This window comes from Cupressus sempervirens, chromosome 8, assembly GCF_028749045.1.
Source record: "Cupressus sempervirens isolate cs-2001-9-10 chromosome 8, ASM2874904v1, whole genome shotgun sequence".
In the NCBI taxonomy this organism is placed as follows: domain Eukaryota; kingdom Viridiplantae; phylum Streptophyta; class Pinopsida; order Cupressales; family Cupressaceae; genus Cupressus; species Cupressus sempervirens.
In genome coordinates, this window is record NC_143125.1 from 452433614 (window position 1) to 452719896 (window position 286283).

At 36.0% G+C, this 286283-nt stretch overlaps 2 protein-coding genes across 5 annotated transcripts; one reads left to right on the forward strand and one right to left on the reverse strand.

The window, feature by feature from the left end:
• Positions 1-29591: 29591 nt before the first annotated feature.
• On the reverse strand, positions 29592-243394 carry TPR9 (Tetratricopeptide repeat (TPR)-like superfamily protein). Of its 4 annotated transcripts, none has more exons than XM_089798057.1 (15): positions 242994-243394; positions 242757-242891; positions 202940-203026; positions 184425-184496; positions 183934-184144; positions 128650-128780; positions 90889-91302; positions 90628-90762; positions 62888-63010; positions 51912-52067; positions 51566-51805; positions 51220-51389; positions 30461-30575; positions 30093-30173; positions 29592-29961 (listed from the first exon to the last, which is right to left on the reverse strand). In XM_089798057.1, exons 1-15 carry the CDS (start codon positions 243120-243122, stop codon positions 29740-29742), a joined length of 2421 nt encoding a protein of 806 aa, XP_089654183.1. In that variant the 5' UTR covers positions 243123-243394; the 3' UTR covers positions 29592-29739. The 4 variants fall into 4 exon arrangements, with proteins under 4 accessions (XP_089654183.1, XP_089654186.1, XP_089654185.1 ...); XM_089798060.1 differs by lacking the exons at positions 202940-203026; positions 242757-242891; positions 242994-243394 and adding exons at positions 184632-184759; positions 240988-241322; positions 241458-241645; XM_089798059.1 differs by lacking the exons at positions 242757-242891; positions 242994-243394 and adding exons at positions 240988-241322; positions 241458-241645.
• On the forward strand, positions 164124-165834 carry LOC149543171 (uncharacterized). Its single transcript, XM_089796534.1, has 4 exons — positions 164124-164463; positions 164579-164731; positions 164880-165280; positions 165418-165834. The coding sequence occupies exons 1-4, from the start codon at positions 164250-164252 to the stop codon at positions 165832-165834; spliced, it is 1185 nt and encodes a 394-aa protein (XP_089652660.1). The 5' UTR covers positions 164124-164249.
• Positions 243395-286283: the final 42889 nt, after the last annotated feature.

A 286283-nucleotide genomic window follows, 5' to 3' on the forward strand; every position in this document is an offset into this window, starting at 1 on the left:
TGTTGATAATAGCAATTTCTCTTTTTTCTCATCAAGAATGTCTCATCTATGAATCTGAGAATTAAGGCCTCCATAGCTTTTGCTTCTCTCTTTCTATGGTAGGTGTTTGCATGCCTATGGTAGGTGTTTGCATGCAAGTGATACTTGGGAGTTGTAGGGTTGATCTTTCATCAACTTCAACAAACACATTGTCTGGCAACCCAATTAATGGAAAAACCATGGTGGGGATCAAACCCACTAGATGATGTAATGACACCAACAAAACCTTTTTAAAGGTATAATGGAGAATGCACATGCTTTCAGGAACTTGCTTGAGGCTCATTACTCTATTAAAACAAGGACAACAACCTTGATTGGACAACAAAATCCAATACAATAAGGGAAATAACCCAATAAGAAAACAACTTATTGTACACAATAATAACCGAGATGAACTAGCTTAAAGTATTGACTATGCCAATACAATTCCTTTAAATTACATAATTTAGATTCCATTCATACCTCTTCTTAATCCACTCTAGTCTCTATCTTTGATCCAAGCTTGCATCATACCATTCTCTTATCAAGACGCACTCATCCACACTCATAAACCAAATTCTTAAATGATTACACTCTCTTATCACGGTCTCAAACTCTTATTAGGTTGACTCAATATGAGACCTAATAACAAAATAAATTACATCAATCAAATATTATTGGACATAAGTGTCAGATATAACACATATGATACATTGCAATATCAAATAATACACTATCTTTTGATCATTAATCATAATATTCCATACAATGCATTTTTTGCTGAGTTAGAAAAGAAATAAATTTACTTTCATAGTCCAATAAGAAAACAAACTTTTGAGTCACCAATCCTCAAGGAAATCTACAAATAGATGTGAATGTACATCTACATGTAGCCTAAATTGTAGGCTGGTTTTTATTTTCCAATAAAAACTCATAGAACAAATTAAATAACTATTATTGTAAATAGTTCATAGTAAATAATATTAGTAAATGGAAAATATTATATATCATCCCATAATGTTTGCTAGCGAAGATTCAATAAATTGTGTCTTCACCAAAACTTTCTTTACATTAATCATGAACATGAGCACTTTTTTATAGACATATATGTTGACATCAATGGAAATATATTAATCCCAAATGTGACCAACATTCATTCCAAATAGGGATCTCCAACAATCTCCCCAAAATATCTCCAACATACTCTTCTTAAATATGAATATAAATTGAATAACATTATTTTCTTATATCTTTTAATGGATTTTGATGTTACTAACCAATGCCGCAACAATAATATTGAAGTGGTTGTTCTTGTAGGTCAAGAGGCAAACATTCCCATACATAATCTTCATTAAGTTTGGTTTCTTGCCACATGATTATTTGTGCTTTCATTGATCAAATGTAGTGTTTGATAAATTGTTGCTTGCTAGGGGAATTCATACCCATAGAATTGGACAAAAAGTTTTCACGTATCCTTGGGAAGGAACTTCCCCTTTCCCGCATTCCTATAAGTTTTAACTTGGGTTTGATAAGAACCCTCTCCTTCTAGTCTTCTCCAACAGGACATTGACTTTTTCTTTTTCTTTTTCTTAGGCTTAATACTACAACCTAGAGAATTCTTGGATAAACCTAACTTCCACATCCCTAAATATTGACTGATTATTTGTGAATTCTCCTTTATATCATTATGATTTTTTTGTCTTTTCGTCTCACAACTTATTTCTACTCCCTCCTCCTGTGTAATATCCAATTCCATCATCCTTTCAAGATCTATTTACTCTACTATCATATCTATTTCCAATATATTTTCAGTGAGCATACAGATCCTATCATTCTTGTTCTTAATGCCTCCATCTTCTTCTTTGCAATTAAAGCTAACAAGATCTTCTAGTTCATTACATCAAGAGGAATTGATAGATTGGATTAATGAACTAGATAATTACTTTGAAATTGAAGATGTTAAGATCCACAAAGGGTTAGGTATGCCTTTAGGTCATTGTTAGTGACATGCAAGGTAAGATAAGATAAGATAAGATAAGATAATATTATTAATGTCCAATGAAAGACCACAACGAGGGTCTATGGGATTGAAAGCTTACACTAAGAAAAAAGCAGAAAAATGGAGCACCAAATGGTGTCCACAAAAGAACAAGTACAACAAAAGAAGAAGAAAGTAGGAGACATCACGAAAAAGATTAAGTATTTGTCCCCGCAAGGAAAAGGTCCGACAACAACTGATCAATGTGGCTACTAAAGGCCCTATGATGAAGTTGAGTGCTACGAGAGGAGTGTCGTTAATGAAGAGGTCCCTTACAAGGTCTCATAGATCTAGAATGGCCTATATTACGAAAATTGTACGGATGCTTCACACCTCGAACCAGAGTTAAGGGTGAGAAGAAGGTCGTAATAAGATATGTTTGGGCCTAACACCTGTGAAATGAAAGCTGTAAAGTATGATCATGAAGCTGCAAGGACTCATGGAGATAGAGCGCAATACAATGCTAATCAATGTACATGAAAAAAATTGAGAGGGTTCTACAATCTCTAAATAGACAGTAAAATCTCCTTCTAATCTCATAGTATATGGGGCATCTGAAAAGATAATAAATCTTAGATTCTGTCTTAACTAAGGTACAAATTGTGCACACTCGATCCTCTCTAGCAATATGGTGATTGACCTGGATCCAAAGTCTATGTGATCCCACCCTAAAGGAGCCAAGGGAGATACACAGGGCGCATGTCCAGTATCTGTGCAAGTACTCAGGGCAAATAAGAATCCCATCCTAAATATCTAAGAAGTGCTCAACATAAAAAGCTATCCTCAGATGTAGTCCCCTTGGACGATCCACCTAGGTCTATATGATAAACTGCCTGTAAATGTCAAGTTTGACATGCTCGTTCAACTCCTGCCAAGAGGGGAGTAGATGAGCAGGAGCGTCTAATGAGAATTGGTATGGAGGGAGATGGTCGATGTCAATCCCAACTGAACTCAGTAGGATAGTAGCTTGAGTAGACCAATAGTGGGCTCTAGTAGCTAGATTCGAGTTTGCAATAGCAACTAAGGAGTAGTAGACTAAGTAAGGGTACTTTTATTGGCCTTCAACCGAGTTTGCAAAACCATGAAGATGGTGGAGAAACCAGATTAGGTCAAAAATGGCTACAAGCATGAATGGGTGAGCTCCAAACTCAGCCAAAATAATACTGTGGGGGCAGATCTATGACATCTAATAATCTGATGGAGGAGCAGATTCTGGGTATGCTCGATCATGGCCTAATCCGAGTCTAAAAGGGAAGGATCCCAAACCATCGCACCATAGAGCACTATGGGTCTTACTAAAGAAACCATGAGGGATGGCTTAGATGATGTGTCCTGAAAGTGGTGTCTGAAGCACTGTCTTTTGAGCATGGCAAGGGAACCCAACCCTTTACTGATTCAAGGCTAAATTGTTGATCTCAAGTTAAAACGAGATCCGAAAAACTTAACCCCAAGGTGTGTGTAAGATGATGTAATGTCAACTTCCAGACCCTAGAAGTGAAAATAGAGATGTGAGGTCTTCAAATTGTTGAAGACCATAACACAAGTCTTCTCAAGGTTCATGACCAGCTATCTCATGTCACAAAAAGATGCAAGTCTATCCAAAATCCTTTGAAGACCCTCAGGAGAAGAAGCAAGAAGAACCACATCATCAACAAAGAGAAGGATGGAGATCAATACCTGGTGTAGATGACAACCATCACCTGGAAGCGAGGAGTCACTAAGAAAAGCCTCAACCTCATCACTATAGATCCTGAACAAGGTGGGCGAGATAGGAAAGCCCTGCTTCACCCCAATGGTGCTCTGGATAGGGTCGGAGAGGCCCTCTGTGGTCCTAAGTCTACCAATCACTGTCTCATATAACCTCGTGATAACTATCAATAAGATCTCAGAATTACCAATATCTCTCAGTCTCTGAAAAAGGGCCGCCCTGGGGATGGAATCAAAAGCCTTGCAAAAATCCACAAAACATAAGTAGACTTTCTTCAACTGGTGCCAAGCCTCCTCAATAATAGCCCATAATGTAAAGATATGATCCATGGTTTGGTAGTCTGCCTTGAATCCCGCTTGACCCTTAGCCTTGCAATTCCTCCTATCAATCTCACTAGGTAAAATAGCATTTAATGTTGTAGCATAAAGTCTGGCAAATGTATGCCCAATCATGATGGTCCTATAGTTTCCAAGATCAGAGGTCAGCCCAAACTTATGGATCAGGTGAATAATGTGTTTGAGCAAGAGTTTGAAAAACCAAAACAAACCACTTTATTAAAGAGTGTAGAGAGATAAGGGCCCAAGATCATGTGCTAACCTTGAAGAGCTCATCCTGAAAACCCTCCTCATCAACCACCCTATTGCATCTCATAAATCTAATGGCCTCGTAAGTGTTGGATGTGGAAAATAAGTGAAAATGGGGGAGTGGACTGGGAAGGGGAGCAAATTGACCTGGGATATCACACAACATAGAGACATGAAAGGAAAGGAGGTGAAGGTCGGGGGTGGACTGGGGTTGGCTACAATGGGTGAATATGATGTGCCAAAACAACTTGGGATACTGAATAAGCATGTAACAGAGGGATCTGCCCTGTGAAGCAATAAATAATCACTTCTTATGGCAAAGAAAGCATTTGTAGGAGTCATAAATTGGTGAAAGTGGGGGAATGAGTATCAAAATCCAAGTGTAATGAGTGGTGGAAGGTTTTATAGGCATCATCAAACCACTGGTTCATGGGACAAGTATTTCGTCGAACGGATCTAGGAGTGCTGGGAATGGAGCGGTGAGGGATAGAGAGGAGAGTTGACTCCCAAATCGCAGTAGCTAGTGAGTGAAACATGGTGGACACTTGATTGTGACCTGTGAAGCTAGCGGGGCAGAGGAATCTTCTCAAATGGAAAATGAAGAGGTTTTGATCACTATCCTCAAAATAAAAATGGATAAGGGGGTGGTTCTAGGCAGGTGACTAGAGATGGGTCATAGAGGGTGGGAAGAAACACAAACTGAAAGGCTAAGGAGGGCATGATCCACTAGAGGAAGACAAGAGATAGTAAAGTTTTGGATAGAGGGAGGAAAGAAGCAACACTAATGATATAATCAACCACGCTCATACCCCCACTATGAGGCCAACACATAAAAAGCTCAGAACCCAAGAAGTAAGAGAGGCCATTCAGAATCACCAGATTAGAGGACTCAAAGCTAGAGAAGGTGGTTACTATAGCAAGTTAGAGGTCCAATGTGATCCTCAAACAAACACTAAAGCCCCATACTTGTAGGATCCCTCTCAATAGTACAAATCAAGTTGGACCCACGATCATACTAGGGGGTCTAAAGATCTTTAGTCTGTGCATTAAAGTCTCCTAAGATGATGATGTCACCCATACTTGGAGATGCTCTCGAATAGGTTTGTAAAAGGGTTCCCATCCTCAAACACTGTGAATGGCATAAGATGAGGAAGTCGACATAAAGTAACAAATGACAATGAAAATATCTCTCTGATGATGACTAGTGCCACCGACCCAGATCCACATAAATTTGGACTGAGAGTCAGAAAGAACCAATGTGGCAGTATTGAACAAATCATCTCTAATCAAACAAGCAACCCCACCAAAACCACACACACCACCTAAAGCACGAACCTCCTCTCTACAAACTGAAAGCCATTGATATCTTGTGTAACCTGGAAGGGATCGAGCAGGACTCTCATGACTCTCAGTAACAACCAAAAAATCAGCAAACCCATCTGCATCATGAAGTAAGCCTAGCAAAGACCATAGGGAGCCATTTCCATTCCAATAGTTGACAAGCAAAGAGCTAATGAAGGGCTTAAACTTTCCCAACTGTTGGTGCTCAGACCATCATTTGGCTTGGGTATGTTTCACATCCCAACCCTTGGAGGGTGAGTAACGAATAACTACTTTTAGATTCCTCATTATTGCCCATTTCTCGTTACTCCTTGCTTCGACCATGAGGCTCCTAGAGTGCTTTAGTCTAGCTACCTATGATTTTGTGAGGTCCTCATCAAGAAATATCTTTGTGGGAAGAAGGAAGAGCTTCTTCTTTTCCCTAAGAGCTTGTAATTGATCAGCAAGTGAGAGAAACCTAATAAAAAGGGTATCATCATGACCAAACCATGCTTTGTCCAATGTAATATTAGAAATACCCAATTTCTCATTGAGAAATGAGTAGCCTATGGGGAGAGGATCAATGGAGGACAAAGGAAGACCTCTAACCCAAAGGTTGAGTTTCTTGAAGTGCCGAACCTAATCCTTTGCCAACTTCTCTTGGATAGTTTTTTTTTGACCTCAGGCAGAGGTGTAGTGCTAAAAATTTTGCAAGTGGAGACCCAAGTTTTAATTTGCTCCTCTATTTTAGTCAAAAGAGATGTTTGTTTGTTAACAAGCTCAGTTTGCTTGTCCTTGAGGTTTCCCATATCCTCGAAGTCTTCAATAATGGAGCTGATATCTTTTGTAATGTCTGTTGTTTGTGTGGTAAAAGCTTCAGAGAGCTCTTGGATGTATGAAGAATTAGCCACAACTTGTTGGTTCAAATAATTCAATGCTTGAGATAGGGAGTGAATAGTGTCCTAGAGAGTTTAATTCACTGATTTGTACTTTTGCAACTGCACTAAGAGACCTTGGGAAATTGCTGAGAGAGAAAGAGTTGTGACTTTCAAAGCTACATTATCCTTCTCCAATAATGTCAAGATGTCAACTATCTATCGTAGTCTTGCGAGATTGGGTGGGAGTTCCATGATTCAAAACAATATTACACAGTATATGAATAAACAAAACTAATCCATATATTAATAAACCAAAGCAGATACTATAACCGACATTTTGTCAAATAGTTCACATACAATCTTGTCTTGTAGTGGATAATCTACTTGCAGAGGTATTTTGTTAAACACATGGGCCTCAATTAGAGAACGCACCAACAACTTGTGTACCGACCCCTCTAGAGTATAACGGCTCTGTTATAGCCCACTTAACATGGCTTAACCATGACTTCCACTTGTAGAGGAAATGGGCCACGGACTACAACCTGCACACATCGTTAGATCATGGCATCTCCATACTCGGGCTCCTTGTTTATTCACTGTAGATCCTCATAGCTAGGTCTTGAGTGGACCCCTTTATTCCTAGACCTTGGCCACACTACAACAGGGCATGAGCATGGAGTTTCATCACTGGATCACCAGTCAAACGCATGGGCTAGGGCATGGGATCTCCAATCGATCACAAGAGCAACAAGTAGCCAAGGAACAAGGAATCTGACCCCCCAAGAGCACATGACTTACAACGCAAGCACTTGGCACAGGTAAATGTAGAATTTTTTGTCCTTAAAAGAATGATCTACATTTTCTCAAAACATTTTTTTCTTAGAACACATATATTTCTCAAAATGATAAATGTCTAGAGGCCATATATCAGATAACACCTATTAACACTTGTCTCATGTGAAGGTCTAGGTGGCAAGAAGATAGGTCATTTTTAGTAACTCCTGGGTCATTTTTTAGTTCATTTCACTTCTAGTGAGTCATTTTTAGGACAATGGGCACTTCAAAATGTGCAGTAAACCGATTGGTTGTATATTCAAGTACCCTCTTGGGAAATGCATTTTTCTAAGTCAAAATATATTGGGAAACCCCTAAGTTGGTACAAGGGAACACAAACTCATGATTAGTCTTCTTGACTAAAATAGTTAATGAACTTGTATGATTAACCACCTAGAAATCATGCTTTTGACTTCAAAATGAATACCGATTGGAATGGACATGTAGATATTGAAACAAACCTTTCCTATTAATCATGTAGGTGGGAATTGAAATGTATGAAAGTAATTGAAGGATTGTGAATCTTTGGATTGTTGTTAAAGTCTTCCACTTGCAATTGTTTTATGCATGTTGTATGTATGCATTAAACCTTTACTTAACAATAACATATGTTCTTTTATGATTGATCCTCGTTTCCAACGATTCTCAGGTGGGGCATTAGAAAGGGCCTTAGTAAAGATGAAATTAGATTAATCGACGTTGCTCACAAATAGAGATACATCCATTAAACATGCAAAAGAAAAATATGAGGTAGACGAGATTTTCGTACAATTGAGTATGACACACTACTCATTATGTCAGGCTGAAACTAAGATTTCTCTAACAACCTCTCACAGGGATGACACTCATGGTCCTGAGACCAAGTAAATCATATGAATTGTAGAAGGCATACATACCCTTGTTAAGAATAGTGTCTACACTTCACCTCATCTATATGAGACACTCTATGCGAAAGAAGACGCAAAGGACCAACAAGAAGCCAACTATGTGAAGTTTGAGTTTTTATATCAGTAGTTACATACCTTCACATAATCATGAGGACAATGTTGATTTGATTGAAACTAGTTCTGACACTTCGTGTGATGGTCTAGTTGATGGATATGTAGTTTTGATTTGTAATTTAGAGTTGTACTTAATGTGTATTGAGGGCTTTTACAATTTGTTTAGAGAATTATCACCGAGTTTTTATGAGATGGAAACTATGTATTTATTGGTTGGTGATTTTATCTTTAGCCTACTTCAATCATTATAGGCTTCCCTACTTTATCTATTTTAGAACTGAGCTGGCCTACAAGAGATAGTGAGCCATAAACAAATTCATGAGGGTATCACACCTTGCAGTACATGCCTTATGAGATGACTATGTTCCTAGTGTAGGGGCATAATGGCATCAATGTTATCATTCATAAATGTTAACATAGTTTATGACTGTGATATTTGAAGGTCTCATGAGTTGTTGTTGGCACATATAGGACTTGTCTTTCACAACCTTAAGGTTACCTACCCATATAGTTGACTGATTCCAAAGGACAATGGATTGATGGACAAATTTTTGACCCCTTGGATCATGTTGATAAGCTAATTTGGGATCTAAGAGTTGATACGATGAATGCTTTGCATTTTGTGGTCGTGACTAGTTGCTTTATTGTTTGAAACTTGACACAACAATTGTGATAAGAGTAACACAACAGGCAAGTGCAACAATATTTATTAGGTTGATTTGGGATTTGAGAATCTTATTGACTAATGAGTTGGATTTGGACTTCTTGCTTTATTTTTTAAGAAGTGATTTCAAATTGGGCTATAGAGCTACTTGCAAATTTTATGGAATCCAAGCATTACTGCGAGTTCATGATCGCTTTAGGACAAGCAATTTCAAGGAGGGAGGGCTCAAATGTCCCATTTTGGAACATTAGGATAAAACAAAGTCCACTTTTTAAAAGTGACGTTTGAAGCTAAGTGCAATTTTTATAGTGTCATTTTTAAATTAAAAAGAAACAAAGAAAGTGACAAAAGTAGAAGTGGATGAAAAGACAGAGAAGCAAAAACTGAAGAGACACAACTTGACGTATTTAAAGAGGGAAGGGAGACTCATTTTGGGTAAGCTTGGATATTAGTTTGGAATTTTAAATTTTTTCCCTTGAAGAACTTTAGCCATCTTTGAGGACAAAAACCCTCTAGCTAGAAGATAGTGGAGGAAAACTCATCGTGCATGGAGACATCAAATCAAGAAACTCACTTGTGCTTAAACTTTATTTCTCTTCTCCAATTTGACTATCATTTTTGTATTTGCGATTAGAGCTGAATATTATTCTATTGAAGAATTTGATTGTATTATTCATTAAGGAAATTATATCGTTGTTTGTTATTTATGTGTATTGCTGAAAAGTGGAATATAAATCATTTTTCTTGAGGCTATTATTTGCTAGGTTAAATTTGAAGTTGCATAAATTATCTATTTGCATTCTGAAAATTGATTGAGAGAAATTTGGGGAGAATATCTGGACTGGGATATTACAATATGGTGGAAGTGAAAGAATAACGTTGGATCAATTTTAAATTGGACCATACTGGGATGAGGTATTATGTGACGTGGTTAATGAGTGGTTGTCGTGATTTGTTGGGTAGACCTTGGCAATATGATGTTGGTGCTATTCATGATTGACAATGGAATGTTGCGTCTATTATTAAGGATGGAAGAAGGTTTTCTTTAATTCCTTTGAAGGAGGAAGGAAGATTTACGCCTTAGGAGATCATACTGCTTCAGATCAAAAGGTGATGGATTTGCAACAAATGGCTCAAAAGGTTACTATAGTTGTATAGTTATTGAAGAATTTGATAAATGAGTATGAACTAGTAGAATTGAAGGCTGGTGATAACTAGATGATATTACAATAGGTTACTGAAGAGGTGGTATTAGGTGACCAATAGAATCTTGTAAATAGATCAGAAGCTGAGGAATTTCCAAATACTGTTGGAGGTGGAATCAAACAACAAAGGATAAAGAAGATATAGGTTGTTGGTTGTAGAAATGACAAAGGTAAAAACAATCGGTGTTGTGAGATTGATCATAACAAAATGGCATCAAATCTTGAGCAATATGGTATTGGGGTTGTGAACACTGGGGTCCAGTATGAGTAGTCATGTGTTGAGTTGGCACAATCATTTTCCTTCTAATGAAGCCTTCACCTGAAGCATTGAGGATTTAGGATTATGCTTTGGCTGAAGAATCCCTAACACATATCAATGCACATATGTACATTTATTCATAAATATTTATGCATGACTTTCAATAACCAATTTGTCTTACATATATTGAAAGTGGTAGTCATCATCGTATATGTATAAACTAATTCATGATGTGTATTAACAAATTTAATTATCTCAAATGTTCATTTATTACCAGGGAAAGAGAGAATTGATGTAAGAAAAGATATTTGAATAAAATAATCAAGCTAACAATATTTTCTAAAGTTATTCTCCACAAAATTTCTAAGCTTAAATCATATTCACAATAAGTCTAGAACTGAACAATATCCATTCCTCATAGCCATGCCTTCAAGATTATAAAATTTGAATAACAATGATTGTTTACCGTATGGGGTAAATAGTTTAATGCATATAGATAATAGACAAGAACATGTAACACAACAATACTCCTTTTATTATTCGCATATATGCCAAAGAGATTAGATCCAATAATGATTCCAACCATGATCCAAAGTCCATTCTGGACGGTGTACATATACCATTCCAAAGGGGTGACTCAACCGTCACACATCCTTTTGAATGCTAATCTACCTGTTAGTTATTTTATAATTTTACTGACAACATGCTAATCTACCTGTCGATTATTTTATAACTTTACTGACAACATCATCCCGCCCAAAAAGAAAAGAATTCTTCGGACGACAATTACAAAATATCCACCCTTGCCGCTTTCTCTGCTTCCAACTCCTGGGTACACTACGCCGAGTGTCATTGTATTGCCTTCAATTGGATGACCAACTCCTTCTGAGCTCTCTATGCATCCACCAAGATAGCTTCACGTCCAACACCTACTCCAAGTGCCTCAAAGCATATCACCCCTCTCGAAAGACTTGCTCTATTGTTCTCTCCACCTCTGATACACAAACACTTCATGCTTGCAGCAACTCCAGGTCTCATCAATTAGTCATACTTCCCATGACTGATAACTGAAGTGACTGGAGGTCTGGAGGGAAACACCCCTAGTAGGGTCGAGGGGCACGAGGTCCTAGGGCAGAGCCCTAGGCGTGCTCCCTATCGCAATATAGGGTGGGGTCAAGGGGTAGTGCCCTTACTGCCAAGAGCAAATTAGCACTCTCAAAGCCACACAAAATTTCATGGAATACACCACTTTTGTGATTTTCTTCCAATCCCACACTCTTTCTGGCAACTACTTATGTTTTACTACCTATTTATGTCTTTCCCTTCCTTTGGGCATCATGCATTATTCATTCTAAACATTTTTTATTTTTCGTCATTTTTTTTTTTGAAACACTTTCTATCACCTCTACCCCCATTTTAATAATTGTTGTTCTCTCTTTTGCAACCCTTTGATTGATTGTATGGCAATGCCTCTTTCATTCTCCCACCGATCTTGCAAGGGTCATACAACCACTTCTTTAAACTCCTGGGCATATGATCCAAACTTATCTTGTTTGGTCATACGACTTTTGCATTTTTCACTTTCATGTATGTTGATAATGTACGGTGCTTGATGTTTTCTTTCCCTGAGTCATACGATCATACGAAATATCTTCATATGGTCGCTTCTATGTCTTTTTGTTGTTTTAATTGCTACTCTGTATGACGTATGGTACTTTCTTCCTCCCAATAATGCTCTTATATGTTCGTACGGCCCTATGTTTATCTTTTATTGTACAGAAGGTCGTATGGTGCTTTCTCCTTCACATACAATGTATTTGCGTTCGTATGGTAGCCTCTTCTAGTCATCTATACGGTTACCTTATTTGACCATACAGTGTTATCTGACAATGTGTATCCTCCTCTATGGCTGTATGATTTTGTTCATGTACCGTACGATGATGTTGTACTCCTGTCCATATGATACCATATGGTACTCTAGCTAGTTCGTACCGTCCTTTCCTGAATCTGTATGGTTGCTTTGTCTAGGCTGTATAGTACTTCCTTGCCTGCTTCCAGAAGGTTGTACAGTGGTAGCTCCTTATCCGTATGGAGCCTCTAGTCTGTACAATATTTTTCCCTTGCCTTTTGCTTTCTATATGGTGCACCTCTAGGTCTCTTCCTACAAATTTCTAGCCGTACGATGTATTCTTCTCTTCTTTGCGTGGGTCAAAGTTCTCTCTTCTCCCACCAATATATTTTTTGGTTCAATATCATCTCTGAGGTTCATGGTTTGTACTATGGCCTCTTCATATTTATCGGCTTATCTTCACTGAACTTATGGGCTAGTGTTTCATCCACCTGCACTTCTCCTTCCTTTAGTTCACTATATTCCTCTGAGAACTCATTTCTTCCTTTTTCTTCTTCGACACCCAACATGTTGCAGCTCGAAAAGAGTTTGTAATCCTCCATCTGCTAATGAAATAGTTTGTTCACCAAATCTAGATCGTCCTTATTCGACCCTTCTTCTAATCTCAACACTCCCTCTTCATCAGGTTCCATTCTCTTCTTCCCCTCGTCATCCCCTCCACCTTCGCCTTTGGAATCCGACAACACTACCTACTCACCTACCATTTGTGTGTGCAGGTCAATTATGAATCTTTTGCCTCTGTGCTCCATTGATAGCATATTCTTCTTCCATTCATGCTTAACCCTTGCTTGTACAAGACATCCTCGGCCCAGAATGGCGTCATATCCACTCCTCTTCAATGGGATGATGATGAAGTCGAGTAAGAACGACTGTGTTCCAATAGTCATTGGTTGTGCTATCAAGATTTTGAGAGGTTTAATGTTGTTTTGGTCTTCCATTAGTAATTGGAACATAGGTGGCCACAATGTTGGCTATCCCAACTTCTTCCAAATATCTTCGGGTAGGACATTTACCCCTAAACCTTCGTCCACAATTGTGTCTGAAAGGACCATTCCTAATATACCCATCTCTACGACTGTCGGATGTTGTTTGGATGTGAGGGCTAGTAGCATTGGGTCCATTGCACTTACTCCACTTTCTTTTTCCCTTCCACATTCTCCTAGTAGTTTAGCAGTCGGGGCTATGTTCGTAAGTGTTGTCCATAGTTGAGGCATTGTGAGGATTAGATCATTTAACTTGACTAGTATTTCAGTTTGTAGTATCTTCCTTATGATGTTTTGTTCTACGTAGTTCCTCGTTGAGGTACCGATAGTGTCCTTCAATTATGATTTCTCTGCATGCATTGCTTTCTCAAATTCTGCCCATGCTTCTTCCAATCTCTTCTTTTCTTCCATCGGGATAGAGTACAATTTTACTTGTTTACGGGTGATTGCCAAGACTTCTTCTTCATCTACGTTGATGCTAATCAAATTCACTTCTAATTTCGGGCACTTGGCATCTTCATGATCTCCAAGACCACACCATCTACATAACAACTTTGGTGTGTTTTTTGATGTACAGTTCCGTGCAAAGTGGCCCCAAAAATTGCATGCTCAACATTGAACCATCGGGTGGCTGTTCGCATCGTACTAAATTTGGCTACAGCCCCCATTATTATTGTTGGTATTGTTGTTTTGCCCTCTTCTATTATTTATGTACCCACCTGAAGTGGCACCATCATTGCTTGTGTTTCCACTCCCTTCTAATGCGGAAGCCTCCTGTGTCAAGAGTACTTGTTGATGACCGCTTGTTTTCATATTGAAGGGGCATTCCTTTGTGGAATGTCCCATAATTTGGAAAATATCACAAAATTGGTTTTTTGGGCAGGATCCCTTAGTGTGACCTTCTGTCTTGCATTTTGTACACCATAGCTCATTTCCCTTCGTCTCTTTCTGCATACTCTTAAATTCCTTCATCATTCTGATCATATCCTTCTAGAGAGCTCGAACCTTCTTATTGTCCTTTTCGTCACCACTGCTATCTTCTTTGAAGATGAGTCATCTGAGTCAGATGAGCTACTTTTCTTCTTTTTTCTTTTCTGTTCACTCTTTAAGTCTATCGCTCAATTGTATGCTTCGGTGTGCGATGATGGTGGCACAATCTTCATTTTCTTCCTTACTCTGGACGTAGTCCTTCAATGAACCATCACTTTTTTAGCCCATCTGTCAGCTTACTTTCCATTTTATTTATTAACTCTTTTAGTTTTCTGGCATATATACGGATTGTTTCATTTTTCCCTTTCTTTGTGGTGAAGATTTTTGCTACGATCTCATTGTCGTCTCGCAGCAATTGAAACTCGATGATAAAAAAAAATTTAACTACTGCACAAAAAATTATTTTTTGCAGATCAACATTGACAAACCAATCAATTGCAACACCCCTTAGGGTTGCTAGAAATTGTCAGACTCATTCATTTGTGTCAGTTACACCATTCGTCATCCAAATTGTTTCGCATGTCTTACAGTGTCTGATTGGATCAGTCGTTCCATCACCATCAAACTTTGACAAGTTTTCCTTTAGTCCAGCCATTACTATTCGAGTTGGAGGTACTTGTTGTGTGCTCGCATTGTTCTGCACAACTACACTGCTCTGTATACCCTTGCTGTTCTAAACACCCACATTGTTTCAGATAGTTATCTTATTTCCCACAGTTGTGTTATTTCGTGAAAAAGGGTCTTCATTAAGCGAAGTTATCTGTTCTGAAAGTGTATCGCAGATGACTAGTTCACTCCATGCTCATGCTCCCTCGGCACTCCAAGCTGTGCGAGTTCATTCCCTTTTGTCTAGATTCTCTTCCCTTGGTGTATATAGGTTAAGAAATTCCTCCCTTGTTTCTTCCACCAAATCCAACCATTGTCGAGTTTCTTCCAACAATTCATCAGTGCTTTGGTGTCTGTTAGCAATCTGTTGAAACCTCTGTTTGCATTTGGCCTGTTGTGTTAAAATTAAATTCCCTCGTGCAATTTTGTTCAGCTGATTCGACATTAGTCTTCATTCCTTTTCATTCCAGATCCATGGGGCTTCGTTCCAAGTCCATAGGGCAACGGTGCCAAGTGTTTACCATATGGGGTAAATAGTTTAATGCATACAGACAATAGATAAGAGCATGTAACACATTAGTACTCTTTTTATTATTCGCATATATACCGAAGAGATTACATATTGCTTCCAATGATGATTCCAACAATGATCCAAAGTCCATTCCGAACGATGTACATATACCATTCCGAAGGGGTGACTCAACCGTCACACATCCTTCTGGATGCTAATCTACCCGTCGGCTATTTTATAATTTTACCGACAACATGCTAATCTACCCATCAGCTATTTTATAACTTTACTAAAAACAACGATATCCAAAGTAAACTGAGTATTGGACATCTATTCTTGAGCTTGGTTGTGACCACCACCATTGTAAATTTTGAATAACATTGACATCCAGAGTTAACTAAGTATCCAATATCTATTTTTGAGCTTGGTTGTGAGGTCAAAACCAATTAGAAAATATCTAATCAAATTCCTATATATGAGCTCAAGAAGCCTGCCTTACAATACTATAGAGTTTTCATATATTGGTAAAACTTTCATGGCGCATATAAGTCAACAAACCGATAAATCATAACACAACAAAATGTGAATGAACGGTTCAATATACAATCAATGCCAAAGCAAATTTTGTCAAACCAATATGTAACATACGGGTTTTTTACTAACTAATTTTAGTCTTAAACTAACTCTTATTCACATGACTAAGATTTCCAACGACTATATAAACTGAAATAAATCAAATTAAAATGTTGAATTTCCAAGAACACAAATTGAATCATAATTAAATTACTTAATCAGCTAAAAGTAAATATCAAATGTAATCATTCAACTACTTCTAGATTTCAACCAAATATAAACATCACATATTCTTGCAAAGAATTTCAAATTGAAATATTTGTGAACTGTAGTAATTATCTTTAAAGTAAGAGATCTTCAACAAGATAAGAATTAACTAACATATAGAGGTTAGAAGAACATACATATTATTTTATGAAGTTTCTTTTATTGGTTGTCCAAGCTCTGGCTTTGGTGAGAGGAGAAGCATTGACATAGGCTTAACCTTCCAGCCGCGGACCATTACTTATCCCCACAGGTTCTAATTTAATAGAACGACCCTCCCTACCCTGAGGTCGGGCTTGAGATATTCATTAATCGAGCCATAAGATTATTCAGGTGGGTTGAGGTCCCAATAATTATTCGACAAAATAACTGAAGCATCTAGACAACAATAAGATCAATTGTTCCAGAAAATCTGCCTAATTCCACCCTGGCCAAGGATTTCAAATGTGGGTTGTCAGACCCGATCTCCACCACTCAGCTTGACAACTTACTTCATGAATGGAACTTGTATGAGCTATTGTATTATGTAATTATCATGTTATTACCTTATTCTAATATCATTTTTTGTTTATTGTAGATTATCTGCACCTCTTCACTTATATGAGGCCATCAAGCCGGTGATTCCCTGGTGCTATTAGATTATACTCATTGTGATACTTCACACCTTCTTCACTATACTTTGGCATTTTGCCTGGTGAATTCCTTGGTGTTCACTTATTGAGATATTTATATATGCCAATCAAACTGTAAAGGTTTAATACTGGATTGTTATTCTTTTGTCTTGAATCTTAAAAGAAATCAGAGATATTTAACTTTCCCATATAAAGAAACTATGGCAATCTTAAATCAGAATATGGGAAGCATCAGACTTTATTTTCTATATTATGTTGTTCATATAGAAATGACAGATTAAGGGATATGATTCACTTATTACTTGAAAATAGAGACATAGCATCCTATGCTATTACTATGAAATTTGATGAACATATACGTTAGCTAAAGGAGCAATTGCATATTCACTACCAAATAGGAAAGGAATGAAAAATGATTTTTATGGAATGTAGTAGAATCTCTTACATGACTCTACTTGATTTAATAAGTGGCTCGGTGTGTTGGATGAATTCACCAATCCACAGCAAGATCACTCAGTCGTGTGCACAGTATATCCGCTATTGGGTTGTCTCTGCAAGTTGTATTGTATGCTAGCAAGGAGTTTCGAATGTTGAAAGGCTTGAAAGCCGAGAGCAGGAAGGAATGTTGAGAGCTAGGATGAATGTCGATATACGTTAAAGGTTTCATATTATAAACTTGAGCCCAACTTTATGGCTACCATCAGTTACAAAGATCATATTCGAAACTTGTCCAAATCGGTTAAAAAGAAAAGAAGAAAGGAGGGAAAAATTGAGACGGAAAAGAAGATGAAAAGTTTTAAATAATTAATATTATTTATAATTATTTTATTTTCTCAATTATGTTTATGTGTACGTAATGATAAAGTGACATAGTTGGATTAATGTTTTTAATGTAATGGTGTCACTTTATTATTATTTACATATGATCATATTTGAGAGTATAAAATAATATTTAAATGATATTAATATTTGATAATTCTTAAAGGTAAGAACTTATGTTTATTTTTACATTGTTTTATTATAACATTTTTACTTATAGCTTGTGCAGTTCCACCATGAAATATGTTGCCAAGTCCTAATAACCTTGCTAGAATGGTTTTAGGTCAAACCTGTCACTCCTAATGATTGAACCATATGACCATCCCCTTCTGATGACCTCGTTTCGCAATGCTTCCCCTCTCTCTTCGGTCTTCATCTTGTAATCATTCAAAACAACATTCTCGCCAAGACATCAATTCAAGATTTATAAATTGTTAATTAAAATCATCAAGTGACCGTTAGGAATTTCATCAATGTCATAATAACTAACTTGTTCATCATATATGTACAACAACTACAATTAACTGACTCTATTTCACATGATCATGAATAAATGGATACAATGGGTAGAATTAACTAACTCAATTTCATATGATAATTAATCGATACAACAGCTATAATTAACTAAGTCAATTTAACATGATTATGAAGGAATAGGCAACGATTATAATTAACATGTTATAACAACGACTATAATGAACTAATTCAATTTCACATGAACCTGAAGGAATAAGCAACAACTATAACTAACATGTTATAATAACGACTATAATGAACTAATTCAATTTCACATGAACATGAAGAAATAATTTGGTTCAATGGCTATTAATTAGTGTAAAATTTTAGGGCAAAAATTGGGATGTAACATACCCACCCCCTTAGATTTTTCATCGTCCCCAATGAAAATAATATCAAATTGTACTTAAACAATTAAAATAAAGGAAATAAAATATTTAGTTTTCAACTTCTATGAAAAGGTAGGAATATCTTTGAAAAATATCATGATAATCTTCCCAGGTGACATTATCTTTTGTATACTGGTCCCACTAGACCTTGCACTAAGTTACCTCTCGATTTCATAAGCGTAGCTTACGTACCTCGAGTATTTTGAGCGGTTTTACCTCTACCACTCCTGGCTCTCGCACCTGTAACAATTTCCAATCAATCATGTGCTCATGGTGACTAACAAAATTTTTAAGGTAAGACACATAGAAGACGTTATGCATCCTGGCAAGGGCTGGTGGTAAAGCAATCTTGTATGCCACTAGGTTGACAAACTCCAAAACCTTGAAGGGTCCTACATATCTGGGGGCTAATTTAGCATTCTTGCCAAACTTGATAGTACTCTTCTGGAGCTTAACTCTTAATAACACCTTGTCCCCTACTATGAATTCTCTAGGTGTTCTTTTTGCATCAACATAACTTTTCTATCTGTCATTTGCTTACTTCAACCTCTGACGGATTTGAAGTATCTGCTCTTCCATTTCTTGAAGCATTTCAGGCCTAACAATGACTCTGTCTTCCAATCAATTCCAACTTATTGGGGTTCTACATTTATAGCCATACAAAGCCTCAAAAAGAGCCATTTTAATTGAAGACTAATATGAGTTATTATATGCAAATTCAACCAAGGTAAGTATGTCTCCCATTGATACTGTCGATCCATGCAATAAACCCTTAGGAGATCCTCTAATACTTGATTTACTCGCTCGGTCTGACCATCTGTCTCAAGATGATAGGCTAAACTTATATTCAATTTAGTGCCCAACGCTGTAAACAATGTTTGCCAAAATTTGAAAGTTATCCTAGCATCCCTATTTGAAATAATTTTCTCTGGAACCTCGTGTAATCTAAAAATTTCTTTTATGAACATATGAGCTATCTCAGGTGCTCCATCAGATAAATTCCCTGGTATGAAATGTGCAACCTTAGTCAATCTGTCAACTACGACCAAAATAGTAGTGTCAATTCCAGGTCATAGGTAACCCTGTACAAAGTCCATGGATATTACCTGCCACTTCCACTCATGTACCTCATTTGGGTGTAGCAACCTTGTTGGCTACCGATGTTCTGCCTTCACTCTCTAACATTCTAAACAAACTGCTACAAATTTAATTATCTCTCTTTTCATTCCCTTCCACAAGTATAAGGGTTTTATGTTAGATAAAAAAATTCGTTACCCCTAGATGTCCTGAATATGGGGCTGAGTGATATTCACCAAAAATTAATCTTCATAGTTTAGGGTGATTGGGTACATAGATTATGTGGTGGTATCTCAACAATCCATCTTCTTCTAGATTAAATTCTGAATACTTGGGATCTTGCGGATCTCTAATAAGTACCATGTTGATTTTTATATAAAACTCATCATGTTCTAAATGTTGTAAAATTTGGTCTCTCAATCTGAATTTTACCATAGTCATTGTTGAGATGTGTCTTCTTCGGCTTAGGGCATCAGCCACCTTGTTTTCCTTTCCTTTAATGTAGCTTATGTCGAACTCATAATCAACTAAAAATTACAACCATCTCCTTTGTCTAGCATTAAGATTCTGTTGGGTGAAAATATATTTTAAACTTTGATTGACGGATCTGAGTTCAAAAGGTTTTCCAATCAAATAATGCCTCCACATTTGTAAAGCATGTACTATGGTTGCTAATTCAAGGTCATGAGGTGCATAAGCAATGACTTGTTCTTCCTACATTAACACACCCCCTAAACCCTCACCTAAAACATCAATGATTACCACAAATGGTTTTTGTGGATCGGGTACCCTTAAAATAGGTGCAGTAGTCAGTTTTTCTTTCAGAAATTCAAAAGCTGATTGACATTTTTCTATCCATACAAATTTCTTTCCTTTCCTTTAGAGTGAAGTGATTGGATAAGCTATCTTTGAGAAGTTTCTGACAAATTTTCTGTAAAATCTAGCTAATCCCATGAAACTCTTGACTTCTGCCACGTTTTTAGGTATGGGCCACTCTTTAATTGCTTTAATCTTAGATGGATCTACTGCTATACCCTATGCTGAAATAATATGCCCCAGGTACTGAATTTCTTTCTGTTAAAAATGACACTTTGATAATTTCCTGTATAACTCGTGTTCTCTAAGTCTTTGCAGAACTATCTCTAACTATCTTTGATGTTCTTCTTCATTTTTGGAATATATTAAAATATCATCTATGAATACCAATACAAATTTGTCCAAACAATCTTAAAATATACTATTCATTAAGTTCATAAAGGCTGTGGGGGAATTAGTTAATCCAAACAGCAATACCGTAAACTCATAATGTCCATATCTTGTTCTGAAAGCAGTTTTATGTATATCCTCATCCATAATTCACAGTTGATGGTATCCTAATCTTAGATCAATTTTTGAAAACACAGTCACACCCTTCATTTGGTCAAAGAGATCATCTATCCTTGGCAATGGGTACCAATTTTTGATGGTGACTTTATTAAGCATCCTATAGTCTATGCATAGCCTCATGGTTCCATCCTTTCTTACAAATAATACAGGGGCTCCCCATGGTGAGACACTAGGTCATATCATCTTTTTATCCAGCATATCCTGCAGTTGAATCTGTAACTCCATTAACTCTGTGGTGGTCATTCTGTATGGGGCTCTAGAGATGGGTTCAGCTCTTGGTAACAAGTCTATGGTGAAATCAAATTTTCATGAAGGGGGTAATCTAGGAAGTTCCTCAGGAAACACATCTTGATAGTTCTTCAAATAGGGATATTTTTCTTCGAATGATTCTTTTAATTTTTGCTTGATTTCTCCATCTTCATAAATATAATCATCCTCATATGTGGTTTCTCTTGTATCTTCAACTCTCACTGCAAATATTTCATAGTCTTTCCTTCCATATCTCTTAAGTTGCATCGTGAAAATCTGTTGTGTTCTAATTTCATGTTTGACCCCTAAAATACTTGTGGGTCTACCTCTATCATCCACACAACTGACAGTTTTGGCAAAGCAATCTACCTTAGCCTTATGTTCACTAAGCCAATTAATTCCAATAATAATGTCATAAGACCCTAGCAGAGCTACATATAAATTCAGTTCTATGGAGAAATTTAGGAAATCAACTTGAGCTTCAAACAGGCATTGATCTACCTTGGCCCTTGATTGATTTGCATACTCGACTGTCCATGGTTTTGCCATGAATCTTTTTGGAAATCTACTTAATAGCCTAGGTGATATAAAACATTCAATTGCTCCAGTATCAATGAGTATAGATACAGGGTTTCCGTAGATCTTACCCGAGGTTTCAATGGGACCTATGTGTTGCTTCGCTTGCTTGTTATCCAAAGTTGTGTGAATTTTCTGCTGAAAAATGTGCTGCTACTGTGGCAAGGGTGGGCGTTGTGACTGGTTGAAGTTAGGGCACTGCTTCTTGTAATGATTTCCTCCACATATAAAACAACCTCCCAGTGGTCCTCTCTTCTCATTATGTCATTTTTGTTCACAAGAAAATTTCCTTTGATGTCTCTTGTTCCACTACTTTTATTCTCAGGTTTGTTATTCTTATAATCCTTAAATTGTTGTCTTGGTGGTCCAAATTCAACGCCTTCTAGATTCCAAATAGTCTTTCTCTTATTGTTTTGAATGGAATCATCCTTCCTAACCTTATGTTCTTGTCGAATAGCCTCTTCCATAGTTCGAGGTGCAAGAACATCTACAGCTCCCCCTATCTTGTTATTCAATCCCATGATAAACTTTCTTACCTTTAGGTTGGTGTCTTGTAGGTATGGTGGTACGTATTTAAGCAACTGAGTGAATTTCTCCTAATATTTATGTACTGACAAATCCCCCTGTTTCAAGTTTTAGAATTCCAAGAATTTTTTATCATAGAAAGTCTAGGGCAGCCATCATGTCCTAAATATGTCTACGGACTTTTCCTAGGTGATGTCAATAGATCTAATATTTTGTTCTACCTTGGTGTTTCCCCACCAAGTTGCAGCTTCCCTGTTGAAATGGTATATACCCCATATTGCCTTTGAGGTCTCTGAAAAATTTCTAATTTTGATGTATTGTTCCATTTCTATCAGCCATACTTCAGCTTCTTCTCCAAACTCAGAACCAGAGAGCTTAGGTGGTTTAATTTTCTTTATATTTGCTAATAAATCAGCCACAATTTCCTTCTTCTTTTGTTTATCTGCTTGTTTAGGAGAGGAGGTTTTATTATGTTCGGAGACTTCTGTCTCAGCCCTGGGTGTGTTTTGCACTTCTTCACGATGTTGCCCCATCTGGCTGCCATCTCTCTCATTCTCCTTTCCATGGTTTCTAGTTTTAATTGTGTTTCCTGTAAAATTTGGAGTAACAATTCGTTAGAGGATTGAGGGTTCTCACAAACTATCTCTTGGTTTTCTGCATTCTCATTGTTACTTATGTTTGTGTTTCATGTCTTTCACCTGTTAGTTTACAATTTTGTTAAAAGAAAATGTATAAGCACATAGTTTTCAAATAACACAACTAAGTATATAATTTATTTCATTGCTCGATTAAGCAAAAAAATTATTTCCATTATTCAAAATTTTCATTGTTCACCTAAACAATCTCATAAACAAAATTTATTTTCATTGCTCGACTAAGCAATCTCTTATTTACAAAATTCATTTCCACTACTCGACTAAATAATCTTTAATTACAAAATTCATTTCTATTGCTCGACTAAGCAATCTTTAATTACAAAATTCATTTCCATTTCTCGACTAAGCAATCTTTAATTACAAAATTCATTTTCATTGCTCGACTAAGCAATCTTTATTTACAAAATTCATTTCCATTGCTCGACTAAGCAATCTTTATTTACAAAATTCTTCTATTGAAGAAGTCTACATTCACACAATATCTTTATTCTTGTTTTGCAGCAGCTAGTTCTGACTGGTACATGTCTCGTACCATCTATGACCTATGAAAATGGAGGAGACTGCTCTATTGAGCGTTCCAGTTTTGTATCGATTTGTTCTTATATGCTGCCTTCTTGGCAGGAGTCCATCTGACTCTCTCCTTCATTCATTGAATTGCTTGGCTCAGAGTTTCATTATCTTGAGGTTCAGAATAGTAGGAGTAATCATACTTAGTCATGTTCTTAATAAGATAGGGAAAAATAGGATGTCAAGTTTTTTTGTGAGGTGTTTTACATACTAACATCCTATGGTCATTTTTTCAATTTTATTAGATTTTAAGAAAATGATGTGCCCTAGTTTCAATGTCGAACCTAACGCTCTGATACCATATGCAACATACTGAGTTTTTACTAACTAATTTTAGTCCTAAACTAACTCTTATTCACATGACTAAGATTTCCAATGACTATATAAACTGAAATAAATCAAATTACAATGCTGAATTTCCAAGAACACAAATTGAAATCATAATTAAATTACTTAATCAGCGGAAACTAAATATCAAATGTAATCATTCAACTACTGTTAGATTTCAACCAAATATAAACATCAAATATTCTTGTAAGGAATTTCAAACTGAAATATTTGTGAACTGTAGTAACTATCTTTAAGGTAAGAGATCTTTAGCTAGATAAGAATTAACTTACATACCGAGGTTAGAAGAACATACATATTATTTTGTGAAGTTTCTTTTATTGGTTGTCCAAGCTCTGGCTTTGGTGAGAGGAGAAGCATTGACATAAGCTTAACCTCCTAGCCGCGAACCATTACTTATCCCCACAGGTTCTAATTTAATAAAACAACCCTTACTACCTCGAAGTCAGGCTTGGGATGTTCATTAATCCAGCCATTAGAGTATCCAGGTGAGTTGAGGTCCCAATAGGTTATTTGACAAAATAACTTAAACATCTAGACAACAACAAGATCAATTGTTCCGACAAATCTGCCTAATTCCACCCTGGCCAAGGATTTCAAATGTGGTTCGTCAAACCTGATCTCTACCACTCAGCTTGACAACTTACTTCATGAATGGAACTTGCATGAGCTATTGTATTATTTAATTATCATGTTATTATCTTATTTTGATAACATTTTTGTTTATTGTAGATTCTCTGCATCTCTTCACTTATATCAGGTCATCAAGCTGGTGATTCCCTGGTGCTATCAAAATATAATCATTGTGATACTTCACACCTTCTTCACCATACTCTGGCATTTTGCTTGGTGAATTCCTTGGTGTTCACTTATTGAGAGATTTATATATGCCAATCAGACTGTAAAGGTTTAATATTGGATTGTTGTTCTTTTGTCTTGAATCTTAAAAGAAATCAAAGATATTTAACTTTTCCATATAAAGAAACTACGACAATCTTAAATCAAAATTGTTGGAGTTGAGGAAAGCCAACTCCGAAGACGCCAAGATCACCTGCATGCGAACCTGTCAAAGAGAAGCCATAGAAGGGGAGGAGCATGGAGCACGGGCAAAAACCCTAAACGGACATGAGAGCCAAAAATGCAAACACAATAAGAAATGTATTTACAATAAGAAATGGCTTTTCGATATAAAAATACAATGAGAGAGAGCCCAAATATAAAGAGCTCATGGAAGCTTGTAGAACAAGCTGGAAGATAAGTGTGACAACTAGAAGGGAACAAACTCCCGTGTTGTCACAACATGCATTAAATATGAAATATTAAATAAATGCATGACCTAAGTAAACTTAAGCAATAGAATAAATAATTAAATATTAATTATTTACTCTAACACCCCCCCTTAAGTGCAACTTAGGGAAATGCCTTAAGCTCACAAAGCTAAGATGAATGCATAATGGGTCCCGGCAACGAGGCCATTTTAGGTACCCAAGTACAATGCAAGAAAAATGAAACCTCTGTAAACGGGGAAAGAGAGAAAACCACATGGGAAAAACCCTCCCCTAAAAAGAGGTAAGAACCCAGTGAAGAGCTGAAGAAGTCTCCAACTAGGGAAATTGTCTCCTAAAACAGGAACAAGAAGTGATCATGAAGAAGCAGCATCACTGAAGCATGAAGAACCGCAAATCTGCCAAACTGCTGATCTAAAGAAACCTCCATGGAAGAAGAAGGCACAAACTGAGCATGTCTATATGGTAGATGATCCATCTCACTGAAATGCATAGGTAGCCAGCCACTGCAATCGCCTTGTATGTAGGATCAACCACTGAATACATAGTTCACACTATCGAACCATCGAACCATGGATGCATTAGAACACAGCATAATCCCCCCTTAATGCAGACAGGGTGTGATCACAGGCAACTGAGAAGGTGAGCCAAAATCTTCTGCAAACGAACCAAGAACGAGGAGAGAGGAAAAGAGGTACAGACACCGATAAAGACACGGTCTAACTGACGCTGCATGGGCTAATGTCGTGGAAGGGACACTCACTTGACAAAGGGAGAATGCCTTAAACAGCAAACAATAATCCCCCCCATGGTGCTTTATGAAATAGTGCATGCACAACTGACTCAAAACAACGTTCATGACTCCCAGAATGCAAAAGTGACAATTTATCTCAGTGCGAAATAGAAAAGTGCTTCAAAAAGATAGCTACAATGATCAGAACTGAAAAAGAGCTGAACCAAAAGAAAGTACAGCCTGAAATAAAGCAAACCATGCCAGGAAAACGATCCTCGGGCCTAAAACACTCAAAATATCCACCATAGAGCAAAACCGCCAAAACTATGATAGAAAGAGAAGAGGCCAAAAGTGATGAAAAAAGATGACAGTTCTGAAAAGATGAGAAAACCAGCTTTCCAAAAAATATAAAGTTTTCCAAAAATAGACATGGGACGCAAAAGATATGAATGCCGGAGTCAAAAACAGGACTTCGGACTTCAACAGAAAAAAAGAGCAATAAAAAAGCATCAAAACCAAAAAATACTTGCACCAAAATCTCCGTCTCGGAACCAGCTTTCTGGCGCTTCTTTCGGATCGGAAAAATACCTCCGTATGCAAGAGTTATGGCCAAAAAACCACAAGTAGGTCCAAAAGTGAATCAGGAGAGGTGCATGCAAGGGCTGATGCAGTGCTGACGTCAGCAAGTCATGTCATTAAATTTGACGGCTTGATGGCCGTCGCAGCAAAAAAAGTGCCACGTGGCATAGCCACGTGGCAGATGACGTGGCAGGGGTGACGTGGCGGGCGGGTCCACGTGGCAAGGTGCCACGTGGCGCCCATGCCACGTGTCACCCCCGCAGTGGCCTACGCGGCTGACGTTGCTGCAGAGTTGGCTGAGCGGAGCAGAGGCAGGCGGAGGCGGCCGCAGGGGCGGCGGAGTTGGGGGTCGGTGGCCGCAGACGGCAGAGCAATCGGCGGAGGTGGCGGACAGGCGGCGGCCGGGAGGAGGCCGGGCCGCGGCGGAGCGCGGGCGGCGCTGCCTGCTGCGGCCGCTGCGGGCGGCGCGCGGGTGGCGCGGTGGCGGCCCCGCGGTGGCGCGGCGGCGGTGCGCCCGGAAACCCGCTTTTTTAAAAAAAAAAAAAATTTATGCTTTGCGTCCGTACGATCCGTACGACAGCAACCCTGGAAGCCTCAAAAAATCGCCAAAATTGCCCTGTCTCCAAAAACAAAAAGCTTTATATGAATCCTGACTGCAAACGGCCTTCCGGATCCAATGGTGATGTCCGTTTGGGCTGAAAGTGCTCCAAAAATTGTTGATCCCCTGATTTGAAGAAAAAATGCACAAACAAACTAGGGTTTGTGACTTCAAATCATGGCTTCAAAATTTCTTCAACGAAGCAGCAGCAGGAAGGCTCTGATACCATGTTGGAGTTGAGGAAAGCCAACTCCGAAGACGCCAAGATCACCTGCATGCGAACCTGTCAAAGAGAAGCCATAGAAGGGGAGGAGCATGGAGCACGGGCAAAAACCCTAAACGGACATGAGAGCCAAAAATGCAAACACAATAAGAAATGTATTTACAATAAGAAATGGCTTTTCGATATAAAAATACAATGAGAGAGAGCCCGAATATAAAGAGCTCATGGAAGCTTGTAGAACAAGCTGGAAGATAAGTGTGACAACTAGAAGGGAACAAACTCCCGTGTTGTCACAACATGCATTAAATATGAAATATTAAATAAATGCATGACCTAAGTAAACTTAAGCAATAGAATAAATAATTAAATATTAATTATTTACTCTAACAAAAATATGGGAAGCACCAGACTTTATTATATGTATTATGTTTTTCATATAGAAATGACAAATTAAGGGATATGATTCACTTATTACTTGAAAACAGAGACATAGCATCGTATGCTATTACTATGAAATTCAATGAACATATATGTCAGCTAAAGCAGCAATTGCATATTCACTACCAAACAGGAAAGGAATGAAAAACGGTTTTTATGGAATGTAGTAGAATCTCTTATGTGACTCTACCTGATTTACTAAGTGGCTCAGTGTATTGGATGAATTCACCAACCTGTGGCAAGATCACTCAGTGGTGTGCACAATATATCTGCTATGGGGTTGTCTTTGCAAGTTGTATTGCATGCTATCAAGGAGGTTCAAATGTTAGAAGGCTTGAAAGCCAAGAGTAGGAAGGAATGCCAAGAGCTAGGATGAATGTCGATATACGTTAAAAGTTTTATATTATAAACTTTAGCCCGACTTTACAGCTACCATCAGTTACAAAGATCATATTCGAAACTTGTTCAAATCGGTTAAAAAGAAAAAAAGAAAGGAGGGAAAAATTGAAAAGGAAAAGAAGATGAAATTTTTTAAATAATTAATATTATTTATAATTGTTTTATTTTCTCAATTATGTTTATGTGTACGTAATGATAAGGTGGCATCGTTGGATTAATGTTTTTAATGTAATGGTGTCACTTTATTATTATTTACATATGATCATATTTGAGAGTATAAAATAATATTTAAATGATATTAATATTTGATAATTCTTAAAGGTAAAAACTTATGTTTATTTTTATATTGTTTTATTATAACGTTTTTACTTATAGCTCATGCGGTTCCACCATGAAATATGTTGCCAAGTCCTAATAACCTTGTCGTGATGGTTTTAGGTCAAACCTGTCGCTTCTAATGACTAAACCATATAACCATCCCCTTCCGATGACCTTGTTTCACAATGCTTCCCCTCTCTCTCCGGTCTTCATCTTGTAATCATTCAAAATAACATTCTCGCCAAGACATCAATTCAAGATTTATAAATTGTTAATTAAAAATCATCAAGTGACCGTTAGGAATTTCATCAATGTCATAATAACTAACTTGTTCATCATATATGTACAACGGCTACAATTAACTGACTCTATTTCACATGATCATGAATAAATGGATACAACGGCTAGAATTAACTAACTCAATTTCATATGATAATTAAATTGATACAACGGCTATAATTAACTAATTCAATTTCACATGATTATGAAGGAATAAGCAACGGCTATAAATAACATGTTATAACAACGGCTATAATCAACTAATTCAATTTCACATGAACATAGGGGAATAAGCAACGGCTATAACTAACATGTTATAACAACGACTATAATGAACTAATTCAATTTCACATGAACGTGAAGAAATAATTTGGTTCAACAGCTATAATTAGTTTAAAATTTTAAGGCAAAAATTGGGATGTAACACAATAGATAGACAACCAATAAAAGGGGGGAATCTTTAAGAGGTTCATTTGTTATACTAGTGGAAACCAAGGTGCAACCAAAGGTGGTGTGAAGCACATCTACTATAAATTAATTAATTAAGAAATAAATATTGCTATACAAAAACCTAAGCTGCCAAGAAAAAATGACTGGAGGGTAGACCATGTAAGGAAAAAAAGATTTGGCAATACATATTAAAACAAAATAGATGACATAAAGATAACATAAGCATTATTATTCACAGAATGAAATAATCATTGAGCACAACTTGAACATAAACAAACATGTAACATGCAGTGTACAATTCTGACATTCCTCATTATAATTTACATATGCAAAGCATTGACATTAATTCTCCTAGATTTCACCGAGAACATTCCTGGTTATCTCTTGCATAGATCTCAAATATGGAAACATTTTTGCATAGTTACCCCCATAATGTGTGGTGAATACATCATTGATTCTTGCAAGATTCTTCTTAGCACATTCATATTTATTCCACATGAGTGCAATTGACACCAGTTTCACCAGTTCATTTGCAACAACAATATGATCGCTGTGGTACAACCTTTCAAGAATCTGCCCAAATCACATGAAGTGTTTTCAAAGGTATATATTATGAAACCAAGTATCTATGATGAACCACAAAGAATGATGAATGATTTACGACGGGATTGATAACTACCTCACAGGATGAGACACACATATACCTGAACTGATTTTTCACAGTGATGCAAAGCAGACTGAGGCTGCGAAGTCAAACAAAACATCTCTGCAACCATATCTTCTGCCTGAAGTAACATGGAAAGGTTTCTAATTTAGATGGCACTTGAAAATAAATAAGTTGAGTAAGTGTTTGTAAGAGAAGCATTTGTTTTTAGTAACTCTGGAATTTTAGCTTTATAAATTTCAGGTCTGCAAAATCAGCTGATTGTTTCCTCAAGTGGCTAGTCAGGATATATTTCATTCATATATTCTTGACATCCTAGAATAAGCATATTAGTATTAAACAGTAATTAAAAAATTGTTCTCAGAGCACAATAGCTAAAGTTTTCTAAACTCGGAGTCAGGGCCATACCTTTGCAACCTCTTTGTTGAAGGCATGCAGCATGGATGACAAGGAGTGAAGGGATTGTAAGGCATCATCCAGCAGCATTTGTTTGTCACCATGTCCATGTATCTGACTATATACTCTGCAGCAGTCATAAAAACATCAAGCATAGAAAAGGACAAAATAGGGGCTAGTCCAAAGCATTAGACATCTTGGAGAAACATTCAGAAATATATGCCACATCAAGCTGTGATCTCTCATCCTCTAGGCATTACAGATTGCTTGAGATATAAAAATAATGATATCTTCAAAATAACTCAAAAATGATAATGCATCCCTCAAGGTTAAAAACAGAACTGCAATGAGATATCCCATGGTGTTATTTTGTATTCTAAACTATTTATTCTATTATTCTTCAGCTGGAGTTAGTCAACAACAGGTTACACAACCAATTCATCATAAGTCCACCGTGTTCACCAGTTTAGAAAGACAAAGACTGACTAAAGCAAGGCTCATAATAAACTAAAATATTGATATGATAGCAACTCAAGAATTGATTGTGGGACTGTTAAATGCAATAGCCCAAATGTTCATAGATATAATTGCAACAGAAAAATAAATACATCAATGTATCACATGAAATTAATAGTCTAGTAATATTGGAGCTCCACAGTATCAAGATTCTTGGAAGAGAAAAGATAGTTGTGATAATTAAATGAAGAGGCACTAGAGGAATCACCTACCATGTTAGAATTATTCATAGCAAAATTATATTGTATAGATGCATATATGAAGACATCAATGTCACACGTCTATTGTTGTATATCTAAAGTACTATTATGCCCCTTCTACTGGTCAACAAGGGCATGACAAAAAATGAAAATGGGAATGGATATATAAGGCCTTTTTCATTATTTACTGTCAAATCAATATGCTTCACATAATGGATAAAGTCTTTAGTGCTCCATTCCTTTCAATTAAAGAACTAGAACCATTTTAATTTTGGATGTCGAAAATTGAGAAAAAGATGACAACAAAAAATAAAAATAAAAGGAAAAGAAGAAAAGTTAAATTTGACTTTAATTCATAAAATGATGTGTGACAAGACCTTGGTTTCCATATTTGCATATTTTTGGTTGAAGCACCATGGAAGTTCCATCACTTCATAAGGTCTATTTATTACTTGACTACTAGTGCATCAACATTTTCATAAATCCCACAAGAAGATGTTGACATAGTGCAAGGCTGGGTGTACCCCTAATGGAGGTGACCTAGCCCCCAGCTAAAAACCAAGCAGCAAAAAATGAACAATAACACAGAAATTCAGATCCAATGCAACACTCTTTCATATGTTAGAATCATAAGATTTACATCCAACAGGCCAGGCTGTAAGGCCTTCCTCATTACGACCATTACAAACAAAGAAACAACTCAAATCTCATATGTGAACTTCCATCTCCAAGCCATGATCCCTCGTTATGCTCCTAGCTACTTCATGCTTACCACTTCTTTCTCTAGATATCGCAAGACGCTATACTTATACCATGCAAGCCACAAGTCATCCTGGCAGATAAAATTAAATAAACACTTAGGACAAGCCCCAAGTGTACAAACATAACAAACTCATATGATAAAATAAGACTAAGTGACCTTAGATATAGGTCCACGCGCCATCCAATGATCTAGATCCAAGATCGCATAAGCTAACTCCCAATGATCGAAGATTGCAAGAACAATCTCCAAAGTCTGTCCAAGAGATGGAGAACACACACCAACAACCACTACAAGAGTTCTAACTCGAATGCGAACAAGCTAATAGTTATGCGAACATAGGGAATGGTCCACGGATATGCCCCAAACGTAACTCCAAGCTCGCAAAACATAGCGTCCAGAAAAACCATGCTCAATGCTCTTGCATCAAATGTGAAGGTCCCAAACTCACGTCAAATCCCAGTTGCAATTCTAGGACATGTAAGTCTTACTAAAGGCCTTTCTAAATCTCTCAACTACCTCTACAGTCACTTTAATACAATTTTGTTTAGCACGTTAAACATCTTAGCATAGTAGTACATGCAATTCAAAACACTTATCAAAAGTGACAAAGGTATTGTCATTTAATCCCACCTCTTTTCACACTCTTATATAATTATAACTCTTAAGTTTCCAGTTTGGGTTCAGGTTCAGATCCAGGTTTGAGGAACCCGTACACTAGTTCAGGTTTGTTAGTACAAACACAATATTAATATATATATGAAGCCCAGAAGCATGAATTAAGATTAGAATGTCACATATTATCATATAAACAACAAAACCACCATAAACTTGTAACCATGGCATCATGATCATAACATCATGGCATCATGATCATAACATCATAGCATCATATACTCCAAATACTAGACAATTTGGAAAAAGGCAAAGGAGAGATAATATCAGATCCAATCATCATCATATTGCCATGGGAGGAGGATCAGTTTCTGAGCAAAGAAGACAAAAGGGGCCTCAATTTGTGGACGGTTGGGGGACGGGCAGCAGGTTAGGATGGGTTGGGGGGTGTTTACTATATACTATACATATGGTACTTAAAATATTAGTTATGAAAAGATGTATAACAATATAGGACTTAAAGATGTAAAATAGTGAAAGAGTAAATTAGAATTACTAAATACTTGAAAATTGCATTAACCAATGAACATGAAAGTGGAACATTGGATAATAATAAATATTCAAATTGTAAATACCTAAATAAGAAAATGGAAGAGTTCAAACTTCTATTAAATAATAATAGTCATAGATATCAAAAGTATGAGTATCTCATCATAGAGATTATTACATTAAGCAGCATGAAATGATATATAATGTTCATATATCAAAACAAGTACAAGCTACAAAATCAAAATTCCTAGGCCCAAAACACATTGAAGGAAACCTCTAATCATCCCTCGAGAGATTGTGTAATATCCTACCCGGATATTCTCCCCAATTTTCAACACAATAATACCACAATAATTTTAGAATATGAGCATAAAAATTATGCAATGAAGACCAACAATCTTAACCAATAAATGCACATAAAGAATACTCAAAATGTTATTGCATTATAATATTCGGCAACACAATAACAATCCAATCATAAAAACAATGCTAACAATTAGATTGGATAACCATAAATGAACCTGAAATGCAATTGTGAACTTCGTCACGAATTCATCACAAAGATTAATCGGGGCTATGTCCAATCCACCCAAGAAGAACTTGAGGGTTTGCATCCTCGAATCTGAATAGAAGTTAAAGCTTTCTTAATTTTTCGAAGAGAAATCTAAAACCAAATCAATATCTAAGCATTCTGAAAATGAGACCCTTGACCCTTTTTTAAGCACAATATGATGACTCTTCATATTCCTTACCTGTCTCTTCATTTTGAACTCTCTTTTCCCTTTTAATTGAATGAAGAGATAGGCAAGGAATATGAAATCATCATACTGTGCTTAAAAAAGGGAGAAGGGTCTCGTTTTCAGAATGCTTGGATATTGATTTGGTTTGAGATTTGTTTTAGAGAAATCAAGGGAGCTTAGGCCAAATTATTGTAGCATTAGGTTGAGTGAGTACATAGCACAAGGTGTCCAAAAAATGTGTTTGCACCGCTCCTCAACAATAAGCTGGCAACCCTACAATTCTTGGCATTGTCGGTTACTACTTAAACAACATTCTGAGGGCCAATTTGCTCAATGGATTGGATGAGAACATTTCCAATGAAAGGACCATCCTTCACCTCTTCTTCACAATCAACAACTTTCAAAAACATTGCACCTCTTGTGGACATTGCAATAACATTCACCAAAGGATGATTTTTTGCATCTTTCCATCCATCCAATACTATTGTCTCACCTGCTTCGATCCATGAATCCTTTATGGGCAGCATAGAAGCCTCTACACTGGCCACCTCATCATCCAATAAAGTGGTGTGCATCTTCTCATAACCAAGGCCCTTGAACTCATTTGGAGAGTCATTAACTGCTCTCACCATGTATTGTCAATACGGTGAGTGAACAACATTAAATGACAACCCATTTACATAGATACATATCTATATGGCTTGATTGACAATGTCTCTAGCTTCATTTTGAAGTGATGTTTCCAGGGGTCCCATTACTCTCTTACTTTGAACCTAGTATTGAAGAGAACACAATAATGGATGGCCCTCTACAAGTGGTTCATTGGGACTGGTAGTTGAGGACATAGATGATATTATTCCTCTCTTTGAAGGCCTACCACTTTGCAACACACAAGAAGAATTTGCCCTCCCAATAGCTTCATCTGCTTGCTTTTATTCTTAAATGTATTTGCTCACAGTGGTCATAATGAGGGTTTTAGGTAGCACTCTGTTTACTCTCGACTTCCCTATTCAAAATTAAATGTCTTTTCAAGGAATAAAGCACAAATGTGTTTTTACTCTACCATAAGAGCTACTAGATTCCTCTATGCAATGGCTACAAATCCACACATAACCTCATCCACCCGACATTGGTTGAACCATTTCCAAATATTTCCATAGTGGGGAGCATCTATCAGTTTTAAAAGTGGGGGTTTCCAATGCCATAACCACTTGCATTCATTCTTAGAATGATAGAATCAACAAACAAAAAACAACAAAAATAAAAATGAAAACAAAAAGCTATAAAATTACTATGATGGGAACAAGATTACAATAGATTCATATTATTATTTCTTTTTGGATTTCGTGTATCAGTATGATATCGAGTTGAAATTCCATATAAAGATAAAATATTTAGTGTATTAAATGTAAATAATAAAAGATTTAGAGACAATCACAGTCCATAAGATTAAAAGATTATACAATAAGATGAAAGCATTAAGTTGAAACTTTTAAAGTATAACTGTGTGTGCCTTTGAATTGAATGTGCCTTTGCCCATGAATAGTCTATTTTGTACGTGTAAACTGCAAAGAAAGAAAAATGTGCCTTGTTTTTACAAGAAAAATGTGCCTTGTTTTTACCAGATTGTGTTTCAAGTAACTTGATTGTCGTTCCTATAGCAGAAGTAAAACGGTTTTGCCTTTTGGACGCACGATATTGGTCAAACTGTGTCATTTCCCTCAATAAAAAATGATAGCAGTATAATGTTTTTGGACATGGATGAAAAAACGACAATAGTATAATGTTTTTGGATGCAGAAGACAAAACGACAACAGTATAATTTTTTTGGATGCACAATAAATTATTTTCTAAAAAGGTAAAATGTAAAATATTTTCTAAAATACAAAACAAGCCAAAACAATGTCACTTTAGGGTTGACAATTAAAAAACTGTTAAAAAATTTGTTTGAAAGTCAACAACGACCAAAGTTGTTGGTCATTTGCTACGGGTTCAATATGGGCTCGATTTTTTTGTCCTCATTCACTGAAAATCGTCACGAAGTCTTCCAGGGTCCTTTCAAATGAATATCGATCGAATTTATTAGACAGTAGACGACTTTGCATCAAATTTGAATTTGGGATGTTAGATAAAATCATAAAAATAATGTTGCTTTGTTATTCTAGACCTCGAATCAGTGGGAAGATAAAAATAATGTTGCTTTGTTTACAAATGTACACAAATCTCAGCTCTTTAATTGTGTTTATCTCAATTACCAGATTCTGCTATTTAGGCCCGGGTCCTGGTATTGGTACAGTTTTGGTACTGGTTCCTTTAGGGTATTTCATGGGTTCTTTGTGGGTCCTTCTATGAAGGACACACATTGAACATGGGCACCTAGGAAGTAACCCAGGGCAACTGGTCAGTCTATGTATGTATTTCTGATTTTTTTATCAACATGCTCTTTGTATCAGCATTAGATAGTGTCTTGCAACAGCTTGGTAATATTATTCAAGTCAAAATTGGTCTATGTGATGCACTTAGTTTATGACAGAAGTAAACAGTAGTCTACTTTAATTTATTTGAAGATCAGAGACTGATTTTTTTAATTTGTAGATTTGAGTACATTACTGTTGATAGATTTGTAAAAGTCAGCCCATAGCTATGTTTGTTAATCATTATCCGGTTGATGCCAATTTGTAATTCATGTAATTTGAAACAATATCAGTAATGCAATTAATTTATTTATAATTTTATTGGCCATTATGGATTTATGAGTGTCACTCTTCTTTTTATATTTTTCAAGTCAAATTTTTAACATACATACATACATATGGGAACCAAACCCAAACCTGCAAGGGGACAAAAATTGTCGTACCCACGAATCCAAACCCTGTATCTGTACCAGAACTAGAACCCAGATCGGCAACTTAGGTGTTTATATAATTGATAAAAAGTAGCTTATGTTTATCAAGTATAATGCATGAAGAATGTATCAAAATATCAATTAAATGAACTAAATGCAAAGGCATAATACGCTCGAGTTAAATGAAACATATTGCATGGAATCTTGTAATTAAAAGAGAAAGTATGGCTAAAAACTTATTCATATCTGAAATAGTGTGCCTCTATTCTTGTCTAGCCAATATTATTGTTGCAAAAGTATCACAATTTGGCTAATGTATGTTGGAAACATTGCACTTTTTCTACAAACCTTCTAGATTAATATGTATTATTAATTTTTATTTTAAAATTAACAAAAATTTAGTATACTTTACATCTATAAATATTAAAAAACCAAAAAAAAACAGTAAAGTTCATCCATATTTAAAGTTTTATCCAAAACTATTTCCTATTTTGTAAATAAATTCTTATTGCAAGTGTTAAAACTCTAAATTTGTAATCCTAATCGTATCTAAATTGTAAGTAATAAATCATTATAGTAAATGTTAAAAGCTAATCATGACTAGTAAATCTAATTTAATTTAATCCTAATCCTATATTAATTCAAGCTACAGCCAAACTAAAATGAGCACTAAACAAATTACACATTAAGTACAACATGCAAATAAATTTCAAATTTATAGACTATTTATTATTTACAATATCTTATGTCCTTTTGATTTCTTAAATAATACTAACAGTTATATAGCCTTTAGACAAGTATATAACCCATGGGGAAATGCAACATCTAGCTATGTTTTCTTAAAACAATAGGCAGGGACTCTAGCTCTACTAGAGCTCTTGTTATTCAAACCGAAGGCATAGGAGATTATGGATGCCAACTTATTAATATGGGCCCACCAACAAATAGTAGCCTCGGCAACTAAAGAAAAACTATGTCCATCAAACCTTACGAAATGAATGAGCTTGATAAATACCGAACAAAACTTTCAATATTTATGCCTCCAACAACCAAGATGGTTTTGGACAAATTTGATGATTTCTTGCATTCACAATATAAGATTTAACTTTTGGACGGATCGATGGATGATTTTTAAAATCCACGAGGCTAGAACATAGCCTATGGGATAGCCTTCCAACTAATCCAACATTAGCAATTTGGTTCTTTTTTTCTGTAAGCTGATGATGAGCCCACCTAACTTCTCTATGTTCTCCTTGCTGAATAAGTTGTGCCAAGAGCTGCCAGATATAATATCTACAAATTTCAACCTGATGTCCTTGTATGCCTTACATTCTAACATAAAGTGTTGTTTGGTTTCCACCTTTCCAAAGTTGCAAAGCATGCAAACTCTCTCTTCCCAAGACTCTTTTGACCTCATCCATCATCTAGCTTCACACCACAGTTGATAAGAGTTGGTTCTAAGCTATGCAATAAGACTTTTAGCTCTCCAAGAAATGTTGGCCCCCTAAGTCACAATATTCGGTGAATCTCAAGCATGAGATTCGGATATTGCCGAATTTTAATTTTTCCTAAGATATTCGATGAAAATCGCTTGTTGTTCGACCACAAAAATTGGGATTATTTTTTTATTGCTGTAAACATTTAGAAACTAGTACTCTCTGCATCTGGCAACCTTTTTTAGGGTTTCTGAACCATTCTTTCTTTGAATGTACAGAATACTGAAAACGGAGGTTTCAACGAGCCATTACAGCCCTGTATCGACGGAGAGTGCACAGACGAAATTTTAAGCCAGCTCCTGCGGACTGTAATCTGCAATTTTCCTTGTGCCATTGTCTGCAATTTTCCTTGTGTCGTCTCTTGCATCTGCGATTTCATCCCAGCGGAGGTCTTTCCTCAAATTCATCTTTGTTAAATTTATTTAGTTGTAATGTAATAATGTATAAATGAAGATTTTGTTTATTAAATTTAATATTTATTAAGTATAAATGAAATAATGTTCATTAACTTTAGGTTTATTTTGTTATAATGTAATAATGTATATATTACATTTATTAATTTTAAATGAAGTCTTTTTTTATAAAAAATTATTAAGTATAAATGAAATATTTTAAAAGTATTGATATATTATTTTTAAGTAATATAGTTAATTCTTTAATTTTTAAAATGTCAAGAGTAATAGGTCATTAGATATATATTTAATCAATCGATTAAGTTTATAGTTAATGTGAAATGAAATTTTTGTTTTAAATTATAAACAAAATATTTTAAAATATTGATATATTAATTTTTCAATAATATGGTCATCATGTTTTATACTTTATAAATGTATCATCATGCTTAAAAAGTTTTTAAATCTATTAAACACTTTTAGCTATTTTGATAATTTATGAGATATATTACATATATTTAAAAATAATTAAATTATATAAGGCGAATTTAATTCAAATTTTTCTCCAAATTATTTCTCTTGCCGAACGTCATTCGAATTTTATAGTCAACAAACTCAAACTCGAATTTGAAGCTTGTGACTTAGTTGGCCCCTATGTATGCCTTTTGGAGTTGATCACATGTGGGGTTGAACTCGCTGATATAATAGGCTTTTTTTCTTCCAAGTCCGTATGATCTTTTATGTATAATATTTTATTCTACAAACATACCCAACTTATATGATCTCAGTTCCACGTAATATAACACCAATTTCCAACGTAATAGTTGAAAAATAATTCTGACACAATTTTCTTTCTCAAAATATTAAACTTTTGATGTGTAAATACCTTTATCAATGTTAATCATGAAATCTCAAAGGCTAGCAAGAAAACCAGCTTTTATACCACTGTAATATCCCCAATGGATATAATACCCAGATTCTAACATAGATATTCAATAGATAATTTTGCATGCAAATGTTTTCAACTCGTTCAGCACAATGTACACTAAAATATAAAATACCTAGCTGAAATATAGATTGTGAAATGGCATTGCAATTAGATCTTTAGTAAAACAATAACAAAATGCAACCGTATTTACAAAAAATTACAACAAGATTGGATACCAGAAATATGAACCTTAAACACTAAGAGAGACCCTTGAATGACATCTTAAACTAACAATGGTTTTCTGTCTTGCTTCCAAGCTCAAGGTTTCCATCTCAAACTTTCTGAAAGCTGAATTTCCAAACTCTCCAACAGAATCAATAATCAAATCATAAATTACACATAATCCAAAATGAGCTTCTCTTTGCTCTTTTAAAGAGCATCCCTGTGATCCTTTGTTATCCAACTCTTGTCTTTTCGTCCTCTTCCTCTTTGTCCCTTTTCAAACCTCTAATTAATATTAAAATGACTTCTACCAATTTGCATTAAGCTCCAATGAAGTCATTTTAAAAATATTTTGTGAAGTTGGCATATAATTGTCTAATGTCCCCAAAAAGGGACATTGTATGCACATCCCAAGAACAAATTTAAAAACAATTCTCAAAACTTACAAATAAAAGTACTATTACAAATCATACTTTTCACCAATTCCCCAAAATTCCATTATAATAATTATTATTAGCTACATTCCTGGACCAGTACTATTATAAAGTGTAAACTATTGTCCTTGGTATTGTTCTTATATCAATTCTGGGTAACTAGTATTATCGTAGCAACAAGGCACTTTTTGGTAAGTTAGAAAGTACTAGTTGTATGCAAATCATTCCTAAAAAAAAGGATTTCACTAAGAGAACCACCCTTTTCGTAATTTAAATTAAGTTCCCGTTGAAGCCACCTATGCTAAGAAGGGAGCCTCCAAGGAGAGAGAAATCTCATGACACGACATGAAAAGTCACAATTTTGTAACTTGTGGTCATAGTGACCTACAAAATTATCAGCCAACACAACACATCTATATCCATGGTTCCATAAGTTGGTATTGACAAGATCCATTGCATTTGTAGAGATTTCCTACATTCACATTGAAGGTTTGACATCAACAACATCAAGAATTGCAAAACCTTCCTAATAAGGGTTTCATTAGTGAGGTGAATTATTTACAGTTTATATTGCTTCTTTACATGCTTTACATTTTATTTTATTTCAAGATTGATTCCTCACCGAGGACTTGGCCAAGGCAAGACCTCCCCCAACAAGCAAAACCATTTTTCTCTTATTTGCAAGTTCAGGATCAAAGTTTCAAATACAAATCTAAGCACCCTTTTCGTAGAATTTTTCAGGATATGTGAAAGTTTCAGTCATAGGTATACATCAACCAAAAGTGATGCTTACCTAAAAAATGACTTATACCCAAGATCGCGGTGTATACATTGACTCAAAGTGACGTCTTCTTGAGACATCACTTTCAGGGATTTGTTCCCCTCGACTTCCTAGTTGCATATCTGGTTTATGTTCTATATTGTTGTTTCTAGAATACTATTTTCAAGACTTTAAATTGTCTTCCTCTTAACATCTTCAAGGTAAGTTGCATTTCTTCTTGTCCATTTACACTTCAGATCTGATTTCTTGCATAATTAGGGTTATGCTTGTGTTTCTTACATTCAAATCAATTAACCATAAGCAAGTTAATCACTTTAGCTTTCAATTCAAATTAATCAATGCACCTTCACATAACACATCTAAGGTTAATTTGCTTTGCGTGAAAGAGACTTACTTGCATATTTCCCTAGTCTAATTTGCGATTTGTATTAGCATCCCTTCATCTTTAGGTCTTGCTAATCAAACTTCGATTATATCGAGGGTTATGCTTGGAAGCCCTCTTTTTCCCTTAACATTTGAATGTTTGGGAAGTGCAAGTCTCATTTGATACATACATCTTATTCAATGCTTCCATTTTCCCCCTAACCAATAAGTAAGAATGGGCTACTTAGTGGAAAAAACAATAAAGTAATAATAAAACAGCCCCTTGGCACAATTCCCTAGGGAGATAAGTTGTAACTTAAAAAGTGGTTTTTCATATTATATGAGAACAACTCCTCATAGACAGATTGGTTAAGGAGATTATCAATTTTAATTAAGTTCATAAGATTTAGTTGAAAAAAATCCCTAGAGAATTTGGACTTTTGGAGGGAAAGGGTAAATGGATAAAATAATCATTGGGGTAGCCATTTAGGATATTCTGAAATAATTTCAACTTAGCAGTTCTGAAGGTTGGGCTCTAAGGAAAGATTTTAGCAGTAGTATTGATTTTTTGAGAATGAAAAAACTGTAAGGAGATCAAATACTTGCAGGTGTGTGAGATCATCTAAGGGTATTCTCATTGTTCACAAACTTGGGCTTGGAGAGTACTCAGCAAGCCCAAAATTTTCAACTCGGCAACTTAGAAACTACTTAAAATTTAAAATCTCGTAAAAGAAACATACTTGTGTAAACTTCAATTACAAAACTTATTGAATTGAAAATTGACATCTTGAACAAGAAAACACATGGTTTATAGAAAAAGTGACTTGTGAAAAATGCATTTTAATTTTTAACTAAGGTTTTACCTTCGTCGACATTTTTTGCTCACATTTTTTTGTAACTGAAAGATCCCAAAAGGATCCTTTCACTAAACTTCTGTAAATTTTAATTAAAATAATAGATTTTCCTGTGCTTTCCTTATGGTCTTAGAGAATTAGACAAAAGTTGCAAAAAGATTGTTTCTTCCTTTTTTGTATTTTCCAGATATAAGTAAAACAATAATTGAAAACAACAACAAATAATATAATATTCAGTCAACTAGAATAGCTACAAATTGCACCAGGTAAGATATGTAATCAATATACCAGCAAAGGTGTTTACAAACAAAGAATGATGATGCCAGCTACAAGAATGGACCAGCCACACACCAAAAAGTAGAGATGGCTGACGTAAGCCAACCAACAAATCACATGCCAACTGAAATGCAGTCATATGGCTGCTATAGTCACGCCAAGGCAGCAAGAAGATCCCAGCATCCCAAACAAGACCCCCAATGTGCAATGCACAAGCACCCTCAAAGCTGAATTTAACAATCTTTGTCAACTGCTGAAACAATACTGTAGAATGATGCTGCAACCACCTATTGGGGTTTGCGTCCCAATAGCCAGGCTCTAGGGTTTACGTCCCAGACTTTTAGAATCGCTCCTCAAAGAAAAATTGCATATACCAAGAATGAAGATGTAAAGATAATGAAAGAATGAGCCAACATCTCCTTTTATCTCCCTCTCAAAGCCAATTGAACCCTAAAGGGAGAATATGCCTTTCCCTTCATTATAAAATGACATCTTCTCAATTAAAAGGTCTTTATGTATAGGAAAAACACCCCTTTCCTCAAATAGCATAACTCTAGGTGCCCGAAGGTCTTTGGATGATGAGAATAAGTTATAATAATTCAAGACCTTTCCAACGAGCTATAACACATAGGCCTGCCTGACTAGATGAAGCCAAAATCCCCTTATTACTCCAATTCGCTATATAAATAGCTTTATTTTAATTTATTTAAATGTAGACTTAGGAAATATTAAAAAGCATTTCATTTTATTCAACTGGAAAGCCAAACCAACCAAATAATCAGTGAATGGGTCCTGTCACCTACCTATGACTAATGCCGGACAATGTGGATCAACTGGCAGTCCCATCCCTAAAAACTAGGGATGTTCCTAGAAACTAGGGAATATACCCTGTCACCCTAAAACTAAAATCGTATACTGGTCCCGAGGAGCCTCAAATTTGATAACTTCCATAACCTCCTAAATTTTAGGAAAATCCCTAAAATTAAGGAACTACCTCAACTGGCTCTCAAACTAACTGTAGAACCAACTCTGGTCACTGAGTATCCAGTATGAGTCTCTATCCACCACTACTAGCCTATGAGACTCCAATAAGAGGCCAACTCTCATGACTCTACTAGTCAGACTAGAGAAGGGACATGACAGTCCTCCCCTCTCGGAGAGGCTTGCCCATAAGCAACTGCAACATTGGATGCTGCAAAATGGACTCACCCTCCTAGGTGGCGTCTTTTATGGGAAGACCTCTCCAGCGCACCAAGTACTCCCAAATCACCCTACTCCTCAATCGTCTCTCCCTAACCTCCAGAATCTCCTCAGGGACCAAAGTCAATTTACTCTTTTCATCCAAAGGAGGTAAATCGTGTGATGTTATAATATGCTTCCCAAGTGCCTTCTTCAGGCATGACACATGGAACACATTATGAATCCTACTCTGTAAGGTCCACAAAAACAAGGCTTGAGCTTCTTAGCTCCTCTCCATTTAAGGGTGCTCTGTTAATAAGGCTGTAGATGAAGGAAAACCATGTCACCCACCTCAAATGTTCTCTCTGTCCTCTGCCGATCAGCATACATCTTTTGATTTTGAGCATGCTACAAGATATCTTGGTTCTCCTACAACCAATCTTGTACCAAGGGAACTCTGCTCTCACTGAAAGCAACCAATCTTGTACCAAGGGAACTCTGCTCTCACTGAAAGCCAAATCAACAAAAGATAATGCCTCGTAGCCATAAAGAGCTCTGAAGGGAGTCATGTCAATGGACATGTGGTGTGTAGTATTATAACAATATTTGCCCAAATACAGTCAACGCACCCATGCCTTCTATTGCTCTGACACATAGTTGCGCAGATACCCCTCCACCCACTTATTAACCACCTTAGTCTATCAATCTGTCTGAGGATGGTAGCTAGTGCAGGGGGTCAACTTTGTGCCTGCTAGCCTGAAAAGTTCTTGCCTGAAGGAACTCATGAACCTGTTATCCCCGTCACTCACCATGGTCTTGGGGAGACCATGGAGTCTAAATATCTCTCTGAAAAACAACTCAACTACCTATGAAGTTGTGAAGTCCGCTGCAATAGGAAAGAAGTGGGCATACTTGGTCAACCTGTCCACCACAACATAAATACAATCCTTCCCCTTAACTCAAAGAAGACCTGAATGAAGTGTAAAAACCTCAACCTGGCCCAAACTGTTATACTAATGCACAAACTGATATTTTGTATGTTTGATGATTTTTTGATTTTTATAAAATACATACTTAGAAATTCTTTTTCAGAGATAAATGGCAGACAAGTAGAAATATTGCAAAATAACACTTCCAGAATTTTCCAGAATTTATTTACTTGAAATGAAATATCAATTTTAACTATGTCCTCAAGAATTAGAATAATTGTCAAGAACCCAAAACCTGATTGCAATTTGAATGCTCCTGGTATGAGCTGTAAGGAAGATGATGACTCCAAATTGAAGATGCAAGTGTCCAATTGAGACATTGACCCAGCCAGCCATAGTTGCTATTCCCTTAATTTTTCTATTGATCAGAAACATGGCTCCACTGTATAATAGAAAACGTAGGACTGAACCAATTCGGGAACCCTTGATGCGAACACTGGGTATGTGGTGTGTTGCGGCTGAGTTTCAAACCCACACAATGATATCAATGCTTGTCAAATGATTCCAGTTGCTGATGCTGACATGAATTCCCTTCTGCAGACCACAATATGCAAGCAATGACGCCGCCCTTCTTAGAATATAGCCTTCAATCATGAATCGCTACCATTGGCTTTTAACGACAGACTCTAGTAATGCAAACTTGTTCTCCAAATTAAATCGCAGCTCCAATAATATAATTCACCAACTATTAATCTCAAAAAATAAAACTCTCCTCTGGACACAGTGAAATATAGTAGGAGATTAGGAAAATTGTCATACAACAGCAACAATTTGCAATATTGCTTCCAGCAAATTCATAGAAATTACAAACCCTTAGCCCGATAATTCAAGAAGAAAATAAATATTTCAAGATTATTCTCCAACTCCCATAAACTTCTCAAATACATACAAGAACAGTAGAGAAGCAAGGCAATTTGCTTTACCTCAGCAGCAAAATTGCAAGACAATTCCTCAGAAATATAATTCCAATCTCCCAAACATAGATAATTATAGATAGGAGATTTAACTAGTGAAACCACTATACATCAGCAGTGACTTCAAACAATCTTCATAAACATTAGAAACCCTTATACTTCAGCAAGGGCTTACCATTCAAAACTCAGGAAAAAGCCACAAAGGCAACAAAAGAAAATATATTCAAGCATGCTTTTCCCAATGAAATGAGCTCTCATTTATAACCTTTCGTTGGCCAAAGTTTCATAAAAAACTCCACTTCAAAAATTGTGGAAGTTTCCCAAAAGAACTCAACACTAGAAACTTTCCAACACACTTTTTTAAAAATATCTTTTAAAGTCATTATTATAATAATATAAACATTATTACAATAATGCAACTCAATGAAAAATAACTAAATAAGAGCTCATGTAATTATTAACCCGATCAATTGCAAGTGACAACCAACTGCTAGGGCCACCCACTACACTGCTAAAAATAGCAACTACCACAAATAAACTTACTAAAAATAGAAAGTTCACAACTGGGACCCCCAAAACACCCTGTTAGCTCACGAGGGTCGCTATGACGAGTTAACTCCATCAACTACATAGACTCACAAAAAACGGGGACATTACATGAAGTCCATAAATATCCCTGTCCACTTCTACTCCGATATAGGTAGAAGCTACAACAATACTACCAGAAAAGTATGCTCTGACTTGTTCTGTTGATAAGTCATGCATTCACGAACATGGGGTAAGACATCATCCTTAAGACCCTTCCAAGAGAAACTCTCTCATACTGCCCTATAGGTCTTATCATAACCCGAATGTCTTGTTGTAGGAGTATCATGGTAAGCATGCAAAACGTGCTCCTTCAATTGTGAATTAGGAACAAGGTAGACCCTACCATTGTAGTAGATGATATCATCCACTACACTATATCCATCATCCTTTGTCAACCCATCCATGATTTCACAAGCATGCTGATTTTTGGAATACTCAACTAAAAGTTGAGCCTACCAATCTGCCAAAATCTCGTTCAATGAACATAGGGCAGCAAGTGATGGCTTCCTAGAAAGTGCTTCAATAACAATATTGTTCTTCCCCTTGATGAGCTTTGTCTTTACAAAAAGCCCTGCCATCCTGAGGTGTACAAATTTTGGACTTCACAAAACAATGTGTAGCCCAAAGTACATCATCATGATGAATGATAGTTTCCAGCCTGCAGGAAGTTACCTCCTTAGGACCATCATCTGAAGCTGCCCTCAAGATAGTCTTCTTCCTTGCAGAAAGAAACTCCAGCTGCATGCGGTGGTGGTCAATGATGTATTGCCCAATACCCTATAACCACTACATGCCCAAAACTACATCATAATCCTCTAGCAGTAGCATATAAAAATCATTTGTCAGAGTATAGTCCCCCATCTGGATGCTAAGCTGAGGAATCCTTCGAGTACAACTCAAAATGGCACCATTTGCAAACCTTCACTCCAAAACCAACAAACTCCTCGGACTAGAACCCACGCCTATCAACTAGCTTCTAGTCAATAAAGTTGTGCATGGCACTTGTCTACTAAGCTCATAACCCGCTGGCCTCTCAATGTACCTTTCGATGAAAGGGATGAAATCTGGGATAACTAGAGAGAGTTGCCATGATCACTTTAGCTGACGCCAAAGGCTTCGGAGTGTCTAGCTCAAACTGTGGGTGTTCCTGCTCAACCTCCTTCGAACTATCCTTAGTATCAGTATCAAGTATCTCCCCATCGCCTATCTCAAATATCACCTCTATCAAATGAACCTTGTCTTTACCAAGACAACAATGTCCAGGATCCCATGGCTCCTTATAGGAGAAGCATAGTTTATTCCTCTTTAGCTCATTCCTCGACTCTTGGTCCATCCTGGGTGGTCTAGAAGGTGGTCCCCCTCCATCCTAGGAAGTGTTGGCCTTCTGGGGAGGTCGAGAATCCCTGAAAGGTTTCTTATCTTCTTGATAAGGAGTAGGAGGGGTATCTAGTCTAAATGTAACATCAATGGCCTCCTTGAGGGTGGTTGGCCTGAATGCTCATACCAGTCCCTGCAACTTGCCCAGCAAACCCTCTATGAACAACATCACACAATGACTATAAGACATGTCCAAAACCATGACTGCAATATGCTGGAACTCATTCATAAAAGACTTCATGTTCCCTATCTGCCTATATGTGTCAACTCCTAGTAGTAAAGTTTTGTGTCTTTACGATCAGACCTAGCAATGAGCCACTCAGTGAATTCAACATAGGAGTGAATCATGGTTTGATCCTGGGTGATCAGATCATGGTGTCACCAATCATAGGCAACCCCATCTAAATGCAAAGCTGCAAACTGTATAACCTCTCTCACGCATAGGTCTCAATGATAAATAGAACCAACTCGTGCACTCATATCACCCGTGCCATCATAGGTAGCCAGTGTGATCTTCCCAGTGGCTCTACTGAGGTCGTTGTTCTGTTGTGGTCTATAGCCCTTGTCTCCTTTGAACCTAGTGTTATCCCTGTGTTGTGCACAATATTGTGGAAAAGGAAAAACATCCCTAACCTCTGGGGGTAGGGCTCTCCACTCAACTGTAGCTGCCATGATTGAATCCTGGAATCCAATTTTAGGTGGCTCCACCTGTGTCAATTGCTCAACTTGCCTAAACTGAGGCAATAATAGTCTATCCAGAGCAGGAATATGTGGAAGTTCCTACCTATGAGAATGAAGAGAGCTCTTTGCTAAGACATGGGATTGATGACTGCACTGGCTTCCCACAACGGAAACCGACCTGCTCCTCCCCTATCTTTCCTATCTACCTCCACGCCTACCCAATTCCATCCGCTTCAAGGTCTCTTGTAATTTGTCCAATATCTGGACTATTCCGAGCTGCGAAACAATCAAATTTCTCATGAACTCTCTCTCTTCTGCCTCTATAGGCATGTCATCACCAACAGCACCCTATGCCTCACCCATAGTTGGTGTCTTTGTGCTCTAGCGGCCTCTGCTCGCCACTAGTTTCTCCTACACCTGTAAAACCTATGTAGTTATCCACCAGGATGCATAGAAGATAGATAAAAATAGATGTCAAATGCCGAAATGAATTATCAATCCCTTTTCTGTACCCTGTTTCACTGAAACCCTACAAGCTAGTAGGATTCAGGCTTTGATACCACTAAAAGATCCCAAAAGGATCCTTTCATTGAACTTCTATAAATTTTAATTAAACTAATAGATTTTCCCGTGCTTTCCTTGTGGTCTTACAGAATTAGACAAAAGTTGCAGAAAGATTGTTTCTTCTTTTTTTGTATTTTCCAGATATAAGTAAAACAATAATTAAAAATAGCAGCAAATAATATAATATTTAGTCAACCAGAATAGCTACAAATCGTACTAGGCAAGATATATAATCAGTATACCAGTAAAGGTGTTTACAAACAAAAAATGATGACGTTAGCTACAAGAATGGACCAGCCATGCACCAAAAGGGTAGAGATGGCTGATGTAAGCCAACCAACAAATCCCATGCCAGCTGAAAGGCAGCTGTACAGCTGCTATAGTCACACCAAGGTAGCAAGAAGATCCCAACATGCCAAACAAGACCCCTAACGTGCAATGCACAAGCACCCTCGACTCTAAACTTAACAATCTTTGTCAACTGCTAAAACAATACTATAGAATGCTGCTGAAACCACCTATTGGGGTTTGCGTCCCAATAGCCAAGCTCTAGTGTTTACGTCCCAGACCTTTAGAATCGCTCCTCAGAGAGAAATTGCAAATACCAAGAATGAAGATGTAAAGATAATGAAAGAATGAGTCAACATCTCCTTTTATCTCCCTCTCAAAGCCAATTGAACCCTAAAGGGAGAATATGCCTTTCCCTTCATTATAAAATGACATCTTCTCAATTAAAAGGTCTTTATGTATAGGAAAAACACCCCTTTCCTCAAATAGCATAACTCTAGGTGCCCGAAGGTCTCTGGATGATGAGAATAAGTTATAATAATTCAAGACCTTTCCAATGAGCTATAACACATAGGCCTCCCTAACCAGATGAAGCCAAAATCCCCTTATTACTCCAATTAGCTATATAAATAGCTTTATTTTAATTTATTTAAACGCAAACTTAAGAAATAATAAAAAATATTTCCTTTTATTCAACTGGAAAGCCAAATCAACCAAATAATCAGTGAATGGATCCTGTCACCTACCTGTGACTGATGCCGAGCAACGTAGGCCAACTGGCAGCCCCATCCCTAAAAACTAGGGATGCTCCTAGAAAGTAGGGAATATACCATGTCACCGTGAAACTGAAACCATATACTGATCCTGAGGAGCCTCAAATCTGATCACTTCCACAACCTCCTAAATTTTAGGAAAATCCCTAAAATTAAGGAACTACCCTGACTGGCTCTCAAACTGACTATAGAACCAACTCTGGTCACTGAGTATCCAATATGAATCTCTATCCACCATTGCTAGCGTACGAGAGTCCAATAATAGGCCAACTCTCATGACTCTGCTAGTCAGACTAGAGAGGGGACATGACAGTAACTATGAAAATGCAAAAGTTGAACTTATGAAAACTCGCCCAACAAAAACAAGAGAGTACTTGGCAACTCAGAGAGCTTGCAATCTATGGGTATTCTATTTGGGCAAATCATCATCACCAGCTCGACTGAGAAGTATTTCTTGAAAGTTAATTAACAGATCAGACCTGGAAAGGGAAGATATCAGTTGAGAAATAGCAGATCTGAAATTTTGGACTGCATACAGGCCAACTACTATGTCCTGGCTTCAGTCGTACAAACTCAGGCAACACATTTAGATCACACGGATAAATATTGGGTGAGGAAAACAATTTCAATTTCAGATTTACAGAATTTGGGATTCCAGGCAGCATTTACAATCATTTGTAGTTTCAGACCCACCTGTACATCTCAGGAGGATCTATGTCCATTCTCCTAGTTGGACGTTAACTACAGCAGCAGCATACAGTGAGGAGAAATCAGATTCTTCAGTCTGCATCAGCAATTTGGAGGTGGCAGTGAAATAACGGAATAACAGATCAACCAAATCAATTAGTTCCTGTCTAAAACTGCCCAGATCTGTACAGCAGCCTAGTACGGTCATGTTAGACTTCATTTGAATGAAATTAAAATCAGAGTGATTCTCTTTGGTGTTATGTATTGTTAGTTTAGTTTTCTATTATTTGTCAATTTCAAGTATTGCATACATTTATTTTTAAAAACACACCCCAAAAAAAAAAAATCAAATATTGCAAAAACCACAAAAAATCAGAAATCAGGAAAAAAAATATAAAATCAGACTTCTTGGCACAAATCAGAATTGGCAAAATTCCAGACCTGGGGGGTGGCCACTACACATTCTATGCTTGAAATCTGGACTTGTAACTGAACTGATTACGTTTATATATTCTTTATTGGGATTGTACTAGTTACCATGTCCTGTATGTAATAAATATCAAATTTGAACCATTTGCGTCAGATTTGTATGTTATTTATCCTGACTGTCTGGGAATGCATGTAGCTTGAATAGGATTGGAAAGATATTACTAAGCATAAGATGGTGTTAGAAAACATGTTATGAAAAGAAATATCATTGAGGTTAATGCTGACTTTATGTCTTGAATACATTGCACAGGTAAGCATTGTCTATATTTACCTTTGAAGGTATTCCAAACTACCGTTCGCTACTTTCTTTTTTCTTTCTAGATCGCAGGGAAATCCACACCTCAAACAGCAACCAGGACTAATATGCCTCATGCTAACATTTTCTGGTGCAACAAGAAGAGAGGCAACTGTGTTTATTGACTGTTGCTTTTGCTCATCAGCCTACAATAATCCATTTTGTTTAGTATGATTGCAATAACTACCATTAGCTTCCCAAAACATTAAAATGCAATGAAATTGAATGTTTCCGAATTTGAAGTGCGATATCCTGAAGTAGTATGGCTATAAGGTGCCACACCATAAAAAGAAGAAAAAGCCAAGCAATGCCATCAACTTACAGGTAAGTTAATGTCCATTGTACTTATAGTGACACATGGTACAACATCAGTTCCAACTGCTTTCTCCCATTTAGTAATTTCTTTATCTAAAACCACTCCTTGGCAATAATCCTTTGCACATCGAAATGATGAAAAATAAAGATCTGAGACATTCAACACTGAGCATCCCATGCACTTGCATATGAAAAAGTAACGCTTTTTCAACCATCTTTGCCTCTCTTCAAGCCCAGACTCTCCTACCTGACAGAAATGGAAGCCAAATCTCACTTTGTTGAGAAAGTTCATAATTACTTGTGCTAATGATATTCAAGTTTGTACGTGCATGTTACTTAAAGAACTAATGTACCTGTGGACCATAGCATAATTCAAGTGGTGATCCTGGAGTTAATGGTTTGATTGCCCGAACTACAAGACTTCGAGAAACAAAGGAAGCATGGACATTAGGATCACAGGAATGATTGAATGTACTTCCTCTTAGATAAATTGCTTGTGCAACTTGCACCTGCAATGAAATAAATCTGATAACTGAGAGAAGATGCCATGGAACAATTATATATTTGATTAGTTTTCCTATTGTCAAAATCTTAGAAGACCATATGAACATCAATTTTCTTATCTAAAATTTTAAATTTTAGGGCAGTCACAGACTTGTATCTCAATACTTGAACTAATTATACATTCTTCAAGGGACTAAATTCTATTTCAAAATAGTTCGATGGAAAATTTTTGTATTTGTAGATGAGGTTGAAAGGGTTTGAAATTATCACCCTTCATCATCCTTCAAGAAAGATAACTAGGAACACCTTGAGGACCATACTAAAATCCAGATATGTTTAAAACACATGATAATTTGATAAGCTGCATGAAAGATTGCATCATGCGGAGAGGAAATTAAATCCAGTGCTCAGTACAATAAATTGTAGAATTGAAACTTTTCTACCTCTAGAATCAATTTCTTGTAACAGTTCAAGGTATGTTGTTGATATAAAAATGAGAGAACTGTTGACTTGTGCTTTATGATTTAGTAATGGATTAGAAAATATAAACCAGGAACCATGTTAGGGATGGAGGGGTTGGTGCTCATGGAATTCTCCAGAAGTTATGGAGAACAACCTTTCTATCATTTTTTGACTTGGGCATCCAGTTTAACTTTGGTCACAATTCCTATTTTCTAGGAAGGATTCCAAAATTTTAGGGAGAGATTGTCAACTTGCAGCAGTTGGACATCATCCCTGGACTGGTACCATCAGACAGAATTCAGTTCGGAATTGAGATGAGCAGGCTATGAATAATTTGGAAATTTATATTATTTCCTAAGATTTAAATAAATTAATAATAAATGATTTATTTTAGTCACATATTCTAATAATAAGTTATAAGAAAGAGGTGTTCAAGAGCACATCTCCCTAGGTGGATTGCAAGTTATAACTTAAAGAGGGCCATCTTTATAATGATAAATAAGGGCTTATGTTGGATTGATGCCGTAGGAGGGAGGGAAAGTTTTTAAAAAAACAGTATTTTAGTCACATATTCTAATAATAAGTTATAAGAAAGAGGTGTTCAAGAGCACATCTCCCTAGGTGGATTGCAAGTTATAACTTAAAGAGGGCCATCTTTATAATGATAAATAAGGGCTTATATTGGATTGATGCCGTAGGAGGGAGGGAAAGTTTTTAAAAAAACAGTATTTTCATGGTCAAAGATAAAATTGATCAAAGCCCTAATTGGTTTGATACAAATGGAGGGAGGAGAGAAAAGTTAAAAAGCAAGTTGGGTTTCATTTTTTATAATCCAGGTTATTATTTTCTACATCAGCAGATGAGGTTTGGACTCAATGAGGGCTTAAACAGCTATTTGGACTTCCAGTAACAAAATGTCTTAGAGGTATTTGGAGTTGGATGTAACTCCACCTCTCCAGGTTGATATGAAACAATATAGATCAGCATTGGCTTCAATTTGGAATCAAATTTAGTCAAGAATGTTGCCATATCAGATTTTAGGCAGCAAATAAAGAAAACTATTGAGTTTTTAGCTCAGTCATACATCTCTAAGAAAGATTATGATCATTCTTTTTGGTGTCTCCATCCAGCCATACCGCCTAAGGAAGAATGAATACATTAGATCGGTGGGGTTTATGACAGCAAACCACTCCTACCCAAAATCTCCAGGGCAGCCATACAACTGCAACCAGGGCACAAATCAATACCAGTTGGGTGTGGAGCTTGGACAAGAATGGGCATCTTAAAAATCAGATCTATTCATCTTCTGTTATCAGCAACTTGAATTGTTAGGTTAGGATCAGCATTAGTAATCATCTCACAATAATTAGCTGCTATTATGATACACCATATTGCACAAAACCTAGCTCAGGTATGTAGACCTCTGCTGAAGTAAATGAAAATCAGAATTTAGAAATTGTCAATCTTGATTGGCGTGAATGTTTAGAAGTTAGTTGCTTTCCAGTTTGTTTAGTTTTCAAGCATTGCAATCATTTGTCAAAAACCCAAAAAAAAAAATTAAAAACAAACAAATCAGACTTGACAAAACCCATATCAGCGGGTGTTTATTATAGTGGTATCAGAGCAGATTTTTTCCTGCCATCCTATTGGGTAGTGGATATAGGTTGCATTATACAGTTGGGAAGATGTCAACAGCTGAGAACTCTATCATGGAGTTAATACAAGGGCTCACCAAGCTAATGAAGGACCTAGATATTAAAAGATATATTAAGTCAAAGACCAAACCAAATCAAGATAAATATAAGACCAAGCCACAAGTTACCACTTTGGTCACACATGCATCTATGAGGTATAAGGTTTTGCGTGAAGGGAATAACATAAGAATAGCCGTGTACATACTTTCTGTTGATGTGGGTTTCATTCCCTTAGAACGTACAATATAGAACACTAAGTATCTCGGGATGAAATGCTGAATATTGAATCCTCTCTTGAACAAAGACACCACTTATGCTAAGACTGTAATGAAAGATCATGAGATGACTCCAAGGTTCCTTCTTAATGTGGATGGCTACTCAGTGAAAATAATGTGATAGTGCTAGTATCGGGAGGGGACTTACGCTGTTCACTAAGATTCGTCAAGTTGATTTGTTTGATATTGCTTCACAATGTGCAATGAAAATATATTTTTGACTTCCAACTTACAAGAGCATCTACAGAGCACCCACAGTCCCAGGATGTGCTTCCTAGGAGCACCCTCAGAACATCAGGTTGCATCCAAACAACACGCGCACATATAAAGGCCTTTTGGATGTCGAAAGTCACTTAAGTGTGTAATGTCCCCAACCTGGATTCTCGAATAATTGAGACTGCTTCCTTTAGATTAGAGAGACTTTATCTCTATGAAGCCCAATATCAAATCTGATGTATGTAATGAGGTGTAAATAAGTTGTCTAATATTTTGTCCTTCATTTCATGAAATGGTTAATATGGTAATAACTCTATAAGGATATAGTTGTTGCTTCATATGAACTTTTATCAACTAGCATCAAATATGGTTTTATTTGTAATATGTATAGACTTCCTCGTGATAAATGGGGTTGTCTTTTATCTTCCTCAGTGGGTTTATGAATCATGAATATAAAGCCCAATATGTATAAGTCTGAGAATAATGGGCTGTTAAAATATGTATTGACTCTAATACACCAATAGGTTTAGATATATCTCTCCTTTCATAAATTATATATCCATTGCCAAAGCTATGTTGTAATAATTGATTCTGATTTATATCTGATCTGCTATCTCCCCAACAGTCACCCTTCATAAGTTACTCCTGCACGTGCGTATTTGTATTCTGAGCATTTGTACTTTCCTTGTAGTTGATGAATGTATTATTGTCAACTCTAGTGATCTCTCGCTTTCCCGGATGTGAGTATTCAGATGTTAAAAACTTGTAGTGCTTTTGCAGATTACTTTTCCTTCCATCTTACCCATTATTGTTGATAGATAAACTCGTGCTCTTATTAATGTATTTTAAGATATTATATGTGTTCATGTTGTATACATTCTGTCACAATTACTCCATATGGTTTACTGTCATTATGATCATTCCTTCTATTTTATAGTTTCATGGGCCCTGGGACAATAATCCTAAGGTGACGTGGGTGTTTTCTCATTGTAGTTCCTGACTGTGTAGGACGTAGTTCTCTGGTCTTCAATGGCATCTTGATTCTGACCTATCTCCTTCCCTATATGTTGCTATAGGAATCCTTGATTGCTCTTATGTGGTGTCTTTGATTCAAAATCACCAAGTATGTGCTTTGACTGGTGCGAGCTTATCCCAGATACGATCGCTCCATAATGTTCCTTCATATTTAACATATATCTGCTATTACCTTTCATTAAATGCCACTGTTATCCATTCTTCAGGTTCGCTATCGACTACATCTCAATGAGCTGATTCGGAAGCTTAATTGATTGTATTATTTTAGCAATAATCTAATAATACTCTTACCAAGTCTGAATGAATCCCAAACTGCTTAACTTTATCTTGTGCATACAAATTGTTTCTCTATAATATTATATCCGTGCAATCTTATATAATCCAATTATATTACATCTTGTTGCTGACTCCATCCAGATGTATTCCTCCTTCGATCTCTCCCTTATTCCATATATTCTTTGCTGTAATTCTCAAAGCGGACATTTTGTCATGTTCTATCTTTGGCCTGTCACCCTGACTTGATGAAGCTGCTGACAGTGATTGTGTTGGAAATCCCTTTGCCTGATGTGGCTGGGTAAGTATTCACTTATGATGGTTCTCTCAAATTATATATGCCCCCTTGGATCTCCATCCTTTATGTTCTCTGATTTTTATTCCAAACTGCCGTGATCTTATTTTCTGATTGTCGTACCAAATTTTCCTCCCTCATTAGATGCAATTAATTTTCAATTTATATTGTACTGACTGGATAGGTGTATTTCAAAGCTGTGTCTCTACAGTGTTCGTGACCCTTCATGCGAGGTCGTTCTCTATCATAAAGGTTTACTATTTATTAATTATCATTGACCTTAATCACTAGCGGGAGTATAACCAATTTTTAAAAATAATATATAATATAGTAATTTTTATATTATATTCTATTATGTTCTTCCTTGGTCTGAAAGGTATTATTATATAGAGAATCATATTATGATGTTATTTTATTATAACATTGTATAATTATTTATTTAATGAGATATACAAGGTCACCGGGAGACGGGGAGACTTTGAGGTCTCTGGTACTGGTACTGGTACCGATACGGCAATTTTTCAAATAGGAGACAGGGGTACTTGGAGATGGCAAATTTTTTTTAATAGTTTAAAGAGTCTAATACTAAAAGTAAATACAAAATTTGAAAATAGCAATACTGTAAGACTAAAGTAATAATAATAGTAATGTCACATTAAAAATTAAAATAGACTCGTGGAGTCAAAGATTTCAAAACTCACATGATCACAATATTGTATCTCATAGACATTTGTTTTTCGAATATTGCATATGATCACCATCATAGCAGATTGATAATCGCTGAGATTATCATTACATATTCAAATTTTAAATTCAAAAAAGTATAGTTTGACGCTGAATTGCCGATATGCAAACAAAAATGAACACTTTGTACAATAAACAAAAAACAGAAATATATCTAGTATTAGTATGTCGATGGTACTATCATCTACTCCACAAGGTTGTGATCATCCATCTCAAGGTCTTCAGCTATCATGCTCCCCAAAAAATCATCTCTCCAAAAATATTTTAAATGATTTAATCATTTAAATTGTCGAATAAAAATAATTTTTTAAAAGTGTTTCTAATGTTTTTAAAGTTATTAATTTATTAAATAAAATATTTTAAATGATTTAATCATTTAAATTGTCGGTGGTCTTAATTTTTGCATTAAAAACATTAAAATGAGGGCTAAAATATATAAAATTATTTAATATTATATTTTACATTTATATTTTATCAGGAGACTTCGGGGAGACTTCACTTTTTGGTTTAGGAGACGGGGAGACTTTAGGAGACTTCGTCATGAAGTTCCAACCTTTTTTGAGGTCTTCGAAGACGTGAAAAGTCTCCGAGATGTGTCTCGGTCTGCGAGACGCAACTTTTAGGGGGGAGACGGGTCTCCCGGTAACCATGGAGATATATGCTGTTTTATTATTATTTTAGTAACTATAATAAAATATTTTATTATTATAGTTAATATATTTTATTATAGTAATAATAGATTTACTATTATTATTAGTCTATTTAATATTTGACTTCTATTTAATCTATTGAGATAAACTATTTTAATCTTATAATTACTATCAAGAGGGGGTCTTGACAAAGTGACTATTTTGAGTGTGTTTAATTCATTTTTTAAAATTCTTTTCTTGCTCTTTTTATTTCAATTTGTATATTTGTCACTTTGTGTTTGTGAAGTTTGAAGTTGAACTATCAATGGTGAAGTATTATGCTATGGAATGGTTTATTTTTGTATATTTCTTGCATTTCTTTCATATATATCTAAACTTGTGTGTGTGTGTGTGTGTGTGTGTGTGTGCATCCTAATACATCCAAAATTCAAAAAAAAAAAAATCACACATCCGCGCATCAGAATCCCGCACCCACCTCAGAACCAAAATCAATAACTTCGGGATTTGGGACGAATTTTTTCTTCAATTTCATACAATAGAGACAATGACTCTTATTTGATTGCATCTTGCATCATTTGCTAATTTGATCCATTTAGTGGTATAGAAGTTTAACCTATCTAATTTATAATTCACACCACTGTATTAATATATCGATGTCTTTGTAATCCTATATTTTAATCTGCTGACATGGATATGTTTGTCTATTTTTCTGTCTTGATCCGCCCTTTTCAAAGTTGACTTAGATATGCATTAAGTCAATGTTGTGTCATGTCCCCAATTTCTGCCCTTCCTTAGTGACAACATTTCTAGCAGGGTTGGTCTATTATCTAGTTCCCATAGGCCAGCAGAGCGTAGAGGGAACCAAACCAAGGGCTTTGGGAGTCATGCATGAGCTTCCCAAGTAGTTTGGAGCAGTAGACAACAGTTTCCTACAATTTAGGAGAGATTCTTAATTTGAGGGGATTGACTAGGAGTGGTCTAGGAGGCATTTGGAGACCTCGGTGAATGTTTTGGAGACTTAGAGTGCATCTTCTATTTTTTAGGAGGAACTCCTAGTTCAGTGATAGTTCTCTCAGAGGTGCACACAGTAGGGGAGAGTCATTGGGACTCAATTTTGGTTAATTGGGGCTGTCTCCTACTTTTTAGGAGCATCCCTAGATTTTAGGGATGGACTGCCAGTTGACCCATCTTGTCTGGCATCAGTCACAGATAGGTGACAAGATCAAATTCATGTTTGATTGGTCATTTTGGGCCTTTTGGGACCATTTGGAAAATATTTTAATATATTTAAATATTTCCTAAGTTGGTGATCAAATAAATTAAAATAAGGTTAATAATATAACCATTTTGGAGTAATAAGGGGATTCTGGCTTCAGTTGATCAGGTACACCTATGTGTTATAGCTCGTTGGAAAAGTCTCGAATTATTATACATGATTTTTATTATCTGTAGACTTTTTGGTGCCTTCAGCTATGGAATTTTAATAAAGTAATGTTTTTCCTATAGCATGGACAACTTTAATTGGGAAAATGTTATTTTATTATATTTTATTTAAAGGGCAAAGTGTAATTTCCCTTTAGGGTTCGATTTACAGTTGGAAGGGGATACAAGGAGATGGAGACCTAATTTCTTATTATCTTTTGCATATTGAAAAACTTGTTTTTGTGAATTGGCTTTGAGAGAGCAATTCTTCGCCTGCGACGCAAACCCCAAGTTCTGGATTGGCTGGAACGTAGCCCTCAGCAGTTATTGGCATTGGATTCTTCAGACAATGTGCGTTGCTATCAAGGATAGAGTACGCCATTCTTTATTGTGGATTCAGGTTGTAGATTTATGGTTTCAGCGTTGCAGATTGATTCTTTCAGCTGGGACATGATCCTTGCAGTCTTAGGGCTGCCATTTGCAGCGGGTACACCCCACGTGGAATATAGGGAATGCTTGTATTCAGCCTTAGATGTATCCTTGATTCATGTTCATTATTCACCATCCAGTTTGGCATCATTGTTGGATGTAAGCTCCTTGGAACTGCATTGGATTTATTATTTGGCTTTATAAATCAGAAATCTACTTGGTACGATTTATAGCAATTCTGATTTGGCTCTATGCTCCTATTTATTTTCAGTCTCCTTTCATGTTTATTGTTCATTATTCATTACTATTGTGAAAACTATCAAAAAACACAAAACAAAAACAAAACCTTCTACAACTTCTGTCTATTCTCAAAGACCATCAAAGAAATCACAGGAAAATATAGTTTATTAATTTAAAAACTACAGCAGATCAGCAAGGGCATCCATCAGGGATCTTTCATGTTGAACACAATGCAACCACATTTTACTTCATTGTTTCTCAAATGCAAGATACAATGCTTGATTTGAATGATTTTTATTCCCTTAATTTACATAATCACCATACCTCTTCTTGAACTATAGCATCACAACATCCTTAGATATTTGCAGTGGACATAATATATAGAGTTTTATTATTGTTTCAGTGACCAATGCTATTGTATCCCTAAACCATTGAGCATCATGGATCTGATTTTAGACTTTAAGTCTCTTTATTGCTAATTTCTCCAAATCCTTGTCACTGACAATGGATAGATGATGTGGAACTCATAGTAATCATTGCCTTGCAAATATCTCCCATTATAGAGTTAGGCTCATGTCTTGTGTTTGGATATGTATATTATTCCATTTGATGCTCTCTAATTCTTTGTTCCCTGAAGATTGTTTTCTATTTGATCTTCCATCGGCTTGTATGTGTAATATCTCTATCCGTGATAGGCACGAATTTATGGATGATTCTATTAGTCAATGTGTTGAGTATTCCTTGATGATATCAATTAGTAAGTGTCACCTCTTTGTCCATTGACAATAATGAAGGAGTTACAATGCATGGATAGGTATAGACGCCATCCATTCAAACATAGGCTTCTCATTTTATCAATTGTCATTCAGTGCTAATGATATAACTGAAAGTCTTCATCCCCCACTTTGATGATAGAATGGGACATCACTGATATCTAGTATCGACAAAGAAAATTCTATCTTCTTTCCTGATAATATAATCCTTCACACATATAAATCTCACTGATAATTGACAAAGAACAGCCCATCTTCTTTTCCGGTAATATAATTTTCCACACAAATAAAATCTCAGCGCTTGAGACTCCACCAATATATTTGAATCTTCAATAGCTCGCAATTAATATAAATCTTCAGACAGATATATTTCAATGGTACCTGAGAAAAAAATGTGGTAGTACCCAATAATTGGTTTACGAATATATTTTCCACGAGTATAAGCTATCAAAACCGTCCTCTATCCCGTTTCCTGCACCTAGCACTTTGATGCTTCCATCTCTCTCCATTCCAATGTTATTCCTTGTTAATGTGCATGTTGGAGGGGAGAGACAAACTACCCTCATCCATATGTCGCAACTGATATATGTCTGTATGTATGTATGTATTATATTATAGTATTTGATTAGATTAATTATAACTTACATTTTTATACTAATTATATATCAATTTATACATTTGAATTATTATTTATTTATTACAATATTATTTTATTATTTATTATCAAATCTCTTTTGAGAAAAATGGGGACATGACAACACCAGCTGGTTGTGGTGGTTGGACAGCAATAGGCATCTTAACAAATCAGATCTATTCATCTTCTGTTATCAAAGCAACTTGAACAGCTAGGTGACGATCAGCATTAGTAATCATCTCATAAGAATTAGCTTCTGTCATGATATGCCATATTGTACAAACCCTAGCTTGGGTATGTAGATCTTTACTAAAATAAAAATCAGAATTTTGAAATTGTATGATCGGCATTATTTTTTACCAGTTTGTTCAGTTTCCAACCATTTTAATCATTTGTCAAAAATCACATAAAATATTTCAAAAAATCAGAAATATGAAAACCAGGTTTGGTGAAATCCATATCTGGAGGTGTCTATTACATAAATTCATCATAGCCCATTTTATTTCAATATTATTGACCGCCACATGATTCCAAAACAGTCTTGGAAAGGAACCATCGTGCTAATATTGTGCCACTTTGATTTCAAAATTCCGATTCTCCTACACAAATTGTATCCACCTCTTCTGGAATTCTAAGAACTGTTAATTGCCATAAGACACTCTATAACGTTCTAATTTTTTATGAAATAAATAAATAAAATTAATTATTTTAAAACTGTTCAAATAAATGAAACAATGAAAGGATGACTCTATTTTAATCAATTTAATTAGAAGTGACTTCAATAAATAAATATTATTAAAAGTCACTATAATTAATAAAGTTCTCCAGCTTGTTCGAGAAGCTACTTCACAAGGAAAAATTCTAGAAGATTCATCAATTGTTATAACAGGAGGTGTTTGAAATGGATTTGTTATGTTTGAGTTTATTATATTTGATATGAATTTGTCTATTGCTTTGCATTAGTTGAATCTCTGAGGATGCAAACATCAAGAAGATTGACATAAGGGCTGGACAAAACTCTTGTAAGTCACTTCGTCAAGTTCATTCATAGTCTTTCTTCATCAAGATCACTCATGTGTTGCGAGATTCCAACTGATGCTTTTTCAGTCATTTTCGCAAGACAGGTGAATTGTAATTATTATTTAATTAAATACGCTAAGGTTGCAAATAGTAAGTCCCTTAAAACAGAGACAAAGCTCACCATCAGCCACTAGAGAACATATTTAGTCCACAACAAAGGTCTTCTAAACACTAGTATCAGCCTACAAGGACCAAATGATAGACTGAATCCATCAACTCTCCTGCAACTCAAAATTGGGGACATTACACCTTTACTATTTGTAAATGGGAGATTTCTCTTATAATATGCGTCAACGTATTTTGCCTAGCATAATTCTTCAATTATTGCAAAAAGATTATTGTTACATAGGCACTAATGCATTAACATATCAAACATACTCTTATCTATGTTACTCTTCTCGTTAATATTCAATACAAATCATCTTTATCTTGCTGGTGTAGTAAGCAAAGATCACGTGAAACCATAACAACTTGAATATATGCACCAAGATTTCCTTCTTTTTTTTTTTCAAGTTCAATCTTGAGATAATCATCATATTTATGGCATGCCCATTGGCATAAAAAGTTTACTTCCAAGGAAATCAACTATCAAAATTTACTAACCTGTTTAATAGAACATGTCACATCCTGTTTTACAGATATTCCTGATTTAATAGTTGCATCTGGAGATGACATATGCACAATTGCCATGGCATTAACTTTGACTTGTGCTATAAGTAATACAATCTGTTACAAATAAAATGAGCATGTTAGCATTTTGCAGGGTCATCTATCTCAGTGATTGCATATTACAAGATGAAAGTTCATGCTTTCTGAAGGAAAGACAAATGGCGCTAGAAATCGTCATAAAATCCAACAAAACCATAGTGACAATACATGTGGCACTCCTAGAAAGAAAAAACTCCGGGAAGATATTTCAAAAACAAGTTGTCTGAAACTCATTCAAGGCAAGTAGTGATCACAAATTACTGTTTGTTTCTTTCTGAGATAATTGGGCCAATGATTTTACAAAAACAGATTGGACTTCATATCTTACAAAAAAGTTTAAAGCTACTTTTAATTTGAAATGAAACAAAAAGTCAAGCAGGAAGATTTTTGTATGACTCCTTCAAATAACAGTGAAAGGAGGATGGGATGTAAACCCTTGAAAATGGGAAAAAAGGAGAGACAATAGAACAGCAGGTCATATTAGCCCCTGAAATTACTAGCAACTATGCATATTCTGAAAAGAAGCGACACCTGACATTTTGGGGGTATTTATAGCCCTGAAAATATTTTAAAATAAAATGGAGAAGGGACCAACTTTGCGAACATAGTTGGATGATATTGCCTAACATGTCAGTAGCCATTGTCAATAAGAGAAAGAACCAATAATATATTAATTGACAATACATATTAAAATAAAGGAGACCCAGATAAAAGGAGTGATCCAGAAACTGTAAATGTTTTCCACTGAAGTAAATGTAAAAGAAAGGTCCAAAACTAATCGAAATACCTATCACAAGATAAAAACATTCCTATAAATTAGATGGTTCAAACTTCACATATTTTCTTTTTGAATAGCCCAACTGAGAGGATATTTGTGTTAATGTCTCTTATTGCGTTTAATGTAGAAACAAAATATAAGAGCTTGGGGCAGGCAAAGAGATTTATTTTTACAATAAGAAAGCTACTCTACAAATATTACATTACGAGTAAGAAACCTGTATCATGACAAGCTATGATGATGTTGTAGCAGATGGCTGTCCAAATGTTTTACTTCTAGTAAAACAAAACCTAAAGACAGGTACAGAAAGAAAAGGACAATAAATAGAATATATAAATTTCCATAAATGACCACCTGTAGGTCAACAGAACTAGAAGAGTACATTCAGTTGAACACATAATTAAAGTGACAGAAGTAATGGGGAAAATGCCTAGCTATTGAATTCCATACCATAAGAATTAAGTACATACAGTCCTGTGTAGGGGAGAGTCCTAATAAAAATATATCATGTTGGATGCCATAGCACAATCCATTTTGTCGACATGCATTTTAATTTAACATAATAAATCAGCTACATCTCTTTGTAGCTGTGTAATTAGCTTGTGTGAGAAGCTACAAACATTAGTTTGAATATAGATAGACCATTCTCTTATCCGTATGACCATATATGTTTGTCCATTTTCTTTTGCAAGCAGGTACACTACAAGTTGTATGATTAGTTTTTGAACTGCAAGAAAGAAATACAACCCCAAATCGAAGAGAACGTACATTTTTGTGGAGGGGATATATTGAGACAAATTTTTGTTTGCAAGTAGGTTTGGAGACCTCTTAACAAATTTTTGTTTGAGGACAATTACCCAATTCCATCTTTCTCCTTTGCCAAATGGTTTCAATTAAAACCAAGTAAAGATATTACACAAGATATCAATAGCTATTTCTAGTAAATAAGTATGACTATGTGTGAAATTGATATGGAAAGAATAGCAATGTCTCATAGACAATGAATAAATATGCTATGAAAGTTGTTTCTTTACCACTGCTGGTAATAAAGGAATGTAGCAGTCTGATATGCGATATGCTTATGCAATTGATATGTATTTCTTTTAGCAATTGGATTGTTGTGCTCGTCATCCATCAAAACAAGTTCCCTAAGCCTAACAACTTCAAAACTCACAAAACAACAAACACAGTTGATGATCATGTGTCTACTACATCTAAAGGTATGGCTACTTTTTTTCTGTGTATCATCCTAATCATAAGTACACTCATTTATCTAAACCTTTGCCTACAACGATGACGAAGTTGCTTAGTGCTAGCATGCTGAATCTTTCTCCTATCTATCCTATTGACTAGCAAACCAATGCTTAAAGTTAAGTCATTCGATCAAAATGCTTTTTGTCAATACCATCATCCATAGTTCAAAATCTTGTTCTCTGCCACTTATTGCTGAGGCAAAAAAAAATTATTTCTTGGCAAATATTGGAGATAAATTGGTAACTTCTCAAGAAAATATTGGAAAATTTTTAAATGACTTAAATTTAATTAAAAATGTAATTTTCTGCAAAATTCGATAAATAGATGCATCTAATGAGTCCTTAAATGAGTAAACAAGCCAAACAAGCTATCCTAGATATATATAAATGCAATAAGTAACAAAATCACATCCTCATGTAGAATACCAATGTAGTTAGAGACTCTGAACTGTAAAATAAACTACAAATAGCAAATTGGCTTTGTAAAGCCAACTTTTCATTTTTGCAATTCCAAAGCCAACTTTGATCCCTATCACCAAATTGGGGTGGTAAACCGAAAGAATACAAGCACAAAGTCCTAACTAAAGACTTCTAGACCAATTCAGCTGAGATGAATATGAGACGATGAGAATGTTGCAACGAATATTTGTAAACTTAATCAAGACATCTGAACATTTCCCTACAACTAACCAACTATAAGATGATGTAGATTGTACCCATCGATACTATGAAGAATAGAAAGATGAAGATCTTCCTCCAATAAAATGGTCTACTTTTGAAACTTACAGATTTGACAAAATTAATGAAGCTAGTTACCAAGTATACCATTTGGTGGGTAGATCAGAAAATTCACAAACTGATGGAAAAGAATATCACCATATTATTTGATGGGCAACATGGAAGCTCACTCTTCCAATGATGTTGAAGCAACCCACAGTGCTGAGAAACCTAAAGGCTGAAGTATAAAAGGAAAGATACAGCAAAAACTTCAGCAAGATCAAGAAGAAAGAAGGTTGCAAACCAGAAAAAGAAATCAAATCAGGCTCATTCTTCAACTTGCACTTCATCCATAAAGGAGATTGAATTCACGAATCAAAACAGAATATCAATTGTTGAAAACAAACCACAAGTAGAGATGGAAATTCCTCCTCTAATTCATGAACAAAATGCAGAACCAATTGAGTAGGAAATCCAAGAAGAGAAAACAGTAAGTTCTCGGGAGAAGTTTGCAACTTCAGGGCAATATATCACCAACTTTTCGGTGAGAAGTTTCAAAATTCTCGACTTTGTTTTCTTGCGCGAAAAGCTGTGTATTTTCTTGGAAGCTGTAACTTCTTGCGAGAAGCTGGTTTATCACCGATTTATCTGTGCAATTTTGATCTATGCCATCATCAACTTGATCATGATATTCAAACGTGTGATGCATTGAAAAATGCTATTCAAGATCTTATTGATTCAAAGTTCAAATGCTATATCTATTGATGTTGAGGTTAATAGTAATATTAACTCTGTAGCACCTCCTAATCAAAATTTGCAAATATACACCAACCTTTTGCCTTCGCATTCAACAAATATCATTAATCAACCTTCTTCTCCTATTACTAAAATTAGTTATGATGATAAGGTAGAAGAAGCTAATCATGTGGTTAATCATGTTGAACCTCAACCTCAACCTTTAGTCTTACCTTCAAACCTAAAACTTCACTTCCTATCACCTTTGATCATTCAAATTTGTTTAAATGTCATGGACCCCTAAATAATGTATTAAATCTTAATTATACATATACATGTTTGATCAATCAAAATATAATATTATTTTAATAAATTAATCAATTAAACTCTATATACCAATTCATAAATTTATTGATCAATATTACAATGAAATCGATAAACAATTATATCAAAATATATATTGAATAATAATCAATTAATTAAATCAAAAGATATTAATTGAAACTGATTAATACTACAAAAAATGTATTAACAATAATTTAAAAAGTCAATATTAGATTGAAGTAAAAGTATTTCATAACATTTAAGCAATGGACTGGAAGTTTTTAGATTTAATATAATAGGGTGGACTGGAAGTTTTTAAAATGTGGACTGGAAGCTTTTGGATTTAATAAGAGATTTTTGGAGATGGTCCTTTTGCTAGTTTCCTCTGCTACCTTCTCTGTGCTGGTTAATGGTTCTCCAACTCCTTTCTTCCAAGCCTCCCGTGTGTTAAGGCAAGGAGATCTGCTCTCTCCTATCCTCTTCATTCTTATGACTGAATGCTTAGGTAGATATGTGGAAAAAATGGTTACTTTGGGGGAATTTGTTGGGCTTAGACCTTCCTCTAAGAATCTTACTTTTTCTCATCAGCAATTTGTGGATGACTCGATTGTTATGGGACAAGTTTCTGTGAAAAATGTGAGAAACATTAAGAGAGTTCTTGAGGATTATGGGCAGGCTACTGGTAAAATTATAAATTGGAATAAGAGTGTGATTTATTTTATCAATGTCAGTGAAATTAGACAAAATAAAATTAAAAGAATCATTGGTTTGGGATTGGTACCCTTCCAGTCTCGTATCTTGGGTCACCTCTCTGTCTCAACTCTCCAAAAACCTTCTGGAGTTCTTTGATTGACAAAATCCATTCAAAATTAGCTGGCTGGAAAGGATCCCTCCTTAGCCAAGCTGGAAAGGTAATTGTTCTTAAATCAATGCTACAAAGCTTGCCTTTGTATGCTTTGAGTGTGTTTATGATTCCCAGAAAGTTTTCTTTAACAATTGAGAAGATTCAAAAACAATTTTTATGGACGGGTATGGAAAAGAAGAAAAGAATGGCTTTAATTGCTTGGGATAAAATCTGCATGCCTATCAACAAAGGAGGTCTTGGTCTTAGAAGGGTTTTAACAATGAATGATTCTCTTCTTGCTAAGCCTATTTGGAGATGACATCAAGAGGAGGGAGAATGGAGAGACATTTGGAATGATAAATATAATACAGAGAACCTTGGGTTTAACCTCTTCCTTAGTAATGAGGTGTCCCAAGGGGGTTCTGAAATTTGGAAACATGTTCACAAAATAAGCAGATTATAAAAAAAGGTTCAGATGGAAGGCAGGAAATGGTAGGAATATTCTTTTTTGGGATGATCTTTGGATTCTTGATCATGCCCTCAGTTCTAATCAAAGGTGGAATGGATTTACGGATCAAAGCAAGAACATGTTTGGAATCTTTGTTGCTGATTATTGGGAAGAGGAAAAATGGGTTAACCTCAATAGAGTGGATATCAATCTTAATGATCTCAACAAAATCCTAAATGTTGTTTTTCTTTAATTCAAGAGGAGGATACTTTAATATGGAAGTATAATCCCAATGAACTGTTCTTTGTTTCATCTTTATATACCAATGCTTTTGAGGAATATCAGGCACCTTGTTGGGCTAAAGCTTGGTATAAAGGAATGACCCCTAAAGTTAACATTTTTTTCTGGACTCTTTTGCAGGACAAAATTCTAACCACTGATTTGATGAAGAGAGGTATGAATTTTGTTAACAAGTGCTATGTTTGCAAGGAAGTGAAAGAGTCATTTAATCATTTGACTATTCACTGCTCTTATACTAGAAGGTTATGGGAAAGGATATTTGGTTTCCTGTATTTGATTTGGGTCTCCCCGCTTACTATTCAAGAGTTCTTTAAAGGATGGAAGCCTCCTACTTGTAATACATTGATCATGAAGCTTTGGGATTTTAACCTCCCTTTTCTTTGTTAGGGAGTGTGGAAGAAAAGAAATGATAGGGCGTTTAGGGGTAAGGAGACTAACTCTGTCCAATTGTTCTATAAGATCAAGCATCTGGTGATTGAGAATATTAGGACTATTGGAAAAGGGCATCATCCCCAAACAGATTGAGAAGAAAAAGTGATTCAGAAATGGAATTCGGATGGGTTAAGTGTTTCTCAAAATGGGAATAACCTTAGGGATCTGGCTAGGTGGGATTGCCCTCCTCAAGGCTGGTGCAAGATTAATTTTGATGGGGCCTCGAAGGGCAACCCAGGGACGGCGAGCTGTGGTGTCATCATTAGAAACATGAATGGGGATAGTTTGGGTGTGATGGCCATCCCTATTGGGGAACAAACAAATCATGTGGCAAAAGCCAGTGCTGCTCTCTATGGTCTTAGTTATGCCAAGACTATGAATTTGGACAAGATTTGGCTAGAGGGAGACTCTCTCAATATTATTAATTATCTCAATAAAGTTAACAATTCTTCTTGGAAAATTCATAATATTATTTGTAAGGTCATTTGTTTAATTAATTCTTTTCAGACTTGTATAATCACTCATAACTATAGAGAAACTAATCATGTTGCTGATTAGGCTGCGAATATGGCTTGCAAAAGTGATGAAAAGCTGATTTGGAATCAAGTTGATGATATCCCTTTCGAGGGAGTATCCTTGATTGAGTATGATAAGGTGAGAAGTAGGCGAAAAGGGTTTATTAATGATAAATAATACTATAAGAATTAATTATTACTGGAGCAAATTTGGGGAGGCATGGATTATGATTAGTTGGGCAGAGGCTTTTTATTCATTGCCACACAAATTGGAGGGACGTTTATGTATCAATTCCCTCTGCTTTAATATCAACACTGGGCCTTTCTTTCTAAAAGTGTACTCTGAGATAGTGACAATCTGCAACAATTTGAAAGAAATGAGAGGAAGGAGAAAGAGGGTCAAACCAGCTAGTTGTAAGGACTGGAAAAAGGAGAAGATTTGGGATATTCTGGAATAGGGGAAGTTTACGGGTTTTATGAAGAAGCTTAAAGGCAGTAACCCTTCTATTACATGCCAATTCATTAAAACATGGAAGGATGGGAGCATTTTGATGGGTAATCAGAGAATGGAAGTTACTGAGGACATCATAGCGGAAGCTACGGACCTTGATACGGAGGGGATCAACTTTTACAGAGGGAAAGCTTTCAGACCAGGCAGTGGAGGAATTTGCGGAAATGGCAAACGAACAAAATAAACTGGTGAAAATTGGTAATTCTTATTTTAGCCATGGTTCTATATCTCGCCCCTAGAGGTTTGTCATGTTCATTGTTATTGAATACTTAACTTTGGATGGCCACTTTACTAAGATATTTGGATACCACTTTATGCTAGTGAACCATTTGAGGCATAGGGTTAAGCTTAATCTGCCCTTCTACCTCAGGCAATCGTTGGGTACTACAATTTTAGCTATTCAGAATGATCTTGAGGGTGACCATGCTTGTCACGAGGGTTTAATGGTGCTATTTATGAACCTCCTTATCAAAAAAAGTGGATAAACCCTAGTTTAGTAAGAAAACCATGGAATGTAAGACGGAGGGGAGTAAACAGGATGAGGGCTTTCATGAAGACACGGAGGATGAGTCTGAGGAGATTGAGGTTAAGAAGAAAAAAATTGGAGCCTAGCAGCTCGTCTGGGAAGAGAAGGAAGATTAAGGAGACTGATTCAGATGTGGATACGGATTCTGAAGAGGAGTTGGAAGAGGGCAAAGGGAAAAGTGATATTGCAGGTAAAGTCTCTAAAAACATGAGGAAGAAAGCAGACAGGGCCCCAAGCATACCTTCTGATGATGAACCTCTGATTAAGAGGATGGAGGGAAAAGGGAAACATGCACTTCGCAAAGGGAAGATGAATGCTAAAGGGCATGTGGAGACCAATTATGAAAGAGATAATGTTGGTGGGGACAAGGATGACCTTACTCGTAACAAGGGCAATGATGACCAAGGGTTTTTTAAAGGGATTTTTGGCAATCAGGGGCTAATGAAGAAGGAGATTAGTAGTTTGCAGCTACATTGTTAGAGAATTTGACTAGCTCAACAAAACTACTAGAGGGGAGAGAACTCTGGGACAGCATATTGATAAATTCTCTGAGGTGATTGGTAACGTTGAAAAGGTTAAGAACTTAATGAAACATGTTCCATCCCTCGAAGCCAAAAACAGAGCTCTAGATCAGCTGATAAAAGATTTCCAGAAAAAGATAGATGGTCTGGATAACAAAGTGGTTAATATGGAGAAGACAGTCAAGAAACTAGCTAATCAGAATTGCTCTATTCTAAAGATAGTGGCTAACAACATTAACACTCTCCTGAATAAATTTGAACAAGGGTAGGATCAAGGTTCCAAGGAAGTGAAAGATGATCAAGGACCTAGCAAGCGCACCAAGGCCAACTCGAAGAAGACAGAGGATGTCGAAGCCAAAGAAATGTACAATCTGAAGGCCTCTACAAAAAACATGAATATCCTATTAGATCAGGCAACGGATCTACTGAAGACCTTGTAGCTGGTTTTGTGTTGTCTTTTTGCTTTCTTTTTGCTGCCTTTTCCAACTTGTTGTTTTTAGCTACTTGTTTTAGCTTGTACTACTCTTGGTGTTGATGCATAGTTCTTCTGGGTTTCTTAGTTTTTATTTCTCTGCTACTCTATACAAGGTTTCGGGTCCTTTAAAACCTATTTTTATTTAATCAAAACATTTAAGCAATGGAAACTTGGTTGGACGCGAATGATCCCCATTTATAAATATCAAGTAGCCGAATCATTTAGGGGACACACGAGATGAGGAATATAAAAATAAAAAATAAACAACGGAACCACTTTTAAGTTATTGCATGTGGTTCAAAACATTAAAAGTGAATAGGGATGCTTAGGTGGACAATATGAAGGTTTGACAATTTGATAAGGTAAGACCCAGTCTAGTGAGCACAATCATGTTAGACACTGCCTTCTCCCAAATATGACATGCGTAAAAAAGTAATGTGGAAAGTAGATAAACCCCTTCCATTGCCTTGACAGTGGGAAAGGCATTACTCGCAAGATAGACTGCTGCCCAATTGGAACAAACAGGGAGATAAGGATAGTGGTACGTGGATAAGGTGAGGTGTCGCATTAATTACTCTCAGTCATCTAGAAAAGGGGGATTATACCAAACAAGGAGCACTAGATAACCCTTGTACATGTTCTTTTAGATCCCTAAAATATTAGTATTAAAAATAATATATCGAAACCCACCACATATATATTGTCAAATATGATATATTAATTAATTTAAATCATATTAAAATTACAAGGTATTGAACAAGTAAATAGAAATCGATGTTAAGGAATATGATATGAGTGTGTGTGTGAGAGAGAGTTATGAAATATTATATATATACATTAACTTGATCCATAAATAAATGTATATCTAATAGGACTTATTATACAAAGGAAGTTTAAGTAGAACTATATTTATGAATTCTATATGACTATATCTAACTTGTAATGCCAAGGGAATTAAGATGATTACAACCAATTTCCTTATTCTCTTACTATACTCCTGGAAGTTGATAGATGGTGTTGTGTAGGGAGAGGTGGAGTAAAACCAAAGTATGTACTAGTGTCAAGCATCCTACGACAAGTAAATCCACGGTCTTCTTAGGGTAGGTGTAGGAGGGAAGGAAGGAATCAATGGTTCAATTGTGTTAATTACTAGATGCATTATAAGATATATATTTTACTTAAAATTAATTAAGTTGTTTGTGTAGTAATATATATTAAAATCTGCTTATTGACAACCCCCGAGTAGGGGAAATTACAAGTAGTGTCAAAGTACAATCCTGCCATCCTGTGAGGGGCATACATGCCAAATCAAAAGAAAGGAAATAAAGGCAAAATGAATGATCAATTAGCAAACAAAATGAGATCATTTATGAAACAAGCAAATCAGACCAACCAAGCACTACTCATACTATTATAAAACATGGGAAACTGAATTGAAAGCCTTAAAAATAATTCTATTGGGAGAGACATGAGTTCCAACCATTCAGAAATTAAAAATAATAGAGGTTATCTATCTTGTAGCATACCTGACCCCCCCTTCCTACCCAGAATAGTGGCATCATAAGAAGAGGAGGATATAGAACAACCTACAAATAGTGCAGTAGAGAATGCTAGAGCCTATGCTAGTCTAGAACCTGAAATTAGAGAACTTATAATATTTACTGAATTTTGTGAAGGGCAAAAACATGGGGCACAAAAAAGAACGAAAGTGAACTCAAACAAGGACCTTAAGGAAAAAGTAAGCAAAGTTCACATCCCGAACATTGATGGATTAGGGAAAATCACAACATATGATTGATTGCAGACTCTAAACACTTACCTCACCTTTAGCCCCATGACGGAGGAAGATGCACTCCAATTTGCTACCTTACACCTAAAGGGAAGAGCACATTAATGGTAGTTTTACAAAACTCACACCCGAGGCAACCAAAATATTACAACCTATAAGGAATTTACGCAAAGACTCATCTATAGATTTGATAGGAAAAATCCGCAAGAAGACTTTAAAAGACTAGCACATATCAAACAAGGAACAGTTGAAAATCTTATTAATGAATTCCAGAGAATTTCAGTGTGAGTGACAAGAATAGATGAAGATAGACTCACATATTTATTCATAGATGGATTAAAGGATCTACTTAAGCATTAGTAAATGCTCTAAAACTGGAAAATCTTGAGGGTGCTTTTCAAACAACTTTAAATTTAGAGACTTCATCCACAAATAGAAAAGAAACAAATATGTACACAAAAAGCTTCTACAAGAGGGATAGTCGCTAGAAAGACTTCCTACCAAAAGAAGAGCTTAAGAAAAAGATCTTATGTTTCAAATGCCAAGAACCTTGGAGGCAAAGGCACACTTGTCACCAAAAAGAATCAGAAGAGAAAATTTGGTGCTACAAGTGTAAGGAGAAATGGGGTCTTGGGCATATATGACACAAGAGAGAGAGAACCCCCAACACAAAACAATACTCAATATAGAGACTGAAATAAAGTTGAACAAAAGAGCAAAACATGATGAAGGGGAGAGCAAAATTGACCAAGAGGCGAATGAAGAATTGGGAAACACTTTTGGAAACATCGATTATCAACCTCCTTCCACAAGCAATATTAATAACATAAATGTTTGTAAGTCCTTAAGAAATCATTGAGGAAAGGTTATCTATTGCAAGTCTAAAAATGAATCAATAAAAAGAAGAGTAGATAATAATGCAAATACTTTGAATCTTAAAGCACTTATGGTACTCTCTATGTTTACCTCATCTTTAAACATTAATATGTATGCTTTATTGAAATGTCCCTTTTTCGATTTTTTATGATATTTCAAGCCTCTAATCAGATCTTTAAGATCAAACAACCAATCTTTCAAAGATCCACCAATTTCTCAATAAACCCCAAATCGGGTATGTCGGAAATGGTGCCAAAAACTTCACAGCTTCACATATTATTAGTAAATCTGAAAGTGGACACTTTTATAGAAATTTCAGCAGATAAACAGCCCACAAAATGACATTTTCAGATCTGTATAACATTTACACAACAGCTCCCAAATGGAGGATAAAAACAATGCTCATCGAGCTCCCGAAAACAACATAGAATAGCCCAGAAACACCACAAAAACACTAATAATCTATCACAGAAGTATAATCACGACCAAATACATATATTCAACTCTATTTTAACATCTAAAAGTCTATAATACAGCAGAAATCCAAACTGATATGAAATACTCAACCGGAAACACCAAACTCTTACAAAAAACACACTCGAAAAACCACAAATCTGCACTGTTCAGCACAAAGGCAAACTCTGCATGAGCATGCACATGGAATGGCTTCAAACTCCCGTCCTTAGCCTTCCTAGAAACCTGCAAACTCCCGTTCTTGGGTCTCCTTCTCCACAGGTTTGGCAGCCTCTGAAGAACAACAAAGAAATGAGCCAAAATCAAGTTCTGGAATCAGCCCAAAATGCCTCCAAACCCCTTAAAAGAGGGCATAACCCTAACTCACGTCCAAGAGGGGTTAATAAAACATATTTTAATAATAATAATTCATTTATTAGTCCATTAGCTTCCAAAGATTATCCCCTTTTTCTGAAACTTCACCTTTTTGGGCCTGCCTGCCTTAGCAAAGATTATTATTTTTAATTATTTGAAAAGGGGACATGACAAGTCCTCCCCTTCCAAATATTGCTTGTCCTCAAGCAATGGTTGAACAATAAACCAATCAATCCACCTGGATCCCAAATGTAGTCATGATCTATACTATTGTCAATTAACATAGGCTCCTGCAATATCCTTTGCAATATAACCAAGAGAAATCCATAATCAAACTGACAATTACTGCTCAACCAAACTCCAAAGTCACAACTTCCGCAGTCGAAAACCCACGAGACACAAACTCTTAGAACATCAAAACCAAGTAAAGTGGACAAATCAAACTGCCAACACAGTAAATACCATCAATGCATCCCACTAGCTTATACGAAATGTACAATCCAACTCTGCAACAATGGTGAATGCTCCCGAATGTAACTGTACCAAGTATGGAGAATCCACAAACTGTACAACTCCTGCAGTCAACACAACTCTGCAGATCACCAGCCACTGTCTCATAACCATAACTCCCATGCACCCCTGATGGTGAAAAGCCATCACAAGACAAATAGCAAGAAATGGAACCCAAACCAAATTTTCCTGCCATCAACTCCTCAACACAAGGATCAAATGCTAACTGATGTACATACCCTGCAATATAATGTTGATAAAAAAAACCAACCTCAGTCAACAGCTCACCATGAACAAGTGATACAACCCACTGTGACTGATCACCAGCTAAGTCAAGAGATGTCATAGCCAAAGGAGTAGAATCAATAACAACAATTGTTGAAGCATCACTCCCAAAGTCTTGCTCTAAGTCATGTATTATCAAGCTGTCAACCATAGAACCTATCGCCATGTCATGCCCATCACAACTCTCATCCCGAGGCGTCAAACCATCCCATAACTGATGACAAACACTAGGAACCAAAGTACATCTCTGTATCATCATCTCATCAACATGGTCATCAAAGGTAAATTGATGAGCGTACCTCACAGTGTAATGCCGATAGAATGCGCCAATCTCAGTCAGTGGCTCAGACTGCAATCCAGATGAAACTAACTGCAATTGATCATTAACCATGTTGGAACTGACTACTACCTCCGAAGATATCACCAAGGGAGTAGTATTACTAGCAGGAACCATGCCAACTGTTGGCTCACCAACATCACACATGATCTTTGATACATCTCTAGTCTCTGTGCCATCAGTACTAGAGGCCACCACCATGTCAGGCATACAACAATCTGCTACAGCACCCAACTCAACTGAACCTGACTCTAGTGGGAACAAACCTGATATGCCAATGTTAGTATCAAGGATGGATGCATCCCCATCTCCACTGTCTCTGACAATCTCGGCCATGGACATCCTCAGATCACCAAACACCACAGCTTATGACTGTATAGAATCAGGTAAAGACCGTAGTCGCTCTAACTCCATGGTCACCTTAGTCAAATGAAACTGTGACTCCTCGAAAGCCAACTGTGTACTCTCAAGAATCTCAGAAGTCACCTCGAGTTGCTGAGTAAGCTCACTCACCTCATCTTCCTTGGCCAATAATGCATCATATGCTGTACTCCCCCACTCCATAAGATAATCTCTGTCGGCTACCAACTGCATATAATTCTGTCTCAAAATTCGAATAGCCTCCCATAAACAGTGGATCTCTGTAAAGGAAAGATAACTACCTTCCTGCTCATCACTAGTAGGAGAACCCCATCCATAAACTGCTAACAACTAACGAGCAGCATCGAAATGCTGGCAAGTGATAGCAATGTCTTGGTCACTAACTCTCAACTGATTAGACACATGATGGCACTGGCTTGACTGTCTCCTACAAACCTCCTCTGATGCACTGTCTAAAGGAGTATCCTCAAAGTTACTAGTCTCTAGAGTATTACCATCCATATCCTGTGAATCAACTCTAAAGCTCATATCAACATACGAAGTATCAAAAACTGTAGCACTGCTGTCCAACTCCTCTGTACCCAAAGAAACTAAGTCTTCAAAACTGCCCACTGCATCCTCTTGGATGTCATCAATGCCAATATGATCCTAGGACTCATCTGTACACACTGCCAAATATGAAAGATCATTAACACATTCCAGCAAGTATGGTCGACTGGATATATGAACAAAGCCCAACACCGGTGTATAAAAACTAATACCAACATATAATAAGCTCCTGGCACAAGAAAAGACAACACCGTGCAATCTGCTAATCAAATCCATGATAGCACCCAAACAATCACTGCTACCAAAAAGTGTTAAAGATTTCCAGTCAACTGAATTCCAAATGCCAATATAACAATCTCGAGTCCATATCCGTAAACTATAATCAACTGGTAACTCAAGCAAACTCCTCACCTGAGTAATATGACCAATACCAACTAACTCCACATACCTATCTGACATTGTCCCTGTATCCTGGATGTGAATGCAAGATGAACTCGCAACATTATCAACGACCACTATGATCTACCATTCGCAGAAAGTTGAGTATCAAGAGTGCAAGATGAAACTAAACTCAACTCCATGCCATGCTTATCCCCATGTCTCTCCCAGTCTTGTAATGCCAATGGAGTATTCACCAAAGAAGCTCGAGTGTCCTCAAGCTCATGAGAAAGCTTATCAACTTCCTCCTCCTTCCTCCTCAAGGCATTTGAATAGTCTCCGACAAGGCTAAGAAGATAGTCACGATCTGATAGAAGATGTAAATAACTCAACTTCATCGTTTCCATTCCTTCCCTAATCGCTTGTAAGTCAACACAAGGAGACTTTGCCTGAACTCCCTTATGTCTACCCTGTAACTGAATCATCTGAATGTGATCCTCTATCATATCCCGCATCCTGTCATGATGAGATAATGAAGTCACAATACTATCTTTGTTCACCTTCAGCTGGCTGGACAAATCATGTGAAGTACTACCTACCTCAACCTCATGTGACGAAGCATCTAACTGTGCCTGGTACTCTTTCTCAGCAAAGTCATGAATGCTCAATGTCTGCTCATCTCTACCAGGTATCTCACCATCATGCACAACAACATCCTCATAATCATCATCTAAACCCACTACCTCCTGTGGCAGAGTAGAATCTGAGACCTGTGCCTGGCTATAAACTAGTTTCTCAAACTCCTCATGCAAGTTCTTGGTAATTGTGTCATCTTCCCTATGAGAAAATCTGCCAAATAGAAATCCAGTCAACTTATCCACCTTAGCTGGGTCGGACAACATGTCATTCATCATATGGTGGTGCTCAACCAACTGTTCAGACATGTCATGGCTTATTTTCATAAGTTTATCTCGAATGTCTAAATAACCATCCTTTCTACTGTTTTGACTCTGGATATCAATTGTCCAAGATCGTGTCCTCTAAGACTCTGTACTATACCTGTCCATTCTGGATAAAGTAGAGTGTAACCCCAATAGGTTATAACTTCTTCAAACACCAAGAACTATCATGCAAATGATTAGAAGTAGCATGCAACCATAGATTTTGACATGCAGCTGATTAGAAGCAACATGCAACCACCAAATTCACCAAGAACTAACATGCAAATGATTAGAAGTAGCATGCAACCATAAATTTTGACATGCAGCTGATTAGAAGCAACATGCAACCACCAAATTCACCAAGAACTAACATGCAAATGATTAGAAGTAGCATGCAACCATAAATTTTGACATGCAGCTGATTAGAAGCAACATGCAACCATAAATTTTGACATGCAAGATTTAGGTAGTTGTCAAAACTGACATGCAAACTTCTACAACCACCAAACTCACCAAGAACTAACATGCAAATGATTAGAAGTAGCATGCAACCATAGATTTTGACATGCAGCTGATTAGAAGCAACATGCAACCACCAAATTCACCAAGAACTAACATGCAAATGATTAGAGGTAGCATGCAACCATAGATTTTGACATGCAGCTGATTAGAAGCAACATGCAACCACCAAATTCACCAAGAACTAACATGCAAATGATTAGAAGTAGCATGCAACCATAAATTTTGACATGCAGCTGATTAGAAGCAACCCGCAACCATAAATTATGACATACAAGATTTGGGTAGTTCTCAAAACTGACATGCAAACTTCTACAAACCCTCAGGCTGGCAAGATCATAGCTCTGATACCACTGAAATGTCTTTTTTCTAATTTTTTATGATATTTCAAGCCTCTAATCAGATCTTTAAGATCAAACAACCAATCTTTCAAAGATCCACCAATTTCTCAATAAACCCCAAATCGGGTATGCCGGAAATGGTGCCAAAAACTTCACAGCTTCACATATTATTAGTAAATCTGACAGTGGACACTTTTATAGAAATTTCAGCTGCATAACAGCCCACAAAATGACATTTTCAGATCTGTATAACATTTACACAACAGCTCCCAAACGGAGGATAAAAACAATGCTCATCGGGCTCCCGAAAACAACATAGAATAGCTTGAAAACACCACAAAAACACTAATAATCTATCACAGAAGTATAATCACGACCAAATACATATATTCAGCTCTATTTTAACATCTAAAAGTCTGAAATACAGCAGCAACCCAAACTGATATGAAATACTCAACCGGAAACACCAAACTCTTAAAAAAACACACCCGAAAAATCACAAATCTGCACTGTTCAGCACAAGAGAAAACTCTGCATGAGCATGCACATGGAATGGCTTCAAACTCCCATCCTTAGCCTTCCTGGAAACATGCAAACTCCCGTTCTTGGGTCTCCTTCTCGACAGGTTTGGTAGCCTCTGAAGAACAACAAAGAAATGAGCCAAAATCAAGTTTTGGAATCAGCCCAAAATGCCTCCAAACCCCTTAAAAGAGGGCATAACCCTAACTCACGTCCAAGAGGGGTTAATAAAACATATTTTAATAATAATAATTCATTTATTAGTCCATTAGTTTCCAAAGATTATCTCCTTTTTCTGAAACTTCACCTTTTTGGGCCTACCTACCTTAGCAAAGATTATTATTTTTAATTATTTGAAAAGGGGACATGACATTTATGATCTCATTTAGTATCTTTAATTTGGTGTAGTCCTATCATAGATGATAAGAACAACTGGAGAAGGTTGAAATGCTATTATACACACAAGATTTAGGAATAATAATAAAGCAAAAACTAAGAAAGTCTATATAGGCACCACTATGGGATAAGTTTATAAGACCATTCTTCTAGAAGATAAGAGACATTAAAGTTATCGATTTTGACTTTCCAAGCATAAAAGGCAAAAATATATTTGCTTGAGGGAAAGCAAATTTAGAAGGGGTGGACTATCACAGACCCCTAAATAAGGTATTAAATCTTAATAATGCATATACATGTTTGATCAATCAAAATATAAAATATTATTTTAATAAACTAATCAATTAAACTAAAAGTAAATATGGTCACTTAGGTGGGAAATATTACAATTATATCAATAATAAAATTATCTCAAAATATATATTAAATAATACTCAATTAAGTAAATCAAAAGATATTAATTGAGAAGGATTTATACTATAATAAAAAAATATTAACAATAATCAAAGCAAAATCAATATCAAATTGAAGTAAACATCTTTCATAATATTTAAGCATCGGACACTTGGCGGGATCAATGGGATGCATCCGATACCTAATTATAAATATTGAGTGGTTAAATCATTTGGGGGTCATGCAAGACGAGGAATATAAAAGTAAAAAATAAACAAAGAAACCGCTTCAAAGTTATTGTACGTGGGTTGAACCACTAAAAGTGAACATGACCACTTAGGTGGACAAATAGGAAGGTTTGAAACGTTAATAAGGTAAGACCCAATTGGGTGATTGTTGTCATGTCAAACATTGCCTTCTCTCAAGTAGGACACATGAAAACAAGTAATGCAGAGAGTAAATAAACCCCTTGCATTGCCTTGACAACAGGGAAGACACTACTCACAAGATAAAATGTTGACTAATTGGAACGGTGAGATAGGGATGATGGCATGTGGATTACGTAAGGTGCCACATTAATTACTTTCGGTCATCTAGAAAAGAGGGATTATACTAAACAAGGAGCACTAGATAACCCCCGTACATGTTGTGCTTTTACATTCCTATTATATTATTATTGAACATAACACATCAAAACGTACCACATATATATTACCAAATATGATATATTAATTAATTTAAATCATATTAAAATTACAAGGGATTCAGCAAGTAAATAGATATCGATGTCAAGGAATATGATATATACATGTGTGCGTAGTTATGAAATATACTTTATATACATGATGTTGATCCATAAATAATTGTATATAGAATACGACTTATTCTATAAAGGAAGTATTAAGTAGATTCATATTTGTTAGAGTTTAGGTGACTCTGCAACACCCCCATGATCAAATGAAAGACCAAGATAATGTCAACAAGAGATTGGCAAGACAATTGCATCAAGATGAAAGAATGATATTATTGATAATAAACATCAATAATTACATGGACATTCCTAGAAATGATTGAAATGTACATAAATTTTGGCCACCTTATATAGGAAAGGCAATCAGAGACAATGATAAGGAGAAGATAATCTGTCACATACACAAGGTGGAATCACATGTTCACCAAAGGTGGATCATCCTCTATTATACAATAAAGTATGTGCAATGATGAGGACAATAATGTGATATGTGCACTAAAGGTGGAATGAGATAACAACCACCACCTAGAGTGGAATACCCCTATACTATGTTCTTAATTGAGGTGCAAACTCCTAGGTGTCTGAATGACAAACTACTATTCAATGCATTATCCTAAGTAAGTTTAAGTAAGTGTAATTAGTGAATATTTAATTATACCAACACCCCCTTAAGTGCAACTTAGGACAATGCACTTCAACTCACAATGCAAGATGAGTCCCAACTACTAGGTCATTTTTGGTCCCCATGTACAATATGCAATGCAATACATGAAATGAAATCTCTCATAAAGTAGAGAAAGAGACAAAATCTCATGGGAAAAACCCTCCGCCCAAAAAAAGCTATGAAAACATACAATGCATGTATGGATGGAGTACTCAAGACCCCCCCAAGAATTACATACATCATGCATATACAAAGAATAATCCCCCCATAGGAAGGATGATAAGAGGCATGATACCCTCCCCATAATTAAGAAGATCCTTGCAACAGTGGTGAGTTTTTGAAGACAAGAAATAGTCCAATGTCTACAAACAACGTTTCTCCCCTTGGGAAGAAGATATACCAAGTACAAATATATGAATGCTTCCCATTCTGGATAGGAACTAGGAAATGGACTTCAAATGAAGTATGATGACGATGCCATAAACCAATCCATATCCAAATTAAAAGAGGAAGAAGGTCTCCAAGTATGCATCTCTGAAGATTGAATGGGTCTCTCCAAGCACAAAGATTCCATCACATCATGACTGTGAAATGTGGTAAACTAAGTGAAGAAGAAGAATAAAGAGTGTCAATCTCCAAAGAAGGCGAAGAAGTATCTACAACTATGATGCTATCATCAAAAAGAAGAGAAACCCCCACAAGTATGTCTCCCCAATCTGAAATGAGAGACTCCACAAATAATGAACTAATATCTATTAAGTAGGAATCCCAATCCGGAAGACAAATAGATATCTCTTGTAATGACTCTTTGGAATCACCAACAAGAGATGAATGTGTGATCTCAACTGGAGATGTCGAAACTGCAAGAGTCACTAGATCATCCTTACTCTCAATAGATGCAAATTCTTCAATCTCATCTTATGTATAATCATCATAGGAATATTATCTGCATCATCAAGAGGAATGAGACAATATGAAGTAGAATCATCTAGAGAATGAGAAACACCTGGATGTCTAAATATCTCCCAAATAATTGTCCAAACTATGTGTGAACACTAAATGCCTCTTAATTTGGGGTGGATGTCATTAAAGAGACACCAACTGATGCTACTACAAATCAAATTGGCATTCTTTTCTCCCCATACATATTGCTTCCCTTGTGACTTTGGCTCAAGAATGAGTCCATAAAGATGATGCAAGAGGTTAGGCCATTTACAATGTGTGATTATTCCTTTTACCCATGACTCATAATTATCCTTAGTCAAAAGTATTACTGTACGATGTGTTTCATAACCCATGATTATATCAATTAATACACTTCTCATATTACAAATTGATATCACAAATGATTATACCCCACAATCAGGCTATAGTAGACTTAGATCACTATGCAAAGGACCAAACTAAGGTCTGAGTATTACAATTGGAAAATTAAGCCAAATTCTGAAAGTACAATTTCTGATCATGGTTACTGAAAACTAATTTCAGATCTCAAAAATAAAGAAAAAAATTATGCACTTTCAAAAAAGAATTGCACTTGAAAAGGAGTTCATACGAGCCCAAACAAGGTCTTGGAAGTTGCAAAAATCAAGATTTGCGATTTTTAGAAAAACTCACAAATAGAGATCCAAAATCACCTACACCATTATGTAGATCATGAAATTCCACCCCAAAACAAACAAAAAAAATTGCTCTGAAAGAGGAGTCCATATGAGTGAGATATTAATGTTTGAAAATAGCCTCTAAAATTATTTTTTCTGAATCATCGCCACCGCACTTCAAAAATAGAAATAGCTCTAGATTTGGCCTCTGATGTCCAATTTGGACGAGACAATTCAATTCAGAGGTTTCTGGACCTCCTCTATATGATGCAAAACTCTAATTTGCACTAGAAAGCTCCAATTTTTACCTAAAATAGAAAGTCACAAAATACAAAATCCTAATTTTCCTCCAAATAGAAGATGAAATGATTGTCATGTCCCCATTTTGGAGGCAATTTGATTTAATTAATTTAATTAATTAAGTTGTCCAAAATAATGAATATTTTATGAGGATGACTAATTAATTATTTTAATTAAATAAATAAGTGATATTAAGTTAATTATTTATAAAGTTATCAAATAAATAAATATTAAAAGGTAACTTTATATTTAATTAATTTAATAAAGTGACTTGAATTATAAAATATTTTTTATAAAGTCACTAATAGATAAAATAAAATAATGTTCTAGAAGTTTTTGGAGAAAGTGGAGAAAAAGAATAAATAGGCACCCCGGGCTTCATTCTAATCATCCAGATTTGTTGCTGTTGATGTTGATGTTTGTTAATGTGCATTGTGGAGCCTAGGGTTTCTGCAATAGTCACAACTGGCCATTGAGAACGAAAACCCTCAATTGGTACGCAATTTTGAGGGTGTGAAATATCACTTGAATTATTGCAGCTGGGAGGAAGATACTTCAGTCTTCTATTTGTGCTACATTGAGAAAAAATATTTGTGGCCATTGAGAACGAAAACTCTCAATTGGTACGCGATTTTGAGGGTGTGAAATATCACTTGAATTATTGCAGCTGGGAGGAAGATACTTCAGTCTTCTATTTGTGCTACATTGAGAAAAAATATTTGAGCACAAAAAAAGAAAGCCGAAAAAGCAGTTCGAAAAAGCAGGCCGAAAAAGCAGTTCGGAAAAGCAATCCGAAAAAGCAGTTCGAAAAAGCAAGCCGAAAAAGCAGTTCGAAAAAGAAAAATCGAAAAAGCAGTTCGAAAAAAGCAGGCCGAAAAAGCAGTCCGAAAATGCAAGCCGAAAAAGCAGGCCGAAAAAGCAGGTCTGGAAAAGCAATCCAAAAAAAAAGCAATCTGAAAAAGCAAATTCGAAAAAGCAAAGAAAATTATTACAGCCATCTACAATCAGGGGCAGCAGCTAGAGAGGCACGACTTGGGCACTTGAGGAGGTTATTTTCTGTTCAGTGGTATTGCAATACATCTATTCTCTAAGGCGACTTCATATGCCAGGTCTGATGTGTATTTTCATAGTTGCCTTTCACTATAGAGTGTTGTAGTAATTGTCATTTCGTATCAAACCTATCATTCATTAATAGATACATCATTCATTTTTACATTCAATGGTATCAGCAATCCATGGCTTTAGTTGTATTTAATCATGCATGTGATTAGCGTACTGCTGTAGGGGAGTATTGAAGTTAGATATTTAGTGTTGCATTAGTTTTCATTAGCAGCTGTAGGTGCATATTACTTTACCAGCAATCATCATATTTTGATATCTTTGTAAATGCCAAGAGTCTTGGCTAACTTAGTATGAATATTGTATTGGATACTCATTCTCAATCAAGGAGATACAATTGCTGGTCATTAATAGTTGTCCTTGAGCGTTAATATATCATTTTTTTTATCAGCCAGTTAGCTTGCATACCAATTGTTTGTTAAAATATCAGTTGGCTGTAGGTGATCATTTTCATGATTAGAACTCATATATGCATTCACTATTGCCAAAATTAGTTGCATATTTATGTTAGGTCATTGTTTAGACAATTTGGAGTCTTTTGTAAGCATTCTCTTTGAGGCAAATCCAAACAAGAATCACTGCAGCAATCTCAAAAATTATATCAGTCAGAGGACCCTTGCTTGCAAAGTGTTTGACGAAATGTCAAACAACTGAAGTATAAAGATTTTTTGGTGTTGGAAGAAGTTATAACCTATTGGGGTTATTTCAATGATGATGTCCAAATTGACAAATTTTGCACCAACAATGAATCAAGCCGAGATTTCTATCTTGAGAAGAGGTCTTCATACCTTGAAAGCTCTAATACCATGGTAAAATTGCTCTGATACCATGTTCAGTTTTAGGTGACTCTATAACACCCCCATGATCAGATGAAAGACCAAGATAACTTCTACAAGAGATTGGCAAGAAAATTGCATTAAGATGCAAGAATGATATTATTGATAATGAACATCAATGATTACATGGACATTCTTGGACATGATTGAAATGTACATAATAGGCCTCCTTATATAGGAAAGGCGATAAGAGACAATGATAAGGAGAAGAGAACCTATTACATACTCAAGGTGGAATCACATGTCCACCAAAGGTGGATCATCCTCCATTATGCAATAATGTATGTGCAATGATGAGGACAATAATGTGATATATGCACTAAAGGTGGAATGAGATAACAACTATCACTACCTAGAATGGAATTCTCCTACACCATGTGCTTAATTGAGGTGCAAACTCCTAGATGTCTCAATGACAAACTACCATGCAATGCATTACCCTGAGTAAGCTTAAGTATAATTAGTGAATATTTAATTACACCAACAATATTTCTAAATTCTATATGAATGTATCTAATTTGAAATGCAAAGGAATTAAGATGTTTACATCCAATTTCCTTATTCTCTCACTATACTCCTAGGAGTTGATAAATGTTGTTGTATAGGGAGAGGCAAAGTAAAACTAGATTATGTATTGGTGTCAAGCATCCTACGACAAGTAAATCCATGCTCTCCTTACGGTATGTGTGGGAGGGTAGTAAGGAATCAACGGTTTAACAGTGTTAATTACTAGATGCATTATAAGATAAATATTTTACTCAAATTAATTATTTTATTTGGGTAGTAATAGATATTAAAATATGATTATTGACAACCTCCAAGTACAGGACATTACAATAAAGCACCTAATGGTCCTCTTTACATTACTTCTAGGGTTGCTCATATTCTTTCCCGTGGTGTTATAATTGATCCCTATTCTTCTGTGAATGTGACCAAATGCACTTTACAAAAATAGAAAGGGTTCATCTCAATCAACACTTGACTTACTACAAATAGTAAGTACACAAAACAAAGCCTAAATGAAGTCCAATCTTAGCCAAACAAAGACCAACTTGTAGCTTATTGAATTGTGGAGAAGACAAGACCCTCCCAAGCCAAGCAACTGCCTCAAAAGACCCTCTATCCACAATAATCAGTCTACAAGGATCACAATAATAAGCTAATCTCTCAAACTCCAATGCTGGCAAAAAAGGGGACATTACAATAAAAGTGAGGGAATTTGGCTCTGAGGGTGATGCGAATTATGAGGATGAGGATCACGAGGATGCCACTAAGGCTAGGCCTCAGACACAGGTAGAGAAGATGGTTGTAGAATCTTCCATGACCTATATTAGGTGTACTCGTAGGATGACATAGGCTACTATGAGCCTTAAATTTCTAGTCTCTAGCTTTTATTTTGATATATGTTTTGAACTCTTGATTCCATCGATTTTATATTCCATAATATTGTAGATATTTGAGAGTGACACGATTTATATTTCTAATATGTTATTTAGTTTAACCTTTTTCCTTCAAAAATTCACATTTATACTTATGTGATCTATGTAAACTTGTGTATGTGCACAAAATAGCTTCTACTTATCTCAATTATTTTAAATTAGAATTTTTTTTTATAGATAAACAGCCTAAGCCTTGATACATCATAAAGTACAGTACATAGATACATCTGGATAATCAGCTTTTAGTCCCAAGTTACCTTTTTCTACCTTCCTTCTAGGTCGTTCCTCATCCTTCCCTTCTTCTTTTGCCTTTGATTAGTATCTGTATATATAATTTTAAAGTTGATGTTAATTGACTAAATGATAAAAAAAACTTTCAGTTGACAAAAGCTTTGTGTTTCTTCGGTTTTTCAATTAGTTGAGTCCAAACGCCGAGTCCAAGGCAGTCCAAGTCTTGTAACTATGATTATATCAGACAAAAACTAACAGATTCATCATGATGGAAACTTCAAATGGATCAGGAGTTTGGACTTTAGGGACTGCATAAGACCATCTAAATTTAGAAGTGTTTTGGCTACTACTATTAAAAATATTCTACATAGAAGAAAGAGATCATAAAGGAAAGAGATTGGTCATTGATGATTCATCAAGATGACTAATCTCAATTGATGAGCTACAAAAGCCCATAGAAAAGTTTCAAACAATCAAGGATAATCATTGCAAAACAAAGATCCTTTCCGTCAATAGTTACCATTGCACTAATAATAAGAGAATTGATATTTGCATTAAGCATTGTGTTACTATCCAAATTCTTTAAGAGTATAAGATTTACTCTCTTGCAATTTAAAGAAATCAGTCCCAAATCCCATAGAACTCGAAACAGGACATTAGATAATCTTCATACTTCATAATGATTTAGTTTTTTTTAGTTTTATCAATAACAAGTCTAATCGCTGTATATGGATCGCACTCTTTGGTTATCATCACTAATTGCAGGCTATTCTTTAATTGCCTCAGCCTTCTTAATAAATGCATAAATAAATATCCTTAACCGATATTAGTAATGCTCTTATGTTAAAATCAGTTTATATTATTGATTACTTGGGAAATATCTATCTAGTTGATAACAATCTTCTTTATTAATATTTGCTCAATCTTAATCTTGGTCGATCAGCCTTTATGCCTTAATCATTGACATTTCTCTGCAATGCTAATATTAATATACTTGAGCAATGATGCTTATCTTAAGATTGATATGTCTTACTTACATCTGATCAATATCTTTCCTTGACAAATTTTCTTCTAATGGGGTTCAACCTTGATATCTTGCTTATTGAATAAACAATACACTTTCTGAAACATTACTATTATTGTTCTTGATAAACAGTTCACATCTACCAAATGATAGGTTTAGATGTCAAACTTGATGACATAAAAGATCAGCTTATCTTCTTAGTCGATGCTGTTAGCTAATAATTAATATTATCAATTGCAATTATCAGTCCCCTTCCTTAGCTTGCTTACTCAATCTGGTTATGATGATATTTGATTTGCACACATAGTGTTACTGTATGCCACATCTTATCATGCTGGCAGCAAAGTCAAGTTATGATCTTAATCTCTGCTTGGTCAATTAGATGGCATCAACTCTATATTTATAATGGTGATCATTACTTTTTCCGTCAATTTCTCTCTATCTACTATTCCAATTCTTTTGATTGTTATCCATAAACCCAGTTTAGACACTTATAATCAAAGGAAGACGTCCTTTACAATCCTAGTCAATTGTTCTTTAATCAATCTCTTTCTCTCATGCTGTTTTGCCGATCGGTTTGCTCTTTCCTCATGGTGATAGACAATAGTTCTATGCATCTCTCTTGATGCTCTAATCAACTGATTAGAACTAGTCAACATGCTTTAGGACCATATGTCATTAGATTTGCTATGCTTCACAATGATATTATGCTTAATCAGTAATTGAATGTCTTCTGGTCATGGCTGACTGTGTTTATCTTCTGATTAGTTCTCCTTGATATTTAAAAAATTATTTCTTCTTGCTGTATCATGCATTAATTTCATTATTCCATTGAATGCGGGATATCTCCAAGGTAATTGTTACACCTTTAAAATCTTATTATGATGGAAACATGTGGTATTCTAATGGGTGATGATCATTACTTGGAATCAAACCCTTATTTATCTTAGGAAACTGTATTATTGTCTCCACATCTCTTATTCTCTTATTAATATCTAGATATACTTAGTTCTAGCTGATTTTACAAAATCCTAACATTATTGGTGTCCAAGGACTGCCACTCCTTGTCCACAATTGTATCTTATTGCTTTAGCAGGATTGAATCAAGAATGGGGACATTATAAGGGGCTTCAAAAGTCATGCTCTTTATTTACCTGCGTAGGTAGATTTGTATTCAAAAGGCTTCACTCAGTACTACTAGAGTATAGCTATTATACCAATAGGCCCTCTGGCTACCTAGATAGGGTCAATAGGCAAAAATGTCATGAGTTGTTATCACTTTTATGAGCTCACAAATAGTGCCCACCTTTCTTCCAACATGCTTAGCCTAATTGAAACAAAAAGGTGTGGCAAATCAAACAATTGGGTAGGGTGTCGAAAAAATGATTAAGGGAAAATACCTTCCTATAGAGCTAGGAAATTGAAAGAGTTGGAAGAAATTGAGTGTTTTCGGAAGAAGTGGCAGAAAAGGTCCATTGAAACCAAACTGATTGGGCCAAAAGAATATTATAAGAAGGTCAAAAGAGAAAAGTTAGAAGCCTTTCCATACTGCAGGGGCCTAAAGTTGAGAAACCATGAGAAGGAGCTCAGAGAGGAGCACAATAGAGCAATAAATATTAATAGCAGTAGACCAAGAGATTGGGGACGACAACAATTATCGATAGTTGGCCAAATATTCAAGGGATCATGAATATAATCATTACTTTCTTAAAGAAGGAATGGGAGATGATCCCCAAGAAGGGAGAAAATAGAATACAATCAAGCTACCAAAGACATCAGTTACATATTTTGGCACTAGCAAAGAACCAAACTGAAAAAGATTAGAGATTTGCTCAAATCAGTGGGTAACTCAAAAGTTCCTAATGTCTGTGACATCGACAACAATCATCTAGTAATATAGATTTCTTAATTCCACTATAAGTAAAAAGTAACATAAATTTGAGACCAAAAATATGGTTAAAAATAACATTCAACAAGGCAGGGAAACTCGTGATTTTTTGCCATAATGTTAGTTTGTGTGCCTTATTTACAAGTTTCTGTTGTCTCAACCATTACAGAAAATTACCTCAAGAGAGAAAACAGCATATATATCAAAATAAAAAATGAAAAAATGACATTATCAATCATTCAAGTGCTTTCTTGTAGTTGTTTTGAACTTTACATCCTAAAAGGTAGTGTGTAAATATGACCACCTCTATATAATATGAAAGAGATAGAAAACAATTCCTCTATTGTGTGATCAAAAGTACCTCCGAAATAGAAGTCCCTGTTAACTGAAACATCCCAGAACTTGACGATCGGAGACAGCAAGCAAGAACAATGGCAAATACGTGTAACTCCAATTTATCATCTGCTTCCATCTTCTCATAATGATGGCAAAGATTCTGCAAGTTTAATACAGGTTAAAGGAATTTCTTCATGGTCTGCCTACAATATAAGTAGAAGACCACAGTGGATGTGATTATAAGCATGCAACTTAAATTATCTCCAAGAAAATAAGGATATATTACCATTTTAGTTGAACAATCCCGTAAATACCACTGTGATTCCCTATCTATAGATTTGATCAACATGCGAGTAGCCAAAACAGCTTCTGTTGGTAGCACTGCAGGCCAACTTACCCCTCCACATTCATGTTTATGCTCAGGCCAATTCCTGCCTTTTATATTCATTTGTGATATTTTGAACAAATCATTCTCCGATAAACATGTTGTCTCAGTCCTGTGATCAGAATCATCTAAGATTTGCTTAGGAAATGAAACGTTCTCAGAATGATTACTCCCGTATAGACTTCCTCCAGCATGATCTCTGCAATTTTCAGAGCAATATAAAGGTATTGCACAAGATTCACAAGGCACAGGATCCCCTGGAAGTTCCTTGAAGCAGAAATGGCAGTGTGTATCCCGAAACTGCTTCAAAATAACCTACATAGTATACAACAATGTCACAAAATAAACATTATACAACAAGCAGGCTGTATCTACAATTTACATCCTGATTTATTAATCCAAATCACACCTTTACAATTAACATCACTGTCATATTTGCTGATGTGAAATCCTTAAAACAAACTAGAAGATTTTGTTTAAACCATTTGATCAAGCATTAATTGTCAACCAGAACCATGATTTGTCATTAATTGTGAACTTGTCAACAGCATATGGAAATACAACTCAACAGGTCGCAGTTGCTCTGGGGAACTACACTTCACATAAGAATAGAGATGTACAAAGAATACATCGTCTAAAGCAACATATGCAGCACCTCCCCATAGCATATTTACAAATGATATTAGTCTCAAATATAACCTCATGCTTTTTCTATGCTTATAACATGTCAGGTAGTTGAAACGTGAGACAGCTAAACCTTGTAAACAGTAGAATTTAATTGTTGCAGTCATCAACCAGTCATAATGTCACCTTAATTATTTTGGCCTCAAAAAGAAACTAGCCATAATTTAATTTACTAAGACATTTTAAAGAAAAGAAGAAAATTTTAATTAAATTATACATGACTATGTTTCATTCTTTAGATATTTAAAGTCTTCCATTAGTGTTTTCCAAAAGATTTTCTAGGGGTTTCTCAGAAGGCACCTGTTGTGGTTTTGCAACGCACGCCCCATTTCGATTAGGAAATAGGGACCCCTACTTTTTTCGGATTTGGGCCAATTCTGAGGCCGTAAGTCCGTGTCCTGATGTCGAAGGTTGTGTCTTTTGAAAAATCGAAAACCCAAAAAATAAAAAAAACGGAAAACCCCAAAAAAAAAAAAAATCTAAAAATTGGAAAAATCACAAAAGAAAAAAATTAAATTAAGTGCGCACTCATGCACCGAACATGGTGCGTAGGAGCACATCCCACCCTTTGGTGATGTGCAAGTGTGCACCTGCGCAGGGTTGCAACTACACACCACCAAAGGGGGGTAAGGTTATATAAACCCCTGCCCCTTCCGGACTCCCCACCTTGCTTTTTTTGCTTTCTCCGATCTTGCATTCTCGTGCAGAAGTTCGCATTTTTTTCAAGCTCCGCACTCGCTTCTTGACTCCGCGCCTCTTCCCACAGCTCCGCACAATCAAGGTGCGCAAACACGACACAAGGGCTAATGCGTACTAGCGCACCTAACCAGCTGTGCAATTGCGCACCGGATCCCCACACCCCCCTCTACATACACTTCGAAAGACTTCAAAAAAAAAAAACCGCACACCTACTGCCGCACACCCCGCCATTGCACACTCGCTACAATGCACCACACTACCACGCACCCCATATCCAAACCCTTAACCATTCCATACATGCTAAAAACGCAAAAAGAAAAGGGGTGCACATTTTACAACAAACCCTCACTCCACAGGACTCCGTAAAGCGAGGTGCACACTTCCACACCCGGACAAGTGCGCTAGTGAGCACCTCCACAAAATTAAAAATGTTAAAAAACTTAAAAATCTTAAAAATTGCAAAACACAAAAAATGAGGTGCACAATTGCGCACCTGCTCTGGTGCACAGGCGCGCACCTTATCTTTTATTTTTCTTTGATAAATAACAGGGGGGGTAATTGGATGTTTTTGTGTATTTTATGATATTAATAAGCCTTATTATGACGAACTAATAAACATCTTTTCTTTATGCAGATATAATGGCATCCTTATCTAGTGAGAAGATAGCACCCAAGCCCGTGGTTTTCAAGTTCCAAGGGGTCCCGTCCAAGTCAAGATTTCAAGACGACTACACAAAGATAAAAGACACTGATTTGGGACACACAGACTTGGGAGAATTTTTGAGAATCTGCGACAAGCCTACAAAGAGATCAGCTCTGCTATCTGCTTTGATTCGATTAGGGTTGGTGAGCGCAACTTCGCACCCAATATCAGTATAATCCTCAGAATTGATCATGACACTGGCACAGCACTTTGTTCCGGAGGAAAGAGTGGTTAAGAGCGTAATAGGAGAAGTTGTACTGGACCTCCAACCTGACAACATTGAAAGGGTCTTTCATCTCCCGAAGGCGGATTAGTTCATCAAACTCTCTTATGAGGCAGCCGAAAGGTGGTATAGAGAGCACCTGAAGGAGGACACAAAAATCATTCAATCATCTTACCTCATTGAGAGACTCCTCTGGGCAAGGTGACAGGAAAAGTGGGTATGACAAGGGGGTATATGAAGGAAAATATTGGCTACTCCATCATTCTTCTAAGCAGAGTCATGGATCTACTAGTAGCTGGACATTTGAACGTTTTTATGATTAACTTTATTGAGACTATCAAGACGAAAAAGATGCCACTTGACCGGGCCACCACATTAAGTGAGAACTTGTGTGAACAATTGGGGGCAATCAAGGATAAGAAGTAGTTCTGTATGACTTCATACATGGTATATCTATTAGCAGCAAGGGCAACGAACTACCTCAGATTGTACAAAAGAGGCAACATGCAGGATCCCACTGCTTGGCCTTACATCGTCTACCCTCAACTAGTGAGGAAGAAGCTCTTGGCACAGAGAAAGGAATACAGAATCGTGAATGATGCGTTCATATTCGCAATCATCCGATTCATAGAGGGAGACTATGCGAAGAGGTTATCTGATGATGCAGTAGCACAGATAACAGCTCTCGGGGCCTACTACATCCAATTTAAGACATTCACGTATCTACGAGTAGCTGGTGCCACTATCAACCCAAAGAAGCTCCCTAGATATCCAAGTGATAAACTGGTGTTATTGGAGATTGCACAGCAGATTGCGTCTGCATATGACAAGGCAAGAAGACAATGAAAACCATGTTGGACATGGCCCCTAGTCATAGGACCTTATAAGGTGAAGTGGAAGCAAGATATTCTGCCTTTCGAATGGGAGTGGGAACATTATCCCCTTGAGGAGTACAACTCTCCCCGGCCATATTTTGATAGCATTGGCAAAGTTGAGAGTCTGGCTGGGTGAGAATTCCACCATGAAGAGGCCATTGAAGACCACTGGATGAATGCAACAAACGACTACGATATTCGTATTAGGGACTATTGTAGGATGACTTTGTATTTGGCGAAGAAGGCTCTCAAAATATGCATTCTGGAGGAAATACTGCAGCAACATTCTGGGGAGCTACTGGACCCCCTATTCAACTCGGATAAGATTAGAGAGAGACCTATAATGAATGCCAAGGTTGACAGGAAGGAGGGCGATGATATTAATCATCGAGCGAGGCATGTCATTAGAATGACAAAGGATTGGATCAAGAAACCCTTTCAACTTGATCCAATACCTGATACCGTGATATTTCAAGCACAAGCCCGTCCGAAAAAAGGTAGAGGAACGAAAGTTACAATTCCTACCTTTGCGGCCCAATCTCCCATCAGGCCAGAAATAGTATACCAACTTGACCGCCCAGTTGGATACTATCACCCTCCAGAGAGGAAAGGAAAGGGGAAAAGAAAGAGGACCTCTCCTAAAAGGGCTGGAACAGAAGAAGGTGAAGTGCAAGCACCTCCTCAGCAGCCAGAAACAGATGTGCAAGGGTCACAGGACACTGGGACTTCTCAAGATCAGCCTGACCCTCGAGTGCCTCCATTTGTACCTAGCCAATCCAAAGAAAAAGAAACTCGACAGGTCTTTGTTCCTCCTCCACAAGAAGAGCCAGCATCCCCTTCTGCCTCCATGAAACAGAAAAGGATTAAGATCCATATGAAGAAGAGGCAAAGGGTGACTAAAAGAATGGTGCCTTCCCCATCTGTCCCTAAAACTATTCCCGAGGGAGAAGAAGAGGAACAAGAGGAACAAGTGCCTTTATAGGGAAGAACCTAGCTAGCTAGAGCCGCGAAACAACAAAGGAGAAGTTCCACAATAACACCGCCATCCACCCTAAAAGAACCCTTGGAAGTTTCTTCTTCGGAAGATGAAGTATAACAGTGGGTGGATGAGCAGAGTGAAGAGGGCGGTGAAGTATTTAAAATGTTAGATTTTGATTTCATGCCCGTGGGGATAGAATTGGTTGGGGACAAGATCAAGGATACCCCTACAAGTGAACCCCAACAAGAAGACTGGACACAAATGCCACCAAAGTCACAAGGTCCCGATCTTACTCCCCCATCTCCACCACAAGTCACGGTGGTAGATAAAGGCTCAGTTACTCCTCCGCCCCAAAGTTCAAAAGAAGAACAAGTTCAAAAGGAACCTTCACAAGAGGAGGAGCCACAGCAAATGGTGACCGATGAAGTGTCGAAAGAGGGACAAATGGTAGAATATTTTCAACTAGCCTCCCAAGACACTGAGGTGCAAATTGTAGGGTCTACAGAGACAGAAGCCACAAAAGAAGAGCCCTTGCAAAGAGAAACAACTCCAAGGAGGAGTGATAAGAGAAAGGAGGTAGCAGAACATACTCCTTCGTCCTCGAGAGGCAGGTCTTCAGTTGAATGTATTCCAAGATGGCTCAAGAAAGAAATAATGAGGAGCATGAAGCCACAATTCCGTGTTGATAAGGAAGATATTTTTCAATTGGCTAAGATCTTAAACAAACATGAGTCTCCATTACATGAAGCAAGACCGTTGGCATTTGTCAACAACACACGGGATAAGGATTTGTTCGCACAAGTGGTCGTTCCTCCTGATGATATAGATGCAGAAAGTCTCGGTTCTCAAGATTATCAAATCAAAGAGGTTATGCTTGGAAAGCCCACACGAGATACAGCTCGATTGATGGTAACCATGGGGATTAAGAAAGTTTTCAGGAATATGGAACAAGAAGAGGTCGAACTCCGAACATTTCGAAGGCAAAACGAGATCCTAAGAGGATATTTAGCCAAAGTTGTTGGTCTTCTAGATCCCGAGCACCCTGAGGAGACGTTGAACACTTAGAGAAGGGGGAGCTATGCATGTAGACCCATTTTTGAAAGCCTATCAATAATGGCAGGAAAGTTTTGAAGAGAAGGGCATTTTGATTATCCAAGGGAACCTGAAGTTACTGCACGCTACACAGGAAAATGTGAATAAAATGGTAGCGATTTTGAAGTAGGATTTCAATATACTGGATGAAGGGCCTGGAGTAAGGACTTACAAGTTTTACAAGCCATAAAGGGGCAAAGGTATAGGATTTTGGTAGATGTTTATACAGCACAGGAATTAGATTTGACTAATGATTGGATAGAGTAGATTGTTGATAGTAATAAAGTAATGGAAACATTACACACGGAGATCCATAGGCTCAAGGACCAAGCTCGAGAGCAAATTTTGGAAGCAGAGAGGCATTACAGCGATGCATGCTTAGAGATTTTTGAAGATGAAGAACAGGATAAGTTGTTGCCTGTAGAGGCAGTAGTAGAGAGTTTTAAGAAGATTTTTGAGGAAGTTGCTAACGACGAAGACATCCGGCAGGCTTCTAGAACAAAAGAAGCCTTGTTAGAATTGGATACCAAACTCGGGGATTTTGCTGAGACTCGAATTGAGGTAGACAATTATAGACAGAAGGTCAAAGATAAAAATGAGGCTTTAGATTTACTGGATGTGGCTAAAATTATTGAGATTATAGAGAAATTCAAGGGCAAACATCCATACATAGCTTTGGGATGAAGAGAAACAAAACCCAGTTGCCAGAATTTCAATTTTGACACTTAGTAAAATTTTGAGATTTTGGACCATTTTGAGGTGCGCAGGTCCGCTTTTCCAGAGGTGCGCCAACAATTAACTGTCAATTCTAAAAATAGAGCTTTCCATGCATCGGAAACGCATTTTGACGACAGTTTAACTCCGAAAAATGCCCAGTGAAGGATCAGCTTCCACTTTTGGCACTTCCAGACACTTCCACTTCAACTCAAAGCTTTCTCATTCTTTCTTCTCTCATAATTCTTTGTTTTTTAACATGTAAAGGCTCATGCATCCAATTAATGAATAAAAATGGATGGAGTCCTGCTTAGCACTAGTTAGATTGTTAGTTTGTATATAATTAGTTTGTTTTATTAAATTAAAAGCATTTTTATTGCATGAAGATATCTCTCACTCTCAACACAAATTGAGTAGACGATTTCTTATAAATACTCCATTGTAATATGTAATTGGGGCTGCCGTTATTTTGCAATAAAATTATGCTTTCGGTGCTCACATTTAAAGTGTAGTAATTCTTGCCTAAATGTGTCACATTTTTGTGAATTTATGTTCATGGAATTGTGATTGAGCCAAAGGTTTATTGCTTTGTTTCTGGTTGTGCAATTCATTAGTTCTGGTGTTTGCTACGGTATTGACAAATTCCGCTGATGTAACTAGCTTGAGAAGAAATCATCGAATTGTGCCTACATAACTTTTCATCTCGCATAAGTGCACTTTCCGTGGCCTTGCGATTTGATGAAGGGTGAAACATCATATGATCCCTAAGTTTCTCACCGACGATTGCATCAGTGGAATCGAGGAAGCGCTGCTCCTTCTTTCATTGGTTACCTACCGATTTCTTTGAAAGCTTAACTCGCAGACTTGTCGTTTTCCATAGCTTATGTCCATTAGGATTTCAATTTTATGTTATTTGCTTTAAAAGTTTTGTTATTTGCTTTGCTAACCCCCCTTGTTAGAATAGGACTTCATACTAGTTGCATTGTTAGATTACATTCATAAAAAAACATAAAAATACAAAAACATAGTTCTTTTGCATGTTTTATTTTGAAGCAGTGTGCAAATTCTTCATTTCATCCGAAACTAAAACGAACCAGCAAAGGCCTCCTTGTGAACAATCACATTTATCTTCAACTGAGCGGACTCTAGTAGGTCGCAAGATCAACCCGAAACCTTGGAGTTGATTCACAAAATCAGCTTTTCAAGAGAGGAGTTTGCAAGAATTCCTGCCATTAAGAATCGTGCATAACGACAGCTCAACAGCACCCCTAACCAATTTCTAGTAGTCTCTTTGAATCATTTACTCAATCTTAATAATATGAATTAGCATAGATTACTATAATGTAATGTTCCCTTTTAAACAAATTTATGTTGGAACCAAAAGTCCCTTTCCCATTTCTTTTTTATAAGCTGAGCCTGATCAATCCTAGACAACTTGGTCTTAGTTTCTCTTGAGCACAGTGGGTCTTGCGTCCAAACTCGTATGCCTGAGATTTTTATTGTCAAAAGATGTTGAGATCACTAAAATGTTGTAAAGTCAAACTCCACACCACGCTCACCAACATGATACTCTAGTTTTTGAGGGACCAAGAACTTTTCAAGGAATTCATAGAAACCTTAAGCTCATTGGTGAGGCTATTTACATCATCTTGTTTTCTTCTCAATGCATCGGAATACATCTCATTAAGTTGGATCAACAAGGTGTAGGAAATATGATTTCAGCACCAACATAGCTTCTCTAAAAACCTGCAAATTTGCAAATGATAGCTCTTCCTCTTGCACTCTCCACAAATAACTTGAAATTATTCAAAGGGTATCATAGGTGTGAGTGAGAGATGCAACAAATGTAATGAATGCCCTCGGATTATAAGTTGGTTCATTGCTTTTTCCCCTTCCAATTGTTTAGGATGTAAAGAGTTGTGTAATGTCCCCATTTTCAGCTGGTTCCTGTGGTTGGCCCGGTCAGTTCACCATCGCGACCCCCATGAGCTAACATTGGGATTTGAGAGTCTCAGTTGTGTGGTTATAGGCTTTTCAGAAGCCTGTGGTGTCTTTTGGCTCTATTTGAGGGAATTACTATTTATAGCAAGTCAATCTGTTGGTTCCGATGATCCCAATTGAGTTAGAGGAGTTGGGTGATGCTCTCAGATTTCATTGTGGTCTTCTAGTTTGGGCTCCAAGAATCTTGGAGGGAGCATTTATTTATAGTAAGTCACCCCGTCAAGTTCATTCATCGCCTTTCATCATCTGGATCACTTTGGTGTTGTCAAATTTCAATTTTGATGCTTCTTCAGTTGTTTTTGCAAGACGAGTGAACTATTATTGTTTTTTTAAATACATTGAGGTTGTTATTTTTGTTGGTCTTGTTGGTTGGTCACCTCAGTATCATACCTCGTTGGAACCGGGACAAAAAAATTTATATCGTAGGAACAAGAAACAGTGGCCTTGAGTGTCAAAATATTAAGCTATGGTGGAAAAGGTCATTTTTGGAGCCAAAAGTAATTAATAAATTATATTAATAGCACTTAATTATATTTTAATGTGTTGTAAGTGGAGTTCTTTTGAGAAACTAGTGTCATTTTGAGATTATAAATATAAGGACATTTGATGAGAAAAACATCTGATTATTTGTTTATCTCTTTGCTTTATTGTCTTTGTGACAATTCTAAGTCTGTGGCTCTGTGCCCTTGCTGAAGTAAAAGGGTTTTTGTTCTGAGTTGTGCTTTGATTCCACACTTGAGGTATTGTGGACTTTAGAGTTTTATTATCGTCTCCTCTTTTTGTATTAACTGTGGCTGAGGAGCATTTATACAATTGAATATTATAATTTCTTTGTTGTTGGGCAAGGGTTTAGTCTGTAAATTGTAGTTTGGTAATTCTGTTATGCCCAAAATACTGGGGCAAAAACACATGAATTTTTTTTTTTTAAGTTTAATAAAATGACTATGTTGATAAAGGTTGACTACGACTTACATGACACAATAGGGTTTTGATATGATTAGATATGTTTGTTTCACAACTTAAGCTATAGGTATGTTGAGAGACAAGTAAATGTTCCCCTAACAATACCTTGACAGTTTATTTCAGTGGTTTAAACAACTCGTGTAGGATTTAATCATTCATTGTTTAATTTATTTCAAGATTTGCTCATATTTATATTAGGCCCCAAAAAAAAACACTCCCTCTAACTATCTTTACTAACTCACTCACCCTTTTTTAAGTCAATCTTAAATTTCACTAATTAATATTAATAAAATTAATGTCGTCAATCGCAATTTAAACATTACTAATACTAATTACATCTTACATGGTTAAAAAAAATATGTTTTATTTAAATCTAAATTAATCTAAAACAATATTTATTTTATTTTAATTTTTAATTTTTATGCACATTAATCCACGAAAATTAAGTTATATCAACTAACTATCCATCTACTAAAAACATAAATTTAAAACTAGAACTAATTTAAATAATATTAACCAATATAATATTAGTTAAAACAAAATATTAATTAATCACGTAATTAAATTACTCTAATAACAAATTAATAAATCTTAATCATTAAAATAACTAACTATTAATTTAATATTTAAAAAAACATCATGCCCATAATATTGGGGAAAAAACACACGAAATTTTTTTTTTTTTTAAGTTTAATAAAATGACTACTGATAAAGGTTGACTACGACTTACATGACATAATAGGGTTTTGATATGATTACATATGTTTGTTTCACAAGTTAAGCTATAGGTATGTTGAGAGACAGGTAAAGGTTCCCCTAACAATACCTTGACAGTTTATTTTAGTGGTTTAAACAACTCGTGTAGGATTTGATCATTCATTGTTTAATTGATTTCAAGATTTGCTCATATTTATATTAGGCCCCCAAAAAAATAACACTACCTCTAACTATCTTTACTAACTCACTCACCCTTTTTAAGTCAATCTTAAATTTCACTAATTAATATTAATAAGATTAATGTCGTCAATCGTAATTTCTAGCCCCAAGATACGTAGGGCCATTTGAGGTGTTAGAAGTTGTAAACCCAACAAGCTACAGGATTACACTACCTCCAACCCTTGCTAAAATGCATGACATATTCAATGTATCATGTCTTAAGAAATAAATTACCCACCATGAGCATATTAATTGATTGGAATCTCTTGTAGGTCCAAGACCTAGGGGTGGTGGAAATAGAATTGCTCAGAATACTCAAGGTGCGTAAGCTTCGCTAGCGAAATAGGGACATAACCCAGTACAAGGTCCAATCAGTACCAATATACTGAGGAAAATGCTACCTAGGAAGACTATGATGCGATCTTCCAGAAATTTCCTTATCTTTTCTCAAAGACTTGAACCAAAAATAATTTTTTTGTTAAATTGTCATTTGAACTTTGAACTATTAATTTAAGTAGAATATAAAGTGCATTGGGGATGATGAAACACAAGGGGGAGGGTATGTTACATCCCAAATTATTGCTCATTTATAATAGCCTTATAGCCGTTATATATTTCATCTGAATGACAATTGGTTAGTTAAACCAATCGGATGTTATGATCTTGTGAAATGGAAATTATGGTTAACCGTTTTGGTTCATGTGCAAAGGACTGGTTAGTTATCCGTTACAAGTTCAACTGAAAATGAATATTTACATTACAAGAAATTATAGAAATAGTTGTTAGTGGTATGGTGGTTAGCCATTGTGATAATTATGAAATACTTTTGATTATAGTTACATTGATTTTTAATTGAGGAATATGTTATTAACATGGAAATTTTCTTTTCTGGATGCAGGAGAAGACAAAAGTGGGGAAAGCATTGCTAAACGGGATTTAAGGAATGGGGCACCAAAAGGGTCCATCAACAGACCATCAAGTATGGGTTCTAACCATCTTGGTTAAGGATTTAACAACTAGGCAACACAAAGTATAACTTAGACAACCATGAGCTACCTAGTCAGTTATTAAGTAAGAAAAACATTAAACATATAAAATAGCATAAACTTGGTTACCAATTTATATTTGAGACCATGAGTCGTCACCGAAATGCAAGTCTAAATATATTGACACCATGTTATGTTAACATCTGTACTTGCAACTACATATATATATGTGTGTGTGTGTGTGTGTGTGTGTGTGTGTGTGTGCATAAATCAATATGTTGATAAAAGGAATTACATGATCCAATTCACGCACACACACACACACATATATGTACATATGTATATATTTATGTGCATATGTACGTACAGTTAGAGGTGAAATAAATAGCATGATGCCAATATAATAGAATATAAAAATCATGAGGAAAGATAACCTTTATGATCTTTAATATTGGCTCCATATTGTGGATTGGTTGCCACCTTCATATCGGCTTATGCTTCTTTAACATTTAAAACTCATACAGTTACTTGTGACTGATGGATGACCATGCACCACCACTCTTTTCTTGTAACTGAGATAGTGTGCAAATGATCTATATATTATTCTCTTCGTTACCTGAGAGGTGTTCTTTTCCTCTCTTCGCTATTGTTTCTGAGTTTATATTTTTAGCAAGAACTCTCTCACGGCCTCAAGCCAATTGCAACTTCCATTGATAATCTATCATAAATCCCTGCATCATATAGTGAACATCAAAAGCTGCAAATGAAATCAACATTGTTGCCATCAGTTTCCAGATCGCACTCATCACGTTGAAGCTCGTTGTTCTTGAACCGCAATAGATAGAACATCTAACCAACTACAAGTCATGCAACCATTGCTCATATTTATTGCCATATATTCTCTGTTCATGTTTGATTCAAATGTTGAAATCAATGATGTAAATGAATTGCTGTAGTATCATTGTCCATAGTTGATCTTAAATGAAGCAATAAAGGCTGTAAATAAAGGCTAAAAAATGTTGTTTAAGAAAGTAATAGAATTTATGATTCTATCTTGTTACCATGTTTATAGGGTACTGGAAGGTGTAAAGTGTAACGATATTCCACAGAGTCTACAGATTTAAAACATTGGCATGCTGTTTAGTTTTAGCCAGTCTGCAGAAGACTTGTTTCTTCCTACAATCTGCTCACTTGAAACTCTAGAGATTACGTCTTGTCAGACATACTTCAATTATGTTAATGTGATCTTTACAAAAGTTTCTCTATCACAATCATCAAATTTTAAACAACAAATACAAACAAATGGCAATCTGAAAAATAAGCCTTTCTTTTACAAGAATACAATCTTCACACTCATTACTTCTAGAACCTTTCTATGCTGCCTTTCTTTTATCAGAAAAGTTCCTCTCATAAAATCCATTCACAAAACATCAAAAGTCCTTTGAATAGCCGATTTATGCCCCCAAGTAATGGCGATTTTAGGCAATTTATGGAGAATCACCGAGTTGGGTGATTTTTGACCAAAAAATTGGCTGCCTGACTCGCCGAGTTAGCATTACTCGGCAGCCTTGAATCCCATTGCAGTATCACCAAAATTGCCTGAATTGCGGCAAGTTTGGGATCTTTGATATTAGCGCAATTGATATAATATGAATAGCCATACAGGTCCACCAAAAATAACAGCTTCAAATATTAGTGTTGTCTGACTAATTGTCAGTCTGATTAAACTCATCAAGATTCTAAAATAAAATCATCGGTAATCTCTTATAAATTATAATAGTTCTTTTGTATAGTTCTGCAGACATTTCTTCATGGTAACATAGGCAACTAAGATAATCTGGGCACATTAAAAAAAATATTTAATCGCTCGACTTGTACATTTCTCCAATGTATTAATTACTAATATGAAACCAGTGCCAATATAGTCTCCATACACAATTATATTAATTGACAACCTTTGCTACTTGTAATATGGTCTCCAAATGAATTAATACCAATGGATACTAAATGATATTTTCTTTAAAACAATTTCCACCTTGTTTTATTGGGCCCTACCCCAGATTATGTTGCAATAAAAAATTTATTTTTCTTGACCTTTGTTTCCTGTGTCAAGATATATTCCACCTAGGGATTTGATATAAAAAATTTCCTTCATTTTAATTTTTGTAAAGTGATCAGAAATCAATATTTGATACTTGTCACCACTGATGTCTAGTCTTCCAATATTAATATTTCCAGCTTAATCTTTACGAATGCCCACCAATAAAATTAATCACAACAATTTAAGTGTGAGTACCAAATATTCATTCACAACAACAAATAATCTCTTTGCAATATTCATTCCACACAAACATTCACATCACTACAAATAAACATGATGCCCAGGCAAAAAAGGAATGTCATAAACAATAAAATTGCATTTTGGGCAAAATGTCCTTTCATTAAGCATAAAACCGTCCCAAGACTAAATACACCATCTCTGATCAAACCTTTCTGACTATACCCAATAGGATGGCAGGTTCGATGCTCTGATTCTACTGTAATATCCCTAACCGGACATTTTCTCAAAACCCTTGAATGAATCTCAAAAGATTTTAAATAAATAATTTCATGCAATGCATTCCAGATTTCATCAACAAAACCCTAGAAAATAATAGATAAAATGAGTGTCAAACTATTACTACAATCAATCTCCAACATAAATACATTTTCATTGATAACATTTCATTGAACCTCTTTAGTAAAATAAGCCAGAAGTCCAATCGTAAATATAAAAACTACAAGAAGATTGGATAATAGAAAAGATGAACATGGAATAAAATGTGAAACACCTATGGGATGTCTCCAACCAACAATGGGTTTTCCTTCACTCCCCAAGCTTGAGGGTTTCCCTTTGCTCACCTGCTCAAAGTTGAAGCTTTTGAGAATAACTCTCAAAAAGAGAAAAGTGAAATCCGAATCACAAACCAAGTATCTTAGAAATGAGCTCCACCTTGCCTTTTAAGAACCAACCAATGACTCTTTGCATTCTGATTTCTGTTTCTTTATTTCCTTTTTAAAATAATACTTTTCCCCCACTTTAGGATATAAAGTGCCCATAGATAATAAAGTGACATTATCAATATGAACTTAAATTATAATGTACTTTATAATAACTTAGTTAAATCTTCAGGCATTCAAATCTCTAACTAGATAGACTCAGATATCCATGTGTGGTAGCTCGCTGAAAAGTCTTGGAAAGACACTCCTAATCTAACCTGCAATGCCAAGAATGCTAAGCCTATTGACTTACTAATAATAGTAAGTGTTTGGAAACCCCATTGAAGTGACCCTGATTAGTCTGCAACTGAAATCGCCTAGGCCAAAAACTGCTCTGATCGTATAGAAAACCTAGTTTGCCTATGGCACCAAGGCAAAATGGGCTAAAGGCTCAACAAAACTCAATGGCTAGAAAAGGGGACATGATAGTATAGTAGTTGCAAAATAGACGTGTTTGTATATGGGTCAACTTGTAATAACCTTGTCTGGTTATAGCTAAATCAAGCATCAACTTCTTTCACTTTTCAATGGTTTGACATTTTGTCAAACATTTGGCAAGCAACCCAATTACCACTGAATTTATGATGTCTTAAATTTTCAAACACAATATTAGGATGTACAGCAAACTGATCACAAATTTATTTAATTTTGGCCTAATAAGTTTTGCATAAATAAATACCAAATGCTAATAAACAATTCTAAAATGATTGACATCAGCCTCTAAATTCATTCATTGACAAACCATACAACAATATAATGAAAAGGGAATTTAATTGTTGATTGATTGCTATAAGTCAGAATTTGAAGCCAGCCTATTATACTTTCAAAATATATAATATAAATTGGATTTTACAAATTAAGACCCTAGTCTTTGTCGTAGAATGTAATTGCAAAGTCAAACTAAAAGCCGCCAGGTTCAATTTCAATCTGGAGTTCACAGTCTACCCTTACAAATGCTGCCCAAAACTGATATAGAAATCATGCCAAATACAAGAACCCTTGGCATTCAAGCTGTAAATCCAACACACTAAGTCTGATGCAAATCGAACTAACTAGGATATCCAGAATTCTTGGTATTCTTTCAAAACTTGATATTGCTCTTTTGTGGTTTTATCTTTAAAAGAACATTTTCTCCCACTGTAAATTCTAGGGGTATTCTTTTTGCATCTGCATAACTTTTATGTCTGTAATTTGCCTCTTTCAGTCTCTGATGGATCTGAACTACCTTTTCTTTCATCTCCAATAGCACCTTTGGCTTCAATTTAGTTCCAACTTACGGGGTTTTTGCATTTACAGCCATATAGGGCCTCAAAAAGTGTCATCTTGATAGCGGATTGATAATAATTGTTATAAGAAAACTCTACTATAGGAAGATACATTTCCCATTGATAATGTCGATCCATAAAATACACTCTTAGGAGATCTTCTAATACCTAATTTACCCTTTATGTCTGGCCATCGGTTTCAAGATGATAGGCAGAACTAATATTTAGCTTGGTTCCCAAAGCTGAGAATAAAGTTTGCCAAAATCTTGATGTTATCCTAGCATCTTTGTCGCATATAATTTTCTCTGGAATCCCATGAAGTCTAAAAATTTCTCTCACAAACTTGTGAGCGATCTCGGATGCTCCATCTGTTAAATTACCTGGTATGAAGTGAGCCACCTTGGTTAATCTATCCACAACCACTAAGTGTTGTGTCTGTTCCAGGTTATGGGTAGCCTTTGAACAAAATCCATGGTAATTATCTGCCACTTCTATTTAGGAACCTCATCTTGGTGTAGTGGTCCTGCTAGATAACAATGCTCTGCCTTGACCCTTTGCCACTCAAGGCATCCTACCACGTATTTTGTTATCTCTCTTTTCATCCCCTTCCAAAAATACAAGGGTTTCATATTTGCCAACATCTTGGTCACCCCAAGGTGTCCAGAATATGGAGTTATGTGGATTTCTCCTAAAATCATCCTTCGGATTTCTGAATCCTTAGGTATATACATCCTACCTTTGTATCTCAAAAGTCCATCCTCTTCTAGTTGGTAACCTCCATACCTAGGGTCTTGAGGATCTCTATGAAGTGCTTAGCTAACCTTGTTAAGAATAGGTGTTGTAATACTTGCTCCCTGGGCCCAATATTTATTGCTACCATAGCTGATATATGCCTTCGCTGGCTTAAAGCATCTACTACCTTGTTTTCCTTGCCCTTAATATAACTGATCTTGAAATCATAATCCACTAGAAATTCTAACCATCTTCTTTGTCGAGCATTAAGGTTAGGCTGAGTAAATATATATTTCGGCTCATGATGATCTAACCAGAGTTCAAATGGTTTCCCTATCAAATAGTGCCTCCACATCTTAAGAGCATGAACAAAGGTTGCTAATTCCAAATCATGCGGGGCATAATTCTATTCATAATTTTTCAATTTCCTAGATTCATAGGCAATAACTTGTTCTTCTTGCATTAGTACACCTCCTAGCCCCTCCCCATATGCATTTTTTATAACCAGGAATTGGCCTTGTAGATCAGGTATGCTAAGTATCAAGGCAGTAGTTAATTTCTCCTTCAGATACTCAAAAGTTGCTTGACATTTTTCAATCCAAATGAACTTCTTTACTCCCCTTTGGAGTGAGGTGATGGGATATGCTATTATGGAGAAATATATAACAAATTTTCTATAAAATCCAACTAAACCCATGAAGCTTCTAACCTCTATCACATTCCTAGGTATGGGTCAATCTCTGATCGCCTTGATCTTAGTGGGATCTACAACTATTCCTTGAGTTTCTATAATGTGCCCCAAATACTGAATTTCCTTTTGATAAAAAGAACACTTGGATAGTTTTTTGTACAATTTATGCTCACGTAGCCTTTGTAAGTCTATCTCCAAGTGCTTTTGATGTTCCTCCTCATTTTAAGAATGGATAAGAATGTCATCAATGGAAAATAACACAAATTTATCCAAACAATCCTAGAAAATGCTATTCATAAGGTTCATGAAAGTTGTTAAAGCATTGGTTAGCCTGAGTGGTAGTATGGTAAATTCATAATGGCCATATCAAGTTTTGAAAGAATTTTTATGAATGTCTTCATCTTTGATGCAAAGTTGATGATAACCAAACCTTAAATTGATCTTGGAAAATACAGTTGCACCTTTCATCTGATCAAATAGATCATCAATTCTGGGAAGCGGATACCTATTTTCAATGGAAACCTTGTTAAGCATCCTATAATCTATGCACAACCTCATGGTCACATCCTTCTTCCTAACAAACAACACTGGAGCTCCCCAAGGTGAGGCACTGAATCGAATATGTTTCTTATCTAATAGTTCTTGAAGTTGTATTTGAAGTTCCATTAATTCGGTAGTGGTAATCCAGTAGGGTGCTCTTGATATAGGCTTTGCCCCAAGTATCAAATCTATAGTGAAATCAAACACCCTAGATGGTGGTAGACCAAGAAGCTCTTTTGGAAACACATCCTGGAATTTCTTAAGATATGGGTACTTGTTCTCGAAAGATTCCTCCAAGTTTCCTCTACTTTCTCCATCCTCTAAGGTGTAGTCATTTTAGTAGGTATTCTTTGCAAATTTCCTTAAGTTTTCCATCTTGATTGCGAAGATTTCACACCCTTTTCTACTACATCTCTTAAGTTGCATGGCTGAGATTTGGTGAGATTTGATCTTATGCATAATTCCTTTAATGCTCACGGGATTCCCTCGGTCATTTAGACACTCTACTGTCTTGGCAAGACAATCCACCTTAGCCTTATGCTCATTGAGCCAATTCATACCCATAATGATGTCATAGGACTCAAGAGGTGCTACATACAGATTCAATTTTGTAGAGAAGTTGAGAAAGTTCACCTAGGCCTCAAACAAGCACTACTCAAACTTAGACCTTGTTTGGTTTGCATATCCAATGGTCCATGGTTTTGCCATAAAACCAATTCTCTTAGGAAATCTACTCAACAATTTTGGGGAGATAAAATATTTAGTCAGCCATGTATCAATTAGTATAGAAATAGGGTTTCCATAGATCTTACCTCGAGTTTCTATTGGACCCAACTGCTTCTCTACTTGTTGGTTATCCAGTGTTGCTTGAATCTTCTACCGATAGACAGCCTGTTGTGGTGGTAATGGGGGTTGAGGTCACTGGTTGGTATTTGGCTTGTTAGGACACTTGTTGGCATAGTGGTCCCCACCACATGTAAAACACCCAAACAGTGGTCCTTTCTTTTCATTTCCTTTATTACCCCCATTAAAGTTGGAGTTACCCTTGAACTCTTTGCCACCATTTCCCTTGGGTTCTGGTTTGTTGGTCTTGAAGTTATTAAAATGCTTTCCGTGTGTCCCAGAGTCTAAGCTTTCTGTGTTCCAACTAGTTTTCCTCTTATTATCCTGAATAGAGTCATCCCTTTTTATTTTGTACTCCTGCCTAACGTCTCTCAAGAGAGCTTCCTCCATACTTCGTGGAGCAAGGACATCTGTTGCTCCATCAATCCTATTGTTCAATCCCATAATGAACTTTCTAACTTTCAAGTTCTTGTCTTGCTGGTGTGGGGGTACATACTTCAACAATCGAGTGAAATTTTCCCAATACTCATGTATAGACATATCGCCTTGCTTAAGGTTCTGAAAGTCTAACAATTTCTGATCGTAGAAGGTCTGGGGCAGCCATTGGTTTTTTAAAATGGAGATGAACTTGTCCCATGTAACTTTAGTTGTCTTAATGTTGAGCTCTATCTTAGTGTTTCCCCACCAAGCAGTTGCTTCACCTGAAAGGTGGTATATTCCCCAAACTATTTTGGAAGTTTCAGAGAAACTCCTTATTTCAAAGTGTTGTTCCATCTCAATTAACTAGGCTTGTGCATCCTCCCCATATTCGAAACCAGAGAATCTAGGTCATTTGATCTTTTTAATATCCGAGGACAAGTCACTAACAATCTCTAGTTTCTTTTGTTTCTCAGTTTGGGTGGGTGAGATTTGAGTACCCCTTTCGCTGTGGCCAAAATTTTCAAGTTCAATTCTAGGTGGAAGTGAGGAGTGTGTCTCCTCTTGACCTCGCCAGATCTAGGTTGTCAATTCATTCATTTTCTTTTCCATGTTTTCCAGCTTCATTTGCATGTCTTGCAAAACCTAAAGCAATAGATCTGAGGATTGATATCATTGGGCACTTCATTTTCTACAATGTTTCCATTGTTGTTCATGTTTCCTATGTTTCCTTTTAAAGTTCCTTGTAATGTACAAAAAAATCTTAAGTCAATATCATGCTTGCATTTAGATGTATAGGATTGCTCAAAAAGATGTAAAGACAACAAAAGATGTTTTGCTATTTGCTCATTTTATTATATATCAAAATTGCTGGTTACAACTATAACAACTTTACTTACAAACATCTCCTCTTCTGAGGACACAACAAAAAGGGAATATTAAATACAATTCAGATACCCTATTCTCGAGTATTTTGTTCAATTTCATTCTTGGGCTTATCCTACCTTGTACATGTTTTACGAAAGATCGTGAGAGGATCACTTTGCCGAGCATTCCATGCCTCAATAAGTTTTTTGTCAGTATTGCCTTCCTGGTAGGAGTCCATCTGATCCTTTCTTTCTTTATTCGCTGCAAGGCCTATGTTAGGGTTTCATCATCCTAGGGTGTGGAGCAATAGGAATAATCATGCTTGGGCATGTTCTTTATCAAATAAAAGAATATGGGGTGGCAGAGGATTCTTACGTTTCTTCCAAATATACATCCTGCTAATATTTAAATTGGTATTTTCAGTTTTCCTAGTGTGGTTAAGTGATAAGTCAAAGGTTCAAATTTGAACCCAGTACTCTGATACCATATGTAACATACCATTTTTCCTAAACTAATCGAAGAGTCATATTCTAAGGTAAAACTGGATTTCATAACAAAATGAACATAAAGGTAGTTACATTCGTTACTTCAATTAAAATGGAGAATCTATCAACTAATTATATTGTACAAGTAAAACAGAATTATAATAACCTTCTCTAGCTCATATGAAAGGAAACTACTTTAACTTATATATATAAACAACATTACATATATATATATATATATATATAAACAACATTAAATTAAGATAAAGTACTTACGAAAGGAAAAAGTGTCATACATGTATCAAATAACTCTCACAGTGTTGTGCAAGCCTCGGCCTTTGGTGAAGAGAAGGAGCATTGGCATGGGCTTAACCTCCCAACTGTAGACCTTAGCTTATCCCCACACAATCTCATTCGAAAAAGGCCCTCCCTACCCTAGGTCAAACTTGGGGCACCATAGTCCTGCCACCTATGCATTCTAGTGTTAGAGTGTCGGCTAAGCAGCAGACAAGGCTGTGGATATCCTTTGTCAACCTCCCCTCTATTAGCTAGCACTCTAACCTCTACTGATCAATTGTGACAAGCATGCCACTAAGCTGCCTTGGCCAAGGATTTCAATGGCCTAATAATGTGCCCAATCACCCACCCCTCGAGTTGACAACAAGAATATAATTTGGACAACCATGAGATGACTCGGTATGTACAGTTTAATTATCCAATTACTTTCATTTACTGACATTTTATTCATTCTTACAGGGATTCTTCACCTCCCCACCCACTAATGCTTGACCCTTTTGATCTTGGGTGTATCCTAGGAGATTCCAAGCCCTATATAATTCAAATATCAATTTGTCAATTCAAACTTATTTCATTCGAACTGATCTCATCTCAAACTTTTTATGGTTAATATTCCTGTATAAATCAGATCGATGTCTCATTTAATATAATAGTGTTTGCTTCATATATTCATGCAAAAAGTATGTCGTTGAACATTCAAGTGATGACAAACTATTTCATTATAGTTACGGGTCTGTATTATCATTAGTACCCGATAAGCAAGGTAACAAGAGAATTGGAAATTTCTATTACTTTCTTAAACAACATTTTGTAGCCTTTATTTATGGCCTTTGTTGCTTCCTTTAAGATCAAGGATGGACAATGATGCTACAGAAATTCATTTACATCATTGATTTCAACATTCAAATCAAACATGAATAGAGAATATATGGCACTAAATATGAGCAATGGTTGCATGACATGTAGTTGGTTAGATGCTCTGTCTATCATGGCTCGAGAACAATGAGCTCCAACGCAATGAGTGCAATCTGGAAACTGGTGGCAACAACGTTGATTTAATTCACAGCTTTTGATGTTCACTATATGATGCAGGGATTTATGGTAGACTATCAATGAAAGTTGCAGTTGGCTTGAGGCCATGAGAGGGGGTCTTGCTAAAAATATAAACTCAAAAACAATGGCAAAGAGAAGAAAAGAATGCCTCTTAGGCAGCAAAGAGAGTAATATATAGATCATCTGCATGCTATCTCAGTTACAAGAAAAGTGTGGCGGTGCATCGCCATCCATCGGTCACAAGTAACTCTATCAATTTTAAATGTTAAAGAAGCATAAGCCGATATGAAGGTGGCAATCGATCCACAATATGGAGCCGATATTAAAGATAATAAAGGTTATCTTTCCTCATGATTTTTATATTCTATTATATTGGCATCATGTTATTTATTTCAACTCTTACTGTATGCACATATATAGAGATGTGTGTGTGTGTGTGCGCGCGCGCATGCACGTGAATTGGATCATATAATTCCTTTTATCAACATATTGATTTATGCACATATATATGTAGGTGAAAGTATAGATGTCAAGATAACATGGTGTCAATATATTTAGACTTACATTTTGGTGACGACTAAATGGTCTCCAATATAAAAAGGTAACCAAATTTATGTTATTTTATATGTTTAAGGTTTTCCTACTTAATAACTAACTGGGTAGTTCATGGTTGTCCAAGGTATACTCTATGTTGCCTAGCCATTATAGTCTAAACCAAGATGGTTAGAACCCATACCTGATGGCCTGTCAATGGACCTTTTTGGTACCCATTCCTTAAATTCTATTTAGCAATGCTTTCCCCTCTCTTCATCTTCTCCTACATCTTGAAAAGAATATTTCCATGATAATAACATATTCCTCAATTGAAAGTCAAGGCAACTATAATTAAAAGTATTTCATAATTGTCACAACTGCTAACCACCATACCACTAACAACTATTTTTATAATTTCTTGTAATGTAAATATTCATTTTCAGTTGAACTTGTAATGAACAACTAACTAGTTATTTTCACATGAATCAAAACAGTTAACCATAATTTCCATTTCACAAGATCATGACATCCGATTGTTTTAGCTAACCAATTGTCATTCACGTGAAATATACAACGGCAATAAGGCTATTTCAAATGAGTAAAAATTTGGGATGTATCAATATAAATTTAGGTATCGAAAAATTCATTTGTTCGTCAACTTTGGCACAAGTTGGGCATCTACATTATGATAAGGTATCGCTGATAGTGGCTATAGATTATAGTTGGATGATAATTAGGACATTCTACGGGTTTGGCCTTTGCCACTAGTCATTTTTTGCAATGCCGCGAATGAACACAAAGATCTGGAGATGTCTATAATTATATTTATATATGTCGTCAAAGCAATCTTCACAGCCACACAAATTTAGAAGGTTCTTGGAACTACACGATATCCATATTCTTGCCTGGAAGGATGGGAAGGACTTGGACTGAGCACGTAGATATTGAATGATCAGCATTGGAGCCAAAACAACACTTCCTTTGATTACTGATGAATTTGAATTCTGTTGGACCCTGTGAGATCTATGTTCCAAATTATTCACAATAGTGTATGTTTCATTCGAGCAAAGAGTAGCAGACAAAAATTTGTCTCCTATATACTGCAGAGAACACTGGAAGGCGTAACCAATTAGCATATTCAATAAAATTCAACTTTGGATGACTGAAACACAACTCCATTCATTGGAATGTGTGGTTCCACTGATAAGCTTCACCGATCCTGGCATGGTGAAGACCGATCCTGGCATGGTGAAGATGAGGTCAGAGTCGTGCAACAAATGTCTAATGATCTTGGATATGTTTTGATTTTGATCAATTCCTCTTATGCTTGGAACTTCAATAGTTGTTGTCGTGTTTATCCTTACATAGTTGAGGGAAGTGAGACAGGATGGCTTTCTAAGTCACTTTTTGTTATGATATTCACTCTTGCAACCCCTATTGGATTGCTCTACAATTTCCAACATGGTGTTATGGTTTATGAGGCAGGTTGGCATATATTATCCTCTTCATGGGCATAGTATTAAAGGAGCTAGTGATTGATATCAAGGACATCACACATGTCTTCACTTGGGATCCAGGTGGAGCCTTTGCAAGGATGGTTACATATCAAGGAGTAGGGAGGAGTCATTTCTTGCATTCCATGCTCGATGAACATTGGTATATTGTTCAACTTTCGCCACCTCATGATATTAGAGGTGTGTGTAATTATACTTGGAGTAAGGTACTCAGTTGGGTCAGATTAGGAGTGTCTTGTCGAGACCTTTTCAATTTTTGGCCTAAGCGGTTTCAATTGCAAGCTAATCAAGGTTTCTTCAGTGGGGTTTCAAGACACTTACTATTTTTAGTAAGTTAGTAGGCTTAGCATTCTTTGCATTGCAGGGTCATATTAGGAGTGTCTTATCAAGACCTTTCCAACAAGCTATCACACATGAATATCCAAGTTTGTCTAGTTAGAAATTTTTATGCCTAAAGATTTAACTAATTTATTATAAATTAACTTTATAATTTAAGATCATATTGATAATGTCACTTTATTATCTATGGGCACTTTATTTCCTTAAGTGGGGGAAATTTTAAAAAGGAAATAACCAAACAAAAATCGAAATGCGACGAGTCACCTGTTGGTTCTTAAAAGGGAAGATGGAGCTCATTTCTAGGATACTTGGTTTGTGATTTGGAGCACTTTTCTCTTTTCGAGAGATATTTCAAAAGCTTCGGCTTTCAACACATGAGAGGACGAAAACCCTCAAGCTTGGGCAGTAGACGAAAACCCATTGTCGGTAGGAGACATTGCACGGGTGTTTCACACTATATTCTACGTTCATGTTTTCTATTATACAATCTTGTTATAGTTTATGTATCTATGGTTGGATTTCTGGCTTATTTTACTGAAGCTCCTTCAATGAAATGTTATTTCTGAAAATGTATTTAAGTAGGAGATTAATTATAGTAACAATTTGAGACTCATTTTGTATGTTACATTCTGGAGTTTTGTTGATGAAATCTGAAATGCATTGCCTGAAATTATTATTTTTAAATCTTCTAAGATTCATTCAAGGTGTTTGACAAAATATCCAGTTAGGGATATTACCTATACTAACATCAGAAATATTGAAATCAACTTATTTTGTACTACTCGAATCATTTCCATCAAATTTAACTATGTTTTCTCAATCAAAGTTGATATAGCATACCGTATATCATTGCTCCAGTCACAATGATGTACTTTGTGCCACGGTTCTTAACATTCTCCTTTTTGGGGAGCTTTATCAAAATCATATTTGAGCCAAGGGCGAACAGGATTCAAGTAGGACTATTAGACTATGAATCACATCTTGACTCTTCGCACTATCATTGAGGAGGCTCATTCTCATTCCTCGAATGTTTATTGCTACTTTGTTAATTTCTAGAAAGCCTTCAACATGGTTCATTGGTGAGCTATTTTTCAAGGCTCCATGATATCCGCATTTCAACCATTCTCTTGAATAACAATGCCATTATGAGACTATACAAGGTCTTGGGTCGTCTTAGGACTACTAGTTTCTCTAACTTCATCGATAGCACCATCGAGGTGATGTAGGGGTGCCCCTTATCTACTACATTGTTTGGGATTTATATTGATTAGTTAGAGGAGTTTCTTCATGAGCATGTATTGGAGTGATGGGTACCTTCTTCACAAGGTGTTAGATTATTTTTTTCTTTTTGTGGATCATGACGTTCTTTTGGCCTCTTCCCTTGAGGGCTTACAAAGAGAGCTAGACTTTCTGGCTTCTTCACTTAATATGAGGAGGTTTACTGTAAATTTGGATAAAACAAAGGAGATGATCTTTAACTGCCTTAAACCCTCTCACCTTCACATCACCTTCAATATCTTAGAGCTCGATATTGTTTCCTCTTATACATACCTGAGGGTCAAGTTCTCAGGGCCTCGCTTCAACTTAAGGCCCTCCATCCAGTCGTGTATCAATAAGGTGTTTGGGTCCCTTGCCTTCTCAAGAGACAATGCTTCAGGAATCACTTCCAAGACATCTCGTCCAAAATGACACTGCTTGATACTCTTGTTTGGCCTATTGTTCTTTACAACTTTGAGGCTTAGGAGGCTTTGGATTCTCCTTCTTTGGCGGTTTATCAAATGTAGACATTCTACACAACATAGAATTGTTCTGATGGAGTTCAAGGCTTGCCTCTTTAGGCTCAAGGCCATTTTGACATTGTTTGCTTCTTACTGCTCCTCCAAGTCCCTGGCTCTTTTCGTTCTTCCCCCTTGTTGGTCTTGATGTTAGTTTATTGGGGTCGCAACCCTCTTGGGTACTATCAAGATTGAGATTAATTGTCTCCCCCTGTTCCAATTTTCTTTGGATGACCCTCCCCACCTCCTCCACCCAAGGAGTTGAATAGGTGCAATAGGGATGTAATAATAGGAAATACATTCACATTACCTAGATCAACCCCCATGAGGGGCTTTTCCCAAAGAGAGCTTTCTATGATGAGGACTTTCAAGAGCCCTAGGATGGCATCATTATCCATCATTTTTACACCTCTTACCATTGGTTGCACTCCCTCAGGATCCCACTTGTTTCATTCAGAATTGCTTCACATCATCTTTGTTTTGAGACTGACCACCAATTAGACAAGTGCGACAAGATTTTCCATGTTTGTACTCTCTACGAGGTGGAGCCTAGGAAGCAAATTATCTTTTGCTGTCCTACCTGCTATGAAATCAGAGACAAGTTCTACTATCTTTTCTGAGAGACCTATTGTCTCTCCTTCTTCAGGCACACTAATAAGAGATGCGCAGCTCTTTATTTGTTGGAGGCCATCTTTCAGTGTGATCTCTTGATGCAAGAGCATGCTTGGGTAGATGGAATTCTTGCATCGACAAAAAATATTCACTTTATGTTCTTGTTCTTCTTTGCCGGTTTCTGTTTTTTTGTGTCATGAGTGTTCTAGTCGACTAATTATTCCATGTGATCCTTATAATATGTTCTAGACATCAAGATACATATGTGTTTGGGTTCACATTTTAATTGGTTATTTCTTGGTGGAGTTATCTTGAAATTGGCCCGGTCCTATTTGTTCTTCTTGTTCCAATAAACAGTTTAAAATGATTTGATCTTGCAATGGCATTTCACGATCCGCAATAGTCAATGACACATTGATCGATGTTAATATGTTTGTGGTGGACCTTCACATACAATCATATGACATATCAACCTTATCTGGAGTTCTTATAGATTTGGGTCTTGACCTATAAACTATAATATGTTTTCTTCATCTTTAGAATTTGTGATCAATCCAGTTGACTTGTCACTTGCAATCTTATATATAAGTGTTGTAGTTGATCTTTGTTAGCAAGAAGGGGTGTACTAGTTGAGTAGTAGTAAAAAGGATGTGATTTTCATAGTTGATCAGGCCTAAATACCTGGAATGTAAGACTACATGTTTGTAAGCCAATATGATGTAATTCCTTGGTTCTATGTCAAGAGGAATATCGATTTAACTTGTTCATTGTGCTGTTTTCTTTCTAAGATTGTTAATTCCACCATGTTGATTCTATTTGCATGGTTGGACTATCTCCATTGGGGAAACTCTAACCTTGACTGTGTCAACTGGTATCAAAGAAAAAATTCATGATCCTATGTTGACCGTTCAAAGTTCCTAACCTGTTAAAGTCCTAGATCTCTTGGTTGTGAAGCAACAAAGTGTGGATCTGACTCACAATTGCAGAGGATTTGCACAAGATGCTGTGGAAGGAATGTTGGCCCGTTGTAGAGCTTGAGGATTATTTGACTATTGCAGAGAGAAACATATCATCAGGTTAGAGGCAAATTGCTTGTTATTCATTAGATCATGAAAAGAGAGGCAAACCGAAATGGCAACCAGTTTGCCAAAGTTGAGGCAATTGCATTGAAGGATTAGAAGGATGTCCCCTAGAAGAATGAACCCTAGGAGCTTAGATTAAATAATGGAGGAACTTAAACATGAGATAAGGACTAAGATTCATAATGCTCTAGCTAGAATTAGAAGAAATCTTGAGACTAAATATGAATATGAGGAAGCTACTAACAATCTTTGGACTGTTGAAGTTGAGATCCGTCCAAAAGACAAAAGATTTTTGAAGGCCATGACACAAATGGGCAAGTCATAGGATAGGTGTTTCTAACTTTTTGGTTCTTTACATCTTGTAGATTTGATAGATTGGATTGGTGAATTAGAGGATTACTTTGAGCTTGAAGATGTTAATGATCCATAAAGGGTTAGGTTAGCACAAACTAAGTTGAAGGGTCATGTTTCCTTTGTCGTCGGTAGAAATTGTACATCGGCCGACGGGTCCCTTCGGTAGAAGTCTTGTTATGTAGCCGACGAGTAAAACAGTTTGTAGCGAGTATAATGTACCTGGCCGACCGATACCTTCGGGAAAGTTCTTCGGAAAGTATTTATAACCCCTTCGGGAAGCATTATTATCATATGAGATATCTTATCATGGAAGCATAATGTACTGTTGGTATATGCGAATAATAATAAGAGTTCTGCTAGTTGTTGTTCGGTGTCCGTGTCTATTTCTTGTGTGCGTTGCTTAATTAATCCATACGGTAAACATTTGGCGTCGTTGCCCGATGGATTTCTTTAAGTGTACGGTTCTAAAAAGCACCGTACGGGTTCTTAGTAATCACCGTACGGGTTTTATATTTGAAGTGGCATTGTAGTACGGTTTGTTTGAAAACTGTAAGGATTTTAGGTTGAAGTACGGATTCCATGGCTGTGGTACGGTTTTTCAAGAAGGTACGGATTCCATAGTTGCTGCATGAATTGCTTTTGGTACGGATTCTCCTTGCACTGTACGGTTTCTAATAAGTTGCATTCTCTAACACTGACCACCATACAGTTTTTTAAAAGAAGCAGCCTCAAAAGATTAACAAACAGAACTTGGAGCCAAAAAAGTTGTAATTTCCATTGTACGGATTTTCAAAGACCAGGTGGGAGAAGGGCCAAGTTATAATATGCAACTTGCAGGGCACTGTACGGCTTGTTAAAAACATTAACCATACTGAAGGCTTCCAGCATTTCAAGTGTACGGCTTTCCTTGATACCTTTGTGTGTACGGAAATCTCCATTAATTGTACAAGTTTTCAAGCAGTACAGACTCCATCAGAAATGCATTCCTGTGGTGTACGGATTTCAAAAAGAGTGGAACTGAAAGCAATGTACGGATTTTCCTGGAGCCTTGAGCAATACAGATTTTAATAGGCGATGTACGGATTTTGAAACAATAATGCAACATACTGTACGGATTCTGCATTTTCCTCAACCGTGCAACGAATGCAACCACCGTACAGATTTGAGGAGGGAAATTGTGGTACGGATTTGTGGTCTTTTTGAGGTACGCCTTTGTTATTTGATTCTTCTTCTAACTTCTGCATTGGACGGATTTTCAATCTCCTCCTGTGTGTACGGATCATAGTTCCAAGAATCACGGCGATTCATGCGATTCACGCGATTCGGCGATTCGATTCAAGCCAAACGATTTTTTGTGAATCGGTGAATCGAATCAGCGATAAAGGGTTTATGAAATAAGTTACTCACTAAATTTCAAGGGTTTTTTAAATTTTCCGATTCATGGCCGATTCGATTCCGATTCATGACCGATTCACGATTTGATTCAGCCTTGCCGATTCCGATCCGATTCCGATTCTTGTTACTTTGGTACGGATTGTGAAAAGCATGTCAAGGGTGGCAATTTACCATACATATTTTTGAAAGAACTCTTCACCGTACGGACTTGGAAGAATTCTTCACTGTACGGATTTGGGAGACCGTTAGAAAAAGATAAATATAATTAATGGAGTTTGCAAGTAAACGGTAATGGAAAAAACAATTAGCACAGTCCAAACTTGTGGAAGGCAGGAGCATGGCAGATACAGGTAATTTGAATGAAGGCTCGAGCAGTGGCAAGGAGAAGCGCAAGACCATAGCACCTGCAGCAGCTAAAGTCACACCACAGAGTATACAATTTGAGGGATTAAATGGAATGGATTGCCGGAAATGGTGGCATGAAACCCCTGATGACCATCCAGTCAAAGCAAGCATCAAAAGAGCACAGGTTGAATGGGCCATTCAGATGCCGGTTTTTTGCATTAGAGAGTACGAAGGGTATCTGCGTACCATGATTGAAACATATGGCAGAGCCTCTCGCAGAAGCACATTTCAGTATCTGGGACGGAACTTAGTGGTATCATTCAAAGCAGTAGATTTCACACGGGTTTTTGGCATTCCAGGGCAGCAGGGCAGAAAGATTCAACCGAAGAAAATTCCAAAGGATGGAAAACTATTTTTAATCAAATTAGTGTGTGGAGATTTGACTGAAGCAGAACAGACGGCATTAGCCGAGACATCAAAAGGGAGGGGTTTAAAGAAAACCGACATTCCGGAAGGGCCATGGCAGTGTCGGATGGACTTAGTCAAAAGCAGGCTCACGGGATCCTCTAGGGCATAGGATATCACATTTCCACAGGTGTCCATGATGAATGGCATAATGACTGGGAAAGTGTATGATTGGGCGTCTGTGCTGGCTGAACGGATGCATGAATTCATGACTCTCCAGCACAAGACTTTCTATATGCCTCATTACGCCATTGGTCTATTCTTGGATGCTGTAGCACGGATGATTCCAATAGAGGAGATTGAGGCACAGCCTGGACCACTAGCTCCAGGAGAACCTCCTATCATGCAATGGAAGCACTTGGACACAATCTCTCGGCAAAAGGGTTCAGCAAGTCAAAAGAGGCCCCGGATGGACATGGCAGATGATACTGACAGCGGCCAACAGGAGACATCTTCTGAGTAGGATAGTGTGGAGGAAGAAGAAGGCGAGGGTGAGGATAATGAAGCGGTTCAGATTGTCACGTCTACCCCCTTGCTATTTCCGCGTACTACGGTTCCTATGACTTCCGAGTTGTTACCCCGAGGCCTAAACATGGCTCACATTCCAGGATTTGGGCAAACTCAGCGACCGATATTGATGACTGGAGGATCCCACCAGGCAGTCACACTAGCCGCACCATGGCAACATGGGGTACGACCTTCTCTTGTCCGGCCGGGGGTAGGATTTACGGTCGGCTTTGCCCACCTGGCCGCACCCGTTGACCGAGCGACTTCTGTAGCTCCTGAAGCACTTTCGGTAGCAGCACCCGTGGCGTCTGCCATAAGTCAGCCAACAGCAATTGTTACAGTAGCACAGTTAGCAGAAGCTCAGGCACTTCTAGTAGAGAACGTACCAGACGGAGGAGTACAAAAGTGTACGGACCCAGCGCAACCAGAGGTCATGGATAGAGCCAGTGTTTTTCTGAGGCAACAGTTCCGACTCGTCCCTGACAAGCGTGGCCCGTCCATTCAATCCCCCAGCTATTCCGGAGTAGCACCTCTACCAGAGCCTCAGTCTCAGGAGGAGGGAATGCCACATGCCGTGATTGCGCCGACAGCAGAGGAGGCGGCACCGGATGTGGGCATGGCTCCCGCTGATGAGGACAATAGTGATCCCGAATGGTCATTCGAGGACTTCGCCAAGGAGGATTACGGTTCGGATGAGGACAAGTGCAGGGACTACCTCAGGACTATGAAGTCTGCATTAAAGAAGGGGCATGATGTGGCGATTCAGGCTCTCACTCAGCGAAGGGAGTGGCATTTGATTCATGCGTATATTCATGGGATTTGTCCTAAGCGATTTCAAACTTGCTTTGTTGATAGAGGTTGGCCGGCAGTTGAGACACCAGAAATGTTGGCAGATTGGGCCACTGAGCCAGAGTTGGGACCGAGTGACACTCCGATGATGAAGTTGGCACATGAGATCGTGGGACTGTACAAAGAGGTTTACTATGCGCGGCAGCGCGCGGAAGCGGATAGGGCAGCAGACAGTGTTGCAACTCAGAGGTCTCTAGCAGTTGAAACAAAGGCAAGAGAAAAGTTAGCCACTAATTTGGCCGACAAGCAAGCAGCATGGGCAGCAGAGCGAGCAAAACTATTGAAGGATATGGCAGCAGTGGTACAGGAGAAGGACGCAGCTATCCGAGATAAAGATGCAGCAGAGCATGAGTTACAGTTGGCCAAGAGACAGGCTATGGATGTTGCACTTCTACTGAAGGAGGCCGTAGAAGTTAATTCACAGATTCAGACAGATTTGCGCATCCGGATTGACCAGGTGTATGAGTTGCGTCGTCAACAGCACTCTTCTAGGAACCCTCCTTCTTCTCTCTAGTATTTTTTTTTCTTCTTGATTGTGGGTTGTCTCCTAATTTTGCTAGTCGTTAGGAGACGACTTTTCTTTTTGGGGGGGATGATGTCGTCAGTAGAAATTGTGCATCGGCCGACGGGTCCCTTCGGTAGAAGTCTTGTTATGTAGCCAACGAGTAAAACAGTTTGTAGCGGGTATAATGTACCTAGCCGACCGATACCTTTGGAAAAGTTCTTCAGAAAGTATTTATAACCCCTTCGGGAAGCATTATTATCATCTGAGATATCTTATCATGGAAGAATAATGTACTGTTGGTATATGCGAATAATAATAAGAGTTCTGCTATTTGTTGTTCGATGTCCGTGTCTATTTCCTGTGTGCGTTGCTTAATTAATCCATACGGTAAACATCCTTATGGTGGAAAGGATTCCAAAAGGATAGGGAAGATAATGGTAAACCTAAGATTACTAGATAGAGGGTTATGGTTTCTAGTCTTAAGGCCAAGTTCATATTGGAGGATTATGTATTTGAATTGTTCAAGAAACTAAAGAGCCTAAAGATTCAAGTGTAAAAGAGAATACAAATGAATTCTACAAGATTACCATCAAATCTAGACACCAAGAGTCATCTACAGAGAAGGTGGCTAGGTACATTAATGGCTTGAAACTTAACATCCAAGATGAATCAAGCATGTTGAGAATCAATGCATTAAGGATGCTTATCAGTATTACCCTATTGGCATGAGATATGTTGAAGAGGAAACAAAACAACCGTAGAGAAAGGGACAAGCAAGTTGCTGACAAGAGAAAGGAAAAGCAATTAATTGAAGAACCTGATCAAAATATTCTGAGGAGAGGTAGTGGCAGTACAGAATTCAAAGGTACTTGTTTCAAATGTGGGAATGTTGGTTATACAGCTTACCAATGTTCAGAGGGTTCTAGCAAAAGAATGAGCAATCAGAACCTTATAGCACATGAGGAGTAAGCGATGGACGTTGATGTTTAGAAGAACCTTGTTGAGTAAGAAAGAAGTTGATCCTATGCAAAGGAGGAATTGTTTTAGGACTATTTGCAAGTCAAGAGGTAAATGTTGTAAGGTTATTATAAAAAGTGGTAGTACTAATAACCTTGTATCAGAGGTAATGAATAAAGAAGCTTAGATTAAGGAGACTTAAACACCCTTGTCCTTGTGGGATAGGTTGGTTTTAAGATGATCTTACAATGACAGTAAAAGAGCAATGTTGGGTTGATTTCAATATTGGACCTTACAAGAATGAGGTATTATGTGATGCAGTTAATATGAGAGCTTATAATGTTTTGTTCAGAAGACCTTGGAAATAGAACTGTTATTCATAATTGCGAAAGGAAGTAGTTACTATCATGAAAGATGGGAAAAAGTTCACTTTGATTCCTTTGAAGGAAGAAGAAGTGCAAAGAACTTGAGTATAATGAAAACTTGTACCTTGGAGGATCACACTATTGTAGATCAAAAGGTGACTGATGTGCAGCAGGTGGTTTAGGATGCACATGAGGTTGTACAAGTAAAAGAAGGATCTGGTGATTGGATCTAAGCCAAAGAGGTTGTGGAAGACTGATGACAATTGTGTTGTGTTGCAGCAGTAGAAGCAGAAAGTGATGACTACTCAATCGAGAACCAAAGGAAAAAATGCAAATTGCATGAGTTTGGTAGTTAAAGCAAACATGGTGGAAGCAGTAGCATAGTGTTACCTGATGAGGAGGGGTATACTACAAGGTTTGTTAAGTCTAGATACAACAAAGGTAGTAGTCATTTGCAGAATGTGACTGTTGCAGACAGAGGATATTTGGATTAAGAGTGAACATGAGAATTATGTCGTGGATCCTGTTGGTGTTCATAAGTTTCTCTTATCAAAATGTTCTAGTCACCTAAGGTCATCCTGTCAGATGTTCATAAGTTCCTCTTATGGATATCTTCTATTCATCTAAGGTGGCTAATGTAGGAGCATCCTTGGGCAACTGGAAATCTTGCATCAACCAAAACTGTTTCTTTTTTGTTCCTGTTCTTGTTTGCCAGTTTTTGTATTTTTGCGTTGCGATCGTTCCAGTTGACTCATTATTCTATGTGATCCATATGACATGTTCTAGACATCGCGATACATCTATATATGGATTCGCATTCCGATTGGTTCGTTCCTAATGAAGATATCTTAAGATTGGTCTGGTCCTATTTGTTCTTCCCACACAGCATATCAACCTTATCTAGAGGAGTTCTTATAGATTTGGGTCCTGACCTACAAATTGCAATATGTTTTCTTCATCTTTCGAATTTGTGATTGGTTTGGCCAAATTGTGACTTGTGATCTTGTATAGAAGTGTCATAGTTATTCTTTGTTAGGGGGAAGGCGTATAGTAGTTGACTAGTAGTAGAAGGAAATGATTTCTATTATTAATCTGGTCTGAATGCCTCGAATGCAAGATTGCATGTTTGCAAGCCAATTTGATGTAATTCCTTGGTTCTATGTCAATGAGAATATCAGTTTAACTTGTTCATTGTGTTGTATGCTTTAGAGATTGTGAACTCCGTTGTATTGAATCTAGATGCATGGTTGGACCATCTAAATTGGGGAAACTCTAACCTTGATTATGTCATCTCTTTTTTCAATGCCCCTTGCACCCTATGTCCAATCACCTCATTACCTCATTATTTCTTGGGATGACGTGTCACACCAAAAGGCATTTAGCTTCGCCTTCTCATTCCAAGTCCACGAGACCCTCATCTGGGTCACCTCAAGAGGCGGCATTGACACCACCCGACTATCACTATTAAGATGTATGCTTTGGTTTCAAGGGCATTCTTTGTGTCCTCATGCCCTAGTTTTGTTTGGTGACTCAGCTGGTCTCCCCCCCTAGTGTTTCTTGGGGTCTTGGTTTCTCTTTACCTCTTTCTATTACTCTTTGTTTTTTGGTCACTTCGGTGTTTTAGCAATTGGTTGTTCTCTTGTTTGGCTCTTCAGTCTGATTGATTCGTTTGTGGTCACTGGTTGGACATTAATAAAATTTATCTTTATCTAGGAGGGTTGCCATGCTAAAAGCATTTGCAAGAATCATATTGATTAATCTTACGCTACACTTGGGATTACATCATTTAATACATAGCATATTTCAACATTTCTTGGTCACAATCAGGTAAGAACACAATGAAGTTGTTATTGCACCCATGAAGACTATCATGATTATGTCAATTAATGAGAGATGCTATTTTCCAGCCTTTTATGTTGTTAGATATTGTAATGTCCCCTTTTCCAAGGTCCCTCAGATCACTCTTAGTTTCTAATCAAAGGTCTTATGAATGTCTCTAAGTATCTGTTCTATACTTGAAATGATATTTATTACCAAGAATATCTAATTTCTTGAGTTTTATATATATATATATATATATATATATGAGGACTTTGTGTGAATGATAACCTTATAGAAGATGAAGGAAGTTTGAAGTTAGATTCTTTCTAATTATATTTCCTCTTATATTCCCCCCTTATTAATTTATGTCCTTGCTCTATTGATAAATCAATCACAACCTAATATTCTTCTTATTAATATTGCTTTTATATCTCCCCTCTATCGACAGGATTGGAATAGTAATAATGAATCCCTTCGTTGAGCGGGAAGACCAATATCAACGCGGGGTTAGTACATGGTTCGGCACTGAGAGGGTGGCAGTTATGGTTTTGATGCCTCATATTACTCTCCCAATGTATATTAATGGTATATCAACACTTAAGAGAATCTATATCTTTTCCCTTCTATCCAATGTCTGTGTACGTCTCGACTACGAATAGAATGCCTACGTCCTTCGTAATTTGTCACTGACCCTGTTCAATGCCTTAGCAGGTTTGATATCTTCTCCCGTGATGGTCTATTCTGTCTACAATCTTACCCCGGGTGCGATCTATTGTGTCGTCTTTGGTATATTCCGGCACTTCCTTGCTCCACGTACTGATGTGAACTCGATGTCTTTACTTACTCTGTCTCCTCCCCATTCGATCCATGTCCTTATCATCTTAAGTAGGCGGAATCGAATTTGGAGAGGTGGATGAACCGACGAGCCGTATGTTTTGTGATTTGATTTTGATTGACTTGTTTTTAATCGCATATATGTATAAAGGTGTTAGTCATTATATAAGAGTTACATAAAGAGTATTTGATATATATATTTTTATAAGATATAAGTATTAAATACGTTATATAACATTGTATGTCTATAATCACATATTCAAATATATGTTATTCTATTATTGTTTATATTAGTTCTTGTATTATTAATATATATTATATTGATTAGTCTCTTAATCAATTTATTATAATTATCATTAGTTATTAATATCATATATATTCAAATGTGAATATATTATAATCTTCTTTGGTTTCATAATGTAATTATAATATTTATTATTATTTATTCATTATTATTCTTAATTATTATCATTGTATAATATGTTATTCAAATATTCATATATCCTTAAATTTGGGCTCATGACAGATATTACAAGGCAAGAATAAGATGTTTTTAAATCTTCTTATGTGTTGGTCAACAAGGTACTCAAACAATGTGAGGGAACCCTAAGAACCTTCCTAGATATTGAGGAGATTAATGTGGAAAAAATTGGAATAAAATAGACTAAGCAAGAGGATGTTTGTAATGGAAGTGTTGTAACTTGTAACAACATTGTTTTATCCAAATTCAAATCTCTCTAGTGAGGCTCTTCCAAATAATTGGGAATCGATGTTCATAGAGGTTCTCACAAAGGTGAGGTGTTAATGTGGAAAACATAATGATAAATTTGTTTCCAGGATATATAAAATCACCACTAACACCCACAGTGGCTGAATCAACAACTAACAGTGGATTCATTATTTAAATCAGGCAGGCACATCAGTAGCTCCTGAAGTATTATCTTCAATCAAGAGCTTCAGAAATTATCTATTATAATCCAATTCTCACTAATATATCATTTACCAAAACAGTTACAAACGTGTCTTCAATTAAAGCCTTCACAAATTTGGGCAAACTGGCACACTAGGGAGGCTCTTTCACCTCTGAAACTGCAAACAAGATACTCAACTCTAAACTATAATTGCATGTAGCAAAGATCATGAAATGATTGATGATGATTACAAATGCTTCCACAAAGTCAAATATGTACAAGGTCCACACCTCCACAAAGGAGCAAGTTGGCTCGAATACAAATTTGAATGAGTGGCCCAAGTAGGTTTAAAAGTTAGAAATAGGTCCTCATCAAGGCAATGTTCGTCACAAGCTACGCATATGACCAGCCTAAGAATGGGACCAAAAGGAGGGGACGTGACATTTAACCAAATGAAGAATCTAGATGATTCTTCCTCCACCTCGGGCAGATCATGGGTTGCCAAAAATGACATCCTGAGGTTTCCATTGCAAGAACACAAATTTTGAAAAACTCTCCTAAAGAAAATAATCAATAGTCCATACCTTTCTTCCATCACAACATCCTTTATAATATTAAATTTGGTTCCTGTACCATTATCACTATTTGCTCAGTGACTTTAAATTCTGAAGTCACTTAAAAAATTATTTAATATCTACTTTTTGAGTTTTCCACTTGGCAAAAATACTAATTGGTAGATCTTAATTACCCTGTAGATATATTTTAGCTTGAGGAATTACATAATTATTTGTGTCAACATTGGAACAATACAGAGAGATTCTTTGGCTTCAAAATTTGGAAGTGCTCAAATATAAGTTTTGACTCTTTAGATTGTTAGTTTCAATTAGTTAAGAGTTTCAATATCTTTACCATGAGATATAGTTTATTTTTTTATGTGGAATTGTTAAAAATAATATTTGAGCTTTTTACGTAAATTTTCATTTCCAAATCTGGAACTGTCAAAATGACAGAACTTGGTTTGGCACATACTGTTTAAAAGTCATCTAGAAATTTGCAACTGGGAAAATTACCCCTACATATATGAAGCAATATGATAAAAGAATACATCCCTAAGTGCATCTTATTGGGTTATGTATCACTTCTACACTCTCATGGGATTGTCAAACAATACCTATTTAATTTTATGTTGCAGGACCAATCACTCGTGAGATATTTCATAATGTATTTCATTACTGGAAAGTTGATGTGTTCACTTTGTTGTTCACCCATGCTAAATCTCTATGTAGAATTGCCACAAATCCTCTTGAATTAAAGGATTGAATTCTATGTAGAAATCCAAAAGAAACCTCAATTGCAGATTGTCCAATCAAAATAGACAAGCTTGTTAAATCTAAAACAGATGAGATCACTATACCGCAACATATGGTTCTTCACGAAGCACTAAATCACCAGGTAAAACAATATTCTCAGCCTGAATTTCCCATCCCTTATCGTCTGTTGAAACCATACGAATTCCAGCTACTTCCGCTACACCAATATCATTATCTGCCACAAACATTTAAAACTTCCACATCATCCATTCATATAAATGTAACTTCTAAATAATCTTTTCATTTTCTATTACAAAAACACGTACACTGCTTCTCAAAGAGGAAGGCATTTGACATAGTAAAGAAACAAGCATGTTTCACATGCAAGAGTTTCTCAATACACACTAGGAAAGTGTTAACAATTAAGCACAATCTAGGTCACTATAAAATTCTCTAATGAAAGGAACAAAGCATATCTCTTTGTCCAATGATTTTTATTTTATTTACTCTTTGTGAATAGATTAAAAATTATGAGAGTATAAGAGGCAACAAGAATCAATTGATTGTTCCCCATATTGTGTTATCTAAATATCCTTCATAGAAATTTTTGTAATTCAAAAGGAACTCAATGGAAAAGAAACTTGCGCATGGACCATCCTGCATTTAGCTTGTCCAATATATATAAAACAGCATCAATACTGATAAGATATGATGTTGTCATCTGTATACAAATCATTTAGGGCCCATTCGTTTCGTTGAATTACATGGTGCTGGAATTTGCAAATGCTGGAATTTGCAAAATCAGGAAGCTTTAAATCTGGAAAATAGTTTTTGAATATGGTTGGAACCATTTGTTTAACTTGGAAGATTAGTGAGAAGTATTTTTTTTCATTCAATTCTGTAATTCTAGAATTGGAATACCACTTGAATAAGATATTTTTATTTTTATTTTTTATTTTTCACAAGAATGAAATGTGATTTAAGTATAATTTTTTAATATGATTTTTCTTGACTATACCATATTAGAGAAGAAAATAAATGATTCCAAAAACCACCAGGTTAATTTGCAAATAGTCAAGACATGAGCATAAATTTGTCCAACTTATCTATATAAAATTGTAAACAAGTTGAAAACTACAAGGTTTGTGCCAACAACTATAGAAAATGAAAAGAGACCCTCAATTCATTAGGAAAATTTATTCTCTTTTAAGCACACATTTACGCATATGGTCCCAACATACAAGTTCGATTATAACACAAAGAAAACATTGTAGTGTTGGTTCCCAAAACTGCAAATTGGAATCCTACAAGTCTTGCCAACTCGATGCTAGGATATCCAACCGGTTATAGACAACTTAACGAAATTGAACAGTGTATGTAATGATCCCATCTTTTGGCATTCACGTTCTCCAAAGTCTAAGTGGAGGATAAGAAAAAATTAAATTAATTTCTTATAAAGTCATTAAATAAATTAAAATTAAAAGGTGGCTTTATATTTAATTAATTTAATTAATTATTGTATTACAAAGGAGATGCGTCTAGAGTGTGTATTAATTATTGGAAAGGTGGAAGCCTCTAGAAGCACAATTAATTATTGCAAGAGAGGAGTTTCTAGAGAGTGCATTAATTATTGGAAGGGGGAAGCTTCTAGCACTTGCAATTAATTAATATTTTAGTTCTTTCTAGAAGGGTGAAGGAATAGGATAAATAGGGGTGAGAGTCTCATTGTTTAGCAGGGGATTATTGTATCGAATGATTATGACTTGCATTTGATAACAGCTCGGATGTGTGAATCACACTCTTTTTTGGCAATAGGGGACGTTCATTCTCTGTTGTAACATTCTAGACGTCATTCCCTTAGGGTTTGGCCTTTGGAATACATCTCTTTGTACTTGATTGCAGCATTTTTAGAATTAATATAATTTCAGCAGTTGGTTCAGCTTTTGGGCATTCCTGGGTGTCCATTACAGTGGTATTAGAGGGAAAAAGTGTTTGACGAAATGTCAAAACACTAAAATCAGAAATAAGTAAAACACACAGGCTAAGCATTTATGTTTGAGCATGCGACAGGGGTCTTATAATTTCCGTGATATCAGAGCAAGACAAAATAGGATTTCAGACTTGCAAAGCAAACAATCTAGTACATCCGTGCAGGTGGACATTGAATCCAACCATACAGACACGGAGGAGATATTCTTTGATCAGGACAACAATATGGGTGATCGAGATGACAGGAATACAGGATTAGGCGGAGGCGGGAATGCTGGTCCAGATTAGGGGGAGGTACTGTTCAGACAGTTATTGGGTACATTAGAGAAGGGGCAACGTATGCAACAGGAGCAGAATAGGCAAATGGATATGATGTTGCAGCTTATGGCTAGACAGATGGGCATCAACATTGATGATTTCTATGCTGCTCCAGAGCAGAAGGTAGTTGATTCCTCAGGTGGGATCGAGACACGTATAGAGCCAGCCAGTTATGATGTTGGTGATGTGGGTATTTCGACAGAGTCTATAGAGACATGCGTGCAAAGTCAGGAGACCACATATGAAGCCTTGTCAGGGGATGATGATGTAGCAATAGTGGAATTAGGAGAATGCAAGGGAACTGTCATATCAACAACCACTTCTATGTCAGTTGAACCATCCAATGAGGAGTTTGGTAATAAGCATTCGGTTGTAGATGTGTGCTCTGATGATAGTACACTTGTTATTGCTAATGAGGTGAGCAATATAGTGACAGAGTCATATTATACTATCGATCAACAAAGTGTTAATGTTCACTCTTGGGATAGTACTATGTTCAACATGGATGCAACATTGTCTTATGACAATCTGATGTTTGAGGCTGATGTTGATCATTCACCTGAGTGGAGTTGGGCTCAGTTTTCACTATCTACAAAGATTCAGTTTTATGTTGCAGCAGTTGGGAGGAAGAGGTTTCATAGATCTTCTATGGAGCCACCTTCTAGTGACATCCAGACTTATACTTCATCAGCACAAGTTTTGGGAACTAACTTGCAGGACATGTGGTTGGTCCTAATGATGTTCATTTGCAATTTGTTTAATGTCTATATGGGTATCACACATTACTTCAATTGGAATCCAGGTGGAGGTTGGAGTTCATTATGTTACTTAATTGCTTGAGAACAAGCAATTTCAAGGAGGGCGGATTTGTAATGATCCCATCTTTTAGCAGTTGACCAAGTGTGTGTGCGTTAGCCTTGTTCTACATGGTCCCGAGGGCTAACGAAGGGTTTAATGGGATCCTGGAGTGTTTTGGCCTAGTCATTTCCAGTTTGGGCCAAAACGAAGTTGATTTACTCAGTTTCAAGCATATTTACTATTTTTAGTAAGTCGGCAGGACACAGTGCAGGTCAATTTTGGTGATTGAATTCAATACTCCTCGGTGAGAGCTTTCCGATGAGCTATCAATCACATTATTCGGAGTCCGATTGCTGATACATTTTAATGCCTGAAGTTTTATTAAAGTAACGTCTAATTTAATTGTAAAATATTAAAAGTGTTACTTTAATATTTATTTTATGGTGATGTGTACCCAAGGGAGACATAAGGGGTATTTTAATATATGTTTTATATATTACACATCTTTTATCCCACATTGCCCATATGAGTTGAGCGGACCCTTGGAAATAGAATAAAAAGAAGCATTTGTGGCTTCATTAGGCAGGTTGAATATGAGAAGAAATTGGTGTGTGAGTTGCAGCTCCGTTCTTGGCATTTGAGGACGTCTATCCTCTCTTGTAACATTCTAGACGTCATTCCCTTGGGGTTTGGCCTTTGGAATTCTTTTTTATTGGCTTCATTTTCAGGCAGTTTAATTGCATTTCCGGCTACAGGCAGATTTGGTATTTTGCTCATATCTTCTTCACTACTTGTCCGATGCTTATGCCGCTTTGAGGGAATGGTATTATGAAGGTAGTGGACTGATTGAAGGACAAAGTATTGTAGCAGCAAGTTCGAAAGCATGGGCTGGAGTATTATGTCAATACTGCTGAAATAATTAGTGAGTTGATAAATCTGCCATGTATTTGGTTTTATGAATTCTGAAAATAACATTTTATTAGCAGCAGTTCATTTCCACTTTGCATACTATTGTAGTTTCTTTCTTGTTTATGTTGTATGATACCAATTCCATGCACGAAACATAATAAACAAATAAACGTTTGATTTCCAGAGTTATAAGGGGTTTAAAACATTAAACAGAAAAATAAGAAGTTGAATGCAAACTGTTTGACATAATTCCTTTCAGCAATTTGGTTTAGTTTTTTTGGGACATCCAGGGGTGCCCATTACAGTGGTATCAGAGCTATAAGTCCTGCCATCCTGTGGAGATCATATTGATAGCCGAATAAAGATGTATATTAGTCCAGATCAAGATGTAATGTTCAGACAGTTATTGAGTACATTAGAGAAGAGGCAACGTATGCAACAGGAGCAGAATAGGCGAATGGATATGATGTTGCAGCTTATGGCTAGACAGATGGGCATCAACATTCATGATTTGTACGTTGCTTCAGAGCAGAAGGTAGTCGATTTCTCAGGTGGGATCGAGACACGTATAGAGCCAGCCAGCTATGATGTTGGTGATGTGGGCATTTCGGCAGAGTCAGTAGAGACATGCGTGCAAAGTTAGGAGACCACATATGAAGCCTTGTCAGGGGATGATGACGTAGCAATAGTGGAATTAGGAGAATGCGAGGATACTATCATATCAGCAGCCACTTCTATGTCAGTTGAAGCATCCAATGAGGAGTTTAATGGTATAAATGCAGTGGTTGATGAATTTTCTAATGAAGCCACACATGTTAATGATTATGAGTTTTCATCAACTACAAATTCAGTTCAGTTTTCTGTTGCAGCAGTTAATGTTGTTCCTATGTCCATATATTTCGATGCGGCAACACCTATTGTTGATACAGTTAGCATGAGTACATATGGTTCACCTACAACTACATCTTTTTCAATGCATGATGGTGATAATATGCATTCCAATCCAAAATATATTATGTGGATGGATAAAAGGAAGAAGACGTTTCATAGATCTTCTATGGAGTTGCCTTATGGTGACATTCTGACTTCATCAACACAAGTTTTGAATGCTAGGCTACAGGGGTTGGTCCTGATGATGTGGGTTTGCAGTTGGTTTAACTTCCATATGGATATCACATATTGGGATCCAGGTGGAGGTTGGAGTCCATTATGTTACTTAATTGCTTGAGGACAAGCAATTTCAAGGAGGGCGGATTTGTAATGATCCCATCTTTTGGCCTTCACGTTCTCCGAAGTCTAAGTGGAGGATAAGAAAAAATTAAATTAATTTCTTATAAAGTCATTAAATAAATTAAAATTAAAAGGTGGCTTTATATTTAATTAATTTAATTAATTATTGTATTACAAAGGAGATGCGTCTAGAGTGTGTATTAATTATTGGAAAGGTGGAAGCCTCTAGAAGCACAATTAATTCTGTAATGGGCACCTACTGGTTATAACTTCGTGAAACACTTTGTAAGCAAGCTCTGATACCACTGTAATGGACACCCAGGAATGCCCAAAAGCTGAACCAACTGCTGAAATTATATTAATTTTAAAAATGCTGCAATCAAGTACAAAGAGATGTATTCCAAAGGCCAAACCCTAAGGGAATGACGTCTAGAATGTTACAACAGAGAATGAACGTCCCCTATTGCCAAAAAAGAGTGTGATTCACACATCCAAGCTGTTATCAAATGCAAGTCATAATCATTCGATACAATAATCCCATGCTAAACAATGAGACTCTCACCCCTATTTATCCTATTCCTTCACCCTTCTAGAAAGAACTAAAACATTAATTAATTGCAAGTGCTAGAAGCTTCCCCCTTCCAATAATTAATGCACTCTCTAGAAACTCCTCTCTTGCAATAATTAATTGTGCTTCTAGAGGCTTCCACCTTTCCAATAATTAATACACACTCTAGACGCATCTCCTTTGTAATACAATAATTAATTAAATTAATTAAATATAAAGCCACCTTTTAATTTTAATTTATTTAATGACTTTATAAGAAATTAATTTAATTTTTTCTTATCCTCCACTTAGACTTTGGAGAACGTGAAGGCCAAAAGATGGGATCATTACAGTGTAGTCCGAGTTCCTTGCACTTTTGGCTCTGCAAAGCCAAGGCAGGTGTATCTAATTATGAACAAAACACTTAAGCCCAAGATGCTTATAGCAAAATGGTTAAAATGCGAACACACCGAAAGTTTCCCAAATGGCAAGAATTATAGAAAACTTTAAACTTGCAAATTATGAACTGAGAATAATAAATGAATATATGAGTGTTTTTAAAATCAGAATAAGTATAGATTAGTGCAACAAATGAATATATTAATTCTTCAAAAGAAAGATATGAAACAATTGCCAACATATGGATTATAAATCAAGAGTAATATAAAGACCAGTGCTTAATTAAAATGGGCAAACAGAGTCATTATGATAAGTTGAAACATACAACTTTATAAAGTTCAATGTACTTAAACTATAAACACATTAATAATCTAGACACGACAAATCAATTATATGAACACAATTGTAAACTAGTCTAGAATGCATTTTAACTGCTGTCGTTGGCAGACAAACTAGACATAAATACGGAAACAATTAAATATTTCACAATATCCATGTTTATCAAGTTTAAAATGCAATAATGATCCAATCCACTTATCCGAATATTAATATAAGTAAATAAATACGCTTACTGGTTATGCCGGAATTAAAATTGCAATGAAGACACTTCTTACAGATGATCCATCCAATACAATTAGATTCTAAAATAGCATAGAAAAATCGTACTCAATGATCCAAATCCAAGAGCTTTGTTCAAAAATTCATTCTTCGCCTATAAAAATATATAATACATCAAGAGTGCATAATGCTATGAATATGTAAGGTTTTTGGATATATCAAGAGTGCATAATGCTATGAATATGTAAAGTTTTTGGAAATTGTATATGAAGATGATTTGTTTTTTACACCCCTATTTCTAATTTTACAAAAGACAGGGTGTTTCTTCATAACATCACGCCTCCTATAACAAGAAACTAATCATTTGCTACAATATAAAAATTCTAACAAAACTTTGCTTTACTAATGATAATAATTATAATAACAACAACCTATCGGTTGTATAGTTTTATTAGCAATTATAAAACTCTCTTTGAATATGCCAAAAAAAAAATTTTCATCCCACATATTCTCCATCTTCCGTGTGCGTTCTCTCCATAAGAATCCAGCGCACATTCTCCAGACCTGCAGGAACATGGAACATCATTTGGTCATTTGTATCAGAACAATGTTGCCGGTTATTTCCTTTGCCTTTTTATCATCGGGCATGTGTGATTTACACTCTTGTTTGTTCTGCATATACATACTCCAGACGGATTTGTCTCCATCTGTCTCGTGCCTTCAAATACGACCTCCTTCAGATGACTCTCCCAGTATCGGCCTACAGAGATGTCAGTGTATCTTGCGGGAGACTAAACGCTATCAATTATTGTGACTTCTCAATAATGTGACTGCGATAACAAATATTGATCTTCAAAACCTTCGTTTATCTCTCCCGGCAATCAACATCATGATACCATCTTCTACGGAGTAATTCTTAGAACGCTGGCCGATGTGTCTAAATCTGGGCACGAATAACAATTGGAACTCACACGGTTTTTTGGGGAGACCACATCCGCTGGTGGTCGCTCATCACTATTCCTTTGATTTTCATCTATGATTGCAACTCTATCCCCTTGTGGGTGCATAGCACTTCCAGGATGATCCACGCATTGTATTTGTTAACTCTAATTTTTAGAATTTCAATCTTGTGAAGTCTTCATCGTCTCTTTTGAGTTTGGAGGATCACGGTAAAGATGAGGATGTGTATTTGATTCCATCATCATCGCAATCTTTTATTGTCTTCAAATATATTTCACTGTGTATAATCATCGGTGTTTTCTAGAACTAAAATTCCTTACTCATGATATTTTACCGGTCCTCTTGTACTGTAGACATCTTTAATTGATTGGCTTTTTCAGCAACGACAAATGGAAGAACAATGGACTGCACAGTCTTATAGTCATTGGTCACCGATGAAGAATATAGAAGTTGTGTCATACTTCTCTCTAACTAATTGTCTCAATTTTTCTCTTCGTTTCTGAGTTGAGATCACCAAGTGGGTCAATTTCAATTCCAGCGTCTTTGAAAATCTGTACGCCTCCTCAAAATAATGTTGTTTGATCTTCATCTCAAGATCAAGACTTGTAAATTTTCATAGATGTCTGTGGGTAAAAAAAAATTCAACCCTGAAAACAGGCCGAATTTCAAATACACGACCAAAATCTGCACACATAGCCATCTGTTTGTTAGTCGTGGTGACTGTGCTAAACATGTTCGTTGTCCTTTATAATCCAATTTCAAAACAGCATAGTCTCTGTTATTAATTGCTGTACGTATAAAACTCTTAAGAATTCAAAACCTGACAGAAAAGCATTGACACATATGACTGGAGATTAAATATTCTATGACTAGCAGGTGTGTGTAGATCAAGAACCATGTAGTTTAGCCTAGTTTCCTGACCCACACTCATAAGCTATTCCCACAGTTAGCTTCGCTTTCACAAACTCTTTCTCACTCTGAGCAACATCTTCAAGTTTTATAGGCAAAGTTGGAACCATCTTGCTGAAAATATACTCTCTGTAATTATATTTCCACTTCAACATTATTAGTTGCGTTTGCTCAATAGTGTTTTAAATGTTGAACATGATTGAACTTCTATTTCCATAAGCCTTTTCCATGTGTTCGCTTGGATCAAAATTCTTTCTTGCTTCATATGATCCCAACACATAATATTCAAATTGTTGAAACATAGTAGCTTCAGTCAGATATCAGAATGATAGATTGTACTGTTTACACACGTGTGCATGCATGCATGTATATCAGTTCACTATGTAAACTGATATACATACATACATACACAATTGCTATGCTGAACAAGTGTAATCCTTACAAAAGACAAATCTGTCGCCCTTATATCCATATCGGAACTCTATCAAGTATGCTACAATCAGTATTGGCAGATTCTGATTATAATTATTCTCTCTCTGACTTGGATTGAAATATGATCTTTTGAGTTTATATATACAGATCAAGCAATGATCGTATGTTAAACCTCCTTGTGGATCGAGTAATGATCCATTAATGCACTAGCTTAATGCACTAGCAGATTGGCAATGTGCTAAGAGCAATATTTGGCTATGTATAAACAAATATGATTATGATTAACACTAACTATTTGTTTAATTGAAAAGTCTTGTCATCAGTGGACATGAGACATGTCCACTCATGACACATCTTTTCATTATATATCTATTGGAGGCAATATTTATACCCAGCTGAGTCCAAGAGAGATATAGAAATCAATTAATATTCTCTTCTTGGAAGTTCGGCACTTACAGATCTGCAATCAAATTGCATTCTAAAATACAGATTGGCAAATTCAGAATAGAAGGCAAATCAAATATTCAGATTTGAACTTATAGTCTTCATTGTCATTGTAATTCAAATCCACTCTAGAATAAGTCTGATCATTATCTGTAAATTAAAATAAAAAATTAGTCTTCTCCAATCTGAAAATTGCTAATACTATACCAGTCTGATAAGAAGTTTTGTTTACATTCACATGGTATCAGAGCCGAGTTCCTTTGAGAAAAGCTTTACCGCTTAAAGGAAGATCCTAAAGACCAATTATTTTCCCCTGCCTGTGAAGTGGTATTGGTGTCTGCAGTTAAGTGCCAATATTATCATGGGAAATAATATTACCGTCCATTGAAGTTCAATCTGATTTTGCACACACCTGAGTCGTGTCTTCAGAATCATTGTAGATATTAGAGCTTCGTCTTTCCAAAATATATTAACACGTGGCAGTAATAGTTGAGGACTTTAGAGATGATATCTGGGATTATGGACATATTAAATAAGTGGCAAATGTTGAGGACATCGTTCGATAGTTACAGCAGTGCATACCCATTAAAAGAGGAGTGTGATATAGTGACTTCCAAATGACACCCACCATGGCAAATTCAGGCTGACAGAGATCCAGGCACATCAAAATTATGATGCTGTTTCCTACACCTGCCTTGTAAAGGCTGAGTAGATCTTCATGGATCTAACATGACTTCCTTTTCACATGATAACATGCCTTAAAATAGTGGTTGATACGAATCATGGTTGAATCAGAAAATGGAGGCTCCGAAGAATAACATATTGCTGCAGTTTGGCATCAAGAGTCATAGATCAATATAGAAACAACCATATAGTCATAAGAGCTTGGCTGAGCCTGATGGTGCTGGGCATAGATATCCCTTACAGAGCCTTCCTGAGGCACATATCTGTGCAAGAAACTTATGTTCAATTAAGCCAGATGTTTGATATTTTGGCATAGCTAGAACCTGTCTCAAAGAAAATGAAATAGAGTTGGGTTGTGTTACTCTGAGACAATGGCTAACAAGGCATCATAGGATTGTGAATAGATTTTAATGCCTTCTCATATTTATGCAGATGGTAGATGCTGCACATTATCGAGGGTGCCAATGGCTACAGGACAACTTGTATGCACCCTATGCAATGTTAAATAGTCTAACTTATATTTTCATTGTAAATTGGTGCATTCTAGTGGCACCGTAGATGGTGCCATTAAGTGTTGGTCTTGCGAATTATATGGCCCTCATGCTTACGGTTATCTTCTTTCAGTCAAGTATCCATAACTGAATTTGTAAACAGTTCAGGAAACAATATTTACAATGGAAGTTTCTAAGGGCATGCACAACCAGATTGAAGCAGGGCAGTACAAAAGTCTAACTGAAGAAGACGCCAAACACTAGACCTGAATACTTGTTACCCAAACATTTTATAGAGAGTTTTAATTAAATTAATTAATCGGAGAGACAGAGAGAGATTAGTCATAAAGAAAAATTAAACTTTCTCTCTCCCGGTACTTTTCTCTCTCCACGTACTAAAACTTTTAGAGAGAAGTACCAAGTTTGAGTTTGAGTTTCATTCTCCTTTTCACAATCCTCTCTCCACGTACTTTTCTCTCTCCACGTACTTCAACCTTTAGAGAGAAGTACGGGTTTGGGTTTTGGGTTTGGGTTTTCACTCTCTTCCAATTTTTCTCGCTCCACGCACTCAAACCTTTAGAGAGAAGTACATGGTTTGGGTTTCGGTTTGGGTTTGAGTTTCACTTTTTCTCTCTCCACGTACTAAAGTACTCTCTCTCCCCGTACTCCAACTTTTTAACCTAATTCTAACCCGAACCTCCCAACCCAAACTCCAACCTTAAAATAATTGTAGGCGGCAGTTACAAGGCAGAATTTCCAGCACATTAATCCTCAGGCAAAGCATGTAACTCCATTGCATCTCTTAGCAAACCATGACATTCCAGAGAACCAAACAAGGCATGAGAATAAGAATGGAAAGGGAAATATGTCTATGCAATGCAAGAATCATAGATAGTGCATGTGGACTGCTTGGCCAACTTTTATTTCTCTCTAGTCCACATAGAGGAGATCTTAGTAATTATAGACAACAGATTATATGTCTATGGTCCGATCAAGCGATATCAAGGAGAACTGGCCTTTTTCTCAGAAATATTTGAAAGTTTGCTTGGACAATGGAAAGAAACCGGTCTTGCCACCTTCGAGTATCCCCAATCTGTGAGAGATCTGATTCAAGAAAAGGTTAAGCTGGAAATAGCTATCGCAACCCATGGGGGCGGTTTTGACAGAAACGATGTTACAATGCATGGAGATATTGGAGCCAACGATATTGGCAATAGATTTCTTATGAGGATACCAGCTAAAAGAATCCGCACAAGCCAGAAGGATAATGGAAAGCTTTGCTGTGAAAAACCAATACCATCCTTGTCTGTGACATCAGAAAAGTAGAATCGAAATGCATTAAGCCAAGAGGAATTCCCGAGCTCACTGGAACATCACATCGAAAGCATCTTCTTTACACGTGAACGGCAAGACAGCATGCCAACATTCTATCTATTGATTCTAGTGAAGAGCAACCGATCCAAAATAGCGCAGTTGAAGTGAGAACGATACAAGGATAAAGCCGCAAACAAGGAAAGTTAGGAGCAGAGGAAGTTTCCAAGTGTTTGAGAAAATGTCCTCATTCATCCTGCACGCAGCAAGGAGGGAATACTGATGCTTAGCGTGGGTGTATCTCACATATATACTCATAGATGGTGTTGAGATACAACAAACACAATAATGGTTTGAAGAATACATTAACAAGCCGCAGGTGGAGAATGAAGCTTTTAAGTAATTCTGACTACGTCTGAAATATTGGTAGCACGAAAATCAAGGGGGAACATGCCATTTTAACACACTCCATAGTTGATAAGTAGTTGTGCAGGATGGAATATTTAGAGAAACCATTGAGAAATCAATGCTCTTAAATAGAGAATATAAAGTAACTCACATCTTCCTAGCGTGCAGCCGGCTCATTGGAAATATCGAATGCATGAAAATTGTTTTACAAAATGCCAAGTCAAAAGTGTGTTCACATTGTTCGATGAAATGCCTCTGTTGCATCTAAAAGTTGGATTCTCAAAGTAAAGTAAAGATTTTGATGAAATTTTATGATTGCGTGAAGAAAATACCACACCAAGTTTGATACAAAATCAAGTGATTATTGACTCCGCATTATCGCCAGGACAACCCTTGACAGGTGATAATATGAGGTATAAATTTCAAGGTAAAGAGCCCCCTGTGATACTAAAAAGCACGCTTCCCGAAATATCTAACACAAAGATGGGGCATTTAGAAGTTGTGGACTTCTGGAAACTGATGAGCAAAGAAGATAAATCACCCCTGGCACATCGAACGCTGGAAAGTGGCCTAGCCCATGCAGGAGGACATCCACTCACAGTTTAATGTGTGGAATTGGTTTTAGAATGTATCAAGGCATATGATCGGAATTCTAGAGACATCAAGACTGCAGGAGGTAATGTCGTGGCAAGGTTGGACCTAGTATCTATATCCATCACGTTCAAATTGCCAGTAAGAGAGGAATTCGCAAAAATTTCTAAAGAAGGTGCCCAAGGTTATTTCCATCAGAATAAGAAATCATGTCTCAATGTCATTGCTAGAAGTTGGCTTGATCAACCCAAACGAGGACAGTCGCAGTTGCCCAGAATGTTACGCAGGAATATCTTTAATGAAGACATTTCTGATATGATAGTTCTTCTCAATAGAGTGGTGGGAAATCAGACGGCTGAAGATTTTCAGGATTGGATGTTTTTGTATATTAATACTATCACCATTGGAAAACAATTTATAGATTGGGGAGAAATGATTAGCGATGCCCTCCATAACCAATTAATAGGATTCAATGCAAATCAAGGATTTTACATGTCCTCGTATCTAATGTACGCAATTGCAAGTATGAAGTCATGGCCCGGTCTAAATCCTTATGGGGAGCATAGCTTAACCACTCAAATTTATAATTATTACCCCCAGTTGCAATTAAAACAGAGCAATGCACACTTCCGCAGGGTGAATGATGCTTTTTCTATGCTCACTGCCAGGGAGCTACAAGGAGATATAGGACTCCGAATTTCTCCTGAAGCAGCCAGTCTCATTAGTATTTATGGTAGCTTCTTCATACAATACCCTCGATTCACTTACATCCGTATTGGAGGTTTTCAAGATTGTCCTCTCATGTTGCCTCGCTTTGTAGATGACAGGTTGGTACTTTCAAAAGTCTGCAAGCAAATTGGTCAAGTAAACAAAAAGTGCAGGAACAAAAGATCAATCCCTTTCCCAATTGGCATTGGACATTACAATTGTTTATCTTCTTCGGATGGTCAAAATATTGAGAGATCCATGGTGAACATAACTCTACACTCTTTCTACAATCGCTTTCCATTTGATGGCAACGGGTATGTTAAAAATAACTTGGCACTTGGACCTGGCTATCTTCATTTCCCTACAATAGAAGATTATTGGGCGAATTGTGAGAATGATTTTGAAGTTAGAAAAAGGGACTGGATGAGATTTACAATACAAGAAATCATTGATTACAAAATGGGATGGGATGTGACAGGCATAACAGAGGACGGGTCAGACTTGATTGATCCTTACTTCTTTGAGCGGATACAATTACTAGAATTGCCATATATCAATTGGTCGTTGCCAAAACTGAAAGACCTCAAGGAAAGGACTTTCTTTGTGATTCAACGAACTGAGACTTGGTTAAAGAATAAAGTCAAAGAAGCCACTACTACTAAGTCAACAGGAAGTAGTGTAAATAATAATAATATTTCTCAAGAAGGAACATCAGTTTCAGCCATTCCGTCTTCTATTCCTACATCCTCAGGCTCTTTACATAGCACACAAGGGGGAGATGATGGTGAAGATCCAGATAAACGAGTTGATCTAGTTTCAGCATGTGAACTCAATGAGGTCACCAGGAAGAAAAGATCAAAACCCAAGGAGAAGACCTTACAGCCAATTCAACAAATGATTGATGAAGCTCCTGAGATGAATACTTTACCATCATTTGTAGATGAGATGATTCAATCCATAGCATCTCCTGCACGCTCATTGTCTCCTGAAAGCACAGAAGCAATCCAAGAGGAGCCAGTTGTAGAAAATGTGCATAACTTGAACTTATCATCTACAATCTTATGGGTTCCTTCAGTAATCAGCCCATCTGCTAGTATTTCAACATCTTGGTTACAACAAAATTTAGAGAGAAAGAAGAAAAGGATGATTCAATTGGAAGCGCCCAATCTAGATGTTGTAGTTGACTTAATGCACAGAAGTACAAAGATAAAGAAGACTAAAATGGATTCCAGACTAGCAGTGAACCCTGCTTCAGGTAATTTATCTATTGAAATTGCACAACCAGTCACAGAGAAGGACATAAATGAGGCAAATGAATCTAATTTTAGCATCACTAAAGTAGATCTAGGCCAGACTACTCGTGAAGGGAAAGAACACAATTTTCAAGTGTCAGCTGTTGTCCTAATAGAACAATCAAGGAGAGATAAGCAAGTTAAGAATCAACTCAAGTGTCATGTCCGAGCTCTTTCTTCATGCATCAGATTGATGGTTGGTGACTCCTTTCCAGATCCTAGTTCGTCCACAGAAAGTACAGAAGACCCGAAGAAGATGTTTGATGAAGAAACCATTCAAAACATAGGAGAATGCCAAACTTATGGTAAGATGGTGAAAGCGTGGGTAAAAAGCATGAAAGAATAGGCATCAAGCTTATTTCAAGATGTTCAAGATACATTTACCAAAGCGGATCATATACAACAAAGCATTCAAAAAGAACTAACAACTCTTAAGGAACAACAAACATTCTGGAGAGAAATTGATGCCAATTTTGTAGAGATTAAAGGCATGGACAGCAATATAGTCAAGTCACTAAAGTTAATCAGCACTGGAGAAGAAGAGCAAATTGATATATGGCTGGAAAACATCCGATGGAAGAATGATAGTATGAATGAACAATTGAGTGAAGGAGAACAATTCTTAAACCCATGCAAGTTACTGAAAAAGAAGGCCTTGGGGGATATACCGATGCTCGTAGAAGGTATTCCTATTAGTGAACATACTCAAAATTCAGACATATCTTCCATTTTGGAATGCATAGAGACAAAAATCAGCACCGAACTTGGCAGTAAACAAAGTTCAGATGCTAGTGTTATGACGAGATTGAGCAGTCTCTCAATAGCATTGAACTCCTATACTCAAAACTTGTCAGGTTGTGTCACAGAATTGGATGAAATTAGAAAGAGACATGAGCTATGTAAGCTAAAGATGCAAAGTTTAATCATCATTAAGAACAAAACTTTGGCTCAAGTCATCAAATCATTCAAAGCGTACAAGGCAAATTTGACTCAGTTGCTGGCAGCACCTACAGATCAAGGAACGAGTTCAGGGAATTAAAAGTTAGAAGTATTTATGTCTAAAGTTGTCTCAGAATTTTATTGATGTATTTTGTAAAAAGATCAACTTTAGAATTAACTCTAGTTTTGATTTTTCTAACTGTAGTTAAGCTTCAAGGGTTAGAGTTGGTTATGAACCATCTTCAAGTAGTCCAAACTCTAACTTTTTGGGTAGTTATGAACCCAAAAAGTTGGTTGTTCTAGATTGGCTATAAATTCCTAAATCTTAATGTAATAAGGGACTTTTTTTGGACTTGGATACGGGGAACACGTATGCTCTGATAAAAAAGCAATTTTTGGAAAGTGTGTACAATTGTTGTTTTTGTGTAATCAGTTATTTCTTTCTTTCTTGGTGCAAGAAATAAAAGGAAGTACATTTGGCGTTCTCTCTCCAAGGAATCTGAATTGTTAAAGTGTTGATTCATCCATGATTACTTTCGTGGTATGATGTGAGTATTTATGGATGGTTGAATTAGCATTGTGTTGGTGAAAGTTCTCAAGCGTAGTCCTTGATAGCTCTCATTAATAGTTACATCATTTTTATGAAAATGTTGAAGGCATGTGGTGCATTCGCTATCAATGGTTTTCCTTCCTATTCTCTAAGTTCTTCATCTTTATTGAAAAATCACATATTTTATCTTACGATGGAGCTGCCCCTCTAAACGCAGAGGAAGGCCAGATATCAAAGGCCTATCCAACTGTTGTGAACAGTTTGCCACACACTCCGTTGGGCATATTCTACTGTGACAAATCTATTTACCAACAATACTATAAGGACAAATATTTGCAGCCATCATGAAAGAGATTATATTTGTTAAGGCAGCGATAATTAGTGGAAATAAATATTAACTTGCGATAGAGGAGAGAAGTGGAGGTGTTGCTGGGAATCGTAAACATATGAAGACATAATGCCCAACGATGTGTTGTGACAAGTCAGCAAAGAAAATGGCAAGTCATTTGTTAAGAGCAAAGTTTACAGAGATGCACTTTTTATAATGAGGCAATTTTGGTAAACAAATAATAAATCAGTATATGAACTATGCAATGGTGGCATAGAAATTAAGAGGCACTAATACTGTGTTGATATGGAGTTGTATGTGGCAACTTTTTTATGGAGAGATTAGGAGTTGCATGGGAGCAATTTAATCTAAATTCATCATTTTCTAATGGCGATGTAATTTTATTGAGTCAACTTTTGCCTGTGTGCTTGTAATGGAGATTGCTTGTATATTATTTTATCAATTTATTTCACAAGCTTGTGGTTGGAGTAAATACTCTTGTGGCAACTATTGTGTTAATGAACTATGAGAATTCATGTGAAGATTTTGGAACTATGCCATGGTGACTAACAACCGTGGTTTTTGCTTCTTTGCAAGACACAAAGAACTGCTTTATCACATATTTATTGGAAGGAACACAACATCAAGCCTTTGTTGCATATTGTTGTTATCCCTTCCAGATCAGAAGGGGTCATTATACCTTGGTTGAAAATTCCTAATCTAAGACAAACATTGGCAATAGTTGTTAATATACATCTGTAGTGGCACTTGTCTACCTAGCTAAGGTTATATCAGGATTGATGACAGAGTCTCCAAACATAACAACAACTAGAAGAATTGGGTTGCAGCTGGAATATTCCACTGTCGATATCTCTTGATGCCAAGCTAGTCAAAAACTATATATGGTGTTCTATAGTATCTCTTATCAAATCACCATGATGCAGAATCCATTGTGACCAATCCCGTTGGATACAAAGATAGTGGCTTTTAGAAGAGGAGGAATAAAAATGGAACACTAATATGCTTTGCAAGGTCAATCACCCTCTACATTGAGGGAAATGTGTTTGCAGATCTAAATGTGGAACCCCCTTAGAGTGGTGGCAAGGACGAACATCCACATAGTGGTAGAGATAAAAGTATTAAAATTGCAGGCTTGTGTATCCTTATGTGCTCAGCAGTCTGTCATGAGTTTTGTTGCGAATTGCCAAGGAGTATCATACATACAAAGAAATAAGTATTTCATAATGTTCATATGTAGCCATTTATTTATAAAATATTGATTAGACTATCATATATGCTTCTAGCATTGGTTTTTTCACTCCATGATAAGTTTAACAAACTATTTGTAATCTCTCTCCGATATGCTTTCAAGACGGAACTCATTTACCAGAAAAGAACTTGATGCTTGCAGTCATGGGAATGAGTTAATGACTGAAAACATTTCTTCGAAGAGGAGGAAATAACTTTCAGAGGGAGTTTGACACATTCGTCAGAGGTAAACTTGTAAGTCAACAGGTTTATGCATGTGCTTGGAGCTTTAGAAGGGAGCCACATTAGCATGAGTGTCTAGTGTAGCCAAACATGGGGATAAATCCACAATTAATACATTCAATCATGTTGCTATGGAATCAGACAAGTACATTTGTGTACGGGAAGTTGCTCTTGTGAACAATGTTGTGATTATTAAACTAATAAATCATGTGCTTGATGATGAGTCTGTTGGAACAAGATATTTTCATGATTGGAGTATATGAACAGGACATGCCTCTATGATAGAATGAACAACTTAAGGTTGTTGACATCCAATGATATTGATTAAGAGGGAGTAGAACATGACGAGACGGTTTCTCTAAACTTTCAATTGAGGTACTTCATCACTGAAGAACAAATGGCCAACATTATCGCCAAGCCTCATGCTAGAGAGAAGTTTTGTGTACTTCTGGGACAAGCTTGATACGTTGGAGAATGAAGCCTTAGCTGAAAAGGAACTTCAACATCAGTGATCTCTGATTTGGTTCATGATGGATGTCATGAGTGTGACGCCATGGCAACATCACATGAGAGAATTGGTGGTGACTCCGTGTAATATCTTTTATTGTCATGTGTGTGACGCCATGACTTTATGGGCCCCCTTGTGTATATTATTGAAAGGTGAAGATCTTTCAGATAATATACACTTGTATATAACATTGTAAGGTGACTTGACTTTACAATGGTTAGTTCTCTATCATGATGAATATCACATGACTTGATATTCATGGACATGTCAGGATAGTTAAATATCTCTTGGACATTTTGATAGATATCATGAGACTTGATATTAGTTGCAGATCATTATGTTCTTTATGAGATAGTCGTGGTGGATATTATGTGACGTAATATCTATGGACATGCCATGATATGTTATGGTAGACATCATGAGATGTGATGTCAGTGCACATACCATAACTAGGATATAAGAATGTCATGTGACTTGATGTTCTCAGTACTCCTTGATATCACGAGTTAGGTGATATCTAAATTGATATATACTTGATTCTCTTCCCTAGCTAAGAGGGAGTGTTGAAACATAGTAGCTTTGGTCCGATATCATAATGATAGATTGTACTGTTTACACACGTGTGCATGCATGCATGTATATCAGTTCGCTATATAAACTGATATACATACATACATACATACATACACAATTCCTATGCTGAACAAGTGTAATCATTACAAAACCTTGAAGACAAATCTATCGCCCTTATATCAAAATCGAAACTCTATCAAGTATGCTACAATCAGTATTGGCAGATTCTGATTATAATTTTTCTCTCTTGACTTAGATTAAAATATGATCTTTTGAATTTATATATACAGATCAAATAATGATCGTATGTTAAATCTCCTTATGGATCAAGTAATGATCCATTAATGCACTAGGAGATTGGTGATGTGCTAAGAGCAATATTTGGCTATGTATAAACAAATCTGATTATGATTAACACTAACTATCTGTTTAATTGAAAAGTCTTGTCATCAATGGAAATGAGAAATCTCCACTCATGACACACCTTTTCATTATATGTCTATTGGAGGCAATATTTATACCCTGCTGAGTCCAAGAGAGATATAGAAATCAATTAATATTCTCTTCTTGGAAGTTTGGCACTTACAGATCTGCAATCAAATTGCATTCTAAAATATAGATTGGCAAATTCAGAATAGAAAGCAAATCAAATATTCAGATTTGATCTCATAGTCTTCATTGTCATTGTAATTCAAATCCACTCTAGAATCAGTCTGATAATTATCTGTAAATTGAAATAAGAAATTAGTTTTCTCCAATCTGAAAATTGCTAATACTATACCAGTCTGATAAGAAGTTTCATTTACACTCACACAAATTCTTTCTTTGCTGTCTTTGTTGCTAGATGGGATAGACAACTTTCAGTTCCAAGTTGAAATGGAAATGTAACTCCTTCCCCGTGCTTCTGCAGTCTTATCACCAGAGGCCTCTGATTTGTCTAGCCTCATTATCATTCAAGTTTAGTAAATGAAGACTTCCTCAGAGATCTGCTCTAGAAGATAAGTTTATTCCTCACACATGTACAGTCAGGACACTATGAGAGTAGTTGATGTGCTCATTAAGTGCAGTGAAACCTACTGCCCTGTTCTTTTGACCAATTTTCATGAAATCTAGAACATTTGCTATTGATTCAACTAAAACATGCTAGCATCAGGAACACCGAGTCCACTCTATTGTGATATACTTCAGATTCCAAGTGAAAATGTGTATAAATGGAGACTCAAAAATTTGGGCTCCATCATGTAGAAAGATAATTTTAGCTTTGCCATTGAAGCAATCTCGTCCCTAGCCACCTCTTGGACCTTACATGCAAAGATGCGGCAAGACTGGGCCACGACGAGAGATCCTAGTATGGAGAGCCCGGTAGAGGCTTTGACTCATGAGATAGTGAAGTTACACAGGGAGGCGTATTACACTCTTTGGAGGAGCCAGGCAGATCAAGTAGCAACTGAGAGGGCTCGAGAGGAGTCAACTGCCAAGTTAGCTTCAGAGAGGGCAGCCTGGGAATCCGAGAGGGCGGCCTGGGAATCCAAGAGGACAGCCCTAATAGACAGACAAAGTCAGCTACAGAAGTTAGCAACAGAAAAGGAACAAGTGGCGGCAGGAAAAGAGAAAGAGTTGGGAGAAATTGCAAAGATGATGCAGTCAGCCCTAGAGCTTCAGATGGAAGCAGAAGCAGAACTGAAGATTAGGAAAGAGCAAGTCTACAAGCTACGGGCGGAGCTGAATGAGTTGAAGGCGCAAATGGCCACTATGCCAGGGACGCCAAATGTTTACCGTACAAGATAAAGAAACTTAACACATGTAGTATAGCATGATACAACACAGAGCAGATACTTTATTCATATATGCACTCAATGATTACAATCTGAATACAATGATTACAATGATGATTCCAAAGTCCATCTCGGACAGTGTACATATACGTTTCCGAAGGGGTGACTCAAGCATCACGCGCCCGTTCGGATACTCTTCTACCCGTCGGCTACAATATAGATTTTACCAACAACATTACATACCTTGCACTCATTACCTTCATCATGTATAGATGTAGATGGTGTTAGGATTCACGAGACAAAAATATCAATTACATGCAAATACAACCAATATCAGAAAATAATAAATCGCACTAAAGAGAACACAAGACACATATTTAACATGGTTCACCCAATCCCTAGGTTATGTTTACCAAGCAACGAGTCCAATATTCTTATTATCCAGTGATTACAACCTGATTACAATCTGTAATCCCTTACAGCTCAACACTGCCACAAGAAGTGACAACCTCATCATACATCATAAAATCCATAACCCGAAGCCTTTTTATACAAGTTTTTGCCCCTTACAAAATTAGGGCTAGAATAAGCCGACCAATAGAAAAATATAACTCCGAGTGCCTTTTACAATAGTAAATTCATTTTTTGCTTCAGGGGCGCTGCCCCTCGACCACGGCCTATATCGTGAGAGGGAGTGTGCCTGGGGCCGCTGACCCGAGGACCCTGCAAGGGGTGCTGCGCCTTGATTTTTCCTAGGGCGCTGCCCTAGGAATCCGCAAGGGTCATTGCCTCTTGACCCCTCAAGCTTGGGAGCACTACCCCCAAAACCTTGTACTAAAATTTGGGGGGAAACCACGCTGAATAAACTAGGGAAAAATAAACCTCTAAGTCTGGTTAGGCCCCACATTACAACATAAGGGGCATCATCAACCCACCTAAAATATCTACATCCAGTATTCCCCTACAATACCAAATCTACATTAATTCCTAGTACTTACTATAATGATTACAATTTATTATTTTTAAATATAAAGTATATTAGCATTAACAATCTTTTTTCTATGTCAACAACATCAAATTTGGCACCAAGGATTAGTCTTTGTGTGCGAGATATACTACATTTGTTACATGAATATTATAATAAACCCTATGTCTTTCTTTTAATATTAGAAGACAGTAAACTCCTTTCTAAATAATGGTTATCACACAAAGACTTCACCTTTTTAAATGTCTGAAGTATACTTCTTATAAACAGATTTTAAACAATTAATCTAATTCTTCTCATCTCCATAAATCTAGACAAAAATCATATAAAAATCGACAGAACACTAATCTAATCCTTATATGAGAAGGGAGAGGATAGAATTAGATATAGCATATACAAGATGATATAATCAGTATAAATTACAATGAAAGGAAAACATCAATCACTGAGCATCATTGAAGTAAAACCAATTTCTAAGGCTTCCAAGCAAAACTTAGAATCATAGACAATAAAGTATTTTAAGTCTACTTCTATAATGGCCTGACTCTGTTACTATGCAAGCAACATAGCTTAAAATCAATAATCCTTGAAAGTTTGCAACTACAAATGCACTGTTACCATCACCATATAGGCTCAAAATCTTAATCAATTGCAAGAATTCACATGCATCATAGGCATAAATTTTAGAAAAGAAAGTAAAATGTCTTTCTAAGATATACCAGTTTACTAAAAATAGCAATCACCTAAATCTTGGTTCTTGCATTCAACTATCAATATTAAAAATGACACTGAAAAGCCCTACAAACTTGCCACAAGTTACTGATTGGATAGTGTCCCATAAACACAAAATGATGGAAACTTCAGGGCACCACTGTTGTTGCAATATTTGGCTCAAAAGGAAACAAATAATGTGTAGGCCAAAATCACGGTTTAAACTTTTCTAACCATGACAAAAAATAATCCTAGTTTTAGAAGTATTAGGATTAATATTATACAAGTATCTTTATCTAGATTAAAATAACCAATAGTTAATTTATCATGTATGGGCTGGTGTTGGCCACCCAATGCCTCATTTCTTGAAAATAAGTTTGCCACTTCAATTAATGCAGCACACAACACCCAAGTAAGGCTTCCAAATCCAACAGTTATATGGGTATCTCTTATATGCAAACCATCCCTGATGAATGCTACTATGTAAGGTGCAACAAAAAAGTGTTGCTCAATGAATGGTTGTTGAACTGCATTTCTTGAAGCATCTTGCCATGTTTTTGAATAGTGTTGTTTCCCTTTCTATAAGATTTCTTCATAGGTAGCAGTAGATTGAAAAATTTGTAGAGAAAGTTGTTTATTCTTTAAATTATAGCTCACTCTATTTCAAATATTCCCTCATTGATGTAATAACCCTCAACCAGTTATATTTCAACAATTAGCTTTAACACATCTATTTCCTTATCAAATAAGAAGTTTAACATTTTGTCAAACACATGACAAGCATATCATGATACACACCCGTACTATAAAATATATATTGCCCCAAACTGAACTAATTAATGAATGACGTATTTCTAAGGAGTATTCATGTGCATCCAATTCCACTCATTTGTAAAATCTGCTACCTAAGTCACAATGCCAACTTAATGATGAACAATGTCAATGAGCAAAGATAAATTTACCAATCACTGGATAAGCACAGTAATAGACAGAAGATTTCAATTATTCATGATAACTAAAGGCAGTGTGGTGACCAATACAACATTCAATTTCAAATAATGAGGAACCTGATTTGCAATGATTCTTCCAATGACACATAGGCAGTCAGGAACATATACTACCATCAAAATCTGATCACAGACCCTCTGAAAATCCAAACGCAGTCCTGTATTAATGAAAGACAGGTCCTCTTCTTGTATCCACGGACTTCTATGCTTAATAGAGGCCCTGATAATGAAATCGCAGGCCTAGAGAAAGTCAATGCAAGCCTCAAAAGACAACAGCAAGCTCCCTAATTCCTAATACGGCCTGTTATGACTCAACCGCAGCCCCTATTATATGGAACACGAGCACTTAATAATGAAAACTGGGTAAGTATTAAGTCCAAATGCTACCACAAGTTATGAACACAGCCTGCAAATCGCTGCATAATAATTTCCCTTCCAAAAATCATGGATGCTCACAATCACACAGCCGCCAATGATATCCACTAACCAATCGATCTTCTCAGAATTTAATCATTCCTTAGGCATAGTAGGAAACAGTAAGAGTGATGGCAAATTGTTATACCTTAGCAACAATTTGCAATGCAACCTTCAAGTAATCTCCAGAATTTGAACCTACAATACTTTTGTTGTAGATCCCAAACCCTTATACTTCAGCAAGGGCACAAAAATTCAAAACTTTGGAAGTTTTAGAAAGACAACAAAAAAAATAAGTATTCAATCATATGCTTTTCTCATCAAATGGGCTCATATTTATAATTTCGAAATGGCACGAGTTTCCCAAATGAACTCCACAACACTAAAATATAATAAAGTGTCATGATAATATAATTTATTTGTTAGAAAGGTTAATCTTTCCTTGGATGTATTAATTGGGATATTCCAAAGATCCCTAAATGTAGTTTGTCCTATTGTACACATGTGGAGGACATGTCATTGTTTGTCCTTTATTCCACATGTAAGGACAACTCTTTTTTATTCCTTTATTTAGTTTATCCTCCTTAAGAGGATTGTGACACTTTGCACACACCTATTATGAATGTGGCATTCATAGAAATGAGAGTTACAAATGCAACTCCTTTCTCATCTCTATATAAGAGATGCTCCTCCTTCTTTCTTCTTCACTCTTAGCACTTGATGTTATTGTATTGAGCTATTTTGCTCCAACACTCTCTCTCTCTCTTCTCTAGGCATTTGCCTTCATTCATAATACTCACAAGGGGTTTTCTTTGCTTTCCCCTTATAAATCCTTGTCTCCATTGTTGAACCATCTTGGTGTATGCTCTTGGATTTTGCTTATCTTATGGTAACATTGTTTCACACTTAACTTACTTGGATTGTTTCTCGTTCCTTGCTCAATCTTATCATTTCTTACATGGTATCAGAGCTTGGCTATCTAATCCTTGTTTTAAGTTTTGTGTTGAAGGTTGCCATTCATTGGAGCACACCTTATTTGGAGACGTCATTGAGAGAAGAAGTTTGGTTGCAATTTTCTGCTTACTCTAACATCCTTTGTGTGCAGATTTTAGTGTATCATTTTTTTTATCATTGCTTACTAACCCTCTTTGGAAGGCTTGCCGCCAAAAGGTTTTCCCATAAAAATTTCAATTTTTTTTTTCTTATTTTGGAAGGCAAGCCGCCAAAACAAGAAATATTACTTCATATTACTCATTTCTTATAAAGTTGTGCATTTCCTTTTTTAAAAAATTATTTCTCTAATATTATTATTGTAGGGAATTCTTAAATATCCTAAGTGTTACTTTTTAATCCTTCATACAAAAGATTCGTTAAACCTCTTTATAGTTCTTTTAAAATTTAATTTATATTTTAATCATTATCTCTTTTGAAATTTAGAATCTCTTTTAAAATTTAAAAATTTATTCTAAAAATTTATCTCTTTTAAAAAGAAAATCTATGAGATTTAAAAAAAAATATTCCCATTCTTTCCCTACCTTCATTCAGTTTTTTTTTTAGTATCTGTCCTTGTTATATCTATAGATCGATTGTTATTTCTAAAAAATCTCATTCTTTTTAGTTTTTAAAAGAAACTCTAATTAGAAACCCTAATTCGATATTCTTGCATGAGATTTTTTTTTTCCTTGAACGCCTTTCAAAGACGCTAAGAACATTGTATGTAGCTGCTCTTTGTATTGTCTCGCTGATTTCCACTGCACAGTCTTATCACCAGCACCCGAAGAGAACAGCACCCGACCGGCAAAAGAAATGAAACCCATCGGAAACTAAGCTCCCGAGCTCTAATCTGACACCAAAAAAAACGGAGGAAAGCTCGAAACAAGCAAAAATACAAAATCTGCGGCGATCTGAGAGAACCCAAATAAATTTAGCACTGCAAATCGATCTAGGCTTCGCAAGAGGGTTCTCCAACCCAAAAAGGATTATTTTCAAAAAGAGTTCACCCAGTCGCTTATCACTTTCCGCTTCTATATCTACCGTGAGTAGCGGCTTCCATGATCCATACAGCGCTGTAATCTTCTCATCGGGGTTCATTGCTATATCCGCACAGCTGAGAATCCACTCCATTCTCCGTTTTACATAACGGATCCCTGCTGCACGTTTTGCTATATGATAGTAAAAACCCTTACCCTCAATATTCCCATTTTGCTTGGAACCGTGGCACCACTTCTCTCCTGAACGCCCATGCTTACCGATTCCTGAAGGTCGGTTCTGAATCCATGCAGTAGTCGCAGTGAAACGCTCCTACCTGAGTTGATGCATGTGACGCTTTTTGATACGTGTCACTTTCATTATCATTTTTCCTGCAGATACGTTTTTAACTTTGTTCCAAGTGTTGCATCTTAAACCTTTTGGGTGCTATTTTTATCAAATAGCGTTTTACGTTATCATTAGAAGCGTTTGAAATTTCGTTTCCTTCTTGCATGCAATTGTGTTGCATTCAATCATTGTTTTTATTTGGCATATCATTAGGTATCATTAATATAGGCATCCTAAATATTGAGAATTAGATTCGTTGTCCTTTTTAGGCTATTATCATCCTAATAACGCTTCTGCAGGATTCTTTTTCAGGTTTATCCTTGTACTAACGTTTTGTTGCAGAATTATTTTTTTTGTTGTTCAGTTCCATCATCACGTTTTTTATTCAAGTTAACGTATAAGTCATATTTCTATTAGGGGGGGCATTTTTATTCATAAAAATGTCAACCTTAATTCCAGAAATGAAACTTAGTTATTCTAATTATCATTCCTGGAAAACTCATATCTCATTCATTTTTCGTTTTAAACACCTCTTCGAAATAGCCACTGATCCTTCTCTTGAACTTAGTTCAGCGGCTACCCAAGACGAAAAAGATACTTGGAAATCTAAAAATGAAGAAGCTTTAGGTTTAATTGGTATTTCCATTATTCCAGATTTTTATGTGTTAATTGCTCACTGTTCTAAAGCTCATGATGCCTGGTCAATCTTGCAAACCAAGTATGACAGTGGAGATGAATACCGCAAAATACAATTGCAGGATCAACTTGAAGATCTCAGGTATGTAGATTTTAAGAGTATGGATGAATTTCTGTTAAAATTTGATTATCTTAAAAGCCAAATTATTGCCTTAGGTGTTCAATTAGAGGACATTCGTTTAATTCATCTTATTCTTAAAAAGTGTCTTCCTAGACTGTTTTAACAGTTTATAACTAATATTCATGCACAGTTTGCTATTCCTACTTTAACTTCTCAGTTAACTTATGTTATTTTTCAAACTTTATTAAGACAGGAAGAAGCTAAACTAATTCAGTTTGGTACCCTTAAATCAACTGAACATGCATTTGTGTCTCGAAATTCAAATAATAATTTTTGTTCCAATAATAATAATAACAACAAACAATATAATACTAATTCAAATAATTCCAACAATAAATTTCATGCGAAATATAACAATAATAACAATCATCATAATAACAATCGTACTACTAATAATCAAAGGAATCATTCCAATTCCAAACCTCATTGTTCTTATTGTGGCAAAGATGGTCATATTGTCAATAACTGTTTTAAAAAGCAAAATGATAAAAAACCTATGAACAACAGTAACAATAATCAAAAATCAAATCATAAAAAAGGTAACTCTACTGGTTCTAATTCTCGTCATGCTTTTACTTGTAGCTTTAATCTTTGTAGACCTTTAGAATGGATTGTTGACAGTGGTGCATCACAACATATAACTTCTCATAAAGAAATTTTTGATTCTCTACAACCTGATATTGCTAACATTCCTATTCAGTTAGCTAATAATCAGACTTGTAAAGTTGAAGGTTTAGGTGATGTAACTATTCCTAATGGTAAATTGCATGATGTATTATATGTACCTGATTTGAAAACTAATTTGCTTTCTGTTTCACAGTTATGTCAGGACTATAAAGTTGAATTCTACAAAGATACATGTTATGTCATAGATCCTCAAACTCAAAAAGTGATTGCTCATGCTAAAATGGATAATGACAATTTGTTTAAATTCCATGAATTTGCTAGTTCACGATATTCGTTACATACTTCTATTGATTTCAATATATGGCATGAAAGACTTGGCCATTTAAATTCAGATTATATTACTTTCATGCAAAAGCACAATATGGTTGATGGCTTGCCTCACATTATTCCTTCTAAGATTGCCTATACAGGTTGTATGGGTGGTAAGATGCATAGGGAGCCCTTTCCAAGTGGAAAATCATGGCGGGCAACTCATAAGTTACATCTTGTCCATAGTGACCTATTGGGCCCCATGGAGAATAACTCCATCCAAGGTTCTCGGTATGCACTTACCTTTGTTGATGATTTTTCTAGACGAACTTGGATCTATTTTTTGCATAGCAAGGATCAAGTTCTTGATATATTCATTGAATTTCAGTTATATGTTGAAAGGCAATCTGGTTTTAAACTTAAAATTCTCAGAACTAATAATGGAAAGGAATATGTGAATAATGCTTTTCACTCTTATTTGAAATCATGTGGAATTAAACACGAGCTTACTATTCCTTATACACCACAACAAAATGGTGTGGCGGAAAGAAAGCATCGGACCATTGTTGAAATGGCTAGAAGCATGTTGCATGCTAAGAATCTGCATTATAAATTTTGGGCTAAAGCCATGTTTTGTGCAACTTATATTCTTAATAGGACTCCTACCAAAGCTCTCAAGGTTATTACTCCAGAAGAGGCTTGGTCTGGTAGGAAACCTAATTTACATCATTTGCGGATTTTTGGATCTATTGCTTATGTTCATACTCCTAAACAGAAAAGGAATAAATTAGATGCTAAGTCATCTCCTTATATGTTTGTTGGTTATGATGAAAACACTAAGGGTTATCGTGTTTATGATTCCACTACTAACAAAGTTCAAGTTGCTAGAGATGTTTGTATTGCAGAAAATGGAGTCCATGACTGTTCTACTACACATGATGCAGAATTCAATGGCACTAAAATTGTGCTGGTGGAGGACCAACCTCCTTCTCTTAACCCTACTCCTCCTCTTAACCCTTCAACTCAAGTACCACCTATTATTTCTGCTCCTACAAGTCATGATATTCAAGTAGCTACTAATGATGCTTTTATTGCTAATGATTCTTCCTCTAGTGATAATTCCATTGCAACTAAACGTAAACCTAAATGGGCTCAAAACTTAATCAATGAAGGTGATGACTACATTTCTAGATTTGGTGGAATTAAACATAAAGGATTAATTATTGTAATTATGCTTTGATGACTACTATTATGAATTCTAACGATCCTAAGTCTTTTGATCAAGCTAACTCTCAACCTCATTGGCAGAAAGCCATGCAAGAGGAATATGATTCTTTAATTGCTAATCAAACTTGGGATTTAGTCAAGTTACCTCATGGCAAGAACATAGTTTCATGTAAATGGTTATGCAAAACAAAATTGAATACTAATAATGAAATTAGTAAATTTAAGGCTAGACTAGTTGCTAGAGGTTTTTCACAAATTGGAGGATTAGACTATAATGAAACTTTTGCTCCTGTTGCTAAAATGCCTACTATCAAATTAGTTCTTGCTTTAGCATCTAAAATGAATTGGCCCATTCATCAAATGGATGTTAAAAGTGTCTTCTTAATGGTGATTTACATGAAGAAATCTATATGGCTCAACCTCCTGGATTTGTTAAGAAAGGTAGTGAAAATCTGGTTTGCAAATTGAACAAATCTATTTATGGTCTTAAACAATCACCTAGAGAATGGTATTCTAAAATTAATTCTTTCTTTATTTCTCAAGGTTTTGCTAGAAGTAAGAATGATCCTAATTTGTATATTAAACATACTAACGATGATATTATCATTGTTATTGTTTATGTAGATGATCTAATTCTCACTTCTAGTTCAGACGCTTTGATTTCTGATATCAAGTTCCAACTTAAACAGAAATTTCAGATGACTGATTTAGGTATCTTACATTACTTCTTAGGTATGCAAATTTGCCAAACTCCTAAGGGTATCTTTCTTTCTCAAAGCAAGTATGCTTATGATCTTTTAGAAAAATTTAAGATGAATGACTCTAACCATGTTTCAATTCCATGTGAATTAGGAACTAAATTAATGGCTGATGTGAATACTCCTTTTGTTGATGAAACTTTGGATAGACAGTTGGTAGGAAGTTTAAATTATTTAACTCTTACTAGACCTGATATTGCTTATAGTGTTGGTTTAGTTTCTCGATTTATGTCTAAACCTCAACAAACTCATTTTAAAGTTGCTAAACGAATCTTAAGGTACATTAAAGGAACTATTAATATGGGATTATTCTATGATGCCAATTCTGAATTTATTTTACATGGCTATATTGATTCCGATCTAGGTGGAGATCCCAATGATGGGAAATCCACTTGTGGTTATTGTTTCTTTGTTGGTTCAGGTGCAATTTCTTGGAAAAGCAAAAAAGAACACTCTATTTCCCTTTGCTCAACTGAAGCTGAATACAAAGGTTGTACCAATGCAGCTAAGGAAGCTTTATGGATTAGAAGACTTCTTGACGATTTGGGTCTACCTCAACAATCACCTACCCCTATACATTATGACAATCAAAGTGCTATTGCCTTAGCAAAGAATCTAGTTTTTCATGCACGAACCAAACATATTTCACTTCAACATCAATTCATTCGAGAACAAGTTGAAGACAAGCAAATTACTCTTCTTTATTGTAAAGGAGAAGATCAAGTGGCTAATATTTTAACCAAACCACTTTCTAAAGAGAGATTTCAGTTCCATTGTAAAAATTTGGGTTTACAACCCGTTGATGTAAACTCCCCAAGTAAAGATTAAGGGGGGGTGTTAGAAAGGTTAATCTTTCTTTGGATGTATTAATTGGGATATTCCAAGGATCCCTAAATGTAGTTTGTCCTATTGTACACATGTGGAGGACATGTCATTGTTTGTCCTTTATTCCACATGTAAGGACAACTCTTTTTTATTCCTTTATTTAGTTTATCCTCCTTAAGAGGATTGTGACACTTTGCACACACCTATTATGAATGTGGCATTCATAGAAATGAGAGTTACAAATGCAACTCCTTTCTCATCTCTATATAAGAGATGCTCCTCCTTTCTTCTTCACTCTTAGCACTTGATGTTATTGTATTGAGCTATTTTGCTCCAACACTCTCTCTCTCTCTTCTCTAGGCATTTGCCTTCATTCATAATACTCACAAGGGGTTTTCTTTGATTTCCCCTTATAAATCCTTGTCTCCATTGTTGAACCATCTTGGTGTATGCTCTTGGATTTTGCTTATCTTATGGTAACATTGTTTCACACTTAACTTACTTGGATTGTTTCTCGTTCCTTGCTCAATCTTATCATTTCTTACATTATTAAATTCTTTTGGCTACCAAAAATGAACTTTTCACCATGACAAAATATTCTGACACATAATGCCACTGTTTCTTGTACCCATTATTTCAAACTTTTCAACCTGGTTCCAACGAGCTATGATACTGAGGTGACTAACATACAACACCAACAAAAATAGCAACCTCAGCATATTTAGATATATAATAATAATAATTCACCTTTCAAGTGAAAACAACTGAAGAAGCATCAAAATCGAAATTTAACAACACCAAAATGATCCTAATGAAGAAAGATGATGAATGAACCTGAGGGGTGACTTACTATAAATATTAAATACACTCCCTCCAAGATTCTTGGAGCCCAAACTAGAAGCCCAAGATAAAAATTGAGAGCATCACTTAACTCCTCTAATTCAACTGAGCTCATCGCAACCAACAACTTGACTTACTATAAATAGAAAGTCCCTCTAATGGAGCCAAAACACACCATAGGCTGCTAGAAAGCCTATAACTCTACAACTGAGACCCTCAAATCCCATTGTCAGCTCATAAGGGTCGTGATAGTGAACTGAACAAGCCAACTGCAAGAACCTGCTAAAAATGGGGACATTACAACCCTCCCTAAAATTGCTTGTCCCCAAGCTATCCCAGAGAAAAATGAGCATCATAGTCCACCCAGATCCCAAGGGTAGAACTGCTTACTATCCTTGCAGTGTACAAGCAACTCTTGTAGCATCAACACCCAAATAACTGATAACAATGATAGAATCATCTGGAAACTAACTGTAGGCACTGATGGTAGTAACAAATCATCGGAACTCAATCCAACTGAAATACCAACTTTGTCAACATCTGAGTCCCTATCAAACTGACACTCACACCCAACTGTATGATATACATGACAACAACCATAAGTACCTGAATCACTATCACCAACTCCAATCTCTAATAAACTATCCTGGGTGTGTGGATACTCTAAGTGGTCTAACTTGTAGTTGTCGATCCCATCTACAAAAGATGGTGCTAAGCCATCCCATAACAGATGGTATGAAACTGGAGCCAACCCACACTGACGTAAAACCCAATCCTCTACTTGTGGATCAAGAAAGAAGTGATGAGCACTCCTCACAATGTAATGTCGATAAAAACTCCCAATTTCTGTCAAGGGCTCATCAATATCAAACTAGGAATCAAGAGATTTCTCCCATCCGACTCTGAGCTACTGGCAACACATAATCTTGGGTAACCCTCTCAACAAACCCAACTACAAAATCCATGTTGGAAAGCATTGTAGCCAAGGTCTCTACAATATTCCCCACCAATCGTCATATAGCACAAGATCCCTAAATGAGAGTACCCTCGGTTACACTATATGAATCCTCCAACAAATTCGAGCTCTCAAGCAAATACTTCCATGAATGACTTAGTACAGTAGAAATTATGTGGAAGCTTCAACCTGCTCCCCTGCAATCCACAGTTGGTCCCTCTGAAGTCGTGCCACTACCAATTTTCCAATGCTACCAGCTGTATGAGATAAACAAATAGATTCACTTCCAACAAAATGAAGCAAATCACCATGAGAGCCCGTCTCTACTAATGCTCTCACCACCTTTGTACCTACTCCACCCATATCCTGGACTGATGTATCAGCTACATCATCACGTCTATCAACCCTAGCTGCAAAAGCAAACTCACCACCAACCACTACAACATGCAACTAAACTGGAGTTGGGGCTGGTGTGAACCGAACATGCTCCAACTCCACGATCACCTCATCCAATCGTGACTGTGAATCCTGAAGAGCCAACTAAGTACATGGAAGAGAGGCCATAGTCACCTCAAGCTTCTGTGTGAACTCTACCACCTCCTCTTTCCCTAACAATGTCTCATAATAGGTGTTATCCCACTCCAGAAGGTAATCCCTGTCAGCAACTAATTGTGAATAATTATGCTTCAAGATCCTGACAGACTCTCGAAGCACATGAATCTCTTCTAAGGAAAGACTACTATAACCATACTTATCTGGCATAGGAGCACCCCAACTAGATGCAGCCAACTTTTGATGAATAGCATCGCAATGCTCAAAAGATGAAGAGATGTCACTATGACTCACCTTCAGCTGACTAGTCACATGATGTCTATATAACCCCTGGCTCCTATACAAGCTCACTACCTCACTATCTACACTATGGTAGGAAATTGAATAAAAAATGCTCACCACATATGTTATCGTCCTTACACACATTGCAACCGAGATATAACTACTCAGTATCTCAACCAACACTTCCTCTAAATAAGTGGAAGCCCTTGTTGTATCAAACTCCTTGCATGACTCTACTTCTCCCTCAACATAAAGTCCCTATAAATCTTGATCTTGGGATCCATTCAAAACCTCCTCAGAGTCGTCACCTAATACTTGGCAAGGGATATCATACCTAGTGCATCTCATAGCATCACCAAATGGATCATCAAATGCATCCATGCTATCCGCGTCCACATCTCCTAATAAAACCTCAACTACTAACACTTGACTCTGCGTACATAACTCTATGTCATGTTGTGAATCAATCATAGTTCCAAAAATCGCCATGAAATCGCCGAAATCGCGATAAGATTCATGGCTCCCGATTTTTTTGGAATCGGAAATCGCTGGTGGCGATTTTTTCGTGTGAATCGCCTGAATCGCCAAAATCGGCGATTCATGGCAAAAATCGCCAAAATCGCCATCGTGAATCTCCAGAAATCGGCCACGGCAGCAAGGATAGAAAGTTCAATTTTTAAAAAAAAACACATGTTTTATTTGCTTTCTAAGTTGACTTTCCTCTTTGTTATAACCCTAAAGAGCCTTCTATTTGCTTAGTATGAGTAGAAGAGAGGAAGAGTGAGAGAGAAGAAGAGAAAAGAGAATCCATAGGTTTCCAACCGGCAAGAAGGAAGAGCACCAAAGAAATCAGAAGTCCATTTGGTGAGGCCATAAATTGCATTGGGAGCATTAAGGAGTCAATATCAACACTCCTCAACTCATTTGCAAGAGGTAAGTGTTGGTTTTTTTTTTGCATGTTAGTGTAGTATGCATTTTTTGTTAAATTTTTTTAGTGTTCATTTGCAAATCTTGAATGTTTTTTATTTTTAGTTTTACTAAATTGCAAACTAGGGTTTGTTGTTTTGTAGTTTTTGTTTATTAGTTGCAAACTTTGATTTTTTACATGAATTTTTTTATTGCAGCAGCCCTTTGCTTTCATTTTCCAATTTCCACAATGGGTAAAAAAGATGAATGCTGGAAATATAATGAAGAGTTTCCTGGGAGAACCAAATATCAAACAAAATGTATATTTTGCAAAGAAAAAATAAATTCGGGAGATATCTATAGATTGAAATACCACATTGCTGGCATACCTGGCCATGATGTCACAGTTTGCACTCAACAAACCGCTGAGGCAAAACGCTCTTGTTTAGTGGCATTAGAAAAAATTGAACAAGACAAGTTGACTAAGAAAATGCAACTTGAAGGGTTAAGAGGTATTGGCTCTCGTGCTCCCACATCCGCAACCGCATCTACATCAGCTTGTGCATCTGCATCAGCTTCCGCATCCGTAGGTTGTGTTGGGGAGGGTTCTTCTAGGCCTCCTTTTCATCCTAGTGCTAGTGCTCATGTGAGTGTTAGTGGTAGTCGGTCTCATACTGAGACAGAGTCCAACACCAACCTATTGCGGCCTAGAGTGCGGAAAAGCAGAATGGATAGTTACTTTGTGCCCCGCACTACTCCTGGCTCCCAACCCACGCTTGAGGGCATGGGTTTGAACAAGGAGATCCATGATGCTGCCAGAAAAGAGATTTGCAAATTCTGGTACTTTTGCAACATTCCATTTATTGCAGCCAGGTAATTGATTCCTTTTTCTTTGTTATCTTCAAAGTTAAAGTTAAAAGTAAAAGTAAAACTTTAATTATATCTACTTGTTTTATGATTTTAGTTTTTGACATCTAAATTTCTAATCAATATCATTATCTATTTGTGACAGGACTCCTTATTGGCAGAACATGATAGATGCAGTTGCCATTTGTGGTCCGGGGTTTAAAGCCCCAACTGAGGCTAAGTTGAGTGGATACCTCCTGGAGGAAATGGTTGAGGATATGAGGCATGAGCTTGAGGACAACCGAAAGGAGTGGATCGAAAAGGGTTGCACCATCATGACTGATGGTTGGACAGATAGGAGGGGAAGAACACTCCTCAATTTTCTTGTATCCTGTGGAGGTGATTGATCATTCTACTTTCCTACATACATAATTTTGAATCGTGATTGACTATTTCAAATTTTGATTTGTTGATTGCTAATAGTAATTATAATTCGTTGTTTTGTTACTTGTAGGATATACCATGTTCCTCAAATCCATTGATGCTTCTGCTCATGTAAAAAACGCCACATACTTATGTGAGGTTATTGAGGAAGTTATAGCAGAGGTGGGGGAACAACATGTGGTGCAAGTGGTGACGGATAATGCAGCAAGTTATGTTGCTGCAGGTAAACTTTTAACTTTTTAAGTTTTGAAAATAAATTTATTTGAATTTTGAACTTTTTCTAATTCTAACTTAGAATTTCTAAGTTTCCTAAGTTCTAAGTTCTAACATGTTTGAAATTTGAATTTCTAATTATCTTAAAATTGTTGTAGGCAAACTTTTGATGAAGAGGCACCCCACCATATTTTGGTCCCCTTGTGCAGCACACTGCCTTGACCTCATGTTGGAGGAAATTGGCAAACTTGAGTGGGTCAAGTCATGTGTGGAAAGGGCAAAAAACATATGTAAGTTTATTTATAATCATTCATTTGTCCTTAGCACAATGAGGAAATACACAAGAGACAAAGAGTTAGCTCGTCCAGGGATCACGAGGTTTGCCTCGAATTTCATCACCTTGCAGTCCTTGTTGACATCAAGGGATGATTTGAGGAGCATGTTTGTTGGGCGGGAGTGGATTTCATCTTCCTATGCTACGACCACTGCAAGGATAGATGTGGTGGATTGCATATTTGATGATGATGGTTTTTGGAAACCTGCTAGAGAAATACTTAAGGTAATTTTATTGCAATTTAACATTTAATATTTTACAGTTTACTATGCTAATTGTTTAATGATTTAGTTTTACCTTATATTATTGAATTATTCTATGTTTAAGTTTTGACTCAAATTTTTGTTTTACTTTATATGTAGGCCACTGAGCCTCTTGTATCTCTCCTACGAACTGCTGATGGGGAGAAGCCCTCTATGAGCTACATATATGAGGGCATGGATAGGGCCAAGGAGGCCATTAGAGCTCAGTATGCAAGAGTGCAGGAGAAGTATGCCCCTATTTGGGACATCATTGATAGGAGATGGCAGAATCAGCTCCACAGACCCATCCATGCAGCAGCTTACTTTTTGAATTCGGCATTTCGTTTCCGTCCTGACTTCAAGGCGGATGAGGAGGTTCTCACCAGATTATATACAGTGATCCAGAGGTTGAGTACTGATGAGGATAGCAGTGCTGCAATTATTGAGCTTGATAAGTTCAATAATAAAGAAGGGCCACTTTTCTCTAGCAGGGTAGCCATAAATGCTCGGGAAACAATACAGCCAGGTAAAAATTAAATAATATATTCAATGTTCATGAATCTAGATTCTAAACTTAAAGTTGATTATGTAATTTTAGAGTTAACTTGTAATTTGTAATTTGTAAATGAGACTAATTATTTTTATTTTCCCTTATTTCAGATAGATGGTGGCAAATGTTTGGGGCCACAACCCCAAAACTTCAAAAAATTGCCATTCGTATTCTGAGTCAGCCAAGCAGCGCTTCTGGATGTGAGCGCAGTTGGTCCATGTTCGAGCACATCCACTCGAAGAGGAGAAACAGGTTGACAGTGCAGAGGTTGAATGATCTTGTCTTCGTTCATTACAACCTCCGTCTTAGGATCAGACAGATTTTGGGCACTGACTCCTCTCCGATCATTCTGGAGGAGATTGATCCAGAATCAGAGTGGCTCACAGAGGTTGTAGATCCAGTCTTCACTGAGGAAGACCGTGCGTGGATTGACCAGGTGGATATAGAGGCTGAGGCAGCTAGAGCACGTTCTTCAGGCATTGGTAGACGCACACGTGCACGCACAGACACAGGCCCTAGCGACATTCGTGAGCCCATCTTATATGCGGGAGATATGGCTCGACAGTCCTCTAGGACCTACATTAGACGCCTTGCTACTAGGCAGACTGGATACTCAGAGGCTGAGGCTGAGGCTGTAGCCGAGCTTGAGGATGATGTTGAGGATGATGATGACTATGAGCCTGAGGCTTGAGCTGGAGCCTTGTTTTTATATTTTGTTTACAGATATTGATACTGAATCATTGATAGACATATGTTTCAAAGTTTCAAACTTTCATGGATCTTCATCTTAGATTCTTACATAAATTTATGATTTGATGTCTTATGGATCATCTTACATACATTCTATGATTTAAATCATTATGATCATTTGATTTCTATTTACTTCAGCTAGCCTACAATTTACATTTTAGAATCTTAGATAACATAGTTACGTATGTGATGGATTTTATGTTTCATGTTTATGTATGTTAAGTTTTAACTTCTATTTGATGATGTTATAGTGTGCTTAAGTTATATTCAATAAAGGGTGCATGAAATAAGTTTTAAATTGTTAAAATCTTTAAATTTAAAGGGTTTTTTCAGATTTGCCGATTCATCGCCGATTCATTGCCGATTCACGATTCGATTCGGCCTTTGCCGATTCCGATCCGATTCCAATTCACGTTTCTTTGGAATCAATAATGCTAGAGCATGATCCAACATTGGTTGACTCAGTTGTAACACTATGACGACTGACATATAATTTTCCAATAACAATCCCCTCTTCGAGAGTCTGAACAATCAGCGATAACTACTGCCCCAATAGCAACTGCACTATCCACAACCACGACTCTAGAATCCTCAAGCCGCTAATACTCAGTGTTGTTGTCCACCAATTGAACTAACACATCCACATGTCTCTGTGTGGAAAGTCCATCGTCAGAACTATGCATAGGACTAGTGGGTTTCGTACTGAACACATATGCATTTGCCTCCTAAATGCACACCAGAGAGAACTCAAGCCTTCTTCCCTGCATCCTCGATGTCGGCCTCCTAAGAGCAGAAATCATATACCTCATTGCCCTATCAACCTTCTCTGGATCCAACAAGCTCACCCTCAACCTCTACTGATGAAGCTTAAGCTTTTCCATACTCTCTCTCAAGGCATTTATTCTCTCTATTCTTCACACTACTCCATCAGCTCAAAGAACTGTTAATCCTCCTGTGTCTGCCCATGGCTAGAAAAAGCTAGAGTGTTGGTCACACCCAAAACACCAGCAGATCTGAAATAAAAATAATTTTCTTACTCCAAATGACAGGAAACCGGTCTGATACCACTATAATAACCCTCACCCAGTTATATTTCAACAATTAGCTTTAACACATCTATTTCCTTATCAAATAAGAAGTTTGGCATTTTGTCAAACACTTGGTAAGCATATCATGATACCCACCCATACTACAAAATATATCTATATAAATTGCCCCAAACTGAATTAATTAATGAGTTACGTATTTCTAAGTAGTTTTCATGTGCATCCAATTCCACTCATTTTTAAAATCTGCTAGCCAAGTTATAATGCCAACTTAATGATGGGCAATAACAGTGAGCGAAGATTAATATACCAATCACTGGATCAGCACAGTAACAGACAACAAATCTCAATTATCAATGATAACTAAAGCCAGCTTGGTGACCAATACAACATTCGATTTCAAATAATGAAGAACCTGATTTGCAATGATTCTTCCAATGTCACGTAGGCAGTCAGGAACATATATACTACCATCCAAATCTGATCACAGGCCCTCTGAAAGTCCAAATGCAGGCCTGTATTAATAAAACGCAGGTCCTCTTCTTGCATCCGTGGTCTTCTATGGTCAACAAAGGTCCTGATCATTAAATTGCAAGCCTAGAGGAGGTCAGTGCAGGCCTCAAAAGACAACAGCAGGCTCCCTAATTCCCAACGCTGCTTGTTATAACTCAACTGCAGCCCCTATTAGATGAAACGCACACGCTTAATAATGAGCACTGGGTAAGTATTAAGTCCAAATGCTGCCACAGGTTATGAACACAGCCTGCCAATCGCTGCATAATAATTTCCCTTCCAAAAATTGTGGATGCTCAAATCATACAGCCATCAATGATCTCCACTAACCAGTCGATCTTCTCAGAATTTAATCACTCCTTAGGCACAGCAGGAAACAATAAGAGTGATGAAAAATTGTTATACCTCAACAACAATTTGTAATGCAACCTTCAGGTTATCTTCAGAAATTAAATCTATAATACTTCTACTATAGATCCCAAACCCTTATACTTCAACAAGGGCACAAAAATTAAGACCTTTAGAAGTTGATAAGTAGGAGATAATTTCCACAGCAAGTCAAATTGTGATATTGCTATCAGGATTTAACTGTGTGATTTTTGAGTCAAACTCATTGACCCATATTTCATGAGTAGTGATTCAACATGAATCCATCTCTCATGGGAATAAATGGAACACTTAGCACTCATTGGATCTAGGTGATGCTCACAGGGGTGAAGCACCGAGACTTCCCGGGAGGTCACCCATCCCAGTACTACTCCAGCCTGAGTGTGCTTAACTACAGAGTTTCCTCTATGGTTAAACCCAAAGCTTGCAACCCTATTTGCAAAACCTTCACCAAGTGTTGTGCCTTATGAACCATTCATTAGAAAGCCCCTTAAACTCATCAATTGATAAGTAGGAGATAATTTCCACAGCAAGTCAAATTGTGATATTGGTATCAAGATTTAACTGTGTGATTTTTGAGTCAAACTCATTGACCCATATTTCATGAGTAGTGATTCAACATGAATCCATCTCTCATGAGAATAAATGGAACACTTAGCACTCATTGGATCTAGGTGATGTTCACAGGGGTGAAGCACCGGGACTTCTCAGGAGGTCACCCATCCCAGTACTACCCCAGCCTGAGCGTGCTTAACTACAGAGTTTCCTCTGTGGTTAAACCCGAAGCTTGCAACCCCATTTGCAAGCTTTCTAATGAATGGTTCATAAGGCACAACACTTGGTGAAGGTTTTGCAAATGGGGTTGCAAGCTTTGGGTTTAACCACAAAGGAAACTCTGTAGTTAAGCGCGCTCAGGCTAGAGTAGTACTAGGATGGGTGACCTCCCGGGAAGTCTCGGTGCTTCACCCCTGTGAGCATCACCTAGATCCAATGAGTGCTAAGTGTTCCATTTATTCTCATGAGAGATGGATTCATGTTGAATCACTACTCATGAAATATGGGTCAATGAGTTTGACTCAAAAATCACACAATTAAATCCTGATAGCAATATCACAACCTTTAGAAGTGTTACAAAGACAACAAAATAAAGTAATATTCAATCAGATGCTTCTCTCAGCAAATGGGCTCATATTTATAATCTCCGAATAGCACAAATTTCCTTAATGAACTCCACAACTTTAAAATATAAGAAAGTGCTATTATAATATGATTTAATAATTGTTTTTGGCTCCCAAAAATAACCTTTTCCACCATAACATAATATGCTGACACATAAGGCCACTATTTCTTGTGCACATGATTTAAAACTTTTCAACCCGGTTCCAATGAGCTATGATACTTAGGTGACCAACATACAACACCAACAAAACCGGAAACCTTGATATTAAAAGAAGAAAGCTTGAGTCATGTCAGCATACTTGGATTATGATTTGGATTTCATTTTTTCTCTTGAAGGGTTCTAGAAAGCTTTAGCTTTCAGCAGGCAAGAGGACAAAAACCCTCAAACTTGGGTGCAATGGACGAAAACCCATTGTCTACTAGAGATATCACATGGATATCTCACTTGTGCTTTAAATCTTCATTCATATTATCCAATCCAACTATATGTTTTTGTGTTCATGATTAGATTTGGTTATTGTACTGATGAGGATTGAAATGGAACAACACTTCTAAGATTTTATATTTATTTGAGTATTTCTTGTATTTATGTTGTGCAAATCTGAAATCTATTGCATAAACTTATTAACTTAATATTTATGAAATATATTTAAAAATTTTGGGGCAAATATCCAGTTTGGTGATATTACAGAATGGTGACAATAATCACCAATTTGAAGACTTTTAATCTCCCCTCAGCTAGGCTCTTCTAACTGCTTATTTTCCTCTAAAAATTATTTTCCAATGTGTACACTCTTAACCTTTAGATGAAGACAATTGATAAGCAATCTTCAATTGATATCTCAAAACCTAAGAAAGCCGATACAACAAAGAAGCTACACTTCAACTCCCAAAAGGCTATGAAATCGGAGAAACCCTCATCTCTATTCTCCAATGCTCTATGAATTCATGAAATGAGTTTGTCAAATGCCATAAAAGAATGGAATGCTTTGTGGGAAAGTATTTATAATTCATCTTTAGGGTTTGATTTCTCATAAAAACATATTAATAACAATAAAAATGTTATTTCATTTAGACTTAGGGAAAACATCTAATATTTCAGTAAGATTTGCATTTATAATTAATTCCTCAAACGGCCCCCTTCTTATCATAACTTGATCCTCAATTATGAAGTTATAACTTTACAATAAGCTCTTTTAATAAATTGATATCTATTTGGCCTCTTAAGTATTAACAGCTCTCCAACCACTTACTGTTTCACTTTGTCATATGAACCGGGTCTCAACAATGTTGATCCCCATGTGACCAAGTGATCTACTAAAAATAGAAAGGGCCCTTGAACAACCCAAGACTTACTATAAATAAAAAGCATGAAGAACAAGGCCATGAAACCCACGAAAATGCCAAAACTACAACAACTGAGCTTTGGAGAAGGTGAATAACTTATCTATCGAATAGGTCTCTACACTCTACCCAAACCCATTAGCCTATGAGGGCTACTAATTGGCTAATACTGCTAAACTGGTGTCTCTAGTTAGGAGGGGACATCACAGTCTCCCCTCCCCGAAATTGCTTTTCCTCAAGCAATCTCAACTCTAGATGTTGCAATATATCTTCACTCTCCCAAGTAGCATCCTCTACTAGTGAATCCTTCCACTCAATCAGATATTTCCCGATGACACATCTCTATAATTGTCGCTTTTTGACATCCCAAATGGCCTCGGTTACTAAAATCAATTTCCCTTCATCATCTAGAGGTTGTAGAACTCTACAAGGAACAACGTGATGTCTTAACTCCTTGAGGCATGATACATGAAAAACATTATGGATTTTGTTGTCTACCAGTAGCTCTAACTCATAATCCACCTCACCTAATCAACTAAGAACCCTGAAAGGACCATAGTAACGTGGCTTGAGATTCTCTACACCACTCTCCTAGGAGTGGATTGGCGATAACGCTGTAGCATCATATACACCATATCTACTACCTCAAAAGAAAGCTCCACTCTCTTTTGATTTTTATATTGTTTTTGTTGGTTTTGTTCCTTCAAAATATTCTCCTTGAGGGCTTTAATAACATTTGAGTTCTCGTGCAAAAGATTCAGAATACTAAGTGTTCTATTGTCACTAAGCAGTAAATCAAGAAAGATAGGTGCCTCAATTCCATTAAATGCCATGAATGGTGTAATCTGAATCAACATATGGTTAGTAGTGTTACAACAATACTCACAAAGATAAATCCATTTCACCCAAGCCTTTTGTTGTCCAACTATATAATTCTTGAGGTGCCTTCCACCCATTTGTTTACAATCTACGCTCAACCATCAGCCTATGGGTGGTAACTAGTGCTCAAAGTAAGTTTGATCCCAAAAAGTCTAAACAATTCCTACCAAAAGTGACTCATGAACAGACTATCCTTGTCACTGACAATACTCTAAGGTAAGTAATGTAGCTTGAACACCTCAGGAAAGAACTATACAACCCGTGCAGCTATAGATGTAGTTGTGGTCAAAAAGAAGTGGTCATACTTAGTGAGTTGGATGACAACAACATATATGCAATCTCTACCTTGGGCCTTTAGAAAGCTTGTAATGATACCCATGGATAACAATTCCCATTTCCTATCAAAAATGGGAAGTTGTTGAAGTAGCTCTACAAGATTAGTGAGCTCTTGTTTATTCTATTACAAACAGAGCATTCCCTCACATACCAAAGAACATCTAACTTAAGGCCTTTCTAAGTGAAATGTTTCCATACCTATTTTTAAGTTTTAAAGTACCCAAGATGTCCTTCCATGGGACATCACAAAAGGTCCTCAACACTCTACACTTCATCTCTAATCCTTGGGCCAAGAAAATTCTTCCATTATAAATGATGAGATCATTTATAACTGAATACCTGCTATCCTAAACTGAACCCTAAGGTTTGCTTGAAGCTCAAGTGTCTTTGGAATATTTTGCCAAAATCATGTCTCCAATCCTCTAAAATGTCCACCATGGAGTTCAATTGCGATCTTCTAGTTAACACATCAACATCTTACTAACCATTTTTTGTTGGCAATCATTGAGATCTCGCTGCCCTAGGAAATGTCTCATGCTATTATGGTCAGTTATAATGCTGAATTTTCTGCTAACAAGGTATTGCCTAAACTTGGCCAAAGCATGCATGATGGCCAACATTTCTTTGCCATAAACATTAAAAACCATCTCAGGTCCTCTCAGCCTCCTGCTTTCAAAAGCAATGGGATCTTATCCTACATAAGCGCTACACCAATTCCCTCACCCAAGGCATCAAACTATAGCTCAAAAGGCTTATTGAAACTAGGGAGAGGGAGAACTGGACAAGTAGTCATCAATTGTTTGAATTTCTCAAATACTCTAATATCTTAGGAGTCCAAACAAATGCCCCTTTCTTCATCAAATCGGTAAGTGGTATAGTGGTGTTGTGTGTCGTAAATATCCATTGACAAATCTTTGGTAGAAGCCATACAAACCTTAAAAACCATAGAGCTGAGTTGGTTCACAGGAGTAAGCCACTCTATGATAGAGTAGATCTTATCAAGATCCATCCGCACACCCTCTGCACTGATAATGTGACCCAAATACAACAATTTTGCCATACCTAAATCACATTTGGATTCCTTGGCATACATCTATTCCCTACCAAGAATCTCTAACACTATATCCAAGTGGCCAAGATGCTCCTCCCATAATTTGTTCTATACTAGGATATCATCAAAGAATAAAAGTACAAATTTCCTCAGGTAAGGTTTAAAAACTTTGTATATTGTAGCCTAAAACGTAGCAAAAGCATTGGTTAGCCTAAAAAGAATAACCACGAACTCAAAATTACTACAATGGAACCTAAATGTATTCTTTTTTATGTCCTACTCTCTAACTGAGATCTAGTGATAATCTAATCTCAGATCCATCTTTGAAAAGAAGCAAGCACTATGAAGCTCATTAATCAGCTCATTTACCCAAGGGTGGGATACTTGTTCTTAATTGTTCTCTTTTTTAAAATTAGTCAATGCGCATCTAAAGGGTACCATCTTTTTTCTTCACAAGCATAACCAAAGAGGCAAAAGGAGATTCGATTGGCCTAATGTGTCCCATAGCAAGCATCTCTTTAATTGTCTTTTTCAAGTTCATCTTTAAGCTTCTTTGGGTGCCTATATGGAGTGATCATCACAAGCTCGGCACCCTTCTCCTACTATTATGTGCTCAATCCATCTATCAAGAGGTCTACTAAGTGAAATGTCACCGAGAATCTTCCCATGTTTAATCCTCAACTCCTATTTATCTAGGTGATAATCAAGCTTTTGTTGTCCCTCATATGATGGCATCAACATACACACGGTTGCCCACTCCACCATGTCGTGACGTATGAGTCTTTCCATCCTCCTAAATGATATCATCCTGAAACTATTGTTTTTAATGCCCTTTAACCCATGAGACTTCCCATCCATCTTAAATCTCATCTCCATCTCATGAAGGTTGAGAGTAAACTCCCCAATGTCATAAAGCCAACTCATTCCCAAGATCACATCAATGTTGCCCATATTTACAACATATAAATCTGCCTTGAATTCATAATTATTTACATGCAATGTGAGTTTAGGAATTATCTTGTTGCACTTAAGCATATAACCATCTTCTACTCTCACCCTTATACTTGCAAACTCCTCAATTTGAATCCCATGCCTCTTAACCAGTCTAACATCAATGAAATTAGGTGTGGCACCTTCTTTTGAGGTTTTCACACCATCACTCCATTGCAAATGGGGACCCCCTCTTTTTGCTTTAGCGACAGTAATAATCGACATAGTGCTCTTATATAATGTCCCCTTTTTAGCTAGTGTTAGAGAATGATTCGTTAGCCTATTATTTTATCCCTCGTAGGCTAAATATTATGGATAGGGGGACTTCTATGGCAAAGGCTCGGTTATGAGAGGGTCTTGTCTTCTCCATAATTCAATATGGTTCAGTTTGGTCTTTGTTTGACTCAAATTGGAATTTATTCGTGCTCAATTTCATGTACTTACTATTTATGGTAAGTCTGGTAATGATTCAAAGGTAGCCTTTCCATTTTTGGAAAGTGCATTTGATCACAAGGGGAAATAATAGGTGACTCTTATTTCAAACAGCATATTTAAAGGATAATTATTTTGGGATGTTTATTAATTTAGTGGCCAATTATTATTAAAATATTAAATGGCTTATTATAAAGCTATAGTTTGAGTTTAAAATTTCACTTAAGTAGAGGGTTGAGTAATCATTGGAAGGGGTCATTTATTCAATTAACTCATGGAAGCTTAAGCCAAGGTATTTATTAAAGTATTGGAGTATGAATTATTAAAGAGAAAAAAAAGTATATGTATTTATCCCACATTGGCTGGAAAAGTATGAGTTCTCCCACAAAAGTTATAAAAGGCTTACATGAGTTCTTTTTCATTATGTTACTTGTGCTTTATGAATTTGTGATGAATATTGGAGTGAAGAGTTTCAGAATTTGAAGGCTGGAAGAATCGGAAATTTTTCTAAGTTGTCACGCTTTGAATTGGTTGAAATACACCAGTGAATTGTGTTTGTGATATTCTTATTCAGAGACAATAATTTTGCTACAGTTATCAATTTGACGAAGAATTTCATGCAGCGATTTGAAGAAGTATTTGGAATTTTGGTGCAGAAAAATCTATATTTAAAATCTCTGCAAACTTGCAAAGGCTGGATGGCTTAATACCAACAGATTGCAGCAATTGTCTATAGGCTGCATTGAACCCCACGACAGCCTGCCATTAATCATTGGATCAGTTTTTCTAGCAGAAGCATTGATAATTGCAGGGATAGTGATTTCATGTTTCAAGGCATGTGTTGTTTTTGAGTGCCAATTTCCAACAATTCTGAACCTCAAAATTAATCTCAGGTCAGTAGAGGAAATTCCATCATTATGGGATATCAAGTGTGCATGTTGGCATAGGGATATCAAGTGTGCATGTTGGCATACACAAATGCACATTTTACATGTAGAGATCATATGTATGCATTCAAATGATCAAAAAGAATTGCATCAGTATTCCAATTCTTTGCCTGGATTTCTTAATAAACATTTGCTAGAATTTATACTTCATTTGAAACCATTCCAAGCAAGCAAAAACAATCTGAAAACAAAAGACAGTGAGATAGAGCTTGCATTCAAAGTGTTTGACAAAATGTCAAACATCTGAAAAGTAAAGCAATTTGGTGATTGTCAAAGTTAGGACCAGCAGGAATTCTTAATCTTAGGTGGTTTTAGTTGGCAATATTCTCAAGTGACCAAATCCAAGAATGAGTTTGAGTGATTCTAACTTGCTAGAAAGTAATGTCAGCCTGGGGTGCGAGCAAGTGTTGAGCTAAGTCTGTCAAGAATATAGAATTGAAATCAAGGTATTTGCGATGAAATGAGTTAAAACCTTTATAAAATCCTTTCTCTAGCTCCAATTCGACCTTAGATAGCCAGGATAGGTTGTGGGGGGTTAGAGTGTTGAAAACGTGTTGAATCCTCAAATTTTGTTGAGTCTAAAAGTTTTTGATGTGATGAGTTTTGCATCTCTCAAACAATTTGTGTTGAAGAATTGATTTCTTTTTTTGTTTTTGAGATTTTGCAATTTTTTATACAACAATCCAGCAGCAAAATAGATGATGTTGCAATAATAATTAAATAAAAGATATTGCAATAATAATTTCAAGTCAAATATTTGGATGTTAAATAGGGAATATATAGCTGAAAATTCCAGATTTTAATATCAACTTAGATACTGAATATTTTCACAAAATACCAACAACCCAATTGATAAAATATCCCCTACTATCTAAATCAACAATACTCAAAAAAAATTAGAAATTATAAACAATGAACTTATAGGTAAGATAGGCCTTGAAACCCTCTCAAATGAAGACTAGCAGCAGCAAATTAATTCTTCAACCAACAAATGCAACTACAAATATGGAAAACATTGCTCCCAAAATGCAGGAAGAAAATAACACCTAGCAACAAACATAAATGGGTGCTCAACCAAATCCAAATTAACCAGCACACAATTTGATATAACAATTCCCGTGAAACCCTTGACAAATTCCAGAACAACCTCCAGCAACAAGAAAAATTGAAATTCTCCTTAGCAACAGTAATACAATAGAAGAAATGACAAATTGTATATCTCAGCACAATTTACCAAGCAATCTCGGAATAATTCTCAGAATCGAATCTACAATACTTTAGTTGTAGATCCCAAACCCTTATACTTCAGCAAGGGCACAGAAAATCATAACTCCAGAAATATCACAAAGACGACAAGAGCAAAATAAGATAATCAAACAATCGGATGTCTTTTCCTTCACAATGAACTCATATTTATAATCCCTTGTTGACAAAAGTATCCCAAAAGAACTCAACTTTATAAACTACAAAAGTTTCCCAAAAGAACTCAGCTCTTGAAACTTTCCAACACAACTCTTTTAATAACATTTAATACTTGGCTTAGGCATATAATTAATTAAATAAATTACCCCTCCCAAAGATGACTCAACCCTCAACTTAAGTGAAATTATTATTACAAGGTAATTGGTAAATACTTGCTTATTAATAACAAAGATCGAAAGGTCAATTTATACAAAAGGAAGAGACGATGTTTCCTTAGGAAACGATCGTAAAGAATAGAAACATTCTATTCCAGAGAAAGCAAAAAACGAAAGCAAACTAAAGCTAAAGATATTTACAAGATAACCATTAACTAATAATAGACGTCTTATCTATTATTGTAATACCCTCCCTTAATGGTTAATCTATCTAACACACCAAGCTGTCCTCTGAATTTCACAAACTTATCAGGACCAAGAGGCTTGGTGAGAATGTCTGCAGTCTGATCTGAGGTAGGAACATACTGCAGATCTATAGTCCCGTCTTCAACCAGCTGTCGTATGTAATGACAATGAACATCCACATGCTTGGTTCGTTCATGGAAGACTGGATTCCGTGCTAACTTGATAACGCCTTCGTTATCAACAAACAGAGTAGTCGGTCCTGCTGGTGACATCTGCATATCCCCAAGCATCCAACGAAGCCAGACAGCTTCACATCTTGCCTTAACAGTCCCTCTATATTCAGCCTCTGTAGAAGAGAGACAAACTGCCTGCTGCTTCTTGCTGGTCCATGTGACTGCACCGGATCCCAAACTGAACACATATCCAGATGTTGACTTTTTATCATCAACAGAGCCTGCCCAATCTGAATCTGTGAACCCACTGAGTTTAGGATTAAAACTCCGAGAATACAGAAGTCCATAATCAGAAGTGCCCTTCACATAACGAAGCACACGCTTTGCTGCCATCCAATGATCAGCCTTAGGAGCTGTCATAAAGCGTGAAATATAGCTGACTGCGAAGCTAATATCAGGCCTAGTAGCAAATAGGTAGAAGAGGGTGCCTACTAGTTGCCTATACGTAGTATCATCAACGGAAGGAGAATCAGACTTGGCTGATAACTTGAGACCTTTCTCCATAGGTGTAGATGCAGGTTTGCAATCCTGCATTCGGAATTTGTCTAACAAGGCTCTGGCATATTTGGACTAAGAGATGAATATACCAGAAGACTGTTGCCAAACTTCAACGCCTAAGCAATAATGCACGAGCCCAACGTCAGTCATATCAAAAGACTGGCATAAGTGTTGTTTGATTCCCTGATTCAAAGATGCCGAACTGCCAGTGATGATCAGATCATCCACATAGATAACCAGAAGGATGATGTCACTGTCAGTAGTCTTGATGTACAGATTTGAGTCTGAAGATCTCCTCTTGAAGCCTTGATCACTGAGGTACGTATCAATCTTGATGTACCATGCCCGAGGGGCCTGCTTCAAACCATAGAGAGCTTTTACCAATTTGAAAACCTGATGGTCTTTACCAGCAACCTTGAAACCAGGAGGCTGCGTCATGTAGACCTCTTCATGGAGATCACCATTCAGGAAAGCACTCTTTACGTCCATCTGATGGACCTTCCAACCAAACTGGGCTGCCATGGCTAAGACTAATCTAATGGTGCTCATCTTTGCAGTAGGAGCAAAGGTCTCCTCATAATCAATGCCCTGACGCTGAGAAAAGCCCTTTGCCACTAAACGAGCTTTGTACTTATCCAAAGTACCATCTGATTTGTATTTGATTTTGTAGACCCATTTGCAGCTAATGGGTTTCTTCCCTGGGGGAAGATCAGAAAGGACCCAAGTGTTGTTGTTCAGCAGGCTCTGGTGTTCAGATTGCATGGCCTGTTCCCACTCTGGAATTCCTTTAGCCTCGGAATATGTTTGAGGTTCAAACACACTGTGAATGTTGGCCATAAGAGCAAAGTTAACAGAATCTGTAGTTTTGCTCTTTTTCCGAGCAGTTCTCCCATCAATGAGCTCATCATCATGAAGATCAGCAAGTGTCTTAGCCCACCACTTAGGCCGGAGAGGAGAATGACCAACAGTAGTACTAGGAGATGCTTGATCAGCAGGATCCTGATCAGAAGAATCTGGATCAAACTCAGGTGAAGCATCCTCAAAACGAGGTGATCCTGCAGGAGAAGCCGGAGGTGGCTGTACAGGTATCACTGGAAGGACTAGAGCTGTAGGAGCTACTGGAGCCCTCCCATCAGGTGGACCTAATGGAAGCCGAACTCCCAAATCATGAACCTGCATAGGCTGGTCTCCTGGATCAGGAACAGGAGAAACAGGCATGAATGGTCCTCGCTGCTCATCAAAGACTACATCGCGGCTGTATATGAGACGAGATGTCTCAACACCAATAAGGCGGTAGGCTTTGTGAAGACTGCTATATCCAGCAAGCATCAGTTTCTGACTCTTGGCATCCAACTTGGTGCGTGAAGCATCAGGGATCCAAACAAAAGCAAGAGAGCCAAAAACCTTCAGGTGACTGATTCTGGGCTTGCGACCTGACCAGGCCTCTTCCGGAGTTTTACCTTTGACCGCCACTGTGGGTGACCGGTTCAACAGATAAACTGCAGTGTTAACTGCTTCTGCCCAAAAACGCTTCGAAACATGTTTGTGTTCGAGCATGGAACAAGCCATCTCGGTGATTGTCCTGTTCCGACGTTCAACTACACTGTTCTGTTGTGGCGTGTGGGGTGTGGTGAACTGGCGCTGGATGCCATGTGTATCCAAGAAGCTGGAGAAAACATTAGAACAAAATTCCCCCCCATTGTCTGATCTAAGAGTAATAATAGATTTCCCAGACTCTTTTTCAACTAAGGGTTTAAACTTCTGAAATACAATAAATGTATCGGATTTCTTTTTAAGGAAATACACCCACATTTTTCTACTGAAATCATCTACAAACAACAGAAAATACTTGTACCCAAGAACAGAAGGAGTGGCCATAGGGCCGCAGATATCAGCATGAACAAGCTGAAGTACTTGAGAAGCTCGCCAAGAATCGCCACTGGGGAAAGGTGTGCGATGTTGCTTCCCAGCCTGACATGCATCACAAACTCCAAGGTGTTGGGTTTGAATCTCTGGCAAACCAAGAACAAGCTCATCCCGAGCAAGTTGTGAGAGATAATGCACATTTAAGTGCCCATATCGCTGATGCCAAAGTGTGCTGATGGAAGATTGCCGAGCAGCCATAGCTAAGTCCTGAGAATCACCAGAATCAGTAAGTCTGAAAAGACCATGATCCTCAAGACCAACTGCAATAGTAGACTTAGTCGCCCGATCAGTGATGGTGCACTGATGTGAACGCAAGGTGACTGCCAAGTGTGGAGAATGTCGCAGCAACTGACTGAGCGAGAGTAGATTTAGTTCCATCCCTGGAACGTAGTACACATCAAGGAATATGAGCTTCCTCCCAACAGACTGAATTTGAATGTTGCCTTTACCAACAACCGTGTACTCTTCTCCACCACCAAAGATAACAGAATCTGAATAAGGCTGGTAGTCAGTAAACCAGCCTCTGCGGTGAGTGAAATGTCGAGAGGCACCTGAATCAATGTACCAGGCAGATGGCTGTACATAATCTGCAGGTCTTTTAGCCATGAAGGCATAAAAGGCAGATTCCACCTGCTCAATGTGCTCTGCACTGTTCGCTTTGGGTTGCGAACCTGATTGCTTAGACTGGGCAGCTAAGCGTTTCCGACATGCAACCTTCATGTGACCATACTTGTGGCAATAGTTGCATTGAATGTTCTTCTTTTTGGTACCATCGGATGCTGGAGCAGAAGACCTCTGCTGAGATGGTTGCTGAAACTTGCCCTTATCCTTCTGAAAGGATTTCACAGCAAAGGCTTGCTCAGTGGAGGTGGAACTGGAGCTGCTACCGAACTGTTGTTTCCACCGATCTTGCTGAAGTAGCAGGGTGCAGAGATCAGTGAACTTTAGATCAACACCAGTAGATGTGATGTTGAGAGTCTCGATAAAATGCTCATAGGAATTTGGTAAACTCCGAAGAGTGATTACCACAATATCCTCTTCCTCCATCTTGCGACCAATGGCAAGTAACTGATCACGGATTTCCTGAATCCGATTCAAGTGTGCCTGGAGCGAGGTGCGCTCATCCATGACATTAGAAAACAGAGTGTTTTTCAGAAAGAAGGCTCTGCTCTTGTCGGAAGTCTCATGAAGACCTTTTAGATGTGTCCAGATTTCGGCCGCTGTCTTGCCGGATGGAATCTGAGAAAGCTGGTCATCAGCTACGGAGAGTTTGAGAAGCATTACTGCCTCTCAATTGTTCAGATCCCATGTATCTTGATCAGGACCCGGAGAAGTCGGACGCTGCTTAACACCCAGAACAAGTTGATCGGTGTTTCGATATTCGAAGATTGCGATGATGCGCTGCTTCCAGGTTCCATAATTGCGACCATTGAATTTGGAATTATGCTCGAGCAGAATATTTGTCAGAGATGCCATGGCACGTTTTTCAATGAAAAACTGTGAAGGCACGTTCTTCGAGGCAAAAATACGGAAGACCCAGAAAAATCAGAGAATGACCCAAAAGAGAGCTCGAAAAACCCAGAAGGAATCTACTGTCGTTTTCTGAATCCGCTGGCTCGAAAATCGAGGCACCCAGAAAAAACGGACGACAACCCAATTGAGCTCTCGGAAAACACACCAAGAATCTCCAAACAAAAAAAAAATTCGACCCCAAAAATTAGGGTTTCGAAAAAAAGCGGCCCTAGCTGAAAAAAGCTTGAAAAAACTTCAAATTTCTTGATGAAAAATGGTCGAATCTGCTTCCCAGAGCACGATGACAGACTAAGACGGCTAAGAGCATGAAGATTTGATACAGAAACATGCAGATTTTCACCCCAAAAACGCGAGTCTTCAAAAAATGGCCACGATTTCCACGCGATTTGCAGACCCGTAATTCGGGAATTTCTCCAAGCAGAAAAACCCTAGGTGGGTTTTGGAGAAATTAGCTGAAATAATTTTGGAAAAATTTAAACAAATAATTTCAAGAAGAAATTATAAATTTTTCCGAAAAAATTTTAGTATTTAGCTCTGATACCATATTACAAGGTAATTGGTAAATACTTGCTTATTAATAACAGAGACCGAAAGGTCAATTTATACAAAAGGAAGAGACGATGTTTCCTTAGGAAACGATCGTAAAGAATAGAAACATTCTATTCCAGAGAAAGCAAAAAACGAAAGCAAACTAAAGCTAAAGATATTTACAAGATAACCATTAACTAATAATAGACGTCTTATCTATTATTGTAATAATTATAAAGTTAAATTATAACTTTATAATAAGTCATTCGATGATTTAATAATAATTTGGCCACTAAAAATATAATAACTCTCAAAATACTCATCATTTAAATATGTTGTCTGAAATAGGAATCACACCTAGTATTTCTCAAAATGACCAAATGCGCTTTCTAAAAATAGAAAGGGTCCATTTCAATCAACACCTAACTTACCACAAATAGTAAGTACACAAAACTAAGCCCAAGAAGTCCAATCTAAGCCAAAAAAAGACCAACCTATAGCTTACTAAATTGTGGATAAGACAAGACCCTCCCAAGCCAAGCCACTACCTCAGAAAATCCTTTATCCACCATAATTAGCCTACGAGGATCAGAATAATAGGCTAATCTCTCAAATTCCAATGCTAGCAAAAATGGGGACATTACATTTGAAAAACGTCAAAATCTACATTATTCATCTTAACTCCAATGAAATTGAAACCGATCTCAAACATCCTGACAATATTTATACAAATATAACTTTTAGTTATAATTAAATTTTGTATACATGCTCCCGCTGCCTAAGCCGGAAATGACTATGTGTTGAATTGTGGAGTAGACTTGCAAGTGGACTGCCCAAACTGGGCTGGGATCCGACCCTCTTTGGGCATTATTTTACATGATGGGTAAACTACCACCCCTTCAATCAAGCCTCCAATGTGTGACATGATGAAAGATGACAATCAGACATGACCAGGTGATTTACTAATAAAAATAGACACTTCCTCCAAGATTCTTGAAGACCTCATTTAAAGTTACATTTAACAATGCCAAATAACTCCACTAAGCATCTAAGCTCACTGATAACATTAATCAACCTCTTTGATCAAGCTGACACACACCCATAAGGCTAGTGCCAATAGCATTACAAAAGAACACGAAAATGGGGGCATTACATGCTCCCATCAAGAATTTCTCTGGAGGATCAACCTCTGAAATTCCTTCTCTCCTGCATGCTCAATTTGAGCCTTCAGTAGATAAAAAATCAATACTTGGTTTGAATTCAATGATGTTGGATTTTGCATTAATAGCTACAGTCCATTGAATGATAATATTAAATCTTGTAAGATCCCTGAATCTGAGAGCCTTGAATTCCTTGGAATAACACATGAAGACACAATCTCTTAGGATCAAACTTCTTTCTTGTTTCATGTGAAATATGATCTAAAGCTATGCAATTAATTATGTGAAGATGTCAAACAGAATATTTCCAACGTGTGCATACTTCAGAAAACAGTAGTAGATACCAATCTTAAGAAGGAAAAAGTGGCCATTAAACCTCTTATAATCCATCCTTCAAGAATAATCAAAAACAGATATGCAGAAATCCTCTAAGTAGATGCCAGTAGTAGACTATGAGCTTTTTCAGTTTTTGCAATTGAACTTCAATGGGTAAAAGATATGGAAAATCCAATGTACTAAAAATAAACTTACCTCCAACAGGAATATCATCTTGATCAGTTACCCTCCGACAATCTAGTACTTCCTTGGCTCTTTTAGACTGTTCCACTACACTTTCAATTTCACATCTGACTTGTTTCTTTCCTAGAGAAGATTCCTCAAATTCAAGAGCTGTATGCATATCATTGATGGCATCTTCAAAATTCTGTAAGCCAGCATTTGCCTGTCCTTTACAATACCATGCCTGTGATGGTCAAAATATTAAAGTTAAACCACAATATGATTCTAATCATTAATAAAACTGAACTGAAGTTAAGATCTGGATATGTTTAAATAATATTCTAGATTTCATAGAGTTAACACACTTGAAATGAACTGAAATAGTTTTTAGTATTTTCAGTTATAACAAATGTAGTTTAACTACTTGCTAAGTACAACGGCAGTAAATTCAAGTTTTCTAAAAACATAAAGTTTTTCCAATGCTTAAATGATGAGTTCTATCAAAAAAATTAAAATAGCATTACCTTTGAGTGAGATGGATGGAACTTAATAGCACGGCTGCAGTCTCTAAGAGATTCCTTCAACATACCAATTTTCTGTAGAATTGAATGACAGTATTAGATTTAAAGGTGCAATGACCAAACAGTATGACAAAAAATAAAGTATTAGAAATATGTCTTGCGCTGGGAATCATTTGCATTATTTATAATGATATATGTGACCATGTATACCTTCTTTTTAAAGTTCAATGCTTTAGGCTTTGTCCATGCAGCTTAGGCTTGAAGCATATTATATACAAAAGAATACATCATCCTATGCTTAGCATTGCTTTCATTGCTTCAATGATGGCCTACAAAATCTACATACAATGTTCCATGATATAAATTGGTGTGCTTAATTTGTGACTGTCAGCTAGTAAATAAAATTGAATTGGACACAACACAATTGAAGGGCTCAGAGAAGTCAAACACCAAATGAGCACTCCCTAAACAATCATCAAAAATTCACCATAAAACTAAATGGATCACCAGTTACTCCCTAAGTCTGCTAACTATGATAATGACTCTCAACACAAAGCAGACCAAAAACAATCCCATATCTTCTTCAAGTCCTCACAGTTAGTCAAATGATGCACCTAAACTCTAAAACATTTGTGGAATCTGGCTCTAAATTAAAAAATTAAAACAACTTCAAATATTTAAAACGGGAATGCCAGATAATTAAGGAACACATCATTCCTCCTCTATATATGTCCTTAAACCTGCCTTTTATATCTCTGCCAGTTTATGTGATATTACTAAATATTTCTACATCTGCAACTTAGATTTGAATGTTGTTTTGTTGATTCCTTGGTAGATGTGATAGAGGTAGACCTGTGTTGATTTTCAAGTTTTAGATGTGGTCATGCTTGCTGCTGTATACCTTCTTTAGATCCATTTTGGAGGCTTCTTATATCTAGTCATTCATGTTTGTGCTTTCTGTTCAAGGTTTATATGTGTTGCTAATATACTTCTCCAGCTTTGGCGAATATCACCTATGTTCATATTTATCATTTCCATCTTCTCTATTGCTGTCACCACCAGAGCCTATTCTTCCTATTGCGGATACTGTGCATTTATTGACTTGGCATTATCTGCAGTGGATTATAAATTCGTTGTTTACCAGTTCATTCTCGTATTATTGTGTCTATTGGATTTCTGTTGCCCTCGTATCATCACGGTTGAAGTTTATTTGGAAGCTTTCGTGTATCTGTTGTCGGTTCCATATATAAGATCATGTTGAAGTCTGGCTGCGTCAGCATATATTAATATCAGTTTTAATATTGTCACTGAAGTGTCATCAGCATATACGCTATCGTAATGATAGCTGTATATTTGATATTATTCAAGAATGAGGTTGAGGTAGCTTTTATTATCAGTTGTCAGTTTTAATATTTTTGTGTGGAGTGTGCATCTGGTTTATAGAAAGCTATGTTGACAGGTTTGATAGAAATATTATATTTAGTTATTTGGTGAACAAAATCCAGACATATTACTATTGCTGATGTGAAGGTGATTACTGGTCAGTAGACATCATATGCGTGATTGTGTGTGAGAAGTCCATATATCAAACAATTTATATTTGATTGATCTCTTGAAACTATAAATTTGTGTTATCACAATGATCCAAGTATGATCATTGGGTGTTACAGAAATTATCATATGCTGAGTCTTTGTAATCTGATTTGAAAAATCTCAATAAAGGAAATAGTTTTGGTGGGCTGGGTTATTTCCTTTGCTGAGGAGGGCTTTTCCCAGGATACTTGCATTGTTCTTTCTTGTAAAGTTTGATTTCTCTGTGTTATATCAGTTTATGTTACTTTTGGTTCAAAACTTAGCATGGTATCCGAGTAGGTCTAACGATAATTCGATCCAAAATCAGAAGTATTCTACATTTGTGTTCTTTGTTCTTCTTCAAATAGTCATTCTCAGTATGTGAAAATGGTAATTGGTTTGAAAGTTGGAGATAGGTTAGATGGCTCATCATGTTTTGCTTCACGGAAGCCCAAGGTTTTAGTTGCTCTTGAAGAGAATGATCTTTTGGAATATGTCAATGATGCTGGAAAAATTGCCCAAGGTTTTAGTTGCTCTTGAAGAGAATGATCTTTTGGAATATGTCAATGATGCTGGAAAAATTCAGTGGAAGAAGAACAAGATTCTAGCTAAAAAGATTATGATTGATTCAGTCAAAGATCATTTGGTTCCTGTCATCTCAAAATTGGAATCAGCTAAGGAGATGTTCAAGTATTTACATTAGTTTAACAATACCAGCAGAGGTCTTGCACTGAGGCATCAACTATTGCATGTTAAGATGGCAAGAGGTGAATCTGTGATCTCATATTTTATATAAATTACAGAAAGGACCAACTTAGTGCAATTGGTGAAACATTTCTAGATAAAGATCTGGTTATGCATTCTATGAATGAACTTCCCCATTATTGGGAATCCTTCATTCAGGGTGTTAATGGAAGAGATGAGCTTCCAAAATTTGATAGATTAAGAGCAGATTGCATTCAAGAAGAGTGTAGATTAGATGCAAGAGGAAATGGTCAAAGAAACCATCATGAAGATGATCGTATACTTGCATTCACACTTTGAAAGAAAAAGGGAAGAAAGGGAACTTTAAGAAGTACAGAGACAAGAGTTTTGAGTCAAGCTCTGACTTTACATAAAAGAAGAGAGACCTCGCTTGAGCTCAATGTGTCAAGTGTGATAAATTTATGCATTTTGCAAGAGATTGTGTTAAACTTCTAACAGTGATATTCATACTGGTCTGAGTGTGCAGACCGCACATTACTCTTCTCTCCTTGAAAACCATCCTAGGGCATTTAAATACATTACACTTGGCTAAGGCAGCGATCCTTGGAAATGATTTTTGTTATGCACTAAACTATAACTAAATTGTTATGTTAGTTAATCATTAATCATCCCCCTTGAGTGCCAATTTCTAGAAGGTAATGTGGGCCGACCTAGAGAGGGTCATGTCCCTTTAGGGGACATGCCCTTTGGTCATGGTATAAGAGGTGGGTGTGATTGAGGTTTAAGGATACACAACACATTGAAGTCTGCTCCTTAAATCAATACTGCCCTAAGACAAATTGCAGAAATAATATAAGCATTTCCAGAATTATACTATTTCATTCAAACAAAACTGTTTATTGAAGATTATCTACAGCAGACATAGAAAGGTACAATATAAGTTTGATTCACTTAAGAATTTGCAGAAACTTTACATGGTATCAGAACTCTAGTAGTCGAACCTAGGCTCTACAAATTAAATAATCAGACTTGATATATATCTAGCATCATTCTCCTATCTTCGATGGCATACACAATCAAACCCAAGGACAGGTTTGATGGGAAAGAAACTTTGATGCTTGGAAGTTTACAATCATGATGATTCTTGAAGAAAATGATGTAAAACAATATGTTGATTCAGCATCCAGACAACCTACTGTTGAACCTCATAAATCTATCTGGAGTAAAGGAAATAGGAAAGCCATTCAAATCATATTAGATGGAGTGAAAAATGATATACTACCCATGCTAATGAAACATCAAACAGCATTTAATATGATGAATGCATTACTAAATGCATATGAGGTTAACAATGCAACTAGAGTTCTCGCACTAAAAAGATAATTAAATCACATACAAATAAAGAAGGGAGAATCGATGAATTTATACTTCCTAAGGGTTGTCAGCCTAAGAAATGAACTTGCAAGTATAGGAACCATCATTAATGATACGGAACTAACATTGATGGCTATAGATGGATTACCAGATTCATGGAAAACATTCACACGAGGAGTAAGTGTCAGAGATAATCTTCCTGACTTCAATAGACTTAAGGGAGATTGTCTTTAGGAAGAATCTAGAAAACTTAAAAAAGGAGAAAAACTAAAAACTGAAGATGAAGAACTTCATGTTCTTAATACAAATTCCTATAAAGGCAAAAAGAAGCATTTCAAGAAGAAAAGGGGTAATCAAAAGAATGACAAACCTAAGAAAGATCTACCCAAAATAAAATGCTTCAGATGCGAAAAGTTTGGACACTACAGATCTAATTGCCCTAAGAATTCTAAACAACAAGTGAACTATACAAACATCACTACGGAAGAAGATAACTATGATCCTAAGAATCGTGTATTGTATTTGGCACTATCAAATGAAGTCTCAAGTAAAGCATGGGTGATTGACAATGGATCTTCTCAACATATTACAGGATATAAAGAAGCACTAGACTATATGTCAAAAAAGGTTAATGGTGAAGTCACCATCGGTATAATTCAGCACATTCCGTCAAAGGAATTGGAAATTGCACCTTGAAACTAAAGTTGGGTAATTCTCTTCTTCTCAAAGGAGTATTCTATGTACCAGGAATAAAAAGGAATCTAATCTTGGTTGCAACACTTGAAGATGATGGACATAATGTTACATTCATGGATGGTAAAATCATAACCTTGGCTAAGAACTCCTCAATTAAGAAAGCAAAATTGATTGGTCAAAGAAAAGGGTATTTGTATGAATTAAATTCAAAACCTAGTCGACCTATTCAAGCCTTAATTCATGAAGCTACAGATATAAATGAAATATGGCATAGAAGGTTAGGACATCTAATTTTCAAAACTTTATCAACTATGGAGAAGATGGTTACAGGTTTACCTAAACTGAATAAAGATCACTCAAGCATATGCAAAGGATGCGCTCTGGATAAGAACACCAAAAGTTCATTTCATAATAGCACTAGAAAAACTAACAATGTTTTGGAATTAATCCACTCGGATTTATGTGGACCTATGTCTATTCTTTCTCTTAGAGGATTCTGGTACTATATACTTTTTATAGATGACTTCTCTAGGAAAGCTTGGATTTACTTCTTAAAATGCAAAGAACCAGAAGAAATCCTGAAGCGATTTAAAGAATTTAAAACCTTAACTGAAAACTTATCAGGACATAAAATTAAAACTCTTAGGACTGATAACGGGGGGGAATACACCTCAAATTTGTTTAAAAGGTTTTGTAAAAAAACAAGAATTAAGAGGGAATATACAGTTCCTTATAACCCGCAACAAAATAAGGTAGTAGAAAGGAAGAATAGAACAATTATAGAAGCTGCAAGAGCTATGATATTTGATCAAAATCTAGAATATTATCTTTGGGCAGAAGCCTCTTGTACTGTTGTCGATATTCAAAACAAAAATCCTCACTCCTACCTTAGAGATAAAACTCCTGAAGAAGTCTTTACTAAGGTTAAACCCAATATAAGTCATCTTAGGATTTTTGAGTGCCCAGTTTATATACATGTTCCAAAAGAAAAGAGAACTAAGTTAGAACCCTTCGGGAGGAAAGGTATTTTTGTAGGCTATAGTGAAACATCTAAAGCATATAGGATTTTCATACCTGGTTAGGAAAAATTGAACTTAGTAGAGATGTAATTTTTGAAGAAGATTTAGCATTCAAAAGAGCCCTAAGTTCTGAAGAACCCTCTCCCTTACCTAGTTCTGAAAGAAATACTGAATATGAGTCTCAAAGGGGGAACATTAAAGAAATTGAAGATGAAATTCAAAATCTCGATCTTGAAGAAACTCAAAATTCTAAGAAAAGACCACTTTGGGCCATTAAAATAGTAGAGGAAGCACAAGACTTTGTTGCACCATCTGTAACAATCAAAGAAAGCAGAAGACCCAAAAGATTTTCTAGTTATACAACAAACATGAATGATTTGTCTCAATCAGAACCAACCAATGGTTCAGATGTTATTAAACATATAGCTTGGAAAGATGCTATGCTAGAAGAATACCAATCTATTATGAAGGATGATGTTTGGGAAATTGTTCCAAAACTTGAAGGAAAATCTGTTGTTTCTTCGAAATGGATATTTAAAATAAAGCATGCTACTGATGGTAGCATTGAAAAATATAAAGCCAGATATGTAGCCAAAGAATTCTTTCAGAAAGAAGGGATTGATTATGAAAAAACTTTTTCTCTTGTTGCCAAATACACCTCTATAAGAGCAATCCTAGCTATTGCAGAATTGAAGGGATGGAAAGTACATCAGCTAGATGTAAAAACAACATTGCTGAATGGAAAGATTATAAAAGAGATATATTTGGAGCAACCTAAAGGATTTGAAACTCATGATCCTAAAGTTTTTTGTTTGTAGGCTCAAGAAAGCTCTCTATGGGCTTAAACAGGCTCCAAGGGCTTGGTATGAAAGAATTGATAAGTATCTCATCTGCTTAGGATTCTCCAAAAATGAAGCCGATCGAAATCTATATTATAAAAGGGATAAAGATGATATAGTAATTTTGATACTCTATGTTGATGATTTACAAATAATAGGTGATGATCATCTCATAGATCAATGCAAGAGAGATCTAATAGAGAATTCGAGATAAAAGATTTTGGACTCCTTCATTACTTCCTAGGACTGGAAGTAAGGCAGAATTTTGATAGCATTATACTTAATCAAGGGAAGTATGTTACATCCCAATTTTTGCTCTAAAATTTTAAACTGATTATAGCCGTTCAACCAAGTTATTTCTTTATGTTCATGTGAAATTGAATTAGTTTATTATAACCATTGTTATATCATGTTAGTTATAGCCGTTGCTTAATCCTTCATGTTCATGTGAAATTGAAGTAGTTTATTATAGTCGTTGTTATAACATGTCAGATATAGCCGTTGCTTATTCCTTCATGTTCATGTGAAATTGAATTAGTTAATTATAGTCGTTGAATCGATTTAATTATCACATGAAATTGAGTTAGTTAATTCTAGCCGTTGTATTAATTTATTCATGATCATGTGAAATGGAGTTAATTAATTGTAGCCGTTGTACCTATATGATGAATAAGTCAGTTATTATGATATTGATGAAAATCTTAACGGTCACTTGATGATTTAAATTAACAATTTATAAATCTTGAATTGATGTTTTGGCAAGTATATTGTTGTGACTGATCACAGGATGAAGACCGGAGAGAGAGGGGAAGCATTGTGAAACGAGGTCATCGGAAGGAGATGGTCATAAGGTTCAGTCATCAGAAGCGACAAGTTTGACCTAAAACCATCCTGGCAAGGTTATTAGGACTTGGCAACATATTTCATGGTGGAATTGCATGAGCTATAAGTAAAAACTATATATTAAAAACAATACAAAATAAAACATAAGACCTTACCTTTAAGAAATTATTAAATAATAATATCATTTAAATATTATTTAATTCTCTTGAATATGGTCATAGTTAAATTATAATAAAGAGGCACCATTACATTAAAAGTATTAATCCAACGATGCCACCTTACCAATACGTACCTATAAACTTAATCAAGAAAATAAAACAAATATAAATGATATGAATTATTTAAAAACTCTTTGTCTTCTTTTCTTTTCAATTTTCCCTCCTTTCTATTTCTTCTTTTAGTCGATTTGATAAAGAATTTGAATATGATCTTGTAACTAATGGTAGCCGTAAGGTCGGGCTTAAGATTATTAAATAAACCTTTAAACATTCTCGGCATCATCCTATTTCGGCATCCTGCATCTGTATTCATCATCGGCCTTCATTTTCTTTGCAACCCGAGACTCTATGTTAGCCGTTTGTAGAGGTTAAGTTCGGCCCTGCTTGCAATCCGCTTGGAAAGTCAAATCGATTGTATTCACAACCACTGAGCCAAGGTAGACAGTTAATATCAAGTGCAGACTCATCTCAAGATTGGATTTAGAGAGAGTCGAGTAAGATAATCCAACTCTTATAAAAGTTTTACTTTTATTTATACTTCCTTGTTACCACGTCTGCTATCTTGAGTCGGCAGTCTATTATGATAAAGAAAAGCTGCATAGAACTTAAGATACTACATATTAGAATTAGTAAATTATTTTCTTTGTATCATCGAATTGAAGTATAAATATTCCAGTCATAAACAATGGAGTTTGTTATGTTTCTAGTCTACCGACTGTTTACTTTATTATCATTGCCATTAAATCAGACACCTTCCTTTACTGTCTGAATGTCTGATTAAACTGTTTTTCTTTTCTTTTTAAAATGATGTCTTTTATTCCTCAAGAACAAACCAAATACATCCTGCTATAAAATTTAGTAACAGAGATTGAGATAATGAACTGTAAGCACCAAGATATTCACCAGGTTTATGCCAGAATATGGTGAATAACATGTAAAGCCTCTAAGTGAAGATATTTAGAGGACATCAAGGAATCACCAACTAGATGGCCTGATTATGGTAAGGAGATGTAGATGAACCTATAAAAAGAAAATACAAGAATGATATCAGCAAACAATAAACATATTATATATATATATATATATAATAAATGCATTAGCTCATGCAAGTTCCACTTTTGACATAAGTTGTGAAGCTGAGTGGTGGAGATCGGCTTGTAAACCCACATTATGAAATCCTTGGCCAAGGTGGAATTAGGCAGACTTGCCGGAAACGATTGATCTTGTTGTTGTCCAAACGCTTTAGTTATTTCGTCGAATAACTGTTAGGACCTCAACCCACTTGGATGCTCTGATGACTGGATCAATGAACATCCCAAGCCCGACCTCGAGGTAGTTAGGACCGTTCTATTAAATTAGAACCTGTGGGGATAAGTAATGGTCCGCGGCTGGGAGGTTAAGCCTATGCCAATGCTTCTCCTCCCACCAAAGCCAGAGCTTGGACAACCAATTGAGGAAGCTTCACAAATTAATCTGTATGATCTTTTAATCTTGTAAGTTCGGTATTTCTACTCAAGTTCAAAAGTCGTTTATTTTAAAGATAGTTAACACGTTGAGATAGTTAAATGTTCATTTCATTTTGAATTTCTTTTCAAGATCATCTGCCATTTATTTCAATCAAAACTAGAGGTAGTTAAATATTTACTTTCAGCTGAATTAGTTGTAAATGTTTTCAAATTGTATTCTTGATAATATAGCATTCTAATATAGAATTATTTCAGTTTATATAGCTGTTGGGAAATCTTAGTCATGTGAATAAGAATTGGAAATCAATTAGTTTAAGAATGAAATTAGTAAAAATCCGTATGTTACAAAGTATACATTAGATATCTTGAAGAGATTTGGAATGTGGAACTGCAAGTCTATGTCTTCTCCAATGGAGACCAATTTACATAAACTTAAAGAAGCGGCAGCAAAGTCACCTTCTATAAATTCTACTCTCTACAGACAGATGATTGGGTCCCTTATGTACTTGGTAAATACAAGACCTAATATTTGCTATGCTAGTAATGCCTTAAGTCAGTTTATGTGTGAGCCAACAGAGATTCACTTAGTTGCAGTAAAACACATTATGAGATACTTAAAAGGCACTCTTAACCTTGGGCTCAAATATGAAAAAGTTGACTTGGATTTACATGGGTTCACTGACTCAGATTGGGGTGGAAGTGTGAAGGATAGAAAAAGTAATTCAGGATGTTGTTTCAGTTTAGGATCAGCAATGATTTCTTGGATATGCAGAAAACAGTCTTCAGTAGCACAAAGTTCCACAGAAGCCGAATACATTGCAGCAGCGATGGCCTCTTGGGAAGTAATTTGGCTTAGAAAGTTACTTGTGGGATATTTGGTCAAGCCATGAATCCTACGATTATTCATTGTGATAATTAGAGTTCCATCAAAGCATTCGGTGAATCTAGTCTTCCATGACAGATCACAGTGTAATAGGGTGCCCTACTACTAGTTCTCCCTTAGTTATTACTGCGAAGGGGTGCCATCAATGGTTCTCCCTCAGCTACTTCTGCAATGGGGTGGCCTTAGCAATTCTCCCTCATTTACAACACAGTAGGGTGCCCTTACCACGATTCCCCCTTAACTGTCGCTATAATGGGGTGCCCTTCACGATTCTCCCTAAATTGCACCCTAGGTCTCTTTTGTAATAGGGTGCCTTGGCTGTTCTCCCTTAATTATAGAGCAATAGGGTGCCCTTGTGTTTTTGTGTAACATGTTGCTGCAATAGAGTGACCTAGCGATTCTCCCTTAATTGTAGCCTTGGGAAGGTGTTAGCAATAGGGTGCCCTTAGCAATTTTCCCTAAATTACAGTGCAGTAGAATTCCCTTATAATGACTTTTTCTCACTGCTACTACAATAAGTTTGTCCTAGTGGCTTGGTGAGGTTTTGGTGTAGCCTCTATCTCAACGACATCAACAATAGGTGTATCTTACACCTCATGAGCTGTCATACCCTCTGCAACATTTTCCTTACAACTTTTGTACTTGTACTACTAATTTGTGCCTTGGCAGTATTTTCGCTGCCCTTTTTAAGTACAATTCTCCCTTAACACTCTTTCCCTTTATTTAAATTCTATCTTACATGTCTATTAGTAATCATTAATAAATATTTAAATAAATAATATTTGTTATATTATTGATTGAAGATAAACCTACCAATTAGAGTGCGGCTACGGTTAAATCTCCTCAAAGCTCCAATTCCCTCGTATTCCCTCATTCATTGATTGGATGTTGTTAAGACTCCCGTGATCACATTTTGCTTTTGTGGAGTTCTTTCCTCTTCCTCTTCTATTTTGGGTATTGCTTCTAATCCATGAAGTTGACTCTTTTTATTACAATTATGTCCTAGTTCCCAAGGGTCCGTGCATCTAAAACATACTCCTTTTTTCAATACGTCCTCTTTCTGTTTTAAAGCTTCCTCGTCTTAGCATTGGTGTCCCCTGCTCCATTGCCCTTTGCAGAAATAACACTCTTTTTCTCTAAAATCTTTTCTCGAATTTGCATGTCTATGTTCTATCTTGGTTGAAAAATCCTTAGATATTTGTTTTGAAGGATTTGAGTCAACCTTCCTTTCTCTTTTTATTGCTTCCTCCAAGTTTTGAGGTTCAACCAATTTTACAAAATTTTTGGTGGAATCTCCAACTCCTTCTATAAACATACAAGTGAGACTCTTTTGGGAAAGATTTGAGACCATAAAAGATAATCCTTAGAATTTTTGAGCGAATTCCTCCACACTTCTTATTTTCTTAAGTTGGGTGAGTTCCTAGAAATACCATTCAAGGTATCTCTCATCAAACCTACTAATAAGCTTTTGGGAAATTTCCCAATAGGAATTTTTTTTTTTTTGGCCTAGGGAAATAAGCCCATGGTACCACCATTCATGTGCAGCCCCTTCCAAATGGAGTATTGCGAAGTAGAGGGCATCCTCTTCTGTCATGGGACTCAAAGTGAAGAAAGTATTTAATTTCTGCAACCATGCGTGAGCTGTGATTTGTTTTTCACATCAAAATTAGGGAGTGTTACTTTTCTTCCTTTGCACTTGAGTTCTTTGTTTATGCCCCTTCTGGGTGCCTCTCGTCGTTTATCTTCACAAAATGCCTAAAATGATACAGCCTCTCTTATGTGAGGTTCTAGAGTTGCATAAGCTCTTGCATGGTCTTTAGTTTTAGTCATTGGTTGTTCTATTCATCCCTTGTCTCTTGGTATCTATCCTGGGTAAGCACAGGTGTTGGGTGTCCTAGACGTGGAGGATACATACTCATTCCTTGTCTCTTGGTATCTATCCTGGGTAAGCACAGGTGTTGGGTGTCCTAGATGTGGAGGATACATTATTATTTTCTGAGTGATTTGAACTAAATTATCTTCCATTGTTAGGATAGCCTTTCAAATTTCTGATAGAATTTCCCACATTTTGCAATGTTTGGAGAAGGGCTTGATTTGATTTTTGCATTTGACTTATTAAAGTTTGGTTTGTTTGACTTTGTTCCATATAGGATCTCATCTCATTGGCTAACTCATTCATTGTGGTTTTTATTACGAGGTAATTGGTAAATACTTGCTTGTTAATAACAGAGACCGAAAGGTCAATTTATACAAAAGAATGAGACGATGTTTCCTTAGGAAACGATCGTAAAGAATAGAAACATTCTATTCCAAAGAAAGCAAAAAACGAAAGCAAACTAAAGCTAAAGATATTTACAAGATAACCATTAACTAATAATAGACGTCTTATCTATTATTGTAATACCCTCCCTTAATGGTTAATCTATCTAACACACCAAGCTGTCCTCTGAATTTCACAAACTTATCAGGACCAAGAGGCTTGGTGAGAATGTCTGCAGTCTGATCTGTGGTAGGAACATACTGCAGATCTATAGTCCCGTCTTCAACCAGCTGTCGTATGTAATGACAATGAACATCCACATGCTTGGTTCGTTCATGGAAGACTAGATTCCGTGCTAACTTGATAATGCCTTCGTTATCAACAAACAGAGTAGTCGGTCCTGCTAGTGACATCTGCATATCCCCAAGCATCCGACGAAACCAGACAGCTTCACATCCTGCCTTAACAGTCCCTCTGTATTCAGCCTCTGTAGAAGAGAGAGAAACTGCCTGCTGCTTCTTGCTGGTCCATGTGACTGCACCAGATCCCAAACTGAACACATATCCAAATGTTGACTTTTTATCATCAATAGAGCCTGCCCAATCTGAATCTATGAACCCACTGAGTTTAGGATTAGAACTCCGAGAATACAGAAGTCCATAATCAGAAGTGCCCTTCACATAACGAAGCACACGCTTTGCTGCCATCCAATGATCAGCCTTAGGAGCTGTCATAAAGAGTGAAATATAGCCTTGAAGAACTCCTCTTGAAGCCTTGATCACTGAGGTACCTATCAATCTTGATGTACCATGCCCGAGGGGCCTGCTTCAAACCATAGAGAGCTTTTACCAATCTGAGAACCTGATGGTCTTTACCAACAACCTTGAAACCAGGAGGCTGCGTCATGTAGACCTCTTCATGGAGATCACCATTCAAGAAAGCACTCTTTACGTCCATCTGATGGACCTTCCAGCCAAACTGTGCTACCATGGCTAGGACTAATCTAATGGTGCTCATCTTTGCAGTAGGAGCAAAGGTCTCCTCATAATCAATGCCCTGACGTTGAGAAAAGCCCTTTGCCACTAAACGAGCTTTGTACTTATCCAAAGTACCATCTAATTTGTATTTGATTTTGTAGACCCATTTGCAGCTAATGGGTTTCTTCCCCGGGGGAAGATCAGAAAGGACCCAAGTGTTGTTCTTCAGCAGGCTCTGGTGTTCAGATTGCATGGCTTGTTCCCACTCTGGAATTCCTTTAGCCTCGGAATATGTTTGAGGTTCAAACACACTGTGAATGTTGGCCATAAGAGCAAAGTTAACAGAATCTGTAGTTTTGCTCTTTTTCCGAGCAGTTCTCCCATCAATGAGCTCATCATCATGAAGATCAGCAAGTGTCTTAGCCCACCACTTAGGCCGGAGAGGAGAATGACCAACAGTAGTACTAAGAGATGCTTGATCAACAGGATCCTCATCAGAAGAATCTGGATCAAACTCAGGTGAAGCATCTTCAAAACGAGGTGATCCTGCAGGAGAAGCCGGAGGTGGCTGTACAGGTATCACTGGCAGGACTGGAGCTGTAGGAGCTACTGGAGCCCTCCCATCAGGTGGACCTAATGGAAGCCGAACTCCCAAATCATGAACCTGCATAGGCTGGTCTGCTGGATCAGGAACAGGAGAAACAGGCATGAATGGTCCTCGCTGCTCATCAAAGACTACATCGCGGCTGTATATGAGACGAGATGTCTCAACATCAATAAGGCGGTAGGCTTTGTGAAGACTGCTATATCCAGCAAACATCAGTTTCTGACTCTTGTCATCCAACTTGGTGCGTGAAGCATCAGGGATCCAAACAAAAGCAAGAGAGCCAAAAACCTTCAGGTGACTGATTCTGGGCTTGCGACCTGACCAGGCCTCTTCCGGAGTTTTACCTTTGACCACCACTGTGGGTGACCGGTTCAACAGATAAACTGCAGTGTTAACTGCTTCTGCCCAAAAACGCTTCGGAACATGTCTGTGTTCGAGCATGGAATGAGCCAACTTGGTGATTGTCCTGTTCCGACGTTCAACTACACTGTTCTGTTGTGGCGTGTGGGGTGTGGTGAACTGGCGTTAGATGCCATGTGTATCCAAGAAGCTGGAGAAAACATTAGAACAAAATTCCCCCCCATTGTCTGATCTAAGAGTAATAATAGATTTCCCAGACTCTTTTTCAACTAAGGGTTTAAACTTCTAAAATACAGTAAATGCATCGGATTTCTTTTTAAGGAAATACACCCACATTTTTCTACTGAAATCATCTACAAACAACAGAAAATACCTGTACCCAAGAACAGAAGGAGTGGCCATAGGGCCGCATATATCAGCATGAACAAGCTGAAGTACTTGAGAAGCTCGCCAAGAATCGCCACTGGGGAAAGGTGTGCGATGTTGCTTCCCAACCTGACATGCATCACAAACTCCAAGGTGTTGGGTTTGAATCTCTGGCAAACCAAGAACAAGCTCATCCCGAGCAAGTTGTGAGAGATAATGCACATTTAAGTGCCCATATCGCTGATGCCAAAGTGTGCTGATGGAAGATCGCCGAGCAGCCATAGCTAAATCCTGAGAATCACCAAAATCAGTAAGTCTGAAAAGACCATGATCCTCAAGATCAACTGCAACAGTAGACTTAGTCGCCCGATCAGTGATGGTGGACTGATGTGAACTGAAGGTGACTGCCAAGTGTGGAGAATGTCGCAGCAACTGACTGACCGAGAGTAGATTTAGTTCCATCCTTGGAACGTAGTACACATCAAGGAATATGAGCTTCCTCCCAACAGACTGAATTTGAATGTTGCCTTTACCAACAACCGTGTACTCTTCTCCACCACCAAAGATAACAGAATCTAAATAAGGCTGGTAGTCAGTAAACCAGTCTCTGCGGTGAGTGAAATGTCGAGAGGCACCTAAATCAATGTACCAGGCAGATGACTGCACATGATCTGCGGGTCTTTTAGCCATGAAGGCATAAAAGGCAGATTCCGCCTGCTCAGTGTGCTCTGCACTGTTCGCTTTGGGTTGCGAACCTGATTGCTTAGACTGGGCAGCTAAGCATTTCCGACATGCAACCTTCATGTGACCATACTTGTGGCAATAGTTGCATTGAATGTTCTTCTTTTTGGTACCATCGGATGCTAGAGCAGAAGACTTCTGCTGAGATGGTTGTTGAAACTTGCCCTTATCCTTCTGAAAGGATTTCGCAGCAAAGGCTTGCTCAGTGGAGGTGGAACTGGAGATGCTACCGAACTATTGTTTCCACCGATCTTGCTGAAGCAGCAGGGTGCAGAGATCAGTGAACTTTAGATCAACACCAATAGATGTGATATTGAGAGTCTCGATAAAATGCTCATAGGAATTTGGTAAACTCCGAAGAGTGATTACCACAATATCCTCTTCCTCCATCTTGCGACCAATGGCAAGTAACTGATCACGGATTTCTTGAATCCGATTCAGGTGTGCCTGGAGCGAGGTGCGCTCATCCATGGCAATAGAAAATAGAGTGTTTTTTAGAAAGAAGGCTCTGCTCTTGTCGGAAGTCTCATGAAGACCTTTGAGATGTGTCCAGATTTCGGCCGCTGTCTTGCCGGATGGAATCTGAGAAAGTTGGTCATCAGCTACGGAGAGTTTGAGAAGCATTACTGCCTCTCGATTGTTCAGATCCCATGTATCTTGATCAAGACCCGGAGAAGTCAGATGCTGCTTAACACCCAGAACAAGTTGATCGATGTTTCGATATTCGAAGATTGCGATGATGCGCTGCTTCCAGGTTCCATAATTGCAACAATTGAATTTGGAATTATGCTCGAGCAAAATATTTTTCAGAGATGCCATGGCACGTTTTTCAATGAAAAACTGTGAAAATCTGTGAAGGCACGTTCTTCGAGGCAAAAATATGGAAGACCCAGAAGAATCAAAGAATGACCCAAAAGAGAGCTCGAAAAACCTAGAAGGAATTTGCTGTCGTTTTCTGAATCCGCTGGCTCGAAAATTGAGGCACAAAAATCGAGGCACCCAGAAAAAACGGACAACCCAGTTGAGCTCTCGAAAAGCCCACCAAGAATCTACAAACAAAATATTTTTTCGACCCCAAAAATTAGGGTTTCGAAAAAAAACGGCCCTAGCTGAAAAAAGCTTGAAAAAACTTCATATTTCTTGATAAAAAATGGTCGAATCTGCTTCCCAGAGCACGATGACAGACTGAGATGGCTAAGAGCATGAAGATTTGATACAAAAACATGCAGATTTTCACCCTAACAACGCGAGTCTGCTAGTCACGCGGCTGTTAGAAACGATCTCAAAAAAAAATCTTAGATAAAGATCTGAACCAAAACTGTCGATTCCGCGTCTTTGGTAGGAAGTACAAACCCTTGCAACTACAACAAGAGCCTCCAAATCGCGCGGGTGCAGGCTGAAGATGCGAAAATGGAGTGTAAAAAAAAATCGCAATTTGCTGAGAATGGTACAAAACGACCACGATTTTCATGCAATTTGTAGATCCGAGTTCAGAATTTTTCTACACAGAAAAACCTAGGCGGGTTTTTGGAGAAAATAGCTGAAATAATTTTGGAAAAATTTAAACAAATAATTTCAAGAAGAAATTATAAATTTTAACAAAAAAATTTAAGCATTTAGCTCTGATACCATATTACGAGGTAATTGGTAAATACTTGCTTGTTAATAACAGAGACCGAAAGGTCAATTTATACAAAAGAATGAGACGATGTTTCCTTAGGAAACGATTGTAAAGAATAGAAACATTCTATTCCAAAGAAAGCAAAAAACGAAAGCAAACTAAAGCTAAAGATATTTACAAGATAACCATTAACTAATAATAGACGTCTTATCTATTATTGTAATAGTTTTCCTTGTTCTTCTCTCATAATTTTGCATAAGCTTCTACTCACAGGATGGCAGGATTATGCTTTGATACCACTGTAATGTCCCTTGTCCAGTCCTTGATAATTAGATTGATCAATAGCACTAAAATAGTAAATTGTCTTACCACAATATCAAATATGATATATAGTGGAATGTATCTGCAATACAAGAGATATCTGCATATGTTGATATATGTATAGAATTATATAATGTTAAGGTTGATAGGAATTTTTTTTTTTTTACAAGATCAAGTATATTGTTAATGTTTGTCGTCCTCTAATAAGTTTAATTCTTAAAATTAAACTCATTAACCTTTGTACCATTTTATATATATCTTTATATTATTATTATTTAATCATACTTATTTATTAATATAATGATATTTTCATTATTTAAGAATTCATCAACATTGTATTATCAATATAGTCAGTTATATTATATTATATTATTTCAATATTACCACTATATCAATTGATATAATAATAAATTATATCAGTTCGATATCTTATAAAAATAATATATTTAATAATAAACTATGTTATAATATTTCTTTATTTATTAATGTTTTTGTTTAATATTATTTATTAAATGCAACCTTAGAGAAGTGTACATTACAAGCTCCGAGTGCATAATTTAACACCATCTTATCCCTTATGTTATTTACATGTGTCCTCAAAGATGTAACTCTCAATCCCACAAGCATACCACTATATTGAGTTTGGAACATGACTTTCATCTCTTTAATTAGGTGCACCATTGAAAACATCACTAACCAAATCCTTCTAAGGTTTAAGCATGATGTCAATTCCCTCTTATAGAGGTATTCATCTTTCAATGTAAATTACAGAGTTGAATTTGGAGAAAACTTAAGATTCTAAATTCCTACTCACACTAGGTGTATGTTGTTCTTCACACTTAGCAAAACTCTCCAACAACAAACTCTATTATATTATATCAAAGTTGACACAAAATGAAAACTTCCTATGGGTATGGCACGTTTAACATTCTTGATCTGTAACAATTTCAAACACAAATGGTATGGCACTAATCAACCCAATATTAAATATTCGCTCTAGAGATTCTAATGATAAGACTACCAAACCTAACAAAGGAATTGATGAGGCTAAGTTGAGCATTAAACTAGTTCCAGTAATGTCAATTAAAGGAAAATGTTAGGGCTCTACTGAATCTTTGTCATACCATTGCCACTAAATGATGATGCAATCTTTTAACTTGTATTCTTTTATCAGTAAGGCTCTTAGGATGCACTTTCTTTGTCTTCCCAATTTGGTTAAGCTTAGAGAATGATGCATATAACAAATTTAATACCATTTGGGTTCTAGTTTGTATTGACAAAACTGGCCAGAACAAAAAAATCTACCATAACATCTAGATATGGTTTCAAAAAATATTGTTTCAGACAACAATTAAATGTTCGCATTGATTCCAAGGACACCTATTTAGACAATTGCAGAAAGACAGAATCAAGGGATCCATATATTTATGGTTATATCATATTTATCAATACTGAATTGTTTTTAGTTTTCAAATTTCACTTACCTTCATAAATATTGGATACATTTAATGCATGACTTTCTACTGGTGTATGTAGAATGCAAAAATAGATAATTCAGACTAATGCCAGATTGAATGCAAATAGAAAACAACAAGAAAAATATCTCGAACAGATCCTTTTGTTGCAAATTAAATTGTTTACTAGACTCACGCGCAAGGCAAAAGCTCTATTGAAATGCAATGTTGCAACAATACTCTTGTCAATCTTGTCCATGCTTAAAGGTATACATCGCAAAGCCTGCATCAGATTGAAGATAAAAGAGTGAATAAATCTGTAATTGTTCTTATCAGAAAATCTCATTTGACAAATATTGTTAAGTTTCAAATGCTAGTAACTTCATTCTATAGATGATATTAAGAAACATTTTGAAACATGGTATGACTGGTGACATACCAATTCATCTCTAATGGAGGGAACTTTAAATCCCAAGCTTGTGCAATGAATTAGGTTAGGATGAAGTTGACAAATATGGTGTTCAAATGGATTGGTGACAACATGAGAGCAAAGAAATATAATTCTAGTAAATTAAAAACAAAAATCCATGTAAATAAATCAAACGACAACATTAGTAACCAGTAATAATTATTCAAACACTGTTATGAACTAATAGATTGAATTAGTAATGATCCAAGACCTTATTCTTGAAAGTTTTATGGGAACCATATTGACTAAAAAACGGTAAGAATGAAGATGTATGGGGTGGAATTTTGGACTCCTAAAGCTTTAAAGCTTAATTAAGTCCCTTGAGAGGTGCCTATCATGCAAATAGCATACAAAATAGTTCTTAGACTCTAAGTTAGAAGTAAATTGAACTCCACATTTCTAGGCTTGGTACTAAAAACGAGAGGTGTATACATAGACACACTCACAAAACCATAATCAATCACACAACATGAGAAAAGACTGCAGGTAGCTCATAAGGCACTACATACATCAAAGGTTTTGTTTTTCCAAAAGCATGATTTTTTAGGTTGCAACTCATGGGCGTATGTGTCATCATCCTCTTTCTAGTATTTAATATTTCTTAAAGGTTCTTGTCTTTTCTATGCCCCTTCACTTGTGAGAATGTGAATGAATGAAATGCCATCAAAGAAATGACTACTCATGGACGATAGTATTGAAATAGCGAATTGAATTAATTCTAGCAGTGAAATATCCCATAGAAATAAAATGAAAAAATGTAAACTCGATGATATCTTTGGCAAAAAATATCATCAAAACGAACTTGCTCAAGGATGTTAGGGCTGAAAAATTCACAAGTGGATGTTCATTTGGGTCGAATTTGATCGAAACACCTTTGTGAAATCCTAATGACTACTACATGCACACTAATTCCAAGAAATGCAAATACAAGATTAAGGATAGAATCTACACCATCTTGTTACCTACAAGCATAAGCCTTACAAGGGACTCAATGAGCCACTTATGCAAGGGTATGCAAACCCTCTCTCTTAATCTGTCAACAACAAACAATCAACTCAGAAAACACTACAAATTACTTAATATCTGCAAAAGAATGTCTCATGTTCCTTATTCAAATATTCTTAAATTGATAGGATAACAAAGCGTGACTGAAATCACAATGATTTGCAGACATATGGCCTGATGGAAAACATTACAAAACTGGTAATAATCTGATCTAAAATAACAAACAATAACCAACAAGAACTACCACAAAATCTCTCCTTGAAATTGGTTGTCTTCATTGCAAAATTGCTTCTACTCCTGGAATTCTTGAAAAGACCACCTCCAAAATCAACAACGGGATATCTTAAACCGTTTACTACTGCAAAAACCAAAGAGAATTTCTAGTGTCCTTGAATTTTGGTGCCATAAATTAATTAAATTAATTACATTAAGGTTGTCCAAAAAAAATGAAATATTAAAAGGATAACTTTGATTAAGTGACTCAAACTAAATAATAAAATATTATTAAGTCACTCTCCCTCAAAAACCATTTATTCAAATGAGGGAAATTAAGACAAGCCAAAAGGAAATTCAGGGGTCCTTAGTAAAGAGTTATAAAATGGCACTTTGGGTTTCGTTTTGGGGTATGCTTGGTTTAATTCATTTTCTTTTGGAGAATTTGGGAGTTGTAAGCTTTCATTTATAGAAAACTTTCAGGACAAAAACCTATGGGATTTTTTTGGGATGAAGAGTGTTGTGAGGTTTTCACATCATCGCCCCAAAATTTTTGGGGACCCCCTTTTTCGGGCAAGCCTTGGCAATTTTCGCAGGTTTCTGAAATTTTTCAGTTACCTTAGCAAATTTGGAGTGGTTCAGAGGTTTTCGAATTGACAATTTTACACCTTGGACACCTTCGGGCCAGAAGGGCTTGATTTGTTTTCACCCGATGCTAAACTTGATTTTCTAGAACATTTAATTTTATCCTTAGGCCAAACAGAATTCAAAAACAACATTTTTTTTATGCTAGGTTGCACGGGTACCTCCCCCCCCCCCCTCCGGACCACGAACTGGTTCGAACCGGTTCCAAGTTTGGGTCCGGTTCGAACTTGGTTCGACCAAGGTTCTTTTTTGCAGGCCTGGTTCGATCTTAGTTCGAACCAAGGTCAAACCCACAGCTACGGATGTCAGCTTAACTGATTTATTTGCATTTTTGGATTATTTTTTGGTGTCCATGTAGCCTAAAAAGGTGTTATTAATTGGTTTTTTGCCCTCTCATTGTCATTCGATGTTTCTAAATAGGTTGTTTTGCCTTGAAGGAGAGCACATAAGTTTTTGAGCAAGCATCCGGTTGTGCAAGGAGGAGTTTGAAGATTGATTTGTTGGTGTTCTTCAAGTGTTCATGCATCATTCATACACATTTGCAAACTTGCAATGGCTAGAAAAGGACCAAAAGGTAAGACCTTATTCCATTTGCTATTGTTTTTGTTCTAATTTTTGAATTTCCATTTTTTCATTTCTCTTTCAATCTTCTTATGTTCTTGAATCTTTTCCAATATTCCAAAATTTGTCATTTTCTTGCATATAGATTATGAACATGTATCTAATTTCTTGTCATAGGGAAAGGTTCGAAAGGAATGTCATCTACCTCTTCATCAATAGGCAACACCGAACAAAGAATGGAACCCAACTCTGATTCTCCTCTATAGAAGTATGTAGACATTATAAAACCCATTCCAGGAGGTGGTGCATTCCATTGGAGATGTCGAGGATGTGGTGTAGAAAGAAATAGTTCTTATTATCGTGTGGTAGGTCATTTATGTGGTTATACTAGAAGAGAAATCAAGAAATGCCCTGGCAAAAATGGTGTCCCTATACCAAATCACACTGTGTTAAAATATATTGAAGAGCATGAGGTAGCAAAAGAGAGAAAAGAACGCAGGGCAATAGAACTCAGTACTAGTAGCAATAAAAGTAAAAAAGCAAAGGGAATGCAGCCCCCCTCAGATGTTATAGTACAAGACCACCCCTTCTTCAGTACTACAATGGACACTGACACTAAATTTGTCCCCATTGTACACAAAAGAAAGGGGCCACTAGAAACTTCTTTTCAAAATAAGGCTTGGGAAGTTGCTGACATTAACGTGGGAAGATGCCTGTATGCAAATGGGTTGTCTTTTAATGTTGTCTGCTCTCCATTTTGGAAGGACATGTTGAGGGGTGCCAATGAAGCTCCAAAAGGGTATTGTGGCCCCAGGTATGAGAAAGTGCACACCACCTTGTTGGATGATGAGGTCCAACGGGTTGAAAATCAATTGAAGCCCATAAGGGACTCATGGGTTGAGACAGGGATAACAATTGTTTCAGATGGCTGGAAGGATTCTAGAAATCGTCCCTTGATCAATGTCCTTGCGGTGTCCCCTAAAGGGGCAATGTTTCTGAAAGCGATGGATTGTGAGGGCAAAGTAAAAGATAGGCCATTTATTGTTGATATCCTAATTGAGGCCATTGAAAAAGTGGGTGCAAGAAACGTTGTCCAAGTCATAACGGACAATGCAAAGAATTGTAGAGCAGCAGGTTTGTTGGTTGAATCACGATATCAACATATCTTTTGGACACCTTGTGCAGTCCATTCACTCAATCTTATGCTACAGAAGATTGGGAACCAAATTGAGTGGATCAAAACAATGTATGAAGAGGCTAAGGACATACAAATGTTTGTCACAAACCACCACATGACTCAATCTCTTTTCAGGAACTACTCAAAATTGGAGCTATTGAAAGTAAATGAACTTGAACTCAAGTTAGTAATTTAATTTTTAATATTTGACAATTTTTTATTTTTCATATTTTACTTGTGCAATTGCCTATGTGTATACTTTTCTTAGTTTTCTAAAATATGTATCTAATAGTTGTCGTTTTTTGCTCTAATTTATGTCACAGGTTGCTAAGACTCGTTTTGCATCACATATAATCGTCTTAAGACGACTTGTGCAAGTGAAAGATGCACTTCAAGGTATGGTAATCAACAACAATTGGGGTGTGTGGAAGCAAAAGAACACTGAAAGGGCAAACAAAATAAAGGAGAGGCTATTGGCTGAGTCATGGTGAGAACGTGTGGAATATCTCCTTAAGATCACCAAGTCCATTATGAGCATGCTTAGGTACACTGACATGGATAGGCCTTGCCTTTGAGAGATCTATGATGGCATAGACTCAATGATTGAGAAGATCGGGCAAGTTATAAATGAGGAGGAGCAAGATCTGCAAGAGACCTTTTTCAAACAAGTGCAAAAAATTATTGATGAAAGATGGAACAAAATGACCACTCCATTACATTTGCTTGCCTATGCCTTGACCCCCAAATACTATAGCTCACAATATTGCGATCTACCAGGAAGGTTGCCACCATATAGAGATATGGAAGTGTCTAACGGGTACCCGGTAGCATTTAGAAGAATATTTCCTAATGATGATGTAAGAGATGTAATCATGGATGAGTTCATTGAGTTTGTCAATGCTAGAGGTCTAAGTAATGATGCTCTTCGTCATCACTTCAAGAAGGATGCTCATGCTTGGTGGTACCACCATGGCCAAAAATTCCGAACATTGCAGCCCCTTGCAATCAAAGTTATATCACAAGCAAGTTTTATTTTTAAAAAATTAGCTCACTTTATCTTCAAAAGAATTTTTTTATAAAATTGAATTAATTCTTTTTTAATTGCTTACCCTATGTTGTCTTTATAGGTTGCTAGTTCTTCAGCATCAGAAAGAAATTGGAGCACCTATTCTTTCATCCACTCGGTGAAGCACAATAGGTTGCAATCAAAAAACGCAGAGAACCTGATATTTGTGCATAACAACTTGCGCCTTCTTTCGCACAAGAGTCAAGAAGACAAAGAAGGGGAGACAAAGAAGTGGGATGTAGATGCAGAGATTGCGGACTTGGATGCTTCCACTGCTGGGCTTACAATTGATGATTTTGATGACTTTGATGTCAATAACATTGTTGATTTTGTTGCTGATCCCATTGGCCTTGGTGCAAGTGATAGCGGAGGCGGAGAAGGAGGAGATGAAGAAGAAGATGAAGAAGAAGAAGATGAATATGAAGAAGAAGAAGATGAAGATTGAAGAACCTAGAACTAAAAATCTAGAATTTTAATAGATTTTCATTCCATTAGTTACTATTAAACACTGAACGTGAAACAATTATAGTTGAACTTGATATTTTAAATGTTTTGAATCTTTCATCTTTGATGTTGAAGTTGATTGAACTATGTTACTATATGATGGTATGATCACCATGATATGTTATAACTTATTGTTTATGCTATTTTAAAGTTTTTGTTGTTTAAATGTGTTTAAACTTTATGCTACTATGCTACATTCTAATTTTAACTCATGCTTCATAAAGATGTATATTTTTTTTTTTTTAATAATTTTTACATGTTTTTGTACTAATGAACCAAATGAACCCAAACCCCTTTCCAAGATTTTGTCGAACCAGCAAACCGATTCTCGAACCATGAACTTGGAACCGAACTCGAACCGAAAACTTAGTTTTTATGGTTAAAAGGAATACCTGGCAAGATAAAATTGCAAGTTTTTGGACTTAGACGGATTTTTGAAATTTTGAAATAATTGTATAAGCTCGAGCATTTTCAAAATGAATTTGTTAGATTTAGTCATTTTGGAAAATCTTGAATTTTTTTTGGTGAAAAAGGAAATTTTTGATAGTGAAATTGAAATTGGAGTTTGAATTTTGACTGCTAGGAAAAGGGTTTATTTTATTAAAAAAAAATTGAAATTGCATTGCAAAATTGAAGTTGGATTAAATTGCAAAATCTCATTAATTTGGTTGAAATTTTGCTTAGAAGATTTTAGAAATGTTAAAGAAAATTGGTAATTTGGAATTGAAAATTGATTTTAGCTTGCTAAATTCGATTTTAATGATATTTTAATTGCCAAAACATTATTAAATGAAAATTTTGACATCTCCTAAGCTTACCTTGTCTCTATTTTGCAATTTCTGATCAAAACTAGCAACTAAATGGGCCAATTTCACTATGTGCTAAGTAATTTTAATGTTGCATTTAAATCTGGGTCATTAATTAAGGGACTAACTTAATTTTGTTTTTCCTCCAGGTAGGTCGGCCCACTTAGAGAGGCAAAGAGTTTGGTATAAGAGGGGCTTCCCCCCCTTACTTCCTCATTCTTTTTTCCTCCTCCTCCTTGGATGTGTGATTTTCTTCTAAGAGAAGGGAATTTCAGACTTGGCCGATTTTAGAGCAGATTTTCCATTTCTTAGCGGCATTTTTCTCCTTCTTGTTTGAGTGAATTTCTACCCTAGGGCAATTTTTTGGAGCAGATCTGATTTTTTCCAGCTTGGGTGATATTTTTTTGAAATCTGATTTCTCCATCTTTGGCAACGATTTCTCCTTCCATAATTTGGTGATTTTATTTGGTGAAAGGACAATGTGATTTAAGGCCTAATTTTTTTGGCAAATGTGGGCGATTTCAAGGAAGTCAACATTCTGATTTTTTGCTAGGGCATCATATTTGCAAGTGGGATTGAAATTTCTAAGATCTGATTTGGATTTGAAGGGACCCAATTATTGGTAAAGGTAGATTTAAGGTAAAGTTCTATTCATTTTTAGAGGAGAAGATTGGTTTGAAAGGCAGATTATATTCCTTGTTCTTGCTTGGTTCATTTCCCTTATTTTCTTCTTGCACTCATCATCCACCAATTCATCATTTCCATTGATAGGCTGAAGTTGGGAGATATAAGCGTAGATTTCATTATACGACACTTGGAGAAGTAGAAATAAGCTAGACCACCCTAGGCTGAAGTTGGGAAATATAAGTCTAGTCCATCCTAAGGTAACGAACAGGCAGAAATAAGTGGTAGTCCCACCCCTAAGATTGAAGTTTGGAAATTGATAAGTGTAGAGATAGGACTTGGAGAGGCAGAAATAAGCTAGATTCCATTGATAGAAAGAAGGTTGGAGATTGATAAGTGTAGTCCATATCATTTAGAACGAAAGGGCAAAAATAAGTGTTTAGATGGTAGATGTTAGTGCAAACGAGAACCCAAAGGGAATGAATACCAAAAAAGACAAGGAAGACATGATGCCTAAGACCACCTTCTTCTCGAAAGTGAGGCGAATAAGTGATACCAATATCAGTAGAGTGAACATGGTACAGTTGAAAAATAGATTGAAGGCAAGGCAATCCCCTATGGAAACGAAGATCTACAAGAGCAGAATTGTACACACGACAGCCTTCCCTCCTACCTTGCCTTCTCAAGAATTGGTAATGGAATGTGCATCCCGGTTTGATATTGTGACCAAGTCCATCATTTTCGATGAAGGGAAGAGAGTGTTGGCTAACATCAGTGGACAAGTGGTCAAAGAAGTATTCAATATTCTCCAGTATAAAGGCATGATAGTGGTAATGATGGATTAGGCGACTAAGTTATTTTAGGATAACCAGGAGACCTATTTCATTCATCTACAACAGAATTGGTTACACGAAGGCAAGAAAGGAGTTACCAAGTCATCAAAGCTCACCAAGTCAGATTTCAAATCAGAGTACGGTGATCTTATTGTGCTTCTCAGCCGAATCATGGGCGTAGCTCAAGGTATGCAATTCGAGAATTGGATGTACTACTTTATTGATAAATTGAAAATGGAAAGAGAAAAAATTTGATTGGACTAGAATCATAAGTGAAAATTTAGAGTTACAACTTAGGACAGTGCAAAATCAAAAACAATTCTATATGGGGTCGTGTCTTTTCTATTTGATTGCGAGACTATATGAAAATCCTGAACTTGAGGCCTTAGGAGTGATTAGCAATGGACCGGGGCAATGTTTGGTGTATGAGTGCTATCCACAACTTCATTTCCACAACACCAGAGATTATAAGATGTTTTATGACACTTTTGCCACGAAGACGGTAAGGATATTACAAAGGACACCTGCTAGAAGGCTCTCAATGGAAGCAAAGTAAAAATTAAGAAGTATGGGAGTTTGTTCATCTAGTTTCCACAATTTACATACATTAGAATAGCAGGAAGTATAGTTTGTCCCAAGAGACTTCCAAGGTACCCACCCGACAAGAAAGTTTTGATGGAGTTCGCTAGGCAACTTAAGTTTTGATGGGATTACCTTCTCATTTAGAATAGGTAATGATACTTGCCCCAATCCTATCGCCTTTGCAGCTACGGAGAAAGAGTTAGAACGATATCATCTAGGATGGTATAGAGCAAGACAAGGATTCCATCCTAATGGTCTTATCACGGCATCTCACGAAAACGCATTCAAACATATTCCCACTATAGAAGATTTTTGGGCCAATGCACAGGATGACTTTCATGTGAGAAAGCTAGCTTTCTCAAGGTTGTCAGTGGGCATGATGAGGGCAATAAGATGGAGAGGCCTTGATATTCCCAATCAACTGGACAATGATGAAAATGTACTAAGAGAAGATTATGATACAATGGATGGAACAGAATTGGGTCTAGTGGATTGGGATGATCACCAAGATCCTTCCTTGGAGGCAGTTACAAGGACAATTGATCTACACACTGAGTCATCGTACAATGAGAAGTTAAGGCAATTACAAAGTTGAAAGGTACGCCTTACCTATGAGAAGATGAAACTGGAGGAAGGTCTAGGGGAGTCAGTTGGACAAAAAGGTGAAGGCAGTAGCCAGCAACCAAGAGCAGTTAAGAGCAAGAAGAGAAATTTGGAGGTTGAGAAAAGTAAAGAACATCAGGAGCCTCCAGCAAAGAGACAGAATGCAGCACTGTCAAGGGAGAGCATAATTGAGGCTAGAGGCCAAGAGGATAATACAAGTGGACAAGGGGTTACGGTAGAGGTGAGCTCTGATTCGGAATCAGGCAGTTACAGTAACAGTATAGAGTACTCTCCTCTCTCGGAGAACCAACATGGAGATGATGTGACAGTCGCTAGTGAAGAAGAGGATAGGCCAATTGATATTGAGGAAATAAGCGAGGCACCCAAGGCCATTGGTGATGCTTTGCTAGTCGACTTGAATCCAGATTTGGTGAGATGCACTATACCACATGGTTAAGGCAAATGCTTATGCCAAGGGGCAAGGTGGTGACTGTCCGAACAGTTGAAGATATTCAAGGGTTAGTGGAAAAGGAGGATAGCGAGAAACAAAAAGAAATTGCAAACACGGTGGCAAAGGTAATCAGGAGCGATGATGAGGGTCACCGAAAAGTTTAGATTGCTATACCAAAAGTTAGCAAGGCAGTGGATTAGATTGTAGCTCAGGAGTATGAGATAATAGAGCATAACTTGGGAAGAATCATGGATGTCATAGAATGTGAGGAGATCTAGGAAGGCATCGTTTCAATCAGAGAGAGGTTGAGGAAGGCAAATGAAATGATTGTAAAGTTGGAGGCCGAAAACAAATATTGGAGAGATTGCCAACCTATCCAACAGTTGCATCAGGCAGCCCTTCTGCAAGATAGCGAGAGCAACATAGAAGAGATATCGGCTCAATTGCACAAAGTCAAAAATTTGGACTAGTGATATAGTTCAAGATGGGTGAAATTTCTTGCCTTCTTTTATCTCCACATTCAGGTCATTGGTGGCTATTAGAGACAAATTCAGAACATTTGAAAGGGAGTGGAAGGATTTCCTTCCAGTCAAGGACTTAACCATTGCCAAGCTACAGGCATTTATTGAGCTACTAGAGAGATATTTGGAGAGAACCAAGTTGGTAGATGAAGGAGGAATGAGTACAGTGAAATCTTGGTTTGTTGCCTTGACCATCAGATTGAGGATACTTGAAGAGATACGGAACGAGATTGCACAGCACAGCCTAGGCATTGACACTTCCATTTCAACCATGTTGGGTGATGTTGGGGTTGCACTAATTTTGAAGATATCAAAGAAGAGAACATCAATGAGGCAAAATTTAAATCAAGATTGGATGAGTTGGGAAAGGTTGCCATCAAGAAGAAGCATTTGGGCACCCTTGCCTCCCTGCCTTTATTGGATATGCGAAAGAGTATGAGAAGGATCATGAGAAGACACTGCAAGTAGTGAGCAACATGATGAATTCAGCTGAGCTCAAGATGAAGCACACACTTTGCCCTCCCATGTAGAAAGTCAACGATAGGCTAGCAAAGTTCATTGCCTTGGCTAAAAAGATGAAAGAAAGGGTAGAATTATATTAGAAGATTATTTGATGTAAGACCAAGTGGCAATTTCTCCTTCTTCTTGGGTAGGATAGGTGTCTGATTCTGATTGGCCACCATTTTGGTGCCTTCTCATTGGTTGCCACGTTTCCTTTTTTTCATTGGTCCATTGATGGTGGTGCTTTCCCATTGGCCAATGGGTAGCAACCCTAATTAGGGTTTCTGGGATTTAATCTAGATCATTGATTTTGCCTCTTAATCTCTACCGTTGGTTGTAATTTTGGCCCCTATATAAGGCCATTTGCTCTCATTTATAAAGGGTTGAAGAAAATAGTTGCTCAAGATAATACCAACATTGCTTCTCTTATCATTGTTGTGACTTGCATGGTGATAAGAACACATGGTGTTATTGCATGGTTTCTGCTTCCAATAGTTAGAGTTAAATTTCATTGAAGTTGTTAAAGTAGATTTCATGTCAAGAAAGTTGTTAAGAGTGAGAGTAGATGGATAGTTGTATGGTGATATTAGTGGATGTTTGATAGGGATCTATAAACTAGGTCACTAGCATCTTAGCAACTGGTTAGGAAGCCTTGCGTGGTAATCTACTATTTTTTCCCTTGAATCATTGCATCTATGGTTGTAGAGCCGCTGGTAAGCTTTCATTAGATTTGATCCCCATCCATTTGCTAATCTTTCCATCCATAGGAGTAGACGTAAAGTAGCAAGTTGTGCACTAGTTAGAGTTCAATCGAGAAGAAAGTTAAAGTTAGGAAGGCATAAATCATTTGAACACGCACCCTCCATCATCATCACCATCACCATCATTTGGCACTCATATACTTTACAAAGCCAAACATCATCACCATCACAACAAGAGTTTGACAATCCTTGAATGAACAATATAAGGCCGCCTACGTGATTAACTAGCAAATCAAATTAATATAACTGAGTTAGTATCCACAGGTGTAAGGAACATTGGAGTTTTTCTTATGTCTTCATGAGTATTTACTTTTCAAGAGAGGGTTGGGTGTCTGATATTCCATATCAAGTATTCAATTCCTATATGTTATGTGGTGGTACAAAACTAACATCAACAAAGAGTTCATGTTGCGAATGTAGAAAAATAAAAAATAAAAATTTTGTGAGTCTGGAAGTGGAAATGATATATTTAATATTAAGTCTGCCTGATTAGTTTAAAGTCGCAAGATGTTAATTTAAGATGTGATGAGCAAGTCATTAATGTAAAGCGCTGGAATTAAATAATTGTGTCTAATTACCAATATATTATCCCATGCAATGCAATAGGGTTGGATGTGAGCAATTCTAATATGTGCAGGACCCTATCAAAATTATATATTTTTGAGCCAATATTTTATGCATAAAGAATTGAAACTCAAATATGCAGCTTGTAATGGCAAATATTATAACTTTAGAGAGCTCAGCAATATTTGGTTGCCAAATAATAGCAGAAGTTATAGTTGCCTGGGAAAAATCACGTTGAACTATCTATCTCATTGGTGGAACAAATGTCAATATTTGTGTTGCGGGTATTTTGCAATTTGGAATATTTAGCAATGGAGATTTCATGTTTGGCATGGCACACACATTAGATTGGAATGTAATGTCCCCATTTTTGAGTTGCGGCAAAGTTGATGGATTCATTCTATCATTAGGTCCTTATAGGCTGATACTGGTGTTTAGAAGACCTTGTTGTGGTGTTATTAAGCTATCCACTAGCCAATGATAAGTTTTAGCTCTGTTTTTAGGAACTTACTATTTATAGTAGATCAATAGATGGTTCCAACAAGTTTAGATAAGTTAGAGGAGTTGAGTTACGCTCTCAATGCTTTTTTTTTAATTCTAGTTTGGGCTCCAAGAATCTAGGAGGGAGCATCTATTTTCAATAAGTCACCTTCATCAAATTCATTCATCATCTTTCTTCATTAGGACCACTCAAGTGTTGTCAGGTTTCAATTTTGATCATTCTTCAGTCATTTTTGCAAGATAGGTGAATTATAAATATTATTTAACTAAATGAGCTAAGGTTGCTATTTTTGTTGGTATTGTATATTAGTCAGCTTAGTGTCATAGCTTGTTGGAAGCTGGTTGAAAAGTTTTTAAATCTTGGGTACAAGAAACAATGACCTTGTGTGTTAGATTATCATGATATTGATGAAAAGGTCATATTTTGAAGCAAAGGGAGTTAATAAATTGTATTATTCAAATATGTGCCTAAGTATAATACAAGGGGCATTTAAGTGAAAAGTGTGCTCATGAAGACTCTTGGCATTGAGTGTGAAGAAGAAGCCTTTGCATTAAAATGATTATAAATATAATGTATTGCAAGGACCAAACCATCTTATTTCTGCTTGCATTTTTTCTTGAATTCAATGAAGCTTTAAGGGTTTCACCATGGGCTTGAGGAAGTCTGAATTTTCCTCCATTTGTTTGCACTTTGAGCTGGGTTTGCATACCAGTGAATTGTTTGAATGATGCTGGTGCATATCATTCAATTGTTTCATCTGCTGTGATTTGAATAGGGAAAAGAATAAGTTTGGACGTCAATATTGCAAGGGTTTGTATCAAATTTCCTATAGTGTGTTCCTGTTGTTGAATCGAAGGTATTTATAAAGAGGGTTGAAGTTCTGGAATTTGTATGTGTTTAGGCGTCTAGTAGTGCTGAGAATCGCTGCTATACCTAGAGGCAACGTCCGGTGTTTAGAACTTTGATGTTTGTATATTGCATAAGAAGTTTATATATTACGCTACCTCTGCAAGATTATATTTTGTTCAAAACGTTGATGTTTGATTGGAAGGATTTTAGATCCAGTGCAGACTTATACAAAGGCATTTATTTTGTATACCTTTGAGATAAGGTAGGCATTTTATAGAATTCATTAATTGTTATAAGAACTTAAAGATTTACTTATAAATGACTGTTATAACCCCAGATTGGGCAGAAAGAGTTCCAAATCGTGATGAAATAAGAATGATCAATGCTTTAAGAAACCACATCGGGATACATCCAGAAAGACCAGCAAGGTCAAGATGAAGAGTGTGGGTTATGCCCAAAGAATAGCGGGTTATACCTGCAAGATAAGAGAAGGAAATCAAAGACAAATAATAAGCTTAAGCAAAACTATCTTAAATAATTAGTTCGTGATGATCAAATAGTATAAATCTTGCTGTCCAGTTGAGCGGTGGGTGATTGGGCACACTGTGTCGATATAAATCCCTAGCTAGGGTAGGTTTAGTGGCATGCTTGTTGCTGTGATCACTAGAGGTCAGGTTGCTAGTTGTTGGTAGATAGGTTAGAGGAAGGTATCCAAGACCTAGCTAACTGCCTCACTGACACTCTAACACTAGGATGCTCAGTAGTAGGATAAGACATCTCGTACCTATTCCCAGGTAGGGAGGGGCTTTCTCAGTAGAGATTGTGTGAAGATACTAAGGGTTTGTGGCTAGGAGGTTAATCCCATGAAAATGCTTCTCCTCTCCACCAGATGCCAAGGCTTGGACAAATACATTCAGTATTGCGTGTTTTCCACCTTCCTATAGTAGGTATTTTACTTTTATGTACTTTCTGTTTCTACAGTTAAATTATTTTCTTTCCCTTAAATAGTTAATTCAGTTATTTTTATTTCCACTTAGATAGAAGCAGTTAATTGTGTTATAGTCATTAAAATATTTCAGTTGATTAAGTAGAGTAGTCGTTATATCTATTTTGTTTTAGATGAAAGTGAAAAGTAATGTAAATTGTTGTAATGTATCAATGTTTCTAATAGTTAGGAAAATGGTATGTTATACATTGTGTGCCAAATGGATTGAAGCTCTAAACTTTTCATTGTAAATAGTAAGATCTTATTGTTTTCTTTCTTCGAGAGTTTTGGTAACCATTGCAGTGTAGTTTAGGATAGCTAAATAAAATTCAGACTCTTGAAGCCTGTTCACTAGACAATCCAAGGTTTGGAAATTGAAATGGTTCTAACTTAAGAACTCGCTGTGGGATTTTCATAGCCTTTGGGGGTCTGTTAGTTGAGCCAATGTACTTTAATGTCCCTTTTAAAAGCCAGGAGAGATGGTGTTCTATTTTTAAAGTCTTGCCCTAGGCGAGCTTTGCTATAGCCCGACTAGGAGCAAGAAGTTTGAAGCTTGCAAGAGTTGATTGCATAAGCCAAACCCATTGCATGGAGTTATGCATGAAACCTATGCAAGATCTTGAACAAGCTCTGAAGACTTGGTGAATCCATTTGAGTGTATTTTCAATATTATGATTGAAACTAGAGTAATTCCTTTGTACTTTGGCTCAGTTTGGCTTTGGTATTGTACGCATAGGTTAGAGGTCTAAAACCCTAAATACCTTTGAGTTTGCCAAAAAGGGTATCTAGAATGCAAATTGGTCATTGGGAAGTATTTAGAGTTAACAACCAAAAACCTCATTAAGAGGCCTAATTAGGCCTAATAGGGCTACTAGCCCTAAATCTAAGGAAGCTTGAGATCAGTAAAAGAATGGCACGAAGATTCTACAAAATGGAGTTCTTCTTAATAAAATTGATTAAGTTGAGGATCTAAGACTCCTCCAAGGCTATGGTGAATGGGGCTAGGTGGTTGTTAGGTGTACTTGCCCTACTGAATTCAAAAGGGTTGTGCATCTTGAATTGGTAGAGAGGCTCAAGGAGAGTTGGGGAAGTGGATTGAATCCTCCCAAGAGTGAAGGGATGAAGAGGGGAGAAACCCTAGAAAGTCGTAGAATTGGCCATAGTGATGAGTTCAGTGGAACTTATTTGAGGAGCCTCCCTATCACTACTAGAGGAAGATAGAAATATTACTTTGACGTGGAAGAATATTGGAAGTTGCATGTGTTGCAGGTGGTTCTTGCTCAAACCGTAAAATAACTTGAAAGTTCTCTACGCTGGTAGAGTGGCAGGATTAGCATTTTGGTGACAATTGTTATTGTTGAAGGTTATCAACACCATTTTCAGGCAGATGGTGCTTTGAGACAAGCACAAACTCAAGAGGAGTCTTGTTTCCAACCTTCAATGTTTACCAAATTCAACATGGAATGTATTTGACCCAAACTGGAGCCACAAATCGGGTTTTGGTAGTCATCTATAGAGTTTGTAATATTTATGTTGAAGTAATCATTTGGTTATATGCTTTATTAATCTAGAGTTTACAAATAAACTGTCAAAATTGCATGCCAATTGTTTGGTGGAGTAATCAATTCACCGCTAATTGAAAAAATGATTGAATACTAAATCATTGAGAAAGTTTTTCCCAACTATTCTTGTGAACTTGAAACACAGAGAGCTTGCAAAACAAATAACTTGGCAAGTATTATTGACTTGTACAAATCTATAACTATATATTTAATCCTACAAACAAATTGTTTGACAAAATGTTTTGACAGAGTTCGTGACAAATATGAATGTTATCTTCGTGCAAAGTGTTTGATCAAATGCCTAGACGGTAAGCTTGTGTGTTGAAATTTTGTACCAATTGCACTAAGGGGTATTTTAGAAGCATATTCTCACTTTAGAAATTACACTTAATGTCTTTAGATGCCTCGTCAACTCCATCTCTAAACCTACCAATAATATCAGTCAACTAAGTCACTACTCCACTCATGAATAGGACCCCCAAAATAGAACCAAACTCCACACTCGTTTCCGTTAAATTTAAAACCAAATATATAAAAATGTAATCATTAAAACAAGAAAATACACAAAATTTATATCCTGGGTAAAACCCTTCTCACCGAGGGAAACAACCCAGCACCCCAGAAATAGATCCTTTATTCAATGCTCAAAATCTAGATACAATATTCTCAAGCTTAATCTAGAGATGAAAATAATCAGAGATTGTTAACTCTTTAACAATCAAAATATTGTCTTCTACAATTCAAGCACGTCTACTATGCATATACAAAACTTGCAAAACTTTTAAGTATCTTGCAGATACTACAAGCACAAAAGTGAGTTACACAGAAATATTCATAATGTTGAAATCATGTTCACATATCTCTATAGCATACATCACACTCACTATGTGATATCTGATATATTTCTTTAATTACTAAGACTGATTACACTTGCATTACAAAAGTGTTGCTCTGCATCGTATGAAAAATTCCAACACCCAATAACCAAAAGGTGAGGCTAGACATCCTGTCAAGAGACAATGAAGAGACACTCAAAGGTAGTATCCGTTAATTTCCTTCAAAAAGGACAGGAGTTAAGATGCCAAGTCAATTCCAGATCATCTCAATCAACTAAGCCATACAAACCATTAAATATGACGCCACTTGTCATAAAGGAGGCATGATCAACAAAATTATTCAACTCCAATATCGAGTTCTCCTATTTGATGGCTTTTGCATATAATACAATAAAGTTAAGTGATGATCAATAAAATGGTAGCAGTATAAATTGGCATGTTCTTTCTTTCAGCTACACCATTTTTTGAGATTATAAGAGATACCAAACTCTCTCTTAGTCCCAGCTTCAACACAAAAGTTATGAAAGATACCAAACACATATACTCCTCCGCTATCAAACCTCAAAATCCTAATCTTCTATTACATAGATTTAAAACAAGTGCTTTAAATTCTTTAAAACGGGACAGCACTCCATCATATTCTTTAAACTTAAGAAAGCAAATCCAACACTTACAAGAAAACTCATCTATGAAGGTGACATAATACCAAGAGCCACTAAGAGAAGCAACTAATATAGGACCACATAAATCAGAATGAATTAACTCCAGGGTATCTTTAGCTATACTTTCATTACTATGAAAAGTGCTCTTTAATGTTCTTACCTAGAGTGCATCCTTTGCAAACTCCTTCATGGTTTTGGTTCAGCTTTGGAAGAGGAACCACAACCTTCTCCATAAAAGATAAAGTTCTGAAATAAAGATGACCAAATCTTTTATGCCATAGTTCAGTTGAATTTGAGGTGACATGAACTAAAGCTTGAATGTGACAAGCAGAAAGCTTGTAAAGACATTCATGACAAACTCCAATCTCATAGGCTGATTGAATGTTGGATTTCTTCCATGCAAGAACTTTTCCATCAACAAATGAAACATGATAGCCTTTAGCTTCTAATGCTGATATAGAAATCAAGTTCCTCTTTATGCCTGGAACAAAGAGGATATCACTAAAGTGTACAAGAATTCCGAAATCTAGCTGAAAAGGTGTAGAACCAGAACCTTTTACAAAATAACTTGCATCCTCACCAACAATGACTTGAAGATGAGAATCTTTTTCTTTCAAGTTGAAGAGGTGTTCTTCATATGTAGTGATATGACGAGATGCTCCACTATTAATCAAACATGCATCACTGTTTGTAGGAACATTACGAGAGAGTGCAGAAATAAATAAAAATCCTTCATAGTTTTCACTCGACTCCTTTTGAGAGGGATTTTCTATATTTGCAGCAGCAGCTTGAGGCTTTGGTCTAAAGTTACAACCTCTAGCAAAGTGTCCATACTTGTCACATCTGAGGCACTGGATCCTATAAAGATCTCTTTTTCTTTTCTTGGAGTCAGAAGTTGACTCAAAGTTTTTATCTCTAGCTCTTTTAAAGTTTCCTTTCTTCCCTTTTCCTTTTGAAGTATGGACTGCAAGTACATGATCATCTTTATGATGACTTTTACAACCATTTCCTCATGCTTCTAATCTGCATTCTTGAATGCAATCAGCTCTTAGTCTGTCAAATTTTAGGAGCTCGTCTCTTTCACTGACACCTTGAATGAAAGACTCCCAAGAATGGGGAAGCCAATTCATAGAAGGCATAATTAAATACTTATCTGCAAAAGACTCTCCAATACTACTAAGCTGGTCCTTTAACTCAGTAATCTTCATTAAATATGAAACTACTGATTCACCTCTAGGCATTTTCACATGCAGCAATCAAAGTCTCAGGGCTAGAGCTCTACTGGTATTGTTGAATCCATACAGATTCTTGAGAGTTTGAAACATCTCCTTGGTTGATTCGAGTTTTGAGAGAACGGGAATCAAACAATCCTGAACTGAATTGATCATAATCTTCTTAGCTATGATCTTATTCTTTTTCCCTTAAGTTCTTTCAGCTTCTTCATATGGCTATGCAGCATTGGAATTAACATAATCCAAGAGGTTATTTTCTTTAAGTGCAATAAAGACCCTAGGCTTCTATGGAAAAAAATTGAAGAGTCATCTAATATATCTTCAACTTTCAAACCATTCACCATTTTCACATGCTGCAAATGAACAACTGAAAGAGAATCAAATAAAACAGATAACTAGGTACTTCTGGTTCTGGATGAAATTTCTCAAACCTGGCTCTAATACCATGTTAAAAATAGAAACACAAACACAAAGATGCAGTCATTAAAACAAGAAAATACACAGGACTTTTATCCTAGGAAAAACCCTCCTCACCAAGGCAAAAACACAGCCCACGAAAAATAGGTCCCTTATTAAATGCTCAAAATCCAAGTACAATGTTCTCAAGCTTAATCTGGAGATGAAAATAATTAGAGATTGTTAACCCTTAACAATCAAAATATATGCCTTCTAATAGTTCGAGCAAATCTACTATGTATATATAAAACTTGCAATACTTTTACGTATCTTTCAGATACTACAAGTATAGAAATGAATTACACAGAGATATTGATCAGGCTCAGATCATATTCGCATCTCTCTAGCATACATCACACTCACTATATGATATATGATATATTCCTTCAATTACTAAGACCAATTACACTTACACTACAGTACTCTAACTCCATACAATATGAAAAATCCTAGCACCCAATAACCAAAAGGCGAGGCTAGATAACCTGTCAAGAGACAATGACAAGACACAAAACGGTAGCATCTGTTATTTTCCTTCAAACTGACAAGAGTTAAGACGTAAAGTCAACTCCAGATCATCTCAATCGACTGAGACATACTAACAATTAAATTGATGCCCCCAACATAAAGAAAGAGGCACGATCAATAAAATTATTCAGCTCACGATATAGAGTTTTTCTATTTGATGACTATTGCATTTAATATGATAAAGCTAGGTGGTCATCAATAAAACAGTAGCAGAATAAATACATGTTTATGAGAAACAATGGTGCTAACAACAAATGATCACCAAAGTCAAATGCTAAGAAGGGTAAGTCAAGGACGACCCACAAAACCATAGCACTGAACACATAAATGATATCATTATTGGCGCCAAGTCAAAATACAAGAGGACAAATAGGAAGACTATTAGTTGATAAGAGTTGACAGATGAATCAACAACATGCGATGCCACACCACAGAAGCCAACAAAATGGAAGAGAGCAATTACAATACTAGCAAACTCATGAAGCAAAAGTATAGAGAAAACCGGCATCTAGGGTCTTTGTTAGGGAGTGTGAACCAAACCCTAAAAAAGAGAATATGCATTGAAATATTGCATTGAGAATTTCAACATGGATATTGTTCTCCAAGAAGTTTAGTTGATTGTTCACACCTTCTCTATTGTTGTTTACAAAAAATTGGCCTGGCTCCTCACATCTCATTAGTGATGCAAATGTTGCTTCCAAAGGAGAGGTAACTACGTGGGACCCTGGTAGACTCAAGGGATAGATCTACTTCTTTTATTTTAATTTCTTGGAAGTTTCTTTCTCCATGCCGATTTGATGTGGAATTTGGTTATTGCGTGTGCTCCTAATACTAGATATAGTAGGAAAGATGTTTGGTATGAGATATCTACCTTTATTACTAATGGCTTTAATTCCTTATGGATGGTAGTGGGGGACTTTAACTCCCACTCTCCCTTCTAAGAAACTTGGGGGTATGATGGATTATTCAGATAGCATGGCAGATATATCTGACTTCATCAATAGAAATGAGTATGACATTGACCTGCAAGGTCAATCCTTTTCTTGGTCCAACAATAGGAAGGGGAATAACCTAATCCAAGTCAAGCTTGATAGGTTCCTTGTTTCAGCAAAATGGGATTTAGGGTGTAATTCTACCTTGAAGCTCTTCCAAGAACTACCTTAGATCATAATTCTCTCTTGCATTGGATTGACATGCCTCCTTCTGGATCCCTCCTTTTCAGATATATAATGATGTGGGTTTCTCACCCTGACTTCAGAAATTGCATTGAAAACTAGTGGAATGCCCCTATTCAAGGTACAGCTATGTTTAGAGTCTCACAAAGATTGGAGATTATAAGGAAAAATGTTAAGGATGGAACAAGTTGACTTTTGGTTATATCTTCGTAGAAAAAGGAAATTTCTTCTAAGCTGGAAGTTCTACAAGATTTAATGGCCCAAAGGACCACTCTCAGTTACTTCATTATGAGGAAGAACAATGGAGGAAGAAATGGAAGGAGAAACTAGGAAGGGAGGAGATTTACAAGAAACAACAATCAAAATCCCAATAGTTGGATGGTGATAGGAACTCTGCTTTTTATGCAGATTTGCAAGTAGGCACAGAAAGAGGAATTCAATACAATGCTTACTGAAAAGTTAAAATCAGGAAGTTGATGAAGATGATAAGATGGGCGAAATGGCCACTAATTATTTCGAACAGGCTTATAGTGACCTTGGCCTTCTTACGCTTCACAGTATTGAAGTCCACCTTTTATACTATCTCCCAAGAACCATAAGTCATGAGGATAATGAACAGATTCTTGCTTCGGATTCTATTGAGGAAGTTAGGGTGGTTGTTTTTTCTATGGGTGCCTATAAGGCATCGGGGCCGAACGGCTTCCCCTACCTTCTTTCAAGAGTTCTAGGATGTGATGAGTCATGACATAAAGGATGGCCATGAAGGATTTCCTAAGGATGGATAAAATGTTGAAGAAAGATAACAACACTTTTATTACTCTTATGCCTAAGGTTCAAGAGCCAAAGAAACTAATTTTAGACCAATTAGCCTCTATAACACCCTCATAAATATTCTTGAAATTCTTGATTAATAGAATTAAGCCTTTTTTGGATGGATCAAATGGTGGTTATCATAAGGGCTTTATTCCCAAAAGACAAATTCAGGATGCAGTAGTGTTGATATACAAAATCATTCACTCCATGGATAAGTGTCGATTGTCGAGTATGATTTTGAACTGGATATTTTAAAGGAATATGATAGAGTCAAATGGGATGTAATGTATGTCTCTTTGTTATGATTGCTCCTCCAGATTAATAGGTGTATTTATTAATTAGATCGTCCATTTCCTTTCCCCTCAATTCATGTAGTTCATATTATATCCACTTCTTCCCAATACTTGTATCTTTTCACCCATCCATCATGATTCTTCACGATTTAATAAATATCTTTTATATTAGTTATTAAATTATTTTATTACAAAATTTATTCATAAATGGAGTGTTAATCTATTAAGGTTTATTACTATATCATATCAATTAATATATTTATAATAATAATAATCTTTGATTTGTATTATATCTTATGTATTACTATTTTATATTGTAATTTATTATTTATGTGACCTTATTAAATTTCTTATTATTTATTATCTCAATAATGTATTATTATTTATTCTTCGGTATTTATTAAGTTATATTTATTTATAATGAACTTATATAATTTATATATTGTTATTTACTTCCATAATTTAGTATGCAATAATAATTCTTATATAATCCATCTATGTACTCATTAAAATAATTATTATAAATATTTTGTTTCATTTTTATTTTTTGACCTATATTGTCATAATTAGGGGACATGACAAGTCCACCGCTCTCAAATTTGCTTGTCCTTGGGAAATTGATGCAATTCCAATTGATTCATACCTCAAATTCATTCTCTTCCTTGTATATGCATCAAAATTCTTGCAAAAGTGCACATGTTAGTATATGATAGCCCATGAATGAAGACACAAAGTAGACACATTAATGCATGAAGACTCAATGCAAACACTAGGTAGTCACACAAATGAATGAAGACACAAAGAAGACACGAAGCAAACACACCAGTGCATGAAGGCATGATGTAAACACAGAGTATGCACGTTAGAACTTTGTTAGATTACTTTTTTACACATTGAAATAAGAAAAGGTTAAAGAAATTTTTTACCAACTTCCATCGTAAATGCCATGCTCCTTTCCTCTCTTTGGAAATCAAAATTTCTTGAAGATATATCTCTTAGCAACATTATTTTAGCTAGTATTACAATAGGGTGCCCTAATTCCATAGTGGATCGTAGATTTACTATTGCTCGAGTCTGGCCACGCTCAGCTTGGGGCTCCCTCAGATCTTTATCCATATTGGGATTCTCTTGCCCCAATGCGACCGATTTACTCCTCCCCCTGTGTACACTCCCTACCCACTATAGGTACATTTTTAATTCCATTTTGGATGGTAGATTTATTGCTGCTCGAGTTTGGACACGCTCAACTTGGGGCTCCCTCAAACCTTTATCCATATTGGGATTTTCTTGCCCCAATGTGACCAATTTACTCCTCCCCTTGTGTACCACCCACACGGTATGTACTTAGTTTTGTAGCAGATGGTAGATTTACTGCTACTCAAGTTTGGACACACTCAATTTAGAGCTCCCTTGGATCTCTAACCATATTGGGATTCTCTTGCCCCAACACGACCGATTTACTCCTCCTCTTGTGCACACTCCCTATCCACTACATGCTAATGCAAGAGGGCTTATAAACTTATCCACGAATTAAAAACAACATTAGTTATTATTATATTAGACTCAAACTATGCTCCTTGATAACATTGTACTTAAGAATGAAGATCATAATAAATCATACTTCGGATAATATTGAGAATAATCAACTATAATGATAATAGTATCACCACTATAGTGTCCCTTGATAATAACTTTTCGTTCAAATAGATATTGCACCATGAATTTATCAGTATATCTCTTCATGCACATTAATATATGTATGAGATTGATTGGATCTGAAGTTTAAAATGTTATTTATTTTCTCCATTCCATGTCATTCCCTCGTATTATTATGATTTATATCTTCATTATATTTGTCTTGTATTATTAATATTTACACTTGCCCTTTTTATTATTTTGTTTACTAATTCACTAACCATATACAATAAATACAATTTACCTTTCATTACCTTTTTTAAATAGGCGGTGACTTTATTCCCCATACACGTTGATGTGATAGAATGGGTATCCTTGTTATTCATCTTCCTTCCTTGTTTGACTCCTTTTATAGAATTTGGTTTCCACCTTTCAAAAGTTAATTGGCATGAAGGCTATTGGTTAAGTTGTTTGACTTTGGTTTCTTAACATTCATCGGTACCTTTATAAACAAATATGACTTGCCTAACTTTTATCCTAATTCTTTCTTGTTCGATGGCATTGCTTCCAACATGTCTGAACTTGCTATCATTTTAACTTAATATTCTTCCACTCAGAGGATTATTGCTTCAACTTCCCTTCACTGAAGCTAACATGGATGCTTTTATCCAATCACCACGAGGTCTTTGGGTAGTATGAATAGCCTGTCTTTGTTTTTCGTTGTCATGCCTCACGCCTCAGACCTCTATCCTATGTCTGAGAATATTGTTTCTGCCTATCCCTCATACTTACCACTACTCATAATGTTTATATTTTGTTCATTTTTATATTGTGTCTTTGGTTATAGTTTTATTATCTTTCACTGATTCGTCAACTTCTTCACTTTATGTCTATTCTAATATTCTATTAATTTCCAAATCAATTATTATCACTAGTTTATGATCTACTGCACTTGTGGCTCTACTCAATTGTTTTTATGGTCACTCTGTTAGCTATAGCGACTAATCCTAGTTGTTGCATATAATTATAACTTCCCTCTATTCGATTCTTTTCCTATTTGATTTGTACCTCCATATTTTTAAGAATCATTCTTCATGTTTCATTGTAGATTGATGCAATTACACTTACCAATAATTCATTGTAAAGACCCTTACTATAAAGGCCACTGAAACCCTCAAACTGGACTTAGGAATTTTGTCAAACAGTTGGCATGTAACCGAAGAAGGCTGCAATATTACTAATTGTTGTACAACAAAACCTCAATATATGATGCCAATAATGTATGAACAACAATTCCAGATTATAACACTACCAATCTAAGAGATAGATGACAATATGAAACTCAAATATGAAGTCCAATGCAATTCTAATTTTATGACAGCAAATAGAACTGATTACAATGAGAGACTGTCACAACTATGCACTTCTAATACATCAAGCTCTTGACAATGCAATGTTATGACATGAACAATAACCCAGTTCAGATTTGGAATGCAAATGACGAAACTTTTACAACAGTTATTAATGACTGGAAATAACTATTTATGCAATGACAGTGCTGACTGTTCTAATCCTTAACATGCAATATTTTGGGAACCAATATTTTGTGCACCTGGAATAGCTCCAATTTTGCCGGATATGAATGCTGGATTAATGCCACACGAAGACCTCACAATCTGCCCCAAACCGACTCACAAAATTGCTGCTGCTGCCCAACTGACAGGGCCGTACAGGTACGGCCTGGTACGGCTGCTAGATAAAAATATTGCAGCATTTTTTGTCACTCCAAAAGCAATAAATCTGGGCGCCTAGGGTTGCTGAATAACCCCCTAAAATATGAAATTCATCCGTCAAGCCAATTAGGAGTTATGAGCAAAAACGTGGGTTCAAACCCTGGACTGGCAGTCTGAAAATAATGCACAACTGTGTCTTCAAACCCTGTTAATCAATCCACAAATGCTAGGGCACAACTGAAACCCTTATTCCAACCAAAGTAAACCCTTATAATTGAATCTCAATGAAGTCCAAATGAGATGGCTGCATTACCAACTCCTCAAATGCAACAATTCAGGTGATATTTCACACCCTCAAAGTCGCCAATCCAAGGGAATGATTCGTTCCCAAAGATCAAATAATAATTTGCAGACCCAAGAGACTACAAATTTGCTCCACAATGGAAGAAGTAGAAGAAATCTCAAATCCAAGCATGTCCAAATGAGAGGCCCAGCCCTCTATTTATTCACTTTTCTAAGAAGTTGCTAGAACTTCTAGAAACATCCTTTATAAAATCTCATTATAATGCACTTTTTATAATAAAGTAATTTTATAAAATAAAAAGTGCAACTCAACTTAAAATTATAACATGTAGGCCCCAATAACACAATAATAAAATATAACCTCTTAACACTTCTTCGAGAGCAAGATATGACCATCTGATCCGCAGAATTGACTCTCTCTCCACACCATTTGCCTACGAGAGTCTAGAATAGGCAAATCCATGATCAATGCCATGTCGAACTAAAAAGAGGGGACATTACAGTCCGCCCCTCCTGAAATTGCTTGGCCTCAAGCAATCTCAACGCCGGGTGCTGCAAAATAGCTTCCCCCTCCCAAGTTGCATCCTCAACAGGTAGATCTTTCCACTTAACCAAGTATTCTCTGATCACTCTTCTGCGAAGCTGCTTTTCTCTGCTCTCCAGGATGGATTCTGGCACTAAAATCAATTTTCCCTCATCGTCTAAAGGAGGTAATACTGCGGAAGGCACCACATTCTGACCCAACGCCTTCTTGAGGCGGGACACATGAAACACATTGTGCACCCTGCTGTCTGCCGGAAGCTCCAACTCATAAGCCACCTCACCAACTCGCCTAATAACCCTGAATGGTCCGTAATAGCGTGGCTTGAGTTTCTCTGCACCACTCTTCTTAAGAGTAGATTGCCTGTATGGCTGCAACATGAGGTAAACCATATCATCCACCTCAAAACTACGCTCAGTCCTCTTCTGGTCTGCATACTGCTTCTGCTGGTTCTGAGCTCTCGCAATATTATCTTTGAGAGTAGCAACTATATCCTTACTCTCCTGTAATAATTCTCCTGCACTGGGTACCCGGCTGTCGCCCAACAACAAATCCAAGAAACTAGGTGCTTCATAACCGTAAAGTGCCATGAAGGGTGTCATCTGTATAGTGATGTGATATGTAGTATTGTAACAATACTCGTAGAGATATATCCATCTGACCCAAGCTCGCTGCTGAGCTGCCACATAATTCCTTAAATACCCTTCCACCCATTTGTTCACAATCTTCGTCTGACCATCGGTTTGTGGGTGATAGCTAGTGCTAGGTGTAAGCTCCGTGCCACATAACCGGAATACCTCCTGCCAAAAATGACTCATGAAACGGCTATCCTTGTCACTCACAATGTTCCGAGGCAATCCGTGCAATCTGAAAACCTCCCGAAAGAAAACCTCTGCCACCTGAGCTGCTGAGTGGGTAGTGGTGATAGGAAAGAAATGAGCATATTTTGTTAATCTATCTACCACCACATAAATACAATCCCGTCCTTGTACCTTGGGCAAACCTGTGATAAAGTCCATGGAGATGCACTCCCACTTCCTGTCAGGGATCGGAAGTGGCTGTAGGAACCCTGCCGGATAGGTGTGTTCTTGTTTGTTTTGCTGGCAAACAAGACACTCTCGAACGTACTGCAAAACATCAGCTTTCAGCCCCTTCCAAGTGAACCGCTCTCGAACTGACCTGTAAGTCTTGAAGTACCCGGGATGGCCTGTTGTCGGTGAGTCGTGAAATGCTCTCAAAATCAGTTGCTTAACCTTCGATCCTGGGACTAGGTAAATCCTGTTCTTGTAAATGATTAAATCATCTACAAGTGTGTATCTGGTATCAATCACTGTTCCCTCCACTATATTGGAGGCCCATGTATCCCTGGCATTCTCTGCTATAATCAAGTGTCGCCAATCCTCTGATATCTGAACCATAAGAGTGAGGTGTGGCCTTCGAGATAGAGCATCTGCAACAACATTCTGAGTTCCCTTGACATATGAGATGTCAAAATCATATGCCTTCAACTTACTTACCCACTTTTACTGGCGATCATTCAGGTCCCGCTGTCCCAAGAAATGCCTCAAACTGTTATGATCTATTTTAATACAAAACTTGCTACCCACAAGATATTGTCTGAATTTGGCCAAAGCATGCATGATGGCCAACATCTCCTTATCATATATACTGAATGAACACTCGAGGCCTCTGAGCTTCCTGCTCTCATAAGCTATGGGGTGCTTATTCTGCATAAGTACAGCACCTACTCCCTCTCCAGATGCATCACATTGAAGCTCAAATGGCTTCGTGAAATCAGGTAATGCTAGAACTGGGCACATAGTCATTATCTCCTTAAATCTCATAAAACAGTCCTGTGCCTTTTGAGTCCACACAAATTCCCCTTTTTTCAGTAGATCTGTCATGGGAGCTGCATGTCGTGTGTAGCCACTGACAAACCTGCGATAGAAACCACATAAACCAAGGAACCCCCTCAACTGTGTAAGGTTCTCTGGTGGAGGCCAATCAACAATAGCGCGAATCTTTTCAGGATCCATCCACACTCCATCTGCACTAATAATGTGTCCCAAATATAACAGCTCGGTCATCCCTAAGTCACATTTGGACTCTTTTGCATACAAGAACTCCTTCTGTAAAATGCTCAACACTGTCTCCAAATGCTCTAGATGCTCCTGCCATGATCGGTTATAGATCAAAATGTCATCAAAAAACACCAGCACGAATTTCCTCAACTGATGGTGGAAAACTCTGTTCATAGTGGGCTGGAAAGTGGCAGGTGCATTGGTCAGACCGAAAGGCATGACTACAAACTCAAAGTGCCCACAATGACATCTGAAAGCAGTTTTCTCAATATCCTGTTCACGGACTCTGATCTGGTGATATCCTGTTCTCAAATCAATTTTCGTGAAATAACAAGCCCCATGCAATTCATCTATCAACTCATCAATGCGAGGAATGGGATACCTGTTCTTAATGGTTCTCTTATTTAATTCCCTGTAATCAACACACATCCGAAGAGTTCCATCCTTCTTTTTTACCAAAACAACAGAAGATGCAAAAGGTGACTTACTTGGTCGGATGTGCTCCATAGCTAGCAACTCCTTGATGGTCCTTTCGATCTCATCCTTGAGTCGCTTTGGGTGTCGATATGGTGTGATCATGATAGGCTTAGCACCTTCCTCCAGCTCAATAACATGCTCAATGCCTCTGTTTGGTGGCCTGCCTGGTGGAATCTCACTGAATACCTTTTCGTACTTAATCCTCAATTTCTGAATATCAGGATGATATTCCGTCTTATGTTGCTTCTCCTGTGTAGGTGTCAAAGTACAAACTGCTGCCCACTCTATATCATTATGCCTAGTTAATCTCTCCAGCCGCCTAAATGAGATAGTCCTGATGTCTCCATTACGGATAGCCTTAAGCACATGAGTCCTACCATTCACTTCGAATTGTATCTCCATATCCTCTAGTCTCAGGGTAACCACCTTCAATGAATGAAGCCACTGCATTCCAAGTACTATATCCATGTCACCCATGTTGACCACATGATAGTCCGCCTTAAACTCATAGTTGTTCAGGCGCAAAGGTAGGTCTCGTACCATCCTGTCACAACGAAGAGTGTATCCATCAGCTACCTTGACTCTTAGTCCCACGAACTCCTCAGTAATGAGTCCACGCTTCTCCACGAATCGTGCATCAATGAAATTATGTGTGGCACCTGTGTCCAATAATGTAATAACCTTCTGCCCAGCCAAAACTCCCCGAAGTCTGAAAGATCCCTCTCTCTGGATACTAGACAGTCGTGCTTCCTATAAATGTAGCTCTGTTCCCTGCTGTTGCCCTGCACTGTCTATCTCCTGCTCTCCCTCTGCTTCATCCGGATCCTCATCATGATGTTCTGAACTATCTGAATCTGAGCCTTCGTAATAAGCCCACATTGCTCGGTTGGCCTTCCCTTTTGGCCTCATAGGACAGTCATGGCCATACTCATACGGGCCTTTGCAATAGAAGCATAGCTTCTTCCTACGCAAGTCATTAAGTGTCTCCTTGTCCAACCTCTTACTTTCCTCCTTAGGTAGCTGTGTCTCTCTATGAAAGGGTTTCCTGTCCCTATCTTTTCCTGAAGGGAAACTCTTTGCCTGGAATTTATTTTTAGAAGCTGAAGAGGAATCCATGTCACGAGCTTTCTTAATGGCTTCCTGCAAAGTGGGAGGGTTGAGAGCTTTAATCCACCCTCTCAACGGATCAACTAGCCCATCCATAAATAAAACCAATAGCCTCCGTTCAGATACATCTGTTACTAACACTGCAAGTTTCTGAAACTCTGAAATGTATGTTTCCAATGATCCCCATTGTTTAAGCTGAGCTAACTCCTTGAAATGGAGTTCTGGATCCTTCTTATCAAAACGTTCAATCAGTCTCTCCATAAACTCCACATATGAGGTAATGTGTGCATGACCCATAGTGATCATACCATGATGCCACCACTCGTGTGCTAACCCATCCAGGTGAATTGCTACATACTTAATAGCTTCTTCCTCAGACATAAGGTTCAATTGAAAATATGTGTCAAGTTTTTGAACCCAAGCTCTTGCTGTAGACTTCCCCGAGCCATCATAACATGGTAACTGAAGTTTCCCTACTTTCTTTCGTAGCTCATAGCTCTAAGTCCTGTCATGTCCACGGGGCATATGCTTCATCCGCACATCCATATACTCTCTAAAGGTGATTGCAGCTGTAAAATCTGGACCTCCTGCTTCCCAATCTCTCCTCAGCTGATCCTGTATGTCAGTGATCTGGGGTTTTGGTACTGGCTGCTCTGGAGCTCTAGGAAGGAACGTAGGAATCATAGGTCTCAAACTCACTGTCCTAGCTTGCTGGGGTGCATGACCGAAATTGTTCCCAATTTGTTCGCCTCCATTATGTATCCCATCCTGATTATTCCCATTCTGATTGTTACCATTCTGATTATTTCCTCCACCTATGTTAGCGTTCAACCCCATTTGACGAGCCATCATTTGCATCATAAGCTCCATTCTCTGATTCTGTTCCTGTGCTCTTTGTTCGGCTAATCGCTGTCCCTGTGCCAAGGTGTCTAATAACTGTAAAAATCTTTCCTCTTGCTGATCTGGACCGGCACTCCCGCCTCTATCCATATTGTAGTCGTAGTCTTGATCAAAGAATACCTCCCCTGTGTCTGTATGACTGGATTCTATGTCCACTTGTACAGATGAGCTAGACTGTTCGCTCTGCAGGTCTGAAATCCTATCTTGTCTTGCTTTGGTATTGCGGAAATTATAAAGCTTCTGTCGCATGCTCATAAATGTTCTGATTTTAGTGTTTTGACATTTCGTCAAACACTTTCCCTTCTATCCAGCTGTTCCAAATTCCCTATAAGACCTCCACAGGATGGCAGGACTTATAGCTCTGATACCACTGTAAAGACCCTTACTATAAAGGCCACTGAAACCCTCAAACTGGACTTAGGAATTTTGTCAAACAGTTGGCATGTAACCGAAGAAGGCTGCAATATTACTAATTGTTGTACAACGAAACCTCAATATATGATGCCAATAATGTATGAACAACAATTCCAGATTATAACACTACCAATCTAAGAGATAGATGACAATATGAAACTCAAATATGAAGTCCAATGCAATTCTAATTTTATGACAGCAAATAGAACTGATTACAATGAGAGACTGTCACAACTATGCACTTCTAATACATCAAGCTCTTGACAATGCAATGTTATGACATGAACAATAACCCAGTTCAGATTTGGAATGCAAATGACGAAACTTTTACAACAGTTATTAATGACTGGAAATAACTATTTATGCAATGACAGTGCTGACTGTTCTAATCCTTAACATGCAATATTTTGGCAATCAATATTTTGTGCACCTGGAATAGCTCCAATTTTGCCGGATATGAATGCTGGATTAATGCCACACGAAGACCTCACAATTTGCCCCAAACCGACTCACAAAATTGCTGCTGCTGCCCAATTGACAGGGCCGTACAGGTACGGCCTGGTACGGCTGCTAGATAAAAATATTGCAGCGTTTTTTGTCACTCCAAAAGCAATAAATCTGGGCGCCTAGGGTTGCTGAATAACCCCCTAAAATATGAAATTCATCCGTCAAGCCAATTAGCAGTTATGAGCAAAAACGTGGGTCCAAACCCTGGACTGGCAGTCTGAAAATAATGCACAACTGTGTCTTCAAACCCTGTTAATCAATCCACAAATGCTAGGGCACAACTGAAACCCTTATTCCAACCAAAGTAAACCCTTATAATTGAATCTCAATGAAGTCCAAATGAGATGGCTGCATTACCAACTCCTCAAATGCAACAATTTAGGTGATATTTCACACCCTCAAAGTCGCCAATCCAAGGGAATGATTCGTTCCCAACGATCAAATAATAATTTGCAGACCCAAGAGACTACAAATTTGCTCCACAATGGAAGAAGTAGAAGAAATCTCAAATCCAAGCATGTCCAAATGAGAGGCCCAGCCCTCTATTTATTCACTTTTCTAAGAAGTTGCTAGAACTTCTAGAAACATCCTTTATAAAATCTCATTATAATGCACTTTTTATAATAAAGTAATTTTATAAAATAAAAAGTGCAACTCAACTTAAAATTATAACATGTAGGCCCCAATAACACAATAATAAAATATAACCTCTTAACACTTCTTCGAGAGCAAGATATGACCATCTGATCCGCAGAATTGACTCTCTCTCCACACCATTTGCCTACGAGAGTCTAGAATAGGCAAATCCATGATCAATGCCATGTCGAACTAAAGAGGGGACATTACATTCATTCAACAGAAACTAAGGTGAATAGCATATCATATACCTTTATGCAATCCTCTCAATATAAGATTTCTATTTTATCTTTATTTCGCAGGATGGCAGGATCGTGCTTTGATACCACTATAATGTCCCTGGACAATCTCTGCTTAATTTTTCATTTGAATGTGTCTTTGTTATGACTGCTCCTCCATATTAATAGATGTGTTTATTAATTAGATCCTCCATTTCCTTTCCCCTCATTCTATGTAGTTCATATTACATCCACTTCTTCCCAATACTTATATCTTTTCACAATTCTGTCATGACTTCACAATTTAATAAATATCTTTTGTATTAGTTATTAGTTATTAATTATTTTATTTACTATATTTATTTTTTATTTATAAATAGATTGTTCATCTATTAAGATTGATTAAAATATCATATCAATTTATATATTTATAATAATAATAATCTTTGATTTGCACTATATCTTATTTATTACTATTGTTTATTGTAATTTATTATCTATGTGACCTTATTAGATTTATTATTATTTATTCTTCAATATTTATTAAGTTATATTTATTTATAATGAACTTATAAGATTTATATATTGTTATTCACTTCCATAATTTAGTGTGTAATAATTATTATATAATCCATTTATATATTCATTAAAATAATTATTATAAGTATTTTGTTTCATTTATTTCTATATTGTCATTATTACGGGACATGACATGGGATTTTTTGTTTGAAGTTTTATCTAGAATGGGGTTCAGTGAAAGGTTAATCATCTTGCTCACAAAATGTATGGAAATTGTTCGATTGTTTGTCCTTGTTAATGGTATCCCTAGGGGATCTTTTAGTGCTGATAAGTGATCACAGAAGGGGACCCCTTTTTTCATATCTATTCATTATTATTGTTGAGGTGATAGGTAGAAATTTCCTCAATATGGTTTGTTTGGGAAGAATTTATGGGGTGAAAGATGCTGCCACCCTTACCCGCTTTGTCCTATAGCAATTTGTGGATGATATGATTATGTTTGGGAGAAATTTTGTTGTGAAAGTGAGGGAATGGAAGGCTTTTTTTTACTAATTATGCTAAGGTCTCAAATATGCATATTAATTATGAAAAGAGCACCATTTAGTTTTTCAATACAAAGAATAAAGTTAAGAATATCTTGGGTTGTCAATGTGTTGCTCTTCTTGGCATCTATATGGATCTTCCTCTTACTATTAAGGATGTCACCCCAGCCAATTGGAACACCATTTTAGAAAATGGAAACACCATTTTAAAACCCATGTAGAGGAAATTGGCTGGTTCAAAAATTAGGCTTCTTAGCAGTGAGGGGAAGCTTTAGTTGTTGAAGGCATCCCTGTTTATTTCCATTCCATATTCAAAATCTCTAGGATTACAGTAGAGAAACTAGAAAGACTCCAATAATCCTTTCTATGGACTGGAGTGGAGGAAAGAAAAGATTAGGTTTGGTTAACCGGGACACAGTTTGTAAGCCTAAACATCTTGGAGGGTTGGGGATTAGAAAGATTATTGTCCTTAACAAAGTGTTAATGGCTAAGATGGGTGAAAGATGAATTTGGATAGTTTTATGGAGGCTAAATACCTTAACTCTGGCAGTTTCTATGGAGTTCTTAGCACCCCTAGTATCCCCACTTGTAAGATTCGGAATAATATTTTGAAATGGAAAAATACTATTCAATATGAACTGGAGTGACATATGGGTGATGGTAGGAGTATTAGGTTCTGGGAAGATGTCTCAATTGGTGAAGGATGAGCCTAAGGGGTTAATAGATGTTGCTTAAAGATTCTTTGGCAACAAAGTGATTGATTACATTCCCCAGATAGGAGGTGGATGGATCTCACCAATCTTGTATGGAACAACCGTACTTGCTTTAAAAAGCTAGGGAGTTTATGGGGACTACCAGTAAGGTTAGAATCCCTCATTTTACTAGGGAAGATAAATCTATTTGGAGAACAGATTGAAAGGGAGAATTTTCTGCAAAGTTGACTTGCAGTCTACTATCCAAGGAGAACTAATAAATGTTGGGGAGAGGTATGGAATCCCTTTTTTATCTCTAAAGTAACTTTTTTAGTGGACAGCTCTGCATAATAGAATTTTAACTCAAGACAATATCATTAGAAGGGGATTACAACTGCTTAACAGATGCATTCTTTGTAAGCAGTAAGAGGAATCTATTCCACATCTTTTACTGCATTGTCAGTTTGCAAGAGATTTATGGCAAGTGGTTTTGACTAAGTTCAATCTCAATAGGGTAGTTTGGAATTTTCCCATGACAAACTTCTTTATTTCTACATTGGTGATAGGAAAATACTGCAGCTTGATGTCCCAGGCATACAACCATTTTATGAGTTGGTAGTTTATAACACGTGCCAAATGTAACAAGCCCAAAAAATATTATTCACGTGCACACACATAGACATTTATTATTTGAAAATGTAAAGATTATATGCAGTCCGAACTATTGAGACAGTTGGGAAGAAAACTGAAGAAATGGTTATAAAATTAAACTACTCCAGTTAATGAATGAAATAAAGATCATACAGGATTCCCCTTTTACTATGAAGAGATATCTGTCATGCCAAGTAGTATTCTGCATCATTCAAATTTTACACGTCCCAGTGCTTTGGTAAAGGTGTTAGTGATTTTCTCTTCAGTGGAACAAGGTTTCAACTGTATGGTTTTGGCCTCAACAAGATGTTGAAGCAAGTGATATTTGGTATTAATATGCTTGGTTCGATCATGAAATCTAGGATTCTTGGCAAATTGTATTGCAGAATTGTTATCAACAATCAAAGGTGTTGAAGTCATCTATTTCTCCTGCAAGTCATTAAGAATTTTTCTAAGCCATACAACTTCTTTAATGGCTTGAGTTGCTGCTACATATTCTGCTTCAGTTGTAAAGTCCGTGGGTACTGTTTTTTCCGTTGATCTCCAAGTCATAGCAGCTGATCCCAAGGTCATCAAATAACCACAAGTAGATGCCCCATTCTCTTTGTCACCATCAAAATCTAAGTCGGAATAGCCAGTTAGATGGAAGTTTGAAACTTTTGAATATTTTATGCCAAAAGTCTGAGTTCCTTTCAAATATTTTAACACTCGTTGTGCTGCAATCCAATGCCTTCACATGGTTTATGCGTAAATCTCGACCAAATTCCTACTACAAAGGTAATATCAGGACAAGTAGTGGTGAGATAAATCAAACTTCCAACAAGCTGCTTGTACTTGTTTGGATCTTCAAATGCATTGCCTTGATTGGAAACAATCTTCAGATTTTACTACATTGGAGTGGAAACGGAATTACAATCTTCATGCCAAATCTGCATGATAACTCTCCAATATATTTTTTCTGAAAAATAAAAAAAACTTGGGATTTTGTATGACTTCAATACCTAAATAATAATGAAGTAGTCCTAAGTCAGTCATATCAAAAACCTTTTTCAACTCTCTCTTAATGGATGCTATATAATCATCATTATTTTTTGTGATGAGAAGATCGTCAACATACACAACTAGGTATATAATTGATCTACTGACTGTCTTGACAAAGAGAGTTACATCATCTAGATTGAAGGGCTTGTACTTTAATTTCAGGAGGTGCTTAGTTAATTTTTCATACCAAGCACATGGAGCTTACTTCAAACCATACAAAGATTTTACTAATTTACAAACCTTTTGTTCTTGACCTTTGATAATAAAATCTTTAGGTTGCATAATATAGACATCTTTCAAATATCCATTCAAGAAGGTTGTCTTAACATCCATGTGATGTATATTCCATCCTTTTTGTGCTACCAAAGAAAACAAAGTTCGAATAGTGCCCCACTTTGTTGCAGAAGCAAAATTTTCAGTGTAGTCAACACCTTCTTTTTGAGCATATCCTTTTGCTACAAGTCTTGCTTTGTGTTTGTCAAGTGAACCATCAACTTTATATTTGTTCTTATACACTCACTTGCAATAAATAGGTTTGGTTCCAATTGGAGGGTCCACTAACCTCCAAGTTTCATTTTTTTATGAGAGCATCATACTCTCTTTGCATTGCACTTATCCATGCATTCTTGGCTGCCGGTTCTTGCAATGAAGAAGGTTCATCAACAACAGAAAAATTCAATTCAAAATCTTCATACCTTTTTGGAATTGTCTTGGTCCGCATTGATCTACGGATTGGTTGCTCTAATGTTTTCTCAATCTGAAGAGTCTCTGAATTAGATTCTTCACAACCTAGCTTGCATTCTTTTTCAACACGTTCTTCACAAACTATTTCAGATTCTTCACAACCTGGCTCGCATTCTTTTTCACCGCATTCTTCACAAACTATTTCAGATTCTTTAGAACTTTTCTCTTCTTTTTCATTAGGTTCTTCACAACTATTTCAGATTCTTCAAAACTGTTCTCTTTCATATTGTCTTCATTCTCTATAACTTCCAAATATTGACCTAGAAAGGGAATCCCCCCCTCATGAGTTGAAAGTTCAAGATCCCATTCACAATAGAATTTTTTCGAGTGTAATCTATCAAGATGAGCAAGTTGTTTGTCAACAGTGAGTGCATCTTTTTCAAATTCAAGAAATATAACATTTCTAGAAATAATAAACTTTCTGTTTTCCTCATTGTATAGACGATAAGCTTTGGAAGTAGTAGAATATCCCAAAAAAATGCATTTTCTACTCATAGCTTCCAATTTATTTCTTAGTTGTTCAATTAAAGCATAACAGGTGGAACCAAAAACCCTAAAATGCTTGACACTTGGAAGATGGCCATGCCACATTTCATAAGGAGTTTTATTTTGTAGTCCAGTAGAAGGACTTCTAGTTTTTATGTAGATAGTACAAAGAACTGCTTCTCCCCAAAACATCAATTTAACATTCTTAGAGATCATCATAGACCTTACCATATCCAATAGTGTTCTATTCATACATTTTGTCATTCTGCTGTAGATTATAAGGAACAATTGTTTGATGCTCAATACCATTGTCTTCCAGATATTTTCAAAATCATTCGAGGTGTACTCACTACCATTATCGGTCCTAAGGGTTCCAATATTGAGTTGAGTTTCATTTTTTATCCACAAATGAAAATTTTTGAAGGTATCAAAAGCTTGAGATTTTTCTTTTAATAAATAAACCCAACACATCTTGGTATAGTCATCAATAAAAGTCATTATGTAGTTATTTCCATCTGTTGATGGAATAGGCATAGGCCCACACAAATCTAAGTGAATGAGACCTAGCTTTCTAGAAGCTCAAAACATAGAATCATGAAAAGGTGGTTTACTGTGTTTGCCTAAAATGCAAACATCATGTTGTTTTGGAATAATGGGAAGTCCTTGAATTCATTTTTGTTTCACAATTCTGAGACTATCATAGCTAATGTGATCAAATCTTGAATGCCATAACAAGTTAGAAGACAAATTACCACTATGCTGAGAGAAATTTGTAGTATTATGAGATTTCGATGAAGTAACTTTCAACTGTAGAAGTTTGCCATCTTCTACTCCAGTCATAACAATCACATGATCATCAGTTCGCCTAATCTCAATGATGCCATCAAACATATGTATTGAATGACCTTGCTGTCTAATATGCACAAGGGATATCAAATTTCTCTTCAATTGTGGAAGATAAAGAACATTAGAAATTATGTACTTAGCAAGACCTGGTAATTTAAGTTTAATAGACCCAATCCCTGAAGGTTTTAACTGAGATTTGTCAGCAAAATATACTACTCCATCCACTTGATCATTGAGTGTCTCAAAAAAATCTCTTCTAAATGACATATGGCATGTGGTTCTAGTATCTAACAACCAAGTACCATTCAAAGTAGAATATGAAGTACTAAAAACTTCTTCAATCCCCAAATTACAATGTGCTACAACATAATGCGCAGATTCAGGAGGGTTACCTTTGTCTGGTTGTTTCTCTTTCTTGCCACAAATCTTCTCCCAAGGAGTTTGACAAAGATTGCCACTATGACCTATTTTTCCACATCTATAGCGCTGCATAGATTGTTTGTCCTCAGTTGGATGTCTCTATGATGGTAATCTCTATGTTGATGTTGTGGCTGAGAATGTTGTCTATCACCTCTACCACACCTACATCTAGATTGTCTTCTCCCACGAACTCTATGGCTAGTGTCTTGTCTAGAAAATTCATCTTTTGATGTCTGCCTCTGCTGTGCAAGACACAAAGTCTCAGCATTTGAAAGTGATGTCTTCTTTCCAAAGGCTTTTCCTCTCTCTGCAATTTTCTCCACAAGTTTATCAAATGTTATGTCCTTCAGCTTTTCACTAGCTTGAAAAGACTCAAGATAGCGTGAATAGGTAGGATAAAGAGCTTTAATAAAAACAGAGAGTTGTAGATCAATTTTTACACCTGTGGCTTCAATATCATAATATCGCTCTTCAATATCATAATATCGCTCTAATTTCAGAGGCTAGCTTCATTGGATCATTATCTTTCATCTCTAAGCTGAATAACTTCATTAACAATTGAATGATTTCAAGCTCTGAATGAGAATCATACAGATCTTTGAGTTTCTTTAATGATGCAAATGCAGTCTTACAAGAGATTATATGTCTACTTAGCTCTTCAGTAATGGAGGCAACAATCGAAGCATAAGCCTTTTTGTCTTTACTCTTCCAGATGACAAGTTTTTTTCGTCTGTAAGTTGCTTTCGCTCTTCACTATCATCTTTGCTTTCACAAACATCATCCCACAAATCAATACAAATATGAGTATTCCTAACTTTCCAAAACCATTCATGATTAAAAAAAAATTACCACAAAGAACTATTCCAACAATTGAAATTAAAGAATGCATTGGAATTTACTGTTTAATCTAAATTCTACTTTTTAATTCAATACTACACTGAAGCAAAACTTTTAAAATCATCTACTTCACAATCACAACTAAAATGCCAGAGCCCGTAGTTTTTCTACAGGTTCTGCAACTTGGCTCTGATACCACTGTAATAGACCCAAAAAAAATATTATTCAACAAGTGCACACACACAGAAATTTATTATTTGAAAATGTAAAGATTATATACAGTCTGAACTGTTAGAAGAAAACTAAAAAAATAGTTATAAAATTAAACTATCCAAAAACTACTCTAATTAACTAATGCAGAAAGATCTAGTAAGGATTATTTAACACCAACATCGCTAAAGTTGAAAGTAAATTTGTGATTGATATTGGCGAGTAAAATAATCTGTGTAGCAACTTAGTTACATCTCCAGGCCCACCTGCCCAAAAGGAATGTTTTAATTGGGCAGTGATTCCAATAAAATCATCATTATTCCAGCTTAAACAAGAGAAATCTCATCCAAGGGATAACAATACTGTAGTTATAGGATACCATTGCAAGAGCGCAACCCCATTCCAAATTCCTTCGAAGTATTTAGGCGACCCATAACTACAGTGTGGTGAGGTCAATATTTAATTTTATAAGGTCTACACATGCGTTGCCGTGTTGTAAATATTTAGGTACATTCAAGCATGTTCCACGTTTACAAATCTATGAATGGCATCTAAATGGACATGACCGAGATTGTAACATAGTGATTATGAGTTCTGATCGAAGTTTAAAGTCCTCGTCAAATCAAAAGGCAAAGCATAACCGTACCCAAGATTTACGAGTAAAAACATAAAAACAGAAATTCTGAGAGAGAACCTCTGTGTAACAATTTAAAGCTTGTTGGTAATCTCGTTGAGCAAATGCAGCGTTTCCGTCAGTTCTCAACTGGGATGCAGCAACTTGATCTTTTCCACATGTTGTGACAACCGGATCACTTAACTGTTTCACAATCTGCATTGCAAGACCCAAGTAAGTTACTTTGAAGCGAATTGTATTCTTTACTACTGTAATTCCACTGAAAATCAAACTTGCAAGCCTTCAAAGAAGATACACCTTTTGAAACTGCCGGGAAGAATGAAGATGATCAAGCAGTGCAGAGCAAGTGAAGGGGAGATCATCCGCAGCGCTGGAAAATAGACTGCGTTTAAGATGGTCAGGAATCATGACCTTCAGCTTCTCCATGGTGCTAGTTCAAAAGTTTAAATTGAAATTATGTAATTCTAGGTCATGATTTATACCTCTCCCTAGGAAACATATTCAAATTTTTGAAGCTAGCCAACATAGAATTAAATTTCTTACTTCTACAATACAATCATTAGATGGTCTGAATTTGGGCCTCTTTGGTTTGGGAATGTTTTTCCTAGGCTAATGTCATACAAGGAAACCCTAACTTAGGACAAAGAGGGTCTGATGTAGGTGAGATTATAGAGGTCAAAAACGCAATGCAAATGTCAAAATTTAAACAAGTGCAAGAAGAATTAAACATGATCAAGCATAGGAGGTTGGAAAAGCCAAAACGAAACCTAAGCTTGAAGTTGTATAAGGATATAATTTATGATGTTATATTTATACCCCACTTTAGCACAATGAGTCTTCATGCATACTTTTGGTAGAGAGAGAGAGAGAGAGATCCTACAAGGTGGTCCATGAAGTAACAAAGATTCTACAAAATAACAAGTTGTCTTATCTTGATGCTAGTTCCACTCATCCTAAGAAAGTTTGTTAAAATAATGAATAATCTAGCAATTTTTGTTATGTTGGTCAACTCATCTAAAAATTTGGTGTCAATGAAAGGTCAATTGGTCTAGGAAGTTGTGTTATGCCAGTCAACCCATCCTAAAGATATTGGAGTCAAGGATAACCATGTCTATCATTGTCAGCAAATAAATTTGCAAATTGGCACCAATGAAAGTCAAATAGTCTAGCAAGTTGTGTTTTGTCAGTCAACTCGTCTTAAAATGTTAGTGTGAAGGATAACCAAGCAAACCATTATCTATAAGGACATCTACAAATTGGTATCAAGGGGAGTTACATTGTCTAGTGAGTTTTGTTATGCCATTCGATTCATCCTCAAAATTATTTGAAAAGGGATAAGACAAACAAAGCAAATTTTTTGTAAGGAAATCCTACTACATAAGCATTTCCAAATAAAGCACACAATTTGTTAGGAAATTCCACAACATAATCAATAAGGAGGCCACATTATTCCCCTTCCCTACCACCCCCATATCACCCTTAATACGGAAGCATGGGATTATGGTGGAATTTTAAAGATAATGAGAAGACAGATAAATAATCTTAACACTAAGGTGGTATCCTTTAGGCAAAAATGTATATGCAATCCATGTCAAAAGGGACACATCTCTTCTAAGGAAGGGAAGAGATAGTTGCAAAAATATATCTTGCAATAAGTGTAAAAGGGTGCTTTTGATGCATACATAAAGATAGGAGGAAGAGATATTTTCTCAAATACATTTACCTCCAAGAGGAGATCTTTGACAAAAAAATCTTTATTAATAGGATATAAGAAGGAGAGCAAGAGTATACATCTTCCCTGTTTCTAGGCAAGAAGGTTCTTAGTGAATAATTAGACACTTCTGGTCCCAAGAAAGTGATTACTTATTAAATACATAAAATTTTAAGTGTGTAAGAGGTTGCAATGTACACCTCTTGATAAACATAGAATCTCCATGCATAAGAAACAATTCTATGAAAGAAAGTAAATGATGTTATAAATGATCTAACTCCACAAAAAGAAAGTTGATGCTTAGGAAGGATACGACATTTAAATACTATTCTTGTATGTTGCATTGTCCTAAAAAGTTAGCACAGATGATTGGATGCTTTATTAGGCCCTAATTTGGTTATTTTGAGATCAAATATTCATTTTTCTTGATCCTAGAAACTAGATTTCTCTTTTTCTGCCTCTTCTCTACCATATTAGCACCTATTTTGAGTTTGGAATCAAACTCCTAGGTATAGATTATCCTAACCAACCTAAACCTAAGCAAAAGCCAAAAATCCAAAATATATTCTTGTATTTAGGCCCATTTTTGCCCAAAAACCAATGTCAAGGTGCTAATGGAAAAAAACAATTTGGTGGTTATCTTGGATCAATTTTGAACCCCAAAATGGAAGATGAGGTATAAAAAACTCTATATCTCCTCATTTTGATATACTTCCATGATCTACAACTTTGGAATCAAGTTTTCAAAATCAACCAAGAGCAATTGATCAGTTGGGTTCAAGACTGAAGGCAAGAATTCAAGATCTAGTTTCTCCAATTTATTCAAGTTCATTTTGAGGTGATCTTTATTGAAGAAAGTTTATCTGCTATGGTGGCCAAGTAGAGGAATTATCTTTCAAGAAAGAAGATCCTTGAAAAGTTTAAATAGCTTTGTAGCCTATTCCTATATACGAAAAATGGGGAAAAGGTCAGGTAAAAGGGATTTGCCTTTTTCAAACCCGCATTTAGGAATAAACTTTGAAATTGAATTGAAATTGTAGAAAGGAAAGTATGTAAGAAGGTAAATGCAATATTCATCTTACATAAACCCTCATAAATGGATGTAGAAATCACTCATACCCATGGAGATGCTTGAATGTTATTGAAATCAAGAATTTGATCTTGATTTTAGAATATGAATCAATGATTCCCTTACAAATGCATGGACCTATGAATGCTACTCCTATGTCTTCATTATAAATATGCTTGATAATCACATGTGTCCCTCCTTTGTTGCAAGTGATTATCAAGCATATCTACTTTGAAGATATAAGAGTGGAATTTACAGGTCTGTGCATTTGTGAGGGAATGCTTGATTCATATTCTAAAATCAACATCAACACCTTGATTTCAATCACATACAAACATTTTGATGGGTATGAGTGATTTCTATATCCGTCCATAAGGGTTTATGTAAGGTGAATATGGCATTTCCCTTTTTACATACTTTCCTTTATGCAATATCAATTCAATTTCAAAATGTATTCCTAAATGTGGATTTGACCAAGGCAAATCCCTTTTACCTAACCTTTTTCCCCTTTTTTTGTATGTAGGGATAGGCTACATAGTTGTTAAAACTTCTCAATACAAATAAGGGATAGTTAGAGAAATTTGAAACATTTTGGGCAGAAACCTAGGGTATAGACTAAAAAAGTTGGCCTATACCTAGGTGCAAATTGGAAATGTTAATTTATACCATCGTAAACAAGCTCAAATTTGAAAAGCATGAAGGTTACAACGTCAGTATCTTAGAAATGTTGATGCAAATACTTTCAACATTTTGTCTTTAGTTATTCAATCTTAAGTGTCTTATTTCTCATTTTGACTCTAGATGCATTTAAATATTTCCTAATATATAATTCTATTTATCATTTCTATTTCAAAATTACATATTCACAAAAAGAAACATTATCCCCATTTACCAATTGATTCAAATCTTGTTGATAATATCCTTAAGAAAACATTGTGTTGTCGTCAGTTCTCCAATGGACAATAACGACTTGAACTTTTCTACATGTTGTATCATTCGGGTCACTTGCCTACATCACAATTTTCATTACACAACCCAAGTAATTTAAGTTAAAGAAATCAAATTCTTTACTACTATTATTCTACTAAAAATCAAATCTGCAAGACTTCAAAAAAGATACATCTTTTGAAACTGCTAGGAAAAATGAAGTTGAACAAAAAGTACAAATAAAGTGAAGAGGATATCATCTATGGCATTGGAAACAAGATTATATTTAAGGTGGTCAAGAATCATGGTCTTCAACTTCTCCATGGTTCTAGTTCACTTCCTTAAGTGCTTTCTTCAGTGGAATAGCATATAAGAAACTCATATTTGTAACAAATAATGAACATGTTTAAATGTGATAAATTGCATTAACTAACCTTTTCCATCATTGTGAGGAAGTTTATATAAGAAGAAAGTCCATATTTTTTATTTGATATTTTAGAAGAGAAGCCCAAAGCTTTAAAAACCTATCAAAATTTAAATTTAAAAGAGGGAAAAAAATTCTATTGTTTATGAGGAAATGTCTATCTAGATGTCAAAATTTTATTTTCGATTGATTTATTAAATATAAGAAAGTCTTTTATCATAGGCTCTTTTGATGTCTAGATGGAAATTTTCATTTTGGATAGGCATATGATGTTATTTTTTAACATGTTTTAATGAAATAGTTTTTAATATTATTAAAGACTATTTTTAAATGATGGTATGAGCTCACATGAAGAAGCGGGGTGGATTTGATGGGATTGAGCTTCCCTATACTTAGGACCAAGTTCCCTTTATGATTATGAGGTACTTTACACTAGTACATTTTTAAGGTTTATTAGTAGTGTCATATGTTTCTTCTTAATCACTTAAGGAATCATGAAATCATCTATTTTATATTTTTCTTATTGAATTCTCTTGAAAGATTTGTGGTTGATGTTAAGGATCGTGTCCACTAAAATAAAAAACCAATTTACCTACATCTAGGCCTTATTTTTAGAATTCATAATTTTCATTGCCCCTCATCCTTCCTAAACCTATCATTGTTTATGAGGTCCATATGGCATAGCCCTCCCTCCCTTAATAGATTATATTGTTGACATACCTAGACAAAAGAAGAATAAAAGTATAAAAACTATGGGGGCTAGTAAAATTACCTCCCATATGAGCACTCTATAAATTTAAAACTCTAGGGTTTATGCCCCTTAGGTTGGCCCAAAATTAAAAGACTCCTTGTTGTCCACTTCCAAGAGAAAAGTAAAAAGAAACCCTCCCCTTGTAAAAAAATGTGAAGTTCTTTGTTATGATAAAGTGAAGAAGGGGCTTGTCAATACTAGAATTGACATGTCACCAACTAATAAGAACTCAATTCTATCTAGCTTAGACATGGATTTGTCTTTATATTTAGCCATCTTGTAGAGTGAGGTGGACAATCTAAAAAATGGAGTGAGTGAAGCCGAAAGAAAAGTAGGAAGTCTTTCTAGATTCATTCTTGTTGGAAATAGGAGATATTGTTGACACTTGGAGTAGTTGCATAGATGTATTAATGACAAGTTTTTTCATTGAGGTCAACATATATTCTTTGATTGAAGACACATCAAATTTTGTATATCGTGGTTCATTGATCTGTTTAGTGTAGGTAGTAAATAATAGATTTGGACATGTGAGCTTACATTTGTGTAGAATAAGGAGTGTAGATGTCATGTCTATGTTTGTTGTATTTGATTTGGTATCCTGGATTAGTTACAATTTTTTTGTAAAGATTGGTAGCATATTAGTGAGCAGGAAAATATGCTAGAGGTAGTTGCAGTATTTTTTCAATAGCTTGAAGGCAAGAAGGAATTAATGTTGGTGGGAAGGAAGCTATTAGAATAATTTTTCATATGCATATATTCATACTTGTGATTTATTTGGCTTATTCTAGAAAGGTCATTGATGTGCAACATGCAATGCATTTTTACTGGCAAACAAATAGATCATTGTAGTGTGTGGAATGTCATTGAAAAATGTTATAATAATATTGTAGTGTATGGAACACTTCATGTAATGATTGTATATTTGATTGAGAAGGTGTGTATGCCTTATCATGGTACTTTATAATTAATTATGCATTAGGGAAGCCCTAATAGGTAAACCTGATTAATTATTTGTAATTGGTGTAAAGGAAAATTATTTTCCTCATTTTAATGTATGGAATGATAAGTATACATGTGAGCCTTGATGTTGGTTGGTTAGAGCAGAGCTGAGAAGTTGTCATATGCTTTAAGAAGAGGTATAAGTGGAATTTATCATTCTTAGTGGACTTCAAAGGAACTATTTTGGCAAGTAGGTTGTAGATCATTCAATTCATATTGTTCGATTGTTATCAATTTTTAAAGGTGATTTAACCTTCCATCCTTTGAGAAGTGAGCTTGGGAAGTGTCCATTTTGTTCTTATCAACTCCTAATAGGGTTGGAACTTTCTAACAAGCATTCAAGGTCTCCTAAAATGGATTTGTCCTTTAACATGGACTATTGTACTAAATGCACTATATTTGACTCCTAATGGGGTCTCATCCTTTCACAAGGAACTTCTATATTAGTACATCATTTCATGGGTGTCATCCCCACTAGGTTTTCTTAACTTGGATCAAGGGTTTTCCTCAAGAACAAGAATCAATGTGTTATGGTGTATGATTTTATTATTATTATTATTATGCATTATTTTTTAATTGTTGGTGATCAATTTTATAAGTTTGGAATAATTTATAATTTTTTGTAATGTCCCCATCCTTTTAGCAACTCATTGGAGTTCTTAGCCTTTATGTTCTCTAAAGGCTAAGTGGAGAAATAAGAAATTGATTAAATTAATTTCTTATAAAGTCATTAAATAAATTTAAATTAAAAGGTGACTTTATATTTAATTAATTAAATTAATTATTGTAGTGCAAGGAGAAGCTTCTAGACAGTACATTAATTATTGGAAAGGGGGAAGCCTGTAGTAATTTAATTTTCTAGAAGCACAATTAATTATTGTATTGCAAGGGAGGAGTTTCTAGAGAGTGCATTCATTATTGGAAGGGGAAGCTTCTATTAAATGCAATTAATTGATATTTTATTTCCTTCTAGAAGGGTGAAGGAAAAGTATAAATAGAGGTGGAAGCTTCATTGTTTAGCATCAGATGATTATGAACGGCATTTGATAAGTTCTTGGGCATTTGAGTTATAGATATGTTCTTGGCATTAGAGGATTTCCATCCTCTCTTGTGACATTCTAGACATCATTCCCTTGGGGTTTGGCCTTTGGAATTCATTGCTACCAACTCGTCAATAGGTAGCTCAGACCCATTTCCAACTACAGGCAAATTGGGTGCAATTAATGAGTTGAAGATTTTGTTATGTATTTGACTTTATGATACTGGAGTAATTATTGAGTTGCCTATGTATTTAATTATATTAGTTTGAAAACTAATATTATTTTAGTAGTAGCTCAATCTCTAGTTTGCATAAATTCCTTCTTGTTCATGTTATATGGTTTCAAATCTATGCAAAGACATTAAAATATCTATTAGTAGTTGGTTCAGTTTTTGGGCATTTCTAGGGTGCCCATTATAGTGGTATCAAAGCTATAAGTCCTACCATTTTGTGGAGATCTTAAGCATTTATGTTTGAGCATGCAATAGGGGCTTAATAATTTCTACAATACCAGAGCAAGAAAAAGTAGGAGTTCAAACTTGCAAAACGAACAGGGTAGTTCACCTGTGCAGAGGGACATACAATCTAGTCATACAGAAACAGAGAATATATTCTTTGAGCAAGACAGTAGTATGGGTGATCGAGATGATAGGAACATAGGATTAGATGGAGGCAGGAATACTAGTCCAGATCAGGAAAATGTAATGTTCAGGTTACTAGGTACATTAGAGGAGGGGCAACATATGCAATAGGAGGAGAATAGGAAAATGGATATGATGTTGTAGCTTATGGCTAGAAAAATGGGCATCAATATTAATCCAGGTGATGCTAACAATGGAAACAACAATAATAGGGGCAATGATAATGGAGGCTACGGCAACATTAATGGTAATAATGGACATGACAACAATGGGAATGAGGCTAATAACTTTAGACATGTTGCACGCCTAGCTCGAACAGCCAACTCAAGACCTCTTCTACCCACCTTCCCACCCAGAGATCCAGTTCAACCAGTTAATGAATGACAGATTACGAAGTTATAGGATCAATTTAGGAGGGATTGGGAGGCTAGTGGACCAGAGTTTCAGGCGGACATTTCTCTGAGAGATAACATGGACTTGAGGATGAGACACATGCCCAGATTAGGAGGAAGAAGTCAAAACCTTGAACTAAGAAAGAAAGTTGGGAAAATTTCTTTACCTTATTATGATGCTTTAGGGAACATGACTACACAAGCTTGCGTGCAGAAGATGGATACATACTTGCAACTGAATCCTATGCCTGAGGAGGAGGCTATAAAGTATGTGGCTATTCACTTGGATGGACCAATACATGAGTGGTGGCACCATGGCATGGTAACCTTGGGACATAATCAGATCACATCTTACAAGAAGTTCACTGAGAAGCTCATAAAGAGATTTGATACCAGGGATCCCGAATTACAGTTTAAGGAGTTGGCACAACTCAAGTAGTGGGGATCAGTCGAGATGTATATCAATGAGTTTTAGAGGTTAGTTGTGCTGGTCATAGATATTTTAGAGAGGAGGTTAGTAGTGTTGTTTATGGATGGACTCTCAAAACCCTTGCGAGGTTGGGTCAAGGGGCATGACCCAGCTACATTGCAGGAGACCAATAAAAAGGCTCGTGACTTAGCACCTTCTTCATTTAAGAGCATATTTTAGCATAGGGATTCTTATATGAAAAAGGACAAGGACAAGGACAAAAAAACTTTTCACAAGGATTCTCAGCCAAAAAGAGATAAGTTGGATAATGACACCTTGAATGATTTAAGAAAGAATAAGTTATGTTTTCATTGTAGAGAGCCTTGGGATTTATCTCATAAGTGTCCTCTCAAGGCTAAGGCAAATCAAATGGAGTATTTATTAGCAGAGAAGTCACAATCAGAGAGGGAGGATCAACACTCTGATTCAAATGAGGATAGCACTACGGAGGAGGACACCATTCCTGAGGATGAGAAGTCATTAGCATGATTAACGAGAGCTCAAAAGGCAATCACATTTAAGGTCAAGGGTACTATCCAAGGGTAGAAAGTGATCTCACTCATTGACACTAGGGCTACACATAATTTTATAGATGCACAATTGGTAGCCAAGAGAGGTCTATAGACCAAGGAGCACACCGGGTTTAGAGTCATGGTAGCTAATGGTGACAAACTATTATGCACTCGAAAGATATCTAATCTTCACATCAAGTTTGGAGATGGCTATGAGTTGGAGGATGAGTTCTATGTGGTAGACATGGGAGACTATGATGTCATCCTGGGCATGACATGGATGGCCTCGCTAGTAGAGTTCACACTTAACCTAGCAAAATTGGAGATGAGGTTTCAGCATGAGGGAAGAACTGTTGTACTTAGAGGAATTTTAGATGGGAGTTGCAAAGTAGTTTCCCTGAGGAGAATGCAGAGACTTTTTTGGCATAATAACATAGAGTGGGCAATGGAATGTTTCACTATGCCAACTTCACAAGAGCCACATGTGAAGAGTCATCCACCAGATATCCAAGAGATACTTAACAGGCACACTAAGATATTTGGCAAGATTTCGCATGAGATTCCTCCTAACAGGGGGATAGAGCATGTTATTGAGCTTGAGGAGGGAGCCAAACTAATTATGATTACTCCCTATCGTCATCCTAAGAAACATAAGGATGAGATAGAGAAGGCAATTAAGGAGTTGTTGGAAATAGGGCATATTAGGCCTAGTAAGAGCCCCTTTGCTCTAGTAGTAGTGTTGGTAAAGAAGAAGGATGGGACAATGCACATATGCATCGATTACAAGGCATTAAATAAGAAAACCATTAAGAATAGATATCCCATCCCACAAATAGATGAGCTAATTGATGAATTGCATGGTGCATGCTTTTTTATGAAGATAGATCTACGGTCAGGGTATCATTAGATTAGGACGAGGGAGGAGGACATTTAGAAGATAACTTTTCAATGTCACTATGGCCACTTCGAGTTTTTGGTTATGTCATTTGGGCTAACCAATGCCCTTGTACGCTCTAGAGTTGCATGAATCAGGTATTCAGGGAGCAACTTAGAAGATTTGTCTTGATTTTCTTTGATGATATTTTAGTCTTCAGTATGACTTGGGAGGATCATTTACAACACCTTGAGATGGTGTTATCCACTTTGGAGAAAGAGTCACTATATGCCAAGGAATCTAAGTGTGAGTTTGGGATAACTAAGCTACTATACCTTGGGCATATCATTAGCGTAGATGGAGTTTGAGTAGATCCTGAAAAGATTAGGGCTATTGTTGATTGGCCTACTCCTATGAATCTTACATAGCTTAATGGATTCCTCAGTCTCTATGGGTTTTACAGGAGATTTGTTAAGGGATTTTCATAGATCACTGCACCCTTGACAGACCTTACAAGGAAAGGGGTCTTCGCATGGATAGGGTTAGCTCATAGAAGCTTCGATCATTTCAAGAAGGTGATGTCATCATGTCCAGTACTAGCTCTGCCAGATTTCATAAAGCCATTTGAGCTTCATTGTGAGGCATTAAGAGATGGGATTGGGGTAGTCTTGATGCAAGAAAAGCATCCCATTATTTTTTAGAGCAGGAAGCTCCATGGAGTGGAGAGGAGTTATTCCATCTATGATCGGGAGATGTTGGCTATTATGTATGCATTGGTTGTTTCGGCCCTAACTAGTTGGGGGAAAGTTTGTTATCAAAACTGATCACAACAACATCAAATACTTCATGAGCCAGCATGATTTAAATGATAGACAACAGAAGTGGATTACAAAGTTACAGGCCTATGACTTTGACAATGAGTTTGTCAAAGGTAAGAAGAATGTGGTGGCAGATGCTTTATCCAGAAGACCTCATATTTGTGCTCTAGCTGAAATTATAGGAGATTGGAGAAATAAGATCATAGAAGAGTATGCAAGGGACACTTGGGCTTTTGGAGTAATTTTATGCACCATACATGATGATCATTATGTAGTGATGGGCAGATTGATTAAGTTCCAAGGTAGGATATATTTGATTCCTTCATCATAGTTTAGGGAAGTAATACTAAAGGCATTTCATGATGCACCTACAACTAGACATCTAGGGGTCTTTAAGACGTACAAGAAGATCCATGAGCAATTCACATGGAAAGGGCTCAAGGATGATGTTTAGAAGCATGTTAGGGAGTGTGTAGTTTGTCAGCAGAATAAGGGAGAACACACATATCCTACAGGGTTGTTACAACCTTTGTCCATTCTGGATAGGAAATGGGAAAGTATTTCTATGGACTTCATCATCGAGTTGCCACGAGTACAGGGGAAAGATTGCATCTATGTGATTGTTGATCAGCTGATAAAGTTTGCTCACTTCTTTGCTATTCCATCCACTTACACTATAGCACAAGTGGTTGATCTTTTCTTCAGAGACATATTCAGGTTACATGGGCTACCTAGTTTTATTGTCAGTGATCGAGATACTAAATTTATGAGTACTTTTTGGCAAGAATTATTTAGGTTGTGTGGTACAAATCTTACACCTAACACTAGTTATATCCATAGACAGATGGGTAGATAGAGATTGTGAATAAATGGGTGGAAGGATATTTGAGGAACTATGTGACCACACAACAGAGGGCTTGGGTCAAATGGCTACATATGAGAGAGTATTGTTATAACACCCCTTATCATATGTCCATCAAGATGACTCCATTCATGGAACTGTATGGTTATGAAGCACCTAGTTTCATGGATCTAGTTTTGGGAGATAGTAGAGTGCCCAAAGCAAAACACATCTTGCAGGATAGTCAGAATATTTTGAGGCTACTCGAGGAGTATATACAACAAGCCCAAAATCAGCAAAAATTGTATGCTGACCAGCATTGGATAGAGCGCAGCTTCAAGGTTCAGGATATGGTTTACCTGAGGCTACAACCCTACAGACAATCACCACTCAAGAAGAGTCGAGCAAAGAACTTGAAGTCGAAGTTTTATGGCCCCTACAGAGTGATTCGCAAGGGGGGTGAGGTTGCTTACGAGATTGAGCTTCCAGAGGGCAGTCAAATGCATAATGTGTTTCATGTGTCAAGGCTTAAGAAATCCATTGGTTAGAGAGTTGTGCCTTCTGTAGAATTGCCACCATTAGATGAGGAGGGAAAGCTCGTATTGATTCTTGAGGCTATTCCAGATACTAGGGAAAGGACTCTATGAAACAGGTTGATTAAAGAATATTTAGTCAAATGGAGATATCTACCAGAGGAAGATGTTACTTGGGAGAGTGAGTAGGTGCTACAACAAATAGGATTGAGATTTCTTGAGGACAAGCAATTTTAAGGAGGGTGGACTGTAATGTCCCCATCTTTTTAGCAACTCAGTGGAGTTCTTAGCCTTTACATTCTTCAAAGGCTAAGTGGAGAAATAATAAATTAATTAAATTAATTTCTTATAAAGTCATTAAATAAATTTAAATTAAAAAGGTGACTTTATATTTAATTAATTTAATTAATTATTGTAGTGCAAGGAGAAGCTTATATACAATGCATTAATTATTGGAAAGGGGGAAGCCTCTAGTAATTTAATTTCTAGAAGCACAATTAATTATTGTATTGCAAGGGAGGAGTTTCTAGAGAGTGCATTCATTATTGGAAGGGGAAGCTTCTAGTAAATGCAATTAATTAATATTTTATTTCCTTCTAGAAGGGTGAAGGAAAAGTATAAATAGAGGTGGGAGCTTCATTGTTTAGCATTGGGTGATTATGAATGGCATTTGATAAGTTCTTAGGCATTTGAGTTATAGATTTGTTCTTGGCATTAGAGGACGTCCATCCTTTCTTGTGACATTCTAGATGTCATTCCCTTGGGGTTTGGCCTTTGGAATTCATTGCTATCAACTCATCAATAGGTAGCTCAGACACATTTCCAGCTACAGGTAGATTGGGTGTAATTAGTGAGTTGAAGATTTTGTTATGTATTTGATTTTATGATGCTGGAGTAATTATTGAGCTAGCTATATATTTAATTTTATTATTTTGAAAACTAATATTATTTCAGCAGTAGTTCAATCTCCAGTTTGCATAAATTCCTTCTTGTTCATGTTATATGGTTTCAAATCTATGCAAAGACATTAAAATTTCTATTTAGTAGTTGGTTCAATTTTTGGGCATTTCCAGGGTGCCCATTACATTTGTGCACAACTAATTCATCCCCCACCTCAGTTGTGAGGTGTGGAATTTTCTTCTTAATGCATCTTTGGGTAATGCACATATTTTTAACTTCTCTCTACTTATTACAATGGAAAATTCTCAACAAAGATGAAAAGGATGAAGGAAATTAAAATGAAGCTTTGTAATCCCTCCATGATTGGTCTTGTGTGATGTCTCAATCAGGTTACAGTACAAATCTTCATAAAATGTTTAGTGCGGATTTGACCTTGTATCCCTTTGGGGCTTTTCTATATATTCTGACTTTTATCATGTGTAATTATTTGAACTCTATTTGGTTGGGCTACAGATTTGGTTGCATTGGTAAGATTTTATTTAGGTTTTAGCATGTTCTCTTATTATTGGTGTTATTTTGTGATGTGGTGGTGACTTTCATGCTTATAGGAGTTGTTACCATGGCCTACATTTATCTACCTTATTAGATATATTTTATAGTTCTTTTAAAGTTTAACTATTATTAATGTGATGTGTATGTATACTATCATGAAGTGGTCTTGCAAGGGATAAGACCCTAGTTATTTTGGTTGATTAATAAAAATAAAATCATGTAAATAAAGCCTATAAATTTTTTAATTTAGAATATAGTACGAAAATAAATAGCATCTATTTGAACAAAATATTTTAATATTTGATTTGATAGCCTTGACTTGATTTGCCAACTTCGATTTAGTTTGATTGATTTAAGGTGTCTACAAATGCCTCTCTTTGAATCGACATGCGAAGCACATTGGTTCAAAGAATGTCTCATGTGTGATTCATGATGTTTGATTTGAACTTGATGATTGATTTGATTAATGATTGATTCTTTGATTTCCTTATTCAATGAAAAAACCTTGATACAATGCTTGATTAACTAATAAAACTAATTAAAAATGCCATGTTGATTATTTCAAAAAAAAAAAAAAAATTTGATATCCCTGATTTTTAAATTTGCTTTGATAGCTTGATTTGATGTATTTTGTTGTTGTATTGATATTATTCCCCCTTGGAAATGAAATTCAAATGAAAGTGACGATTTTCCAATTTTTTGAAACTTTAATTTTCTGAAGTTATGCAAAAACAATTGCTTTTGATAACATTTATGATAATGTGATGGAAACAAAAGTTTGATAAGAAAGAACATGGTAAAAAATAATTAATTAATAGGTGCCTAGGGGTAAAACAATGTGAAAAAATGTTTAATTAGGTCAAAAAGTGGTATAAAGGGCTCAAAAATCCCTTTTATCTTTTTTATTTCCATAGTTTACTTTTCATTGTCACTCTCTCGAGCTCTACCTTCTGGTTTCTTTTCACTATGGTAGTATCTATTGATGAGCATATATTCAAGAGGGACCATCGATTCCAGAAACCACCTAATTAGGAACCTCCAATAACTCATCAAAAGCCTCTTCACACTTTGATATTTAGTAATCAATATTTCATTAAATAGAGTTTATTGCACCCATTTGAAGGTAATGGTACGTCTTAAAGCTTGTTGTTGAAAGTTTTGGCATCTTCATTTTATGTGAGCACTTTATCTAGTAGTTTGTCCCTTGTTGCAGAAATGATAGAAAATTCAAATGATGTCATTGAAATTCATATAGAGGAATTTGACCCTACAATGTGAGATTCTTTGTTGGTGGATTCATACCACAACCAACTCTTAAATGCCATCAATATACCATTACCTGACACAGTGACATCGCCAAGTGAAGAGCAAGGCTCTATTTCATTTGGGATTTTTGAAGAAGATTTACTTTGGATGCTCTATGTCAATGTCTCTATAATATCAATGCCAGTGTGGGCACTTGTGAATGTCATTATTGGTCCACAAATCACTCTTGTGCATCTTTGCATATTTCTACACATTATTCAGTGGATATTTTAAAACTAACAGTTTATTCAAATTGAATCGCAAAATAAGAAGACTGACCAAAACATATGAGATCAAATCTCTCCTACTTTTAAGGGAGGGCTTCCCCTTCTCACGGTTCCTTGGATCAACTCAAGCTAAGAGATTTTGAGGGGGTGTTACCAATATTCTTTCCTCTTAACTTTCAAGAAAGAATCCACTTATCGACAAAGCAAGTAATGAGAAAGATGAAATCTCAAACTAAACTTCTATCTAATAGTTGGAAATAGTGATACCAATAAACTCACACAAAATCAAAGGCTGATTAAAAGTGCACTAGTTTGTCTCTAAGTCCCATTTAATCCTATTCTACAATAATAACCTTTACTGGGTAAAAGCACAGATTTGTGTCACCATTTAGGATACTAAAACCTACTTTGGTCAAATCTCATTTCTCTACCAAAACTCTTTTTTTTTCAAAAACTAAAAATACCCTTTTATAGATCTTAGATTCAATATCATTATTATATAATTTCTTTAGTGTTTTGATTATTTATAATATGTTATAATTTCAAAATATTATAAGTTGATATTTCAACATTACAGAAGATGCTCCCTTAAAAAAGGAAAAAAAATAGTAAATCATAACAAAAATAAAATAAAATAATATTTATCTCTGGAGGAGAGAGTCCTCTTCATGAATATGTAATTTTTTTTCAAGAAGGTATAGATTTGATAGGGAAATTGTGGCGAGAGGAAAAAACTATTGGATTCTGATAATGTCAAGCTTGAGTGCTTATAACAAAGAAAATATACATCAAAAATAATTATTTCTTTTTTTGTTCCCTAGCTATACATTTCATCTATAAGATATTTTCAAATCAAATCAAAAAAATATTATTTGCATATACTTGTTTGACAGGAACTACACCATATATTTTTTACAGTTAAAAAAGAGACTTCAAATTAAAGAAAATGAATAAATTCTTGCTCAAAAAATTTATAAAAATTATAGGCATAAAATTCATCCAATTCTACACATTTCATTAGTTTACATCATCTTCAAATTCTAAACACAAATACCATTTGTTTTGTCATTAATGTTGAATTGTTGCATTCTGATATCTCGTTTCTTTATAAAAAGTGGCATAGGTTTGTGCTTTTACCCAACTATTGGGGGAAAAATTCTTCTAGAAGTGGAGAATTCCAACTATTTTTCATGAGTTTGAGATGATAATACAAGCTTCTAGTTTATGTATCACCACAATCACTCCCAGTCAAAGCTTCAACTCTAATTGCTTCTTAACTCATTATGCTCTATTATTAAACACACAATAATAAAATGAATCAAAGATAATAAGAATCAATTTTAATCAAAGCTTCTAATTGTATCTATAGCAATTACTTCCAATCAAAGCTTCAAATCCAATTGCTTTTTTTTATTCACTTTTCTCCCAAATTGGTACTACATAATCAAAGTTATGCCTGCACAATTTTGATAGAGCTTTCTTGCATACAATAAAAGATGATTTTTAAAATGAGGGGCAAACTCCTTATATAGGAAAATAAGTGAGAGTAAGGATGAAAAAGCTAGAGCAACTCAACCACTTTGACCTAGTAAAAAAAGGTGAGAAGAATTATTGGAAAACATGTTTGAAGGACATGTAAATTGAATTACATGTCTGAAGGACATGTAAATCAAATTACATGTCTTAAGGAAATGTAAATTTAATTATATGTTATTGCATCTCATGCAATTTATCCTCTTCAACTACAAATATGAAAAATACTTGAATTTTTTTTTTGATGTTGTTAATTCTGAATGAATGATTCATCTAGATTGTTGTAAAAGACCTTGTACTTGATGATGCAATCCCAAATAATCATAGACTCGAGAGTTTTTGTATTTTGTGCCACTGCATTCAACTTGATAACCATGGTGTTGCATCTTTTGATAGCCTCTGACTCTTTGATGAATTGTGCATTGTATTTAAAACCTTGATGTGATCAAGTTTTTTCTTGTTTGAGTTGTCATTAATTCTCCTTTGTAGAGTTGCACATTTTGGGGTGTTTGACACTTTGAAAAACTTCTTGGTGGTGTTTGGGTGTAAACTCAAAATAACTTTCCATCAACACTTTTAACTCTTTTTTTGAAGCAAAGTGCTCGGTGCATTTGTGCACAAACTCAGGTTCTAGGCCAGCCATTAGAAAAGTGGAGACCAATGAATTCCACTTATTTAGATCTAACACATATTCTTGATGGGATGTCTTTGTTCTTTGAGGAAATTCTGACATATCTTGAAGAGTGTGTCGCAACATGAAGATGAGAACAAAACTTTGGGATTTGTGTTACAATGATGAATCTATAAGGGATGAGTGTTCAAAATATGGATTAGATACTTATGAAACACATATGATGGTTGAAAATGAATCAACAAGAATATCTATTTGGGAAAAAAAGGCCAAAATTAGACTCTCATGGGTGGATTGTATGTGGACAAAGATGGGCTTTTTTAGGTATGGTCAAGAATGCAAGTTTAGATGCATGTGGATGTGCGTAAATGGTGACTTTGGTGTTTAAAAGTGTGACCTTTTACCAAAATTGGGTTCTTTAGATGTAATTACAAATAAAAGTGTGACTTTGGCATTTAAAAGTGTGACCTTTTACCAAAATTGGGCTCAATTTTGGTAAAAGGTCACACTTTTAAATGCCAAAGCCCATAATGAGTCACACTTTTGCAAAAAGGGCCAAAATTGGACTTTCAAGCGTGGATTGTGTGTAGATTGGATTGTAATACAAAAATTGTTTTGATGTGATGCATGTAGAAGGAGGTTTTTGGGAAAAAATGTGCCCTCCAAATGCACAAGTATGAGTCATTTTTTATGCCCTCAATAAAAAGAGTGATTCTCATATGCCAAATCTTGAATCAAAACTCCAAAATGCCTTCTCCATTTGCAAATGTATGGGCTAGAAGCACAAATTTTTGGGCATTTTAAACAAAAATGTGCCCTAGAAATACAAATAAATAAATATTTTTTTTGGAAATGATGAAAACATGGTCTCTTAATGTATATAAATGCATCAAATGCCAAATTGTAATCTTCAAATGAAAATTCATGGGCTGGAAATATAATTTTCTGGACATTTAAAAAAAAATGTGGCTCCAAAATGCCTATATATGTTGGTTTCTCTAAATCTTGTTGTCTATTAGTGTCAAACACTTAGTCATATATAAGGAAGAGTTAGTCATTCATCACTATGATTGAGCTACTCTATATAGGACGAGTCATGTGAATGAATTATAAATAAACATGTATATGTTGAGCTCTATAGGAGTTGAGCAAGTCTTTGGTCACCGAGTATTTTTAGTATAATTCGAGCCTAGTGATTGTTGAGCTGTCAGAGCATACTAATGTTGAGTTATACAAAAGTTGTTGAGTATAGTAGAAATCGAGCCACAAGAACAAGTAAAGTTAAGACCGAGCATCAGAGGCAATAAGTGTCAAGCAATGCAGAATTGACATTCAAGTCAAAAATGATACAAACTTTGGTAAACCATTTCAAGATGTCACATACACGATATTTAATATTTGTAGAGGTTGTTATAGAGTCTATTACACACTTATGACGTGGATCATAGATCCTTATAAATGGTGATCAAGTAATCAGATGAAAAGGAAAAAAAAAGGGAAGCATCTAGAAAACTCTTCAAAAGACTTTAAATAGATAGATCTAAACCCTATTTTGATATACGGTGAAAAAGCGAGCAAGATATGTGTGCAATCACAGAGCAAATCTAAGTGTGAAAGTGCAAACATTGTGAAGAAGGCAAAAGAGTTAATTTTTGATATTGCAGAATAAAGATAGCGACCTTATCAAGCAATGAAGGACAAAACATAGATATATCAAATTGAAGATCATATCAGAATTGAAGAGAAGAGATCCATAATTATAAAGTAGAGTGCAAATCGAAGGATCATGTACTGAATCATAACTATGTCAAGGATACTCTCTTAACATGGTGGTTATAATAGACCTTTGTAAATCTCTTAACTGAGTCCTTACTTTATTGTAAGTGTAAAATCCTCTCACAAGGTAAGACCTAACAGTCTTAACAACCTTTAAAAGAGCAGACCCCTCATAGGGTAGATCATTAAAAGTGATCAAAATTGTAACCCTAACAGGTTAAATTTATTACTGTAGTACTGGAGATTTGTGGGTGTCATCCCCACCCTAGTTTTACCTTCACCTTGGAGGGCTTTTGGGTAATCGAATCTTTGTGTCCTATGTTTACATTTATAAGTTAGATCTACATGTTATAACATTTGATTTTACAAGTTATGTTATGCATGATTTATATATGAAATAGTAATTGTGGTGAATAAAGTAATGTTGTTTTAAGGGATAAAAGTTTTATAGATCCTGATTGAACCACCCCCCCCTCAGTATATTGTTTCCCAATTAAGTCTTTCAACAATATACTGGTCATTTTTTACTAGTGAATGCTAAAACATCTTCCCCAAATGCTAAAACATGGATCCAAATGCAAAAACGTGGCTCTCTAATGTAAAAAAGTGGATACAAATATATTTTTCTAGGTGTTTTAAGCAAACATGTGCCCTAAAAATGCATGTATTTGAGTCATTTTTGGCTTAGGAATGCAAAATTGTGGTCTCCGACAATATTTACATGTATTCAAATGCCCAAACACCCTTCATGGAGGAGTTTACATGTTCAAAATGCATACATTTGGAGGTTGAGAAGGTAAATCACACTCTCCATGGGTAAGCACATTGTTTAAAATGCATGTAAATAGAGTTTAAGGAGTGAATAAAACTATCCCAGCCATATTGCATGTTTTGAAATATGCAATATGTAATATGCTTTGAGCATTTTTGGCCTTGAAAGGAAAATTCGTGGACTTGGGATGCAATTACATGTATTTGGATACAAAATCACACTCTCTGGAAGGCATTACATGTAACATATAACATGTAAAAATTCATTTCTAAGCAAATGACACCCTTGGATGGCCATTATATGTTTTATAGACTTAGCATTTACATGTTTTAGTGCAAATTCTACTCTAGAAGTGCATTTACATGTGATGCCTTGCCTAGAAATGTCATTGACATGCAAATCAAACTCTAGGAAGGCTTTTACCTATTTTGAAAACTCACTTTTTATTTGCCCAAGTCCATAAATTATTTTTCTAGTGCAAATCTCACTCTCAAGAGGCAATTACATGTAAAGTGATTTACATGTAAAGGGAATTTTTCATGCAAAGTGGACTCTAGGAAGTCCATTACATGCATTTCTAGTGCAAATCACACTCTAGGAATACATTTACATGTAAACATGTAGTTGACATATAAGTTGACTTTGCACCAGTTAAAGGACCAATTAAGCACATTTTAAATTGATTTTTGAGGAAATATCACTTAATTGGGTCAAAACTAGTATTTACACCATGTAATTATTATATTATGTGCAAATATTATTCAAAAAGAAATATTTGACTTAGATGTTTTGAAATAAAACATAAAGTAACTTTCAAAAATAAATCGAACTATATAGTTACTAAAGTCACTTAGGTGAGAAATTTAAAAGCAACTGAACATGAAAATATAACATAAAGAGCTCGATAGTCACTTAAGTGATAAAGTAACTTAAAAATATAACATAAGGTCAATTTATGTTATATTTTTCAAAAAATGAATGTCAGCATTAAAATATAAAATGATATTTTAAATATACAATTGCATCTGAAGAGTCCACCTTTTGGGCACCTAAGTGGGCATATCTTTTGACTACCAAGTCTTAAGCCCTAAGATATACCAAATCAAAGGGAAAACTAAAAGAAAGAAATTAATCAAAATCAAATGACTAAAAGCAACTAAACACACACTTGAAAATGCGAAAAAGGATGTTGAAAGCTTCAAAAATCAAGCATGAGCTTCATAAAAAGAAAAATAGAAAATGACTTGATGAAAGCCTTCAGTAAAAGGATTCATTAAAAAAATTGGGGTCAATTGGTTGATCAATGTTAGCCAATTAAATAATGAACTATCTTAGAGAAAATAAAAAAATAAGTTGAAAAAGTTTTGTATTGTTGCCTACATTTTGTGGTGACAAAAAGCAGGACAACACACATTTCACCGGAAAATTTCCTCAAAATTGATCTCTACTTGAAAATGCATAGCCACTGGGAGAGAGTAGTAGTCCCACTTGTGGACACTCAAGGGATATTTAAATTCTTTAATATTTCTTCTAAATAAACTAATATATGATATATTCTTTTTGAATAATTGGATTAGAAATAATTTATTAAAATTAAGAGAACTAATTTAGAGTTTTGTTTAGAAACTTAATGTGATTGTGTGTGACAATTAGTCCCACCATAAGTATCCTTAAAGGATGATTAAAAATTAGTCTGCATTTGGTTTTGCAAGAATATGGTAAAGCGAACACTTAACTATGTTTGTATAATCTCTACAAAGGCTTCATGACAAAGCACTAAAATTGTCAAGTTATCCAATACATGGACTCATTACATTTTTATAAACCTTAAAAATAAATTCAAAATTAGTCTAATGCTAATAAATTCGATAGAATTGAAGACACATTTAAAATAAATATAGTAATTTTCTTCTTATACGATTCGTCAAATATACCATTTGTTTTTAAATAAGAGATAACTAATAATTGTTTTAAAAATAAAAATAAGAAGAATAGAAAATATATTTAATTATAGTTTATAAAATTAATTGATTTTAGATGAAAATACTTATATAGTTTAGTATCATTGAAACATACATATTTTAAGCATTATAAAATAATAATTCTATTTTGTTGGTGTTATTTATTATTCTTTATTCTTTCAACACATAAATTTTAACTATTATTCAATAATAATATATTAAAGAAATATCTTTATTAGAGTGCAATAATGATGCATTCTCATTTTACCTTACTCAAGTATTAAATGGTGAAATAGTCAAATATTTTTGATGTTTTTGGATTTTTCTTCTTTTTGATGTCTTTGGATTTTCTTAGGACCACTTTATTCTATATAGGTTGATGATCTTTTCATCTAATACACTCTAATCTGCCGCTTTTTCATCTAATTAGGTATACAACCTCTTTAACTGGATGTTGTTAAGGGGTTCATCTAGCTCTTCCCCATTATAATTGGAAAAACTTATAGGTCCTTATCGAAAATGAAATTGTGATAATGAAAGGTCCTAACAAATTTTCTTCCCATTTTCCTTTATTCCCTCTATCATCTTGGTTTTTTGGATTCCCTTTAGGACTAAGTCACCGACTTGGAATTCTCTTGGTTTTATCCTTTTGTTATAGTTCCTTGCCATTCTATTTGGGTAGACCTTCAGATGTTCATAGGCTTAATTTTGGTGACTATCTAGGAACACAATTTATTGAAGTCTCATGACCCAATAGTTTTCATTTTTTGATATTACTTGCAATGGTACTATCAAAGAGGGGATTTTAACTTTTAATGGTAACATAACTTCTATCCTGTAAACCAATTAGAATGACATTTCTCCAATAGGTGTTCTTTTAGTACCATTCTAAATTAGAAGCACTTCAATTTAGTAATTTTTTATTTTGTCTTTAAAAAAATAAATGATCTTATCTTTAGTGTGTTTGCATTTAACTTGCACTTTCCACACACTTGTCTCAATTTTCCTATCTCTTTTGTAGGTGAATTTTAGGTAGGACCTAACACATCCTTATTTATTTACTTTTTTTTCTTGTACAAAAATATCATTAGGACCTAATCCCTATTAGTCCTTTTTCCCTCTCCTAGTTTAACGTCTATATGGTAGATGATCCATCTCACCGAAATGCATAGGTAGCTAGCCACTATAATCACCTAGTATATAGGATCAGGTACTAAATACATAGCTCACACTAACGAACCATCAAACCAAGGAAGCATTAAAATAATAGAATAACCCCCCCTTAATGCAGATGGGGTGAGGTGATAGGCAATTGAAAAAGTGGGCCAAAAAACTCCTAGAACATAAGAATCAGGCACATCGATAGTGAGGTACAGACACCTGTAAAGGCATGTGTCACTGACACATCATGGGGCAAAAAAGGAAGAGGGCAGAAAAGCAACAAACAACTATCCCCCCCCATGGCACTTTATAAAATAGTGTGAGTACAACAAACCACAATGATGAAAAGGATCTTGAAACACAAGGAGTGGCACTTTATCTCAGTGCGCTTGCATAAAGATGTTTACCAATGATATCAACAATGATTAGAAAGACATAAGACTAATACAAAAGATAGTACAAGTCATGACAAATCATTTGAAGCAACAAAATTGATCCCTGGACTTGAAACAACTAGGATATCCACCAGAATGCAAAAAAAGAGAAGATTGTATAGAATGTTCCTAGAGAAAAATCTAGAAAAATAACTAGCATCACTAGAAAGAGTGTAGAAACAACTTTCCAATGATATAAAGAAGTCGCAAATCGGAGATCGGATGCTCAAGATATGCCTCCCAGAGTGCAAAATAGGAACATCTGGCTTTGACTACCAAAATAGGAAACTAAATTGCATTAAAATGAAAAAAAACCTACACCAATGTCTTCATATCAGAACCATCTTTCTGACACATTTTTTGGATCGAAAAAATACGTTCGTATGACAAAGATATGGCCAAAAAACCACAGACAACATTTTAAGACGAAACAAATCATAGAAATGATGGTTTGAAAGCCATCAAATTTTCGCTCCAAAAATGATGATGTCAGCACCTGTGGTTGTCAGACCTGCTGTGTTAGTACTTTTTTGATGTCACTACTATGTTAGTACTTTTAATGATGCAGGCATCCTCTCTAGGAAGATTTAAAAAGGTTTTTTTGAAAAAACAAAAACAAAAGAAAGCAAGTTTTTTTTTTAACTTGTATTTTTTTTTTGAAAAAACACGCAATTTTTTTTTTTAAAGGCTTTCTTATTATTATTATTTTTTAAAAAAATTTATTTGTTTAATTAAAAAAAAATCATTGCCTCATGAAGCGTGCCCAAATCTGATAGTATTTTTTTGCGCCTCAAATTTCAACTATGTCCAAATTGGACAAATTTTATATGGAAATAGGGGCTTTTGGGTGCTACGAATCCAACGATGGGGTCCGTTTGGGCTCAAAAAGCACCCAAAAAAAACCCCCGCAAATCCAATACAAAATAACTCAAAAAACTAAAACCCTCTGAAATAAAAAAAAAACATCGTTCTGAAAGCCAAGAAAAAAATGCTCATAAATTGAATAGGGAAGTTGAAGATCTGGAGCTTTGATACCATGTTGAAGTTGATGAAAGCTCAACCCCATAGCTCCCAAGAATCACCTGCATGCAAACACCTATCACAGAAAGAGAGAAGAAAAAGCTATGGAGGCAAAAATTGCAAGATCCATAGATGAGACATTCTTGATGAGCAAAAAGAGAGATTGCTATTATCAAAAGTGAATTAATAAATTACAAAGAGATCAATCCTTATAAAAGGAGATTGAAACCCAAAAAGGGTAACCTAAAGCCTAAAAAAGTTAGGTTGCACATTATAATTAATATAAAATATTAATTATATGCACCTAAGAGATAGCTTAAGAAAACTATAGTAATAGGCAACTTATTTAATCAAATCAAAGTGATTTAATTAATAAGTGAAAACAACTAATTACTCTAATAGTTACCTAGAAACAAAAAACATATTAATTCCCTCCTATTCCTATTATAATTACAATCAGAAAATGTATCTTCCCCCTGAAAGTCACAAACTTACAGAAAAGAAGAACCTCTCCCTTATGAAAAGCTTGCCAATAAATAATGTCTCTTCTTTGGCTATTTAGTTTCAAACTAACTAATTCTTGAAAACTATATTCTTTTCCATGTTTTTCTCTTATATTACTTACCTCAAAATGAAGTATTAGCATCTTCTAACAATTATATGACTTTTTGAAAATGTATAACATTGGTTCACTTCACTATATGTGTTTTTGGCGATATAGTGTTATGTTAAAATATTGAACATCTAGAATTTAAAACCAATTGAAAAGTTTTCCTCTCTGTTTGACCTCATTGGAACCTCTGGTATATATAATATAGATTGTCTTAAATCACTAATGACTGGTAAATACCCATTTACAATACGTATCGGGTTCAATTCAATTTGAGCTAGTTGAATCAATATAATCTTAAAATGAAATCCCAATAATTGTAGCCTAATATCAATTTTGCATGAGGAGCTTGTCCATTGTATGAGTTGTGCCCTATCCTAATAGCTTCTGAGCTTTATCTATTCTTGGAAATTATTTCAAAACTAGTAAAATTATCAGAAAACATCATGTTTTCTTTGTGGAAGCCATGTGCTTCATGTTGAGTTACATGATAAAACATATAGTGGAAATCATGTTAATTGTATTGAACTAAAATTAACAAATGGCTTCTAGTTATTGATGGATGAAAAATAAGTGCAAACCATAACTCTAGAATTTATGTGGAGAAACCCTTAAGGGAAGAAACTCCACACCCAAAGCTCCAACACTTTATTGCTCAAACAATTCAAGAAATTTCTTACATATTCCTTGTACTCGAGCACTCAATATATATCCATGAGAGAAACCACAAACCACAAATGGTTTCTAAAACCATTTAGATATAAGTCACATACAATAAAGAGGTCTCCATGTGATATTATTTTCACCCTCTTAAATGTCATGTGATCTTATCCACCTTTTGAAAGATCATGTTATGTGATCTTTTTCACCTTCTTAAATACCATGTTATCTTATCCACCTTTTCATTCTTTCACTATTTGACAATTAATAAATATCTTACAAGTTTTCACAATTACATTAAGTAATTTCCATGACAATTAAAGATATTCACCTTTCTACTAAATAATTTAATTCACAAAATAGTAACTGCAAGGTTAAGACAATTTCACAACATTCTCCCACTTGTCGAATACCTCACGAAAAAGCACAAAGGGAAACTGGATAAATCAAGCATTAGAAATTGTAAGGCCCATGGCTTCTTTGCACCAACTAATTTTTTTGGTGTTTACTACTTTAGTCTAAAGATGTTTACTATATATAACATGACTCTACCACCCTCAATCATTTCTCGAACAAAGTGATACTAAACATCTATTTCTTTTGTATAAGCATGATACATTGGGTTTATTAGCCAAATATATTACACTTTGACTATCACATTTGATTTGTAGTTGTTTACATTGGAAGCCAACACTAGAACACAAATTTTCTAACCATATTGCCTCTTTACAAGCATGTGTGGCAGCCATGTACTCTACTTCAATAGTGGATAATGCAATTATAGGTTGTCTTTTGCTCATCCAATTAATTGCTCCTCCAAACAAAGTAAAAACACAACCACTTGTGGACCTTCTACAATCTACATCACTAGCAAAATATGAGTCCACAAAACCCTACAAATCAATAACCTTGCTTATATCATGAGATCCATGATAGAAAATACAGTAATTAGAAGATCTGTGTAAATGTTTGAAAACCCTTTTTACATAAGTCCAATGTTCTTGACTAGGATTTACGATAAATATACTAAGAACTCCCAGTGCTTGAGAAATAGCTAGTCTTGTAAAGGCCATAGCATACATAAGGCTTCCTACAGCACTAGCATATGTAACTTTATACATCTCTTCAACTTCATCATCATTTTTAGGAAATTGTTCTAGAGATAGCTTAGTGCCAATTGGAAAGGGGATACAAACTGGTTTACAATCATGCATGATAAATTGCTGCAAAATAGTGTTAACATACTTCATTTTACTTAACCATAATATTATGTTACCACGATCTTTTTTAATTTCCATGTCTAGAATATATTTTGCAACCCCTAAATCTTTCATATCAAAAGCACTAGATAGTTGACTTTTAAGTTCTCTAATCATTCCCTTATTGTTTCCAATAAATAACATATCATCAATACAAAGGACAATGATTAGTAATTGATCATTATTTATTTTTACATAAACACAATGATCTTGCTTACTTCTAATAAAGTCATGATTTAATGCAAAAGTATCAAATTTCTGATACCACATCCTTGGTGACTGCTTAAAACCATACAAAGACCTCTTTAACCTATAAAAAAGTTCCTTTTCCTTTCACGATAAAACTTTTAGGTTGTTTCAAAAATATTTTCTTGTCAAGATCCCCATGTAAGAAAGTGCTTTTAACATCCATTTTCTCTACTTCTAAATCAAAAGCTACAACAATAGATTAAAGGAATAAGATATAGGTTAGTTTAGCTACAGGAGAAAAAATCTCACCAAAATCTAGTCACTGAACTTGTGAGTAACTTTTTGCTACTAATTGTGCTTTGTACCATTCCAACTTACCATCTACTCTAAATTTCTTATTAAATACCCATTTACACCAATAGATTTTCTCCCATTAGGCAAATCAACTAGATCCCATGTGTCACATTTGTCTAAAGCCTTTATCTCATCTTTCATTGCCTCTAACCAAGACTCATGTTCATTTGAAGATAAAGCCTCTTTTATAGATCTAGGTTCATAGTCATCACAAGATAAAGAAAAAAATAAAAATAAAAAGATGGAATGTATCCATACCTATCAATCAATTTATGTTGTCTATTGGATCTTCTTAGAGGTGTAACAAGATGTTCAGATTGTTCATCTTTGTCATTTTCTTCTAATCCTTCTTCCCCACTTTCATGTTCATTTAGGTGTTCTACATGTACACCTTCTTGAGGTTGTTGTATATGTGCATCTTTTTGTGGTTCAACCTTTATAGCAAAATGCACACCTTTGTTAGGCTTTACCTGAGGTTGTTCATTACTATTAAATTCCTTTAACTCCTTGAAAATTACATCCTTAGAATATATCATTTTCAATTCTATTGGATCCCAAAGCTTATAACCCTTAATGTTTTTACCATAATCAACAAAAAAATGCTTTTTAGCTTTCAAATCAAGCTTAGAACATTTTTTTAAGGAATATGAACATAAGCCCCACTACCAAAAACTTGAATGTTAGAAATCGATGGCAGTTCACCAGTCCATACCTCATAAGGAGTCTTATCAACGAGAGTAGAAGTAGGTGACTTGTTAACAAGATAACAAGTAGTGTGAACTTATTCAACCCAAAAATGTTGTTCAAGTTTCATACTACTCAACATTCTTCTAGCTCTATCCATTAATGTTATATTCATTCTCTCTCCACATCATTTTGTTGTGGAGTATAAGGAGTTGTTTTTTTTCTAAAAATGCCTGCATGCTTACAATAGTCATCAAAGACTCTAGAGAAATACTCACCACCATTATCTATTCTCAAAATCTTTATTCTTTCTATCTATTTTCTTCTAAACAAGTGATGTAAATTCTTTAAATATAGAAAAATAGAAGACTTTTCCTTTAAAAAATAAATCCATGAATATCTAGAATAATAATCAATAAAGGAAACATGTAGCAAGACATTATAATAAATCGTGCATCCATAAGACCAAAGACATTACTATGAATTACCTCCAAAACTTGTTTAGCTCTAGTAATTCCAGACTTAAAGGATACCCTATGTTGCTTTCCATAGACACATTGGTCACAAAAAACAAAATTACCATAGTAATCTAGTAAACCATCAACCATATTTTTACTTATGAGGCTTTTGAGACCCTTTTCACCAATATCACCCATTCTGTGGTGCCATAACTTACATGATATAGAGTTATCAATTATATTAACATAGTTACAGAAAGTAGAAGCATCAAGTCTAAATAGGGTGCCAAACCTTCTACCCTTAGCCAAAAATAAATTACCTCTCATTAAAATGCAACGAATCTTATCAAAATTAACATGCACCCCTGAATCATTTATTTTAGATATATAATTAAATTTCTTACCAATTTAGGAATATGCAATACATCCTTGAGATTTTTAACACTTCCATCATTGAAAACCACTTTTACCTCTCCCCGACCTACAATTTTTCGTGTGTTGTTATCTCTAAGGAAAACTTCCCATCATATGAAGAATAAGCTAAAACCACTCCTTATGTGGAGTCATGTGGTAGGATGCACCTAAATCTATTAATCAAGAGTCATCATAAGTCATATTAGTGAAAATAATAAAAGCATCAGTAGCTTCATCATTAGAGGGATTATCTGTGTGAGAATCATCATTCATTTTTAAAAAAAAATTTCTATAATTCTTTTTAAGATGACCCTTCTTACCACAATTCCAACATCTCAATCTACTCTTAGAAGGTGTTTTAGATCTTCCCTTCAACTTAGAGCGATCTATAGACTTGTCATTTCCACCCTTCTTTTTGTCCTTACCTTTCTCCAGATATCTACCTCGCATATGCAATGCATCTTTATTCCCCTCTGAAGTCCTCCTTCTCATTTCTTGTGAAAGTAGAGTACCAACAAGTGCATCCAACTTCAAATCATCTGAAAGAGAACCATTGATTGTAAGAATCAAATTATCCCAAGATTCAGACAATGATCATAATAAGAGAATACACTTTTCCACCTCATCAATTTTTAAATTGATTGACTCCAATTGACTCAAAAGCTTCTGGTTATTGCTCAAACATTTTAAGAAATTGCCTACATTTTCCTTCTACTCAAGTACTCAATCTATAGCCATGAGAGAAACCACAAACCACAAATGGTTTTAAAAACTATTTAGGTATAAACACATACAATTAAGAGGTCTCTATGTGATATTAGTTACCCTCTTAAATGTCATTTGATCTTATCCACTTTTTGAAAGATCATGCCATGTGATCTTTTCAACCTTCTTAAATACCATGTTATTTTACCCACCTTTTCATGCTTTCACTATTTGACAATTAATAAATATCTTTTAAGTTCTCACAATTATATTTAATAATTTTCATGATAGTTAAATATATTTACAATAAAGATATCTCCATGTGATATTAGTCACTCTCTTAAAGGCCATGTGATCTTATCCACCTTTTGAAAGATCATGCCATGTAATCTTTTCCACCTTCTTAAATACTATGTTATCTTATTCACCTTTTCATGTTTTCAGTATTTGAAAATTAATAATTATCTTACAAGTTGTCACAATTACATTTAATAACTTCCATGACAATTAAAGATATTTACCTTACAAGTTATTAAAAATATTTACTATGTTCTCTTATCCACCTTTTCATGTTTTCGCTATTTGACAATTAATAAATATCTTACAAGTTGTCACAATTATATTTGATAATTTTCATGATAGGTCTCCATGTAATATTAGTCACCCTTTTAAATGCCATGTGACCTTATCCACCTTTTGAAAGATCATGCCATGTGATATTTTTCACCTTCTTAAATACCATTTTATCTTATCCACATTTTCATGCTTTCACTATTTGACAATTAATAAATATCTTACAAGTTGTTAGAATTATATTTAATAATATCTATTACAATTAAAGATATTTGCCTTACAAGTTATTAAACATATGTACCATGTTATCTTATCAACTTTTCATGCTTTGACTATTTGACAATGAATTATATTTAATAATTTCTATGACAATTAAAGATATTTACTTTACAAGTTATTAGATATATTTACCATGTTATCTTATCAACTTTTTCATGCTTTGACTATTTGACAATTAATAAACATCTTACAAGTCGTCACAATTACCTTTAATAATTTTCATGACAAGTAAAGATATTTACAATAAAGAGGTCTCCATGTAATATTAGTCACCCTCACCCTCTTAAATGTCATGTGATCTTATCTACCTTTTGAAAAATGATGTCATATGATATTTTCCACCTTCTTAAATACCATGTTATCTTATCCACATTTTCATGCTTTCACTATTTGACAATTAATAAATATCTTACAAGTTGTCACAATTATATTTAATAATTTTCATGACAGTTAAAGATATTTATCTTACAAATTATTAAACATATTTACCATGTTATCTTATCCTCCTTTTCATGCTTTTACTATTTGACAATTAATAAATATCTTACAAGTTGTCACAATTACATTTAATAGTTTTCATTATAATTAAAGATATTTGCAATAAAGAGGTCTCCATGCGATATTAATTATCCTCTTAAATGCCATGTGATTTTATCTACCTTTTGAAAGATCATGCCATGTGATATTTTCCACCTTCTTAAATACCAAGTTATTTTATCCACATTTTCATGCTTTCACTATTTGATAACTAATAAATATCTTAAAAGTTGTCACAGTAACATTTAATAATTTTTATTACAATTAAAGATATCTACCTTACAAGTTATTAAAAAAATTCAAAATGTTATCTTATCCACGTTTTCATGCTTTCACTATTTGATGATTAATAAATATCTTGCAAGTTTTAACAATTATATTTAATAATTTTTATGACAATTAAAGATATTTACAACAAGGGGTGTATGTGCTAAAGTTCCTACCTTCATATTTTTATGGTTGACTGAAGTAGTATTGCATGAAGGAAAAAATAAATTAGTTACAATTTTTACCATAATGGAATGAAATGCATAAGAGTGAAAGAATCATGCAGAAGAAATATGCAATTGAGATTGAATATAGATTGAATCAACTTAATATCAATTTTAGATTAATATGCCATTAACAGCTAGGCTTGGAGAGAATAACGCAAAAGGTTCCCAAGGACATAGAACATCCAACCAAAAAAACTGGACCTCTTGGGCTGCAAGTGACTGAAACATTCAACCAAGAAAATTCCATCCAATTTGTGACAAGTAAAATTTGACTTTAAACTAAATAAATTAAAATTTTGATAATTTATTGTAAATGGAAAATAGAAATTTTTATGTCATTTTAAGAAATACTTAAATAATAAATATGTCTTTTGACTTAAATCATATAAATCTAAGATCAACAAATCAAAAAAAAATAATAATGATCGTAATAACATAATAATAATTTTGGCTTCTAAAAATAATGTAATAGTATTGGTATGATTGATTTACTCATGACTAAATTATAGATCATTATTCAATTTTGAGTTGTCTCATATGTAAAAAATTAAGTCTTGTAATTATTACTTTGATAGTGCCAGAGTATTGAACATTTAATAATAACAATATCATTTCAATAATAATTATACTTACTAAAAGCTTCAAAGCTTGATATATGTTTTTCAAAGTTGAATAGCAATGATATCTAAATTTTGTATAATATATGTTTCAAAATTATAAAATAATATTAAAATAAAAATATATAAGTATTTTAAAAAAATATGATCTTATTATTCAAATTCCTCATAATTTTTTAAACAAAATTTATAAATATTTTTAGTAAAAATTTATGAAATAATTAGATTCTTAAAAATATACTTTTTAAATTTATTAATTTAATTATAATTTAGAATAAAAAAATAAAATTTTAAATTAAGATAAAATAAATTATAATTATAATTAATTTAGTTTCTTAGTTTCAAAATTCATTTATAATTTAGGTAGCTCCACAAAAAAGCATTGACAAGTTGTGATGTTTGCTTTTAAAAAATGTAATTAGAATAAGATTGAAAAATAGTAGCTAGTAAAATGTAGTGTAAACTTAATGAAATAACATTTTACAAATTACAAAAATAAATATCAATGTAAAATTAATAATAGATATATTTAAAATAAGAAATGTAAAATATTTAACTCTATATTTGAAGTTGGTAAGAAAAATAGATAGGGATAATTAATATTGATTAGACATTCATTTGTGAGGTGGAAGATAAAAATGATTGTTTTTTAAAAAAGTTAATCCACTTGTCACAAATGTGAAAAAGGTAAAGTTGTAATTAATGCATTTATTAATAGAGTTGTTAGATAATATTTGTATTTTTGTTGGAGAAAATTGAATTTTTTCATTGCAAAAAATAGAATAGTCCAATAAAATGAATGGAAAATGTGATTTATAAAATAATGAAAAATTAGAAAAAGATATAAACATTTGAAGTTTCTTTTAATCTTTCAAATCCTATGAATTGATTAGTCAGTTAAGTTGAAAAATTGAATTGAATGAAAACAATTGTATCCTGCCAAAGGCAGGAACTAATAAAAAGGTCTCCATATGATACTAGTCACTCTCTTGAATGCCATATGATCTTATCCACCTTTTGAAAGATCATGCCATGTGATATTTTCCACCTTAAATACCATCTTATCTTATCTACCTTTTTATGCTTTCACTATTTGACAATTAATAAATATCTTACAAGTTGTTACGATTACATTTAATAATTTTCATGATAGATCTCCATGTAATATTAGTCACCCTCTTAAATGCTATGTGACCTTATCTACCTTTTGAACAATCATGTTATGTGATATTTTCCACCTTCTTAAATACCACGTTATCTTATCTACCTTTTCATGCTTTCACTATTTGACAATAAATATTTTACAAGTTGTCATAATTATATTTAATAATTTTTATGACAATTAAAGATATTTACCATACAAGTTATTAAAAATATTCACCATGTTATCTTATCCACCTTTTCATGCTTTCACTATTTGATGATTAATAAATATCTTACAAGTTGTCACAATTATATCTAATAATTTCCATGACAATTAAATATATTCACAATAAAGAGGTCTCCATGTGATATTAGTCACCCTCTTGAATGCCATGTGATCTTATCCACCTTTTGAAAGATCATGTTATGTGATTTTTTTCACCTTCTTAAATACCATGTTATCTTACCTACCTTTTCATGCTTTCACTATTTGACAATTAATAAATATTTTACAAATTGTCATAATTACATTTAATAACTTCCATGACAATTAAAGATATTTACCTTACAAGTTATTAAAGATATTTACCATGTTATCTTATCTACCTTTTTATGCTTTCACTATTTGACAATTAATAAATATCTTATAAGTTGTTACAATTATGTTTAATAATTTTCATGACAATTAAAGATATCTACAATAAAGATGTTTCCATATTATATTAGTCACCCTCTCAAATGCCATGTGATCTTATCCACCTTTTGAAAAATCATACCTTGTGATATTTTTCACCTTCTTAAATACCATGTTATCTTATCCACCTTTTCATACTTTCACTATTTGACAATTAATAAATATCTTACAAGTTGTCACAATTATATTTAATAATTTCTATGACAATTAAAGATATTTACCTTATAAATTATTAAACATATTTAACATGTTATCTTATCCAATTTTTCATGCTTTTACTATTTGACAATTAATAAATTTCTTACAAGTCATCACAATTACATTTAATAATTATTATTACAATTAAATATATTTATAATAAATAGGTCTAAATGTGATATTAGTCACCCTCTTAAATTCCATGTGCTCTTATCCACCTTTTGAAAGATTGTGCCAAGTGATCTTTTCCACCTTCTTAAATACCATGTTATCTTATCCACCTTTTCATGCTTTCACTATTTGACAATTAATAAATATCTTATAAGTTGTCATAATTACATTTAATAATATTCATTACAATTAAATATATTTACCTTTTTTCACTTAATAGTTTAATTCACAAAATATAAGTGCAAAGTTGAGGTATTTTCTCAACACTTCAAACTATACTCATGTTGACAAAGACCATGAACACTCCTTTCTTCCTTACTATAATCGAGTGACCCAAAAGATCTTTTGGATTTTATGAGTGCAATAAGAATCATCAGTACAGACTAAACTTGACTCTATCAAGTTGCTCAAATGTTCATCGTTATGCTCGATAAAAAGTGACATAGATATTAATTCCAATGTATCCTTGGTCTTGCACCATTCTTATCACACACATTTTTAATATGTATTTCAGGCATAAAAAAAGGCACCGATGACCATTAGGCACGATCATTCAAAGAGTAGAATATAGCCAAAATGATGGCTCTATGCAGATCACACAGACAATGTCACAACTCATCCTATGTTGTTCTTATTTTATAGCTTGTCCTTAGAGACTTTTATGACTTTTTGATTTGGTCAATGGATTTTGGATACTAGTTTACTATAATTATTGTATTAAAATGGTTGTTTCCAAATTTTGATTGGAATTATGAGTCTATAGCATGTACATAATGTTATGTTTCCAAGATGATGACACTAATTAGATGCTCATGTCAATGATATATGATGATAACTGAATTCTCTTACCAAATAGATGAAAATTGAATATGAATTATTAGTTGATTATTTGATCATGATGATGATTTTGGGTACTGACTTGCTGATGTATCTGAGTGGTTCTAAGAAGAAGGTGAGAGTGTAGTTGAGGTAAAGGAGGTTAGCTCCTCAGAAGGGGTAGGTTGGATCGTCTAGTAGCCTACACACATCACATAGTGAATCCTTCTTTTTTGATTTATCTACATATATTCTTGCTTATATCATGTTATAATCAAGTTTTGTTTCTACTTTAACTTTATATAATTAATGTGAAATGATGAATAGTAAGCACTATGCTTTTATTATTTTCTAAGTGAAAAAATAGATCAGTTTGACCAAAGAAGAAAATTAAATATTGAATATAGCAGAAAGAAGCAATAGATCGATCATGGAGTGTGCAAGAACACCAATGACTGAGAAGAATGTTGCACCAAAATATTGGAGAGAAGCAATCAACACAACAGTTCATACACTTAACTGAGTTCAACTGAAGAAATGTACAAACAAAATATCTTATGAATTATGGTATAGGTACAAGCCTAATGTTTGTTATTTCAGAGTATTTGGAAGAAAATGTTATATCTTGAAAGATGTAAGGAAAGAAAAGCTTGATGCAAAAAGTGATGAAGGTATATTCCTAAGTTACTCCAATAAAAGTAAGGCATACAAATGTTTGAATCTTGCTACTCACAAAGTCATATAAAGTGCACATGAGAAGATTGATGAGTTTGTAGAAAGAAGTGAAGAGTGGAGTAGCAAGGAGCTTAAAGACTACAGGAAGTTTGTTTACTATGAGGAGGAACCTAAGACTTTACCACCAATAGTTGAAGCCAATCAGCACCAAAGTGAACCTAGAAAATCACTAACAGTGCAACTCAAGTCATAGGCTATACAATTTGAGTTGTAGTCACAAATAGTGTAACTCGAGTCACAGATGGTGTAACTCGAGTTATAGTCAGAGGAGCCTGAGTTGCAACCAAATTAACCATAAGAGTTTGAGAAAAAGGAAACAAATCATGGAGAACCAAGTGAATCACGTTTAGAGTCAAGAAAAAAATCCAAAACTTGCAAAATATATTAGAAGACATCATGCACTTGAACATATAATTGGAGGAGACACATATGACATACTGAAAAGGAAAAAATTAAAAGGTACATGTTTACTTAGTGAATTTGAACCTAGATTTGTAAAAGATACTTTAGAAAATGAAGGTTTGATAGAGGCAATGAATAAAGAAATTGAGCAAATAGAAAAGAATAAAACCTGGTCTCTTATACCTAGGCCTAAGGATAAGAATGTGATTGGTACAAAATGGATATTCATAAATAAGTTGAATGAGAAAGGAGAAGTAAAAAGGAACAAGTCAAGGCTAGTGTGAAAAGGATATGCACAAGAAGAAGGTATTAAGTATGGAGAAATATTTTCCCCTATTACAAGAATTGGAGTCAAAATACTACTAACATATTATGCACAAAAGGGATTCAAAGTATATCAGATGGATGCATAATCATCTTTCTTGAATGAAATACTAAAAGAAGAAGTCTACATTCAATAGTTTGAAGGTTTCATTGATCCAAGAAAAAGATACATGGTGTGTAAACTTCACAAAGCTATAAATGGACTAAAGTAAGCTCCTAGAGCATGGTATGAAAGGCTGCATGGATATCTAGTAAGAATTGGTTTTGAAAAGACAAATGCTAATAGTAATTTGTATATTAAGGAAGGACCATAGGACAAGATATTGCTTGCATAAATATTTGTACATATATAATATTTGGAGGATATGAGATGTTATGCAATTCATTTGTTTAAGAAATGAGGAAAGAATTTAAAATATTTATGTTTTGTAGAGAAAAAATTCTTTGTTGGCCTACAAGTTTATCAAATGAAGGATGACATATACATTACTTAGTCAAAGTACATTAGAGAAACATTAAAAGCATTTGGAATGGAAGATTCTAAACTAGTTGGAACACCTATGTCTACTAGATATAAACTTTCAAAAAATGATGATTCAAAAGAGGTAAATTAGAATACTTATAGATCAATGATAGAGAAACTTCAGTATGTGGTACACACTAGACCTAATATTGCATTGGTAGTTGGCATAGTTGCAAGTTTTTCTGCAAATCCTAAAGAAAATTACATGATGGTAGTACAAATGATTTTGAGGTACTTAAAAGGAATTGAAGAATATGGGTTATGGTATAAAAAAGGAGAAAATCTTGAGTTAAGAACCTTTACTGATGTAGATTGGGTAGGAATCATTGATGACAGAAAAAGAACTAGTGGAGGAGCATTCTTTCTTGAGAAGAGATTAATATCTTGGACAAGCAAGAAGTAGAATTATATTTTTTAATCAACAATAGAGGCAGAATATGTTGCTGCAACGGTAAATTGTTCTAACATAATATGGATCAAGAAATTACTGTTAGGAATGAAGGAGGAAATCAAGGAACCCATGGTTATCTATTGTGATAACACAAGTGCAATCAATATAACCAAAAATTCAGTGATGCACACAAAGAAAAAATAGATTGCAATCAAGTATCATTACCTAAGGGTATTGGTTCAAGACAAAGAGGTGAGATTGTAATATGAGAACACCAAGGATTAGATAGAAGATATATTTACTAAGGCTTTACCTAAGGATGCATTTATGAATCTAAGAGGTATGTGTTGTCACAAAAGCTTGCACCCTTGCCTAAAATTTTTACTTAAAGGAAACCTTGTGAAACATGGAAACAATCTCCAAGCTGCGGGACTTGAACTATGAGGTTGAGTCTCCAGAGAAGGTTGGCTTCCTTACTATCAAGGTGCACCTAACTACTCTTTGAGAGGAAAATGGAGAAGGAATTCATGGAAAGAAAAATACCTAACCTAAGCTAAAGGGGGTGATATACCAAAATAGTTTATTTAGTGATAGCTCTACCTAACAATGCACTATTCATCAATATAATCCCAGAAGACATTGATTCAACCTTTGTTTTGACTCAACAACCACATGTAGATTAGAAATCAAGTTGATATTATGAGGAAGGGACTTCACTCCATAACATTCAAAGGGTCAATAATAGATACTTATATGTAGATTGAAGAATGAAAACAAATACATAAAAAAAGGTAAGAAGGTTTTACACTTCTATTAATGGAGAATGAGGCATAGTAAAGATTACATTCATTCATAGACAAAAGGGAATTATAGTAGTAGAACAGAAAACTGCTACTAGAGAATCAGAAAAAATGACCGACCCTAAGAAGGGTTACAAAACCTACTTTTATAGTTCAAGAATAACTTGGATAACTTCAACTAGAAGTCACATTCAACCATTGCCATTAATATTACAAAGAACAATCACTACAAATCTAGAAAATTAGATCTTTGGTACACAACTAGATGTAAAAAAAGCCATATCTTCCAATAAGAACCATGAGAAGACACAAAATGATGACCATTAATGCATAACCAGCAAAATGATGATCAAATGTACCACCCATTAAACAGGCATGGAAATTGATGAAAAGTGGTTGTAAATGACCAAGAAGATCAGATTCACCATTAAAAGATTGTCTTTCTCCATTATCAACACACCAAGTCAGCCATGTCATCGGTCAACTAGAGTCAACTGTCAGGATCCACCACATGGACTACTCATGTTTTATCATTTCCCCACCCAGCCATTCAAACTTATGTTGACCCACATCTTACCCTAGTCATAGCTTCACCACCTTTTTACCTTTACTAACTATTTTCCCTGTGAAACTATGAACTCAGTCAAACTAACCATTATCACTATTTTTTAGCTTGTCTCCAACATTCTTTACTAATTGTTACGGCCCAACAACTGCATGATTCTAAGCCTTCGCATTGTTGTTGCAATTTTCTTGATTAACAGAAAATGTCAACGACCTTGCGAACCATGGGGACCTAACCACCTACATATCATTCACGCCATCATGATTTGAACCTTAACTAACATGAAATACCTGTGACTTTGTGAATATGATCCTAACCACCACCGCCAACTGCTTACTCTCCACTCGGGTCTATTGAGACACGTGTCCACCCATTGTTATGTTGCAATGGATAATGACCTTGCATCTTTGGTTAGAAACATAATGATGATAATTGATCTGCATTCAATCTGATGGTTCTGAAGATGCATTGACCCCTGTCTGTACCTCGACCAATGAAAATACTACACTATGCCAACACATATGATATTCTTTCCTTTGCTTGTAGCCCATGATAGAAATAGGACCCATACATCCATGTGTTGCACTATCACTATCTCACTATGCAAAATGGATGTACATTTTTCCTTAGCGACATAGTGACAACCATTGATCAATCTCAATCTATCGGTGGGTGAGGTACATCAAGGAACTAGCCCACTTTCGTAAGGAACAAATGAAACCTTGCTAGTTGTACTTCATTTGACAACCCCACCAACCACAAAGAAGGAAGGCCCACTAGGGATATGTGGCACACCATCACTATGTCGTTATAACTTTTGGTCATACAATTTTTGACAATGATAAAGTGACAGTTGTAGATCTTGGAAGATCAGACAGATGAGAAGATGCAAGCCCGTCGAGATCTTAGAAACATGCGATGCTTAAAGACTTAGGAAATAAAATATATCCTAAGGTTTTAAAATATAATTTTCATAACATTGGGCCATTTGAATATTTGAATAAATATGACCATTGGGCATGTTTGATAGACAAAACCTAATTTTTGGTAGGAGGGCAAATATGACTAAGAATATGCTCACTAAAGCACAAGATAGTGATGCATTAACCAATTTCCATTGAAAATCGATCAAGTTGATGTAGATTGTCACACTTCAGGTGTGAAATACATAGAATATTTCATATGAATCAGTACAAAAGGTAAATAGTAACTTAAAAGTTTGTATCCAAGTACTTTCAAAGGACTTTCATTATTAACTGAGCATTCAATCTCAGTATTGACTGAGTGACAATAGAATACAATTGTCTAATAATTAACTGATTGATGCTAACTATTTGGATGTTTATTTTTTATTTGAAAGGGTATTCAAGTTGACTTGTCCAATCTTATGATATATAAGAAAGGTCAAGTTGTAAGGGATTAAGATGGATATGTGAGCAGAGGAAAAAGCATAACAAGTTAGTGTGGAAGATAAGCTACAAAGAATATTCTAATGAGTAAGGATCCAATGGTCAAGCCAAAATAAAGATTTGAATCTCCAAAAAAAGGTTTCTCCATAAATTAGGTCAAATTACTGTTATCTTCTAACCATTGTAGTAGTGAGGAAATATCTTAATAGAGTTGACTTAACAATCATATTGTAAATCTTCTAACAAGGTGACATTTCAAGATTGAAGTGTTTGAAGATCTTTATAGTGCCTCTTGTGTTTGCAGTCTATACTTTGTTATACTTTTGATCCAAGAGATACTTGTTACTCATGTTATTTTTACATTTGAGATGACTTGATGGACAAATGTTATACTTTGATTTCCAGTATCATAGATGTTAGATTACTATGATGTTTAGTTGATCATATCTGTATGATGATGCCCTTTTTGAGATGATAGTATATTTTATAATGATATCTGGTTATTTGATATTTGGACATATCCCTAATTTTGCATATATGTTGAATTTGATGTTATGGTTGTTTACTTCATTCTTTCTTTGTGATGCTTTATGAAAAAGTGAGTGATGTAAATGGATTGTTTTAGTATAATTAAATAAATGGTTAAATTAGGTCATTTAATACATTTATTGCTTTGTTATTATATGCAATTGCACTTGATCATGTGTTTTAGCGTGCATGATTTATGTCCCTAGTAGTGGCACATGGAGGTTAGTGAGTCAACTATCCATATTTAACCAATGTTGTCCTTTTATGGTTGACATATCCTTTTTAATTGTTTAAATTAAACCCTTCAATGATTTAATAAATCCAGACTCATTTGTATTATGTGATTAGACCCATGAGTGTGTATGTGCATTTAGAAGTTCGTTGGCCATTTTTACATATGGTGTCCAAATACATTTTTTATTGGTTTTCTATGGCTCATTCATCCTTGGGTTGAATGGGTTTTATATTCGTTGATTTTCATCAACGTTAATTTTTTGAGGTTTTTGCCTCGATTTGCATGCCACCTAGTTTTCTCAAGTTTTCTTGGCATGATGTTGGTTGTGGATTTGGATTATTTGTAGGATGTCAATTTGGCCACTATTATAATTTTATGTTGCATTGGGATGCATGCCACATCCATACTCTCGAGCTCGTTTTCAGTTGAGTGTTATTTTTCTTATGTTCTCATCTAGCCCTTATTTTTATGATCTTCGTGACATTGGTGTGCCCACACACAAGCACGTGCGTGTGCATTTTTCAGGTGCTTGTGAGACCCAATCTCTCAAATATTATCAATGGAGTTATGTTCATTGGAGTTGGGTTGGGAATATGCATTGCCTATGGGCACTCATCATGTGATAAGCATGGGTATGTAGGGTAGCAACTTGGAGTGGCTTCTCTCAGAACCTTGGTGACTATTTCCCAGGTTGGCGTGAAGAATTTTTTTAATAAGTGATATCCAAATAGATTATTGGGTAATAAATATAAGATAATAAAACTGTGAGCACCCAGAGTTGACTCAAGGACACTTAATTGTGAGCACCCAGAGCTGAATTGAGGACATGGTGTGATACACTTCCTGGGAAGGTTTTGATTTCACATGATATTTATCTTGGGTTAATTAATGCCAAGCAACTTACCCTCCATCAAGTCCCTACATAGTTGACCCATAGAGTGTTAGACTAGGACATGTTGTACTTGCATTGTTGCATGATCTTGGTTGCAATTCTCTTCACTATCTAGCATGAGTGTTGGCCATGGATGTTTTCTTTATGTGTGTTTGTGGTTGGATCACTATCTCCATTAGCACAATGGGAGTGGGCCTATGGGTTCTACGTGTTTGGGAGTCGTAGCTACCTACACCACTACTAGGGACTGTTGTACAATGATAGTCTATTTCTAGTTGTGACCGACGTTTGATGTTTCACTTGGTTTATTCAGGTTTCAAGAGTATGTTTCCTTGTGATTTATGCTTTAATTGGAATGCTTGGATATCACGTGTAGATGATGTTAGTTTCATTGTTGCATTCCCTTTTTATGATGTTTTAGCATATGGTTAGATGATGTGATTCACTATTAGCTGGAGTATCTATGCCTTGTTGGATTAGCATTTTAGGTCTTCTTGTTCTTATGATGTTATTACATTGTAGTAGTGATGCCATCATAACACAACTTTGACTATCTAGATGGTAGTTTAGGATGTTATGCATGGGGGATGGCTAGGGCATTTGAGGTCTCATGATGTTATTACAGTTTGGAGGAACCACACATGAGTTTAGTTGTTTATGTACATTGTGATGTTGCTTTCCACATGTTTTTCATATGCTTCTATGGATTAGATGGTTAGTTATGTTTCCATCTAGTGTTTCTTGTTTTTGAGTGTCCATGCCTCGAGTTTGTGGATCTGGTACTCCCTGGTGTGGAAGTTCTAACTCTATCCTTTCCCTCTAAATGTTCATTGGATATTTCCTTGCATTACTAAGCGAAAATACTTCAACTTTGGGTGATATTGATAAAGTATTGCATGCCTTAGGGAGAAATCTCATACAATACTAGAAAGTATTGCATGGTAGTGTTGAGTTCTATTGTACGATATTGGAAGAGTATTATGACTATAGCCAACTCTATCTCATGACCTCTAAAAGTATTGTATGGTAGTGGTGATAAATGTTGTACGATATTAGACAAGTATCATATGGATATTTGAAAGTATCACCTGACTATTGTGAGAAATACTGCATGACTATAGTGTGAAGTATTGCATGGGTCATGAGAAAACTTGCTCGAGCAACCAACATGCACTTTTTCACTTGACTAGAACTTTTTGAGAGGTGACTTGGCTACCCATTGTGGAGTTCTCAAACTCTAGTGTTTAACTCCTCAAATCTGGGGTCTCTCAGATTTGAATGTGCTTTGTGACCTCGATAGCTTTGTCATTTTGGTTTTAGTGCTACTTCGAGATTCATTGGAAGCTTGGATTTGTTGGTTAAGACTTTTTTTGCTATCTTATGATCAGTTTCATGTTGATGTTGTTTAATTCCATGTTTAAAAAAATGGCTTTTATTTATCCTTGTTCTAAGGATCTTCGGGCGGGGCATTACAACCTCTAACTAGGCCACTCCTAACAAGGTGATCTAAATCCTCTAACAAGGTCATACTTAATAGTATGTATTTTAACCTTTAATAGTATTAACTTCTAATAGGGCTCACTTAAGAAGAGTGAAAATATTGTAATTGTTTGCACAGTGGTTTTCCCAAATTGGGTTTCCACATTAAATCTTGGT

Excerpts from the sequence above, each read along its gene's own strand:
- LOC149543171 (XM_089796534.1), top strand. The coding sequence starts at position 164,250 with ATGATAGATGCAGTTGCCATTTGTGGTCCGGGGTTTAAAGCCCCAACT. Across the intron at positions 164,732-164,879 it reads AGCAAGTTATGTTGCTGCAG|GCAAACTTTTGATGAAGAGG; the intron begins GTAAACTTTTAA and ends AAATTGTTGTAG. Across the intron at positions 165,281-165,417 it reads CTGCTAGAGAAATACTTAAG|GCCACTGAGCCTCTTGTATC; the intron begins GTAATTTTATTG and ends CTTTATATGTAG.
- TPR9 (XM_089798057.1), bottom strand. The coding sequence starts at position 243,122 with ATGGAGAAGCTGAAGGTCATGATTCCTGACCATCTTAAACGCAGTCTA. Across the intron at positions 128,781-183,933 it reads AGATGATATTCCTGTTGGAG|ATAATGATATTGGTGTAGCG; the intron begins GTAAGTTTATTT and ends TGTTTGTGGCAG. Across the intron at positions 63,011-90,627 it reads CAGGGACTTCTATTTCGGAG|ATTGTATTACTTATAGCACA; the intron begins GTACTTTTGATC and ends TATTTGTAACAG.